The following is a 214,185-nucleotide window of genomic DNA, read 5'->3' as shown; positions in this document are numbered from 1 at the left end:
CACTAGCAGCTCAGACTGCATCTGGCAGCCTGGAAGGTCTCTGCAGTTCCTTTTCTAAGGTGCAACAAAAAGGATTGCGGCAGTAGATGTTATCTTTTATTTCCCCAGTTGTGGTAGCAGCTGGACAGGGCCTAGCAATGTCACTGCTTTTGTCCTAAGGAGCATCAGAGAGGGGAGAAGACAACCCCAGCAAGGGTGAAATGGTTGACTATTTAACAGTGATTTTTTTTTTTTTTTCCTTTTAAACAATGTGATACTTGAACTTTCTTCTGTGGTGTTGCTAAGAGACACAGATGATTGGCACGCACTTATCACCACTTCAGAGCTGTTACTAGTTAGCTGCTTTCTGGGAGGAAGCAAGTCCTGACCGGGAGCTCAGAAATGCCCTTCCCGTATGACAGAGCTTCGTTACTGCGCTCGTGCGGTCAGGCCTAAGGCTCTGTTCCCAGGAGAGGTTACATGAGCTGGAGCGTAGCCCAAGGGTGGTTGCCAAAATCACCTTTTCTGTGAACTGGGTTGTGAATTGCATTTGTAAAAGCATAATGCTGGCAAATCTACACCTCCCATTGGCACTGGTCAGATTTTACCAGCAAGGGGCAGGAGCAGCGCTCCTGGCAGCACAGAGGGTCAGGAGGAGAGGGATTTCTCACTACAGCAGTCCCCCACAGAAGAGATGCTGGGACGCTTGCAGCTGGATACTCTGCCTGAGGTTTAAACCTGGCTCCCTCCTCTTCTTAAGGAAAACCACCTTGCTGGGTTTTCCCTTTGGGCACCTGTACAGCATTTTGTAAAGGTCATGATGGAGCACACTTACCTCCGAGAGAGAAATGTGAACGATGCAGCCAGCTCCTGTAGCAGAGTTGCAGATGCCAACACACCGGACTCACGGGAAGTTTTCAGCACAGACCTCAAGGCGGAGACCACAGCTCTAGGCCAGCTCTGGCACCAGTAAAAATCAGCAACTAGGAGCAGAGACTCAAAAATGTTTCTGTGTTCCTTGCTTAGAAAGTACATCAGTCTTGTTACCAGCATGCAGTATAAAGCCCAAAATACTTAAGCCTCTAGATGTGTTAGTTAAGGCTGAGTGAAAAGCTTTTTTTTTTATCAACAGATTTCAGGCTCTCATACTAATTGCAGGGTTAGAGTTGTCTCTGAAAACTGCATCTCCTCTTCCTTTATGAAAGGCTGAGCAAACTGACATTGGCGCTACACAAGGAGACTTGCAGAATGTGAGGGTCAGAAGCAGCTTGCTGCTCATTCGTGAAGCAATCCAGCACCCCTGTCTTTTGAGAGGCAAATCCATGGAGAGATGAGAGCTGCAGTCAGAAGCAACCAAAAGCAATTCTCAAAGCAGCTCACAATAAAAGCCCTACGGTTTAATAAACCAAGCGGAGCACATTGCTGGAAAGATGAACGTTAGCAAGAGCTGCTACAGGGGGATGAAGGAAAGGGTTTGAATCATTCTATGCCTCACCTAACCCCACTGCAGTTTATGAACTCTACTTGACACGGGGCCAGCAAATCTTTGTGGTATTTCCTGTGTAACGAGTAAGAATGAAAACAATTCAAGGATGGTTATGCAGATTACATCAACCGAGTTTGAGGCTGGGACAGAAGCAGGGTTCGTGTCCTCGGACAGCAGAAAGGCTTTTAAGTTTTCCACGAGAGCAAGCACACTGCTACTGCTGCTGATTATATTGTGTCATTCAAACGCAGCACTGCATTAATGGGTACAAATAACAAAATGAAACACAGTTAACTCTGCAGCGGTGCCCCCCAAAAATGTAAAAATGACACCGGGCAGCGCAAATCCCTTCCGTGCAAACTGCGTGAGTCACGGTCCCCTGCGGTGTCCTGAAAGGGCAGGGCTAGGAACTGCCACATGGGAGCGGCATGACGGATAATGCAGTCTGAAAAAATCTCTCGGTAACGTTACGTTAAAGGCGAGAGGTACGTCACGTGGCTGCTTGGCTGGGGCTCCCCTGGGATTTGTTTCATGACTCAGATACTTCCTAGCTCCCAGCTACGAGCTAGTCTGAGCTGCCTTTGGAATTTAACACAAATATTTGATTTGGCTGTGATTAATACATGTGGCCAGGAGTTTGCAAAACTGTCAAACTGGTCCCCCAAAAGGCAAAATTCTGTTTGATTGCATCTATGCATCCCCTTTGGTAGCAATAGACTTTATAGCAGCTGGTGAATTATTATTATTACTCTAAAACAGGAGCTTCAGGGGAGGGAAATTATATCTTGTGAAAAATACATTTGATAAGCAAAATCTGGTGTTTTTTTTTTTTTAATTCACTTGCAGTCACAGTAGTTGGGATTTCACTAGCATTTTTCCATTTTCAATTGCTCAGAAAGACGACAGTGTTTTACTGAAAGTTATTCCTCCCTTCAGAGAAATCGGTGAGCTCCCCTGTGCTGCCTGCGCAGGCAACCAGGGTAGGAGCTGATGGGACGCTGTGAGCTTCTCCTGTGAGGAGTTAAACTCCTCCTTGGCTTGGGTTCAAGATGCACAGCTGTGCGGCAAGGGGTACACGCCTGGCCTTTATTCTGTGGGCTTCAATAATAATCCTTATACATATGCAAGGGATTTGGAATTAGGAATAGCAGAGATCTCAACCACTTGCCCTTTCTTTAGGTTTCTTGCTCTCGAAGTTGCTGTATTTCTCACCTCCCATCCCCGGTGTCATTTTCACCTGGCTTTTTGAAGCAGCACACCTACAAATGATCACCAATTAAAAAGGTAACAAATAACATCCAGGGCTAAGAATATCAAGTAGAGCTAGGAGGTGTTTGTACTCAGGTCAGAAATTAAAGAAGTTGTTTCAGAACCAAGAAATTAACTGACATATCTCTGCAGATTATTTGGATAATTGCATTTGTATATTACTCACTGGTATATATGTAAATACTCATGTATTTGTATATGTGGTCCCTACAGAGGAAGCATGCGCAGCGGGCAGAGCGCAGGATTAGAGAACAGCGCTGCCGAGGGCTGTTCCCAGCTCTGCCACTGACTCACCTGTGACCTTGGGCAAGTCACTTAGCCTCTCTAACGCCTCAGTTTCCCCATCTGTAAAATAGGGATAATAATACTTACCTACCTCGCAGGGGGGGTTAGTTCATTATTTATAAGCACTTTCAGATCTTCAAATTAAAGGCGCTATATACAGTAAGTAGTTACTATTCGTAGCAGTAGTACGTACTTTTATTTTCTTACAACTAATTCAGGTTAGGATTTAACTGTATGTCCGTTCTGATAGTTTTCCATGTAGAAAACTAGCGTGGTTTCCCACGAAGGGAATTTAGGGGACTTCTGCAGCAGACAGAGAGCAGGAGCAGCACACCCTGGGAGCCTAAACTCGAACGCCCTTGCTTTTGTGATTTATGTCTCACCCTTAACGTCACCTTACTGTATTTGTGTTTCATCCTTTTTCTGATGGTACACGTAGCAAATTCTTAGCAGAAAGAGCCACTGTAAATATTAAGAGTATTTAAATAAATGTATTCATGTAGAAAGATAAAACCTTACCTTTTAAAGAGGTTACAATCGGTTGATGCAACAGACTTCTAAGCATGGGGGGGTTCCACAGGCAGCCCAGCACCGATGCACGCGCACACGGCAGGATACTGGAGTAGGGCTATAGGAAAATTTCACCGCCTCGTCACCTCCTTAGTACTCGCTTTTCACCCCATCGCTGGCAGGGGCAGCAAGTCACACAGGTGACAGGGTGTCACGGGAGGGACAGCAAGTCACGCAGGTGACAGGGTGTCACGGGAGGGCACGCAATGCGCCGGGGCAAAGGGGGGCCGCAGCTGGAGCCAAATCGCCCTGCTGCCCGTGTCGCCCCGAGGAGCAGGATGAGGCAGCTCGCAGGCAGGCGCCTCGGGCAGCGGCATGTGGCCAGCACGCTGGCTGCTGGAGGAACCTTTCCCGGACAGCGGGAGACTGTCCCCTGTGTCCCTACGAGGGGGCTCTTCGCCCCGATCTCTCTCTAGGTACAATCTGGTTTTCTTTAGCGCTCGCTCAGGATAAAGGTCTTTGGTTTGAGTGACAGGAGCACCAAGATTTGACTTGCACGGTAAGGGCGCTATGAGCGTTCTGAGCTCCCTTCCAGGAACACGAGCGGTTGCAGGGTATCTGCACCAGGTCTTTGGACAGTTACTAATAGTGTAAGCAAGGATCTGATTTGCAGCTGGGTTTTCTAGCAGTTAGAAAACTACACGAGCACCTGCTGCTCTCACACCATTAAGTGCATGTCCCACTTCCTTGGGACTTCTCAGCTTCGCTTTGCTATTTCTGCTTTCCTTTTCGAAAGGGCAAAATCCCAGAGAAAAGCATATTTCAGTTAACCAGGAAGAGGTGCAATTTTGGTTTAATTTCTGGCTGAGTTCTCCTTCAACCAGTTAACTTGTCCTGCAGCGTCCTAACACTTTTCCACAGACATGTCCATGAGAAAGCTCCGTGCAGCCTCAGAGGCCGATTTCCAAAGAAACGGGATCACCCTCCCACCTCCGTTGCAATTCCACAGTCAAACGACAGCAAAAAATAAGCAAAAACATCCAAAGGGCCGCCTAGAATTAAAGCTGTTGCTTAACTAAAAACTCTCTGGAGGCGTTTTTGGGGTGGCTGCACTTGAGGACCTCTTGCTTGGAAGAGGGACTTGGCCAGCCAAGGCAGGCGGCAGGGCTGGTTGGAGCCTGCCCAGGTGTGCTGGAAGCACCAGTGACTCTCATTCCTGTACTGGTCAAATTAATTGGAATCGGTGAGACTACAATGAATAATAAGTCGGCTCACTGGAGGAGCATCTAAAATAAACTGTTACCAAAATAATCTGTAGTTTTCAGTGAATGTGTAACTTGAAACCTAACAACTATAAAGTCAGTCCCTTACTGGATTTTTTTTTTTGGAGGAGGAGGCGGGGAGCACTCTGGGCTAGCCACTTCAGTGTATTTTCCAAATATTTGTAACTTGATTCGATTTCGTTTTCACACTACTTCTTTCCCCATTTCAGGCCATTACACATTTACAAACAAGTCACTTATATATTATTCACATAATTGCCTCCACCCAGAACAACTACTGCTCTGGAGTAAATTCATAACCAAGAAGGATTGTTTTAAAAAGAGAACATGCTTCATCTAAAAAAGTGTATTTAAAAGGCAGAAGTGTTTGATCCTTCTCTGCCGAATGTTTGATAGTATTTTATGCTTCAGGGAAACACTTTTACCTGCTCTGGTTTTTTCAGGGGTACAAAACAAAACCAACCCCCCCAGCCACAACAGCAATAGAACCCCCCAACCTAGCTCAACACCCATGATTTTAAACGCCAAATGGATCTTGCAGTTCGTTCTTTACACACAGACCCTTCTCAATCAATGGCTCGCCGACTGCGGACAGCAGCGCAGCCCATTCCTCCTGGCTGGCACGTCAGCTCCTGCAGCGTGGCTTGTTTTGTTTATGTTGGGGATTGGGTTTTTTCCCCCTCTCCCATGTAAAGCATTCCCATATCCACAGTGACGCCTAAGCCAGAAGAAACGACGTGCTTGGGACAAGACGCGCTCAGTGAAGGAGCTGGCCTTTTAGCACATGAGCTAACAGAACACTGTGATACCTTTAGCCAGAGTGAAATGCCTTTTGACTATAAATAGTTGTTTTTGAGCAAGGGGGCACTTTTTGGTCTATTTTTGGGTATTGTACAGTCTTATTTAAAAACTACTGAATGTGTTTATAAGGTGGGTCTGGGAACTAGAGGGCTAGGGGGCTTTGAGAAGCAAAGGATAGTAGCAGATGCTTAAGTCTTTTCTATATGGCAAGCCCTAGAGACCCGGGCTTACTCTGCAAACAGTTTTTTTAGCAATCAAGTTTTAATATCAAATTAAATCTTCATTAAAAAAAGCTATCACAGGAACAGCTTCACACCTGAGCATATTTTAAAATGCCATTTTACTTCATGGGATAAAAAAAGGTGAGGCACTTTTTTTTCCCCCTCCTTCATTTTAGTTATATTAGATCTTTAGTTATCAAAAACTTGATGGCCTTTTCCAGGCAAAAGAGCTTTTAGATGTTGTAAGAATTTTGCGTATGTAAAGACGGAGCGGGGACCTCAGCATTTGCCAGTTGAGCAGGAACAGCCACCCCGAGAGCAAGGAGGGGAGAAAAGGGGAAGAGCAAAAAGCAAAAACAAACGCTTAGTTTTACGTACTTTTCTACTTGCATCTCTTCTGTCCATAGTGCAGATCCATGTCATACCCTGGTATAACATGTAAAAATGAAACGATGTACATAATAAATAAAATTATTTATTTTATGTGTATTTTTAGCTTAACTGTAAACTGAAAAAAACAAAAAGCATTTAATTTTTTTCCCAGAAATGTAAGCCTATTGAAATTCAAGGTGTTTCTACCTTTTCAGATGTAATATTTCCAGCTGCCTATTGATAATAAACATTTATGAACAGCAACAGACCTGACGTTTTCTAGTTTTTTTTTAAATCACGTTCAGCACAGACTTCTCAAGGGCTGTCAGAGGAGCACTCAAGGGCTCCAGCTCTACAGAGACTTATATTGGTATTTACATAAAAGAGACACGGCACACTCCTGCTTACCTACAGTGAAGCTGGCCACCCAAATTTGAGCAAGCGTTGATGGGCAAGAGCTGACCACCACCTGGCTGTGGGGAAAAAAAAACCCCAAAACCAGCCCAAACCCATTCGTTATATCCTGTCTACAACAGAAAACAGCAAACTGCTGGAAGTGTTGGTAAATAAAATGCACCACATGACTGCAATTACTCCTGTACAAAGAAGTCTAAGTGTAATTCCATTTTAATTTGGTCCCCAAAGATAATCCTTCGACCAGCACAACCACATCAGCCACACCGGAATATACAGCAATATAGCTAATAGTGTAAGAGAGTCATTAAGCAACAACATATATGTGTATTAACATAATTTGCTCACATAGAGCTGTCCTCCACGCAAATCTCATGAACGTACTGGAGGCGTGCAGATACATTTCAAAAGGTTTCCATCAACTACCAGGGGCCCTTGGTCAAGCCTCCAGTAAAACAAAGTTTCCTCAAGTTAAACGATTGCAATATCCCTTTCCTTGAAACACCAAAGATTCCTGCACAAGGGAGACAACGTGGACACACAGAGAAATAAACACAGTCCGTGCCAAACGCTGTAGCAAAGCCCAGGACAACAGTGATCCACAGCTACAGAATTTTAATTACCCACATAAAGACAAAAGACTTTTTTTTTTTTAAGTAGAAAAGGACATTTCGAAGTTGGATGGGCACATTCCCCCTCACATCAGAAAGCCTAGAAGTTCAAAGTCAAGGCACCCTGAATCCCCAGTTGTGCTTCCTATTCCAGAAACGGGAACTGAACTGCACCTGAAAGTGACTTCCACCCCCTCAGCTGTCCCTGCCGCGGCCGGCAGATGTGCTGCAGCAGAAAATACCAGATTTGAGCAGGAGGGAGGTGGGAGGCAGGGGAAGAAGTTTTGCAGTGTATTTTATCTCCTCTTACTTGCGCTTCCTGAAAAGTAACACAAATCACTGCGGTGGGGTGACCCTGGCTGGATGCCAGGTGCCTGCCAAAGCCGCTCTGTCACTCCCCTCCTCAGCTGGACAGGGGACAGAAAATACGACGACAGGCTCATGGGTCGAGATAAGGACAGGGAGATCACTCAGCAATTACCGTCATGGGCAAAATGGACTCGACTTGGGGAAAAAAATTAATTTGATTTATTACCAGTCAAATCAGAGTAGGATAATGAGAAATAAAACCAAATCTTAAAACACCTTCCCCCCACCCCTCCCTTCTTCCCAGGCTTAACTTCACTCCCGAGCTTAACTCTACCTCCCCTCCCCGAGCAGCACAGGGAGACAGGGAATGGGGGTTGCGGTCAGTTCATCACACATTGTTTCTGCTGCTCCTTCCTCCTCGGGGGGAGGACTCCTCACACTCTTCCTCTGCGCCAGCGTGGGGTCCCTCCCACGGCAGACAGTCCTCCACGAACTTCTCCAACATGAATCCTTCCCACGGGCTGCAGTTCTTCACGAACTGCCCCAGCGTGGGTCCCTCCCACGGGGTGCAGTCCTTCAGGAACAGACTGCTCCAGCGTGGGTCCCCCGCGGGGTCACAAGCCCTGCCAGCAAACCTGCTCCAGCCTGGGCTCCTCTCTCCACGGGGCCACAGCTCCTGCCAGGAGCCTGCTCCAGCGCGGGCTTCCCACGGGGTCCCAGCCTCCTTCGGGCTCATCCCCCTGCTCCGGCGTGGGGTCCTCCACGGGCTGCAGGTGGAGATCTGCTCCACCGTGGACCTCCATGGGCTGTAGGGGGACAGCCTGCCTCACCATGGTCTTCCCCACGGGCTGCAGGGGAATCTCTGCTCCGGTGCCTGGAGCACCTCCTCCCCCTCCTTCTTCACTGACCTTGGTGTCTGCAGAGTTGTTCCTCTCACATATTCTCACTCCTCTCTTCTGACTGCTGCTGGTGTTGTGCAGTTTTTTTTCCCCCTTCTTAAATCTGTTATCCCAGAGGCGCTACCACTGTCGCTGATGGGCTCGGCCTTGGCCAGCGGCGGGTCCGTCTCGGAGCCGGCTGGCATTGGCTCTGTCGGACATGGGGGAAGCTTCTGGCAGCTTCTCACAGAAGCCACCCCTGTAGCCCCCCCGCTACCAAAACCTTGCCACGCAAACCCAATACAATCACGCGTTCACATAATCACCACAAACATTAAAACAAACACTTTTTGCTTTCAACTACGAGAAATATTAAAAAAGTACTGCTTTAGAAAGAGTCAGAAACCACAGTTTTAGATTTGATTGGAAAAGGCAAATAGGCAAGGTAGGGAACAGGAAAAATACATAAAGGAGAAGGTACAGGGAGTTAGATGGCACATTAATTTCATCATTAGAGGATGTTTCACTTTCTCTTAAAAGACCATTTTCTCTAACACGACCAAGTCAATCAGTCGTCACAGCTATGAGAACAGAGTGACACTTATCTTGGGGTAAACCCCAGCACCCCGGAGCTAGTGGCAAAACGTTTACCTGCTCCAGGGAAGGCAAGATTTGGCATCTGGAATAAAAGTATTGCCATAAACTGAGCCTAAGACATAAAAGCACCCTGTCGGACTCAGGCACGCGTTCCTGTTGCTGCAGATCGCCACACTTGCCGAGATGACTAAATTGCAGTAACTGCCTGCGTACGGGCTCTTAGCCTATGGCTCACGCTGGCTGAACTACTTCACACTTGCCGCAACTCAGCTGACTGAAATCTGGTAAGCAGCAGTGATTTGATCAAGCGTAGGAGTTTCTAGATACAGGCCTGCCCTGCAAAATTTAAACTCTGATCTTATTTCAAAGCTATAAAGTCCTGGTCCAAGGATTTTATCTTCCTCCCTTATGAAAAAAGCAGTTACTTGGAAGTCTGGGTCTCGATTTGTATGCTGTATCTTCCATATATACTGCAGTCTTTGATGGTGTAATTTTATAGAAGAGAAAGGTATCCAGCAGCACTGCAGAGAGAACTGGAAGCTGAGTAAAACAAAACAACTGAGCTAGAAAAACAACTTGCCGTAGGAATCGGTTTGGTGTTCTTATGTGACCAAGGGGAAACAGAGCACAGGAGTGATAGCCGGCGACAGCCCAGCAGGCTAATGCTGCTGGCAGGCAGAATCAGCGTGGTTTTTCTCTACAGTATTTATAATAATCATCTTCAATAACAGATGGATTTTACAATTCAAAAGACTTCAGAAGGAGACGCGTGCCTGTGGCGAACAGCAGTAGCGCAACGGATGTTAACGCGCACAGACTAAAGCAGGACTGGCGTTACTCCGGCTGCAGAGGAGGGCTGTAGGGCGCGGGAGAGAGGAGGGGGAGCGGGGCACACACCCGGAGGGCAGCACTCGCAGCCTGACCGCAACAGGGCACAGGCTTGGCACGTCCTTTGGTGCAAGACCCAAACACCTCTGCCAAAATACCATGCTTTTATACTGGACTGCGTAGCGAGCGGTGCTCAGAGAACACAAGTGCACTCTAGCGACTGGCGACCTGCGGGCGAACGCAGTCAGACCGAAGCCCGCTCCTTCTAAGGGCAGAAAAATTTGCGGCAGTTTAGAAGAGACTGACAAAACCACAAGAAGCTCACACCCCAGAGCACAAGAACTACGGCTGATCACCGCTTCTTTCATCCTGCGGTTTCAGAAGAGAAGAGGCTTGGCTCTGAGGCTACGACATCAGAAGTGCTCACATGTAAAGAGAGCGCTCTGTGGCGCTGCCAGCTCATGGATCCTTCCTGCAGAGCCTTCAGGTGTTAATTTAATTTGAGCCCCTGCCTTTCTTATATAAAAACATGGTGTGGAAAAGGAGGCGGCAAGCATGACTAGCACAGACTTGGCTGCATGACTCTTCTGTTCTGTTCTCCCTTTTAAAGGCTGAAAACCCATCCACAAAAAATAAAGAAAAATGAAAAACACATTTCAGGATCAAATCCTTGCTTTAAAAATTCATTATTATGCAACATACTTCAAGAAGCCCAATAAAGAAAGGGAAAAAAAAGTCAATCTGAAGGAAAAATAATTGTTCCCAATAGAAATCAATACTCATGGATTTTTCTGTGTTTCTATTTAAAGATAAAACACGCTTATGACTGCAAGCTTATCCCGCTACCCCCATTCACAGCAATTCTGCTGGGCCTGAAAAACCCAGAGGATTGGTCTGGTACCAAATTGTAACAGAGCAATAATCAAATGGTGTGCCAAAGTAAACAAGTCTGGATGATCACCAGGCTGACACTGGGGTCCCCACAAAAAAAGACCCTGAGTCCACACCTACACACACACCCCGCAACAAAAAAATCCCTCTCAAACCAACCCCCAGAATTCTGCGTGATTTTGATGTGAATTATCTTCCAGCCTCTGAAAAGGCAACTGTTTGGTAGCAATTAGCCACTGGAACACTTAACCACAAAACTAGGAATATTACTAGTACAGGATGCTGCAGCCAGACCTCGTAATCTCTAGATGAGGAAATGGCTGAAGTATGAAGCATGTTAGCTGTGTTTTAGGTAGAGCTGTGGCTTTTTTGGCAGCTGTTTTAGTAAGTAATGTAGAGCTATTGTAGTGCAACACAATTCTGGTAAGCAGAATTGAAAATAAAATACTCTAGCATTCCTTTAAATTTCTGTACCATTCTAAGCTCTTTTGCTGTTAATAAAAAGGCAGCATTTCCTGACCCACGGAGAACATTCATCAGCCAGCACCAGGACACGCTGCTAACTGTGCCCCACAGCCCCTACTTGCCAGTTCAAAAAGTTAACTTTGAGCCTAAACAGCCCTGGCAAAAATGCATGTATCAATGCGCAGAGGTACCTCTGTGTAACTTATTTATGGATTTGATAACTGGCCACATACATCAATTAATGTAATTTTCACGTACATCAAAGTGGCCAACATGGCCACGATAGCCATTGCTAATGCTGAATAATCCCGTTACTAAAAGGGTAAGCACAAACATGCAAAAAACTTGACTCCATACCAGAATTATCAGTCGGTGTTTCTAATTTTAAAAAAAAAAAAAGTTGACTTCAGGAGACAAACTAATACGAGATGATAAAACACCAAGACTTAGCTACAATAACCATTTGTGTAGAAAAAAGCAAGGCTGTCTCAGTGACAGCAGAAGAAAGGAGGCATTATTCATAGCTAAAGCCTGAAAGTGGAAGATACTCACTTCGGTGCTTGACAGCAACTGTTTGGGATATGACAGATGGCACTCGTGACTGAGGTGGAAACACACTTGATGACTCCATCATGGAGACTGTACTTCTTAAGTCTGTTCCATTTTAAAGTTCATAAAATAAGTCACATGCTTTTCTGGTTCCTTTAAGAGGTTAGTCTAGTGAATGATTGTTTCAGAGAAAGGATGAAAAAATCCTGTGGTATATACTCCCTTTTCCGAGAAATGTCTGTGCAAGTCAAGTGCTTCTCCAGAGGCAGAACTACAAAGGCCAAGGTCCTAACCGCCACCAATTGCTTTGTAAAATCATTTTGTGTGCGTGTTTTGTTTTTTTAAAAACAGCACAGCAGCTCATAATCAAATTAGCTATTCAGGGGTCATTTTCATCATGCTTTGACTTTTTACCTGGCTCCTCCATCTTGAAAAGCCATTATTAAATTACCAAGTTAAATGTACAGCAATTAGAGATTTGAGGAGACAAACCAAAAGCCAAGCTTGCAACCCTCTCGACAGAGGATTTTATTACCATATTCTCTTAAGGAAGGAAGGAAAATAGAAGTGTCAAGAGTTTTAAGGAAATAGGACCAACACCAAAAGTGCTGCATGAACTTCAAATAAAACTGTAAGGAGTCACTTCTTCCTACTATGTTTTTGCTTCCATGGTTACTTAAAAGGGATACCAAAGGAAATATACTTTTCCCCCCCCCTCCCAATTTGGCAGTCAATCCCCTTTTCACCACCACCACTTAGCTATGTACAAAGAAAAAAAATAAATCAATCACTAAACAGTAGCATGGGCCCATAGAATTAATTTCAACTTTGGCAAATGGCAATTGCGCCGCTGTCTGAAGCTACTGACTTCACCTCCTTATCTAAAGCAGGCTATGTTTGAATTTGGAGGACAAACTCCCTACAAGATCTGGCAGTCATGCCTTTCAGAATTCAGCTCAGAGACCCAAAAGCTGAAGTCACATTAAAGTCAGGCAGATTTGTTAAGTAAGTGTCTTTGCTGGTTTTTCAGAGCCTCCGGCACTGAGCCAGCATAACCCGCACTGGTGCCCTTGTTTGTTACCCCAGCACAGGGCTGGGCCACCATGATGCCCCCAGGGATGCGGGCAGGGCCCTACTCACACCCACTTCTTGTTGATTTTGCACATACAGTGCAAATTTCTATCAAGGACAGAGTCTGTGCAGACAGTCATTAGAAAGAACTGCAGTTCACATGCCCAGACTATTCAATGTTTTCTTCCTAAACTTACCAACGAAAACACAGCTAGAGCTTTCCACTGCGCTTCATTCTCATGCTGAAAGCTTCTGCTACTTTCTCATAGAAGGCTGGAGCAGACTCATCCCACACAAGACAACTACATTTGTTTGGTCCAGGCTGTTGGATCAATCATAGAATATGAGGTTGGAAGGGACCTCAAGGATCATCTCGTCCAACCTTTCTTGGCAATAGCCCAGTCTAGACAAGATGGCCCAGCACCCTGTCCAGCCGAATCTTAAAAGTGCCCGATGTTGGGGAATCCACCACTTCCCTGGGGAGATTATTCCAATGGCTGATTGTGCTCGTGGTGAAAAATTGTCCTCTTGTGTCCAATCGCCATCTCCCCAGGAGTAACTTGTACCCATGACCCCTCCTCTGTTCCCTGTGACTCCTTGTAAAAAGGGAGTCTCCATCTTCTTTGTAGGCACCCTTTAAATACTGGAACAGGGTGATAAGGTCTCCCCTAAGCCTTCTTTTCTCAAGGCTGAGCAAACCCAGTTCTCTCAGCCTTTCCTCCTACGGCAGGCTTCCCAGGCCTTTGATCATCTTTGTGGCCCTTCTCTGGACCCTCTCTAGCCGGTCCACATCTTTTTTGCACAGCAGGGACCAAAACGGAACACAGTATTCCAGGTGTGGCCTGACAAGTGCTGAGTAGAGCGGGATGACAAATTCTTTATCTCTGCTGGTGATGCCCTTGTTGATAGAACCCAGCATCCTGTTGGCTTGCTTTGCTGCAACAGCACAATTGTCAGGAACCAGTCGGGACCTCGAGGGCATAGGCAAAATTAATTGAAAAAAGTAGCACTAAATCTACTCCTTCAGAAACTTATAAAAAGGTCATAATGTGTGCATTATGTTCACCAAGTGTTCTATCAGTAAAGACTAAAGTTTTACTTACCTGGAGGTGCACAGATATATTCTTCACGAAACTTCCCTACAAGAGAGAGATACCTAAATAACAATTGATTTTTTAGTAGCATACCCAGATTTGTGCTAGGCTTAGACTACAAACAGAAGAAAAAGATGTATCTTAAAGTTTAAGAATACACTGTGCCACTTTATCCACAACCCGACAGAAAGACTGTTTTAGACAAGTCCAGATTTGGAATTTTCTCCTGTTTCTGTAGCAGAAGAAACTGTCTCAGGAACAACATGCTAGACCAAAACATCACAACTATAAATTCAGAGGAACAAGCCAGGCTATCACCATACACTTTCTGAAACCAGTTACACAAACGATAAATTACAGCATGGCAAACAAGTGAAAAGCTTTCTCCCACAACATGTAGAGCTCGACAGACAGCCACAGTAGGAAGGGATTTGTTTTGCTTTGTTTTCAAACTGCTCTAGAAAGGAAAAACGCAACCCTACTTTTATGAAGTATACTAAAGAGAAAACAAGCACTGCCAGCGAGGGGAGGGAGAAAGAAGGGGAACATTCAGAAAAATGGAGGTTTTAAGCAGATTTTACAGGACCTAGACTCACTTCAGCCTTCCCTTCTCAAAAACACATTCACTGCTAAAGCTTATTCCAAGAGGGGGGCGGGGGGAGGAAAAAAGGGTGCTGTACATTCAGGTAAAGAAGTGCTGCGCATTTCTACAGCTTCCTCCCCACCGCCCGCCCTTTGAGGGGTATGAACATACCCCTTGTTCATATCTTACTGGTAAAGTAGGAAAAGCAGGGTCATCCTCTCCTTCAATTTCATAGAAAGTTATAGTTTCTTCTGGTCCTTGAGGCTCCTCTCCATTCCCTGGTACAAACCCATACTGACATTCCTTGTTCACACACTGCATCTGACGGCGGCTACGGCTGTACGAGCTTCAAAAACAAGAAAGGAGGTTAAGAATCACCGCTGCCTGGAGTTTCACCTTGGTTTCGTTGCTCAGTTTTAACCCTGGTCGTCTTGGAGAGGCACAGTAAACCCACTGTTCCATCTTGTGCCATTAACAGCCAACTCAGCCCTCCACATACCACCATCCTCCCCAGCTCTCTGAGCAATGGTTTGTAAAGAGGTTTATATTCACTTACCAGGACCTGCAGGAGAAATTGTCATAGCTCTGATAGCATCTCTTTCCTGGACTGGGGTAGAATGCTATTTGAGGGCCAACCATGTTGTGCCTGTTTATAAATCGGGCAGATCCCCTAAGTTTAAAGGGTAAAAGGTGCAATTACCAGGAAGTGCCTCTCAGATGGAACGCAGTTGTAGTTTTACCTATTAAACAGCACAAACTCTCTCCCCACTAGTCTGCAGCAAGAACGAACAGAAAACAAGTGGTGACCTCAGGCAGGTTTGCAAGGCTTCGTACCTTGGCATCCCAAATCCACAGTTATGTCTCTGGGGAGGATTCTGAGGATGATAGGGTTCGTAAGGTGCCATGTTTCCACCACCCTGCGAGCAGTGAACTGGAGGAGAGCGCCCCTCGCTACTGCCAAAAATAACTTCCCCCTGTGCTCCCTGCCAGAGAAGGCAGAAATAGCTGAAGCTCTTGTACATGATGCAGTGGCACCACAGGTAACCATAACTGAACTCCAACTCATATCCAGAGCATTTCTGCTCCAGTCTGAGCGCTACACATTAGGACAAGCTGAATCTTGCTATCAAGAGGACATGCATGCTGAATAACCAAGTTTTCTTTTACAGTCCCAACTAATATCTCAACTCAAGAGGAAAATTAACAGTAGGAAACAGGGGGAGAAGGGAGCTGCCATGAGCTTCTGCCTTCTGAAAAGGACTTTCTACCAAAACACTTGGCACTGATGGCTAAAGGTGCCGAGGGGGGAGCCCAAAGCAGGCACCTCCAATTCCCATGCAAATTCAGGGGCAACTGTCCCCTTCAAAACATGAAAGCAAGAAGTCAGCAGGGAAGTTACAACTACTATTAAGTCATTTTAAGCCACAGCAAGTGATACTTTCTGGTTTTTAAAACCTTTTAACATTTGTCTTGGATAGGTAGGAAAAAAAACCACAATGGGAGGGGAAGATGTAACCGAAAACTTAGACATCCAAGTCCATAGCCATAGTATGTACACTCTACCTGGCCTCCCTATAGAAAGGGGAGATACTACGACTGGCTGAACTGCTGTTTGTGGGGGAGCTGCTGTTGTGACACTGGCTGGAGTGGAGGCAGCAGAATTTGAGGAGAAGCCTGTAGCTGGAGCAGCATAAACACCTGTTGAGGTTGAGATTGCTGCAGAGTTCACCAACACCTGGAAAAGAGTCAGAGTATTCAGCAGACTGCCTTTACAAGGTAGTAAACGATTTGTTAAACATGTGTTTTTGTTGGTTTTTCAGGGCCTGCACTGGTGCCCTTGTTTGTTACCCCAGCACAGGGCTAGGCCACCATGATGCCCCCAGGGATGCGGGCAGGGCCCTACTCGCACCCACTTCTTGTTGATTTTGCACGTACAGTGCAAATTTCTATCAAGGACAGAGCCTGTGCAGACAGTCATTAGAAAGAATTGCAGTTCACATGCCCAGCCTATTCAATGTTTTCTTCCTAAACTTATCAACAGAAACACAGCTAGAGCTTTCCACTGCGCTTCATTCTCATGCTGAAAGCTTCTGCTACTTTCTCATAGAAGGCTGGAGCAGACTCATCCCACACAAGACAACCACATTTGTTTGGTCCAGGCTGTTGGATGACCTAATTGTCAGTAACATAACCTGCCAGTGATAAATGACTACTCATTTTCATGTGTTCAATGCTTTTATTTTGTGCTATCAGTGCAAATTAAACACCAAGACTACCACCATTTGTGCAACAGCTTTCACAAAACAAATCTTACAAACATACAGCAATATACAACAGATCAAAACAGTATTCTTACACTTTCAAGAGTCATGAAACTTACGCAGAATGAAATTCAACAGAAGAAATACAGCTATTACCAATATGTGACCGCTAGCGGCAAAGAAGTTTTGTTTTGCGAAATCTGAGAAAGCCAACCTATTTCAAGCATTTTTGTCCTCTAATGACCCTGTGCCCAATTTTTACCTGTAGTTGCAATAGCAGCCTATTTCAGTGCTTAAACAAGAACCAGGTGTCTAAGTGTTCCAGTGCAACCCCTCACGGAGGTACATGATGCAACCTTCCTTTAGCAATGGCCTATGTTTTTACACATACTTTATGTACTCAAATTCAAGCTTTGTGTTCCCTGCACTATAGTTTGTGTACTCTTTTCCTATGCTTTCTTACATAATTGACTAAAACATCATCTTGTCAAGTCATCTATCACTAGCATAAACCTAAAGAGAAACATGAAATTTGAATGCCATTTAATCAACTGACCCAGCCCACTAAGACAGGGTAACATTTACAAAACAATATTAACATATAGTTGACAAACAAGAAACAAGAGAAACCAAGGGCAAGCAGCAAGCTTATAGCTCCCAGATTTACATTCCTTGAGGTACGTCATGAGGTGCAGGGTTAGGTGAGGCAATATAGCTGACTTGGTGCAGTGGTCCAGAACTTACAGCATTAGCAATCTGTGGAGAATTTCCATAGGGTGGATTTACTGGATGCCAGGTACTAATATAGCGATAGGCAGGTACTAAAGAATCAAACCCAGGAAGAGATTGCTGGCTGAAGGGGTCTGACACAACTGGGTAATATACTGGCCCGTAGGACAGGGGTGGAGGCTCTGCATTTTGAAAGTTACCTTAAAAAACAGAAGAAAAACACACACACTTACCATATTTTATCAAATCTATGGCCTTTTTATGCAGACTTTCATTACCATGAACACAGCGTTATTTTGGTGGCCAAAAGGGAAAATCCATTTAGATGACAATTTTATGCCCATGTATGTCCCTCCTAAAAGAGGGGTCAAAATCATTTTGGGTCCTAAGTTAAACGAGTGGACAACTTGCTCATCTTCTCACTAAACCCTGTTCAAGAATCGCTTAGCAGCATTCTGTTTTGGAGTGACAGCTTTTTCAAGAGGGACTCAGGTAAAGAGCTAATATATTCTTCCCTTTTTGATCTCTGACCATATGACACTAATCTATGCACAAGAACCACCCTAGCTGAACCGGCTTCGGCATTAGCAGAGCAATAAGCCTGTATGCCTCTGAGCAACAGTTTTGTTAGGATGCGCTCCTTTCCAACACGGACCGTTTGCCATGTTCCATAGATTTTAATGAGCTAGGCATCTGACCTTTTTGACATCTTTCTCCTCATTTAATACAATCCTCCTGTTTACTGCCAAGTGTATCTGCAAGCTTGTTACCAAGCTGCTAGGTAAAACTAAGTTTTGCTGTGAATTTTACACACAGTAAGAGACACAGCTAGCAACAAGGGCTACTCAAGAGATAACAGCTCAGCATGCTGAGCCTAAAACCAAGGTTTGCAACATCTGCCTTTTAAAAATTCCCGTGGAGTTGAAGCACCGATGCTTAGTGCTTGTCAAAACTCAGCTGCCTCCTTTACTTCAGATACAAGCATTCTGTTTTGATACCATGACTATTTGCTTGTCAGTAAGCAAAGAGATTCCTTCACAGTTTTAGGAAAAGTTCTCCCAAGTTAAAGTTAGCGTACCTAGTACAGGCCTAGAAAGGCTTACTGCTTCCCTTTTGTGGCTTTAGAAAGCCCTTGACACATTGGTGGCTACGCCAGTGACTCTGACATCCTTTAAGTAGTACCGCAGATGGCAGAGGAACTTGTGATAACCCCTTACAAGGTTTACTCTATGTCCTCCCAACCTCACACTTCCTACAGGATAGCAAAGCTGCAGGCAATCAGCTCCTATGGAGCAGTCATGCTCCGAAAACCTATTCCCTTATTTCTCATTAGTTGTGTATGTGGTCTTACACTCAAATACTAACCATTTGCAGGTGCTTCCAGGGGAACCTGGTGGACTTCAGTTCGCCCAGCATCAGTGTAGAGCTGAGGTACTGACTGATCTAGGACAGGAGCTGGCTCAGCATATGCTGGATAAACTTCCACAGGTGATGGTGGCAGCACTGGCTGTACATACACCATGGAAGGCCAATAGCTCTGATGATAATACTTTGAGAAAAGGAAAAAAATACAAGGTCATGCATACAACCACATACTCTCCATCCTTCCTCCAAATCACTACTAGTTTCAGATCTAAAGTTAGGAAGAAATGCATTTCTTCCTTCCTAGCTCCTTAAGATACTACACACACCAAAAAAATCAATACAGCCTACCAGAAAAGATACTGCAATACCTGCAGCAATAGCCACCTCAGTTCCACATTGCTCTTGTGTCAGAAATCTTTACAGAGAAAGACGATTCCCACCTATCGACTTTATCATATTCAAAGAGATTTCTCCTATTTCTTCAGTTAAGAAGCTGACTTTAACTTCTTTTACTTCCCTGAGCACTGCATATGACTGCTGGTGCAGAGACAACTCTTCAGCAGCGCAACAGCTCCCAGAACACAGAGAAATAGTGCGAACTGGTCTGAACGCAGCTGTACAAGTCCTAGAAGGCTCAAACTACACATCTCTAAATGGTCTTCGATGTCTTGTCCAAGTACACAAATTTTCTTGAGAATGCCTCAGGTTCCTCCCCTTATCTTCACGGAAAGAACAATATTTATCCACCATCCTCCCCAAAAACAAACCACCACCACAACCCAAAGTAAAACAACTAAACATACATACTAGTGTGCTTCACATTTTGAGTTAGAACTTCACTTCCTGAGCTATACTTTAATCCCCACCAAGCAAGCCTATACGTATTAATAGTCAAGTGCACAGGATGCACATTTAGCACACTTGGAAGTCTTAAACACATCAGGGCATTTGTCAAGAAAAACAGCAGTTTTTACAGGCAATTTACTATACTCATTTTAAAAGCACTTACTTGCAATCCCAGATTAAAATAATACCGCAAGACCTTTGTATCTGAAATTAAAAGGATATAACATTAAAGAGCAGAAGAGCATAAACCGAGAAGCAAAAGAAATTTACACGCATTAGGAGTATTTTATTTGAAGTTACTCTTACTTAATGAGAGTATTTTAGCCCTACTTTTTCTTTGAAGTTTCAAGGGTAAAGAATATATCTTGAATAAAAAGATAAACTAGTTTAACAACTATTTATAAGTTAATCCAGTTAGATATTTGTGCAATAGTAGAGCATTTGTCTGACCAACTTCTTATTGAACTGCAACGATTATATTAGCTTTAATTTTGGTTTATTCATCTTGATTACTCAAGTGAGAATTGTCAGGGTTGTTACAAGTCTCCACTGTCTAAGCAACTACGACTTAAGCAATTCTGGCTTCCTATTAAGGTTGGGGTTTTAGAGGAAAAAGTATTTTATCAAATAAGAATTTGATTATGAGCCCCTAAATTAAGTTCACCACTAAAAGCACCCCCTCCCTTACCTCACTACAGAAATGAGAAAGGGTTTGGAAGCACGCAGACAGGCAGGAGCAGCCTTCTCACACACCAGTGACGATTCACCCCCAACAGACACACATTAGATACACACTCTGCATACATATTGCAAATACCCATACCAGGCTGGATATGAGACAACGGGCCAATTCCATAGAGACTCCAGCTTCACACTGCTTCTGCCCAGTCTTACGTCTGGCTCTGCCACTATCTCCACCTTCAGAGCTTTGTTGAGCAATGACCACAGAGACATGTCAATGGGGACAACATACGCGGCAATCCTAAGACCTTCTGACCTAGTTTTGAGGGTCCCCCCAATTGTTATAGCAAGACAGAAAATGGGGTGGTGGGGGAGTATAAGGAATATGTTCCTTCCTTCCCCTTCCTCACAAGGGTACTCCATTCCCTGCTTTCTTGCAAGTAGTCTTTTACTTCTGTCTTCCACGTACTGAATAATTTGCCCCCAGGCAAATACACGATATGATGAGAAGCAATCCCAGATGTGTGGAGGAACTTTGAAACCACTCTCCAAGAACAACAGGGTTTTGAACTTGGAAACAGATTTCCAACTGTCCAAAAACAGTGAAGCAGTTTTAAACCTTTAAAGTTGACCATTGAAAGGAAAAAAAGAAAGTGCATGTTTTAATCCTATGATGCAGTTCTGGAACAGTGCATGATAAAAATTGTTGATTTCTCAGATTCAAATACAGATTTGTTTTGAAGGCTCAGGCAGAACAAGTCACCTATTCCACAGCAGTAGGTTTGCGTGTGTGCACACAGGCAGACTTTGCTTTCGTACTGCTGGGAGCTGAAAGGGAAAGCAGGGAGACAACTCAAAAGCAGCGAGCCACTAAGGGCTTCAACTTCGCAACACCTCCAGAGTAACCACATATACCATCTTCTTACCACCTCCCCACTTCCCCCTAGACCAGGGCCTCGGCTCCACATTGTTTCCCTGTCCACCCATCTACCACACATGCACACTTTCCCAGCCCTGCTCTTCCATGGTACTGCGTGTCGTATTTTGCTGCAGACAGGTACAGCGTCAGAAATGCAAACCCCAGTCTTGAAATGCAGGAGGATTTGTTCCTCTGTTGCTGTTGCCAATTCTCAACTCTTTTACTGTTCAGCATATTTAATCAGGGCAACGATCCACACAGCTATTTTAGGAAGTGCACACAGATCCTTCCTTACATCTAGCAGCTGTAAGCTTACTCCTGAAAGTGCTGGTGATTTGGCTGTGCCATTGACCACCGTCAGTAAAATATTAAAAATAACCTAAAGGCTCACATAAATGCCAACTTTTTAGTATCTAGCTGAAACCGCATCTACATTTGGAACAAGTTGGTTTTTTTTTTTTAAATCTGATTTTGTTCTTCAATTGTTTATGCAAATCTATGCAAAACAAGCCTAAGAGCTGAATGAAACAGCTGCTTCATAGCAGCGATAACAGTACAAAGGAAGAGCTGGGAGACTGAAGTGACAAACTGATACTGGAAATACTGACGTCTGTGGAATGCTGGAACAGAAGCCAGTACAGTAGGAGACCAGTTTTTGTTTATATTCCTCTTTTGAGATGTCTAGAAATCAAGTCAATCTTCAGTAAAACATGACTACCTTATGAAGCAATAGCTAAGCCAGAAAAAGTTAACCACACTGACATGAAAATATAAAGACCATGCTGACTACTGATAAAAATCTCATCTTGCAATGCATCAGGACAAAAATCATGACAAAATTTTTTACTGTGCTGATGGGAAGCTCTGGTCAATCCTGACCCCTACTGCAGTCTCTGGAACACAGTAATATCAAGTGATCTTTTATCAACAGCTCCTTCAAATACAAGGGAGCAGGCAAGGGTAGGACACTTAAGGTCACCATGTTAATAAACATGTTTCACAAGCCCTAAGCTCCATTAAAAAAAAGATCCAAGAGACTCTGAAGATTGGAACAAATGCAGATGTACCAAGTAATATGAAGGTACATAGGAGGTTTTCCTCCCAAGTCCAGGACTTCAGTCTGTTGACAAGTCACACTCCCAATCCAAATACCAGGCCTGCAAGTATCTTTAGCAAAGTGCACAGAACTCTAGGTCAAGTACACCCACATACTTTATCCTGCGCTACTCCACAGCTTCTGGATTTCTTAACTTAAACGCCATAGAGATTATACTACAGCAGTGTGACAACATAAATGCTACATGCAATTCCTTATTAACTACCAACCTTAAAATCCTTAAAAAAATTTCTAGAGTCTATGCCAAGGACAACATGGCCAATACTATGTGGAGTGACTCAGCTGAAGAGCTACAGGCAGGGTCTGAAGAGGTTATTAATCCACATCCACTCCAGATTCTTGTCAGTACACTTAACACCCAGTTCTCCCAAGTGCTGAAAGCCTTGGTTAAGGGCATTCAACTAAAGCTGAAAACCACTAACTCCGATGTGTGCATAGTATCACCTACAGTGATACTACTGCAGCAGGGAAGTGGAAAACAGAATATTCAAGATTAACAAAACCAGGAATTGAGAGCACCTGCAAGAGAGCAGAGTTACTGCAGAGCACATTAGCAGTACCTGTGAAAGCAGCAGGCCTTTGAGCAGCCGTGCCACAGCGTTTTGGAACCTGCTTTTCTCCAGATCAACTTCTGACGAGACAAGCATGTTACATGGTAAATGCAACTGAAAGACCCCACAGCATTTCAGCCCAAAGTTGTTCTGCAACCTACCAGATGTAGCTACCTGCACTGTAGATATCAAGCGTAGCTCTTCATCTTATCTGAAATTAGCCCTCTAGGATTAGTACATTGAGGAAAGTCCCAAACAGGGACAACAGAGCTACTTTAGATAACAATATGCTGAATCAAGCATGAAAAAATCTGCATTACTAAAATATTTTATACTCCATCTTCAAGTAATAGATTTTGGAACAAAAGCCAAGAGCTTTACATTCTGATGCAATAAAAGCTACAACTGCCATATACCTGAAATACAGTCAGTTACAAGGATAGGGTTTTTTGAGGGGGAGGTGGGGAGGAAATCAAGTCAGACAGTTACAGTGAAATTACACTTTTCAAAACAGTGCAAAAAGGAACACCTGGATTTCACAGACCCTGCATATATGCAGCCAGTTCTTTCCCTCACTCACCCCTGAATGAAAAGCTACTCTCTATACCAACAGAGAACACGAGAGATTCAGGAACTTGAACTAAAGGTAGTCAGTCTGATAAAATCACGTCATCTGCTGTAACTATAGACGGCTATTAGAATAAGCCAGCTGTGATGCACAGACTTTCAACATACCCAGTGTATGGGGGGATATTTAAAAAGCCTATGTACTTCAAGCAACATGCAGAGAGATACCCACTACTTGGACAACAAAAACGTAGTAAACAGCCAGCCAGTTTCACACTGCTGCTCTCCAGAGTAGGCTACAGCTTACCTCTAGCTCGGCCTCACTACTGCCAAAAATAGCTTCCCCCCATGCTCGCTGCCAGAGAAGGCAGAAATAGCTGAAGCTCTTGTACATGATGCAGTGGCACCACAGGTAACCATAACTGAACTCCAACTCATATCCAGAGCATTTCTGCCCCAGTCTGAGCACTACACATTAGGACAAGCTGAATCTTGCTATCAAGAGGACAAGCAAGTTTTCTTTTACAGCTCTTTTAAGTTTCTAACCCTTAGCGCAACTTGAGCCAATGCACTGTCAAAAGGCTGCGCAAGGGGACATGCACAGGGTAGAGCATTTTCTACAGCTGTCCAAAACTACACACAAACAACAATCCTTATCAGCTAAGACAAGACACTGCACCACAGAAGAGTTTTATCTGCCTCTTGAGATGTGTGCAGTGATGCAACGGTGGCATGCTTGGGCCTCGCAGCATTCCCCACCTAGAGAAAAACAAGTTACATAGCGTAACAGCAAGCAGTGCTGCTATTCCTGTAGCCGAGAGGCACTTAGCTTGCGATAAGGACAGCAGACAGCTTCATCTTTGGGTTATTAAACAAAGCTCTGTGAATTACAGGCTCTATTTATGCCTTGTCAGCCATAAACACGACAGAATGAGGGGACAAATTAATAACAAAGAAAATCAAATACATATATGCCTGTTGCACTGCTTACCAAGCTTGGCTGTCTGATGCAACCTTGCATGGTATGCCGATATTCTTAAATTGTAAGAGCAAGTTGACTAAAGATTACCACTTTCGAAATGAAGTCCACGTTCAGCTGATAAAGCCGAAAGCTGTTTCTGAGCTGCTCTGCTGGTAGGTACTACGTTGGTCTTTGCACGCTTGTTGCTTAACAGCTGAAATGTACCTTAAACACTGTCATAATTGATGACAGTTTACGAAAAGGCTAGGCACCCAAGGAACAAGACATTTTATTCCTGGTTTATGATACCACAGAATGACATCTTCAAGCCCTACAGGAAAACAACACAATATCCCACTGAACTGTGCAACAGCACAACTTTATAAATACACAGATTTTTTTTTTAATCAGTTATCAGAAAAATGATTACTCCACCAAGAACCAGTGTAATACAGGCCAAGCACCCTCATTTCTTTAGGATGCTGTCTAAAGCTGCAGTCATCACATATTTGAGCCAGATATGAATCTGCTATTCAGAACTGGGCATTAAAACATTTTTAGCATAAGCATCCGTAATATTATTTCTCACTCCCTGCAAGCTGCAAAAAGCCATTTCTTCTCACTACAGGTATTCTGTTAAGTTTCCATGGAGAACACAAGTCAGAAGCGTGCTGCAGAGCAGCAGTAGTAAAAGCACAAAATACCATTGTTACCTCGAGGCAGATCACTGCCACTGGGATCACAAGAGTAAGGTGGAAGAACGGCACCAGCTTCTCCCACCTCACTGACTGGAGGAAGAGGAGCTGAATAAACTGGGAATGGCACTGAAGAAACTGCTACAATGAGAAGGAAACGAAAGTCAACTCAAATTTGCAATGGCACATCAAATGAGCAAGATGCTAAGTTACACAATTAAGCATGCACTTCTTTGTCATCTCAGTGCCCCTAAATACAAGCTTTAACACAGTTCTCTTTAGTCATCACTTTAGAAGAATCCAGAAGCAATTTAAAACCAGATGGGAAGATTCCAGTCTCACAAGCCTTAACCGTACGTCTATCTGCAAGCTTCATATTCCAGTTAAGAATGAATGTCTTTTTCAACCATTTCTCCATACTAGAAGGCAGGCCAGACTTTCCTTACATAACTCTGTCTGAGAACAACAGGGAACAGACTAATCATTTTAAGTCATCACAAGTGTGACAATAAGCCCACAAAAATAGGGGAAGGTTCAAGACATGTCAGGCCAAATGCCAGGTCTGTCATTTTGGACAGACTACTGTTAAATATTCATTAGGTGGCCCCCACCTCTAACACACCAGCAGGTTATTTGTAATGGCATCAGCAAGTAGACAGCTTAGAGAACTGTGCTGACTAAACTCTCATGCAGAGTGGAAAAAAACAAACCAAGGAGAAAAAAGGAGAAGAGGGAGACAGAATTGAGCAGAATTGAAGGTGGAGGGTTTTTTGGATGCTACATGAAGAGTTACAGAAGACATGAGAAGTCCTCTAAGAAGGGTAAAATCATTTTTTCTTAACAGACATTTCACAAGAACAAAGTAGAAACAGCATTTCAGGTGGTAAGTGCACCACGTGACAAATCACAAATTTGATCTCCTTGCACAGAAATAACTAAGCACAGGAGCTAACTAAGGGCCACAAAAATGAATCGGACATTTGTGCGGATCCTGAACCATCACAGCCAGTGACTCTTTTGGAAGGGATAGTAAAGCCTCAGGACCAATCTCTCAACTCAAGAGGAAAATTAACAGTAGGAAACAGGGGGAGAAGGGAGCTGCCATGAGCTTCTGCCTTCTGAAAAGGACTTTCTACCAAAACACTTGGCACTGATGGCTAAAGGTGCCGAGGGGGGAACCCAAAGCAGGCACCTCCAATTCCCATAAAAAATTCAGGGGCAACTGTCCCCTTCAAAACATGAAAGCAAGAAGTCAGCAGGGAAGTTACAACTACTATTAAGTCATTTTAAGCCACAGCAAGTGATACTTTCTGGTTTTTAAAGCCTTTTAACATTTGTCTTGGATAGGTAGGAAAAAAAAAACCACAATGGGAGGGGAAGATGTAACCGAAAACTTAGACATCCAAGTCCATAGCCATAGTATGTACACTCTACCTGGCCTCCCTATAGAAAGGGGAGATACTACGACTGGCTGAACTGCTGTTTGTGGGGGAGCTGCTGTTGTGACACTGGCTGGAGTGGAGGCAGCAGAATTTGAGGAGAAGCCTGTAGCTGGAGCAGCATAAACACCTGTTGAGGTTGAGATTGCTGCAGAGTTCACCAACACCTGGAAAAGAGTCAGAGTATTCAGCAGACTGTATCTACAACTGGCTTCGACAAAGTCTATGGAAATATCCAACAGTTCAAAAATTCTCACTTCACATAAATGCATTTTGGAAATCCTAGCTGAAAAAGGCAGCTAACTATCCCAGTTCTCTAAAAATTGGCTTGAAAATACCAGTTTAGAGTTGCAGACACCTGCAAGACATCTACTTACCCTTCTGTTTTGCTTATATTTATAGGCAACTGTATTCTTTGCTACAAGATGCTGTAAGGGGCAGGTAGAGAGACCCCACAAACTGACACCAACCAAGCAGAGTGGTCACCGCTCCGCAGGGCTACCACAATAACGTACTAGATACTACCTTCTGGGGATAGCTGTAGGAAGCCACTCCGTCTTGAGGTGACACAGAGACTGGCCCTTCTTCCTGAAGGGATTCCAAAGCAAAGCATGGTCCATTTAAGAGGCAAAGAAGTCACAAGGCACACACACCAGACCCCTAAATTTTTTTCATTTATTTACGGACTATACACACACAGAGGATCTTTTCTAACTCAAGTAAAAGCAGTTTTATTCTGACATGCAGAGGACTGGCTTTCACACCCACTGTAGACCAGTAGGTGACTAAAGATTCAGTTTCAGATTAAAAAAAATAAGATACTCCAAAGTCACTTCTATCACAGGTGAGATCTCTCCAGTCCCTCAGTGGAGGAATAAGACTAACTGGAACAAGACTTGAAGGGTAGCATGATAAAAGCAAGTGCTGTCTGGAGCAGAAAAAGAAGAAACCTAAACAGCACTCAAATACGTGCTTTCTCTTTGCAGAGCGGAAGGTGGAAAATCATTATCTAGTACAATTCAGACTCTACTTGCAGAGTCAGACAAAAACCTCACCATTTAGGGAGGAAAGGCAGGGTGAAAATAAAAATGAAACCATCATTCCTTTCTTCCAAATGAAGTCTCTGACCTACTATGTTAAGCCTGCATCCAAGGACAGTTTCTATGAAGAATGCCACACACTTCAAGGATTCCTAATGTGAACAGACAGTGACTAAAGCTTACCAAGTTTGCTGTAGGTTCTGCTGAACTAAAGACTGTTGCAGTTTCACAGTCAGCATCTGGAGGGGAGGGCATAGGCAAAATTAATTGAAAAAAGTAGCACTAAATCTACTCCTTCAGAAACTTATAAAAAGGTCATAATGCATGCATTATGTTCACCAAGTGTTCTATCAGTAAATACTAAGTTTTACTTACCTGGAGGTGCATAGATATATTCTTCACGAAACTTCCCTACAAGAGAGAGAACAGGAAGCTTTGATTCAGGGGAAGAAAAACCCAAACAAAACCCAACAACTTAAAGCAAGTTACCACAATTATATTTCAGTGCATCCATTAATGAGCTGCTTTCAGTATCATCTTGTTTTGTGCAGAAGAGGTAAAGAAACACTCAAGATATGCTCATTTGGTTATTCCACCAAGTGTCAAGGTTGCCATTACCAAATTTACACCATGTATTTTTAAGCAGCAATTTGGCTTGCTACAGACCTACGCAATCACAAGGGTGATGACGTAGCAACCTTAAACAGAAGCGACACATTTCTATCAGACAATGAAGAAAAATAACGCGTTCACACACACGTTCAAAGCTCACAAACAGGTATTTAGGAGATGTGAGGAATCTCCTTTGAGAATCAAAAGCACACTGAAGATCTTCTAAACCTGTATTTTCTCTTCGCCCACTAATCCTTTAAGAACTCACCGTTTTCACTTGTTTCTTCTTCCTCCTCTGAGGAATTCAGGGTCTGCTTGTTAGGTGGAACAGAGCTTGGGCCTCTCCTTGCTACCCAAAATCCTGCTGGACCGTGGACAATGGGAGCAGGGCTACCCTGGCTCTAAAAAGCAAAGGCAGAAGCATGCATTTAGAAATAGTTTAAAGCCTCTCCATGCACCACACACACACACAGTAGAAACAGGCTGGTGGACCAAGCCTGCTGCAACCAAAACTTACTGGAATTGCCATTTGCGTGTCCGTTCCTACGCACCGTGACTGCAGCAAAACAGTTGCGGACACATTCCTTCCCTTTACCTTTTGTCCTGCCCAGCATACCGAAGGCAATTGACTGTTGAAGACCTACCACTGTCCTGTGCCATACAGGCAAGCTGCTCCCTCCCAGAACTCAGCCAGCTCAAACACAGCTGACAAGGAGGGAGCACACCCCAGACAACAGCCAAGACTGCCACCCCCAACACATACTCCTGCGGCCCTCATCCTGGCGCATTCCCACCACACCAACAGCAGATCAGTTCATCCGAATACTCTAGTTATCATGGAAAAAGGTTATCTTTAGTCACAATTAGCGAAAGCCGTGGGTGGCTGCCGGCACAGACACCGCTGTCTGCACTAACTTGACCCACACATGCAAGCCTGACTCTTTCAGAGAGCAGCACCCATCCAGGTTTCCCACAGGACTCCTTTAACACTTCACACGCCCTTTGTCTTTGCACTGAAGTCACTCCTTAGCCGCACCACAATTTAAAATACAGAGTTCTCTGAAGCAGGAATATAGGATTGAGACGCTCGAGTAAAAGAAGTTGATTCACTCTTTTGGGATGGCTAAGGTGACACCCAAAATTCTCCTCAGAAGACATGGTGACTACGAGATCGATAGAGTGCTCAGAGAGGCTTGTAAGATTTCCAAGGCTGAAGCAGAGGTGCTAAGTCAGAAGATTCTCCCACCAGGCCTCTAGTAGGATGGCAGAGTTTTCTGCGAGATGCATCTTTCCCCAGGAAATGTTATATTCCTTTACTAAACAAGACAAGGAAGAGACAGAGAAAAGGCTTTGGCATTGACAAGAACAAAGTCACTGAACGAACATGAAAAACTACTCATTAGGAGCTGCAGGTATACAGTCTAGCAATGGGGAGGAAAAGCTAGCAAGCTATATGGATTTCATGTCGAAAAAAAAAAGTGCAAGATAATCAGTCCTTATTCCTGGACACTCTTGGAGGAAAATCAGAGCAAAGATTACAGATCTAGCACACAAGGACAAATTAAACAATGGCTGCTGCTGGAACAGCCCTGAGCAGATTCCCCCTCTCTCATTGAAATACAAGCCTAACATTTGTTAAGTTCACTGCTTCAACACAGTAAAAAAATTCAAACTCACCAGGGTTGTTGGTTTGTTTTTGTTTGGTTTTGGTTTTTTTGGGTTTTTTTGTTTTTTGTTGTTTTTTTTTTTAAATTCTGCTTTCCTATTCTGATCCCTAAATAACAATTGATTTTTTGGTAGCATATCCAGGTTTGTGCTAGGCTTAGACTACAAACAGAAGAAAAAGATGTATCTTAAAGTTTAAGAATACACTGTGCCACTTTATCCACAACCCGACAGAAAGACTGTTTTAGACAAGTCCAGATTTGGAATTTTCTCCTGTTTCTGTAGCAGAAGAAACTGTCTCAGGAACAACATGCTACACCAAAACATCACAACTATAAATTCATAGGAACAAGTCAGGCTATCACCATACACTTTCTGAAGCTAGTTACACAAACGATAAATTACAGTGTGGCAAACAAGTGAAAAGCTTTCTCCCACAACGTATAGAGCTCGACAGACAGCCACAGTAGGAAGGGATTTGTTTTGCTTTGTTTTCAAACTGCTCTAGAAAGGAGAAACGCAACCCTACTTTTATGAGAGTATACTAAAGAGAAAACAAGCACTGCCAGCGAGGGGAGGGAGAAAGAAGGGGAACATTCAGAAAGATGGAGGTTTTAAGCAGGTTTTACAGGACCTAGACTCACTTCAGCCTTCCCTCCTCAAAAACACATTCACTGCTAAAGCTTATTCCAAGAGGGGGGCGGGGAAGGTGCTGTACGTTCAGGTAAAGAAGTGCTGCGCATTTCTACAGCTTCCTCCCCACCGCCCGCCCTTTGAGGGGTATGAACATACCCCTTGTTCATATCTTACTGGTAAAGTAGGAAAAGCAGGGTCATCCTCTCCTTCAATTTCATAGAAAGTTATAGTTTCTTCTGGTCCTTGAGGCTCCTCTCCATTCCCTGGTACAAACCCATACTGACATTCCTTGTTCACACACTGCATCTGACGGCGGCTACGGCTGTACGAGCTTCAAAAACAAGAAAGGAGGTTAAGAATCACCGCTGCCTGGAGTTTCACCTTGGTTTCGTTGCTCAGTTTTAACCCTGGTCGTCTTGGAGAGGCACAGTAAACCCACTCTTCCATCTTGTGCCATTAACAGCCAACTCAGCCCTCCACATACCACCATCCTCCCCAGCTCTCTCAGAGCAATGGTTTGTAAAGAGGTTTATATTCACTTACCAGGACCTGCAGGAGAAATTGTCATAGCTCTGATAGCATCTCTTTCCTGGACTGGGGTAGAATGCTATTTGAGGGCCAACCATGTTGTGCCTGTTTATAAATCGGGCAGATCCCCTAAGTTTAAAGGGTAAAAGGTGCAATTACCAGGAAGTGCCTCTCAGATGGAACGCAGTTGTAGTTTTACCTATTAAACAGCACAAACTCTCTCCCCACTAGTCTGCAGCAAGAACAAACAGAAAACGAGTGGTGACCTCAGGCAGGTTTGCAAGGCTTCGTACCTTGGCATCCCAAATCCACGGTTATGTCTCTGGGGAGGATTCTGAGGATGATAGGGTTCGTAAGGTGCCATGTTTCCACCACCCTGCGAGCAGTGAACTGGAGGAGAGCGCCCTGAAGGAACACTGTGCTGTAGCCGTGGTGGAAGAACTGGCTGACCCCTGCTATAAGCCACAGTCATAAAGACTTCCTTTCCACGAACTTTCTTAAGCATTCTCTTCCATGTTTTCATATCCATTTCTGCAGTTTCAGTTGGGGACAGAAAATATAAGATTTACACCTTAAACAGCTGATCCAGAGCTATGTTCTCTTTATCCTTTGAGAAGAGTCAGTATTTGGACACACGGAAAAGAGCGAGCCAATGGCCTATCCCAGAAAATGTGTATTTTAAGTATCCAAACTTTATACCTTTATTTTGAAGGCTCAAGCAGGCATTCTAAATTATGAGCAGAATACAAGCATCTCACATGTGAATACCTTCCCAACTTCAACTGATCAAACCAGTACTCTCAGTGTTAAAATCTATTTATGAAGGCTGCATTTATTTATTAAAAAAAATTCTCCAAATTAAACAAATACAATCCATATTTAATTGGCTGGGGAAGTCCTAGTCCATCCACGCATCTCTGCTAAGGCCAAATCAGACAAGTTTTTTGGTTTACAGACCCAGTCTTTATACATCGTTCTCAAGTGCCAAATTTCTTCTTGGTAATTTCGAGCACTACCAACTTTGCTATGTATTTTCAATGGATTTGCTCGTTTGCAAAGGCAAATTCATCCCTCTGTCTGAAGGATCACTTTACATCAAACCCCTGCAGTGACCAAATTTTATATCACAAGCTGAATTAAGTCACTTCCAATATCCAAAGGCTGCTACTGTTAAAACTGTCATGAGTGTCTCCCCAACTCCCCGCCCCCCCCAGCCCCAAGGGAAGGAACGCCTGTGGAAACCTTGTACAAACCTACTCCTGAGAAGTATCCACCTGTTATTTTCTGATAGGTTCCTCCTTTTCGGCTCGGAACCATATTCCAAGCAAGGACAGGCGCCACTTGCGTCACTGGTTTTAAGTTTGCCAAAGGAACTGTATGCCTACACGAAGAACGCTGATGTTAGCAGTGCCACAAGGATACACTGTGCATAGCTGCACAACATAAGCTGAAGCAACACTAACAGAAGAAAATAGAAAAACCCACAAACTTCAGAGTGTAGGGAGCTTGTGGAAATAAAAAAATTAATGTTTCTCTGACACCAAGCACACATTACTGTTACTTGTTTATTAAAAAAGGCAAGCTAGGATTTAGTCTCAACACTATTGACTTCCTGGGTCAAGTCTTTCTTCCCTGCATTTGTATGCCTTCAGAGGTACACCTGAAAGCATCTGACAACACAGAATTTTTGCAATATGTCATCAAGCTGAATTCTAGATTTGGAGAAGGGTAAATGCTTTGAACAGCAAGGTGGAGAAAGTGGTTAGACTCACCAGAAGTGCCAATTATTTAGTTGTTTGGGTACAACATAAAAACTCCAGAGAAACCAACAGCAGAGGGTAATTTGCTATCCGTGAATCAAGCCCAAACCGCAAAGATCACTTTCACATTCCAGAGAAGAAAGAGCAGAAAGATTTCAGAGAAAGCATTACAATAATGATTTTGGTCATTAGAAATCCAAGAGAAAAAATTTCCTGCAACATTCTATTTGAAGAGTGATAGCCAACAAGGAAGCAAAGCCTCACTTTTATATTTAAAAGCCTAGGTTCTCTTTTCTTCTGAAAGTATCTTAACAATCCTATTTTAAGCATCTGCGAATACACAAACTCAACCAGAAAGATTTCAAACATGAAGTTGTCACCAGACTGCTTACTTTTCTGCCAGCTCCTCAACAAATACAGTCAACGTGTTGCCATCCTGTCCGACTTCCTGGATATGAGCATTGTAATACTTACCTCCAGGCTCCAGACGTACCTGCAGAGAGAAGAAGGGAAGCTCTAAAAAAGCCAAACTGTATCAGGGGATTCAGAATACTGTCTACAAACCACTACTAGCAAAGGCTGCTCGTAGCTGATCCTGTATTACTGAGTTGGCCCAGGAGCCTCAAATACTTCTTCAAAATAGCAGGCAAAATAAAGAGCACTGTACTAATGTCAGGGAGGAAGGGGGGGGTGGGAGGGGGAGCGGAATCAGTCTTGTGAGTGACTGAGAAGTAAGAAGATACCTGCTTTTTAACTTATTTTTATACACTGTGCCAAGCAGATAAGTACCAAGGAAGACCGCCATTTAAGAACTTGAGGAGAAGATAAAACAGGAAATTGGAAAGGAAAGCTCTGCTCAGCTAGAAACAAGTCACTGAGTGAATCATCAGCACTACCTCAAACAGTGATAAAAAATAAGCCCTCACTACATACAACATTGGAATACAAAGAAAGCTGACCTTCCTTTCAGCATCTCCTGGCCAGATCCTGCTACACCTCCCTTTTTAGCTCTTCCCTTTCTGTTTTATAAAAATATTTGCTACATTACGGTTGAGAAGTAGAAGGCTGCCCAGACTTGTTGCTGACCCCCAGTGAAAATCTAATAGACAACTACCTCAAATGTACACCCTGTGTATTTCGAGCTCTCAGTCTGGAACTTCCACACTCACACAATGTATATCACTGGTTTGCAATGAATTTCCAAGCAGCTTTTCCTTCACACTACTCAGTGTTTAAAGGTAGATTTTAGAAAGAAATAAAAAGTCAGATTAATAGCTACAAGGAAGAGAATGAGAAAAGCCTTGGGAAATTCTATGAAGTTAAATGATTTTATAGCTTACTATACTCCATTTAAAGCAGTTTTAATAGTTTATCATAACTGAGTCTCCTTTGAGTACTAACCTGACACTTGTCTCCTAAATAGTACTGTCTCCCAGCAAACACCATGTAGTCAGTTTTTTGAAGCTCTAAAAATAAATGAATAAATAAATAAAAAGGAAAAAGCCTTTAAACTACTTTTCTTTCTTCACGTATCCTACAAGTACTTCATGACAGCATCCAACTACAAATTACAGGCCAATTGAGTTAAGTATTTCCTATGCATATCTGAACATTCCCCATAGTAACGATGAAGTAACTGTAGATGTTCTTGTAACAGATCACAACCAGGCTAAGTCACAGGAGATCAATAACATCCAGATAATGCAGTAAGTAGCACTACTACTTCAATACTACAATGTCTTTTGTGATGGTACCGAGTTAATCCTCCATTTAATACCAATCCTGGTATTAAGAATGTTGGACGTGTCTTGTCTTAGCAGAGTACTGGTGGCACTTGGCAAAAATGAGATGTTATCCAGGAAAAACTAACATTGCCTAAAGTCTCCTTACTACTAGATTTCAGTAGGTTTTTCTCCATTCCTCGCCTAGATTCTCTGCACATCAGTACTCTACATAGATAATTAGTTACTATACTCTGTTCCAAGAATTTTAATGACCCTCATTACTGCTTATGCAGTTGTAAAATGCTGGAGTTCCTCAGCATGCAAAGCACTTCGGGTCAGACATTAAACACCACTTCAAAACTTATCTTTCTTGGTAACTTCTTGCTTTACAGATCAGCCATAGTGTATGCCAAAAAGCAGCAACCTATCCCAAGCCACGAAGACCATGAAATCTCTCCAGAATGTTCAAGCCCAGGAGAGCTGGAAGTAAAAGAAAACTCATCTCATTTGACAGATCTCAATGCTAAATTTGAGATCTTCATTACTATACAACTCTGAAGTCAAAATCATACTTTAAAAAGCAGAAGTCCTTGCACACACGCTGCAACAAAAAACTCTCAAATTTGAATGATTTCCAATACAACAGAATGGTAACAGAGTTCTGTACTCTGCTTTGAGTCCTCGTATTTTCTATACTATAGTCAGTAAGTAGCAGAGGTCAGATTTTTAGCAACCTTATCACCATTATACAGTGTCAGAAGCCGTGTATTTTGTACTTTGAAAGAAGCCAAGAAACCAGCTACTAGCAAGAATATGTACTACCTACAAGTATCTGCTGGGTTAACCAGTATCCTTCACATTTCAGCTGTGAAGAAACAGGTGACATAGGCCTCAGATTCACAAATTCAACACTGAGCCTAGTGCAGAAAGAGTTGTTTTTCCCTTTTTAAAGATACCTTTTCTGCTGTCCAGCCAAACATCAAACTCCACATTTCGATAGATCTCAGGGTCCAGTGCCTTTAGCACTTTATAAGGAACAGGCATCTTTGATGGATTTTCTGGAGGCTGAAAACAGAGTTGAAACGGAGCATTAACAAGTGCACTTAATGTCTTCAGCAAAGTCTCTATCCTGCCAGCATCTGTGGACCATTTTAAGATGTACACACACTATTTTTCAAAATTTTCACTTCCACTAAAAACTAAAGCTCAAGAATATGAAAACACATTTAGGCATTCAGAAGGTGAGCAAACAGACTTTGGAAAGGTTAGAAACAGGCTCAAGAGTAACATTTGGCGTGTTCTTTACTCAAAAAGAATCAAAGGAAGCTAACTAGACCAATGAAGCCATGGCTTCAAAAGTTGGTGGGAATTTCAGCTATTATATCTGAAAACAGGTTTCTATAGAGTTTCTAAAACTGTTCCTAAGTGGTTTATACTGTGTTCAAAACAAAAGTGAACTGATTTAAACCATTTCTGGGAAGAACAAACAGCAGACCAGGAAACATCTGCTAAGCTCCATCTTGGTGAGGAAAGAATATTAGCTAGAGAAGAACAAGAGAATCTCAGAAAGGAAAAAGCCTTATCCAATTTAATAGAAACTCAAGGGCAAAACCAAAAGACAAGCAGATGGAAGAAATAAGCCACCCGCTTTCCAAAAAGTCACTTGCAAAAGTGGAAAAGAGGGTTTAGCCCTAACAAGGGTAACATCATAAAATAACAACCACCACCACCACAAGGAATTCTTCCCTAACCGACAAACCTTTTCTTCTTCAATGCCTTTTTTGAACTTATCTTCCTGTGGATTGCCAGTATCATTGCCTTCCCAGTCGTCCACTCTAAGTAATTGAAAATAAGATTACAAAAGATACAATGCATAATTCCTAGCCAGGATTAAAATCAACCAACTGTTCATACAGTCTGAAGAAGCACCATGGTGCCATCAAGCGGTAGATTTTGCGTTAAACACTAGCCATAGCTGCGATGCAGTACAGGACAACCCTTTTCCTAGTTTCAAGAACATGACCTGTACTTGTTCTAACACCCACCCCTAACAAGGGCTACCGCTTGCATTAGGAAAGGATGAAGAAGATGATCACACTGACTGATTAAATTCTTGCACTGTCAAACAAGACGACACCCTGTTCTAAGTCCTGTGAAACCAATGCCATCTGCAAGCACTCAGTAACGGTGAGAGGCATCCCTCAAGCCTTTCTAGTGACTTGAACAACACGGGATATGAGAGTTTCTACAGGTACATTCTGTCTGTTCCCCTCATCCCCAGTGATCCAACAGACTTGAATAATGTCACCATTTAATTGTCTATTTGGTGTACGATTCCATTAAAAAAGGCCAAACAAGAAAATAAAGCAGAGCTCATTTTCTCAGTACACTATTGCCTCTGCAGAGCTATAGAGGCTTAGAGGAGTAGTAACAGTTTCTCACAAAAAAAAAAATATTCTGATGACATAAGGAACAATTTTATTTACAAATAAGCTGTCATTTTAGAGAGTAACATGCAACTGTAACATAGCCAGCAGCACAGGATGTTCAATTACGTGACACTTCCCAGCTCCAAGGAAATATATTTCAGCTTTGTGTTTGCATCATGAGATAGGAAAAAGAGTTAATACCCCATGAACATTCAAAGAAACTTGGAAAAGTTGCCCTTCGCAAGGTTTTTAATTTTTTTTGCTTCCCTTTTACCACATCCCCTTCCCAAAATACTACCTCTTTTCTGATGGATTTCTGGATGCTTTTTCATGAAGACAATCAAAGTTTGCATCCTCACTTCCTACAGAGCCACTGTTTCTGTTCTTCTTGGATCCACTTCGAAACACCTCAACTGCAGACCTTAATTCTTCCTCATCCATGCCAAACACATCTTTGTACAGGATCTCATATAATACAGCTGAACAAATCAACACAAAGCTCAAACCAAATTAAGAGAATACCAGATCCATAAGAACTGGTGCAATTTGCAAGGTAAGCATGTCTTCAGATATTATCTACTGTTACAAGGCACTAGTTAAATTAAATTAAGGAGAGGGTCATAAAATAATTCAAGTGGCAAGGACGGACCTCTGAAAGTCATCTGGTCCAATATCCCACTTAACAGATAGAATAATGAGTGTATGTGTATATTAATATACAATAAGTGAGCTTCCATCTCTCTCCCCCCCACCCCTGAAAACCAAAACAAACACTGCCTATAAACGTATAAAAACGCCTAATTCTCTTCCATAGAAAAATGATTTCAAGTTTACCCTGGCAAATAGCAGCATTTTCCTGGAATTGTTTTGTATACACAGAGTCATAATGGCCGTTGCCGGAACAACACAGTAAGATCTAGGAAAATTAAAAAAAAAAAAAAAGGCTTTAAGGCTGGGATGATGTAAAATCTAACTCCTTTTATTTGATATCCTAGCTCAAGACTACGTTATTCTTTCATTCTACAGTCAACATCAACTCATCAAGAAAACAATAAATATTCCCCATATAAATATGAAAAAGCTGTAGAATCAGCTTAAAACTGAATCCTAGGTAAAAGTCTCTAAATAAGTTTGTCTATTATACAAAGAAAAACTATCAATTTGTACATCATGCTGTATTAAACATGAAATAAGAGTTTGTTTCCAGCTTACCTCCGAAACCACCAATCACTCAAGAGGTAAAAGAAATACAAGCCATTAAATGCAGTACCCCCGAGATACACGGTTCAAGTATCAAAGGCACATTTCACCCTTCCCTACCTGAGCATCTAGAACTAGAAAAGCATCTACTTTTCTAGACCTCAACAAAGCCTTGCTTTTAATAAGCAATATTATGCTGCCTTTTGAAAAGATGCATGCTTTCTGCAACATATGCATTGATACACCAAGCAAATGTATACCATCAAACCCCATCTTGGCATGGGACCACAGCCAACTGCAACTGGCAGAAGCCCTTAGGCAGCTGTCAGCACATTGCCAGCAAGGATGCTTCCCAGTGAATCAGCAGGAGCTGGGATGCCAGGACTCTTAATTCAGTGTGTACTATGTCTTCTGCCAACACAAGCTCTCATCTCGTGGTGAGAATGAGCAACACCAGAAAGAGCTGCTGCCTGTACATGCAGTCTAATGACAGACAGCTGCCAACACTTAATGAGAGCTCTGGTGGTAAAGCCTTCGAGGACAAACACACATTTAGACCATACTGCTTGATTTTTAAAAGTTAGTTTATTTTGGAATTAGATTAAGCTACACAGGAAACTACATAGAAAAAGAAAGAAGCGCATGTCAACAGAGACAGTAATACTAACCAACAGAGAAGAACAGCTGCAGCAGCACAGATTTCAGAGCAGACTAGCCACTTTGGCAAATATAATAGCCCATACTGAAATCCATACCGCAGCAATTTCACTGGCATCATGCCTGAGCTAGCCACATAATTGTGTGGGCACATCTACATGACTGCAGAAAAAACAAGAGGGGTCAGATGGGAGGTTAATACAGCGTATTTCTCCTTTATGTTCCTTCTTTTTGCCCCCAGCAGTAATTCTTGTGTAGCTAAGCTGTTCCATTAGCTCCCACTCTTAACTGGGCTCAATTTGTATGTCACAGAAATGAATCAGTTTGTTAGATTAATCCATTCCCATTAACTTCCCCTTTTCAGGAAGAAAAGCTGCACACCTCATCCGACTTCAGGAAGAGAGGCATTGGGGGGTGGGAGAGAACACCTTCTCTTCACCAATATGGTAAGTATATCTTGGTCTGCTCTTCAACTCAACCCAGATACTTCATTCTGCCCTGTCAGATCAGGCTAATTCCCACTGGGAAGTGTTTTTACCCAGAGAGATTTCAGAAACATGAAAGAATATTCTGGAATTGTGGTGCTACCTCTTCCTGCCAAAACTAAACTTCTTTCCAATGATGAGCTGGAGTAGCAGAAAAGATTGGCAGGGGAACAGCACACAATCCATCCCTCAGATGGGAAGCAAAGCTACTATAACTGAGTTAACTGTTGCACAAACACTGTGCTTTTTCCACGAGCTGAAGTCAGCTTTGGGGTTTTGCTCAGGTATGCAAGAGCACTGGAGTTACAAGAGCTCAATTCCAGTGGCAAGTTTTTACAACTAAGCAGGACTGGAGGTAACTAGGATTCAGGGGTAGAGGTAGGAAATTGCCTCACTTCTCCTCACCTTGTCTTCAAAGCCATTGTCTGTAGCATAAGTGGGTGGCTTTCCAGGGTACCGGTACAGAATAAAGTCTTGCCTAAGTAAGCAGAAGAAAAACAAGACTTGAAAGAGCACACTTTAGTAGAACCACGTTATGAAGAAGTTTGCAGGGAGCTGTTTAGAGAATCCGCTGTTTGTTTATAGAAAAATCAAGTAGAATACTTTTCCTGATAAATCAATGCTACCGTACAGCAATAGCTAGATGAGCAAAAACCACCCATCTTAGGGAAAAAAAAAATTATCTAGGAAAGACCATTATATTTAGTCACAGATTAGGTCAAGTACTTATGCTTACGGCAGAGTACTCAGACACCAAGACAATTAAGTCTAAGTGATTTAGTCACCCTGCAAAAGGATTAGAGCCTCAGTACAGGGAACTAGTAACTCTTGCAAAACTTCAGTTTGTTCCTTTAGTACTGGAACAGAACAAGCCTGCAAAAGGAAGGTTCTTCCTTCTACCACTGGAGAGCCAGACTGCTTGTTACAGGATAGCAGCATTTTTAGCAAGACAGCAGCACCTGTGCAGGCCTATGTTACCTTTGAAATAAATATCAGGGTTTACGCACCAAGTAAGGCAAGTACTCCTCACTACTGGAGCTTTCAAGAACACCTACATGAGTTTTAGTCATGCTTATAACTACCACACAGTGTTTCCACTACACAGCTCCTTGTTTTTTCCCCATTTTCCATCCTTCAGCCACCAGAAGGAAACACTTGACTTCAGAGTTTAACATTAAGCTAAAAGATAACAAATAAACATAGCTGGAAAACGACCCTCCCCTTAATCCACACTATGAGAACAGGGGCTGTGATGGCACCCATTTACATGTTAGCTGAAGTAACTTTCTTAGGGTAGCATTTCTCACCATGTTTCACACATTAGTATCTCAGCAACAAACAAATAAAAGGTTCTGGGGCCAGAATCCAAACACTATCAAGTCCAAAACAAAGTGAAACTTAAGAAAGAGATGCTTACTTGTACATCACTGATAAAGCACTCATTTCCAGCTGGCCAGCACTTTCCTATGCAAGATTATGAGATTACATGAGATAGCAGAGCCGTCTTCAACGCTGAGAACTCTATTCTAGCTCTTTGTAGTATTAAAATACCTAACCAAACTCATCAGTTTGTTAAAACAAACAATCAATGCATTGAGAGTTGAGATACTAGGATTTCCGGGGAGGGGAGGGGGATAGGTCTGCAACATGGGATGGCCACAATTACCAAGCTGAGTAAGATGGAGCTAGTTCTGGAGTTCTGGCAGCAACTCCTAAACACATCACTCAAGATACATGTTTTTAATTTAAAACACTACATTTGTTTCAGAGACTGCTGCATTCACCAATACTTATTGGTTAAAGTCTAAGGAAATGAAAGTTTGAGCTCTAGTATTCGACTCTAGGGGTAAAGGACGAAGCAAAGGATTGCAAAGCCTGATAAACATTTGATGTGAGGTACACTCCACATATTTTGCTTTTTCCTTCTTAGAGAAGAATTGCAGTTATGAATAAGGCCCACGAGAAGTCTCAGCTTTACTATACAGTCTGCTCCTTTGCACCAACACAAATTCCCCACTAAAACTGATATTGTTTATACATGTGACTATACAGTACAAACCCACAGTATTACCTACGCAAATGAGGCCCCAGGATTGGGGTCTATCTAAAAAAAACCCCAAACCACCACATTTTAAACCATTGCCTAATTACTTTCCTGTTCTAGTCTCCACAAATTTTAATCTCTTGTCAAGTATTAGATCAGTCTTACCTTTGGATCTCCTAGTCGTTCAAGGTATTTCTCAAATGATCCTTCCACATACTTTCAACAAAACAAAGAAGAAAACAAATGTAAAAATGTAGCCAGCTGGAAAGCAAAGTTAAACCTAAACACTACACCATACGTTACTAGCTGTTGAACGGGAAGAGGCAGGGCAGGGGGCATAGACATCAAATTTGGGACGAGTCTGCCAATTCCTATCATTTTTGGGTTCTGAAGGGCTGTGGTGTGACTGGGGATATGACTTCAGCTGTTCCCTGCCTTAGAGCATAGGAATGATTGGGGGTACCAATGTGGAAATACCAAGAGATCCTAAAAAAATTAAGAGCATAAGTCTGAGTAATACTCAGTGACTCATCTCCCTCCTAGATTAGATTAAGCACTTAACTGTGATTACAGTGGGGGAAAAAAAACCCAAAACACACACCAAAAAAAAAAACCAAACAGAAAAACCCCCAAAACCACCCCAACGCCACACAAACCACCACATAAAACCATGCTGTGCACGCACCCATACAAACCACCACACACAAAACCAATCAAACAAACAAAAAAAACCCTACCCCAAACCCCATGACTTTATGCAACAATTAAACACACTCTGGAGTTTTCCACCGTCTTTTGATGCTCTTACTCCAAAATCCTACATATTTCCTACCTACTAAATTCTGCAATGGTTGCTCCACAGAGAATATACTACACAAATAACTGTCACCCTACTGGTTACTTGGGTATTAGTAACTTGCTTGATTTCAGGAACTTCAGAAAGATAAAGCCAAATAAAACTCGTGCAATTGCAACTCAAATAAGGTAAGCAAGCAACCACCCTGCCATTTCTCTTCTCTTACATGCATAGAGCCTGGCAAAGCATGACATGTTTTCAGTGCATATGTTTATGTGGGTATGTTTATGGCTAAACCACTCACCCCCTCCCACGTTACTTCCTAAGTATGCATGCAAAACTGCCTAACACACACATTACTTACAGATTCAAACTTATGCTGGTGTTGCCTCATGAACAAGACACAAGCTTTCCTAACTTCCATGTGATGAATTTGAGAAGAAAACAGCTGAAAAAAATAGAGGTTATGAAAGAATGAAGGAGAAAATTGCAGAGTTTAATTTATGCTTCACATTAGGCTTATTTTACTCATAGTTTATAAAGACTAACAACATCACAAAACAGGGAGAGGAGACACCGCAGAGGGTCACAGGCACTTGGGGGAGGAAGCTGAGGAAAGCCCAAGAGACCCAGGAGCCTGTCCGCCGGAGAGCCCAGGCAGGGGGCCGATCGCACCCATCCCCACACACACCCCCGCCCGCGACACCTCACTTTGGGCACCCAGGAGGGGTCTCCAGGAGCACCCCCTACCCACCCCCAGCCGCGGGCCTGGAGCGGACACGGCCCGCCGCGCCAGCCCCGCCGAGGGCCTGAGGCGCCCCGGCTCCCCCCGAGACCGTTACCGGTGCCGCCCCGCCGCCCACCTGCTCCGAGACGGCTCGGAAGAGGCAGGAGGCGTCCTTGGCCGTCATCTTGCGGTACAGCCCCAGGCTGCCCAGGTACTCGTCCATGGCCACCTCGCTGAAGGACTTCTGCCCGAAGTACTTCTTCCAGCCCTTCTGCATCTTCCCCGGGCGGCAACGGCTGAAGCAGCAACAGCAGCAAGCGGGAAACGGGGGCTCCGCGCGGAGCGCTGCGCTGCGCGGCGCGTGGCGGCTGGGCGCGCGGCTGCTGCTAATGAGGGGCCGCGCCCAGCGCGCCCACCTGCGCCGAGGGGGCGCCGCCGCGCGCGGCTCGGCCCGGCCCCCAGCATCCCCCTTCCCGCCGGCGGCGGGCGCTGCCGCTGAGGGAGCGCGGCCCCGAGCCCGGCTCGGCCCCGTCCCGGCGCAGCTGGGCCCGGTTCCCTTTGCCTGCGAGCGGTGCCCTCCCGGTGAGCCCGCGGGAGGTGCCTCCTGCAGCAGCCATTTTAGGATGCCCGCGAAGAGCCCCAAGTACCTGTCCCGCTCTCCCGCTTAACGACGGCAGGGGCTGTCCGAGCGCGGCGGGGTCGTTTTCCTCCAGCCCCCGCTAGCTCTCGGCGTCGGTGCGTACGCCAAACCGCGGTAAGCCCCGGCAGACGTCGTCTCCTCCCGGACCTGCCTCGGGAAGAGAAGGGAGTCCTTGCTAAGCTATCTCAACTTCATTGCTCGATGTGCCTGTGACTGCAAATAACGAGTGGAAAAATCAGTCGAACGGTTATTCAGAATTTCCTGTGACATTCCTGCATGCTCTCCGACTGGAGATGAGCTGCTAGCGGTAAACTTGAAGTAACAGCAGCTCTACAAAAATCGTTAGTTGCTCCTAATAAAGTATTTGGGGAAAACTTTGGGGATCGGCAAAAATCACTCTTGCACAACTGCGCGGCACGATGTATTCCACGTATAGCCCTTGTGCTTGATTTGATTAGGAGAATGCCTCTATGTACGTTTAACTTGCTTGTAAAAATTGCACTCAGACATCAGATGCACCGATTCAGGAGTTTCTTTTTCTTGTTTTAAGCAACAGCAACAAAAATACCCCAAACAAATAATGTACTTGCAGGAAGGGCAATTAGCACCAACTATGCACTTAGACAATTCTAGAGTATCACAGACCAAATAGCCTGCGTGAACGTTTTAAAGTTTAAACCCCCTTCGTTTTTCAAAATATTTACTTAAACAAATTGATGGTAGCATCAACGCAGTTGACAATTTCAATACTTTAAATGGGGAGCTCCAATCAGCATCAAATAGGAAACATCACACTTTACCGAAGTCCAAACTAAGTGACGATGGGCTAACACCGTGTAAATGGATTGACTGTATTGTCAACCCCATTCCTCTCCTATAGGCCATGTTTGACTTTGGGAGTAAATCACCCAAAACCAGGCAAGTGAGTTGGTAGACAGTTTGGCAGCAGGTTTGCAACTCTTGATTTTCCCACCCAGATTCACCACATGCCCCTTTCCCTTTAAAGAGGCTCAAATCTCTCACTTTTAAAATTCTCTTTTCAGTGCTTCTGTAAACACACAAAATGAGAGCCGAAGGCATCTGCTTATTTGCAGAACAGCACAGGAACATCAACAAGGACAACTTATTTCCACCAGTACTACGCAAATATGGTCAAGAAACCACTATGTATATGCCATGCCTGTTAAGAAGTAATTTAGCTTGTCCTCCCCACTGGAATTACCAACTCAGTGCAGATTTTGTGATGTAAATATCCATCTGTCCAAGAAACTAGACAGTTCATAGTCATGTCCCCCCCTTGTTGGCACTGTGCTCTTTTAAGGATAAAGCTAGATGACTTTAAACTGGCACTAAATAGGAAACCATTTAATGTCAGTTAATATTAACAGACATTTTCTTGGAGGGTTTGTCCCAGTTGGTGGACTCTTAAGTATGGAAGGCCTCACTAGGAGAGGAGAAAGGTTTTATTCCGACATTTTTATTCCTCTGTATTGTTTATTGAAACCCAACAACTTTATCCAAGAACAAAGCAAACTTTTCTGGCTGTCCGGGAGTATAAGGTTTCAAAGTTGACAAGTCCATCGACTGCAGTGTCTCCACAAGAGTGCTGTAAAAACAGACCAAAACAAAAAATTAAAAAAAAATCCATCCCAAAGGGAAATTTTTTCTTCACACAATTTTCCTTCTATTCATACATACATAATCCTTTAGCACAGAAAGAAAAATAAGGACATGTATTGAAAGGAAGAAGAGATGCCACAAACCAGCAGGCCCCAACCATAGGCAGCACTGCTGAGAACACACTTCAACCTATACCTATTCTTAATTTTTTCATCTTCTGTGGTTGCAATGTTGGGCACTGAACAAGATCTGAGGATCTTCACCATAAACCGTACCAGGAAATTCATCCTATTTGAACACAGGGCATAGTTCTCCACTTAACACATAGCCAGAAAGAACAGCTAAATCAATGTTACCTTGCTATTATCAGACTGCAAATAAGGCTCAAATGCTAGGCACTGTTCAACAAAATAAAATAAAAATTCTTTCCTGTCTCCGAAGCTGTCAGAAACACTGAGGTAAGTTTAAGAAACTTGCCCAATATAAATGAATGACAGGCCTAGTCTCTTCAGAAGGCTCTTCTGAAACATACAAAATCCTATTTGCAGGGCAAAGGAACAAGATGCAGACTAAATAATGGGAGTTGCATTTCCTCTGCCTTCAATTTAGAGGTCATCTGTTATTTATAGAGTGCAGTCAATCACAAATAATCATAGAGAAAACAGGAGGATACAGTCAAAACAACAGAGCAAATGAAACTAACAGGAGCCAGGATAAACACAAACAAACAAAAGGAGCTGGGGTTTTTGTTGGTGTTTTTTTTGTTGGTGGTGTTGTTTTGGGGGGAGGACGGTTTGTTTGGTGGTTTGTTTTGTTCTGGGGTTTTTTTTTTCCTGAAGTGAGAGGCAGTCGATCTGTGAAACTCGTCAGAGGATGTGGTGGATTCAGGAAGTTTGGTTAAAAGGGCAGCCTGAATAAGTACGTGGAAGACAGAGGTATTGAAAGTTACTAGCCAGACAGCACCTGATTTAGGAATCCCCCTGAATCAAAGTACTTAAGAGCACTGGAGGGAAAGTAATACAAGGAAGTACCATATGTTCTTGCCCTGCTTCTACTTTCGGCTGGGCATCTGCATATGGCCACTGCAAATAGGATACTGAGCTACGTGGGCTTCTGATCTGTATCAGTAAGGCCGTTGTTATGTTTTGTTCTAAATACTTCCGATCCTTTCAATTTTATTATGGCAGTGCATCCATACAGTCAACTTTAGTGCCCTTTACAAGGAAAATCCACGTAGCGAAATGATGAAATGGAGTCCTAAGTCTGCAGGGAGCAATTTATTCCTTATGGCTCATGGTTACAAACTGATGGTCTGCGTTATTATTTCTAGACTTCAAAAAAGAATCCAACAACTAGTGAGAAAGAGCAGAGAAAGAAAGAAGCTGTTAGGTGCCTCTGGGATGCTACCTGACTGTTCCAAATTCAACCACTTCTATTTGGTTTACATTGCTCTTCTTTCAATCTGAATACATGTGCCCTCAAAAAGAAAAAAAAAAATTAAAAGGAGTCACAGTCAAAAGGCTTGGTAAGTTTGGTAAATTAGCACCTAATGTTAATCTATCCACTATGGAAAATCTACCTTGCAAACAAATGGTTGTTACAGAGAAGGATGTAAATTTCCTTGTTACATTCTCAACACTGTAGCAGCAGAGTGATGGTGCTGAACACTGCTTGTTCAGTCAGGACAGCCACAGCAGCTCCATACCTGCAATTACAGTAGAGGACGTGCCCATCTCTGTGGAGCTGTTTCGCCAGTTCAAGCTGATGGTTGTTCATCAGCTTTTCATTTGTTACTACTATTAGTGGTTTTTGTTTTTCTAGAGCCTCCAGACAGCTACCTGCACCTACAGGAGAAACAGAAAACATGATGAGTTTTTGCCCTGACAGATGAGATACCATCTGTATTGAGTTTGCGTGGCAAGGTTTTGGTAGCGGGGGGGCTACACGGGTGGCTTCTGTGAGAAGCTGCCAGAAGCTTCCCCCATGTCCGACAGAGCCAATGCCAGCCGGCTCCAAGACGGACCCGCCGCTGGCCAAGGCCGAGCCCATCGGTGACGGTGGTAGCGCCTCTGGGATAACAGATTTAAGAAGGGGAAAAAAAAGTTATGGCACAGTAGCAATTGCAGCCGAGGGAGAGGAGTGAGAATATGTGAGAGGAACAACTCTGCAGACACCAAGGTCAGGGAAGAAGGAGGGGAACAAGGTGCTCCAGGCGCCGGAGCAGAGATTCCCCTGCAGCCCGTGGGGAAGACCATGGTGAGGCAGGCTGTCCCCCGGCAGCCCATGGAGGTCCACAGTGGAGCAGATCTCCACCTGCAGCCCATGGAGGACCCCACGCCGGAGCAGGGGGATGCCCGAAGGAGGCTGTGACCCCGTGGGAAGCCCGCGCTGGAGCAGGCTCCTGGCAGGAGCTGTGACCCCGTGGAGAGAGGAGCCCAGGCTGGAGCAGGTTTGCTGGCAGGGCTTGTGACCCCGCGGGGGACCCACGCTGGAGCAGTCTGTTCCTGAAGGACTGCACCCCATGGGAGGGACCCACGCTGGGGCAGTTCGTGAAGAACTGCAGCCCATGGGAAGGACTCACATTGGAGAAGTTCGTGGAGGACTGTCTCCCGTGGGAGGGACCCCACGCTGGAGCAGGGGAAGAGTGTGAGGAGTCCTCCCCCTGAGGAGGAAGGAGCAGCAGAAATGTGTGATGAACTGACCGCAACCCCCATCCCCCTGTGCCGCTGGGGGGAGGAGGTAGAGAACTCGGGAGTAAAGTTAAGCCTGGGAAGAAAGGAGGGGTGGGGGGAAGGTGTTTTAAGACTTGGTTTTATTTCTCATTATCCTACTCTGATTTGACTAGTAATAAATTAATTTAATTTTTTCCCCAAGTCGAGTCTGTTTTGCCCATGACGGTAATTGCTGAGTGATCTCCCTGTCCTTATCTCGACCCACGAGCCTGTCGTCGTATTTTCTGTCCCCTGTCCAGCTGAGGAGGGGAGTGATAGAGCGGCTTTGGTGGGCACTTGGCGTCCAGCCTGGGTCACCCCACCACACCATCCTACTTGCTCTTGTAACACGGGAGATTCCTGAAGGTGAACGTTTAACCACTCAGCTCTAGCTGTGGACCTGAACATTCACTGCCAGCCCACCCCCGAGCCATAGAGAAACAGACTGCATCCAACCGACTTCCACTCCTGCCCCCAGGAGAACAAACAAACGGGGCTCTACCTGCGTGGCTGATGACCAGGTCCGCCCTCCGCAGGTCCTCTCCCAGCGAGTCCTTGAAGCGGAAAGCTTCCACCGCCATGGCCGGGCTGCTGTGCAGCGCCGGCTTCAGCACTCCCCGACCGACCTGCAGCACCAGCTTCTGGTAGCCGCGGCTCTGCAGCACCTGCGGCGGAAGGACGGTGGGATGGGGAGGGTGTGGGGTGTGCGCGTACCCGAGTCGGACACCGGAGCGCCTGGCCCTGCTCCTTTACCCCGGCCCGGCCCGGGAGCCGCTGCCACCCCCCGCTTCGCGCCACAGACCGCCCCTCCTCCGCCGCCACTCGCCTCGCGCCCCCCCAACCGCCCCCGGTATCCCTCCGCCTCCCGTCCCCTCACACACCCCCGGCAGTCACTGGCGGCCGGCGGGGGGGAAAGGCAGGGCGGGACGGCTCCCAGCGCGCAGGCGCCCGGTTGAGGCGCTGCGGGCAGGCCGCGAAGGGGAGGTCGGGGACGGCTGCCCGCGGAGCCGGGCTCTCCGCCGCCTCACCTGCAGGGCCGCCGGGGAGCAGACGGTGGCGATGAGGTCGTCGAAGCTGGTGGTGCCCACGGTGACGAAAACGGACTTCATGACCGGCGACCGCCCGCTCACCGCTGACCTGCGGGCGGGCAGCCGCCAGAGGGCGCCGCGCGCCACCCCTTCGCCGCAGCGCTCCGCAACATGGCTGCCGGCCTGAGGGGGTGGTTTGGCGCGCGGCCGGAGGGACACGCCCCCTTCTCCGCACGTCCCCTCGCGTGCTCGTTTAGGCCCGCTGCCTCCGCCCAGGCGAGCGAGGGGGCGGGGTGGGGGCGGTTCCCGGCGCCGGGGGGGGCGGTTCCCGGCGCCGGGGGGGGCGGTTCCCGGCGCCGGGGGGGGCGGTTCCCGGCGCCGGGGGGGGCGGTTCCCGGCGCCGGGGGGGGCGGTTCCCGGCGCCGGGAGGGGGCGGTTCCCGCCGCGGTGGCCCCTCCGCGGTGGCGGGCCGATGAGGATGGTGGCCACTCTAACGAGCCACTCGCCGGCAGCGTTCAGCGACCTGAGCATGGTAGCCACGACTGCCTCAGTTTTTCAGACTTTCAGGCAGGAGAGGGAAGTAACCCAAATTTGGAAAAGGGGTTCAGAACGTTTTGCCCTCCACATGTTATTTCAGCACTTGGGGCACAGATCACTGTAACCGGCAGCCTGACTGGGGCCAGCTGCTGGGTACGTTCACAGCCTGCCATTCCCATAGCATGGCCACAGCTACCTTTCTTTGTAGACTTAACTAACCTGGGCTAGGCATGGGATTACCCAGCCTGGCCCAAGCCTCCCATGGCATTTACGGTGGGAGTAACGTCACAAAAGGATAGTAGTGAATGAGCAGTCGGTCATGCTTCAGAGGAGGGATTGATGTTTCAGACAACTGTTGCCCGAAGCAGTGCTGCAGTGGGTCCTGTAATGGCAGCCCAAGAGTGATGGGCCGACACATCCCCTTGAGCACTGGGCTTCACTGGGGGACACGCTTCGCTTCTGGTCAGAGCATCACCTGGGGACATGTCATAGCATTGCAGAGCAAATGCATGGGGTACAAGCCTACCTTCAAATGACTGAAGGCAGGAGAAGATTGCATACATTCCTATCAGTGGGTCAGTGTCCTGGTTTCGGCTGGGATAGAGTCAATTTTCTTCCTAGTAGCTGGTATAGTGTTTTGGTTTGGATTTAGTATGAGAATAGCGTTGATAACACACTGATGTTTTTAGTTGTTGCTAAGTAGTGTTTATACTAAGTCAAGGATTTTTTAGCTTCCCATACCTAGCCAGCAAGAAGGCTGGAGGAGCACAAGAAGCTGGGAGGGAACACAGCCAGGACAGGTGACCCAAACTGCCCAAAGGGATATTCCATACCATATGACGTCATGTCCAGTATATAAACTGGGGGGAGTTGGCTGGGAGGGGTGGATTGCTGCTTGGGAACTAACTGGGCATCGGTCAGTGAGTAGTGAGCAACTGCATTGTCCATCCCTTGTTTTGTATATTCTAATTCTTTTAGTATTATTATTGTCATTTTTATTATTATTTTCTTCCTTTCTGTCCTATTGAACTGTCTTTATTGCAACCCACGAGTTTGGGTTGGGGTTTTTTTTTTCCCAATTCTCTTCCCCATCCCACTGGGGGGGGGGAGCAAGCAAGTGGCTGCGTGGTGCTTAGCTGCCGGCTGGTGTTAAACCACAAGAGTGAGCTTGGGTGGTTTTGCCATGTGGATATCCTTCCACTGATACCACAAGGACTGGTGAAGATGGGAGACAGAAAGAAAAGAGACAAATACAGTTTGAACTCTGCATTTTATGTTTTGTTTTGAGAACTTTAATAATTCTGGCTATGTATGTGCACTGTGTCCACTCCCCAAAAAATCCCCGAAATGCTGCAAACTCCAATAGAAACTGCTGTCTGCTGGCTCTTAGTTGATTCCAGAAAGTCAGACATAAAAATTATTTGGCCTAAATAGATGAACCTGTTACAGGAGCTGAGATTGCAACTCAAGGAAAACCCTGAAAGTGAGACTGAAATCAAAGCTAGGAGCTGTATCCTCCTGGTTTCTTTTCCTCACCTTGCCACTGACCAGTGTTAGCACCTTGGCGAGTTGCTCATCTTTTCTGTTTCTCCACCTGCACAGCAGTGTTTAGCAATTTATCACCTCTAAAGCTTTCTGTGGAGGTGATTATATTAATGTGCAGAGAATTGAGTCTTTTAAAAATCTTCACTCCAGCAAATTTTTACAGACATTGAATAGTTTTTTTGCCTACCCTCCTTCCCGTGGCCTTTTGAAAGATACGTTCTCAGTATCATTGAATGCAGGTACGTTTTCCCTCCTCCCTATTGCCCCTTCTCTAAGCACACATCTTTCTGATGCTGTTTCAGGCTGGTCTTACTACCTTCTTATGAGGACTGAGGAAAAGTACTCCCTTGAGCAAAGGCATGTCAGCTCCCTGTGGAATGTGATCTGAAGAGCCAAGGGACAGGAAATCAGGCAGGAGCTGAGGCTGGAGGTGAAGGCCCTTCCTGAAAAATAAAAACACTGTTCAGTGCTAAACCACACTAAATCAATTGCGAAGATGAAGTCACCAGTAAATTTATTATTTCAGGTACATTTCCCCTTTGTGATGAAAACCCCGGTGGGGCTGGGGGGATGGGGATAACAGTTTCCAAAAAAATCCAAACATTAAATCTGTTAACACAGTCTTGTCCATTGAAGGCTAAGACTAACCGCTTAGCAGTTGCACAAACCGAACTAGCAGTTTTCTTTCTTAATTGCAAGTGTAACACAATGTACAATTCTACAAAAAGAAACTACTCAAGTTAGACATCTAAATCTATTTATTCACTGAATTAAATTTAATAGATGAGGTCACATCTGTATACACTACGGAGTGTTCCAAGAAAGATGCAGAAAAGATGTAGCTATCTTGAGGATACCTCTGATTGCCATGTTAATGGCTCATTCACAATGCTCATTAGCCCCCTGTTGCTTTCATTTAGCATAATGAGCCACACTGAAATGTATTTATTTTTTGATTAAAGCAAACAGTGCTGACAGCAGACATGGCTAGGGGGAGAGTAGCACTTTATCTTGGGAAGCATGCTGTAGAGCAAAATGGTATCAGAGTCTTGAGTGCACAGGGCCTTAGCGGCCCTGACCAGCCTCACCCAGCTCTTACTGCTCTCCCTCAGGGCGAGGAAGCCGGGAGCTGAGGGTGACCACAACGCAAGCCGGGCAAAGACCTCACCAACAGGGCACAGCGTGACCACACCGGAGAAGAGCAAGCAGAGCAGCGGCAGCGACAGGTCCAGCGACCGTCAGGCAAAGACAAGGTAACAAGCCATTTCCAAGGTCAATCCAGGAAACCCAAACAGCAATTCAGGAGCAGAGCTAGCAGCAAGGACACCTACAACTCACCTCTGTCATCCCAGCATAAGAAAGACATGGACTTACTCGAGCGGGTCCAGAGGAGGGCCGTGAAAACGATCAGGGGTTTGGAGCACCTCTCCTATGAGGACAGGGTGAGAGAGTTGGGGTTGTTCAGCCTGGAGAAGGCTCCAGGGAGACCTTATAGCAGCCTTCCAGTACTTAAAGGGGGCCTACAGGAAAGATGAGGAGGAACTCTTTAGCAGGGAGTGTAGTGATAGGACAAGGGGTAATGGTTTTAAACTGAAAGAGGGTAGATTTGGATTAGATATTAGGAAGAAATCTTTACTGTGAGGGTGGTGAGACACTGCAACAGGTTGCCCAGAGGAGTTGTGGATGCCCCCTCCCTGGAAGCGTCCAAGGCCAGGCTGGATGGGGCTTTGAGCAACCTGGTCTAGTGGAAGGTGTCCCTGCCCATGGTGTGGTGCAGGGCTGGAACCAGATGATCTTTAAGGTTCCTTCCAACCCAAAGCATTCTATGATTCTACTTAAAGCCAGAGCTTAAATGAAGTCCCCATCAGAGGGTGTGGGTGGAAGCCCTGGCTGAGCCTGGTCAGGGCGATTAAGACCTATTAGTGCAGTCAAGACCCTGACAACTGGTGGATAGGAAGTCAGACTTTGGGATGAAAGGAAGGATGCTAAATTTTTCAGGTGTGTCAGAGATGAGGGTGAGCACATGTGTAAATCTTTGTGAGAAAAGGTAAGGACAGGATAATCACACAGGATTGTGATTTTTTTTTTTTTAATGAGGAGGATAGATTTTAAATGTATTGGAGTGTTTTTCTGTTTATTATCATTATTTTATATTAGGTTAATTACAGTAGTTTACAAAATTACTGCTCATTTGTAACTAAAGCACTATAACTCACCGCATGCATGCTCTTACTCTGCCAAAACTGAAAAATAAACTCACCATCATGATAAGTCCACACATTCATTCTGCAGTTAGAACAGGTTTACAGTGGTTGCCATTGTACGTCAGCTGTGACCTTGCTTTCAGCCATCCAGTCATAACTTAAAGTTCCTATAAAGTAAGGCACTTTCAAGAAAATATTCCATGCGTGAGCAGCAACTTGTTCACACTCTCACTGTTTGCTTCCCTCAAATTTCAGCAGAGTAAAATGTGTATTTAGAAAAATGAAGGCACTTTGAATAATACTAGTCTTCCTAAACCTCAAGTGAGAGAGAAACTGGAGTACAGTCTGCATAGTACTGTGAGTTAAATTCCTGTATCTAGGTTTTCTCTGACTATTAATGTTTGCATACAGAAAAACTTCTTATTTTTCCAGTCAATGGGTGCCCATTTGGTGGTATTTTCTAAACTCTGCTCAGTTATTCTTGTCTGTGCTTTAGGGTATTCACAAGTTAAATTAAACGTTGGGCATTTTAGGAGAATGACATGCTAGGTAACAATAAACCCATGCAGCTCAAGAAAAAAAAACAGATTCACTGCCCTCTTCTTACTCTTAAGAAGAGGTTTGGACTAATTTCTGTGTGATCAAAGGACTGCTCAATGGGAGGAAAGCATACTGCTCTTCTTCCAAAGTGTAGAAGGCCTGATTGCACAAGAGCATGGTACTTCAAGTTTCAAGGACAGCTGACTACACTCAGCAGTTTGCAAAAACAGACCTAATGTTACTAGTGTGTCAAATGGAATCTATCTTTCAGTTTTCTTAATCAAAAATGTCCAGGAGTGAGTGAGCACCTGTCAACAGGGAGTCCTTCTTACACTGAATCTCTTCTAATACTCCTTGTGGAAGATGTTATATACAGTTTTATTTGAAATAAGGGTTAAAACAGCTGTTCTTAAAATACAATATGTTCAGGATCATGGCACATCAGGTTTTGCATTTGATTCTTTTGCTTTTTATTGTATGAGTGCTGAATTTCACTTCTACAGGAACCTGTTCTGCTCACTTGCTTTCTAGAATGAAGAGAATTCAGAAATCACTGGGATGATTTCTGTGGTATGGAGCAGGTCTGTGTGATTCCAGCTTGGTATTTTCCATGTGTCACTGAAAGTCAGTGTCCTCTGCAGCTTATACTCCCAGCATCATGCTGTATAGGCACTAGAAGAAAAAAATATTCACAAGTAACATTGCAGTGACTTAAATTTGCATTGGAGTTTTCACTGGAGGATACATTCCACTTGCACATTGAATTAGGCTTGCTAGGGTGATTTTAAACTAAAGAGAAAAGGGAAAGCCATCTATTACAGGACTCAATCTCATGCTAATTTGTACCTGCTATTTTAATTAGAAGTTGTGTAGGGCATAAGTAGAATTTTGTCCATGAGCGCTTACGCTCTGGTCCATGAGAACTACAGATCATTTGCAGAATGAGATACTTGGAGCTGATCCCTTGCAGTTTTAAGGCAGTTAAAGATCATGTAATCCAGACTTGGTGCTATGCCTTGTTTCTGGCCATTCATTGCTACCCCTGCTCTGCGTTTCTACAGATACTCATACAACCACATAGTGATCCAATGCAGAGAACTGATCTGACAGGAAAGTGATTTGCTTGCAGTTAGATCAGTTCCCTGAGTTGCACAAGCCCCACTACTAGCACAAGGAAGGAGGCAGAATTGTGGCACCTTGGATTTAGATTGCCTTAAACGCTGGGGAATTGCACCTATGTCTGCCCCTTCATTGCCATGAGTAGCTGCGATCGCATTCTCTGAGCCACGTGGCTCAGGCGGTTGAGTGCCCATTGCCTTTGGGGCAAACCTTGTGTGAACCTGTCCCTGCTTGGGCTGGAGAGTCTCTCTTTGCAGTGCCAATTGTTTCTCTCCAAGGTATGCGTGTGGGATATTTTCAGGGACATTCAAGAAATGTGGGCTCAAGCTGACATAATGTAGTCCAAGACCCCAAAGAGAGGCTAGAAAAGGGCTAAAATGGAAGATACGTTCTTGTGAGAGCTTGCTCCCATCTGTGCTTTATATGGCATAATTTGTATTCTGACATTTTCTTCCCGTGACAACATCTGGGCAAGAAACTGAAGATGGCATGAGTGCAAGCTGATTTTTGTTAAGTGAGAAATGATGTATGCCTCCTCCCTTCTCCTTAGCCTCTATTTGAAATGTTTCTGGATGGCTCAGTTTTGAGAACTGTCGCTTTGTATTCAGCTCAGCTTGCCACAGTTTGCCCTGAAAGCTCCATAACGATATTATTCAGGAGTAAGAAAATGCATGAAAATAAACTAGTCGGTTCACATCTTGGTTTCTGAAAGCCACATACTGCCCTCAGTTTGCTCTTGAAGTCTAAAGAGTAACTCACAACTGTCGCAGTGAAACTCTGATGACCCCTGAAATGCATGGGCTGCAAACAATGTATCAAATAATGAATCATAATGAATGATTTAAAAATAAACACCAACAGAAAGGCAGGTAAACCTGTAAGCCTACAAAGTCTGATTTTCTTTGAAGGGAAAAAAAAAAGCCAATGACTAGCTAGTTAAAAATGCAACCCTGTCTTTCCTTTACCCTGCATTTTGTGGACAGATTGAGTGTCCATTTGGCTTGTGATATAATGGTGCAATGGATGACACAAGGCACAAGAGAGCAATTAGACTTCTCCACACAAAATTTACATTATGTTTCCATACTTTTTATATGTTTATGAATGTGCAAAATGAGTAAAGATAGTCTTACTTCTATTTCTAGTTGGCTTTATATAAATTTGAACTGAAAAAATGTTCACTTCCTTTTCCTCTCTCATTTAGATGTAGTGCTGTACCTATGAGGGAAATATTTCTGTTACTGTGGGGAACTGTGAAAATTAGATGGAGAATATTTTGGGGAATGATTCCTTCATAGTACCGTGATTCAGAGATGCTTGGTCTCGGAAAATAAGAGGAACATTTGTCAGGCAAGTTTAAATAGTATACTTTGAAATATTTCATCACAACATTTCTACATCCTTTGAATTGTCTCTTTGTGGGCTTGTTACTTGGCGGTGGGGATTGTCAGAGAGCCTACAGATACACAAAGGCTCAGACTGACTGGAGACAGCGAAGGGGATGTTAGATCACCTCTTCCTCCTGGCTGACTAGCAGAAGACAGGAGCTGAAGCAGCACGGAGGAACTGTGTCCGCTGACTAAATGTTTCACGTTTGAAGTGGAAGGGGAGACTGTGACTTAGCTAGAATGAGTGACCATGATCTGACAGCTCTCATGGATTTTTCTGAATTTTGCAATATTTGATGGCATGCCTTGAAGCCCCAGGTTCTGGAATTACGTAATAGTGATTTTTAAGGCCTTATGCTTCCGAAGAGGAGACTGAGAAAACGACTCACTGAATCTTAAGGCCCTGAAGACTAACACATAAATAACATCTATTATATATCTATAACTATGTATCTTTTTATTACTCCTGTTTTGCTTTGTATTTAAACAATGTCATGATTCTTTGAGACCTGAATTCCGGAAGCTCAGAGCTTACTAATTGATGAAAGTAAAGTGCTGCTGGTCTTTGCCCTGCCCACAAAGCAGGAGGTCACCTCTACACTGGGATACAGCACATGCTGTGTTACAAGGAGTGTGGCTCAACTGGTTTGTACCAGCTGTTGAACTGGATCTTTGCTGATGCTTGATGCCTCTGCTAAGTTTCTGTCAAGAGTAAAATGCTTGCGTTAAAGAACCAGAAAATGGGCTTCGTACCAAATAAAATTTCTCAAAGCTGGTAATTTCCAGTAAGTGTTGGGGATATTTGTGAGATTGTAAAGGAAATAATTTGAAGAATGATTGCAAAACAGGCCGGTATGCAGACGTAGGAGGGAGTCTGAGGTCTGTCGCAAGGAACGTTATCCGGGCTGCAAAGGCTCAATATGGTGATGTCTCCTGGCAACTGGTCCCTTCAGCTCCCCAGGGAGCCTCCGCCTGTGACAGCCTGGCACTACTCCTTGCTGTGTGTGGAAAACACATGCCACTATTCCTGCCTACTAGCCACCAGCAAACACCTCCACAGCAATCCACTGTATGAATGCCCTGCCATTTCATATTCCTGCATAATCCCTCTGACAACCAAATCTATTAAAAATTCATTTTCATCCAGGCAAATCAGACTCCCTGAAATCAATTGAGCTTTGTTCTCTGAAGGCAGCTTGTGCTGGTGCACATGTAATCAAATCCTGAGGTGCCTTGCATGCATCTTTACAAGCACTGAGATAGACTTCATGTTTTGATTATTCTTTTTGATGTGCATTTTTGAAGGAAATTAGAATATTATGCTCAAGTAAACCAACAGTTTTAGATCTTTTGGAAGGCGCTCCAAGTGAGGAGAGTTCCTCCCTTTTCCCAGCCAGTCCCAACTATATAAGTATATACAAATATCTCTCTTTGCCATGCAGCATAAAAATAGGTAAGGAGGTGACCTATGAACCCAGTCTAAATTTCAGCTCTGTCCATTTGCCTGTTGTTTCCCAATAGCTGGCTCTCAGCAGCAGTAGTTTATGTAGGCATTTTGAACTGCTCTTCGGAAGTCTTCAGGGACACCTAAGTCAGTCCACTGATTAAGTAAATGGATTTTGGCAGTATGTAGGCTAGTTGAATATACCCTACGATTAATGAAAAGCTACTGTAATTCTGCCTGAAGAGAAAACAGAAGAGCACGGATGTTGGCAAACACGATCCCTGGTGTTCATACCAGTAGAGGGCTGCCCGCATCCACTGCATCGAGGGGATCAAAAGGCATCAAGCATGCAGGCTCCTTTTTGCTCGGTCTTTTCAGCGTGCTATTAACATCTTTACATTTGCAACGCCTATTTTTTCTCCTCAAGCTGGCTCTCAAAACCAAAGTGAAATGGTGAAAGCATATGAGATTCACTTCCCAGCCGATCAACAGAGATAGCCAACGCAGATCTGCACAAGGCCTGAAAGATCGAATCATTTTTCATGCACCAAGTCTGCCTGTTTCCAGCAAGTCTTGTTCAGAGGAACTGTACCCTCTGGATCATTCCCAAGCCTTTGCAACAGCTGTGGGGGTGCTAATAGCAGTGACAGAGTCGTGATTCATTTATCTCTCCTTTTTGTTTGTACTAATAAGATGATAGCTTATTATTTATGGGCAGTCTAGTTTCCATTAGATGTTAGGGATCAAAGTAGCCGCTAGATACTTGCCAAAACCACTGACCTCGACTTGGAGATTCTTTAACAGCTCTGCCTGGGCCACCATTTTTTTTGTTTGCATGTTTATATAGCAGTGAATCATACTGAGAAGAATCAATACCAAAACATCTTTGTTTGCATGCATTTCCTGTTTATGGCCTTTTTCCCACCAGAAATGCTAGAAATATTTTATGCAGAGGCAAACCAGAAGGTTAATATTATGCAGTGAATTTCACAAAGATGTAAAGGTAAAAAAATGTGGCTTTTGTTTTTTAACGTCCTAAGGATGTATGCAGAGAGACACATAAGAGAGATATATAGTCATGTTTACAACTGGAAAACTGTTCTGAGTGTGTGTGCCTGTGCACTTTACAAATATATACTCTTATTTAGGTATCAACATATAATGGTGGATCTTCTCTCAGGATTTCTTGCATCATAATTCCAGGATAACATTCAGCTGTTTAAAATAAATAATATTGCTAGAACTCGCTCAGAAATATTGGACCAGATTCATCCCAGGTGTAATTTAACTGACTTAGATCTAAAACAGAGCTCAGTGTTACATTTGGGAGAGTCATTACTGCTGCATGCACTAATGTCAAAACAAGACTGTTTTACATTATCTTGTCCCTAGAGAAAACTTTGCTGAACTCGCCATAGTCCTGTTTGCCTCACCCTGTAGCATACTTATGCATGGGCACCTGTACTTCCATCTACAGTGACACTGCCTTTCCCTTTCCTTGATGAAACTAAGAGACGTTCAGATACTAAATGTGACTGTTCATTTACATAAAGCTTTGTCTACCAATGTTTTCTGTTAGCGGCACACTACAAAGCACTGTTCTTGTCACTGTGCCATATTAAAATGGTGATTCATAGTTAAATCAGTCCAAATGAAGGGCCTTGGTTTTGGTTTGTCTGATTTTTAAGTATATCACAGATTGGGCTGAGGGTAGACTGAGGTCTTTAATCGATCCAAAAGTGAGGTGAAACATCCTTGGCAGACGTACAGACAGGTCAGCTTTCCTTTGCCTTGCTTGGGAGGTGGAACTAGAAGGCTGAGAACATTCTTCATGCTTCACAGCATGGTCCATTTCTAATCCGTTTGGTAATTGCTCTGAGCTTTCAGTGGAGATATGGGCAGTTGGCCATCAGAAATTGGACTGAGGACCCTTGCAGGCTGCTGGGCAACCGTTGTATAGAACAGCATCAGGTTGCTATCAGACGGTGTTGAACTTGACCCAATGCCTTTGCCATGAAGCAAATAATGTTCCTTTTCTGTCTCTTATCAAAGGGATATAATTGCCTGGCAGCACCCACAGTTGCTATGATGACACTTCTGGCATAACTAGTAAAATAAGTTAATTTTTCTGAATGTAATGAGCTTTGATATTGAAAAAATGATTCATGTCTAAGATCAAAAGGAAATGTCTTCTGAAGCAGACAGTGTCCCGTTTCCCTCCAGGGCCTTCGATTTCTGTCATGATAGGCAAAATCATTCCCTTTGGTTTCTCTGAACCTGGAATTTTATTTTTTATTTTGGGAGGCAGTGACTTGGTGAGGATTCAAGTGAAATCTTCGTTGATTCTGAGACTGGTATTACACAAGGTACTGCTGGGATATATTGCAGGTCCCTTACTGTTTTCTGTTTATGAACAACCTACCCCAAGGTGCTAATTAGCTAGAAGAATTGCATATACACAGAGTACTGTTTTGTTCCTCCATAAAAATACGTTTGTGGTTGAGGTGAATTTAACTGCTTGGCTTAATTGTGAGCATCCTGTATTTCTGAAATCAGCAAGGTAATAGCAAAAATTTGTGAGACTGGTATTTTTCGTCTAAAACCTAATTACAAATATTTGGTTAATTCTTAATAACACCCATCTTCATTAATGATTTCCTAGATGTAATAAATCCATTTAAAGATTTTTGTTTTCCACAAAGTCTGGCCACATATTGCTTGTACTCAATAAGATCTGTCTTTGGCGGTTGGTACCTCTGTTCTATGATTGTAACCAGCTATTTTCTTGGCCTATGTACTGTGTAGGCTGGAAGAAATTCTTTTGTGCGTCTTTGACATACAGATATGATTTGTGCCATGCCAGTGTTTCTTTTCTGACTTGAGTTCAAGGATACCTGAACAAGGAACGTGAGTCAAAGCGTGGCTGCTGTAATCTGTTGCTTCTGAGACTAGGCAATGCAAATGCCACTGATCTTAAATTTTCTTTGGGGCATTCTATTTTTCTCAGAGGAAGAAGGTTCACGTCAGACTCCTTAGATGGATAAAGTCTTGAGGATACTTGTGGGTACTAAATAGTAATGATACATCAGTTTTAAATTGAACACTGTGCTTCAGAAGTGGCTGCAATAGGAGGAATCAGCATGATCTCCATGGGTTTATGTAACAAAAATGAACACCAATTACAGTGCATTTTTTCCACTGGGACTTAGCCCATCATTTTGTCTAATTATGGTAAGAATCCCACAATGGAGAAAACGCTTCTTCTGTAAAGAACTAATTCCCTCTAGAAATGCTAAAAATCTTAAAGAACTCTAATTATAATACATTTCTCAATAGATAAAGAGAGCCAGAGAGAGCCTGTGCCAGCCACTTAGCACAGAAAAAAAAAACAGAAAAAGATGAAGGACTACCCTGGGAGACAAAGAGGGAATGTGGGTAGTTTGTATAAATTCCTCTCATCCTTCATCTAGGCTCATACTAAATATAATGACTGCTCTATGCCTAAAAGCGTTACTGTCAATCGAGAGTTGATAGATTTATTGACATATACTCAAGGAATAATGTTGGACTAGAGAGCTTTGGGAAGAAAATGGCTGAAAACAAGTTCTACTATACTCCTAAGAAGTTCTGAGACACTCCAAACTAGCGTGGGTACCCAGACTACTCAGGCGTGCAGGTAGCTTTGTGTATTGTAGTTTCTGTCACGAGGCACGTTCTATCATGAAATGGGTTGCCTGTGATCAAAAAGGGGAAAACCTCTGATTTCCTCACTCCCAGTCCTATTCTTCACACCAAGTTCCAACATCAATTTGATTGGATTTCTGCAAACCTGAGATAGTTCATTAAGCTGCAAAGCTCTCCTGAGGGTTGTTCAAAAGACTGCTGAATGGCAAAAAAGTCAGCAGAGAGAAGAGCTGCAAGGCTTCTTCAGCGCAACGGAGGATGGTTGTAGATGAGAACGACAAAGAATAGGCTACGTTCACTCAGGGATGAGATAACCACACGTACATGTATCACTAGGCGTTAGTTTATTTTGCCTGATGTTCTATTATGAGTTTTAGACCTGCAATATTAAATAAAGAGGCAGTGTTTAACATTGAAAATGCCTAAAACATGCCTTCCCCAGCTGTGTGGTGAAATTGAGTCCAAACTCTTCTTTTCATTCAATGAAATGGTCTCATGTACTTTGTAACACTGAATGAAAGATCTTTCAGACTCACTTGCAAGAAAGAATAAACAGCCTTCCCAAGAGGAGGACTGCGTGTTGCATTTATTTACAGATTGGTCTACTAAAAAAACCAAAACCAAATGATGATTACTGCGGAAAGATGATACCTTGGGAAGTGAAAACCTGGTATAACTGGATCTAATCACCTGAGAGACAGACAACAGCTCTTACTGCTTCCTGGCCATGGAGGCGTTTGTTTGCAGTGTTCGTCTTTCCTTGAAGGAAACAATTGAGAGAATGTATATACTCACAAAGACAAAATCTCCAGAAAACAGACAAAACCTGGCAACTCACAGGTCTTCCTGCCTCAATAACGCTGAAGTCAAGCCATGTGGTAACAGTCCAGGGAAAGCTGGTTGGCTTCTCATTTTACCTTTAAATTACATTCAAAGAGAATGTAAATTTAAGAATGTAAAGATTTTATTTAGCAAATTTCTTGCTATCAGTTTCCTGTGTTCTTTCTTGAGTGGTTGACACAGTGATATGCAAAGGTAAATGGAACAAGAAGCACATGGAACATGCACAGAGACAAACTGGGTACAGCTCAGCTGCATTTGCTGTACCTGACCTCGTTGCAAGGAACTGCTTGTTGAAAGAGACTTTTTCAAAGCAAGCTTTACTTATAAAAAATAGTCTCATAGTCTGTCTGCATTCCAAAGTCTTTGGCTGGCAGTGCAGCATTGACTCTTTCATTTGGTTTGGCTATTGCTGGTTTCTCCGAGTCTATTGCGTGCTGTGAGAGAGGTCACATTGCTCTACAGTAGGAAATAAGAAATTACTAGCCTCTGCAATCACACCATCCATTCCTATCTGTTTTATCCCTGTAGAGGAGACATATGAAGGTTTGTGCAGTTAATTGTGGTGAATGACATGTCAAGTGTTGTTAAAATCCCAAGCACTGGACCAAAAAGATCAGCTCTGCCAGTAAGAGAGCAATTGATTCTGCCAATGTCTTTGCCTCTGAGACTGACACTTACAGCACCATGATTTCTTTGAGAAGGTAATGGTTCTGTGAGTGATGCCAGTATAGCATAAGCTTCTCATAATTAAATGGGTTACTGACATTGTCATTGCACATGACAGTTCTAGCACATAGACAACACCTTTCTTTCAATCTACGTTCCTTAGAAACAACAACATCGTATTTTAATGCCATTTTGCCATCGTGAGCTGTTGTGATTTTACCTTGGCATGAAGCTCAAGTGCTGTATGGTACCTCCTGCTGATGGAGTTGCTAATCCCTTCTGACTGTTACTGTATTCCATACAAGATTAGTCCCCTACTTCATTGACCTCTTTGACCAGTCTGTTAGAAAGGAAGCACATTATTACAGCTTGTCATCCAGTAGCCTGAATTCCAACTTAGTGAGCCTTATTTGTTATTATAGAAAACAAAACTTTAATAATCAGTTCTTGTTAAGGTGTTGAGTTTTGAGCTTTATTAATTGAATTGGTTCCTGCTTCATTTCCTCTCTCTCATAGAATATTTACTGTTGTGGGCAAGTGTCTGCCTGTTTTGAAGTTCGAAACTAAGCACGCACTGACAAAGCTCTGATGTGGTCCTCCTATAGGTCCTGCTTTTCTTTACTTTTTTGTCTGCTGTGCAACTGGTCTCCAGATTTGTCTTTTTACTTTATGTGAACATCCCTAGCACTCTGCTGTGATTCATTCCTGTGATTTACTGTGTGGCTCTTCTGCCTGTTCTTGGATACAGAGCTGGATCATGAGTAAAACGTATAGTAGGAGAAAGCTACAGTCACACATCTACCTACAACAGACCTTCCTTTGCCTTGCATGCCTGTTGTATAGATTACTATTCTCTGTGTGCCTGCATAAACTGGACACGCTGACGTAAAGTTTTAATTGTAAGTATCTTACTCTGTCCCCTGCTCTTGAGGTGTGAGTAATTCCTGTGATCTCAAGTTTCCTCAACAGGAGAAAAAAAGAGGCAATGATGCTGAACTAATCAGTATTCAAAATGTAAAGGCTTATTTGAGCCTTTAAGTGGCAGGAGTGATACCAAATTTAAAGTTGTGGTCTACAAGTAGTATGTCTGAACTGTAACTTGCTCATGGATATGGAAGGAAGCTTTTCAGAGAAAGGCCTTCAAGACAGCATCTGGTCCATCCCACCACCTCAAAGCATGATAAACTCTTCCTAATCTCTTTGTTATTGCTGTTGTCCAGCGTGGGCACTGAAGACACTGAATTTCCACTAAAGCAGTATCCATTTGGAGATGTTTTAAGAATTCTGAGCCAGGCAAAATTCACTGGAAAAGTAGAAATAGAACAAAATCTCACCCAGGCTAGGTATGCACTCAGTCTGTCAGTATATCTTTCCCAAATTGCTTTGCAGCAAATTATTATTCAGCCTCATGCCAGCTAAGCTGGTGCCGAGCAGTCTGAGTGTGGAGGTAAGCAGGACAGCGGGGCAATGGTGTGTCTGGTAGTGAATTGATGGATAGTTACAAGCAAAAGTCAAACAAAGGAATAGCAGCCTCAGCATTCTGATCCCAGTGGTTTCTTTCTTCCCAAGTAGCTTGCAGATGTGCATATGGAGAATGTTGCCGTGCTGTAGTTATCTGTCAGCTGCCCCTTTCAGTGTTGGTTTTGCTCTATAACAACAAACAGCTTTGAAATTCAGCACATTAGCCAAAACCAGGTGCATTCAGAATGCTCCTCTCTTTCCTCTGTCTGTTTTGTTGGATGTATTCAACAACAGCAAGTCATGTTTCTTCCCCACTAGGTGCCAACATGCAGTAAATGCAAACCGGTGCGGTGTTATCACCTGGACTCCACATCACTGACAGAGTCAGTGCCAAAAGGGCTGTTCAGAGCTTTTCCAAGCTGTGGAAGCATGAAAAATTTGTGAACAACAGCAAACCCACATCAGTTTGATTCTGTTGTGACAAGCTGTAAGATTTGCCAGTGAGTGTATTGCAGCAACCTCACGCTGGCCCAGATGTGAGCTTCCTGGGGCATTACGTGCTAGTCATGCCACAGCTATTTGGACAGGTTCCTAGTAACCTAAAGATTATGGAGGAACATTATAAAAAGTGCTGCACATTAACTGCTGTGAACATGAATTAGTTTGAATTAGGATTGCTAAGGCATAAGGAGTAAAGGGGAGATCTTCCTTGTAAATTTTGCTTCAGCAGGTGGCATCCAGGTTTGTGTCTTTCAAGCTAATAACACAGGCTTACATAGCCTTAAAAAAATCCACCCTCAGCCACTCTGTGCACTGGAACCACCCACTTGTGAGTTCTGGGCCAAAGACAGGATTCTGATATGGGAAGATGTTTAAGGGACATGGGAAGAATAGTGGGAAGGTGCTGGAGGATGCCAAAGCCTGTGATACGCTGAAATCCAGCTCATGGGTTTGTGTTGTCCTGTAAAGAGTGCCCCAATTCAGCACCTGCTTGCCCACACTGTTCAACAGGTAGCCCAAGCCCAGTTTGCTTCTGAATCTCCCCTGCATTTTAAGGAAGAGCTTGTCTGCCTAATGTTTGCTCACATGTATGGGGTACATAGAAGTATCCCAGATACGTGCTACTTGATCCTCCAGTATTGCTGATAGGTATGTGTTTTTTCATAAAACTACATGATAAAACATCAGCCAGTAGCTATTGTGGTGCAAGTGTTTCAGGACTTGAAGAGGAACTAGGTTCAGGACAACAGCCCAGATTAAATAAGATAAATTTCTTGCTTGCAGAGAAGAACAGTTTTCCGGTATCAAAGAATGTTGCTGAGCTCTCATTTGGCTTGCAGGTGCCTGTTGTATCTTAATCGATTGCTATTAAATGGGACTGTAAGAGTAGGACTATGACCATGAAGACAGAATTAATGCAGAGACAGTCAGTTTAGGAAGTCTGTGGCTATTAGCTTGATCAAATTATACTTTGAAAATGGGTTAATAAATCTAGACGAGAAGGAAGGGAGGGGAAGGTCTTCTGAATTATTCATCATTTGTTTCCCAGCTGACAAGTTTACATAGACATGAAATTCAGGTGGGAGTAGAGGGAGTGGGTTATTTATTAATTACATATGAATTGGACAGACCTTTCTCTCTTGTATCCAGATCTGCTTTCACAACTTAGCATTGCCTACAGCTGGACAACTTCTTTTTGCCTTCAGCTGAAGAAATCCTACAGTACCTCTGAAAAATCCAATCCATCAAAATTCAAATTCAGTTTACGATTATTTTTCACACATAACATCAACTGTCGTAGATGATACTTTAACTGTTCTCTCTTATGAAAGGACTGAAGAGGAAATTTTCATATACCACATTCTAGAGAGCAAGTGTGCAAGGAACCAACTTATCCTTGTGATTTTTCAGGCTTTGTTTTGATTTCTGTGCCCACAGAATGAACATCAGGAATTGAAGACTGCTCTTATTTGTGCTGGAACATCACAACCTTCTGTAAAAGCCTGAGGATGGTGAAGATCTCAGAGGGCTTTATGGGGTTAGGCTTTTGGTAGATGGAATGTATAACATGCAGTTCCTTTTTGTGAACAAATGTGAAATCTGTGTCAGGAACAGTAACTGAAAATAATATCTTCCCCAGTCCGCAAGGATGTAGTCTTCAATCTTCTCTCGTAGCTTCAGCATTTGTTTATAAAATTATGTATTTGGATGCTTTTTACTTAACATTCTGTGTAGTCTTTTTTAAGCCCACCGCATCTATCAAGCAGACTCCATCATCTCTAGGTTTATTTTTCTATCAAAATGGCAACAACTAATTTGACAGATTATGTACCAATCAAATACCATTTGGGATTTTTCCCCTTTTCAGATATATCTGCATCTGAATTTTTAGTCATGCATGTCATTGTAAGACTGCACATTTTTTGCAGGACACATGAATAAACAGGACTGTGAACAAACTTTCTGTCCATACAAGAATTAAGCTGAAGTATAGACACACCACAAAGACATATCTTCTTTGAAAAAAAAATACAATCATTCCACAATCTCGCCTAACTTGCTGCCTAATCTGTAGCAAATAAGTTGACTTGTAGCATTTACTGTCAGCAGAGGGTGAGTAGCAGGAGGAGTTGCCTGCATCTTTCCTGATCTGCTAACCTGCTTTAAAGCTATAGCTGTCTAGCTGCACTAGGATGTTACCTCATAAGTAATTACCACATTAGTGACTGCAGGGTAAGGACATATTTCTTTTCCTAGTGAAGACAAGGCATGCAAGTAAGTTTTCATTAATGCTGAAAGTTAAATGGATGTGTGACTTCACCTAATTTTTGGGTTTCAAACATTTTTTATTTCTTTCTCAAGTAAAATCAAAAAAGGTCCTTCGGGGAGCTCAAGGCTGATCCTCTGCTGAGTTACGCTGTTTGCAAAATTATGTTCTTCTCTGCAGCCCTGTGAGGATATGAAAATATACGTTTATGTTTATATATTCTGACACAGAGAAGGAACATATTCTACATATCAACCCTTTCTGCTCAATACTTAAGGGTTCGTTAATGCAGAAGATTCATGGACGTGGATGGAAATCATGTGGATGAGATTACCCAAGCATAAATCCTGTAGAATACTTACGGTTTGGGGAGTTACACCATACTCAGGTCCTGACACCTCCTAGACTAAATACCCTGGGATATTTGGGAGCGATGGTGGTTTTCCGATGACTGTAGGCTTACTCTGACCTCACAGGCCCACCCACAAGGAACGGCAACGCATAGGGGTTTCGCTGCTCCTTCAGCACAACAGGTTGCTGTCTTCCCCCGCAGGTAAGGAATGGAGGAGGTGATGAATTTACTAAATAATAGTCAACTTTGTTTCCAGTGTGCATTTCCATTCCATTTCAAAATTAATTTGAAATGAGGGCACCACTTGAGCCTATTTCTGCATATGAGCTGGTCTCTCAGGTCCACACGTGGGAATAGTACAGAGCAGTCAATGACTCACCATTGATAGTAGTATGTCTCTTTATTTTTGTAAAAACCCCCAATTTTCTGTAGCAGATGGACAAGTGGGAAGGAAACAGACTGCTGGAGGGGAAGGGTATGGATGTGACACCTGCAGTTCTCCAAGATCCATCAAATCCATGCAAAAGTTCCAATAACCACTCCTTATAGCCAAAGAATGCCAAAGTCCGCTAAAGCCCGCTCAGCAAACACAGGTCAACGCACCCCAACAGTCTCTTTTCTCAGAGACATCAGGTCTTGGACATTGCAAATGAGAATGAAAAGGGGGAAAAGGCATTCTTCTATTTCTCAATGGGAAAGGCTTTAGAATTTGCTGGCATTGTACAGACAAACGAGGCACTCTAAGTGCCTCTGGGACTGTAGATGTATCAAGTGGGACAGATACTTTGTGTAAAATGAAGCTTTAGAAAGGAAAACTTGTCATTTTTGTGTTAGAAGATAGGGCTACCTTCCTTAGCAGTATTGTATAGAAATACACAGTCTACCCAAAGATATGATGTGATATAATGTAACGATATATAAAGTGATTGCTCTTTTATTTACAGTATATTTACTGAATAAGTTTTAAAGGGTTGTAAGACTCTTCTGAATTAACATTCTTTAGTATGAAGAAACGCAGTCTTGACACCTGCCTCTGGGAGGCTTTTCAGCAGAGATCAGAGCACTCAGAATTTGGGTCCCAACTCAGATTCTGATACGGTCATTTTCCATTAGTAGGTCTCATATTTTATGTCAATATTTGAATCTGTCCTGCAGCTTCTTGGAAATAAGGCTTTTCTACAGAGAGTTGTGCTGGAAGGCTAATGTGGTTTAGTTGCTGATTTAGTATGTTAGAACATTTATGGTCTAAGTAAGTTGTAGCTTTCGAATGGCACATCAAGAAAATTGAGAGGCTGTACAGGGCAAGCCAGATGTTGAGCCTGGGCTGGTCTGCCTCATGATGGCTGAATGAATGACACATACCAAGCCAACTTGATCTGCATAGATTTTTGTTAAATTTAAATGTCATTGACTAACTCAGTAGCCATCTGTCTTAGTTGGATTAATGTCCAAATCATCACACAGAATTTGGGCTCTCGTGTAGTACTGAGAGTAGCACTCCTTGAGGAGCCAATCTTTAGATGGGGTGGGAAGCCACCATCCTGCCTGGTGATATCTGTGTGTTGTCTCCATGGCAGAAAGCTTGAGGGCAACCTGCCTCCTGCCTTCTTTTCCAGGTAAACACAGCCAAGCATGGCATGGGGAGATACTGCTGAGACTGTATTGTTTGCTGTGTTCCCTTACACAGTCACCGTGCTATTTCACAGATTAAACCTGCTTATGTGGGGGTTAATGGAGTATAAAAGGGGCTATTCAATATAAGGAAGCAATTTTTAAATAGTTCTGTACTAAATACATCAGTGAGAAAACCACTAGTCCTGCCCATGGACCAACTGTTTCCAGTATGGATGTCACTTGTAATTCTGCTCCCCCCCGTCCCCCCCAATCAGCTGTAAAAGCTGTATTCCTAGTCCAAACAGCTCACCCAGACCTTTAAAGGTAAATAAAGAACCTGTTGTACACAAAGCATTTGAGAAACGGTTTCTTGTCACTATCACAGGTCCATGGAGTCAGTGTCATCTCTAATTTTAGCACTGTTTTCGTATGGGGACTTTACACTTTCCAAGCCCTTGGAGAGAGGAGAATTGGCAAGTAAGTGTATATAAGTGTGGAAAGCATCAGGGGATTTTATCACTAAGCTAGAATTAGACTGTAATAAAGAAGATAAGCTGGGTAAAATTCGTGCCCTTTAGAGATGTAGCTGAAACAATCTCACTCAAAGTTTTTCTGTAAGAGGCAGTGGCTCTCCCAGAAGTGATATGCCATATTTGATTCCATCTTTCCCATCCACCGAAGCAAAGTTTATCTCTGTACATCATTCATAGGTAAGAGGATTGGGTCGGATTGTTGTTTCATAAATTTAAGTAAACCTTTTTTTCCTCGCTGTTCCAAATGATCCGCCAGGATATTTGAATCCAGTCCTATCTTTTAGTACTCAGTGAGTTTACTTTCCGTCTGTGTGTTCCCTACTAGTCTATGTCCAAAGCTGTTCACACTATTCATTATTGCAGTGCCAGACCCTGGCATTTCTTCAGCTTTCTTTGGAGGAAAGCAAATGAAAAAGCTTTGGAAGAACTGGTCTGTCTTTTGAGAAAGAAAACCAAACATGGATATGAGAGAAAATGTTATTATGAATTTGAGTCTGTTAGGAGTACAATGTCCATTTGACTCACAAACTTTACACTGCATTTTAATTACTGAATGATACTGGGAAGGCTGAAAGGCATGAATATGTTTCCATTCAGCTCAGTTAATGTAATGGAGAACAAAGGAAGAGAGGTAGAGTGTCTTTTAACATTTTTTTCTCTCCTGCTGCTCATTTCCTGCTGATGCTTTCTTTTGATTTTAAACCTTTGTTAAATATTATCTTTATTTTCTTTCCTCTTTTAGAAGTTTTGTCTCTTTCTGATATCTGGAATGCAACTATTCACTGTATGGTTTTTAATGTCAGAAACCAATAGTTCCAGCAGGTGATGAAACATTTGTATACTTCTGAAACTCCATTGTGTAAATCTGCCATTCAAGTGGGAAAAAGCAGTTTAAGGTTTTCCTTCTCAGATGGGAGAAATGCCTGAATTTCCAAACCACTGATAATTTCTGCATGTGCCCTGTGGGCTCTTCCCACTTACGCCACTTAACTTTGTTGATTCAACTCTTGTCACAAGCAAGGAACTGAAGGGCAGAGAGATACGTCAGCAAATACAGGCTCCAGGACACATTCTGGTATGTGTCTCTTTGGGTTTTGGGCTGTCATTATTGCGGCTTTTACCATTTTCTACAAGGGCTTTCAGAGGGATACGAGTCTTTCCTGACAGCAGTAGGTTTCTGTAATGTAAATTTTATTGAGGCAACACGTGTTGCCTGTAGTGTCAACAGCCAAGTGGGTCCCAGCCAGTCGGTCTGAGTTGCGTGACACTCTCCAGATGCTCTGCGCTGCTGGTGATGGTTATGCAGTACGTTGTAGGGCTCAATGGGCGGGCAGAGACTTCTTTCCACCACCATTTTGCCGAACAAAACACGTTTCACAAGCACAGAGTCCTCTTTGCTTTGGGGTCTCTAAGTGGTAGGAATCCTGCTGTGCATTTCCACATCTGTGAACTGCTGGACGTTCTCAGTGCTCTCTGGAGATGTGGTGATTGGGGAAATAACATGCTTCAGGCGCAAGAGCATGGAGAAAAGCAATATGAGAAGGATAGCCAGAAGTGTTAGGAACAATCCCACGTACACATAGAGGCTGGAATATTTATCTGCTGTTGTGTCTACTTCTGTAGCCAGAGTTGGAAAGTGGACGCGGCCAGTCAGGTTTCCACGGAATTTGAAATAAATCTCAGTCATTGCTCTCTGTCAGCTTTGGTCCATTTTCCCTGTTTACTTTCAGATTTCCTGTCTTCCCTCACCAGACTCACAAAGAAGGTCAAGAGAGGAAACTTAGGACAGACGGCACGATGGCTTCAGCAAGAAATGCTCCATCCTCTTGGTCTCAAGACTGCTGATTCACACAGTTAAGCAGACTGCATGAGACAGGCCTTTGCAAAGCATTTTGCAAGTTGCTATTACAATGACAACAAGCATTAGACTTGTGTTTTACACTGCCATCTGGCTTTTATTTTGTCCTGAAAATGCTTTGGTCCTTCTTTTGGTAGGTCACCTCCTTTGGTAGGTGAAAAGCTTTGGTCCTTCTCTTAAACTGAGCTGCAAAGGTTTGCACAGCTTTGGTCTTTGCAAGTGGTGTTTTCCAAACAAACTGAGTCTGCTTTCTGCCAGCTTCTGCCACAGCAGGTGGTTTATCCTTGTATGAGCTGGGGAAGGTTGTTTTCTGCTTTGCCAGACTGCTGGGAGGTCTCTTCTCTCCTAATCCAGGCTATTGATACTTGCTTAAAGAGTATGGAGTTTTGAGTTGCTCATTAGGAAGTCAAAAAGTTGGCTTTGTAAAAGGAAAAAAGAGAGAGAGAGAGAGAGATGAAATCAGGTACCAAAATAGCCTAGCCTGTATGCGGTATCTTTAGAACAAATAGATAAGAAAACCCTTGTCATGCTCTGTGAGACACCTTGAGATCAGGAGAAGCACTGAGTATTTAACTTTAGAGAAAGACCACGCAAATCTAATTGTTAAGGTCTCCTCTGGTAACACTCACTACTTACTTATGGGTAAGAGAAGGCCCCACGGTCTATGGAATTAGATGTCACAGAGGAAGGGAAGATATGAATCCAGCCAGTGTCTTCCACCATGTGTCTCTCATTTATTGTTTATCAGGACCCTCTGTTTCTGAGGCAGGGTCTGACACTTCACACACCTCCTGGGAGCAGAACTTGCTAGAAATGGGGGGAATCTTAACGTTTTTGCATTTTCAATTCTTCCAGCTGGAAACAGAAAACGTAAATGCCAAAATTTCACTGTAAATTGTGCATCCAAAAGCATCATGTTCTGCTTTGATAAGACCAGAATTTTGGGTTTAGCTGAGGCAAAAATGATAGCACTGAAACAAAGTGATGCAGTCATTTATAATGTTCAACTACATATACACCTACATGAGATGTAAATAGAGTAATATTAATATGGTAATACACTACGGTAGTCAGATTAAAATGAAACATTAGGTCAAAATGATAAAAGCTCTGATGCTTTTAGGTAAAGATTTCACCTAAAAGACATACTGCTGCAAAACATTTTTACTTTCATGGGCCTTCAGTTTGTAAATTGTAGCTGGTTTATTGACAATGTTTGGTTATGTTCTCCCCGTGCACCAATGGGAACAACACCTTGCTGTTCTTCAGAGAGAGGTGGTTGAAATCTGGAGGCCTGAGTCATCAAGGAGCTGATATTCAGGCTTTCATTACAAGGAAGACAGACCTACTTTGGCTCATGTGATGGGGAAACATCTGATGTGCTGAGTTTTTGGAGAAGGGACACTGGGGATTGTCTACACTTTACCTCCCAGCTCCTGCAATACCTTCTTCAGTATCAAAGCATTTGAGACAACAGTAATCCAGTTTAGGGAATATTGGGCCAGATCCTGCTTTGTAATAGGCTGGCTAAGCTCGGCCAAATTGCTGATTGAAAAAATTGTCTGGGGATTTGACTTCTGCAGTCCCTGCATGGGTAGTGGATTCTGTGCTGTGCTTCGTGTAGGAGGGTGTGGGCAAACATGGCAGAAAAGGGCTGCTCAGTATTTTTCCAGGGGCTGACCCAACCCCTTCGGAGCCAGTTATTCTGGCAGCAGGTTTGGTGCTGATGCAGAAGCATGGGACATGAAAGTGAAGGCTGTGTTACAGCCAGGCACTTCTGCTCTCAGTTCTAGGGCAATAACTGTGATTTTCACACTTCGAACCTATAAATGGAAATTCTTCCCCCAAGAAGAATATTCTTATGTTACACAGCAGGTGGGAAATAGAGGGTGTGATGGTTACTGGCCATATTAAACCTCTGTTCTTACAATATGATTTCTCTGTTGATAATAGAATGCAATCAGTCTGGAATCTAACACTTGTGTGAGTTGAAGTACAGAGCAATGTCTTTGCCCATCTCATCTGCTGTCTTACCGAGAGCAAAGAGCTAGTTTCTCTCCTTAAGGAGCAGAGAGCCTAACGGCTTTACATACTTCATAAAATTAGACTGCAGAATGCTAAGGACATTAGTCTGAAGTTCAATAATTAACTACAAACCAAGATGTTGAATTAACAAAGCTCAGCTGGGCATTTATTGATAACAGGAGGGGATTAATAGTAAAAAGTATTAGCAATGGGGATTTGGCCCAGCTTTTTTTTTTTTTTTTTGTCTCAACTATAGAATTGTCAGGAGCAATCAACTATTCAGACTATTGAAAGCTGTGAAATTAACTACATCTTTTCCAGAAATGAGCCAGAAATAATTCAGTAGCTCCAGGCAACCCCAAAGATTTTTGCTTTTCAACCTACCAATTATCTCATTGAGCGCATCTTTTTGGATATTAGTAGATTTAGCTTTGTACACTCCCCTTTAAGGAATAGAAGCTTGAAGACTGTAGAGACCAAGGTCCTGCGAAAATAAGTGGTTCGTAAAGATTCTGAAAAAACTGTTTATAAAGCCGGTCAGCACTATAACTTTGTATGACTCAGATTACAGGAGGCAAAACCTCACTGGTTATCCTGAGAAGCCCTCAAGTCCATGGACAGAGATAGTAAGTATAAGTTTGTTATAGAACAGAGCAGCATAACTAGAGCCCACATTCCCTGTGATCCGAGTTGTTCATCAAGGCTTAGTCATTCTTCTCTGGCTGGTCAATACTCCCATTTCTGAGAGGTGCCAAGCACCATTAGTGTTCACTGATGCTCGGCGGGTACAGACTGATTCCAAGCAGACACTTCTTTCTTTATCAGTCTGTGGTTGTTTTTAAGCAAGGATTAAAAAAACCCAAACCCAACATATTTCATTTAATAAAAATCAGTAATGAAAATAGAAGCCTCATACAAAACAACAGAAAGGTTTCTTCTCAGAGTGTGTCACTGAGACAGGAAATCCATGAGGCAAAACTTCATGGGTGCTGAAATTACCATCCTCCCACTGCAGCTATCAGGGTTTGGGGAGCTTCAGGTTTGGGGAGTTTTTATGAAGCCAGCATGGCCCTACTCTGCATCTTTGTAGGTCACAGAGGAGCAGAGAGAAAGAAAGATTTTCCCCAAAACAGCAGAGACAGACCGTACAAATTGACCTTGCAGCTGCAGTAAATGTCTTGTCTTGCCTACTCGCTTCCTTTTACTCCCATATTCGGTTTAAGTGCCACTTGCCAGCAAGGCATCTCTGAAAGTGCAAGCAACTCTTCTGAGTTCCCTTTTGCTTTTCCACCCGATACTCTAACTACTACAAAGAGGCAAGTAGGACAAAATAGAACAATTACTTGTGTCGCTTCTCCAAGGCTGTTAATTGAAACTGCACTGAACTGGCTGGCAAGCGCAGAAAGGTTTGGTTTTGAACACAGACAGTACCAGGTTTATTCTGTCTAGGTGACCTTTAGGGAAAAAAATCAGCATTGAAGAAATGCAAACAAAGCAATTAAAGTATCAATTTTGTCCATGCCTTGCATTTTCTCCAAGGAGGATCTGAGGGAGAGGAAGGGGGGGGTGTCTCTTCTTTCAGTGGCAGACAGTATTTTTTGTTCTCGTGCTAAAGTGCAAAATAGTATGTCGAGTGTCTTAGCTGGGGTAGTGCATAGGAAGAGAACAGAATAAAGCATAGTTACCTTTCAGAGCAGGCAGGGGTGTTGGGACTAGGCACTAGAGCAGCTGGTTCAGACCATGAGCTTGCTGGTGATTTATCTAGGAACATCTCCTCCCAAGTAGTGGGATTTGTGCAGAAAAGATTTGCTGCCTTATTGCTGGAGTTCAGGATATTGTCTTTTCAGCAACAGACATGCCAAGTGCACTTTCTTCTCCTCTGCTCTTGAATTCACATGGTTCGCTGGCAGGGATGGCTCTTACTCCCGGTCTTGAGATGTCAACTGACAGTCTAACTGAACAGCATCACTGCTGATGCCCTTCCTTCGCAGGCGATAGGAGAAGAGGGCAAGGAGCCTTCTCTTCGTGAGCTTCACCGCTTGGATGGAAACAGCCAGTCCCCTCCCTCAGCAGCGGTAGGCAACAGTTCGAGCAGAGAGGATCGGTAATGCTCCGGAGCTGCTGCGTCTGGGCAGCAGGCAAGGAGGGAAGGGAGGGAGGCTGTGAGCTCAGCTCCCAGCAAAGTTTGTGCAAGGTTTGTCTTAACCCTTTCGTGCTTGCAAGTGATAAACAAGACTGAGCTGCCTGCTAATTGTGGAGTAAGACATGAGCCAGGAGGACAGGTTATCAGTTTCTCTCTCTAATTTTCTGGAAGGTGCAAAGGTTTTTTTGTTTATGCCTCTTGGGAGGGGTTACCTGGTGAGGGCTCCCAGCTGGGTTCCTGTCTGGAGCCATGGACAAGTGTCACTTCTCAGCTGAGACCCTCAGGATAGCTCTTTGGCATTGGAGCTTTTGATGTGTTTTTGTCCCTGTGCTTACTGTTTGGTGGTTTGGGAAGGGCTGTGTGGCTGGTTTAGTTTACAGGTCCTCTCTCCCCTGAGTAGTTTGAAACTGCGTGAATAAGGATAACCCCAACTCTGCAGTGTTGTGGGCAAAAACTATTTTCACCAATTTATGAATGTGTGAAGCCAGATCTACCTACAAGGCACCACAGAAATGAGGCAGAAGGAGCTAAGGTTGAGAACGCAAACCATCCTGATCCCTCTGATTACCACACCTTTTGACCTGCATTTCTTAGCTCCCCCCTGGCTGACAAAGTAAGGATGTTTTGTGATCCTGTTCCAGTTGCAACACAAATTAGGGTAAACTGTCTCAATGAATCGCTATAATTTTAGTTGTGTGCGTGTTTCAGAAGGGTGATGGGGAACAAGATTTCCTTTGCTTTACGCAGGGTGGCTCAGTCTTTTGGGGACAGACGTCAGTTTGGGATGCATTGCAGCAAGCCCCAAGGTTTCACCAGCAGTGGAGCACAGCCGGAGATGACCAGCACATAGACGGAGTAGCCGCAGTTTGCAGCTCTAAGCACGGAGCTGTGTACAGCTGCGTGCAGCTGTATTTCACGTGTCCATGTCCCTTGTGCCCCAGGAGCTGGGTTGGCTGGAGGCACCTCATGGGGTGAACCTGACCCACAGGCCCACGCTGGCCACTTGGCTTGTGGTAGTTCCCAGTGCCTACAGGTTGTCTTTCATGGCCTGTGTTTGGGGCACTGGCAGCAAGGTTCCCCTCTGGAAAGTGGGTCCTGCACAGGGGTTTGGGAAAGACGAGTTCATTCTCTCTCTGCAGCTTTCTGTGTGACAAAATAGAGACATTTAATCTCAAAACTGTCTCCTCAGAATAGCTTTCCCTCTCTGGTCCCCCATGGCCACAGCCTGAGCAGAGGGGCCAAAGGGTAATGAAACCCAGAGCTGCACAACTCTTTCATCCTCCTGGGTGGAGGGCTGTATTATAAATCCATCTCTCTAAGGGCTCTTCAATCTCTGGAGCTCACAAGCACAGTGTATTATTGCAATGCAGCACTATTTAGATAAATAAAACATAGTCCCTGGAAAAAATAAAATTCCTCCACGCTTCTGTGGTGGGATGAACTCTCTGAAAACCAAGACTTATAAGGCAGTTTTGCTTGCTGATTTTATTTCACATTTCCTTTTGTATTCCTATTGTAATATCATGTGCAGTGCCCAGTATTGCAGTCTATGCCATGATTCCCTGCTAGGCACATAGGAATGAAAGTACAATGATAAACCAGAAGGAAGACTATATGTCTTTTTCCCTGGAATCTGTACAATTACTGCTTTACCAACAAACTACCTGACAGCACCTCCAAACCCTGGGTACATGTCCTCTTATTTAAGAAGAAACAAGTGAGAGCTCTATTTAACCGGGAATTATGTTGCTGGTTATGAGACCCAGAAGAGACAGACGTGTTGAAATCCTGCAACCCTGCTTTCTATATAATGCTAATGAGCAGTGCTGAAATGAAAGGCTCTCTCTCCCTGTTCATGTAATCCAGCTTCTCTGCTCAGCTTTTTTTCCCTTTGTTGATTTTGCAGTAAATTATCTCTCCCTTTTGTAGGACCAAGCTGCTGTTTGCTGGATGGGTACACTTAGATTTCTTGTTTCCTTTGTAGCAGGGTATAATAAAGACAGATGAATTTTAGATAATGCCACAATTTATACCAGCTGAGGCTGATGAATGCTTGACTGAATGATTGCTGAATTCCTGAATTGTTGAGAAGTATGTAAGGCTTTCTCTCTATGTAAATTTTTGGGCCAATCAATGACAAATTTGTGGTGCATAAAATGAAGGTGTACAAATTTCCTTGGAAATACAGAGATATGAACCCAGTGAAAGTAATTTTGCAAGCAGCCATTAACAATTTGGGGGCAAAAGACCAGGGAGCTTGCTAGGTTCTTTCCTTTGCACTATTTGACCTGTGTCTCAAGCTTTGTATCAGGTCATTTTACACATCTTTCTCATAATGGTCCCACACCAGTCTTAGAGTGAAATTTGGGTTTAACAAAAAGCAAATAAGATCTCTGAATTATTGTTAGTGAGTATAATCTGTATGTTCCTCTAGGGATTCTTCTGTTATCCAAATTCATTAATCCTATGAACGTAGTAAATGCATACTTCAGGTCTTTAAAAATTGCTTTCAGTGCAGCTGCAGTGAATGGAGAAAGAGCTGTGCACTCCTCTCTCCCACGTCCCTTTCAGAGGAGACACATCCCAGAATGGTTTATTCAAGCCCTCGGCTGTAAAGACCTTCCATCATTTGGGGCTGTTTGCGTGTGGGAGGGCCAGGGCCAAGCAGAGGTCTCTTTTGCTGATGTAGATGCTGTATGTTGAACTCAGGAAAGAGCCACAACTTGGTAGCACATGTCAAAGATGACAGAGAAAACAGAAGCAGTGGCTGAATTTTCAGTATTAAGGGCAGAAAGTGTGTTAAAGTAGAGCAGATTTTTAACTCAGAGCTGTTACGTCTGAAGCGTATTCTGTGTTCGGACATATTTTCCACCTGTTGTTTAAAGGTTACAGTTAATACCAACTCACCGTTTCTCCATTACCGTCCTTCCCTTTCCTCCTGTTAAAACAATTTCTCTCCTTCGCCTACGTGGTTAATCCCTGCCTGGATGAGAGTTTGGCTGACTGAGCTGTTGTGCTGAGCTGAGGCAGCTCGGCTTGCCTGGAGTTTCACTAGCTTTCAAAGGGCTTAGGGGGAGTTCACCCACTTCTCCCCTGAGAGCACTGCTAGACACCTGCACCAGATGGCTTAGAAATCATCTCGGCACTGTGAACTTCTAGCAGTATTCATTACCTATGGCAATAATAATCATACTTAGCACTTCTTTACTTTCAAGACACTTCACGCACAGTCCCTTAGTGAGGTACAGTCAGACAGCGTTGAAGAGGCCTGCCAAGCATCTGATTTTTAACAGCTTTTGTGGCTGTTACAGGCTTCGTAGCTGTGCGGTGTAGCTACCCATGGGACACCTCCTTGAAGAGGTGCCCAGCCCCTCTCTAGCCTTAGAGGCCACAAAGTCCAACTCCCGAGGTGCCCAGCTGATATTAGACATGTTACATGGAAAAAGACCTGTCCTTTACCTTTCCTGCCTTCCCCACCCCTGCCCTGGCCATCCACAGAGGTGCTAGGAGGCCCCTTGCTGCCAGGAGGAGAGTTCGGTAACTGGAACTGCCTGAGGTGGTCGCCTGGGGAGTTGTTCTTCCGAAGATCAGGATGGTTCCTAGTCTCCACCTAGTACTGTACAAGTGCTATGAACAAGAGGGTAAGTCACTATGGAAGAGATGCTGAAGCCAGTGACAGCACTTAGCGCTGTTTGTCTTGGCAGAGTGGAATCTGTTGTAAACATGTTTTTGTTTTTATATGTTTTGTCTTTATAGCCACGGCACTGAGTGGCAGATGATCTATACCACAAACAGGCTTGTGGAACCCATAAAAAATCATGTTTCAGTAGGTTTTTAATCAGGAGTCTCTAAAGAATGGTTGGACTGTCAAAAATTTATTGCTTATTCAGATTTGTGTGAAATAGGTCTAGCTGCCACCAGCTTTAAGGGAGAAATACCACAGTCCATGGGATGGAAACCTTGAAAGCAAAGAAAGTTGCCTGGAGCTTGTTTCTTGCTTAGGCCACTAAAGGCCCAGGAAAATGTACTGACTCCTCTCTGTCTCATTTCTTTTCATGAAAAGGGAAAAATTATTAGTACCTCGCCCCCCATAAACCATCTGTCAATACTAAGTGCTACGCAAATGCATGTGGTGTCGTGGTTTAACCCCAGCCGGCAGCTAAGCACCACGCAGCCGCTCGCTCACTGCCCCCCACCCCTGGGATGGGGGAGAGAATCAGGAAAAAAACCTCGTGAGCTGAGATAAAGACAGTTTAATAGGACAGAAAGGAATGAAAAACAATGATAATGCTAATAATAATATGACAATAGTAATACTAAAAGAATTAAACTATACAAAGCAAGTGGTGCACAATGCAATTGCTCACCACTCGTTGACTGATGCCCAGTTAGTTCCCGAGCTGCGATCCCCCCTCCCAGCCAGCTCCCCCAGTTTATATACTGGGCATGATGTCATATGGTATGGAATACCACTTACTCCAAAAGAGCTATTGCTCTTTGGCCAGTTTGGGTCAGCTGTCCTGGCTGTGTCCCCTCCCAGCTTCTTGTGCCCCTCCAGCCTTCTTGCTGGCTGGGCAGGAGAAGCTGAAAAATCCTTGACTTAGTATAAACACTACTTAGCAACAACTAAAACCATCAGTGTGTTATCAACATTATTTTCCTACTAAATCCAAAACACAGCACTATACCAGCTACTAGGAAGAAAATTAACTCTGTCCTAGCCGAAACCAGGACATGTGGTCATGTGCCCACTGCTCCCGCAGAGCCGAGTGCCTTTCCCTCTGCGCATTCCCAAACAATCTTGTTTTGTCCAGTACAGTGTGTCTGAAAATGCTCATGTGTTTGGACTAAAGGAGTTTTGTTGCTTTGAAAGGCCTAGGGCTGTTTTGACAATTTGACTTTATTCTGAACTTCCTTCATCAAAAATATTGCAGTGCTTCAGTTTATTTACAGAAACTTATTCTCCCACAGATAACTGAAGAAATTCAGCCTAGTCTGATGTTACTGCTAATTTTTAGGAACACTTCTAATTTGATTTACTGTTGTCCATGAAGGGCTACATTGTCCTGCACAGAATTCCGTCTGAAACAGTCCTAAGCTTCATTTTCGTGAGTGAGCTTGTGAAGAAGGCATTGCAGCTTCCCAAAATGGTGTTAACACCACTCACAAAAGAGAATTCCAGTGCTCTAGGTTAGTCGATGACAGCTAGCTCAGGTAGGGCCAGCTGGCAGCGAGCAGGGTCGTATGGACAACCCTTGGAGCAGGGAGTATCTAAAAAGCAGGTTCCACCTGGAACCAAACTGCAAGTACATATCATCCACCCTCCGTCAAGGTCCCACACAGGTCCTTGTGGGCCTTGGCAAAAATTAGTTGAACAATGAGTCAGGGGTAGAACTTAAAACAGATCCTGTGTTGTCCAGCCCATGGTCTGGAATATTATTATTTCTTCTAAGTAGGACAGTTCTTGCAGCAGTGCCTATTTTTAGGGAGTTCAGCACAATTTCTAGACCCAAGAGTTTCAGGTAAGTCTGGAGAAGCTTTCAGATATGCTGATCATCTGTTTTTGGCTGGCCAGTTGCTAAGATACAACCTGAGAGGTGCTCCCATGACAGTGAGCCACTCTGTTTTAGTCACTTAAAATGGGCACTTGTTTTTAACACTCACAATCAAGCTTGTCTTACAGCCCATCTGCACTGCTTAATAGATGATCTTGACATGGCTGATGACAATGCACAATAAATACTAACAACTGGGCCTTATTTTAGCAACAAGATAGCAGACTGGCTTCCAGGAGACTAGGTTGTTTCTCTGCATGATGGACAAATAATCATTTGGGAATTAGGTCACTCATGGAATTTTCTTCTTCCTGTCTGCATGGCAGGGCTAGTGCCCCAGGGGAGACTTGGCGTGGACCTCAGTATCAAAACCAATACCTGAAGTGTGTATATGCGTGAAATGTGCGTGTTTTATGCTTTGGTGCTCTGTTTTTTTCTGAAGCTCTGGACATTCTTGATGGAGCCTGAAAATCTACTTGTTCATTTTTTATTCCCACCTCGTTTCACCACTGCCTGGCTCCATGCTCTGGCTGTGGACAGCGTTGCCTTCAGTGTTACTTAATATTGGTCCGTGGGCAAGTGGGTGAGTCACTCTGGAGCCACTGGACACGCTGTCACCACAAAGCCCATCTCAGCCCACCCAGAGCTGGGCCTGTCTGTGTGCAAAGAGCCCTTTGGCTCCTGTGGGCTTCACACAGATTTCTGCCTGCAGGAACAGCTTGTAGGGTTAAGGCTTAGATGTGATTCCCTGAAAGGTGCTTTTCACAGCACTGATGATGTGAGGAAGGTCTCGGATACAATCCCACATGTTAAAACATGTGCTTCTCCTCCTATTACAGTCAAAGGTACCACCTGAACTTGCCAGGCAGCACTGTGATTACAATGCTGATCAGTAAAAGGCTTTTTCTTCAGAGTTCAAATCCTGAGCAGAACCATCGTAAAGCTCGACTTCACTGTTACGCAGGATGGTATTTTGGTCTAAGCCCAGAGCTCATAGACTCAAGTGTTCACTAACTCACTACTAGCAGGGACCCATGAGGCATAACTTCCAGAATCTTTAAAATATGAACGGATATTCCCTGAATTCTAACCAAATCCTCCCAGCCCGACCATAAAGCGGAATGCACAGTGGGTAGAGTATGGGGAATGCTAGCTGCAAAACAGTTAAGCCCTTCTCTGAAGTCTCCGATGCCACGTTATTTGCATGATTCACAGTTAACAGATGGGCTCATGCCTATATTGAGGCGGGGACCAGTTCTTCAATTGCTATCATTAAATAATAATTATGACAGTTTATGCTGAAAGGAAAACAATTTTGTGATGACCCCATTACATCACTTTTTGTTTCTTTGGTTTGTTTGTTTTAATTCCAGTCTTAAAGAAGAAAATCCCTTTTCTCAGTTCTCATTTACAAAATATACAGCTGAGAGAACTCTGCCCACCCACACACTTCGACATTTCAGATATCAGCACTTCCATCCAGGGTTGGATGAACTCTTTCTAAACCCGTTTGGAGGAAACATGGTTGAAATCTTTACAGCAGGAGAGTGAAAAACAGTCATAGATGCAAACACTGCCATCTCTGCTCTGCCACCAGTTTTCACTGCAATTGTGAAGAAACCCTCCCTTTGGATGTATCTGTTCTATACAGGAGAGCACAGCACAGGAACCCTGAGCTGCTGCCAATTGTAATAAAAGAGTTATCATAGTTTAAGCTAAAAAAATTCTTCAAGTGATACAAAAGCCCATGCTGCTGTACCTGACTAGCATGGCACTGGATTAAATCTTCCAAGGGTTCAGATTATCCCGCATCCGTCTGCTTCAGAGCTTCTAACACCTTCCTCAATATGGCCTTGCTCAAGCAAGGTACTTGATGTACCATGGGTCTGAAAGAGTGTGTTGAATCAGTGCTGCTCAGCCCCATTGTCTTTGGATGGCTGTCTGTGGTTACCTATACAACACAGGAAAATTCATCTTCCAGCTAAGATGTTCCTGATGGCCTCTGTCTGCATGGGGATTCTGGTGCAGAGGGACATAACGCCTCCTGGGACAAATATCAACATCACAGATGTGTCTGGGAATAAGCCCTCATTTGTATTTAACCTGTGGGTGGACATGAGAACTCATTGGTGCTTATCACTGAAATAGTCAGGGACATGAGAGTGGGAAAAATAGCTGCACTTTCTTCCTTTGCATCATAAAACAGCCATTCAGGTACTCCTCTTTAATCCACTTCCCAGGAGTGACCCTTCCCAATAGCAGGGATCCCTCTCTTGCCCTGACTCCCTAAGCACTGCTCTTGCTTCTACCCCAAAGCATTTGTGCCTTAACATCTGCCATTTACTGCCAAAGAGCCCCGTAGTTCTGTGCTGTGACATAGACCCCGTACGTTGCCCTGAGCCTGTGCAACGGTATCCCACTTTATTATACTGCAGTGAGGGAGCGGGAAAAGAGTTATGTCACATAAAACGATTTTGAAATCCTTTGTGATTCATTGGATGAAAAGATGCTATGCTATTGTCACTCATCTCAGGTACAATAATAGGAATCAACATTACCAGTGAATTCCGAGCAGATAGGTCTTGAGCCCTAGTTCCAAACTTTAATCCCCAATTGGCGCTTCTAGAGTGCTGAAGAGGAGAAGAGCAGACAGGATGAAGACAAATGAAGAACAACTGCATAGTGTCTGTGATTGAGTTCCTACTTGTCGTGGTTTAATCCCAGTCAGCAACTAAGCACCATGCAGCCGCTCCCCTCTCCCAGTGGGGTGAGGAGGAAAGGAAAAAAAAAGTAAAACTCATGGGTTGAGATAGGAACAGTTTAATAACTAAAGTAAAATATAATACTAACAATAGTAATAATGAAATATAATAATAATAATAGTAATGAAAAGGAATATAACAAGAAAAGGAAGGGGGGGGGGGGGGGGGAGAAAAAAAACCAGCGATGCACAATGCAATTGCTCACCACCCACTGACCGATGCCCAGTTAGTTCCCAAGCTGCGATCCGTGCCTCCCAGCCAACTCCCCCCAGTTTATATACTGGAAATTTGGGGATCGAAGCCACGACCTTTTTGCGTTATTAGCACCACACTCTAACCAACTGAGCTAACCACTGGGCATGATGTTCCATGGTATGGAATATCCCTTGGGCTAGTTCAGGTCAGCTGCCCCGGCCATGCTCCCTCCCAGCTTCTTGCACACCTGCTTGCTGGCAGAGCATGGGAAACTGAAAAGTCCTTAAGATAAGCGCTACTTAGCAACAACTAAAACATCAGCGTGTTATCAACATCATTCTCACACTAAATCCAAAACACAGCACTGTACCAGCTACTAAGAAGAGAGTTAACTCTGTCCCAGCCGAAACCAGGACACCACTCTATTTCACTGGAGGCTTCTTTATACAGCAACTGTTAGCATCTACTGCTTTCCACTAACAGTGGAGACAGGATGTCAGCCTAGACAGACTCTCAGTCTGAGTCATGACAGCGGTTGCTATACATTTATGGTAAAGCCAAGGGTGCTTCCATTTGATGCCCTTGTTTGTCTAATAGCAGTCACGAGTTCCCTCTTCCCCAGCCTCTGGGTGAGTAACAGAACAAGCTCACTGGCCAGTTCCACTTAATTATTGTTCATTTTTGATGAAGCAAAGAATAAATGTCACTGCGTGACTGTGCTTAACTAATGTGCCTGATTATTAATAGCCAGTTTTGCTCCCCCTCCCAGCCTATGTGCCATAAAATACATTTCCCTTCTGTCTCCAGGATCAAGTTGTCTGGGAAGCCACTGTTCTGTGAAAAGACTGGACAAAAAGCTTATTGAACATCCCTTCCTTTTTATCAGAAGACTGATCTCTCTTTATTTTTAGGATGTTGTCAACAAAAGTTGCTTTATTGCTTCACTTTTGATAGATGAAGACATGTTTTCAACACAGACAAAGAGCTCTATCCAAAGAAATTCACCACACGGTTCTCCTGCATGACACACATGAAGTCCACTGCTTGGTTGCCTGGTCCTTTTTTTCTCAGACCTCAAATGCACACCACACCCTGCCTTGCTCTACACAACCTCACTTAGTTCTCACTTAGTTCTCACTTAGTTCTCGCTTAAAGCAGGAGGTTTTATCCATGCCCCAGATTGACTTTGCCAGCTTCTCCCAGCTTCTTAAACCCCAGACTTCTCTAGTGCCTGGGCATCAGCTCCAAACACGGACCATTTTGCCACATAGATCTTGTACTGACATCAGGTGATGCTCTTCTGAAGAGAGAGAGACTTCTTGTCCTGTGAAGCAGTAGGAAACCTCCTTGCTGGGCAGTAGCGGCCAAATGAGATGTGCATTGCTACAGGGAGGATACTGAAAAGAGACACCTTATAGATGCCATGCTATTGCTGAAGACTAGCCTTTTCTCTGGCAGGTCCCTGTTGTTATTTAAACAGCAGTTCCACGTACCCAGGTTAAAGGACTTTTAAACATTCTGGGCCAGGTCTACTCTCCATACACCTGTGTGACTCCCACTGGAGATGCAAAGGCATTCAACCCTTCCCTGGCAATGGCTTTAGGAAATGTTAAGTCTGTGTCAGTGACTGTTCAGTGCTAGTGCTGCTCTCTGTAAAGCTTTCAAATGCTCTGTTTCCACTTCTGGAAGAGATAGTAATTGCTAATGCCAACAAAATCCCTGTTTCCGTTTCCTAGGATTTTAGTCCTGTGCAATAGGGAGGAGAAGGCACATTATCTGCTTCTGCATGAATTTATTATCAACATTTCTTCCTGCTTCAGCTCTACTTCTAATGACAGGCTCAAAATAATCAAGAAAAAGAGTAGCAAATGTAGGAATAATGCAATGAGCTGCTGGTCTCTTTCTTAAGCTGTAACAGGAGCATGTACAGTGTGTGTGTGTGATGTTCCGGGACTCTCAGCAGGGGTCAGAACTGCAAAGATTATCCTGGGAATAAATGTATGCATTTAAATGGGATGACAGGGTAAAAGATTAGACCTCTAAGGGCTCTAAAATGAAGAAATCTCAATTTCCATGAGCTTGGAGCAGACCCAAAATCATCAGCTATAAGATTTTTACACCACTCTGTAGAACGAATTTCTGTCTGTGGACCCCACCAGACTGCAGGGAGTGCTCTGCCTAGTTTAATACAAACAGTTGACTTAATCATACAGATAACTGAAGAGATCATTCACATATTGTCCAGATGCAAAGCCTCAGTATTGATGATCGAAGCTTGTGATGGCAATGCTCTGCTGGGCTGTGCTACAGTCACTCCTTGGTGGAGCCACGCTTTCCCCAGGCATTTTTCCACCATTCGTGTGCTCACTTCCCAGAGCTGGGCTCCTCGGAGGAGCTGTTTGTGAGTGTGGTGTTGGCGACTTCATCACTGACGTTGCAGCTGGCTCCATACCCAATCTGCGTACTGAGAGCACAGTCCTGAGTGAGTCCTGAAGCAAACTTTGCTGCGCAGTAACATCATCAATAGGGGCTATAGCTACCCTTCTTTAGTGTCCCCTGCACATTTGGGCTGATGTTAGTATAGGGACTGGTTCTTTGAGTACTAACCTAGCCAACAATGTTTCATAGACTCATAGAATCACAGAATATGAGGTTGGAAGGGACCTCAAGGATCATCTCGTCCAACCTTTCTTGGCAATAGCACAGTCTAGACAAGATGGCCCAGCACCCTGTCCAGCCGAATCTTAAAGTGTGTCCAATATTGGGGAATCCACCCTTCCCTGGGGAGATTATTCCAATGGCTGATTGTGCTCGTGGTGAAAAATTGTCCTCTTGTGTCCAATCGCCATCTCCCCAGGAGTAACTTGTACCCATGACCCCTCCTCTGTTCCCTGTGACTCCTTGTAAAAAGGGAGTCTCCATCTTCTTTGTAGGCACCCTTTAAATACTGGAACATGGTGATAAGGTCTCCCCTAAGCCTTCTTTTCTCAAGGCTGAGCAAACCCAGTTCTCTCAGCCTTTCCTCCTACGGCAGGCTTCCCAGGCCTTTGATCATCTTTGTGGCCCTTCTCTGGACCCTCTCCAGCCGGTCCACATCTTTTTTGCATAGCGGGGACCAAAACAGAAGACAGTGTTGCAGGTGTGGCCTGACAAGTGCTGAGTAGAGTGGGATTTGATGTACTCCTGGTCCCTTGGTTGTCTGCAAAAGCTGAATTGCTCCACTGCTGGAGGCTAACAGATGGCTTGCAGCACCAGAGGTGCTGTGTTCCCTTGGGAGCCGAGTTAGCCTACCTAATGTCATGTAGGTGGCAGACCCTCTGGAATTCACCATATCAGTGTTGGATGTTACCACTGCCAAAGCTCTGAGCCTGCAGCCAGGAGTGGACTGGTGTAACCTGCTGACAAGTTCTTGTTGCTCAGCACAGAGCAGAGATTGGCCCATTACGTTTCACAGGACCTGGCTTTGTAGCTTAAAATATAGCAGCTTATGCTTGTGACACTGGAGAAGCCTTGTTCAAAACCTGCTGGCAGTCAAGGTAAATACTCTTACAAGAATGGAGAGACCTTTTACAAGGTCTAGAATTTGGTTAGTTCCTCAAGACTGAGCTACCCCTCGCTGCTTTAGCAGTATTCGTTTCTGCAAATACAGTCCCCCGCCCACCCACTTCAATTTCTTTCCTATTCCTTCTCTTTCCACCCTTGTCCTTCCCGAGCCATCCTTCCCCACCCCCAGCCCACCTCAGGCTCACACAAAGCTTGCGGGAGCCAAGCCAATTCATTGCAATGTTCATATTTCAGTGAGTGGGTCATATTGGACAGGGCTGCAGTGGAAAATCAGCGGTGGGCAGCTGTTTCCCATTTATTCACATGTAACCTCCACAGCGCTGTCAGCAGAATATTAAACAAGGCTGTAGCATCTGCTTTTTTTTGGTTGGTTGGGTATCAGCCAACTGCTCCTGAATTCTGAGATTGACTAAGTGTCTGCGTATCTCATTAGCAGGGTTAGCTAATCTTTATCACTCACTACCACGGCAAAACCTCAGCAGCTCTTAGCTCCTTTGTAGAACATAATTGTTGTCTGCAAGTGTTTGATTCTTGTGACTTCTATTGCCAAGGCACATGGGCTCTCCTCTGTTTCATAGGGAGTGTAGGAAAGCTCCAGGCTGTACGAGACTGAAAAGAGCTGGTCACTCTTATGAAAATGAATGTGCCTTTTCTCTGGTGGGGAAAGGAAAAAAAAAAAAAAAGATTTAGCTTGCCTCTCTACTAGGTCTTAAATCACAGCACAGAATTGAGGACAGTACAGAAATTTACTGGCTGATTCAGTCTTGCTGGCCCAGGGTGACATCCAGCTATTCATGTTCATATTCCAGGCAAAACCCCAAGGACGTCCCAAGAGGTCACCATTTGTGGTGGACTGCAGCTCCTTCCTCACACCCGTCAGTTCATTCTCAGCTCTCTCACCCGCTCTATGCTCTGGTGGGCAGAGGCTATTCCAAGAGTTCAGCTAGCAGTAAGGAAAAGCAGGTGGAAAAAAAACAGAAGGGAAAGATGCCATCTTACAAGTCCCACAATTAAACTGGCACCTTCTCTCTGCACCTGGTTGTGTGTCCACCCAGCAGTGACTTGGGTGAACACATTCCCTCTCACCAAAAGCAGAGTTGTTAGGAAAGGAAATATCTCTTCTCCCTGTCACAGTGAAAGCTCTTCCCTGCAGTACATTTACAAGTACTTCACCCAGTCTACTTTTAAATAGTGCGCTTGCCACCAGTTAAGAGGAAATAGCAAAGGTGAAGTGTATTTTCTATGCTGGCAGTGATTTTGCCTTGGAAGGTTCCTCTATCAGTCTTGCTGTCCATTTCAGTGATGTAGGTTAAATTCCAGTGGGGGTGAGTAAAGTCCAGCCACCGAGGAAGAGCATCTGAACACCCTCCAGTGTAATCAACTCTGCTCATTTAAATATAAGTTCTCTGAAGGGAATTTAAATCTCCCAATCTTCCTGAACCAGCTGATCTCCTTTAAAGTAGCAGGAAGATTTGTAGCACTACTTTTTCTAGCCATAAAATTTCTCTTGCCCTTTCATATTTTGAGATATTTCATTTTCAGTGGCTATAATTCCGCAAGCTACCTTCATGTTGTGTAAAATGTACACACAGTTTGCAATGCATGACCTGTGATATAGGAGCTGTCTTCGCCCATCAAATATTTCCTGTAGGCAGGAAAACATTTTTTAAAAGAAATGAAGACAATAGAGATTTCTTTCCTGCTCTTTGACACAGAAAAGCACAATCTTAGACCTAATGGTAAGACAAGGTCCACAAATGAATAACTCTTTTCAAAGGAAACCTGTGTTAATAAAACTTGGCACATCAGTCTCTACATTCACACATTCCTGTATGCAGAAATCAGGACTGTCACTTTTGGAGACACATCCTGTTCTTTCTGGTAGTGGGACATTGAGGTCTTTCTCAGATCTACTGACATTTAATGATTCTCTTTGTTGCCCTGCTTGTGACTGTCACAGCACATCAGATTCATTGCCAGCTGAGGTAAGACTTGTTTTATGAGTCTGACAAGAAATGTTAAAGTGTCTGAGGTACTTTGGATAATTCATCCGAGAAAGAGGGTAAGTTCCTTGGCACAGGAAACATGCTAGCCTGCCGGAAAGAACTACAGAGAAGCAACTGAAGAGAGTGCACATGTACAGAAGAATTCCAGTGCCACTCATCCAAGCAGCAAGAGCAGCATCTCAGTTGCCTGAGCCTGATCTTGCTCAGGTCTCAACACATTGAAATATCTCCCAATATTCCTAATGACCTGAGCACTATTTTCATTTCCTGATGTACTGTTGAAGCTTCCTTGCCTTCTGCTGCAATCCTGAAGTGAACCAGTGTGCCAGAGAGGATGAGGCAGTTAAAATAGTATCCCTACTGGCAATGCTTGGCAGTAAGAACAGAAGCCCATTTAAATGCCTTTCTGCTTGTCTGTGTCCAAAGTCACAGGGTTTAACTTAGCGGTTATATGGTTTACTCTGTTCTTGACTTGCACCCACAATGCTTTCGCAGCACAAAGTGGTGCAAGGCCAAGCCAAAGCATTTTCAGAAGAAAAGGGTGTTTAAAATGATGCAACAACCCTCAACTCATTGGGGTAAAATGGAGATAGATAAACTGGGATTAAATTTAAGTGGTATGCTGATTATTGCCCCCTAAAGCTAATGACGGGGGAGATGAGTGCTGCCTGGTTTGACTGGTACATAAACGTGAACTGAGATCAGTTCCTGATTTAAGATATGGATACCAGGCCTGGAGCTAGTTCCATGTGCAAGTAGTAGCAATGGTAACAAATTCAGACAGTAAGAGCTGAGCTGCTGATGCCTGGGAATTGTAACTGTGTTACTAGATTTCTATGCAGCATAAAAAATACAAGGCTGAAAATCTCTAGGCATGGGTGAAAGAGGATGCGACTGTCCCAAAAAGCACCATAGAGCTGGTCATTGGGTATGAAAGGTCTGGTTGATGGTTTATGATCCATTTCGCTATAACGGGATGAAGGAGGCTGGAGCATAGGTCTAATATGCTAAGAGAGAACAGGTAATGTGGAGGTATCCATCATTTTCATCTTTTATCTGCTTAGCAGTGCTGATTCTCCCAGAAATCCATGGGATGCTGCCAATTTTCACTCTACGGTTAAAAGGCTTAAATATATTTTTTGATCCCACTGCTTTTGGGCTCTGTATTGCTACTAGGCTGGTGCAGACCAGCTTGCCTACAATAGTCTTCAGCATCCTTCATCTTCCCATGATGCTTTAAGCTGGAAGTTTGGATGCCTTCTAGCTGATCTTGCAACTAATAACATTCTTTTCTAGAAATGGTTCCTATACTTGGTGGTGCGTTGAGGATCAGGCCCATTTCTGGATGCAGCTCTGAGCATTGTCCTAGATTTCTCTCCTAGCACTTAGTTTTTTGTGACTCAGTTAACCACTTGTGAAACTGGCTTAATTCTTTGCTCGCCCATCTTTCTGTCTGATGTGGCTTTAATACGCATGATGGTGGATGATGGTGGATGACTGTCTTTGTTCTGGGGACAAAAGTGGCCTTCAGTGCTCAAAGTAGTCACTTGAATACTTTGATTTACACATTTATTCCTACACGGCAATATATATGCCACGTCATGGAAAAGCTGGTGCTTGGCAACACAAACCATCACAAATGATCACACCATGTCACCTTCCCTTAATGACCTTGGCCTGATATCTCCAGGTAAAGGATGCAACTGGCAAGCTGACATTTCCCTCAGGAAATGCTCTGTCCCTCTTCTGGTTCTCTCTCTCCCTTCATTTGGAAAATCTTTGATAATTAAATCACTGCAAAGGCAAGTGATCTGTTGTTATAATTCATTTGATAATTCAGCCTAAGCCTCACGTTTCTCTTTGCACAAATGAAATTTGCTCTGTTCACAAAAGATTGGCTCCCGAGCTACCTCCTTACTCACACAACCCCTTTCCTAATTAAATGGCTGAAACCAGCAAAGGATGGCCTTCTTCCCAGCACAGATGACCTTGGGGAAACAAAAAAGGTGCTTTTCATTAGAGAGGTCCTGGAGACCCTGCCATAAAGAAGAGAGATATATTCATTTCTGGAAGAAGATAGAAAGGTACAAGAACTCCTTGGTCACTTATTGTAAGCAGCATCTCCTATTCTCAGGTAGGGGTAGTACTGAGAGAGGAAAGGGGCTCAGCTGTTACATTGGGGACCCCTTATCCTGGTTTCTTACATTTTTTTTCCATCACTCAGCTATGCTTCCTTTTGCTTTAGTTGGTTTTGCCTGAAAGAACTGGATGAGTTTTAATAAATGTCTTCTTGAACAAGAAGAACATCCAGGTTTGGCCTGGAAAGCACAGCCTTTTTTTTCCCTGGTAGCTGGAGGAGTTGCTCCGTAAGTGCCAGTAGACACTTTTTCCCATTGCATAGCCCAACTACTCCAGAGGGATGCAGCAACTGCAGGCAGGGTGCCTCTTGAAACAAAACCCATGGACAAGACGCTTTCTGTTGCTGGTGTCTTCAGATTAAGCTTGAATGTTTTTCCATTACAGTGGTGTAATGGCTATTGGCTCTACATCCTTACTGAAATGTTACACTAAGGATCCAATTAAAGACTTGAGGATCTAACAGTTCCTTTTGGCTTTCACAAACTACCAAGGTATTTGAAGAGAAATTCTCCATATCCAGGATATCAGGTCTGTGTTACTAGAGGACCGTGTGCCTTCTTTGCACCTGGATTGGGATAGGCTTTGTATGGCCTAGTAGGGAGGTGGTGCAGCCTCAAACCACCCCCAACCACTGCAACAGTGCCCAGTGCTCAGCACTGCCATGAAAGCTGTGCCAGTTGGAGAGTTAAAAGCAGGAGCAGAAAAGGAAGGAGATGATATACAAAAGGCTCAAAGAGAAAAGCTGCTATACCCTTTGCTTACTGCAACAGACATTTCTTTGCCAGGCTCCCCTTGGGGACAACTGGAGAAATCTCTGCTGAGTTGCCCTAATGACCTATACAATGGACTAAAACAACTTTAAGAGATTTGACTTTCCATCTGTAAGGGCTGGAGATCATACTGATGCCCTTCAGTAACGTGCCCTGCAAACCAGCTAGCTCTCAGCCATCACTCTCCCTTCCTCAGAGGCAGGTGATATCCAACCATGAATCTCCAAATCTCTCCAGGACGGCAGCAGATAAAAGCAATCATCTCTGTAATTAATGTGTTTGATGAGTAATGGACAACAAGTTAAAACCCACGAGATGCAAGCAACAGCAGAACTAACCGAGAGAGTGAGTGAGAGAGTGGCGGCGAACAAGAGCCAAGCAGGGAACTAGGCTGGGATAGCAACTGCTTGTAGCTGACACAGTGCCGATTCACTGAGACTCTTCAGCAGAAAGTGCAACTAAAAACCAAGGCCCCAAAAGCTGGTAGCTGACATAAAAGGGACCTGATGCAGCATCAGCAACTACCAAGAAGTTATTAGGTCAGCAGGAGGAGAGAAATGGCTAGAAACGTGCTTTGTCTTGGCCAGTCCTGAAATTCTATCTCCAGTTGGGATCATCGTTCCTCTGAGGGCTTTGCTTGTTTCCATTATCTACTTCTTTCTTTGAGATTGGACTGATCCTCAGATTTACCACCTATAGTCATGCTTGGCCCAGGGGATGATGAGCCAAAGTAGGAGGGAAGTGCAAAGGTGGGATAAAAAGTACAAAGCAAAGTCATCAGCCTGCCCTTGTTCCTTTGAAACACTCCTAATCCTCAGTTTTACTTGCCTCTGAACTCAGAGTACATTTGGATTCATAATAGGAACAGCTGTGAGTTTTCACCAAAGGTTTCCCTTTGCTGTATCCAGAAGCTCCCCAGCTTCCTCAACTACATGATCAGGTTCATGAGTGAGACATTTGAATGCCAGGGCTCTTTTTTCCTTGCCACCCATCTTTTTGTCCAGGGCAGTTTCTGGGGTGCAGAGGGTGGAACAACATTCTGTTTCCATTTACATCTGTGAAATCCCTGCAGTGATAAAAGGTTTGTTCAGCTCTCACTGAGTACACAATCTGGCTGATATTTAACCCACAGCAATAATAATTTCATTACCTTTGAGATTTCTGTCACTGAAAAAGAATGGATTGGCATGCTAGAAGCCCAAAATATCAACCACATCTTCACTGCATATCCGATTATGTTGTTTTATTTGGTGTCAATATTCATTTGTAAAGAGCAATAGGCATCAATAGGCAGTAATAAACAGGAGTATGCAGTGACAACCACTTTGTATAGCAGACGCTAGTTGAAAGTTTCTAAATAACCTCTACAAGTCATTGTTTCTGGATACTGTCAAGGATCTCAGGGCTCCAGAACATTTAGCAAGTTATTTAGACAATAAATACTACACAAGAAGTATTTATAAATTTATAAAAGAGTAAAAAAAAATTTTTTTGTAGCTGACAGTGCAGATTCACTGAGACTCTTCAGCAGAAAGTACAACTAAAAACCAAGACCCCAAAAGCTGGTAGCTGACATAAAAGGGTCCTGCTGCAGCATCAGCAACTACCAAAACTTTACAGCATGGAGCAATCACCAACCAGCTGGGGCTGACAAACAACCTGGGGGTAGGTTATTGCCCAAGTGTTACTACTCAGGTTTTACAGCAGCTTCAGAAGCAGCTGTCTTGTTGTGTCTGTGAGAAAAAAAAAAATAGATGAACCATGATCTGATCTAGTTTCCTAGTTTGTGGCTGGCTAAATCAGTGTTAGCTGCTGGCCTCCTGATCACCTGGTGATACAACATTTTCTCCCTAGAATCAGCCCAAACTAGCATATTTTAATTTGGGGAAAAAGGCAAAACTGTCACGTTTCACCTAAAAACCAGCTTGCCTATCCTTTACAGGGAAAGCTTTGTTCTCCCCTGCTTCCAGAGAAAGGGATCCCAGCTCTGCAGCACAGCAATATCGCATTAGCTCTCTGCAGGCATGACTCTCACATGCAGTTTCCTAAACAGTAGAACAATTTTCTTTAAGGAGCCTGAGGGAACAAGGAAGGAAAAATGGGGGAGGCAAAGTAGTGGGAGACAGTCACTAGAGACCTTGATTTCAAGAGGAGAGTGCCACAGGCTGATTGATGTCCTCCCATCAACAGAAGGCAAACACAGCTGCCCTGACTTCTATATCTAGATTTTGACTGTAACCCCTTGCAGCACAAAGAGCTCAGACTTTAAGAGTCCATAATGGCAGAAGAGAGAAATAGGCTTCTTATATAGTAGGCTACTACAAAACTTGTATACTGTTGAAGTGTTACAATTTCTTTACCATAGCCTTATCTTACTAGTATTAGTAAGCACTAGGGAAAGACCAAGGAAATCATCCTACCCCATTGCCTTTAAGTACTCTGAATGGCCACACCTGGCCTTTGCTTTGAACCAATCCTTGCCAGCAAGCCTCTATTTAAAGTGTAGGTAAACCCTTACTAGAAGGCAGGCTGTTTGGTAAGTTCTGGTGTTGTTTTCTGCTCTGTTAAAGTCACCGGGATTTGGTACTTTGAGGCCTCTTTCTGTATGTGATAAAGGTGTTTCTTTTGGGTTGGGGTGTTTTTTTTTGAGGGAAGTGGTGGTGGTTTGGGTTTTGTGGTTTGGGTTGGTTTTTTTTTTTTTACCTGTGTTCCTAGAAAGTGTCTGTGTGTGGTTGGACAGCAACTGGTTTTATGCTGACAAACCAGTCATAGTACTGGGTTTTAATCTGAAAAGGAAAGAATGTTTTGGGCTGTGCAAAAGACTTGGCTTCACCTGAGTGCTTTTTGTGCTGTAGTATTAGAATAAGGCAAGGAAAGCCTGTGTGATGGCTTGTGCCAAAGACACCAAGCAGAGTCTATAAGGAGTTTGTGTGCTGTTACAGACCCTGGGCTCCCTTAGCAAGGGAGACAAGCTTTGTGTCTGCAAGTATGGCAGAGAACTGTGTTGTGATGTTCCTCCTGTGGCTTTGGTATTCAGGTCATGGTATTTTCACTGTTTGGGGATTTCCTGACTCAGTGCAGTGGGTTAAGTGCTTTCCTGAATGGCTCTCTATCTTTTTTTCTAATCTTGTTCTCTGGTTAGCTCACCTTTTCCCCTACCTTCATAGAATCATAGTCATTTAGGTTGGAAAAGACCTTAAGGTCATTGAGTCCAACTGTTAACCTAGCACTGCCAAGTCAACTGCTAAACCATGTCCCTAAGCACTGCATCTATGTGTCTTTTAAATACCTCCAGGGCTGGTGACTCAACCACTTCCCTGGGCAGCCTGTTCCAGTGCTTCACAACCCTTTCAGTGAAGAGATTTTTCCTAATGTCCAATCTAAACCTCGCTGGTGCAACTTGAGGCCAGCAAACAGACTGGAAATAATCTTGTTTCAATCTGCTTGCTCTTAGTTAGACATCAATTACAGGCTCTTTAAGAGTAGTTCTCTCTTCCTTAGTTTTTTTCTTACATGTTCCTTCCCTTGCTCTCCCTTCTGTCTATGCTGTAAATGTGCTCATTGCTCTAACTCACCCCTGCTCGCCACCTCTTCCACAGCATCAGAGCTATGCTGGCAAGGGGCCATCTAGCACTCCAGATGGCTGGCACTTGCTGCTTCTGCCACAGGCTGAGGTAATGAGCTAGTTATTCCAGAAGCAAATCCAATGCTATTTACTTCAGGGAATAGTTATACTAGAATGAGTTATGGCCTGCTTCATTTCTGAAGGGTGTGCTCCCTGCTAGTTAAGACATCTTTCTTTAATGTCACTCTGAATCTACTCTAGGACTTGCTGACTGAGGCATGGAGCAGACTGTTTTCTAACAAAGGTAGTAGCACCTCTCCTCCTTGGTGGTGTTAGTCTGATGATGACTGTCACTGCAGGACTGCTCACCCTTAGTTTTATCCACCCCATGGCTGTTTTTTCTAGCTGGTGCACAGAACATAAAGGAACCAAAAGCTCTTTTGCCAGCCTGTGTGATGCAGCCTCTCCCAACTTGTAACTTACTGGTGGTTGTTTGGAATGGTATTACTTATATTGTGTTCTTTGTTTCAGTGCTCTAGAAATCTTATTTCCTTCAATCCAGGGCTTTAGGTGTTGTATGTCATGATTTTGCTCATGGATCCCATTGTGTACCCTCTGGACACTTTGCAAACACCAGAGACTTTACAGTAGGGCAGCCAAACCAGTGAACGCTCTGCTTCTGCTGTGGCTGAAACTGGTTCGTGCCAGTCACAGGGAAAAAGTTTTCTTGTCCTGGAACTAGTTCTTATCGACAGGAAAGTGAGTGGAAGCATGTGGAAAGGTCAGTGTATGGGGATGTGTATGGGGAGGGTCTAGAAAGTTATGCCACTTCTGGGGTGTCTATATTCAGCTGGATTGTGGCTAAACTGGAGAGCAGAGTTTTGGTAGGGAGTAGCAAAGTGGAAACTGTGATGAGTAATTGCTTTGTGCTAACAAGTATAGTCTGGGTTAGAGCTATCCACATCCATTTGTGGCAAAGGGATGTACAAAGGTGTTTGGGAAACACAAGACTGAGAGAAGAGTTACTATGCAAATGAGAGGCTCAGAAACCATTTTGCTGTGAGAGCCCCTGAAGAAGCATAAGAAAAAGCTGAGATCTGCTTTCTTTGTTAAGGAGCAGTAACCTGAAGTTAGTACGAGAAGCCAGAAATATGGGAAGTCCGAGAGACTGAGAAAAGGACTGCTGCTTGTTGCAGCTGCTTGTAAGACATCATGTGTGCTTGTCCTGAGACTTGTCCAGTTCCTGTCACTGCAGCAGGAACCCAGATATGCCACCCTCCCCATCATACAGCTAGTGAGCTAGCATCCATCCTTGTCACAGCATCGGCTCACTCCTGCTCTGAGACCCACATGACCTAACACAACCCCTGCTCTGTAACAAATCCAATGTGCACAGTGACATGTCTGACATCCACAACCTACTAAATCCTGCAGTGGATTAGAAATATATTTATAGGAGCTGAGATGAATATTAATAAGTCCCTCTCTGAAATCTAAATGTGTCTCCTAAAATTGCTAGCTCTTCAGCCAACATAAATTAACGTAAAACTACTGCTAATCTCTATCCTGGGTGAGCAGCCCTCCAACACAGCAACTCCAGATCCTAATTAAAAGCCCCAGCTTCATCAGTAGTTCAATGACTGGGACCTCTTATCTCCTACCCTACTAATTAGCTAGATGTTGCTGTAATCTCCTCCCTCACTAGACAGCTCAGTCCCCTTTAATGACTCCAAAATGGTCACTTCAAGTAGTCCTTCCATATGTGTTTGCCCCACTAGTTATCCTGTGTAGGGATATTTTTCAATTCTTTCATCCCTTCTCAAGAAAACTCATGTTGGTGAAGGATGTGCCTGGGTTTAGGGTTTGTTCAAGTGCTGGGAAGACTGAGCTGTCTTCACTGTTTCAGATCTAAAGTGTCCCCTTTGTAAATGCAGAAGCACAGGCTCAAGAATAGACTGGACTCTATTCTTGACCAGGTATTCCTCATGTGCTCTCTGTAGGTCAGGCCGGTAAGGTATAGTCAACAAGCAGGCATCTTGAGCTGGGTTCTTTCTCAGTACAGAGCTGAGCTATTGACAGAAACATGGATGAAAAGCATGGGGATCGTGGGTTGTGGCTTGTCTGAATTTGTGCTCTAGCTTCAGTCCTCGGGATTCTGGCGTGCCCCTGGGCACCCTCGTCCTGTGGCTGTGGGCAAGCATTGCTCCTTCAAAGGAGGCAGTACATTAACTCTGCAGGGAACATCAGACCTGCTACCTAACAGCCTTTGAAAATCCAGGAAGACTCTGAATGCTTAAAGCAATATTGAAAATGTTTTCTGCATGTAAACCCTAACCACCTAATACCACGAGCTGTTGAAGAGGGAAATATGCCTGAACAGCAATTCACAGCATAAAGTAGGAGTTTCTAGAGCTAGCCAAAAGGAAATTCTAGGCATGGGGACTTGCAGAAAATGGGCTGTGTGCATGTGGCTTTATGCTGCCTGAAATGCCAATGTGTGTGAATCCAAAGCTGTGCTTTGGACAGTGCTGCTCAAAGGAAATCACTTGCATCTTATCTTCAGCAAGGGTTTGGAAGTAAAAAGGGAGACTCTGACACTGCTAAGTCACAGCAGTCAGTGACCGCATGCATGTGGTGTGAAATGCCCACGTGCTGGTACTGAGAAGCTAGTAAGAATTTTATGGAATGAGTTAAAGGCTACTGACATGGGCTGTTAAGGGAATACCACGGAGGTGTCTCTACTGCAGAGTGGTTGGCTAGAGTCTAAACCACCCAGATATTCTCTTTAGTCTCTGAGCTCCTTCAAAGATTTAATTGCAATGGCACAGAACTTCTTCTCTGATCCTCTCGCTGCTGTGCCGAGGCAGGAGAGCAGACGCTTTGGGCTGCCCACGCTGCTGGCCTGCGTGGCTCAAACAGCTGTTAGAAACAGAAACTCTTACTGGGTTGCCATCTGCTGGCACTGCATCTAACTGCTTCCTACTGGGGGTAGCAAAGAGGAGGACACCTACAAAAGGGGGTCAAGCAAGCCTGAAGTGAAAGTGCCCGATAACTTATTTTCTTCAAGTGTTTTATAAGTCCTTCAACCAATTGTCTGCATTGGCTTAGCAGACCTTGCATTAAAGGGAAGAAAGCTGTGTTGTCATGTAGGGAGCCTGTTCTAATTTGTGTCTGTTCTAATTTGAAATGGTTTCTTATTATCATCACCCAATGGGCCACATGAAACAAAACAGTAATTAGCTTCTGCAAAGCCTTCATTTGGTCTGACTTGAATCAAATAAGTCACATTACAGCTGATGTTTCAATGCAACATTGACTAAGCTAAAATTCCATCTCTGAAGCTTGTTTTCCATAGAAATAGCTCAAATAAGCTAGTATAGTTTCAGCAAGGGCCGTTCTGCTTTTCATGATCCTGTAAGGCAAAAACCAGAGTATGTCTGTGTTCCTTTTCCACTTTAGGGATGATAAATCCCAATGTACATACTAAACAGTGTGTATAAATCTACCTGTATCATTGCCAAGAAGCAGTGGTCCAGGCCTGACTAAGCATTCAAAATGATTTGAGAGAAGCTCAAAGCTCATGGGCTCAGGTGAGCTTGCTGAGACTGAGTTTGCCTTGTTGTTAGGCTCTTGGAAGTGTGTGCTTAGACTATTGTGGTGGGTCGACCCTGGCTGGATGCCAGGTGCCCACCAAGCTGCTCTATCACTCTCCTCCTCAGCTGGACAGGGGAAGAAAAATATAATGAAAGGCTTGTGGGTCGAAATAAGAACAGGGAGATCAGCAACTACCATCATGGGCAAAACAGACTCAACTTGGGGAAAATTAATTTAGTTTCTTGCCAATCAAATCAGAGTAGGATAAGAGAAATAAAACCAAATCTTAAAACACCTTCCTCCCACCCCTCCCTTCTTCCCAGGCTCAACTTCACTCCTGATTTCTCTACCCCACCCCCCGGAGCAGTGCAGGGGGATGGGGAATGGGGATTGCGGTCAGTTCATCACATGTTGTCTCTGCTGTTCCTTCCTCCTCACACTCTTCCCCTGCTCCAGCATGGGGTCCCTCCCATGGGAGACAGTCCCCCACGAACTGCTCCAGCGTGAGTCCCCCGCGGGGTCACAAGTCCTGCCAGCAAACCTGCTCCAGCCTGGGCTCCTCTCTCCATGGGGTCCCAGCCTCCTTCAGGTGCATCCCCCTGCTCTGGCGTGGGGTCCTCCACGGGCTGCAGGTGGAGATCTGCTCCACCATGGACCTCCATGGGCTGCAGGGGGACAGCCTGCCTCACCATGGTCTTCCCCACAGGCTGCAGGGGAATCTCTGCTCCGGCGCCTGGAGCACCTCCTCCCCCTCCTTCTTCACTGACCTTGGTGTCTGCAGAGTTGTTCCTCTCGCATCTTCTCACTCCTCTTTCCCAGCTGCTGTTCTGCAGCAGTTTTTTTCCCCCTTCTTAAATCTGTTATCCCAGAGGCGCTACCACTGCTGCTGATGGGTTCAGCCTTGGCCAGCAGCAGGTCTCTCTTGGAGCCGGCTGGCATTAGCTCTATCAGACATGGGAAGCTTCTACCAGCTTTTCACAGAAGCCACCCCAGTACTGAAATCTTGCCATGCAAACCCAATACATCTATGCTGAAACTTGTAGGAAGAATAACCAAGTTATGGGAGCTGGATTGCTAAGAGGAAGTTGAAACACAAGACTATCAGTTATCAGTTCCTTTGAATTAAATCAGTTATCATTAAATACTAAATGTCTTGTTCAGGTTTACCTGAATTTCTGATCAGAAGCAATCACTTCTAGCAGGATGTAATGTGATGCTGAACAGACACTGCATGTTATGATGATGACTAGCCATTACAGAGTTGTCAGTTCTGTAGCTGGGTAAGGGTGAGACCTATGCTACCGCTCACTGGGTTGGGGGGCACTGGGTACGCTTCAGGGCTTGCAGTGTCCTTGCATATCACCAAGCCAAAAAGCCAAGATCTCTCCTTTCCTAGCTTCTTGCTGCCATGCCAAGGGGGTGGAAGGAGACGTGACTAATATCTTTCTTGCCATAGCAGTTCGTACAAAAGATGGCCTAGCTGTTGTTCCTGCAAGTCCTTCCTGGGATTTCATGGCCCGCAGCTACAGCAGTGCTGCTACTACAGCACGATGACTGCTTGTCCCCATGTGTCCCTCCTCTCCTAGGGACCCAACAGCACGGTCGTGAGCAGCAGTCACTCCAAACTGACCAGCCCATGAACCGGGATCCCTGTTTCCACTCCTGATGCTCAGTTTTACCACAGGGTGGCATCGTTGTTGTCTTACAGACACCTATGGCACAAGGAAGGGGCGCACAGCATGAAGGAGGGCTGCAGGGAGGTCCTCACAGGGTCATCGCTGGCCAACCTGCAGGTCTGGCCTGCTTTGCAAGGCACAGTGGAAGGAATCCTTTGTGCACTGACCTTATGCATCATCTGTGCCTCACAAATATTTCCTGCCACATCTGCCAGCCTCACGAGGAGCCGATGTGCGCTGGTGTTACCACATCCGTGAGCGTGGCGTGTGTGCGATGTGGGTTGTGATTAGCGCTGCAGGAAGCACAGCTAGACCGCTCTCCGCAGGTCTCCCTTTTGCACATCTATGGAAGAGGCAAGGAAGGAGGTCTAAAATGGATATCCCAAAGTGAAGTGAGGGAAGAATGCCATGAAGAAGAGAATGAGAGGATCTCTGGCATGACCAGCCTGGAGCTGACTGGGCTTGTGTGGGCTAAAAGTGAGACAAGCACTGCCTTTCATAATTGTCTTTCAGGGTTATGTCTACAGGCTTAGCCCACAAACTGGAGATTTGGGCCAGTCGGCAGTGCTGAGGGCTGGATCGTTGCAGGGTGACCACAATGAAACAAGTCATGACCGTGCCCAGGAGACATGCAAAGGCTATTCACGTTGTGGTGTGGGCCTTGAATTAATCTTGAATAAGAGGTATTTCAGTAGAGTGCTCCATGTGCTTTCAGGGTTAATAACTGTAAGGATCAAACTGAAAATATTTGTTGGGTTGCTTAGTGAGTGGAAGTCACCTAATCCAACAAGCAGTTTGGATTTCTAATTGGAAACAGAATAAAAAATTAACTCGGAGCAGCAAAGCACTTCATGGGTACAAAGAACAAAACAATGGCCTGTTAGTACTTATGGCTGTACCCTGTTTCTGTAGTGGGGCTGCAGTCAGCTGATCTGCCTTTCTCTGGTGGTTAGAATAAAGCAGGAGATAGACAAAAGTAGTGGCTGTAGCAATTATATAATAATATACCATCATCCCATGGTATAAAGGTGGGATGGTGGCATTCTGCTGGGACTTAATGATGTGCACACAGCACTGGGGGCTGAAGGCTGTTGCTGCAGGAGGATGCTTGCCTTCGTAGTTTAGCTGATGCTAATGGAGGAGAGGACTGTGGTTATAGCCCACAGGGCCATCAGTAAAGCCAGTCTGCTACTGATATGCTTTTCTTGCAGCTAGCTAGGATTGAACCTGATTTTTTTTTTTGCACTACCACAGCATTTCATCAGTTGATTTTCTGACTTGAGCCACTTGTCCTCATGCATCCCATGTAAAGACCATCCTCAAATTCACAGTGAAAGGAGAGCAGGTCCCATTTGCACACTTAACAGTAAGTGGCTCTAGGGCTTGTTTCTCTGGAGTTTGAGGTCACAGGAAACATCCATATTTCCTCGTGGCTTGCAAGTAGCTGCCTTTTGGCTCTAGCTCTGTTGACCAATAACTGCTTAGAATTGAGTCTAAAATGGAAGTCTGCTTTATCTGGTGCCTGAGCTCCTACTATCCTTGCTCAATTTGAGTGTTTACATAGCTGGTATTGGGTAGCCCTTATGAGAGCTCATTGAATCAGAAGTGTAGTTCACAGCACCTTCAGACAAGACCAGGAGTTTCTTCTGATGTGGTTCTTGATCCAAACTTCGAGATACTAGTCCTGATGTTCTGGTGTGGTTCTTATTCTCCTGTTTGATTATACTGTGGTTCACAAAGTTTTCCAGGCTGGGAATTTCATCTAATGAGGAAGAACAAATATTCTGTGAGCAGTGTGTAATAATCTTACATTGGGAGGATTTCCTAATCAACAGAACCTGCATAATCTGAAGATAAAATAGCATCAGAATTAGCACTGGGGAGTTTCTGGTGTCAGCTTCTAGCCCAATAGCTCCCAAATCATCATCTAGTACTCCCCTGCAATGTTAAACCTATTTTTCAGCAAGCTGCAGATGTTCAAAAGAAAAAAAGGGTACTACTTTTTTATTTTCCAAAAAGGTCTGTGCCAAAGCACTGATAGTCATTGTCTCCCTGCTGGATGAGATGCTTCTCTCCAGTGAGTCTGTTCAGGGACATTAATGGAGCAGGAGGATGCCCCGTGCTTGTCTCTTGATGGTCACCCTGTAGACAAGGAGGAGAACTTCTGCCTGAAGCCATCTCTCACTTGTCAGCACAACTCTGCTGTGCATGGGGGGAACAGGGGAAGAGCTGCAGAAGTTCAGATCAGAGTTTCAGTACTTGAAATAGAGCTATTTAGAAGGCAGAGTGTCTTACAGTGTTTCCATACTGTAGCCTTTGCTTTGAAGATAAAACATACACATAGCTCTACATACGTTCTCAGGAGGTACCTAAAATCCCTGGACACATAATAGCTGCTAGGGACAGGGCTTTGCATGTCAGCACGTGTTTGAAACCTGCTTCCTTCCCATGCTCGCAGTGCTCAAGAGTGCCTTGTACTAGAAACAAACAGGGTATTGCTGGCTGCTGCATGCGAGACCCAGCTTTTCAAAGCCTGGTAGTAATTCTGGGAGAAGAAGAATCAGTTTTGGTTTAGTTTAGGATAGAGTTTGCAGTGTGGGCTCTCCTTGCTGGAGAAAGGGAACTGAAGATGACCTTGTATGTTATAGCGCGTTTTATTGTTTTTCCATTCTGCCTGACTGTGATGAGTCTGCGTCTTTCTAGAGTGAGAGACTGCAGCTATGCAAACAAGAAATCTCAGTCCGTTGATGTTTAAACAATGGTCTTTCAGTGTGCTCGTGTATTCTAATTTGCATGAGACCTTAAGCACATAAGTTTTTCTTTTAATGTAGCTAAATGAGTTTTTTCATTGCTGTATCTACCTTTAAATTTCAATGCAGATGCAAAGCAATGATTATCAATAGTTTATTATAGATAAATTATATGTGTGCCTGAAGAACAGTAGCAAAATAGCTAAGCAGTATCTGCAGCCATGAAAAATCACCATTTATTACCGTTCTTTGTGACTTTTTAGGCTAAAACAGATTGGAACCACCTCCTGCAAACAATAAAACACCAGCACAAAAGCACTCTTTCCCCACTCTGTTCTCTTCTTTCCTGGAGAGCGTAAAAACCTTTGAGCTGCCTCTATCTCTCAGCTGTTACTGCTGGTAGAAGGAGGTGAGCAAGCTGAATGCCAATTATTCCTACTATGCAGTTGACAGCTCAAAGCTTCTACACAACAGCTGAGCTCAGCCAGAATCCACACTCTAAATACTGATTACTCATCTCCTGCCAAGAGACAGGTTTCCTTAGAGCCTTATAGCTACCCTGGGAGTGTTCCAGCACCCGTGCTCTGCTGCCAGGGGCCAGATGTGTTGGCATAAACACAGGCTGTGCCAGACTGCGAGCCTTCTACCAGTAAGGGGTGTGTGGGCCAAAAACGGCGTGGGCCCCAATTGAGACTACCTATGGGCAGTGTGTTGGGGTGCATGGACCTGACAAATGCTTGTAATATTAAAGTTCAAAATGAGACTGAGAGAGGCTATGAGAACTCCAGGTTGGTGTAATTTGCCATTGTGTGACCTGTAGTCTTTGTCATGTGTCATGCTGAATATCAGAGCTCAAAAGCTCTTCGTGTCTCCTAAGGCCGCTGAAGGCATCTTTTTGTCTTCTATTTAAAATGCTAGTTTTGTAGATCACATCATTCACTACTTGATAATGAGAAGGTATTTGCTTAGGACACTTACTTGACTAATCCTGCAGCCTCTATTGGGCTTGTTCTGGGGTGACGTTGACTGAGTGTACTGAGTGGAAGTCTCTTGTGGAAAACAACTTCTGAAATTGTTGTGATTGCTCAGTTTATAAGATGGGCTGTTTGGGTATCTTTTACAAATGCTCCCCCAGTGTCACCTGACTTCACTGTCACTGCCTTCAGAGTGACAGTGAGGATCTATGTTTGAAAGGAAACATCTTGCATTTCCAACTTGAATGTGACATGATCCCCCATGATGGCTTTGATGGGATTTTCCTCTCCATCATTTAATATTCCATTACAAAAGTCCTTCAGACCAATGTTACATTCAGCAGGCATTTTGAGAGAGGCCGGTAATCATGTATTCAGTTAGAATTACTGTATAAAATGAAATTATCAAGAAGTTATTAAGCTCTTGGTCATGAGTCTCCTAACTACTATGATGCAGCCCATGGACAACCTCAGAGAAAGCAGACATCTGGATTTCTTGTGGTTCCATTTGTCATGACGTTGGCTGGGACTTGCAGACCGTATATCAAACATAATTTGGTCAGCAAAAATATACTGACGTCTGTGAGGTTCTGCGTGTCCCCCAGGGCACAGGCAATGCACGTGGCAGATGTTTCCATGGCTTTCTGCAAGCTTTGCAAATAGCTGTTAAGGAAAAATGCTGCCACTGAACTGCCACCAGAATTTGGCTTGTGGAACTCGCTGGGTCTGGCAGGATTTACCCAAGATATCATGGGGTGTGTACTGGGGTGGGGGTGTGCTTCATTTTCTGCTATCAGGGAATTTGTTTGCAGCTGGGAAGGATTTACTGATTGTGGTGATTTGCTTCTAGTAGTGAGGGGATGGAGCCAGAAGAAATCTAGTGCAAAAGGTATTTTTCTTTTGGATGACTGTTGCGCGTTTTAATGCTTTCTTGTATCTGGATGTGTTGCGAATGTCTTGAATGAGTTCATCGAATAACTCATTATGAGCTGCATTGTTTCCAGATACTTACAAAGGGCTTATTAGCAGAGGAAATGGCATTTTCACTTGCAGCCTGTTTCATGTTTATCCCTCAGAGGATGTAAAGGCCTCTTTCTCCCGAATTTCAGCAGGAGCTTATCTGAAGCCAAAGTCATCTGCTGAGATTGAGGGCATCTGCCAAGGGTGTGGGGCTGCAGCACAAATGCACTGACTCAGCACAGCCTGTGGGGTCTGGAGGAGTGACAGGTCTCACCCAAGAGCTACTGGTGCTGTGGAGCACAGGTGAGGAGCCCCATGTCGGCCAGCCGCTGGAGGTGGCCTTGGAGCCCAGCTTCTGCTTCCACCCTCTCCTCCTTCCCCAGATGGAAAACTTTGCCCCTGCTGCTCCCTGGGGTTTCCAGTGATTCAGGCTGTAGAAGGGTCCAGCCCTCTGACTTCAAGGTCTGAACAGCCTCTGCAGATGGTTACAAGGCTTGGAGTGGTGAAACTATGCTATGGAGGTATTCCTCCACCCTTCTCTCCCCAGCAGCTGAGCTGACTTTGGCTCACTAGCATTGGTATTTAAAAGACTTTCAGATGTGTGTGGTCCCTGTAAAAATAAATCTCCAAAGGAAACAAATGTTATGTGGTGAAAGTCTGCCAAGTCCCCGTGGCTTATTAGCTCATAGTATTATGTAGGAGAGACTTAACTCTATAGTCTGATATAGGATAATTCTTTGATGAACTGTCAGCTCTTTTGAAGATTCGGGTTTAAAGCCTGTTGCTCTATAGGGTCAAGACTGAGCCATTGGCGTTATGGGCTTTCAGTTTTGAGTGCCTTGACACATTTGGCAGAGCCCTGAAATAGTAATTTGTCATTTCAGAGGGTTTTGGTGTGTAAGTTTGCACAAGCAAAGCTTTGAAAGCAGTGATCAGGGATGACATTTTCAAAGCAGTCCAGAAGAACAGAGGTTAAAATAAGAAATGTAATTAAACATGTGCATCTAAATAGGCTGACTTGAAAAATGTTGATCCAAGACTTCCTTCAAAAGCAATGATCACTTCATTTAAGTTTTTCCAGAATTCTCATCTGTGGTGCAGCCAGACCTCGGCTACTTATCACCCTAACTTACATCCTGATCAGAGAACATGCTGTGCTCTCAGAAGCAATTTTTTTTATAGAAGTCAGGATGATGTATAGCAAAGCAACTAGGCATTGACACAGAGAGTACTTAAGACTGCAACTCCTAATGATGCTAGAAACTGGATTTTCTAGGTGTATGTGAAGTTAGCACAAAGGAGTCACAAAGTCCCTTTTACCTGCAGTCTGTCCCTTTCCAAAGTGTCACAGTTGCTCAGCAATGTCAACAAACATGTCTCTATACAGATTTGGTTACACAGGCAAAAGTCTAAATGTTAGCTTCCTGGAGGAAAGATGATTCACTTGATTTAAAGCAGATAATTTAATCTGAAGAGCTAAATTTATCTTTCCTTTTTAGCTGGATGAAATTATTGATGGGAAGAAGAATTTTCTTTCCAATTCTCGATAGCTCATGCTGCCTAAAATGGTTTAGATTATGGTGTCTCAGGGGGTGAGTATCTTCTGATGGAGATAGGTTTTGGCTAGCATTAACTCCTTAAGGCCAGTGAAGAAGCTCTTGTGCCTGACCAACAGAAATGAAGTCAGGAGCAGGCCGTTGCATTCATCAAGAAAGAGATGTTTATTTCTATGCCTTATTGCATAGCCCAGCCAATGTACGTAGTATGAGGTGATCCTGTTCTCATTTGAAGAGAAGCAAATAGGTGCGATTCCACTGAGAACATGTGAAATCAGTCTGGCTCCAGGGCGCTTCACCTCCGATGATGCTCTGCCTGCTGAGATCCTTCTTGTCTCGTGGCAGGATTAAAGGAGGACAACTGTACTGAAGGTGATTTGGGCACCTTTTAGGAATAACTTGAGGCTTTACCCACGATGAACATTACCATCATTGGCTATAGAAACCTTATCCTTCAGTCAGGAACAAATACCAGGTCTCTTGCTGGAGTAATTCTGCTTTTAAAAGGAAGTGCCCATGCTCCAAAAAGCTTCTGGCAGTGTCCTGAGTAGACATATCCATATAGACATGCTTCATTTTCTCACCAGCGGGTATGGTCTCAGATGTGGGAAGAAGTCAAGAGCCATCTGTTAATGCTGTTTGAGACCCTTTGCTGTCCTCAGAACTCTCCATACAAGTCAAACTTGGGAGATGAATAAGTTGTTGTACAATTCCACTGACTGCATGGGTTTACATCATCCTGCCAGGTTACCCTGGGGTAGTATCCAGATCCTTAGACATCATCCCAAACAGTCTGCCTCTTCTCTATCAAAGCTCTGTGCACCACTGAAGCCTGAATTTGGTTTCCTTTTCTCTATTCTTGCTGTTACTGTACTTACACATGCGTAATGATTTGTATCTTTGGCACATTTTTAAAGTATGAATAAATTTATATTTACAGCAGTATGGTGGTATAGGGAGGAATTGTTGATCCTGGACAGAGTAAGCACATGGTGATGAACGGCCAGGTATTATCGCACTTGGAATGGCATCTCATGGGAAGGAGAAGGCTTAAAGTCCCACCTATGTCTTGCATCTGCATCCAGAGACCTACTGAAATAAGCCCCAGAGAGCACAGACCCTGCTCTTCCCTGTGGTCCTCTCAAGTGCTAATTCCTGAGGAAGGAGAGCAGATCTGTGGTCTCCTCTGTAGTGATCCCACCAAGCACATAAGGGAGCAGCCAGCAGCTTTAGTGGAGGATGCACAGGAGCCTTTGAATAAAAGGATGGTTTCAGGGAATAAGAAACTTTTTACCAATGTCATGTGTAAAAGTTGCTGGCAAACAAAGATGAGCTCTCGGTGGGTTTGTGTCAGTGGTGCCTGGACTATGATGTACAGGGCAGACAAAGCTGGAATAAATACTAACTTTTTCTGTGTAAATGTGATACTGCTGTGATGTGCCAAAATGACAAAATCTGATGTTTTCATTCAAAACAGACACAGCTTTGTTAGGAAAGATTTCCTTCTACAGATGGGAAGACTGTCCCATTTCCAAATCCCATTCTTTTCTAAAATAAAGATGGGACCAGCACCAGTGGGGTTAGGAGCGGGGTTAGTGGTGCTGCTCTTCTAACTGCAGGATAGAAATCTCCATCCAGAAAGCAGGTGAAAGATTTTGCTGTCAAAGTGAAAGAGCCCAGTACAATTTTGTAACAGCTGAGTCCTCCTGCAGTGGAATCAGAAAATAAACTTCTCTTAGTTTGGGACATGAGCCAGGTTGAATCTGTTGGGTTAAGCTTGTGTCAAATGACTCCATCCTGAACCTCTTGGGGATTTGAATGAACTGGGATTCAGAGCTCTGGCTTTGGCTTGTGCCCAATGTTAACGGAGAAAAATTATTCAGGGGCACCGCATGCAGAACCACCAAGTGAATTCTCCCTTTCTGCTTGCCAGTGTAAACCATGAATGCTGTGTAAAAGCGGTACAGGAGCAGGACTGTGCCCAGTTCCACTGGTCAACTTTTTTCTTAGTTGCTTGCCTAACGCACAGGAGTCTTGTGCCGGCGTTGTAGCACACTGTAGGATTGTAGCCGTGACCTCCCTGTACTGGTAATCCTGTAATATTGGTGCATCAGTCCGATTACGCTCTTTTTTTCCAGTGGGGCCAGATGCATTCTTGGTGAAGCTAGAGCCAAGGGGAAATTTGCATCCCTCAGGACGTCACCCCAAAACTTGCCCCTTTAAACTTTTTGTTTACCCATCTATTAACATATCCAGAGCTGGAATGAACACACCCTTTTTTTTCTCAAATACAGAGAAGACTACAAGCAGACCACTGATGATGGGAGTAAAAACCACTGAGGCAAAGTTACTGTGAAGGGATGGAACAAGGCACTAGGACCTAGGAGGCGTCTCATCCACCCTGGCAGGAATTTCTTGCTTGGAGCTCAGACAACAAAGGCAGAGTGAGCCCGGTTTTCTTTCTCTCAGCATCTCCACCCTGCGCGCTGAAAACCGGTGAGTAGAGCTTTTCTGAGTGACTTGCATGCAGAAAAGTAACAGATGTCAGATAGAAAGGAGGAATCTTTCTCTCAGTACCTTACAACATCTGCAGTTCATTTTAAAATCAAAACCCCCTGCATCCTCCGATTCATTCCCGAAGTTGCTTGGATGTTTCATTGTTCACTGCATGACACCAGACTGAATCTACCCCAACTGGCATCGTGGGGAAAACGTTCCCAACTTGGGGTTTCTGTGCGGATCGCCTGCATTGTCATCTTCTGCTTTATTGCAGACTGGGGACAATGATTTTTCTTGCACAGGTCACGTTGACATTGTAAAATACAGGGAAGGAGCTTCGTTCTGGCAAATGTAAGGGGTGAGGAAGAGATAGCAACAGCTTTTCCTAGATTTATACCTGGCTGCCAAGCGCTGGTGTAAATCCCCTTTCTGCCCTGTGTTAACATGCAAGCAACGTACGTGAGTGGCATGTTCCTGGTTGCGCTGCGGGAGTGGAAGGGTCTTTCTGTTGCAGGGTTGGGGGTTCCTCCTCCTTTTGTGTTGGGGTTTGGTGCCGGGGGAAGGTTGTTCTTGAGCATAAACTAGAGACCACGCAGAAATTCCTGCTTGCTGGGGTGTCAGCTCGGCTTTTCTGTGCCAGTCGCTTGCGCTGGGAAGCCCCCCCCCTGCTCAGAACAATGAAAGGTGAGCTAGCAGGGGCGGCGTGTCCCCTGGGCAGGGGCACTTCCAGCAATTAAATCACTTAAGGCTGGAAGGGGGGTGGTGGGGGGTGGAAATAGCCCCTTTATTTTCTCCTTCTCATTAAACGGGAGCAGAAATGCAATTCAGAGGAGACTCAGGCTGAAAAGAGCTTATCGAAGCCTCGTTTCAATGACAGATTTTTTTTTTTTCTTTCCAGTCATTTCTTCTTAGAGATGTAGGCTGGTCCTGGGAATTGATTGATGGGCTAGGAGGGGGCTGCGGATAGGGGGAAGGGTGGGCTGGATCTCATTGCTAACCCTTATTGAACAGGCTGTCACAAAGAAACTGCTTATTCCCCTGTGACCATTCTTTCATAAATGCCAGTTTATTCTAATGTTAAACATTCAGATGCTCTGGTTCCTTCCGTGATTCAACAGATTGAAGGGCTGACTTACTGGGATCTCCTTGTTTTCTGTTGCCAAAGGAAACCTCACAGGGCTCAGAGGTTTAATTCATTGCCAACTGGCGCTTGGACGAGCTTTTTGGGGCCGAGTTGTGATCGCCATGTATCCCTTTGGCCCCAAGTCCCGATTTACTGCACTTTGAAAACTCCCAGGTGCAGGAGCAGGCAGCTCTCTAGAAACATGTTCCCTGCCCCCAGTAGTTGGATCCCTTTCAAAATGCGAGGACCCCTCCTACCCTCAGTCCCCAGAATCGATACAAATCTGGGTCAGGGGAGGGGGCGCTTCCCAAATGCATCTGTCCTGCTCCAGACACAGCTCTTGCATTAGTGTCGTTTTTCTCTCTGGATTGTGGCTCTGCTTGGCTCTAACCTGTCCCTTTGCCCTCCTTCTCTCCCCATCTCCTTCCCGCTCAGCTTCAGATCTTTAGGGTTCACCAAACTATGGAACTTGATTTTGGACACTTTGACGAAAGAGACAAGGCGTCCAGAAACATGCGAGGCTCACGTATGAACGGGTTGCCCAGCCCCACTCACAGTGCTCACTGTAGCTTCTACAGAACCAGGACCTTACAGGCACTGAGTAACGAGAAGAAAGCCAAGAAGGTGCGTTTCTATCGCAACGGGGACCGCTACTTCAAGGGGATTGTATATGCCGTGTCCTCTGACCGCTTCCGAAGTTTTGACGCTCTCCTGGCTGACCTGACCCGATCCCTGTCCGACAACATTAATCTGCCTCAGGGAGTCCGTTACATTTACACCATCGATGGGTCGCGGAAGATCGGGAGCATGGATGAGCTGGAGGAAGGTAATTAGCATCGCTGTCTGGTGCAGTGAGGAGGCGGGGTGGGAAGGGGGCTGCACCACTCGGGTCTGCTGTTAAGGTCACATTTCCTCGGGCGCGTGGGGATGCTTCTGCCCCTCTGTGCTCATCCTGCCCGTTCGCCTTCCCCTCCAGAGAGGTGCGGGAGAGGGTGGCAGCGCCGGGGCTGGCACCCCCCGGGGTGTCCCCCAGCACGCGTGCTCGGGTGCAGATGTCGAGCCGTGGAGGGGTGTGCCTTACTCTTGGCTAGACAGGGCTGCGTCCATCGCTCGCGGGGGCTGTCTGAGGGCGTCCCCACGTCTGTCTGAGCTGGGGAGGGGGGTGTCCCAGATGGGTGCGAGGGGTGGCTGAGGAGTGATGTGGGTTTCTCACTGGGGTGGATGGGTATGAACGGCAAAGCGAGGGGTGCTGGGGGATTCATGTAGTGCGTGTGTAACGGGGGTGGGAGGGATTTATGCACTGTGTGTAGGGGGGTGTTTTGAGGGGTTCGTGCACAATGTGTGTGTGTAGGGGTGTGGTCGGGGCTGCGCAGGGACTTGAGTGTGTGTGGAGCGTTGGGGGTGCATGCAGTGTGTGTCTGGTGGATGTGCGGAAGGCGGGGTGTTAGGGGTTTTTACAGGGTTTGAGGAGTGTGTGGAGGGGTGTGTTGGGAGTTCATGCAGTGTGTTTAGAGGGGGGAGTTAATGAACAAGCTGTGGGTATGGAGAAGGGTGTTTTGGGTGGGTTGCACTTGGTAAAATTTGGGGTTTTATACCTGTGTGTGGAGGAAGGTGTAAGGAGGGTTAATTGCAGAGGAGGTGTTGGGATTCCTTGAGGGGGTTCATGCACAGGGTGTGTGGATTTTGTGCTCAGGGAGTGTGTGGAGGTGTGTTGGGCTGTGTGTGTGTAAGGGGGGTGCTGGGGGGAGTTCTTGCATAGCGATGTGTGTGGAGAGGGCGTTGGGAGTTCATGTGCTGCATCCGAATATGGTTCATGCAGGGTCTGTATGGAAGGGAGGTGTATTGAGATGTTCAGATGGGGAGGGGTGTGTAAGGGGGGTGTATTCGGGGAGTGTTTCTGCAGGGACTGTGTGTGGCGGGGTGGGTTGCTGTGGTAGGTCTGTGGGGGAGTGTGGGAAGGCATCCCCTGTGTGGCTGGTCTGAGCGTGCAAGGGATGCTCAGGGCAGGTCTGAGTGTATCCCTGTATCTGGAGAGGGTGTCGGTGTGCCTGTTCCTCTGAGTATCACTTGAACTGTGGGATGAAGGACGAGTCAAAAATCAGTCCTTCTGTCCGGAGGGGGTGGCCTGGGGGCAGGCTGGCTCCTGTGGAGCTCAGCTGCCAGCCTTGTCTGTGCCTGGGGAGCTCCCTCTGCAGCAGTGGGCTGCCGCCATGGGTCCTGCCTTTCTCGGGGAGTGTCAGGAGGACCCCCAGAATGGAATTGCTACATGGCCAGTCCTGCCTCCTTGCCCAAGGCATGGCCGTGGGCAAGCTCTGCTGGCAGCGCAGCCGAAGTGGGGTGCATAGAGGACACCCACAGCCACCCTGCTTTTCTCTTCCCTGAGCAATTCAGATATTCCATTCTTTGTTTGGACCTGGAATATCCTGATTACTCTGTTGCAAGAGGGGAGTTGCTCTTCCCTGTTCCTTGATGTTTTCCTCCAAGCAGACGACCTGGCCGATTTGGTGACTACAGAAAATCCACAAGGCTTTTTGCCTTTAATAAAAGACAATGGATGTGAGTGTGTGAGCCACTGAACTGCAGGGGCAGCCTCAGCAGTGAGTCATTGTGTGACCTTGACTAAAGCATCTCTCCCTAGAATTCCTTATCTGTCAAGTGGGATACTCATTTCCCCAAAATACTTTGTGGAGCCAAGCACACAGAATAAATATTGGTTTCCATAGAGGAGTTTTACTGGGAAGAAACTGCTGCCTTTCAGAGAGATGATGCAGTCCTAGTGGAGTTATTCTCAGCCCAGTTACAGCTGTCAAACGGAGGTGTGGCCTCCCTTAATTTTAGAGATTCTGCCGTGTTTCATTCTGATCTCTTAATATGGCCACAGCCTTTCTCTAATGGCAGCTCTCAGCCCTGCTTGTCCTAGGTTTTATGTAAATCTTCAGGAGTAACTCCAGAGGAGAAAATTCACTTCTTTATTCTCCTTTTATACTCTTCCTGCTTTTTATCAGTGAAGTTAAGAAACCTTTAGTTGTTATATCTGCTTTACACTGGGTTTTGCTGCAGGTGAGAAGGTACGTAGTTCTTGAAAATATTTTTTACTGGTTAAGGTACAGGCAGGAGATGCTGGCATTTGGGTTCTGGCTTTGTTCTGCCAAAATGGTATCTGGAAACAGCACTGAAGAAGTGGCACTAAAACAAAAATAGGATTGTCTGTGTGGCTGTGTCCTCGGCAGAGCATCACCTAGGAAAATACAATCTGAGCAGAGTGAAAACAAAGGAATCCAGTGTCTAAAAATGCAAAAGTAGATCTGCATGCTGCTATTGACAGTCTAATGATAACAATATTCCCATATTTCTAGGGATGACCTATGCATCTGTTGTAGAAAAGCAGTCGGGGAAAGACATTACTTTTGATTTATAATACCATGGTTGTAACCAACCTTGTGGTAAACTATGCTATTAACTTGGGTGTTTGTATAACCGTGTACTAGGTACATGCATGGAAAAACAGAACTGCAGAGTAATTGCGCTGTGACATACAAGAACAGTACATACACAAACAGTATATGTTTGCCATATAAATTAGCTTTCTGGTTGGAGACTGAGGGTAACTAAACCAGTTCTAGTTGCTATAATGTGACTAATTTATTATTGTCACTTCCAATAAACAAGTAGAACCTAGGAAAAGAAGCCATCAGAGAGGCTCATCTCAGTAGTTTGATTGCAAAAGCTGGTGAATTACTGATAATATTTCACATCATGTTCTAAGTACTTGATTACTTCTGCATGATTTAAAAATGTGCTTATACGGTGTAGTCTGAATGTACTTCTAGAGGATAGCGAATGATATTGCACAATACCAGTATCCTTGAGGCAGACATTTCAGGTGAACAAAAGCCACTTGGTGTGCTGCTAAATTAAATGGGACTTGGAAATAACCCTTTTGGTCTCCAGACCCAGACTTGGTAGTCTTTTCTTCCCTGGCATTCAGGGTTGTTCTCATAAGGTTCTTATGGATGGATGTTTTACTTCCCAGTCTGTCCAAGATGGAACAAGTGAAGTCTCTCTTACTCTTTGATCACATCCCTTGTAGCTGCCAGTTGGGATGTGCCTCTTGGTCCTTTCCTGTACTGAACCCTAATGCCTCACGTTTTGGAAGCCCACCAGGACTGTGTCACATAGGTGCTTTTTGCTGCCTGCGGAGTTCTTCCTCACCTGTCACGGGCTGCTTTTTCCATACTGCCTTCTGTACCAGAGAGCTGTCTATGTCCGTGTCTCCCAATGACCTCCTCTCAAAATCCACCTGTCTGATAATTTTTTTTCTCCCTCCTTTCACTCATAATGGCAATCTTCCATCACTATAGTCATTGTCTTAATCTTGATTCCCTATTTTCAGCATTCAGTTTTAATATATTTGTAAATAATGCATGTGCTGCCATTGATTAGGACTGTATTCCTCCTTAATATATATGTTGGTTTAATGCAGTACAGCATCCCATTAATTCTATGCCTTGTGCTGTGAGAAAACTTGAATATGAAAGATACTAAAAAAAAAAATCACGTGCCATCTTTTCCAGCCTTGCTTAAGCTCATAGTAGAGCAGCTCACATTGTCATCCAAGTTTCTACTAAAATCTAGTTGCCTTTGACATCTGGACAGGGTGGCTTGTTCCTTGGTGCATTTTGAGCCTCTGTGTTCTTGTAGACCCATTATGATGAGATGGCAAATTCTCCCTGCCTCAGCTCTGATTGCTCTTTTTCTTTGAATGGAGGGCTGGACAAAGGTGGAAGCTGATGTTAGGCATTGACTTCAGCAGCAAAGATGGCTTAAGAAATGCTGTTCTTGGCCACGTGTTCCACACTCCGGTTGCAACTTGCTGTCCCTGTTGTCCCACAAATGAGCTCTTTGTGGGACAAAAGATTTTTTTAGTCCACTCCATAATTTTGCTGCTTTCCCATGTGGCCCTGCTAGCAGTTTCTTGACGTAATGAAAGGGATAGTGAGGTGCAACTTGAGAGTGAGGGAAAGGCGCAAGGCAGAATCCTGGCTGCTGAAGCCATTTCAGCTCCAAGTTAACCTCAGTACTGGTGGAGACTGGTTTGTTTCCTCTGGAGGGAGGGACTGACACTTCCCCAGAAGCCAAATGCCCCGCTTGTAAAGATTAGACATTTGTCATGATGTATTTAGAGGCACTGACCAAATGGGGCATCCTGCTGTGCAAGGCACTATCTAAATGTGTAAGAAGAGAGAGTTCCTGCCCAGGGACACTATGGTCTGAACATGTCAAGGTGGAAGAAGGTGTTATTACTGATGAGGAACTGAAATGCAGAAAAGCAGTCTGACTTGTTCGTCCAAAGTCCGTGGATGACACCAAGATGGAAATCGGAGCTCTGAGCTTTCTTGTTCAAGTGCTTTCATTCCCTTCCTGAGCCTTTTTCAGGGTCTAGTCAGTGGTTTGGAGGTACTTGCATCTTTCAGGTTTTTTATAATAAGTGGACTTTGGACCTTCTTCTAGTCAGTGGCTGCCTTCATGTGAATTAAGTGTGCTTTGCTGTGTATGGCCAGGGTCAGAAATACATGTGGAAATACACCCATCAAATGCAAATATAGCATGGATTAGACATGGTCAGTAAAGGCAGAAATGCAAACATAGATTAAAACTAGAACTTGAGAGACTCAACGTTTAGTTGAAACTGTAGAGCTCCTCCCTTCTGAGCTCCTGGTATGCTCAGGCTGTTAGGCAGGGCACAGCCCCCCTTGCGTTGTGGTCAGAGGACCCATCTGAGGGTGGATTTATGCCCTTGTCCTGTCCTGGGCTACTTGTCTGAAATTTGTTCTTGCCTCAGATTAAACACTAGAAAAAGCTGAATAAGATTTTGTTTTGCTCGGTGGGATTTCATTGCAAATGTTCTTGGGCTGTGTGAGATAGTCCAGAAAGTGTTTCCAAGCTTTTTGTATCCTGTCATGCCCTGGGGAATATCTTCCAAAATCTTGTCCAGGAGTGTTTAAAGGAATCATAGGAGGGGCTCCACCCTAGAGCTGTACAGAGCCTGGTGTGTGCTGGGACTGAGGGGTTTATAGGATGGATATTGAAATCTCCACCCAATCTGTGCGTGTTCCAGTTTGCCTGGAAAACTGAAATTCATGTAGTCCAATACTGAAGTCTTGGTAACCCATGGCATTGTTTTCTATGGGTGTCGTCCTGACAGCTTGGCTAATTACATCCTATATATCAAAACTTGTCCTTGTGGTTCTGTTTTATTTGGTTGCTCATCCTGGCTGTCACACTAGGACTGCTGTGGTCCCATCAATTCTTTATGGGCATCGTGTGGTTTTGAAGGCGATTTGGTAATCACTCATTTTTTTCACTTTTTCAACGGAACAAGAGGTGCTTCTCCCTCATGGGAGAGCTCCCTGTGGAAGAGCCAAAGGAAGGATGCTCTTCCAGAGTTCATTTTGCCATGGTGGAGTAGGTCTTGAGGCAGAGGAAGATCCTTTTTAATGCATAAAGTGGTAGGAAGTTCATGCATTTGAAACTGAAGGCCTACTTTAACACCATATGTAATGAACTTTGCAAGGTGTTAAGTCCACTTAATTCCTATTGAAGTCATAGTAAATCCCATGAAACATGAAAGCTGGGCACAGTAGCACAATCTCAACTTTGCGACAGCAGAACTAACAACCAAAATAATTGACTGCAGCCCACAGAGACTGTTTTTGGAATAACTGTTAGCAGTTACACTTTCAAAATGGCCTCAATCCAGCTTTCCCGGTTTTTCTCGCAAGACTTCTGCCCGCAGTTCATTATACTTGAAAACTTGCTGGTGCATGCTGAGAAAGGATAACTTCTTCTGAAAGCGCAGCCTGTCATTTTTAGTATTGTCACAAGGAGCTGCTGTAAGAGGGTTGAAGGATTAATGCTCATCTTGAGCTTAGAGTTTCTCTAAGAAACCTTCTCTAAGGCAAACCTTATCTTTGCGGAGATCATCCCTTCTTTAGGAGCTGAATAATCACCTTGTGCTTCTATCAAATTGGTAGCACAGTAATGTGTAATGCACTTGTAGCCAGAGTAATTCAGTGTGATACAAGCCATGGCTTCAAACGGCAAATATGCTGATCATGACTTAAGGTCAAAGGTCTACAGTCAGTCCATCTATTGCTAAGGGCAGGATGGAAGGAATAAATAAATGCCTCGGCTGGTTTGGTGGCACGATAGAAATTGTGACACCTCTGGAGCACACCGGCAAGCTTCCCACCCCCAATGCATAAGTGTCTCTCTTTGGGGCTCCCATTTGGGCTTTTGTTTGGAAGTAATGACACGGCTGTTCATCATACCTTCTCATGGCTTATAGCTGGATTTCTGCACATATACACAGCTGCTTGCTGTCTAAAGACGTGTTCCTGAAAATATTTGTGCACAGATTTTTATGCTTAGGGCTGGGGAGCAATATACTTCTTGGAGTTGTTTCTTTTGCTTTTGACAAAATCTTATATTCACTTCCTCTTCTTTCCTTCTGTTATGCTGTGCACGTCTTCTGTGGCCATGCTGTGTCTATCAGTTATATTTCTTTGACTGGCACAGTTGTACATCTTGACTTCTCGTTATAGGCTTAGCATAGACAGGTGTAGCAGAGAAACCAAGAAACCACTCCTCTTTCTATGGTAGCACTATTCCCCATAAGATTTCTCTCTTTTGTGATCTTCTGGCCACAGTACGCATGTTCAAAGCTGGAAAGTTTGTAGGTCTTCAGCCCATGCTTGCCCAATCCTGCTAGCACCTCCTGGTAAGGTTTGGGTAAAACTCAGCTGTGGGAAGTGAAATAGCACGTGTTCCTGGCTGTCAAATGGTAAAAGGGCTGTGCCTCACTGAGAAACCTGAATGATAATTTTGCTATTATTTGAGGGCCATAAACTGAGTTTGGGAAGACATCAGTTGAAGTGATTTTTAAATTAAGTTAAAGCTTCAGGTTACATCTTTAGGTCAGGGAAGAAGGAAAGAAAAGCTCCTCTTTCCTAGAGCTATACTGCTATAACTGCAGAAATGATGCTGAGAAGAGCCGCTATTCTGAACTGCTATTCTGAAGTGTCACTCCAAGCAATTTCTGTCCAGTTTTAGAATTCAATAAAATATTTGCTAGGGTTTGGGTTAAACGAAACAAAGTGAGAAAGGGCAGATTACATTTTCCACTTGTGACTGTGAGCATAATTTGAAAGGCCAGTGTATATGTATGCACAACTCCCTAATACCACATTTGTGGAAACAAAGCCTAGTAGAAGAGTATTGCCTTCATGCCACTATTGCCTTCAGCGTATGCTCTTGTAAATACACTAGGCAGCTATGGTGTGCAGTGAAGAATTTCTAACGATTCAGCTGGAACTAAGAGTAATAGTACTCCACCAAACAGACCAATAATCTTTTCCGCTTACTTTAAAACATGGAACTTCTTAATGGAAAATATGCTCCAATACCTCACGTGTTTATAGAACACAGCACAAATATATACTTTCTTTCATTGTGGCATCTTCTATCCCAAAGCATTATGTAAACACAGATGAAAGTCAAGCCTTGCAACACGTCGGTGGCAGATATTGCTACTTCTCTTTCTCAGGTAGGGAAGCAGAGGTGCAGGTGAGGTCAGGAGCTTCCCCAGGGAGGCCTGGGGCAGGGGTGAGAATAGTATTCAAATCACTTATTCCTAGTATTGCATTTAAACATAGAAATCCCTTTTCTCAAAGGATGATGCTACAGTTCTGCTGAGCACGCTTCTAAAGTCTCTGCCGCCCAGGGATTATGGGCTTGGGAGGGCTCAGGTTCTTAGGAGGGCTAATTCCCTGTGAGCATTTCAAGCTCCCCTTGCTGCACTTCGCGCTCAGTTGTGAAACTGGAGAGAAGCGTGGGCCCCCTCCGCACCAAGTGTTGCTTGGCTGAAGCGGATGAGTAAACCACAACTTATCACTTATTAATCAGAAAGATTTAAAGCAGTCAATGCTTCTGGGTAACAATCAATATCTCCAATGGGAATTCTTTATAATGTATGGTACTCTGTGGGGTATCTTTATGCCTCCATTGAGTCAGATTCAAGAAATGTAAGGAATTAAGGAGCTTCAGCTGTGGGTACTACATGGTCAGTTTATTGAGGGGTTTTGCTGACAGCATACATGCCTCAAATATAGATTTTTATTGTTTGTTCAAACCAACAGAACCTCCTGGTGGGATTACTGCGTTAGTTTGGGGTGCACTAGTTGATAAAATGCCCAACTGACAGTGTTCATCATGAACCTTGCTAGCTCTCTTCTCCCTTCTGTATTTCTGTTCCATCTTCAGAAGGGAAAAATAGAATATCTGCTTCCTGTTGATAAATGATTTTGGTCATTTTATGCAGCTGGGGAGACAGAGAAAAGCTGCAGTTGATGATGTAAGCACCACAAGTACACACCACTTTTTGGCAAACTGGGTATGAAGTCAGGGTTAAAAAAAAAAGTTAGCATCCTGCATCTTTTCTATGGCTGCTTGTGACATCAAATGCATAGCAGTAATAAGGACATAAATACTACACAGACCGTTGTTTTAAGCCTGTTAAAGCCTTCTGTTTATTGTGTACCTGTTAGTGGTCTCACCGTATGTTCTATGAAGGGATCGTCTCAGTGCCTCCATCAAAAATGCAATTTAGTCAGCAGAAGGATGACTATATGAATGCTATACTGGATACGCTACATGCCTGGACTATAAAATTCTGTGCAAATCAGTGGGCTGTTTGGAAATCCACATTTACACCTTTGCCAACTGGATGTCAAATCCTGTCCTAGAGATCCTGTAATGCAAAGCCAGACTCAGATGTCAGGTAGGCTCTTCAAAGATGTCCGGGCCCTGGAGTTTGCAGTAGGGAACAGATAAGGAAATGCAGTCAGTCTGTTTATATGAAGAAGGATTTTTTTCTTATTCAAAATAGTTCAATCTATACTTTGAGTTCAAACGTATCGTAGTATTTGAAGAACTTCATTCTGTAAGATCAGCCCAATAAAGCACCAAAAGAAACTCCGTAAGATCCTACAGGTACCCATGTTATGCCTTCAGTTCCTATTAAAATTTTATCTAATGGCGAGAGAAAAGCTTCTTCCTCTAGCAATGACTGACTTCTTTTTCAGTGCATCCTCAAGTGCTCAGCAGCCTGAGTCATTTCAGACTAGACAGCTACATTCCCTTAGGGATACTGTTTTACAGTCTCATTCTAGTAGTAACTCTTCTAGCATCCATCAGATTTGCAGGCCCCAAAGAAGATCCTACAAATCCTTTAAGGTGCTCTTAAAACCTTAGATAGATAAGATCCTGTAAATTACAGACAAAGCTTGAAACTAATTTTGGATGGGATAGGGAAGGGCTTTTTTGTGAATTACTAACAAGACTGTGTGACCCTTCTCTACCATGTCTAAATTTGGATTTAATATATTTTTGGTTGGTACCAGCCATATAAAAGCAAGCAGTGGTATTTGGTGTAGTGTTTTATCTCAGCTGCCACTAGGTCTGTCCTCTAATAAACCACTGACACTATTACAAAGCATATTTGTTATGCCTGCTAGATTTATCAAAGCTGCTTTTGGTAGAGACTGTTAAGTACCAGATTTTCATTATTTTTCAGGCATGACACAAAAGGTACTTTGTGGATGAATGTTGATATCCTCTTGGCGAGGGATGACAGACCGAAGTAGTAGCTAGGTCTGTAAAGATGGAGAGGAAGCTGGCAAATTTACAAAATAATTTAGGTGATTAAATGAATTTGGTGTTTAGGAGCTTTTAGACAGCTTAGTTGCATCTTCAGGTACCTAAATACCTTTATAACTCTCAACCTTTTTTTAACCCCTGGTTCATGTGACTGAGTGGTAGTATGTGTTTGCTGATGCAAGCTATGGCTGACGTGCTTACTTTGGGGAAATACTAGTCATATTTTAAATAAGCATAAATATAAAATTAAAATAAGACAATATGTTTTAATAACAAGCTGTCATGGAAGTGCTAATGAAAACAATTATTAATGATTTACATGATTAATGGGGGAAATGTATAGTGTCTGTTTTTCAGCGGTCTTACGGTAATAACTGTAGAATTAGACTGGTGTTCATTTCTTTCAAAAGGGGAGAGTTATGTCTGCTCATCTGACAACTTCTTCAAGAAGGTGGAATACACCAAGAATGTCAATCCCAACTGGTCTGTCAACGTGAAGACATCTGCCAACCAGAAAGCACCTCAGTCTCTGGCCAGCAGCAACAGCGCTCAGGCAAAGGAGAACAAAGATTTTGTGCGTCCCAAGCTGGTAACCATCATCCGCAGTGGGGTGAAGCCCCGGAAGGCAGTCCGTGTGCTCTTGAACAAGAAGACTGCCCATTCATTTGAGCAAGTTCTCACCGATATCACTGAAGCTATAAAACTGGAGACGGGAGTGGTCAAAAAGCTGTATACCTTGGATGGGAAACAGGTAGGAGATTTTACAGATGTTATGTCTTTTTCTTTCGCTTATCTTGAGGCTTTGCTGACTCAGAACAATTTTTGAAGCCTAAAATTAACCTGAGATGATCACTGCCATCTGTTCTCTTAGAAGTCAGACTTCTCATGCCAGTGGTTAAGTTACTAAATTTTCACTGATATTAATATCAAGTAAAGAATGTAGCCAACCGTCTGAGTGAAACAGATGCTTCGTCCTGCACGCCAGCGTGCAGTGCGTGTCTTCCGGACTAGCTAAATAAATAACATGGGGAGTTCGGCTCACAGCCACCAGTTGATTTGGCTCTGAAGTAATTGCAAGAACTCTCGAGTTTTGGATTCACTAAGTGAAAATGTGTTGCTTGACTTTCCTTGCCCTGAGACAAAGGCTTGCTAAGATAAAGTAATTGATCCAAGCATGCTCTTTGGCTAGCTCAGTAATTAGCAGGAAAAGCATGGAACTGTGTTGCATTTTCTTGTCTAAATGCATGAAGAGATAACATGCAGAAAGGGATTTGGGTCAAAAATATTTAGTGGGTCATCATAATGTGCTTCATGTCTACATTTTCCTGGAACTGAAGGAAACATCTGTCTCTTGTTAGCAGCTACACATAGCAGCTGTATCTATGAAAACCCTTAAAGGAATGTGGAGGATAACTTTGGGGACTGGGAAGAGCTAGATTCTTCAAGGACAATTCTGAGCTTGATTTAATAGTTCTGTGTCTTCTGTAACTGAGGGATGATCTTATTTTTGTCACTATTTTTCTTGCTCCAGATTCTGGAGTGAGGCAGCACAGCTCTTGTGTGGGGGTTGGATGCTGGCTGTTCTAGGGATTGATGCTATTGCTTTAAATTAACTCTCTTTCCTATCTCTGGAGAACGTTACTCAAATGCTGGCTCTTGAAATACCATGCCAACCCTAGGCAATGTGTCTAACTAACATGCAGACTTTACATATGAAAATGTTCATCCTTCCAACCCCAAATACAGGCTCATAAAGTGTCCTGCACAGTCCAGGTGCAGCATCTGGGAGCTGAAAGTAGCATGTCACTCTAACCTGTCTGATATTCTTGCTTTGTCCCAACCTCTGTATCCTGCACATTAGTGGCTGCTTCTAGCTTCAGATATATACAAATCTCATCTGCCTGTCAAAGCTTTTCTTTCCACTTGTCTCAACCCAGCACTTTTTCCTCATAAGATGTGTACTTTATGTATGAGTGGGTGACTTGCCAGCTAGACTGTCCATAGATATAGTAGCATGCTGTAAATAAGCAGTGATAACAGGGAGTGATGTACTGGAAACCTTGGAAGTGGCTGGGGGAAGAGGAAGGAGAGAGTCAAATGATCTGGCCTCACTGAGGAAATCATACATGGGCACAGCACCATGCGTTTTGAATCACAGCAGCTTTACAAAGGGTTTAATAGATGGATCTGGCCTGAAAGCAGTTGCCTACTCATGCTGACACACAGAGTCCTGTTGCTCTCACAGTTGTGAACGAGGATCTTAATCTGAACCTGTAAATCGCCTCAGTTCTTTGAGAACAGCCAGCATTTTGGAGGTGAGCTGTTGCTTTGGATGGTGTGCAGAAATAGGGATGCCCCAGGAGCTTCCATCAAACTGTTCCCTTCCGCACCTTTTAGCTAGTTACAGGAGTAAGTGGTGTTTCCCCCTCCACCTCTGACTGGAAAGCAAGACCAAATCAGCCCATAAACTGAACTGAGCTTGTGGCCTGGTGACTGGACCAGCCTGTGAAATTGTGTTAATTCCTAAGTTGGGATTTGTTAATTCCTAAGTGGGCAATACAGATTGCCTAGAGTAGTGCTGCTGTAGGGTAGGCTGCAATCTGTTCTTGGAGTGGCTGCCTTGCATGGGGCTACAGCTGAGCAAAGGGCACAAAGATCTATGTAATTTAGCAATTCCTACTGCAAACTGTTGTCCCTAGCAGACACCACACCATACATGACTCTCCTTGAATCAAAAAATAAAAGGCAACCTTGTTTTCCTCATGTCAGGCACTCGGAGCTGTACAGTGACTGGTGCCTTAATTCAGCACTGTTTTGACTGGGGCAACCTGACAACTTCACCATCAGTTTTTGTTGCAGAAATGTGATTTCAGTAAAGTCTGAGTAAAGATACCACATTTAACTTGTTTTGCTGGCTTTATAATTCACCGTTTTATGAAATGTGGTATTTCATTGTGTGTTAGAGACACCACGGGGAGTTTCACTGTATGCAAATGTACATGTAGTATTGCAGTTATTGAAAAGGTTTTGTGATTTGACAATAATGGAATGCTTGATACTTGTTTGTGGCATCAATTACCATTGAAGCTTCCTGAAAAGCAAACCTGGTTCACCAAGACTTTGTTTTTATTGGAAGGTTTCCTTCAATGTTGGGTTTTTTAAATCTAAGTTTATTTGAAATTTTCCACCTACGTGTGTTCTTAGTGTTGAAGCTAGAGGTAGAAGCTTCTGCTGTGGGTGCAGTGTTTGCTGTTAGGTTTTCCATGAAATACTGCTCCATAAAATCTGACCTTCTGACGTGATATTAGAGGTTTTTGCATGTCTGATTCTGACATTAGAAAGAGATTCTTGAATGCCTAATTCTGACAAACTACTTTATTTTCAGGAGAAAATATTCATGCAAAACGCAAGCTGCTCAAAGCTGAAATACTGACAAGAATCCTGACAGTCTGTCTCTTTGAGTGTCATCAGAGGCACGTTACTCCCTCTGTTGTGAAACGATAAAATTTACAAAAGGAACGTACAAAGGAAAATCATCCTTCTTCAGTCCATGAGCTGTAACTTAATGAGGGGAGATGATTATTTTATTTATAGGCATTTCCATGGTGCTCATCAGCAGAGTAAGCAAGATGCTTCAGAAGTACAGACAGTAGTGGCAATGATAGAGTGGTGTGTAAATAATTACATTTCTATGCACTGCAGACCTGCTGCATTTGGAGTGAGCAAGTAGTTAATTGAGGGCTGGGTGGGGTGTGTTTGAATAAATGTAACACTCAAAACAACAGTGAGGTTAGGTTTTTTAAGGAAATTTTGTTTCTTTTTATGTCTTGGGTTGTCTGGAGAAATATGGCCCTTTTGAAACTGCTAAATTAGCATCTTGTGTTTAAGAAGTTTATTTAACTTGGTCTTGCACATATTTCTAATGCCTTGTCTGTCTGTACTCAAGCTCCTTCTCTCCTTGGAGCATATCATTACCTCTTGATAGACACCCCAGAACTCAAAAGGGGTTTCAAATTGTTGACCATAAGTGAGTCGTGACAGAGAATCACAATACAGATTTAACTTTTGAACTTTCATGGCCATATATATAGGAAATTGTATAGGTCAAAGAACTCAGTGCATTAAATACTACAGTGGGTCAAATTCAGCGCTTGGTTTCATGACTACAACTGCTGTTGTGTTGAGATGTATAATATGTGTAATTAATATATATATGCAGGATTGAATTTGGTCTGATCTGTGGATCATGTTGGAAAAAAGTTGTTTTGGTAGATTCTTTCTCTTTTTTAAACTCTTAGTTATATCCAGTGTCCCAAATAAGTCTGGATTCCTGGGAGCACTGACTACTTTATAAACACATGATGACAATTTCTGCCTCATGTCATTAATAAACCAAATTAGAAAACAGAATTTGAGACTGTGGATGAAGTTTCATTCAGATATTTTGAATGCAATAGTCTGAACTAGACTTTGCAAATGTGGTATAGATTTACTGTCCTATTTGTGCTTGAGCTTCTTTCTTACCGTAGGTGTTTTTCTGGAAAAGAGGCTAGTTCATCACTGACAGCCCAGTGCCCATCTTCTGCTTTCTGCACGTTGCTTTGCAAGTGGTGTCTGTCTGCATTCATTCCTGCTTTTAAGAAGTGACCTGTAAAAGCTAACATCTTTTGTAGATATTGAACTTCTCTTTTCCTGTGCTGTGTTGTATTCCAGTCTGTGAGTTGTTCAGCAAGTATATGAAGAGATGTAGTAACAAAAATTAGTCCCTTTTTTTTGTGATTGGCTGAGTGGGTGATACTCTGGAGTGACCAGAAATTCATCAGGCGTGTTCAGTTGTACTTTAGCATTAAGATATTTTCTGTGGTATGGAATTCCTTCTGCTTTTTCTCCAGCTGATGTATTGCCATGTCTTAATTAACTAAATATCCCATTCTGTGACCCATCAATTAGCATCACCAAATAAGCAGAATAAGGTGCTGTTCAGAGGTGGGAGAGCTTGTACACTTCAGTTCCACAGAAATATAGAATATCCTGGTCAACAAGCAGGGAACTGAATGTGTTTTTAGGCATAATAACACGCAATGATCTCTTCTGGACTTTGAAATCTTCAAGCACAGGGAGAAGTCACACATGTGCTATTCATTGGCTTTTACCTAGCCCAGACAAAGTGCTTCTGTTCCATCTGACTGTTAGCTGTCTCATCGGATGAAATTACATACATTTTCATATGTCAGGGCATTTGTGACTGTGCTCCCGAGAGAATTTCTAGTCTTAATAAAATGGTCCCCTCTAGCAGTCTTTGCTTTGATAAGGATTTCATGTGGCAGGTGATGAGTGAAGTTCATCTTTCTGTTTGCAAAGCTGATGCAAATGCCTAGGAGGCCAGCCCACCTCTCCTGTCCAGAGAAGTTGCCATTTCATTTTAGATGACTTACATTGAGGAAGGGTGGCAGCCACAGGGGGAGAAGCAGGATGACTAAGCTCACAACGGATTAAAGGTTGGGACTTTGGGATCAAAGCCAACAAAGTAGTTGATAAAGCAGCTCCTAGTATTGCACTACTAGTAAAAAGCTACCTTAGATGCATCCATATAAGTTGCACTGGAGAAACCAACCAACCTTTGGAGCTGCTGCACTCATTTGAAGCTGGTATTTAAAAACAAACTAGTAAAAATTTCATTGCTCAAGTGTCAATGCTAGCAGTGGACCAAATTCTGCCAGGATAGTGTAGCTCTATTAATTATATTAACGAAATTGTACCAATGTGACATAGAACAAGGTTTGTACCAAAATATACAAATGCCTCCACCGGCTGTAATCTGCAATTGATGCTCAAGAAGAAGGTGAATACCTCCATGACGTACCTAGTAACATCTGCATTGCTGAAAGATCAGAGGGAAAATATTCCCTCTATAGCCCTGCAGATCGTTAACTTACACCCTGAGGCATGAGTTTCAAGGTTACAAAGCCAGCAAATTGGTTTGCATTATTACACGTGTTGAGGGGTAGGATGTCAGAAACTCCTTGTCCTTCTGAGACTAGGTAATTGGCTGCCCTTTTGGATACTGAAAAACTGCCTTGAAGTAACCCCAGAACAAAGCAGTTTTGTGCACTCGTGTAAAGCTGGGATCTAGCCCCAAAGCAAATGGGAGGGAAGAGCAGGAGATGGGTGCAAGTGTGTTTTGTATTCTGTCTCCTGCAAAAGGCTCTGCAGCAGCCGGTGCTAATAGGGGAGAGGCGAGTCCCATCTTCCCTCCCTGCTGCGTAAAGCTGTAACGATAAAACTGTATCTGTTTTGCATCTTTTTCTCAGTCCTTTCTGCTCAGTGCTTCTTGTTAACTGCTGAGATTTGGCAGGCCTTGCATAAATCTCCCATTTTGATATCAAGAGGACAGGTCTGGATGGCAAGCGCTAGCAGAGGAATTGTGCAGGCAGGATCTTTGCCCGTAGCCGCCTCCCCCGATAGATTGCTCAGGGTGAGCGTTAACTCCCAGCTTCACTCCTTCTCATTGCTTTTGCAGACTGCTCTGACTTAAGGTGTTTGCATGAGATTATTCCTCTCTAGCAACCATGTGTCATGCAAGGAAGGTTAGTAATAATGTATGGGCTGAAGAACTTTTGAACCCAAGTCACTTATACCGCCAGACAACACAGCCTAGTTCTCTATCTTTAGGGAGCTCTCAGTCTAAGCTGGAAATTCAGCATTGCCTGATTCATGCGATGACTAGACACTAACACAGACAAAACCAATTAGTCCGCAGGTATCCCTTAAGGATTTTATCATTCGCTAGAATGAATAAGCCAAGCTTCCGTGAATGTGTATCTAAGTACTTACAATAAAATATTCAGAAGACTTTCTGAGATGTTATTCAGAAACCTTATGCTTATTAATTTCTGTTTACTTAGGTCTGTGGGCCACAGAATCTGGGTGAAAAGGGGCCTGTCTGGAACACTGTGAATCCTAATTCCCGTACTTATTAAAGCAGAAGCAGTCTGATCTCAGCAGCTAAAGTCTTGATCAAATCTGTTCTCCTGTGAGCATTGAGGCTGACCTGGTTGCCATCATTGAGGTCTCCACCTCCCCAAGGCATGTGCGGAGCAAGGGGAGACAGTGGAGGAGACCATCATCTTGCAAACGTTGGTGGAGATGTTTTGCTGTTGCTTTGCCTCAGCCTCGGGTTCTGGAGGAGGTGTGGTGCTCCCACCTGCCATCCAGCAGGGCTTCGGTGCTGTGTATTTGTTGGCATTTTGTTGTTACGCAAATACTGGCTAAAGCTGTGGTGAATCTATTGTCCTCTTAAGGCAATGAGGCTCCAAGTCCAGAAGCAGGCTCCGGAGTTGCACTGCTGCTTGCTGAAAATCGTTGATTTTCTAGAAACGCAAGCCTTGCTAGTAGACATGTACTGACCAAGATCCACATGAACACCTGCTACTTGTGTCACAGATGGCAGGCTGTCAAAATTATTGAAAGATGCAGTCACATCTGACCTGGTGACCTAGAAGTACGTGGCCCCCATTACTGAATCCTGCTGCTATTCACACCCCGAAAGAGACGTATGCTAAAAATTCAGTCCTCACTAGCATTTTATTTTGGCAGTTTTTTCTGTCATACAGAGTGACGTGTTCCCTTTTCACTCTGAATCCCAGGAGAGAAGATGATTATTCACTGTAGTGCCAGAGGGTTTATCTAGGAATAAATGGGCTGAAAATGAGCAAGAGAAATGAGGCTGAATATCAGGAGCTGAGACAGGCGAAGAAAGCCTTGTAGTTTTTTCCATTGCTAGTTTGTATTGTCACATGAAACTAAGTTTCTGGTTCCTTCTTGGTGCTCAAGTAGAAATCCCACCAGTGTGAATGGGAGTCCCTCCTGCTCTGAGACGGAGCAGGTTACGCTGAATGTATTCTGAGCAAGCGTCTACCTCAATGTGTGGACTCTAGTAAACATCTTATTTCTTTTGATCACATAGAATAATCAAATACATGGATCTTCCCTGTTTGTAATGGGGAAATGTCTTGCTTATTCTGGTGCACCAGGGTCCTTTAGTCTTAGGCTGTAAGTGGCATCGTGTAGTATGTTTGCTCACATCTCCCTACCTGCAGTAGCTCACAGAGTGTGTGAATACTCCCCTGAGTTCACCCGGTGTGAGACACCTTGAGAATCTGATGGCGGTTGGTGCTGTATTCCACATCTTGTTGCAAGGTCCACCTCTTCTTCTTGTCTGCTGCAAACACTTCTTCCCTTCCCTTCTCAGCTCCTACTGGCCTTTGATCAAAAGGCTGTTTTCACTCAGTAGCAGGTAAGTTATGACACAGCTCATACTTTTCTTTAGGAAGAGCCTGCACTAGATGTGGGCAAAGGCATACAGCCTAATAACAAAGGCTGGTAAGAAATGGTGTGATAGAGCTATCATCCAGCACAACAGTATTTCCTTCTTTCTCATCCCTGAAACCGCACATGGAACTGAACTAGTGATTATTCTTTTTTGTATGTAGTATGTGCGTCTTGATGGAGCTTAAGTGTTAAGGAAATGAATCCATGTCGCAAAGGGCCCAGACTGAGCGTGAGAGGTTGTCAAAAGCCTCCTCATCTTGTCTTTTGAACGTGATGCCAGTGTCATTCAGAGGTCTCTGTACGGGACAGTAAGGGAACGAGTGATAGCTTTGCTCATGTGCAGAGGATAACAGCTTCCATCCACCCTCAGGTCTGCCAGGGATGACAAAAGATATTGGCACAGAACTGTGTGTAATAAAAGTATGTCTAAAGGAGTTGAGAAGAAAAAAAGTTGGATCCAATCCATCCAGATTTTCAGAATTGGCTAAGGTAGGCCTGCATGTGTGGGGAAGTGCAAAGGCAGGCCATGAAAGCTGAGGGCTATTCCAGCTTGTGTTCAGGGCTTTTCAGGCTGTGGCAAATTGATTAGCATACAGAGCTGGAAGTGCAGGCCTGCTCCTGGAGATTTGTTTAGCTCTGAATTCAAACTGAATAGGGAAAAATAAGCAAAGCTAATAACCAGAGCATTCACTGCTCCGAGCCATAAGACACACCCTCTCCCCTGCGAACGTACAGCCAGTCCGTTCTGAATTAATAGACGTAGTTCTAGTTTCCCGGTTAACAGCAAGCAGGGTGTGTATGAGTATATGCATGTGTATCTGTCTGTATAAATACACTTTACTAAGTGTTGCAGAACGCAACTCTGCAGCTCAACTTGCTGTCTAAGCAATCTAAACTCTCCTTTTAGTTAAAGGATCCCAGGGACTATTGTGCTCTGACAGTGATATCCTCGACTCTTGTTATTGTTTTTTCTTCCCTTACTCTAATAAACCCAAGGCATTTTGCTGGATTCCTTAACTGCATTTGAAAATGTTGGCTTGCTTTTAAATTATTCTTTGAGATAAATGCAAATCTCATTGCCATTAACAGTTTTTAAATTATCCACATAATCTAAAGTAAATAGCAAATTTGTATGTATTGGCTCAAGATGCTTTCCTCTTACTTGAAAAATACTTTTCAGCTAGAGTGGGTGTAAGATACAGCCTGCTTTTTACTAATTCTTTTTTCTTTTTTTCCCCAAATGGGGGACTTAGTTATGAACAAAATGGATGAAAACCAGACATGGGGAAGATGAGATAATATGCACCATTCATTAGAAGGATTTTTCCGGGGGATTTTGCTTCAGTCAGAATTGGTGTGAGAGGTCAGTCCTTCCAGTCCTCCAGGTCTGAGCTCTGTTATCTGGAGGACAATGAACACAACGAGCTTTTTTGGCTCCACAGGAATAATTATGCAGCCAGTGAGCCTGCAGGGCAGCAGGGGAGAGCCGGACTCCGGGCTCCTTCCTCGCGCTCCCCTGCCCTCACCATCTGCTCTGTGCTGCTGATCTGGTACTCGGTCCCCTGTGGCTGCCAGGGCCCACAGCTCTGGTTCTGCTACTGCCTCACTGTGGACATCGTTCCCTGGTTGTGATGGACCAGTTCAAGCCACCACGTGAAACACCTAGCCATGCTAACTGTGCTACTGGGAGAACAGCTTATGGCTACAGAGGTCTGTCTTTTGTTCGGGTTCTCTGAACACGAAAGAATAATTGGTTTAGGAAAGCATCTTGTGGTGTGTGCATGCTTCTGGGAAAGAAGCATTTCTTCAAGCTATTGCTGTACCCCTGCGCTCTTGACATAATCTCTTGTGCCCTTCCTCGCTCCCTCATGCCCATAATATTGCTGAAAGAGGAACAGAGAGGCCGGGAATGGCGACTAATGGGTGTACCTGTTCTCCTCTGTGTGTCTGGTGGTGAAAATACATTAGGAAACTCAGCTTCTGAACTAGATAAATCAACTGAAATGAAAGTTGAAGTTGTGAAATACACAACATGGCATAACAAGGTATGAATGAACGTAACTTCTGCAAGAAAAACTTTCACCTTGATCATCTATTAGTATAGAATAATAGAACAAATAAAATCATGGATGGGGGAGAGCCAGTGGACATTTGAACTTCAAAAAATCATGAGGAAAGGCTCCTTCAAGAACCTGTTAAGGAACCTGAAGTGGTGTTAAGAAGGGAAAATACTATCACAGATGGGAAACAGGTTTAGAAGAAGAAACCAGGGTAGAAATAACTTTTTATCAGAGTAAAAATTAAGTATCAAGATCAAGTGGTGTTTATTGTCTTCTTGAGTGATCTGGAGGTGGAAGTACTTGGTGAAGATGATGAAAGAATTACTGTAATAAAGAAAGTTGGGAGACAAGTGAGAGACTTACCAAGATGAACAGGCAGCGTAATGGACAATCATAAGTGCAAAGCAGCACACACGGGTAGAAATTACTCTTATACTTACCTTTTAAATTAAAAATAACTATTCTGCAGAGAGGATTGGTCTTGATGAGGCAGGCTAGCAAAGAATATCTTAGCACAGAATCAAAACAACATGCTGAAGTATATGGTATGCATTCAAAATTCAGACAGAAAGGAACAGCTTTTTAAAATATTGCTGTATTCCATTTACACTTCTGCTTCACCTCTCCACATTCACAAATGTATCTCAGAATGTGGAATTAAATAAGAAGTTTCTCCAGTGACTGCTGCACTGCAGCCCTCTGCAACTCTCCCATCTTCTCTTGAAGCAGCTAGAAGGGGTGGGGTAGCTCATGCAGGTGCTTGGTAACTCTTTTGTAATGCAGTGTGTTATCACTGGGACTTTGGTGAAACACAAAGTAGATTACAAATGGTCAGAGTGTGTATGCTATGGAGCGTTTAGTGCTAAATCACCCAGGCTTACATGGCTCTCCATGGCTGCCAAGTCTTGGTATGGTTTTGTGCCTGCAAGTATGAAACTGGGAGTTTGCCTGTGGCTGGGGTATCGAGATGACCTGGCACCCAGTAAGTTAACTTCCTTTGGAGGTCCAAGGTGTTTGGTTACGTAAAGAAGTTGAGAGAAGCTATAGCTCTACAGATGGGGAATACCCTAACTTTGTATAGACAGGTGACACATGTTGTCCCACTGCATGGTGGAACATTTGAAATGAGTTTGTCAAAACTGCATGGAGTGAGCCTACTCTTTACGTTACGGGAACAAAATATAGTGCTTGTAAAAGTCTCGCTCTTAATGTATATGTACATGTCCATTCTTCAGTCAAGTGTGTTGTATAGCCATTAACTCAGGATTTGTAACTTCTGTCAACCACTTCTTTGATATGTTGAACTCTTGCACTGTCTTTATATCTACAAAATAGTATCACTGGAGTGGAGAGAAAATTATGCCCTTCACCCTTCTTCCATACCACCTAGTATTTACAGGAGCCTCTGAAGTATTTTAATAATGGAAACAAGCAAAAATGCAGTGCAGCCATTTCAACTTTCTCAAGAATTTTAAACCTAGCATATAAATTATTTGGGGATAAAAGCTGAGAAGCATTTGCCGAGCAGCAAAAATCTGTTTGAAACCTTCAACCTGAGCAGCCTTCCATCATGGACCTCAGCTCTCCAGAAAGGCAGTCAGAGGACTAAACTTCCCTTTCTCAAATGTGCACATATCAGGAACCTTATCGACTGCTGGCAGGCTGCAGGATTACATGTAAATTAAGTGTATCAAAGAGTCGAGTTAGCCAACATTAGGAGCTAAGAATGTTATTCTTGCCTACTTGAAAGCCCTTCATAATGGATTAGAAACAAGAACTTACATCTCTTAATACCAGCTGAAAATTGAGGCGGTTTTTTGCTTTTAGTGAATTTTAATACTTTGAGAGTAAATGGTACTGGGGATTTCCTTCATTTTAGACAACCCTAGTCACAGAGGGCTGCAAACTGATGTGTACGTTTCACAATCAAAATGAAAGCCATAAGGCTGGCTGAATTTTGTATAAAAGTCTCGACAGAGTTGTTGGCGAATGTTATTTTTAGCACTGTAAAGCAACAGAGATCTTTACAGTCTTGGCATTTCTTGCAGTTTTAAAATGGAGAACAGCTTTTGAAATGTCTGCTTGTCCTTGAATTTTTATCCGTATCATGAGCTTCTTCATAAAGTTTTTGCACTGCTCTTGGCAGCAGGTAGTGATTTAGTGCCAAACACTGCAGAACTGCTCCATGTTACACTGTTTCTGCAGAATGCTTTTTCTTCCAGAAAATAGCTGCTGGAAAAAATGCCATCTGATCTTGACATTCATTGTTTGGGTTGTTTCCAGTTGCATGTGTGAAGCGTTCCATTTAGTGTAAAATGGACAGTAAACAAGGAAAAATAAGGTTGGGCCGAAAGTGGATACACTGAGCACTGATTTGCAGATCTCATAATATTTAATACCGGTGAAAACCAACTTGTTTTTTTCTTCTAAGCATAGCTCACCAAAGCCGGACTTTCTCTCAAAGACAGAAGAAGGTAGTTGCTACAGGAGATATCTTAGGTCGCAGATGAGAGACGGTGTGCTTCAGGTATTGGAGCAGCAAGAGTAGGTCTCAGGGGTCCTGGCACGAATCCTAAATTCAGCTGCAGTGTGTGACCCAGGTTAAGGCAATTAATTTGGTGTTTTCCGACAGGTGTGCCTTGACACATTTAAACTCATAGGGAGGCTGAAATGAGTTTGTCAAGTTGTCTTGAATGCTCAAGTTTGAAAAGTTTTCGTACATCTTTGTTTTAGCTGGTTTTTGGTAAAACAGATGACTCGCTTGTAAGACTTACTTGTACTGCCGAGAGCTGGAGGGATAATATAGGTTGGGGGTGATATTGGTCAGGGTTTCTCAAGCCTTTTTTTTCAAAGGACTGCCTAGATTCTGTAGGAAGAATGTCTGTTACCCATTTCTAACAGTTTTCTAACAGCTAACGTTGCTATACCAATCAGTAAAGCATAGGGCACAGTCTGAATGTTCATTTCTCTCTCCATTTTTTTCCCTCTCATTTTATTCATTCCCTGCTTGTGTGCATGGGGATTTGCCTGTTTGCTTTGCTTTCCTTACCATATTGTTTCATTTATCAGACAGGTTTTTTTCACCTCCATTTGACTTATATGTGGGTTTGACTTACAACTGGGACAATATAGTCATTCTGGCAGCTGTATTGTGGGCTACCTTCTGCTGCTTTTTGGACCACCAGCTAAGATTGATGAAGAATACTAAGTCTCAATAGCATCATAACAGACTCAATCCCTCTTCTTTTCATTGCATTGAGATGTCGCGTACAGGATACCTGGGTTTAGTACTCCAAGGGTCTGGCTTCTAAATCAAAATAAGTGTCCGGGTTCTGCCCCCTCAGTGGGTGAGATCCATTGAGGGTGATCTCTTCTTGTATCTGGTGCCATATTTAAGCGGGAGACAAAGCGGAGATTGATTCAGTCCCAACCTTCACATGGGCTTCCTTTCCATAAGTCATGCTTTCACTTCTTTTTTGTAGCCTGGCAGCTGCAAGGGCTGGTTGCTTGGTGACGCTCTCAGCAACACAAAGAGCTCTCAGCTGGGAGGCCAGGTCTGTCGGCCACAAACAGCTGGGATAATTTTATTTGTCTTTCTCTTGTTCCTGTTAATTGCAGGGAGCTGAATCAAAGTCAACATAATGGAAAAGGGAGCACCAGCAGATACTATTTATGGCTTCTTTAACATCCACCTTGTTCTCCCTGAGTCAGGGAAGTGACAGCGTGCGCCAGAAGCGGCCTGTTATTTCAGAAATGCAGGAATAAAATTAAAAGACGTGATTTCCACTTCTGGTTCAGGCAGGCTCTTACCAGGTCCTATATAAAAGCAACATGTGAGGCTGGGGTTTGGATTTATGAATCATTGTTCCTTAATCCAATGTGTGACTGCCTGCCTGTTCGTTCTTTGTAATAATCGTATGCTGCGCAGGTCATCTCTATGAAATAGCTATTAATGACTTTTCCTCTACCTCAGAAGGATACACCACTCCCCAGATTTTGTGCAAGATAAAAACAATGAGAAGGTTCCAGAGATGAAAGCGTTGTGATTTAATGATCTGGGCAAAGGCCTTGGTTTTATGAATTCCTGGTTTCTCATTTCTGCTCCTATGTAGGCTATGTCATCCTAAGATATTTGGTGTTTCAGCTGATTCCTACTTCGGGTCAGACTGGCTGGACCTAGGCACACGAAGGTACAGAGGAAAAGGTGACAGGGGACATCAGTGCTGCTTGGCTTGCGCTTCTGGAGTAGCAGGACTTCTCAAGCCAGTGCCAGCATCAGTCACGTGCTGGGTCTCTGCTACCAAGTGCCGAGCATGCCGACTCAGATGCATGAAAGCATTTAAGCACGTGAATAGCTCCCCGCAAGTTAGCTTGTGTGGAGGAGCTTTGCAGAGCTTGAGGAGCAGTGTTAAGCACTAACAGAGGAAAGGCAAGGAAACTGGCCATGCCTGGAGCTGGTGTCTTCTTATTAATACTATTATATTTAATAGTGACCAGTGACTACATTCCTAAATTACTGAAGGTGTCAGCTCTGCTTTTGCAGGACTTTTTTTCTTATTTCAGGTGTAAATCATAATATATCTATTCTAGTCAGTTGTTAATTTTATGCTTTTGGGTAATTTAATTATGCAGGTGCTATGCAGTAACCAAACAAGTAAACCCTAACACTGAATATTTACAGTTCACTGATGAAACGCACACTAACATGGATAAAATGATATATGAATATACTAAAGGATCTGCTGTTAAACTCAAGACCAGAAAGTGTTATTGGTTTGTGCATTTTCTTCCCTGATCAAAAGTCCTGAGGTACCAAGAAATAAAACTACCTTCCAAGAGTTTGGGCCACCCTGTTCCTAGGGCTAAAGTCAAGGAAGATTGAGGAATGTGAACTGAAGTGGAAATGTACCTGCCTAACACAGTGCTAAATCTAGCGTGCAGAATTGCTGAGGGAATGGACTAAGTTGGTGTGATGATCTGATCTGATTGTGAAAATAAGGACTCTGAATTTTAGCGCCTCACATTCCTGACTTGTAATAGCAGGTGTTATAGGAGACGTTCTGGGTTTTTGGACCTTTTTTTAATGCCCACATGCCTGCACAGGGCCTTATTACATGAACCTTTTCAGTGAAGAGACAGCAGCCCAGGTGGTATATGTTAAAAAACATGTGCTTGAGCTATAGTCTCTTTTCTGATCGGAAAACATTTTGTCACTCTAATCCAGGTACTTATGGCATAGTTTTCATCCCTGAGCTGGTGCTTCCCAGATATTTTTGGTGCATGGTATTTACATAGATTTTGTTGATTCCAAATCTAACAGTTTTTCTTATCAATTGCTTTCCAATTTACTACTTCAGATGTAAATGTATCGAGACAATAATCAGGGCAATCCTGTAGCTCATGCTTTAGGGTTTAGTGATCACTGAAGGGATCAGGAAGGAATTGGCCTCTCCAAGCAGCATCATGCAAAAAGATGTAAGTGCATTTGTGAAGGAGGAGCGTCCCTCTCTTCTGAAACATCAGCTGTTAGTCCCTCACAGAGGCTGTGCATCAGCCTGCGTACACCAACCGATGAACTGCGTACACCGATCCTCTGTGTCAAATCTGTATGTAAATGCAACAGCCTAATCCCCTTGCCCTAATAGGAATTTCACACCTTAATCCTCGCTATGTTCAGGGGCAAAGACATTCCTACTAGGCAGTTTGACGAATGCATCCTATTTTGAGAAAAATCACTGTATGTAAGTTTGTGGTAACAGGGAAATTGTAGTCTCTGATTTGTATGGAAGACTGAAGCATGTTGCTAATAAAAGTGAGGAGATTGTGTTCCTAAATTGTCAGTGGATTTCAGAAGATTTGCCACACCAAATGAGACCATTAGCTTACCAAGTCCTTCAGTTTGCCCCTGGCCAGCTCTTTTGGCTTTAGCTGGAAATGCTCCCTAGGCGATACAGTTGAGTCTATAGGAGCGGGAGGGAAAGGATTCCCTCCTGACCCCTACAGCGATCCAGGTTATGCCTTGCAGCTTGGCACCGCTCGTTGTGTGCTGGGCTTCCGCTGCTCGAGTTGGAAGAAGTGTCAATCAGTGCGTGTGGTGTCATTCTGAGTAAACCTGCAATTTACATTATTATGTAACCTCAAAGAAGTATTAAAAAAGCTGAAGTATAGCACACGGGGGGCCTGGGCAGTGCCTTGAACTCATCCTTTCCTATATAGGTATGTATTAATCTCTCAGTCATGGATACTTACTTCTTACCCAGCTGCAGAGCCTCATCCAAAGCTCATTGAAGTCTATAAAAGACTTCCAGAGGCCACGACCTCAGCCTGATGGTCCAATGTATTCGGGGCCTTCCATGACAAAGGGGAAGACCAGCGCTGTTCCTGAATTGCCACCTCTGAAAAGAAGGATGCACCGGTGTGTTTCACATCACAGCTGAGAAGTAATTGCATTACACACAGAGGCTCCTTTTCTCGGACTCAGAAGGACCACGTTTGTATCTCTTGTGCTCCTGGTTGTGAAGATAATTGTGAGTGCAAATCACACGACTGGATGTGCTGTTATTAAGCATCATTCCCCCAGTCTGCTAGATGCCTCTTCATGCACGCACAGGCAGGGTGGCTCTTAACCAGCTGCGGATTAACCACTAACAGAGGACACAATGTGTGCACAGCTTTACAAGCAACAGTGGTTAGCTGGCCATTTGGAAGAAATCTGTGTACATGCGTCCTGTTATTTCCACTGCCAAAGCTTTTCCAAACCAGCCTTTTGTTTTAGTTTATTTCTCACTGCAGAAGCTTGTTATTCCATGCCCTGCTCTCTTGTTGCAGCTCCAGTCCCTCTTGGCTGCTCTTTGTTTGCTCCGTTGTTACTAGACGCTTCAGTTTGGACTTGTTTCTCACCGGTGCACCAATGAGGCTCTTCAACAGTCAGGCCTTTATATCTATTCTCTGCAGAGTCCATTCTACTAGCGCAACCCTTTGAGCATTTGCATCCAAAATGCCAGCGCACTGAGTCAAATCTGCTACTACACAAGAGAGTCTGCACAAACTAAGCCTTGATTCCACACACCCCCCCCAGGCCAGCTGGCTGTGGAAAGTTTCACTCTTTGTAACTCTAAATACTTGCGTTGTTTTTAATCAAATTTGACTGTAGCTCGCTTAAGCGTTTGTGGCTTTTCCTTAGGAATGGTATCACTGTCCCAGCTAGCTCCTGTGGAGCAAGGACTGGAAAAATCTGCTTTATGACAAACTATAATTTAAGAGTCAGCAATGTCTGATGTAGCAAGAAATGCACTTTTGGAGGGGAAACTGTTACCCAGTTATTTAAATGCTTCTGTCATTTACAGTAACCCCATCTGTAACAGCAAAGGTCACAGCATCCCCAAGAGCTACTTTTTTTTTTTTTACTCATCTCTGGCATGGAGTTAGTGACCTGTGTGCATTCGGCCCCACAGAAGGGCTGTCCCCTCATGCAGATGTCCCTGTCCTGGCTGGGTTCAGTTTGTGACATTGAGGAACCCATAAGAAATCTAGAGGAAGCTGTGGCAACAGTCAAGTCTCTGTGTGGATCCCCTGCAAATGCAGCCTTTTCTGGGTTTTTCTAATGGTTTTGATAATTGCATGTCATTTTTGCAGCCTGACTAAAGCAATTCTGGTATTTCCTGGTTTTGATGCCCTGTGTCAGCATTTTCTTGTACTAAAGGTGCCTAAGCAGGCTGTGTTTATCTCCACACTCACCATTTTCTATCTTTACCACATACCTATGCCAAGAATTTGAAACTATTATAAAAATTATAAGGAAGGAAAAAGTATCTCATTGCAGTTCAGGCAGAAATGACAAAACCCAGAGGTTTCTTCCAGCCTCACTGGGTCATGTCTTGAACAGAGCTTCGGTTCCTGTGTCCAACCTGCCTCGTCAGCCAGCACATGGAGAGAGCGGGAGCAGAGCAACGTTCACTCTCTCCCTGCCTTTCCAGCTCTGATGCCCCACTGAGCACTTCACCAATGTTGTTCTGTGTTGCTCTGTGCTGTCTCAGCACATTCTACTTGTTCTCACACAAAAATAGCGTATCTTGTTGGCTGCGGAAAAGTACAGGGCTGTTGTCTCTTCCCTGTGTCATTGTACCAGATTTTAAATGGTATCTGCCAGACAGAAAATATCCTATAGGGCCTGCAAGCTTAGGGAGAGACTGAGCTCCATGACGCTCTGCAAACTGGGACCTTGGCCCCAGAGTGGGAACATCCCTATTGCCGCAGCTGTAACAGCTACTCTGTTCACAAGTGTCACGTCTTAATTCAGCCACCGGCCAGGCTTTCTTAACAAACTCACGTAACGAATAGCTGGAGTCTGCTGCAGCCAGGCTAAAGCTTCCTACCTTGCCTGTCAAATGGAAAGTTATACCAGTAGCAAGTGCTGATTAATATAAAGGAGATTGCAGGTAATGCATGACTGAACGTGCGTGTTTGTGGGTGTACTAGCATAGATCAAATCGCAGCAGCTGCTTAGTATTGCCTTGCATTGCTTCTCTGGACAGAAATGTGGAAAATGAACACAATAAACATAAATAGCCTCAAGGTTTTTATTGTTTCCATCAGGCTACGCTGCAGTAGTAAGAGTAACGGTGGGTGGGGGTGATGAGCCAGATTCTCAGCATATGCCCACTGGCCTTGCTCTCAGTATAAAGCAGTTTGAGGTACCGTCCTCACTGGGGGATCGATAGTGGTGCGTGCACTGACAGCAGCTCCCAAGGGTGTTACGCCCGAGGCAGGTGCCGTGCCTCTGGGATCACTGGGGCAGCAGATATTCAAATAGCCACTGCTGCACCGTTTTGTGGGACCCCGAGTACATCTCTTCTCGTGCCTGCCAGATGGTGCAGAGTGGGTCTTCACCTTGCCCTCACCGTACTCTCATCTGCTTCAGCTGTCTCCTGCCAACCTGAGGGTGCTGGATTCCCCTGGTCCTTGCACATCAGTAATGCTGATGTCAGCTCACATGGGCTTTGACTGGTGTCATTTGGGCACCATGCCTCAATATTCGAACTCCTTCCCGAGAAGGCTAGCTATTTCTGTGCTGCTAACAGGGCTAGACCTAATGTGAGACATAGGAGGCTGCATCCACAGCTACCGTCAATTACCAGTTAAGTAGATTTGCAACAACTAGGCATGATACTCTAGGTTTTTATCCTCTTTCCTCCTTTTAGCTGGATAGTTGGGAGGAAGATGCTGAACTCTCAGTGGACAGCTGTAAAAGAATTACTTGTGGGTAGCACCCATGTCATTCTCCCTGAGCTGGCACAGTGGTAGAGATGCTATTTCTGACAGCACTCGAAACAAACATATTCCCAAAACGCAATGCATGCAGGTCTTGAACTTGCAGAAATCCATTAACAGGGCTGGTATGGGAGTTGCCTGGCCGTCAGATTTTGGGTTATGTTTGCAAGAAACCTGTTAGAAAAACAGATTCTTCTTGACAATAGAGTATCCCCAAAGCAAGATTTTGAGATGCTGTAAATGGGAAGGTCTGAGGTGCTATTTGCAGAGTAAGAACTGATATAAGCCTCGAAAGCTCTATTAAAAACAGTGCAGATTTATTGATTTACACTAGCTGATAATCAAAGTAATGTAGTTCTTATTGCTTGCCCTTGTCCTTCCTAACACTGTTACTTCTGTGCCTTGCTTAAGTGCTGATAGTTTAAAAATGTATTTGGAAAGGGTGTTCAGAGGATTTTGAACACGATACTGTTAATAGGAGCATTGTTGTACCAGTCTCGGCAATTACCCAATTTCCTCTTAGGGCAAATCTGCCATTTTATCCACTTAGGCACCAGACTACCACCTTGTGAAACAATCTACTATTTTCTCCCTGCCAAATAACACCCAGCATCTGAGGCAGCTCCACGCAGGCGGTTTGGTGTTTGTCCTCTTCATTGCTGCAGAGGGAGGGGAAAAAAAAAATGCAGAAGAAAAATCTCCCCTAATTTATCTGACCTGAGCAGGTCAGAATAATTTCTAAGTAACTGCATCCTTGTAGCACACCTCCCTCAGCAGAACGGGAGCTCGGTGCAGTCAGCCTGCCTTGTACTGACCATTCAGCATCTCTGTTGATATGTAAATCGCACATCCTCCTCCTCAGCAGCCTGCCAGAGCCAGCAGCAATGATGTAACCGAGCTCCCAGCAAATCCTTTGTTTAAGCAATTGCTTCAGCTCAGTGGAAAAGCTGAGCCGCCTAGGCTGTGGCAGATGAGCTGCATTTAACAAGAAAGGAGCTCCAAGAAATAAATTCTCCTGCTCGCCTTCGAAGGGAAATTTTCCTCAGAGGTGCTTTCCTAATTATCTTGTTTTTATTCCGTTTGTGCTGTTTGCACATGTCAGAGATGGACTGTTAGCCATCCAAGCTCCTGCTGTTCAAAGCTTTCCCTAGCCCAGGATACAGCCCCTTTTCCTCTGCTACATCAGCGGTGGGTAAGAGAAGTAGCTTTAAAGATTCTACTTTGGCTCAGTAATTTACAGGGTGTTTACAGAAATGTAGTAAACAGACTGGACCAGTGAGGCAATACCGAGGTGTCCAAATCTCATCAGAGAATCTGGTAAGCAGAACTGGACTTGATCAGTCCAAACATTTGTCTGTTTACATTGGAGAAGACAAAATAGACTTCTGATTCAAGGTTTTCTCCATTCCTATGGCAGTAATTTATAGACTTACTTACTGAGAAGACATCTGCTTCAGGTTGCACTTGGCTTGTCCGCTGTGCAGAGGCCATTAGCAAAGCACGTGTCATCAGCGTGGTAGCGAGTGATGAGCGAACTGAACCTGGTCAGAGGGGGCTGAGGTAGAAATCCACTTAATGTGCTGAAAGGAAAATAGGAAAACGGTTGACTAGAGAGGATAAGGGTGCTATCTTGAACTTCCAAATGTGAATATGCATGTACCAAAAGGCTCAGTGTGCTTACCCCAGAGCTAGCTGTCACCTGTAGCATCAAGCGCTGCAAATTGAGGGCTTGGCCCCAATCTGATTATTTGTAAACTTGACACGCTTGTAATCTAGCAAGAGATTTAATCCTGTTAGCAGAGGTGCTTGTTTATTGCTCAGCTGGCCATAAAGACCCTGGCTTTCTGTCTTCCTTTGCAGTCTGCACTCACTTTGTGTTGGTGTAAGTGACAAAGCCTGGGGCTGCAGGCAATGTGGTCTAAGAAGAGCTCTGGTGGTGTGGGTTCCCCAGAGCTACAGCAAATCAGAAGTGAAGTGAAAATAGGGCTCTCCTGCCTTGCTTCGGTAGCATCACTGGAGACAGCCTTGGTTTGCACAGGCCATTGCCAAGATGCTTCACCAGTTCATATTAGTATGGTTGGCTGATAGGTGATGAACAACAGTTTCCACATGCAGCGATGGAGGGAGACTGGTAAGGAAGGATACATTTTTTGCGTACCCCAATGGGCAGAGAAGTCAGTCTCTTAAAAGTAAAACGTATATCAGCACAGGTGAGTGAAATGGCGCCTGGAGGATATGTTGCTTGCTTCTTGCAAATTTAAATGGTTACGAGATGTCTTGTTTAATAGGTAGCTATGCTTAGAAGCACATCCAGTGAGGGCAAAGGGGCTTTAGAAAATTGTGGTAGAAGGCCAAATCCTCAGGTGGCCTAAATCCAGGGTGGCCAGTGCATGTGTGCTAAACTAGAGAAGTTTATCATATTGTTTTGCACACGTAGGGCATCAGTAAGGTTCAAAAGTTTGTTTGCTTGGTTATAAAAGGTATCCAGTTTGATTATTATTTCGGCCTTATCAAATAGGTCACCTGCGTTTGATTGCTACAGTTGATCTCAGGTCTGAAGGGACTTACCTAAAGTACCCTGCACTTGCTCTGCCAGAGGTTTGCTCACTGAGGAGTAAGGAAAGTAAGCAGTGCTTTTTTGCTTGGCGTGTGTGTGTATGGATCTGGGCTGCTCTAAGAATTATCACAGGAAGAATCATAAGAAAGATACTGGATCTTGAAAGCTACAAAAAAAATCTGTAGGAGGCAAAAATCCAGTGCCTTATTCACCTAGTTCAGTGTATTTGGCCAGATTCTCCTCCCTCTTACTCTGGCATTTATATAAAATTGGTGGACTGAAAAGTAAGCTCAAACAGGATTTGGCCTTTGAACACCAATAATGTAATTCAGTTATATAAGACAACCAACATTTGCCTCATGGGGAGACGTTATAATAACTCCTCTTGCTTTCTATCCCTCTCTTTCTCCCCTAAAATAAGAAAGGATATAGATATTTAAATATGCAAGTTACCAGTGCATGAGGTTTGGATACTTCTTCTTTTTTTTTTTTTTTTTGGTATCTGCCCAGAAGAAAGAAAGGGTGTGGGGGGTTTGTAAGTGATATACTAACTTAATGCAAATTAGTCTTGTTTATTTGCCTGATGTAATGGAATAAAAAGAAAGCAGTGGAAAAGCAGCCAAGCCATTTTCTTGTAGTCTGCAGGAGGGAAGTTTAGTGCATCTGGAAGGCAGCAGTGCAGAGAAAGAGTATTTGTAATTGAACTGGCATATGGCAAAAGAAGTGTTATGGCAAATCTGCGTCAAAATAAGGGTGGCGTCAAATTGGGCTCAAATTCAGTAATCACGGGTGCCAAATGGATGAATTTAAGCTCAAAGTTTAGAATTGTTGTGATTACTACGGTTATTCTGGGTTCCTTTTTCAGATTGACCCAGCAGGCGGCATAAAAGATGAAAAATTTTAATGTAAGGACACTGACAGAGAAAGACACTCTGCTGCAGGAATTTAGAGTGCGAAGTTCAGGAAATGTTGATGAAATGGAGAAGTACTTGCAATTCAGTCCAATATAGGACAAAGCTGGGTGGTAATTTGCATAACTGGATTTGCACCTCAACAAAGTAAGATTACCTTGGCTAAGTATACCTTTTAATTTGGGGAAAAAAAGAGCACCTTCCAAAACAAGCAATTAGTCAAGCGTAAGAATACTTTAGGCACCTCGTTCTTGGTTAAGTTATTCAAGGGCGAGCGAGACCAAAATCCAGGGAAAGCAAGTACATTTGGAGAATAGCATCAAAGAGATCTTGGTGTTGGATGCGGGAGATAACCCTGCATCCTCAGGAAGCGTGTTACCAGTGCAGCTCAGATACATTACAAAAGAAGCAAGTGTTACTGTCCTCATTTTACAGATAGGAAATGCTCACACTGATCCTCGAAGTGGCCAAGTGCCCTTCCCTCATTGATCTGTCTTTGCCTTACACCCTCCGTCTGCTTGGCTTGTCGAGGTCGCCCAGCAGGTATGACAGCTACGAGATGACTTCGGCATTCCCCTTCCCTTCCTCCCCAGCTGAGTGATCCTTTCCCACACCTTTCTCACTTCCCCCACCGATGTAGCCTTGTTCCCCACAGTACTTGGAAGGTTTGTTTCTATTTTTCCTTGTCAATTAAACTCCCAACTGCATTGTGCTTAACCGCTACGCTGTGTACACTCCATACCTGTTCAAAATTGCCTTTCCTGGACAAAGCATGTAGGCAAACTTCATTTATCAAAGTAAGGACTTTGGGGAGAGCGCAATTAATCTTCACTTATCCCTGGAGAACTGCGAGGTGGAAACGGGTCTGTAGGTGTGAACAGCTGAAATAACTTGGTATTTTTCACAGCCCCAAAATGAACAAAGAATTCCTTGTGGGAGAGGTGTGCACGGAGAGTAAGACAAGATGAAAGACGAGGGCAGCAAACAGGCTGGTGACCTAAGGCTTGGGGTCATTACTTGCCCCAAGCATAGCTAGGTAGGAGAGCCTCTTTCCTACATCATTAGTCTGTCACAGGGAACATAACAATTTGAAAGAGAAGGAGAAGGGAATTAGCTAAAATGGAGTCAGTAGTGCTTTTTCAGCATCCTTTGCAAACATTGACGCTTACTGTTTATTATAGAAGAGTACTAGAAGATGCTTTTCAAGCTTTTTTGCTGATTAGATAAATGGCTTTACCTGTTCCTGGGAGCACCTGGGTGCACAGGGAATATCCTGACCCTCCTGGTCAAGTCTGCTGGCAGCGGGAATGGTTGGATGTCTGCGGTCCGCCTGCCCCAGGCTGGTACTCACTGAGGCACTGCCTGCCCACCCACAAGGGCTGGTTAGAGGATACTGCTGCTCGGTGTCTTCATCCTTGCATTTTCATGACAGATCTCTGGAACTTTGTTTGTGTCGGTCCTCCTTAGTGCTGTGTAGATTAGGATGTAGCAGTGGATGGTGGGGAACAAGCTGGGTTATGTTACCTTCAGTGAAAGAGTGCAATGCTTTACTTCAGCTAAATTCAGCCAGTTTAGTATCTGTGCTTTGCCGGCCAAAGAGCAAACTGGTCAAAGCCTGTCCAGACAAGATTCCGGCCTGTGCAGGGTCATGGAAGGGATCTCGACCTGTTCTTGGTGTGCGCTTGTCACAGCAGGACAGGCTTTGTTCCTTGCTTTGCCCAAGAGGGTCAGTGTCTGTGATATGCAGTCCCAAGGGACTTCTGTGGCCATCTGCTTCTGGTGAACTGGGTCGCAGTGTGCTAATCCATCCCTTTGTAACCTGTGAATTTGGTCTTTGTTGTCTTGTATTCTGCTTAGGGAATATCAAGAGGGAAAAAAAAAAAGTGCAAGGCCATCACTTGTTAGTAGTACACCTTTTTTTTTTTTTTAATGTCTTCTTTTTTTCTTTTTCTCCTCCCACCAGATTTGGAGTGCAAATTCGGGGTATTGACTTGGATTTGCAAAACTGCAGATAGTTTGGGGCATGCGTTCCTAAGAGGGCTCCTTTCACCTCGAGTGCTGAGGCACCAGCTAGGATCAGCCAGGTGCCCTGAATGCTTCCGAGATCTAATACCTCGGTGATCACTTTACATTGAGGGCCCTCGCATTCGGAACCTGCCTTCCCCAGTGGCCCAGTCCTGCCTGAATCACTCCACATTGAAGAAATGTCAATAGTGCTGTTCTCTCTTGCGTTTCCCTGGGCATGGCTGGGTGACCACAAAGATGGTAATTTTTCCCCTTACGTAGAAGCAGATATATATATAAATATATATATGTGCGTACGTGTGTGGGTTTTTAATTAGTTTGTGTAAATCTGCCCTGAAGTGTGTTGGGAAGAGGATGCATTTTGTACTGCTAAAAATAAATACATACGAAATTTGTATATTAGATTTCTCTTAGGGAAACAGGCTAAAATTCGTGTGTTAAATTTGAGTGCAAAAAGATAAATGGAATTTGATTAAAAAACCATAACTCTGCAAGTATACTGTTTTTAATTATTCTGATACATTCATGGAGCTTTTTTCAAGTGCTTTAAACCCTAACATGAGTCATTAAAGCCACCAGTGATTTCTGTAGACAGTGAAGCAATTCCTTATAGGAACCAATTTGACAGCGTAGCAACTTAAATAGCTGCTTTAACCTTTCGTCCTTGAAGATCTGATGGTGAAACCATTCCATCATTTCCTCTGTGATATTGTAAAATATTATATTGTATGTTCTTTCAAGATGTGAAATTATCTTTATACACTTATGTACATGTACACACATACAAATGTACAGCTCTGCAGACATGCACTTTTATGTATTTTCAGATAGCTCTTTATAGGATTAGCTTGGACTGTGGAATGAGACAGCTGAATCATCACACTATGCTATACATTCTTCTTGCAGAGCTCTCAAAAGTTAGGAGACTTCTTTGGCGGGTCAAATAACAAGTTGGAAATAATGTACTTCACAAATGTTCATGGTTTCCATTGCCTAATTTTTCGGAGTATGGTGCACTGCTAGCAATGGCCAGCCCATGAGCCAGTCTCTTATGTCAGAAATAGCAGCTCAGAAAAAGGTTGATGGTGAGCTTTGGTTTATCTTTTGTGCAAATACGCGTTTTTCTTAATATTTTACCAAATCATAATCTGCATTTCTATGAATAAAACTTATTCCAACCAGGAGGACTGTGGGTGCAAGTAAAAGTTGCAAGACCTGGTTTATATGGGTAGAGTGGCCATAGATGTTATGTCTAGAAAAGCTGAATGGTTTAAGTTTGTAGGAATGGCTTGAGTGGAGCTGGGAAGGTGTGGTATGGAGTCACTCTTGTTATAATGGAGAACATGTGGGCTGAGAAACCCATGAAGAGAGAACTAAACTGGGAGCAGTACACAGCGAGAACAGGAGTCTGGAAAGATCAGTCCCTCCTAGGGACAGGAGGGAATTGCACAAGTCACAAACATGCATACAGGGCTAGGTGCAATCATGGGTCATTAGTCACCATTGCAAAAGCAAAATGCTAGAGGAATTAGTACAAAAAGTGCAATAAAATATGCATTAACATGATGAAATTTGTATTGGAATGAATACTAAGTGGGATAAGCATCACTCTCAACTGAAACAAATCTGGCAGGCTATAACTTTGGCTTATGGAGAAGCCCCATTGCATGTTAGCCCAGTGCAGATGTTGGAGACCTTCCATGCTGTGTCTTATTGCACAAAACACTCCTTCTCTATGTTGAGACTATGCTTTAAAGGGGAATTTAGCACCTTTTGATTTCCCCTTCAAAATGAGGGCACGCAGGGAGCTGTCACGGCCTCCCGGGGAAGGACAAAGTGCTGACGGCAGGCTTCAAGCCACCGGGATGTCCAGCCTGGAAGTGAAGTATGTTGCATGCATGTACACAGTGATCTTTTTTCCATGACAGTCTATTACAGAAAAAAGGGAGGAGGGATGAAATATTTTCTGTAGCTCATTCCCATTCCAACACATTGAAAGAACACTGTAGAAAGAATGTGGCAGACCCCAAAAGGAGAAGCCCTGAGCCCAGTTCTACCCTGACTTATGTCATCTTTGGTTTTACCAAAGGCATTAGAGTTGCACAGGGCATAACAGAGGCAATAACTTAGGATCCTGCAAGACACTGCAATTCTGGGAGTGCAATGCAACTCCAATGCTAAGGTCTCTTATTACTAGCTCTTCAGCATGATGTTAAGGCTTGCAAAGGTCTCTAGCACAGTGGCAATAGTAATTCAGAGAACACAGAGCTCTGAATACATCTCCACCAAACAAGATCTCTTTGGGAATGAAACTCCAAGGCTCCTGTGGTCATGCTTCTTAGTAGCTGTTTATGGTTTTGGCCGTAATCCTATTGTAACTATTACTATTAATCATATTACTATCATTTTCCTGCAAAGCATCAGGGAAGATTTTCCAGATAGATTTTCATCACTAATGAATTTGTAATCTGGCTTTGATCACTCATTCCTTTTGAATGCTGGTAGGTGGAGTTTACATGCCAAGATTTTCTGAATAATGAAGATGCTGCCTCTAAGGATCCTTTAGAATTAATTTTTCAAATTTGGATCTAATATGTAAGCTGGGCTCCTGATTTAACATCGAGAAGAAGGGACTTTGGCAAATTGTACAGATATGCAGGCCTCCACATGCTTCTACTGAAATAAAAAGCAACATTCTCTCTGCTTTTGGAGAAAGTTGGAGCAGACAGGTAGAAGTGCTTGCAATCATGAAGGCAGATGGAGTGTTATCAGAGGAGCTTGAGCAAATGGCTCTTGAAAGTGACTGACAAAGCTTCAGTCTCTAATCCTTCCATACTGTGGTTTACTGCATTGAAACCTTTTGCAATGTCAGCAGCATCTGATATCAAATATCCAGCAAATAATTACGGTCAGCTTTGACACAGCAAAGTATAAATCTCGTTTCTGGTGAGGCATAAATGTCAGAATACTGTCTGCACAATAGCCAAAGGCTGTGTAAATTGTAATTAAAAGCATTTAATTTAAGTTAATCTTCATTAGGAACATAATTATGTCTGCACACAAATTGCTTCAATGTAATTGTCACAGTTGTAAATAACTAGTTATATCAACTAGCTTTTCTTCAGGATAAACTGGCTAAGAGATTATCAACTGTTTTAGAGCAAAAGCACCTTGCCATGCAGGTGCTGCAAAGTAGTACCAGCTCACACATCCCTCATGGCTCCAAATAAGCAGTTGTGCAGAGATGAGAGGATACTGTCTTGGAAGCTCAGTAATTTATTAGAATTGTTGTAGAGAAGCAGAGTGAAAGGTTCTACCCCCAAAAAATGGATCAAACTTGATTTTCCAAGGGGTGTTTTAGTCTACAGTGGCACTGGCTTCAGCCTTGTCCCTGTCTTGTAGGCATGAGAGTATATGGGAAAAGTTTACCTTCCATAAAGTTGTCATTTTCTAATCAGATTATCAGTGAAATTTATATATGGACTTTGCTGTCCTGATGCCCACAGGGAACTACACGTTGCAGAAGCCTGGAGCTAGATGCTATCAGCAATGTTCCTCTGGTGGAGACAGGCCGAAGTCTTCCACTGGTCAAGTGGCATCTACCAATAGATTACTGTAATTCTTTCCTTCAGGTCTCTTGATTGCTGTGGGGATTTAGGGCCTGACCCAACGCATGTTGAAGTCAATAGGGAATTTTCCCACTGGGCTCTGTGTGATCAGGATCACCTCGGCTATAGAGGAGTGAAGAATGTAGTACATGTTGGATTCTGCTGAGAGCAACCTGACCTGAATCCAAAGAAGTTGAGAGCAGCTACTGCAAGACTTAGCTTAGAAAAGGAATGATTTAGTCTTCTTCACTGCCTCAGGAAACAATGCCATGAATGCACGTAAGAAATTAAATAGCACTTGAGAGATGAGTAAAAATAGTCTTATAAGTGGACGTGAATGCTTGAAATGGATGTCCTAACAACATAGTTTAAAAGTAGAAGGAGCTTTTAACTGTTGTCAGTGCTCTTCCCAAATAATCTGCACTGTTACTGCTAATTGGCATAAATCTTGCTCATAATACCCATAGCAGAGATTTGCTCCGAATCCATTGCTAATCCTATAAACTGGTGAGTTTGATAAAGTGGGTTGCTCTGGGCATTGCTAATTTTATTTTCATGCTTCCACTTGCTATCATTCATTAACCCCCAAATGGCAAGCTGGTCTGTATACACAAACAACAGAGCAATAGTCATCTTATTAGTGGCTATAACCGTGAGTGGGAAATGACAATAAAATGAATACATATACGATTTAAATAGGATGCCTTTTCTTGTGTGTTGGTATGATGCTACCTGCTAAAAAAAGGGCCAGGTTCTCATCAGCACATGCAAAATTAAATCTAGTACAAGGAAATTCTACATTGAATGGCATTATTTTTCATACGGCTTACTGCTATACCCCAGGCACCACAATAGGTAATGCTACTGCTCTTTGTGTCTCACTGTCTTATTCACTTAAAAGTACATATGTCACATTGTTTAAATTCTGCACCACATACAGTTATCAGAGCAGCTATCAAGCATTGATAGCATATCTAGGGCTCAAACCTGCCCACGTGTCTCACTGGGTGTAGTACTAACCAGGGTAAGTTCAAAGAGCAAATTCTGGCATTACAGTGGATGAGACATCCCTCATCAGTATTAGAGGAGATGCAAAGGACTGAATAAGCACCCCTAGGGTCTCTTCAGACACGTCTGTTTGTCGTGGTTTAATCCCAGCCAGCAACTAAGCACCGCACAACCGCTGGCTCACTCCCTCTACGTTGGGATGAGGGAGAGAATTGGAAGAGTGAAAGTGAGAAAACTCGTGGGTTGAGATAAAGACAGTTTAATAGGTAAAGCAAAAGCTGCGTGCACAAGCAAAGCAAAGCAAGGAATTCATTCATCACTCCCCATCGGCAGGCAGGTGTTCAGCCATCTCCAGGAAAGCAGGACTCCATCACATGTAACAGTGACTTGGGAAGACAAAACACCATAGCTCTGAACGTCCCCCCCATTCCTTCATCTTCCCCCAGCTTTATGTGCTGAGCGTGATGTCATATGGTATGGAATATCCCTTGGGTCAGCTGGGGTCAGCTGTCCTGGCTGTGTCCCCTCCCAACTTCTCGTGCACCCCCAGCCTCCTCGCTGGTGGGGTGGGGTGAGAAGCAGAAAAAGCCTTGACTCTGTGTAAGCACTGCTCAGCAGTAATGAAAACATCCCTGTATTATCAACGCTGTTTTCAGCACAAATCCAAAACATAGCCCCATACCAGCTACTGTGAAGAAAATTAACTCTATCCCAGCCAAAACCAGCACACCGTTTAAGGCAGAATTGGAGTGTACCACTGGAGCACAGTGGGAAGGCTTACAATATTGATGCTTTATTTTTAATTCAATATAGGTGAGCTGGGCACCTTAAAGAGGATTACAAAAACCAAGGCTCAGGCTGTAAGATAAGACTTCCCAGATTTCCATTTACATCCCGAAGAGAAGAAAAATCTGTTCAGGAAAAGACTGGAAACTTTATCTGCCAGCCACTGGCCTAAATTTTACATCTAGTAGCCAGAATAACATAAAAATCTACTTTTTCTTATGAGTCAATGTCTTATTGTGATATAATGCTTAATTATATGACCACCTGGTAGTCCTTAAATAACTGTATACTGATACAGTCTGGGTTTGCTTCCAGCGAAGGAAGTTTGGATGCAAAATAGCATGTCACTAAACTAGTAGTAACCAGAAGAGTTTGGTTTGTGTACTACTACCAGGAAGCTCCGCATTGGAGAGCTGCCCACTGCTCTCCCGGTAACGCGTGGCTCCTGAGCAGCACGGTCCTGCGCTCGGCAAGAGCCCCGTGCAAAACACGCCGTGTGTGCCAAAGTGATTTCCGCGGTCAGAACTCAACCGAATAAAAACTGTGACTTAATGCAACACACTAGAGGGACAGTGGCTGGATCTACAGAACCAGATCAGATAATTAGGGAAAAGAGACAGCATACTTCTCAGTAAAACTTTTTACACATAAGTCAGCTTGGATAAGAGAATTTAATATTTGCCTAGGTATTACAAAAAAGTGAAAAGCAGTTGCAGAGAAAAATATACCATTCGTTGTCTAAGGCTAATTTTCTTCTAGGCAGCCAGAGCTAGTTTTTTCTTTTATCCAAGAAAGCTGCCTTGGAACAAAAACAATACAATGATGTGGATTATGTATTCTCTTGGGGAAAGAAACAAAATATTTATCCTGGACTACAAAGGAAAAACAGTGTCAAGTTTTTAAAATTACTTCGGCATGTTTGTGTTCAAGACAACACAGCAAAATGCTTGTGAAATCATTCTAGTCTGCAAGTATCATGGTAGATTTGATGTTCCAAGAATTGACTGCACCAGCATGCTAATTGTCAGGATATGATTTTTAAATTTTTTTTAAAGGATGTTCATGTGTTGCCTTATTTGGTCACAGATGCTTTACTGCCTCTTGGTACAGAGGAAAAAATAAGGGGAAGAAAAAGGGCAGTTGGTTTAGTACAGTGACATTTTAGTGAACTCTAGCACCACATTCCCTATGGAAATATATATTCTGGACTGAACAGTATTTCTTCAGAGACGCCAATGAAAGTATAGCACTGGTCTTGTTACAATTACCTCTCTCCACTTAATCCTGCTATCCCGTGCTTCAGAGATGCTGTGTTTCTGTAGTTCTTATTGAACCCGACTGGAATTGCAGACATTCAACGTTTCTTAAAAAAGCTCAGCCTGAACTGTCTGCGCTAGATGTTTATGAGAGTGCTGGAGCAAATTGAAAGCATACCACTGTGGGTATAGAGAAGCTCTCCACAGAAGAGGCTGATATTGCTGGATTACCTGTCAAAAATGATCTGACATGAAAGGGGAAGGGAGCAAAGGGAAACTATAAAACATTTGAGGGGAAAAAAATAAAAATACAAAGTTTTAGACGTGATGTCAGTATAATCAGGGAGTAAAATCAGATGGATGCTTTGTATAATTCTTTTGACTTCAGTAGATTTGTACCAAGAGGCTTGTATGGCAATACAGATTTGGCCCTTTTGTCTACATTTCTTTTCATAACTGTATGTTCAGTCTTTATGCAGTGTCTACATATGAGTTTAGGTATGAGCTGCATTTCCACCATGAACAGACAGCAAGCCTTGTTTCTTTCTTGGCATCCACAACAAAATTAAAAAAAAAACCCAAGACAACAACAAACCAAACAAAACACCTGCATCTTTTTACTGACATTAAGGTATCAGCTTTGCTGAACCTAACAAAGGGTTATTTAACATCCCTTTGTTTTAACTGTAGTTGCAAAGTTACTGATCTCCACAGTCACAACGAGGAGTCAGAATCGGTGCTTTGAGGCAGGGTTGTTGGGTGCGTAAGTGAGATCAGAAGCTGACTCAAAATCTGCAAGGAACAAGAAATACTTTCTTTTCTGCAGAGGTGAGGATCAGCAGGAAGGGTTGGGGGCGGAAAGAATCTATGATATCTACCCCTGGAAAGGTGAAGACTAGTGCAAGGTGCTATCTGTGCTCATTATTGTCTCACACCAGCGTGCCGTTGAGAATGAATAGCTCAGTCCAGTTCCTGTCAGTGTCAGCGGCAGCAGAAAAGCCCCACGTGGGCAGATGCCAGGCTCGTGTTCTTCACACCAGCAGAAAGGATCCACTTATCATGGAAATGACATAGTCAATCTAAAGGGGTGAGGGCTGGGGAAGAGATGGAGAGTGAAGGATAGGTGAAGAACTGATGAATTCATGCAGCAATGGAGAAAGGAGGAAAAAATCCAGATGTGTTATTTCTGTGGTTCAAATAAGAAAAGCAGTACCCAGTTATCCTGGAGACAGAGCACAAAGGGGATGTAGACGTGTACAACCATCTGCAGCTGGCTGATCTGTGAGCTCATATAGTCACCTCTGCACCCGTAGAAGTGGAATTTGCTATTTCTTAGAGATTGGAAAAGAAACAGATACAGTTCTGCTTGTAAGTCTCTGGACGTCTCCTGTTTCTCTTATCATATATCTCTTGGGGGAATCTCATGGCAATTAGTTTCTAATTGCTTCAGTAGTCTACAACTCATTTTATGAGAAATGCCATCCAAATATAATGGTTCTTGCATGTTTCACAGAAGCAGAAATTAATTGCATCATAATTTTTAAAACTCCTCTTCTTTCTGTTCCCCCTTCTTCCATCACATAATACTTTATATTTCAAAAAGAAAGGTAAAATATTAAAAAGGATTTTTTTTTTTTAATCGGGTACTCTTCTGCCACTGCTCAATGGCAAAGATTCACCCTGATGTGCTGTACATTTATTATAATGGTGTAATTTGAATGATGCTCCCAAAATTAGTGTGGACCCTTTAATACCTCTCCCAGGTGCTATTTAGTTGGGGCAAGAAGGCTTTAACCTTCTGCCTTTCGGAATCCCCCTAGTAAATCAACCGCATCCTGGGATCATCTCCAAATGAAATTTGCTTGCCACACAGCAGCAAGGAGACGTGATAGGATTATAAAGCAGGACTATTTTTCACTGCAGAAATGCTTGAACTCACTCCAGACAATTATGCAGCCTGCCATTTTACACATCATCTATTTCAGTATTCCTGCATCAATTATTCCATTAACATTACTACATACTAAGCTAGAACTTGTCACTGGTCCTGTAGACATGGAAGGGACGGGATATATTTCAAATTAAAAAAAGAAAAAAAGGCATTTTCATGTGAGAAGCTTTGCGACATTCATTTCAGCAGCCTCGCTGCGTGTTCTGTACGAAGTATTATCTCACACCCTGCTTAACATTGTTAATTTCTACCCTAATATGGTTTAGCTCAGGACATAATGCTGAATTTTCCATTACTCTGTTAGCTGTCAGCTGAATTGAAAAGGCCTGTTAATTAGGAAAAAATTAATAGCTTTATTCAAAGATTAACAGAAATTAGGGTGAAAACAAAATTGTTCTGATAGGGAGGGCATACGTATTTGCTATAAATTCAGGAAATCTCCCAAAACACAAAGAACGTGTTCAGAATTATAATTAAGGAAGAAATTTTAACTCCCTGAAAGAACAGCTTGATGGCAATTGTTACTTTCCTTTAGATTTAATGTAGCATCTGTTACAATTTAATTTTTAAAGGACACCATTTTTAATTCCCATTAATCTCCAGAATTAACAGTGTAATAAAGATCCTTGCAAGCATTGAAATTTAACTAGTCAAAATGCCTTTAGGAGCCTTTACAGAACATTTTAGGAATTGAGCAACAGGTTTATTGCTAGGAGTGGAGTGAAATGCAAAGCCAGTGTTAATTAGATACAGAACCGGTTGCATCGTCTCATCTTCTTCACGAATTAGGCTGACTTGGACCCATAGGCTGCAAATGAAGTTACACTGTTGGAGGACAGGACGTTCATTGTCAGGATTGGAGATGCGTATTAGGAAGGATGACTTGAAGGCTGAATACTTCATACTGGTGTCTTTTTTCCATTAAAGTTGATAGCATGAAGTAAAAATGTTAGCTTTTCGACATCTCCTTTGATGAGAAAGTGTTCTGGATTTTGCAGATGTTGAACAAAGCAGAGGGGGACCCGTACGAAATATGAGCTCAGTGACACATCCAAGAATTAATTAATAGAAGAAGTATCTTTCGATATGATAAAAAGAGCAGAGATGTTTGAAAGGCTGTGTAGTTGGAGACCTAGACCCTGAATAAAGGCAGTGCAGGCTGAGATACAAATATGTGCATAAGCTGAATTGACAGAACAGTCTTGTCTGGTCAGAAAAGGTTTTTAATTACAGCTGAGTTAGAATGCATCTTCCCCAGGAAAAATTCTGATAATACATTGCTATAATCCTAATTAACATATGCTGTCTACCCCAAACGCCAAGGAAGACAAGGTTATCCATAGTGAAATGTGTTAGTGTGCTGCTGTGCTAGGGGTGACACAGCCAGTTCAAAACGTGCTGCCTTCAAAGCCAGCGCTGATGCCTGACTTAAACTGAAGTGTCCTCAAGCTCTCCTGATGCACTCATAATAACGGCAAGTCTGACACGGATTTTTCCCTAGCACTTATTTTGGAAGGAAGTTACTGATGTCAACAGAACTCACGACAATGTCAAATAACTACATTTCTTAAAGAGAGGCTGCCTCAGTGAGTAAAACACATCCACTTGTTACACGGAAACCAAATCTGTTCATATTTAATATAATGTCCTTTGTCACTCTGGGTGATTATCGAAGACAGGATTTCCTTTCTTGTGTCGCTCTACACCACATCACAAAGAGGCTGTAGGAACAAATCCCGCTATTTCGTACAACTGTGTAATCCTCTTCATTTTGCCAGAACTTTATTCTGCCTGAAAGCACTGTGCAGGCATGCTGCCCTCTGCTTCCGTGGCTGCATGCTGGGCAGTAGTTAGGCAGAATGGGTGGGTTGCAAGACAGTGGACTTATCCTTGGAAAATGGAAATGCAGGAATAAATCAGTTTTGTCCCCCAGTGAGGGTTCATCTTTGGCCACTGCTGTACTGGGCTGAAGTCCATAACCGTACCCAGGTGGGTGAAAGTACAAAGGGAGCTCTTTGGTAGCTGGCCAGTGTACTGTCCTTTGAAATGTTTGGGCTGAGAATTAAGTTCTTGATGCATCTGACCATGAAGTAATTAACCGGAGGAAGTATTTTTACATAATGCTGAGAGAAAAGAAGGAGGAGGAGCCAGGAACACTTACAGGACGTTGAGGAGGGAAAGACTCTCCCAGGGCACCCTTCTAGTGGGTAAGGAAAGCAGAGATGTCATCTTAGTCTTTTCAGCAGACAACACACACTGCGCGTGGGGACAAGAGCAGTTCTCACAGCTACAGTTTTACTTCCTCCCTTCACCACCATCTTCCCCAGCCCAAAGTCAGCAGGCAGAGGGGTGGCTGTGGGGACGCTGGTTCTGACCTCCTCATGCACTAGGTAGGTGCTGTGGCATGGGGTACGGAGATAAGGGCTCCTTGAGGGAAGCGGGGACCAGCTGTGAGACAAAGTCAGGGTGTGCCTGTTGGTCTCCTTCAGCCCCTAGAGCTTGCTTACAAGCAGTAAATGCTTGGTGTAGCTTTCCACCCTTCTGGGCCTGTTGGTCAGCTAACGGCAGTATTCTTCCTGTGCTCCCTGAAGATGGAGAGGGTTGCTTGCAGGCACGCACCAAACCATTCAGTCCTGGTACAGGGTGTTTTGTTTGTTTGTGCTTTAACCAGGGTGAGGATCTATTTACCAAGGCCTCTCCATCACCATCGGTACCATTGTTACAGTTAAAGAAAAACTTGCACAAAGCCAAACAAGAGCCTTTCTCTTTTTTTGAAGATATGCATAATAGGATCAGCAACAGCTATAGGTTTTAGGAGCTTGTTGCTGGAAATCCCATTAACTGGAAATTCCAGCCCGTTGGTTCTTCAGCCTGACCTTGAGTAGGTTGATAGGCTCCCTGTGCCCCTACTTTCAAGACTCCCATTTCAAGTAGTGTTGCTTGACCTTGGCCGTATAGTCATGCTACTTCCAAAGTCTCTGATGCTCTTTTCTAGTCCAGAACTACTTTTTCCTCTCAAGAGTGACGAGGGGGAAGAATGGTTTGATGGTTCTCTGAATTCTTAAGTGCTACCTGTTTTGGGGCAATTTGTGCTGGAAATCTTTCCTTTCATAGTCTTCATCTGTCACCTAGAATTTCTGGTTTTATGGTTTTCTGACTGGAGAAAGGGTAATCTTTTATATATTTGTGTTGATTGCTGTGCTCCTTATGCCCCCAAACTGCACAGCACATTCATCCTCAGCCTAATACCCTCATGAATGCAAGAGCAAGCCTTTCTTCTACATAAAAAGAATCAACAGCCTGAATATCTGTTTCATAGTCCCCTCCATATGTATAGGGAATGGGGATAACAAACTAACCTTTCTTCCAGAGGCTAATTGGATTTCACACAGTTTGGAAGCACTACTAATTCACCAGATATATTAAATTCAGCTTTAACATTCCTACTGGGTAGCTTGGCTATTGACCTTCCTCCCCCTTGCTTTTTATTCTATTCTTTTTCAAACTTATCCATTTCCAATACTTAAATAAACAGGCACCTTGTGCTGCAGCCCTCTTGAGAGCAGCATTTCTGCATGCATGAAGTCTTACAAGTTGCTGTGCACATACATGCATGAATATTTCTTATTCCACTTAAATAAGCATCACAAATGCTTATTATAGAAATAATGCATATTGGTGGGAAGCTGGTGTCCCTACTCTGGGTTAGTTGCATTTTAACAAAATAGTCCAAGTGGACATAAAGCACTCATAATCAACCTACTGTAGTTATACAGCCTAATTAAGAGGATCTGCTTTTTTCATCAATAAAAAGGTGTAAAAATTCCCTCTTGCATCAAAGAAAACACTTGATTATGCTGACTTGCCCAGAATGTTCTCTTCTGAAGGTGAGAAAGGATGAAAAAATCTCTACAGAAGAGTGGAATTTGATTGTTTCAATCAAACTATCTAGGCTTAAATGTAAGCCACGGTGCTCCATAAATACAAGAAAAAGTTGAGATCTCTGAATAATGTTTTAAAGAATGGAAATTTTACTGCATGTTTCTATTGAGAGGTCAAATTATGGGCCCTGAAACCTAGGTGGTAGAGATGATTTTTCCTACCCTTCATGATGGCTCGCTGCAAACACAGTAGTGAGGGGACAGCATGACCCTGGTCTTGCCAGGTTTCCATGTGTATGTTTGGTGGCATAGGAGAGCAGAGATGGAAGAGCAGACGGGTAGTTCAGAGAGGGGCTCCCCAAAGTCTAATTGCACATACTTCCATGGCATGGGCTGGGCATGCAGGAGTGCTCCTGATCCATTTTTGAATGTCAACATCCGTGCTTTTTCTGCTCATTTTTCTATTGCTTATCCATTTTAAGCAGTATTTTTTCATAAAAGCGGATAAGTAATTCTCTTTCTGTGACTGCAAATGTGGAATCTATTGAGTGAGTGTGTGCATACTTTAAAGAAATAATTGAATCCAAACATCTCTTCTTTTTAAATGCAGGAAACCAGAATCTAATAAAATGTAAATCAATTCAGTGTCTGCTTTGGGCTCGCAGTCTTCAGACTGTTAAAAAAAAAAAGACATTAAGTGCTGTGCATTCCAATATCAACATCTTTATTTTCCATCATATCCTCTGAACCCCTTAAGTCTTCTGAAATCTTTTTCTTTCTGGACATGTGGTGAAGAGCTTGTCAGAGAAGAGAAAGCAGTTCATTTAAAGTCTACTCCACATGTTGATTACTTTCTGATATTCACTCTGGCGCGTGAACTTACCGAGTCTTCCTGTGGACAAGTCCGTACGTGTTTGGTTTCCGTACCATGCTTTATTGATTGCAAACACCCGGCTGATTAATTGTAAAGCACAGTTGCCTTTGTGATTTAGGACTCTGGCTTCTCAGACCTGAAATAAACATACCACTGCCAATTTGACTTGGGGTACAGGTGTTGGAGTATAAATAAGTCCATCAGATTTCTGGTTTGAGTTAAAACAGAGTTTAAACAGATTTTAGTTACATTCTCAGCTCAGTTAACTCTCAGTGCCTATCTAGCTGCTAGTCTGACTTCCTTAGCTCTATCTAGCATCTAGTGCTGAAAGAGAAAGGACATGAGCAGGCATCTAAAATACGTTAATTGTCTTTAGCTAACAGATGGTTGGATGCGTTCAATTTTATAGCATTTATCAAAGCAACTTAGAAAATAAGAGTATGTCTTAATTCAGTTCTGCTCTTGATAGACTTTATGTGTGTATGGCATGCAAATTGTCTTCTATGGTCTTTTCAGCCTTAAAGGAAGCTGTTTCTGAAGACAATTTTTCCTCTGTCCTGAACTCTGGAAGCCTACAAGCTGAACAAGTATGATGATTTGAAGAAAGCAAAGGGGCATCTCTTTTCTTTGAGCATAACCGTTAGATCTGCAGAAACTTAGGGAACAGTTTGAAGCTACCTATGTTCTGGTATCTCTTTCTGTTCCGCTGTCGAAATTCTTAAAGAGGAGGGATATTACAGCGAGAACAGTTAACAAAGTCATTATGACTAAGGGGGAGAGGAGCAGAGGAAGAAGCCTTGCACAGAGTCAAGCAGTTGGTTAAAGGTGACAGTCCCCAAGATGGAAGATGTTCAGCCCCTGGGTCGAACCTGTGGTGGCGTTATTCCAAATCTCCTTTGCCAGACCTCTGCTGGCCATTTACGCAGAGGTCTTTCCTCCTTCCATGACATAAGGAAGAGATGGAAAGTCTGGAAGCAGGACTGTGTACATAAATCACTGTTCTGATTAATCACTAGCTACAGTGCCTGATCATTTATCATTCAGCTTCACCTGGCTCCATCAGCTAAAAATAGGAACCTCTGATAAAGACATTTCTCAGAAAGGTGAAAAAAACAGTTCAGTTAACCCTCCTGGTGACGTATTCCTCTTCAGAGACGCGCTCTGTCATCTTCTTGGCGCACAGTGATGGCCAATCCAGGCTACCAGAGGCCTCCTGCTAAAGTGGCAGCCACAGGAGCTGCAGAGCTTGATCCAGCAGTGAAAGCAACCAAAATGCGGCTGGAGCCTATGTTACTGCTGTGACGATGTTCATACTTGTAGTTGTAGAGAGTGACAGTGAGGGCAACCCATCAGCCATGCAGACCCAGCAAACTCTGTCATTCTGCAGATTATGAAAGGGAACAAAAGGAGCTGGTTCATCATAACACCCTTTTAAAGCACAGGAGGTTCTGCACTGGTAGGTGATTCAGACTAAGGCTTACGTCTTCAGGCTTTTGATTTCTAATTCTTTTTAATTATTTTATTTATTAGTGAATTACAATTTTTAAATACTGCTGCTGCCTCCTGGAGGATGGTAGAAATAGCCAGTTATTCACAGCTGGGCAGGTAGATACGCTGCGTATTTACTGCTCCTTTTCCAGGTGAACTCAGAGTATCTGTAGCATCACAGATATTTCAGCAAACTGTGAGCTCACATCCAGAGAGATGCTTGAGGGAAGCTCCATTTTGTCAAAATCCTGAAAAATGCTTAGTTCTACAACTACTGTATTAAAATGAACAAGAAGGCTCAGCATCTCTCAGAAGGCCGTATCTTTCCTTTCTGCAATTAAAATTGCTGCAGCAGACACTAATGAACTGTCACTGCAGAAATCCCCACTTGGAAATCCTAGCTATATTGTCCTCTCAGGGAAGGTTTTTCCAATATAAGCAGAGAAGGATTTCATTTAACAAGAAAAGAAACCACGCTTAATGAAAACCTACGGAACTGCAAACAGTTTTGTACTCCCTAAAATCTCTGTTAATCTCTACCACCTTCTATTTCTTCCATAATATATATTACAAAGTTTTTAAAAAATCAAACCTTGATACAAAGAAAAATGTTACCATCAAATCTATTAGAAATAATTACTTTGTAAGAAATAAATTTGTGCCTCATCGACTGGAGTGTGAAGATTTAACTTCCTTCTTTGGAATTGCTTAAGCTACAGGAATTGGAGAGAAAACATTTCATGCAGTATGATCCTTTTTAAGTCAATATTGTCTTTTTAATCCTGAATTTCAAATTAAATATTATCCTCCTTTAAACAAAGAGCAAAATGCAGCATTTAAAAACAACGATTTTCAGGTTATCAGCTGGGGTAAATTTGTATTGATGTGAACTTTCTTTCAGGGTTTTCATGGTGTTCCAGACTAATTATTGGCTATAATTAGAATAGTAGATTAGAGTAAGCTAAAGCAGAACATATACTTTCAAAACAGTCCAGACTGCTGGGAGGGAGCCGTGTACTTTTTTTTTTCTAACTGAGAAAACATGAGAAAAAAGACTTTTGAAGAATGGAGATAAGAAGCTTATAAGGTTATTCAGGAGTCACTAAAAACCCCTAAAACAATTAATGCAGGGTAGAGGTTTGGCCTTGCTTGTCAAGAACAACCCTGAAATGTTCCATGCTGGCTAATAAGGTCTCGAACCAGCTATCCCAGCAGAGCAGCCCATGATCCCGCTTCCCAGCTTGCATCCTCTTCAGCTTCTTGTCCTTCAGGGACGAGCACATCTAGGGCTTTCTCCTGGTGTTTCTCTTTTTCTATGCACCACTTAGGCAAGCTGGCTCTGGTGCTGTAAGATCCAGCACTTAAGTCGCATGTTTTCATAAAGAAAGTTTACTCCAGTGACTTTATGTAGACAGCAAAACATATGGGGCACGTGTCAGGGCCACACAGTAATGATGAAGGATTTAAGTTTAATAAACAAAAGGTAAATAGAAAATACCACACAGGCGGTGAACATAAGCAACATAGCTAAAACTGCACGATATGTGACACCTGTAATTTTCTGAATTCTGCAACATTTTGCACTATTGAATGAGAGTGAGGTTGTTTTTTGGCTGTCTTTTCTACCGTGTTGTGGTGAGTTCTTAATAGTGGAAGTTACAGCAGGAAACAAAAGGGAACAAATAAAGCAAATACAGAAGTTATTGTTTCCTGAATATTACGAGCTCAACAAGTAGATTATTTAATTTCTTTCCCAGTCTCTAATAGTCATCCAGCCAGCTGTTCATAATTATAAAATACACATAATAACCTACTATCTGAAGGAACAAGAATGCAGCAAAGTGAATTGCAAGTATATCTGCTTGACGTGTAATCAGGTTTCTATCCTTGTGCATGCTGGTAGTTTTCCATCGCGTTTGGACCCTTGATCTGAAGGATTTCTTGGTTGCCTGGACTTTCTTTTTGCTTGTGGTGGTTGTGGGGAGTTCAAAGACAAAATATACACTTTGACTTAATGACCTGGAGACAATAAAGGCATCTGTGGGTTCCTTCTGATTCCATCTAAAAGGCTGGGAAATTTTTGAACCCTTATGTTGTGATCTAGCTTTGCACTACGTTTAACTGCGCAGTGGTTTCTGTACTGAAGGGTGAGCTAAATAACCCGTGAGTCTTTTCCATGGCATAGGTATAGTATTAGCATTCAGATGGGAACTTGTGTATTGAGCCAAACCCAATTATTTGCAAATGAATCAGTGCCACGCATCCTCAGGGGGAGGACTGTAATACCAAGTGCTGGTTTGAAATGTCATCTTTTCTGTGGGAGAATTCTCTATAGGTAACATGCTAACTGTTTTCAACCTAATTTTAGGCAAACAGAAATTGGAATTCACTGAAGTTTGCAAAGAAAATTCTGCCTTTGATCAAAGCCATAGCAGATTTCAGCTTGCTCCATTTTGAAAGTCATGCCAATGTGAAAAGCAAGCTTTTCGCTAATGTTTGGCATCGTAACCAGAGCTGGCACTCTTAGGCAGTGCTTTAATTATACATTATATTAACCAGTGTGAAATACTGAGCCTTATTAAGATAGCCAAAAGCCTTCTTTATAGTTGATTTATTAGAGCTTGAAATTAACTTTTCACAGTCCAGCTCAAAGAGATCAGTAGATACGGAAATTCAGCTCTGTCTACAGTAAGTTTCCCCATGGTTATCTCCAGTGCTCTCTCCACTCCCTTGCAATGCATCTACCCTCTGTAAAGACCCCAGTGCCCAGACATGCCAAAACACTGGGCATCAGCTGTCAGCCTGATACCTCCATGATAAATGTCAGTGCCAATCTTGCGGTCGCTTGGAATGGTCTCCTGAAAAAATGGAACTTCCAAAAAAACCACGTTGACCCTGGGCTCACCTGGGTGCTCAGATGTGTGGCTGGTGGGCTGCACCAGGCTGGCTGATGCTGGAGATGTTCCACTCTGGTGTGCTTGCAGATGAGCATTTTTGCTCCTCCTGACACAGTACTTAGTATGTGGCTGGGATGTCAGGAGCTCAGGCTGAAGTTCTAGACAAAGTCAATTGGATAGAGGTACTTTGTTGTCCCTCTAGCCCTCGGAGGCAGGTGCTGTGCTGAACACTTGCCTCTTGAATAGCTACCCGAAGGCTTTGAAGTTGGGCCTTCCAACATTTTCTGAGTAGTGTTTTTCACCTCTTCAAAATAACAGTGTTACTTTCCACTTCATATGAGTTTTCAAAGCATTTTCTGAAGATGGAAGAGCATCATCTTTCTTTGCCTCAGAAGAGCACCTATCAGCTTGCCAGGAGCCTGAATAAAAGGCAATTTTCTACAAGATACTGATGACAAGTCTGGGTGTTTATTGATCTCTCCAAAGAGCAATGATGTGCATGTTTTCCTCTAGTTGTTGCACTGAGATGATTCAGATTAACTTTAGGTACGTGGAGATAACACAGTAGCATTACCATGAGTTACTGTGTGATTATCACTGGTTCCAGTGGAGTGACCATTGGCATAGTTATCTTGCTGTTGCTGTGTAATCACATCAATTATATCACTGGTAACTGTGTAAATTACCACAACTGTAACTGTGTAAAGATCTGAATGGCTAATTACTCACACCGCAGCACCCAGAAAAGTGGATGCTGAACGGCCACCAGCAATACTGTCCTGGCTGATACAAAAGATGCACAGCAGTGCTTTCAGCTTTGCTGGCCAACCCCCTGCACAAGTGGTAGAGGGGAAGGCAAGTGGTACTAAGGTCTCCTGCCCCTAAGTACCTGCAGGTGCAAAGGTATTACCTGCTTGAAGTGCTAATGGTGTTAAGTGGAGACACCTTCTGTAGGACTGTGTTGCTTTTCAGCCCTCCTTGATATTCCCACTAAAATAAGCAAAGCCATAAATGTCCTCAGCGGACATCCGGAGTCTGCTGGACTTGGTATCTTACTGTCTCCCACACCTATGTGGGTTGGGATCTGAACAGGCAAAGTCTAATGAGACTGCAGCCACAGTCTTTTTTCAGTCAGAGCAAAACCTGTATATCCTTTCATTTGTCAATATTTAATGCCAGATGGCAGAAGACAGGCATGAGAGGCTGTACCTCCTGCAGCGTGCTCCAGCTGAAAGTGAGCTGCAGCAGAGCCAGGCCCATTACTTTAGAAAGGCAGCACAGAACAAGAGGTCTTAACATGTCCCAAAATATCTTCATGGGGCTTCAGTTCTCGTTATGATGGCAACATCGGACAGGATGCGGTAGCCCATTTCCTTGCAATAGCATGCAAGTATGAAGTAGGTGTCTGTAGCCAAGAGGCCTAGAGAATATCCATTCTGTGTACTTGCATGCTCCACAAGAACATTTCCTAACATGACATAAGAAATCTGAGTCCTATTTCAAACAAACCAAAATATAATAACCCAGGAACAATGCCTTCAAGTATATTACATTGCAGAAAAAGAGTAGGAGCCAACCATGGGCATCGCTATTGTCCCAGGTCACTCAGATATCCCTGGGGAGTTTGTAATGCCCCACACTATGGGAAAAAATTAAATAGGACCCTCTAGCTGTATAGAGAGCTGAGTTGTCCACCAGTCAGCGAGACGATATTCCTCAGCCAGCTGGGAGGACAGTGGCAGATGGTAATTTCATCCTATACATCATCTCCCAGCTAATTACAGAGAAGTAGGAGGACAGAAGACAAAGATGCAAGCCTGATGTGCCCTTGTGTCCCAATAGTCAGCCCACCCTTTGAATAAGATTTATCGCTAGGACGTCCTTTTCAAAGTCTTTAGAACTTCCTCCATTTTCCTTGTTCCTGTACCTAATCAGGTATTTTGCTTGTTTTTTGTGATGAATGTTGGTTGTTCACATCATGATTTTGTTAAAAATATTGTTAAAACAACAAGTCCATCATCTGTAGAGTAGTAGGGAGAGTTACAGATCTCTGCCAGTTGAATATGGGGACTAGCTCCCAGTGTGATGGCATTTTAAACTTTTCTCCTGATAGCATGCTTCCAGCGACCTGCCATGCATTTTCAGATTTCCAAACTCTCAGATATCAGGTCTCTGATGAAATCCGTGGACCTGGAGCTCCCACATCTTGTGCTTTGCTTCTATTTGATGCTGCAAGGCAAGGCACAGGTCTGGAGCTCCAGGTACTGCAAGATATAATTTCCCTCTATTTAGGATGGCAAAAAAGAGAAGCAAGGTATTCAGAGCCGTTAGCCAGCATGACCATGTCTTCTCTTTATCTCAAACAGCCTTCTACATCCTGCTTTTGTGGTGTCCCCAGACAGGGGTCTTAGTTTTAGGTGACTGAAAGCTATTGCTTTTCCTTTTCCCGCAGAGCTGTCCTAGGGCAGAGCTCCCACACTGGCGGCTGCCGCACACCTCCCCTCCCCTGGCTTGTGCCTTTCCCACTTGGTAGCCGCCTTCCCCACCGCTCGGCCTTCTGTGGGATGGGCAGCTCTGCAGTGAGGAATGGTGCTTTATCATCCCGTGTCTGGGTGGCAAAAGCAGGGAGGAGGACACACAACATCTGGAGTAAATCTGTGGATTTAAATGATGCTTGCGTGCGAAGGGCGTCCAGTGACACTTTGGGCCTCTCCCTCAATGGCGCAGATAAACCTTTTGGCTTTAAAACTTGTCATCAAGCTTGCCTGCTCAGGAGGAGTCACATTTCTGCACCTGTGCTGTGCCCAGCAGTTCTTTGCCTTCTTTAGTGGTTCTTTGAGCTTTTAGGCTCTGTTGGTACTAAGATACTCATCAGCACGGGCAGTTGGTGTCACAGCCTTGCCCACCAACGTGGCATGGGGGGCACCCCTGCTTCTTATTTTAGAAGTAGCTCAGGAATGCCTGTGTGGATTGGAAATGCCATACCTCATAGAATTTGCAAGGTAGTTGGGATTTTTTTTTTTTTCTCTTTTTTTTAATTATACTTCTACGCTTGACTTGCCCAGAGAAGTTGTGTGTTGTGCACCAGGCTTACGGGAAGTAGGACCGAATTAGCATGGGACAGGGGGAACAGCGGAGAGGCAGCTCCCTCCTGTTTAAAATAAAACTAAGCCACATCAGAATGTTGCCAATTAAAAATAAAATGAATGACTTTGCTCTCTCTGTAGGTGACCTGTCTCCACGATTTCTTTGGGGATGATGATGTGTTTATCGCCTGTGGTCCAGAAAAATTCCGCTATGCACAGGATGACTTTTCTCTGGATGAAAGCGGTAACATCAAACACACACTGCTCTCCAGTCTGTGTTTTTATTTGATTTCCATTCAGTTGCTTGTATCAGATAATAATGCTGCATGCTTTTGTTCTGTTTTTAAGACCCTAGTACATGGAATTTAACATCCTTTTGTGATACTTGTACAGTCAGCGGGTATTATAATCGGGCAAATACTGACTGAGGTAGCCCAAGTCAGAACAGATGGACTCCTACACCATTCGATATTTACTGCAAAATCTGATAGTGTATATCCTTTCAATCTTATCCAGTTGCAGTCAGATAGATACATTTTTCTTGAGAACTAAACAGCAGAAGGACTCTTGTCCTTACGTACACATGGGAACAAGCACAGTTAAAAGAAAAATCACTCCCTCCACTGCTTTCTTCTGCTGATACAAAAAGCAGGGCAGTAATTCCCTTTTTTTGGGGGGGGGGGACGGGGACAGCACCATTATTTGTCCCTGTTACAACTGCAAGCACAGATCTGTAATAATGTGAGTCTCTATGATCAATTAAGCCATGAAATCTTTGATTTCACAGAATATACGGAGCTTGCTTGTAGGAGTTACCACCTACCCCACCTGGCAACTGTATACACCAACAGCGCAGGCTGTCTGCTGGTGCCAGTGAGTGCAGCAAGAGTAAATTAATGTAACTTTGACCATTTAAACAAGAAGAAAATGCGGTCTCCAAACATTCAGACTCATTTCCCAAAGCTCTAGGTATCCTGTATAAGGAACAGGACCCCCATGCTGTCTTACATGCTACAAACTGGCTCGGCATTGGAGACCAAAGAGGACTTCTGCTGTATGCCAGGAAGTCAAGCAGCCTCTAATCTTCAAACACTGTATTTTTATGACTCCTTTGCAAGTCTGATTTTATTTGATGCTGGTACTTCTGACCTGTGTACTCCAGATGAACCCATTTGATGGTCTTTGGTAATGCAAAGAAAGTTTCCAAGGTTCAGCTGAAACTTTGCAGGCAGAGAATAAAGCCTGTGTCAGGCTGGGGAAGCGATCTGTAACCTGAGCTTCATATTTTTTTTTAACACTCAGCAGTTGAGTCAGCTCCACAGGGAGTTCCACACTGTAAAACAGTTTGGATGCAACCCTAGCAGAACAACTTGATGGGAAGCCCAGCTCTCTGCCTACACTCCTGGTTACTACTGGTTTTTCCAGCTTGGATTTGTCTAGGAAAAATAAGCCAGCCCTGCTGTTGGGAAGGCACTGAGTAACTGCAGCTCTCAGTGGTATTTTCAGGGGAGTAGGGGTGCCCTGCACCTCTCAAGAAGCAGATGAGAAGCTATTAGCCAGCAGCGTTTTCCCATGATACACCCATAATCCCTCCTCGTTATGAGTCAGAAGCTGCAAGGAGAACTGTAAGTCCTGAGGTCTTGCAGATGAATGTCACTTATTAAAATCTCCTCTGTCATGGGGTACTTTTTCTTGCCTGTTTGGATGACATGCACTTGGATTGCTGGTTATTATGTTCACTCTGGCAGGACATCAGGAAACGAAATGAGAACTAGCATAAGAGAGGATTATGTCATCTTTTTCCTCCTGACTGCCCACCACAGCTTCCGCCCTATAATCCCTGTTGCTGAGCACCTTCCAGATGACGTTGCTCCGTCTCCTTCGTACCCACTGGTTTCAGCATCAGCCCACAGAAATGTCATGCCCCCTGTGATGTTTAGAGGCCTGTTTACACTAACTTCAGCACAGTCAGGTTTCCACCTTTAGAACCTTGTTTCAAGATGTGCAAATGCTCAGTGATTGCCTTTGGTGTCCTGACGCTTGCCAACGGCTGAGCTGGAGGAATTCCTCGGTGTCAGCCTTTCTGTGCTGGAAAATGCAAAGCTGAGTTTCTTCTCAAGGAGTTACTCCCCTGGGAAGAAAATAAATTTGAAAGCTCCTGAAAAGACGCAACATAAAGTATTTTCACTTTTTAGGTTTATTTTTTTAGGGAGTAATTCAGGTGACTAAACATAGATGTCTGACACCCTTTGAGACCCCCTTGGTTTCTGAGATACCCACGTGATATATGATTGACAGATATCACATAGGGGCACCAGGAGACCCACTCTGTTCTGGGGAGGCTGTACTCTAGTGTATCTCACGTAGCATTTGGGGCCTATGGCTGGGCAAATGAATCGTACTCTAAGACTGAAATGTTGCACTATTGTTAAACAGCTATATGTAAGAGCTTTGAAAAATATTACTTCTGCAGTGACTGAAGATGATTTTTCGCCATGTTTTGGCTTGGCTGGTTAACACCAGGAGCAGTTATTTGCACACTCTCCCTAGTGGCTATTTCACAGTGTCTCATCAAACACTATATTCTTTAGTATCGAGAAGGGATAGTCTACCTTCCACACCTCCCCCCTCCAGTCATTACTGCTCTTCATGTATAAAAAATTGGGGCTATATAGGTGCTGGAGCCCTACAAGCCTTTATATGGCATCATCTGTGAGAAGTCAAGTACCTTTGAAAAAAAAAAAAACATACAACTTTTTCTGTCCCAGATTTACAGTTTCTAAAATCCATTTAGCAGGAGAGAGAATAAACTCATTGTAGATTTAATTATCACCACGCAGCATCCCTGGAGCACAGGGCATCCTCTCTTCATCTTCTTGTACTGCATGACCCAACAGCAAACTCTCTCGCAAACCATCTGGAAGAAGAAGAGACTGACTCTTGACTGTCTGAGAATGAGGAAAGCGTGGGCAAAACTTTAAGGCAATTACATTTTCATAGATATACTGATACATAAATAAATAACACATACATTTAGGTCAGACAACTTGTTTTCAGCTGACCAATTATTTATCTGCTATGCGCTGCCTTAGCTGATTCCCATTAGGGAATCCAGTCAAGGGAGTCCTCAGTCCAGCCCATGCATGCTGAGCTGAACTTTTCCATAAAAAACTGTCTGTATGTGGAACATCTATTCACGTCTATAAAAAAGACCTGTTTTTCACATCTTGGTGAGGACAATCTGTTGTAGGAGATGAGGTGAGACCAGTTAGCATTTGACAAAAAGGAAATCCCCTTTTTATTGCCGCCTTCTTAACTGGGTTAAGTTAATAACTTGAGGGGTGAAAAGTGCTTTTTCTGTTAGCTCTCAACGTAAATAAACCCTGGTTTTGAAGATCTGGCATGGCTGAAATCCTGGGACACACAGAGGTTTGTTAGCATTTCAGTTCCCTTCTGCAGGACACTGTAGATCATGTTTACATTTTCCACTCTTCCTAGCCTATTTATTTTTTAAGAAAACACAGTTGGGGTTCTCATCTGCTCATGTCTTTAAGTACATAAATCTAGTAGACTTGTTTATACAAACCTTTCTGAAAGGGATGAGTGGCCAGGACAGAGGACGTGTTTTGTAAAACCATTTCGTCGTCTTTGCTTTCTGCATCTGAAAAGTTGCAGCTTGTTGAAACCACAGAAGAGGTTGATTCAGGCTGGGTGAAAGCCTCCTGGGGCAGATGTCCCATCTGCCACTTAGAGACCTTTACGTCATGCCATGAGCTGTTTGCTGGCTTTCTGCACCTGCATAAATTGCACTCATCATTCCTACTACTAGGTCTTCATGGAAGGGTTACAGCAAATTAACTGTTTTTTTGCCCGGATTCTTCCCTCAGTCAGTGTTGAGCATTTTCATTGTGCTCGCTAGTTGGTGAGAACCAAGGCAAGGGGAAGAGCAGAAAATCTTTGGTAGGACACAGGTATGGAGATGGGCCCTGCTAGGGAGCCAGCCTGATCTTGACGTACGCTGTCTCAGCACCTCCTCTAGAGGAGCAAAGCTGTTCTTCTTTTTGACCTCCCCCTAAAAAGTCTCCTTTCTGCTCTGGAGAAAATGTGGAGATATCAGCTTTTCCCTTGCCGTTGATGTTTTCTACAGCTCTTTGGAGACAAAGCACTAAGCTGCCCATGGGTGTTTCATACCTTGTGTCCATAGGCAGCGAGAGTAGGTAGGGACGTAACCACGGTTGCTGTCTGTTTCCTTAGAGTGCCGGGTGATGAAAGGGAGCCCTGCGGCTGCCACGGGCAGTAAGTCATCTCCCACCCCTCAGAAGAGCTCAGCAAAGAGTCCAGCCCCCATGCGCCGGAGCAAGTCTCCAGCCGATTCAGGTAACCATCAAGATGGTGAGTGATTGTTTTCTGGTGTCTGAATATTAACTGCGCTCAAAAGAAAAACACATATTGTGTGTCTTTGGATGCACTGACCTTGGGTGTTTGCATATGAAACTTCGGCATTTTTAAAAAAAAAGAAGCTGGTGCTAGTGTACAGGGGCACTTAACAAATATTGGAGAGGAATTCTCTGGTGGGTGAAGTGCAGTTGTGGCTTTAGGTCATACCACCCAGTCTCGCAGCCTCCTGCCCTAACAAAATTTTAAAAGAAGATTCCATTTCACAGGCAGGAGATCAAGGCCCAGAGTGCTCCCATATATTCCCTGGAGATACAGACTGATTTAGAATAACCTCCTGTGCAATGCAAATGTTAATTATTGTACAGGTCAGAAGTGTCCCCTTCTAGTCATTATTTAAAGAAGACCAGGGACCTTGGAATTGGAGAACTGGTGGTGGGTTTATAGATGTGATACTGAGACGTTCATTCAGTAATAGAAGAGAAGGAAAATGGGAATCCTGACTTGCTGCTGCAGCTTGCACCATTTGAAATGCCTGCCTCCCTCTTCAATAGCAATTGGTTTGGTGGTGTAGCACACCTGGAGAGCTGCAGAGCCTATAAATTAAAGGCTGGGTTGAATATCACACTTCTGGTAATTGATAGTTTTTAGAGTCATGATGGAGAGGGTGGATCTCTAGGTGTGTCATTTGTCTGCCTGGTTTTTTCCAAAAGAGAACCAGACGTGGCCTTTCACTAAAATGGCCACATCACCAAATAAGCACTTCAGGATTCCAGGAGAGCTTCATAGCTTAAATTCAAGTGACCCACCGTACTAACAGAGGTGATATAAAACAGAAATTGCTTTTCACCTTCACGGTAACATATTGCATATTGCATGTGAACACCACACAACAGCTGACCATCAGTAGATATTGGATTACTGGATATAAAATTCTCCTGACAGTATTCAGAAAGGTTTTCCCCAGGAAGTAGTTAATTTGTTTAGGGTTTCTCGATGTTCTTTAGCTGCTTAAAGAGACAATATGAAATTGGTGGGCACATGGCAAGACTCTGTGATTTTAAAAAAGTTACTTCTCTGTAAGGTGATTCTGCATTCATAGAGTTTTCCTTCAAGATTCCAGTGTCGGCTGTTCTTAAACTCAGGCTTGCTATAATCTAAAAAGCTTTTACAATCCCAAATGCATGGTAAAGTTGCGTAGGTACATTGAAGGCATGATGGAAAATACGTTGTTGATTTAAAAAAACCCAAACCACTCCCATTCAATGATCTGGCACTCAGCTCACGCATGAGTTGTGAAACAGCATTTAAACCTTCTCCATAAGCATCAGGTGCTAATTACCACCTGAACTAGACTTTATTGCATGAACATATAGTCTAATGTGAAATGGCAACTATTGTGTTCCTGATTTTAACTGACTGAAAGACTCACAGGAACAAAATGGTGAGTCATCTGATGAAGTTTAATGAACACAGTTAGTAGAGCCTTTCAGAAGGAGATTAAAATAACCAGAAATGCTGAACAATAGCCAGCTCCTGGAGTTAAGGCCAGTAATGAAGGACAAATCAGATTTCTTTAATCCATCTAGACAAGGGTCTTTCGTACTTCTCTGTGATTTCAATACAGAAAAAAATGGCAGCCTGTCCTGCTTAATGAGAATAAAAAAAGACTGAACTCTTTCAGCACTGGAAAGGTAATCAAAGACTGTTGTTTTCTCAGGATAGAGAGAAAAAAGAATACCCACTTGTGTTCTTGTCCCTTGAATTTGTAATAAAGTAAGTGGGTTTACACATTGCTTAAGAGTCAATATTTAAATTTAGCTGGATTTTGAAGTTATCACATTAAAAAGGCAAGGAATGCTGAACGAAGCCTGATTAATAAAAGATTATCTGACCCATTTTTTTTCCCCGAATTCTCACCTATTTCATCTGTGAAATGATTTAAAAGCAGTTTTATTTCAAGTATATTAAATATTTTTGCTATGTGTTTGATCTCCTACCCATTTGTACCTTTTGTCTTTGCTGTCTTTCAATCTGCTATGGTTGTCGTATCAGAACTTGGAGTTTCCTTGATTCTGTGTTGTTAGTTTCTGTTCTTTTCAGTTCTTTTCCATGTAGGTTTCTGTATTGTTTTTTCCACCATAGTCTCTGAGGTCATTGTGGCATATCTGGGCACTGATGTAAATGCAGATTCTGAAGTAAATCTCCATGCTGCTTGCGTGAAAGAAGTCTGAACCCTCCTCATTACAAGCACATCGCAGTTACAGAAAAGGATGTTATTTTCTTCCATTTCTCATCCTAATTATTCCATTTCCCTGTTAAAGCATATGGGAAAATGGTACATTATTTATCAGCAGCAAAAATGAGAATGCAGTGGATTTACATGTGGACAGTGGTCCGCATGCATTGCCCACAGAGGCAGCTAAGGCTTAAAGCAGATTGTGCATGCACAGCTGTGCCTCACTCCTTGGCCAGAGCTTCGATGCTGCCAGCAGATAGTGGACAAAAGTAGCAAGTCACTGTTACGGCACAGAGAGAACAGAAAAAACTGCTTCAGCAGAGCTTGCTAGTGCTAATTCTGAGGATGTAACGTTGACAGCATGCAAACACTGCATCCGCTTTCCCTTCCACTCACTGTAGGAATGCTTCTGATCTTTATGTGTCAACATAAATAAAACACTTCTTACTCAAAGCTGTGGAAATGCTTTGTGTCCAAGCAGCAGCTATCCTCCACACAGGCTGGGATATTTGAGGACTTGTGTTTTATTCCAGTCTCCTCCACTGACTCACTCCGTGGCTTCGAGGACATTATTTAAGCTGTTCATGCCTTCTTTCCCAATGGATCGTCAAAGACAGTGATAACCGATCTGTATACAGAGCTCTCTGATCTACCCATGGAATCATGCACAGGAAAGAGCTTCGAGGCTCTTTATTTGGGGCTTTTTGTATATTCTGAAAGCATTTGGAGAATAATATTGCTAAAACCAAAGCTATTATCTCACAGATTGCCAGAGACAAAAGACATCTCCAGCAGCGGAGTGACTGCAGCATGTGCTCCAGACCTTCCAAAAGAGGCAAGCCACACTCTAGCAAGGCCACTATCTACACTCCGGTGGACCAGAGACTGCTCCAGCAACCTGCACGCTCTCTAACGCATTCAATCCTGCCACAGTAAACTGTCAGGTTATGCAGGTGAATGAACACAACTCTGTGGCCTGATGCCGTGTTAGCCGTCATCATCGGCTGTGTAGATTCCCATCTGAGCTGATTCGTCAGCCTGGCAGCTTTCTATGTAGGGATCTGCCTTCTGTGCCAGGTGATCTCCATTCATCTTTGATACCGTTTGCTCCTTCTGGTTTTGGCTATGGATTTAGTGATCTACTTCTCAATGACAAATATAGATCCAGGTATAACTAGCTTTCTGGGAGAGCTACAGAGAGAACGTAGTGCTGGTCGGAGTCCAGTTTCCCGTGATGGCACCCAAAGCTTTGTTTCTGACTGTGGTCTCTGGGGCCACCTCTGAGTCAGAACGGCAGCAGAATACAGAAGGAAATATATGTAGCAAGGCTGTAAATCTAGCACTGAAAAGGAAGCAGCTTCTAAGCCATTTAATTGCTCCTATCACCAGCTAGATGTGAACTGCAGTGTATTCTTTGACGGTCTTGTTACAGCAGTCCTGGTAGTGAGCCACCTAAGTAAATGGTCAGCTCCCATTCCAAAACAACAAGGATTAACATGGAGCAACAAAGAACACATAAACCAAATATTTTGTTAAAAAACGTCAGGACAAAAGGCTGTGCACAGGAGTGCAACCGCACAGAGAGCGCCAGCTCCCAGCTGCAGTGATTTGAGTTCACTGGTTGAATTGCTACCTTCTGCCGGAGGTAATTTGCCTCCTGCCTAGACGTGTCATGGCCTCACTGTGAAAAGCTCAATTCCCTCTAGGCAGCCAGAGCCCTTCAGCTCCAAGGATATTCAAAAAATGAGGCAGCTAATCCACAGAAACATGTTAAACACTGTTTTCTTGGCATGGTACTTTTATCTCTTTATTTACCATACAGTCATTTAAATGAATGAATGAATGAAAATGAAATGAATGAATGAAGAATGAAGAAGTGTCTTGCTATAAGCAGATGGTAACAGACCACAGTCCTTATATTCCCAAGGGGAATCCTTTCTTCCTTCTCTCATTAACCCCCAACCCATATATATACCTTCTCAGCAATGCCAGTGTATTTCTGTTTTGATCCAGATATTCCTCCAGACGCTGTGCTGATCATTCCATCATGGGGCTGTTTCCACCTCTTGGTTCAGTTTGACTGGAAGGCCCTGGCTGCTTTGCCAGCAGTTCCCACTGGGCTACCAATATATCCTTTAGTTTCCCATCTCTTGGTGCTGGAGCTGCGATGCTGTCTTTCATCTATATCCTCCACCTAATTCCCCCAACATGTTGCTTCCAGCAAGGTGCGGTTAGCAAAATACAGCAGGATTTTACTTCTCCCTCGACAAGAATGTATCCAAGTGCCTTTCTCTTCTCTGTCTCCCAAATGTTCGCTAGTAGAGCTGAACTAGTTTCTCATATATCAGGTGTGAATTGAGACTGGAAGGGATTGGTGTCTATCTGGCCTTACTTGAGCTTGGGTTGTTGTGTTTTAGTATGGACTGAACGTGCTAAGAAAGACATAGGCAAACTAGAGAAAATCCGGAAGAAATTTCCTAGGGTTCAGAAACTGCTTTGGGAGGAAAGGTTGAAGGAAATGGACTGATTCAGCACAGAAAAAAGGAAGATTGAGAACAGACAATTTAACACTCTTCAAATGCATCTGATATTTTAAAAAGAGGACAAGGATCAATTTTCCTGGGTGCCTATCAGGGATAGGACAGGACATTGGTTTAATCTTTAATACGGGATATATAGATCAGATATTAGGAACACTTTTCAATTATAAGCATCTTAATCACTGAAGCAGGTCTCCTAGGGAGCCTGTGAGTCCCTGTCAGACTTTGTGCTTTTAAAAAATAAGATCTCTATTGGGAATGACTCCCAATTCAGAGCACAAAATTGGAGTTACAAAGCTTCTATGGTTATTTCTAGCCTCTATTTTTCTTTCTATGAAGTCAGCTTTGCTAAATTACATAGCTTAGAGCAATAAAATCCAGACTAAACTACACCTGCAGTATACCATCCAGTTCCTTCTCCTAACATGACAGAGGAAAACTGAGCATAAGGAGCTAAGTCTCTGTGCTACTGCTATGGTCCATGAGATTAAATGGGGTAGGGTCAGCATGAAGTTTGGCAAAATTTCTTTAACAGACCACTCCAGTAAGAAGTCAGACCAAACAAAAGACAGAGCTAAATCTCAGGGGAGAAATACAGGGGAGAAAATAATGATGTCATTTGCCTTTACTGCTTTGTTGTAAAAATATGAACTTATCTTACAGTAACTCACATAACAAACGAGGGTTCAGTTGTATAAATACATGTGCTGTGATAGGAGAGAGCATGATTTCTAAAACCAGCATGATCTTAGTGCTTTGCAGTACAGAGCCACAGGTACCTGAGCTGAAATTTGAAAATGTCTTTCCCCAGCTTTGCCTTGATTTGGCTGAGGAAGCCTATGAACAGGGCTCTGAGGCACTGCTGCAGGACTTGAATTTCTCAGTCCTCTAATGGAAGGGTTTGGATAGAGGGACGAAAGCATATTCACAAAGCAGCAGCAATTAGCAAAACAGATACAGAACGTCAGTCTGTCCTGACTGCAGATCTCGCTCCCCAGGGTCATTATATATGAATGTGTTAAAAAGGCAGCAGATGTCTTTTGGATTGCACACAAGATAGAGCAGCTTGTTATCCCACTTGTGCTTACTTATGTTCTGCTAGCTGACAATCCACAGTACGCATGCAGTGGAGAGATCGCCCTCACAAAACGTGATGAGAAGAGGGTGCCAACACTGCAGAGCCGAGTGCTTGGAAGTTAGGAGGTGCCTGAGTGAAGGATGCCTGCGCAATCTGAATTCTTCCACTCCTGAATAAATGCTACAATGAAGTCTTTATTTTTCCCACAGGCTCCTCTGTCCTGGAGGGCAGGATGGCTGTGCTCACTAAATGAGCTGCTATTTCTACATTTGCTTTATGCTGTCCTTGTTCTGGTTGCTGCCTCTCTCTATTTTCTTGGTGACACTTCAAAGCCTGACCTGGAGACTAACTATCCACGTATTTCATGGTTCTTTCTCTCACTCTTGTGATGTACGAGCATGTGCTTCTCAAACTAGCAACTCATCTGCAGAACCCTGGGAATGCCAGTGGAGCAAGGAGTATTAGCCTTATTTTACAAATTGATAGAAAAAGAGATATCTCTACACATTTTGAGCACTCACTGTGATCCCTGGGCCCTGCTTCTTCCAGTTCTGTTCATTGATAGAAATGTGAGTTCAAAAGATGGACCTCACTAACTGCATTTACAGGTCTCGGTGCTTATCGTTGCTGGAAATTCAGATCCAGAGTCCCAGTCATTCAAGCAAACCTGAGCAACACTCAAGGCACAATTGCATATGAGAAATTTGGCTAAAATATCTGTGGGAGAAGCAGGCAGAGAATTCAGTTTACCTGGATCTCTCATAGCCATCTCAAACATGACATGATGCTATATTCTCCATCCTCCCTCTCATTTGCTGGACAAGCCTGATTTATCTCCCGAGTACAAATTGTCTTGTGCACCGAAGGAGGTAAGGATCCTATGAAAAAAGGTAGTGCGCATGTTCATGCTATTAAAGGATGTGTCATATGCACAAAGGGGCTTTAAGGTAAATTGAGGTTGCAAAGCAAATACAATGACATAAATAAGACATAATACACAAACAATAACATGGTGGAAAAAACCCAAATGAATTCAAATGAAAGCTGGTTATAAAGAATGGTTTCCAATAGCCGACCTTATGCGAGATCCTTAGCTACCATAAGTCATCAGCAGATTTTAGTGGCACAGCAGCGTTATACACCACCTGGGATCTGCTCTTTGCCTCTCGTTATTTTCTTGCATTTGAGTTCAAAAGAAATGCATGCAAGTTTGATTATGAACACTATTCTTCATTAGCAGACAGAGAGAGAATTAAACTGGGCTGCTTAATTGTTGCTCCTGCTGCAAAATTCTTTGTGAGTTTTTGTAATGATATACATCCGTCTTATTGGATTTCTGATTTGGATGTCACATCTGTTTTTTCGTTGGTGCTCATAAAATATTAACAGCCCTGCTGTAGCACTTAAAAGTCTCATTGTATCAGGGAATTTCTGTTCTTCCCTGCAGCAATTACATCTATTTGCTGCACACTGACTGTTAGCTGTTCTTCCAGTCTTCCTGTTTGTGGAAGGGAAATTTGGGTTCTTTGTAGAGAACCTTGAGGGCAGCTCACTTTGTAGAACTGGAGCAAAGTGAAGAGTGACATGCCACAGTGCAGGGACCGGTGTGTAACAGTTTCTGGGTTTCCATAACTAGTTTTTTCCCCCCACCAATAAAGGATGGTCTGAGTGGAATGGGGAGGTGAAGGGTCACTCTGTTCCCCAATTATCTATAAATCATTATTTCTACCACCTTTTAAGAAATATCTGTTTCCTCAGTGAGGTGCAGTTGTAATGGGAAAAAAGCTATCTGTGATGAATAGCCTCCTCTTCCCAATAGTGCCTTCTGCATAGAAATGATGGATATGAAGACAGAGGGCCCACATCACCATGAATCTGTTGAGCCTGAGCTGCTTTAACATGCCGGCAGCTCCTCCTTTGTCCTGTGGCTTAGAGCACATGTTTCTTTATACTTACTTGAATTCACATGTATGACCTCTACATTTGAGCCAGTGATACTACAAACCTTAACTGCCCCCCTCTTTCTCACAAGAAGATAACAGAGAAGAGGAATGAGGCTGTCTTAGGCATTAAAGCAAAGAGTTATGCTGTTTTGCTCTTAAAAATACAACACTCGCACACCTTCTTCTTACTGTATGATACTTTATACGTTTCTTAGATCTCCTCCAGACACTCAACTACTTGCTTAATTTTAAGTAACTGATTTGCATATTCAGCTATTACAATTGAAAGCATAAGTCCCATATGCTGAAATCATCCATCCTCCTGTGTGCATGCCTTTACAGTTAGAGTAATGGTACAGAGAGATATTGGGCACTCAGAGAGCAGGACAACAAGCCTGGATGATTATATGCTTGTCTTTCTTTCTCTGTGTGAAACATCAACAGAATTGAAAACACTTTCTTTAAAAGGGGTAGAGGTTTGTATAGTTATCTGGAGGGCTGGCAACACTATTGCCATTTAAGGAAATGACAACCAAAATATTTGGGGTTTAGTTTTGTGGCTTGTGCCGAATATGTTCGTACCTGGAGTAGGTTTTGGAAATATCACTTTCTGTAAACTTGATTGGGATATGTAGTTTAATGCTCATAAGGCCTCCAGCTTGCTGCTGCTTGGATTGCAAAAAGAAAAGGCCAGAAAGGACAATATACTTGGACACAGCCAACATGAGTTTGAATTTCCTTCCCTCAAGTAATGCTGCTTGTGCTGATGGAGCTATGCGTTTACAACTCTGGTAACAAGAGGGTCTGTATTGCTGGAGTTGATACACAACCTGTGAATGACCAAGTTCACTGTGCGTAAGTGTGTCCTTATGAAATACGTATTGTGACACCTGGCAATTATCAAAGACATTACCTTACCTCAAAGAACATCAGTGGTAGGAAAAAATTAATTTATCCTTATTCCATTTTGTTTCCTTTCATTTTTCTGCATAATATGCTATTTACTTTGACTCCTTTGTGGTCCAATAAATGCATAATAGCTTGCCCTGACATAGACCTGACACCCTTCACTTTAAGTAAAAGCCAGGTCTGTGAAGGCCTCAATGAACAACCCTTCCAAAAGCCATTTGGTTTAAATGAATCATATTTTTTTTAAAAATGGAGAATAACTATATTTTCTTCAAAGCAACATGAACAAAAAAAGCAACCCAAAAGGCCAGATTTTGATCTCTGCAAGAGGATCGTCGCTTGATGTGATTCTCCTGTTCCTCCCCCTGGTGGACCATGCTCACTTCTCTGGTGCAGGCAGTGGAGGAACAGCAGAGCCAGCTCTGGCCTCGCCCCAGAGAGGTGAACAAGGACATGCCACCCTGTGCTTATACCAGGGCTTCAGAAGGGCTCTTTTGGTCATTTAATCCCAGCCACAGCTAACTACAGCCAGGGCATTCCAGGCAGCTGTTTGTCTAATTTGTAATGGGTATATTTGACAGGTAACATTTCTTGTGTAGGATCCAGGACATCTGCAGCCTCTGGTTTCCACTCTTAATGGTTTCCACCCTTAAATGCCATGTGGTTTCAATTGCGTTAAACTGTTTGAGAACATAGAAATTGTCTTTCTATTTCTCTGGTGATGTATATCTTGGATCAATTTGGTGAATATTTGTAGTGTAAAATATTGCTCCTTCAATATATTTTGCATTTCACTGTATTTTACAGTCTGTTATCCTGAACAGCTGAAAGCCTGAAGTTGGGTGAATAGCCATGGTGTTCTCTTGGTTTTTTTCTCCTGCCTAACGTGAATAAACTATAGTGTTTCTGTGTTAAATGTCTGGATACCTTCCCTCTCCCCAAAGGAGAAAGAAGATCTTCCTCTTGCTTGTCTGATTGCTAGCTTCTGTCTTGTTTTCTGACAGCAAATGGGACCTCAAGCAGTCAGCTGTCTACACCCAAATCAAAGCAGTCCCCAATCTCCACACCTACCAGCCCAGGGAGCCTCCGTAAGCACAAGGTATTACGTTTCTTATACCTTACTACATCTCTTTCTTCCTTAGTCTACTCAGATTTGTATGACATTTAAGTCATGGCCATATTCTCTGGAAGCACAACTCCTTATGTTGAAACAGTGGAGAATTTGGCCCATTACCTAATAGGGTTGTCACTTTGGGCTCTAGCAAGATGGTGAACAACAGATCATTGGCCTGTTTCTTTCACTGGAGTTATTAATGTGTGCTGGAGATCATCCATATGGATCAGAAGAGATAACCCTGAGCTTGTATCACTATTTGAATAAGTTCACAAGTTATTGATGGATATGATCTTCATATAAATCCTCCTCTCTTGAAAAGCCTTAAGTGTTGGCAAATCTGGTCCATTAAACAGCAGAAGAAATGCAAACGTTACTGAAGCTCTAAGACATCACTTTAATGATGCTTCTCAAGTATTTTTTTTTAATTATTTAAGGCCATGCTCTGCTTTACAGGAAACAAGTGTTTTTTTACAGCTGGTGTAGTAATTGTGTTCTGGTACAGTAGCTGTTTTTCCTGGTAACAAACAGGGTGTCTAACAGGTAGCATGGCATCCTAGTAGAGATCAGTAAACATGCGCTGGCTCATAGATAATTCATGTATTGATTTATTTAAAAGGTATAGTAGCAGTCATAGCTTTTTATGTTCCTGTTATTCAGTGCTATTCTGCGCTGAGTCCAGATTGTCATTTCCAGGGGCTTTCTCATTTCTGCAATAGCCACAGTGTTGCTTCCAACAGTCTTTACATGATCCAGAAATTGGAACTTGGACATAAATGTAAGTGTGAGAGGAGGTCAGTGGGATTTCTCTTTAGTAATCAGAATGTACCTCTCAGCCCGAGTATGACTGTGAAAGCATTGACTTGAAATTCTGGAAGAAGAATTTAAAAATTCTGATAGTGGTGAAGTTTTGCAGTCAGCCAGCCACACGTAATCCACTGTGGTCTAGACTGCATGGGTTGAACTCATTTTGTTTGAGGATTATGGTTTTTCTCAAAGTGAGGAGTGGTAGCAGCAGCTGGACTACAGTTGTTATGATGGTGGAAGAAAGCACAGAGAAGTCAAGGGGAAGAATCCCCAAAAGTCCAACGGGCTTTGGATTACACCTTTACTATGTAAGATTTTGGATCGCAGACCTTTGGACACGGGGTTGAATGGTACTAGGGGAGCCTGAGGTGGACTTTTGGCTTCTCAAAAATCAGATCTTTAAATTATTCCCAACATATGGAGAGGCTGTAGTTACTCAGCTTTATTTGACTTTCTTTAACAAAGGCATAGCTGAATCCAAATGAAATCTGTTTTCCTCAGGACTTCACTCTGATCTCAGCTGCTCAGTCTAAGTCTGAGGAAACGCACCAATTTTAACACATTGGGTCCAGATTTATTATTAATTTATAATTGAGAACAGGATCTGGCCCATAGTCTGAATTCAACAATTGCTTATGTGTATTTCAGCAAAAGTAATGCTGTAAACTCCATCCTTTGCTTCAGCCATCAAGGACCTAAAATACTTTCCAAACACTATCTCATTTAAGACTTTGGAGATGAGGATTTGATTCCTAGTAAAGACAAGTAAAACTCACCTTCTTTAATGTTTTAAGTATGTTTTCAGCCGGCTGATTTATGACTTTTCCAGTGAAGCCCCTAGAACATTTGTAATAGATGGTGACTGCTGAGGGCAAAGCCAATCCATCTGTGAGTTTCTCCACTAACTTAAGCCAATCAGCAAACACGAATGCAGCATTTGAGGTTACCAGAATATTCATGCATCATTGTCTTTCTCCCAGAAGCAACTTCCTGCTTATGATGAAATCACTTTTCTTTTTTTCCCCTAAAGCTCAAATGATAAATGCTTAGGTTGAGTTCACCACAAAGTCCTATTTTACCTCTTCTTATATCAAGATTGTTGTGAATTTCCTTTCTGTGTATTTGGGCTTTTCTTCATTTTGCTCAGAGTTATTACCTGTGTGGGGGTCAGAGTTCAGAAAGGTCCAAGAAGAGCTTTAGCCCTTGAGCCGGTTTGTGTACCTAGTTCTATGCAGAACTTTAAGGAAGTGGAATAAGATGGTTACCCCATCTTGGGTAATGGAAAAGCTTTACATTCAGCATTTGATCCAAATAATAAACTTGGGATTATTTTCTTAACCCTTCTAATGGATCAGAAATGACTTAAAATAAAGAATAAATCATGGAACATGTGATTTTCCTAGAGATTTGTCCTAAGGGTAGCTGTCAAATCAAGGTAAGACTCTTTATTGTGGACTTAGGTTCAGAGAGACCTGTTTAAGGAAAGGTCCTGCTCTTTCATGCATGTGCTATAAGGGACACATTGATTCAGAAGCAATAAAAAAAATACTTCTCAGACTTACCACTGAACAGTCATCTTTCTTCTGGTACCAAGATTCTCTTGCTCCACTGTGCAAGTAACCTGCCTTGATTTTAGCCTTGAACTACCTGGACAACTGGTCAGCCCGTCCAGTAACCAGTGCATGAGTCTTCCACCCTGTCCCTACGAACTGCATGGAACTGGACCATTCGACTGCTTCCTTACACATGGCCAAAGGTGGAAACCGATTGTGTGAGTTAACATTTTCTTCTTTCTTCCTACAGGACTTGTATCTGCCTCTGTCTTTGGATGACTCTGATTCCCTTGGAGATTCCATGTAAAGCGACACGAAGCTAAATGTCCATATTGCAAGCTATGTTTAAGATACAGTAGAGTACTTCTGCCAAAATAAGCAGATAGGTGACTGGTGCTTTCAAATCAGACAAAGGACACACAGTTATATGTCATTTTTTTTCTGTGATTTATCCTCCGTGCCACAAATCAACACCTACCAGTCTATAGAGATAGAGGGATACCATTCTTCTAAGTTATAGGGATGCAAAATGGACATTGCGAGAAATTTGGGGCCAATACGCCAACGATCCTGTGCATTTCCCATTTTCTTCTATTATTTCTTCTTCTGCTGCAACGATGTAATTTTCCTAGTGATAGTAAAGTAGCTCCCCCTGGAAGTGTGCAAATGGATCGCTTGCTGACCAATTTGCAAACTCAAGTAGAGCAAATGATATTCTCCACCTGTCCAAACTGCCAAGGTTTGCCAGTTCACCTGCTCCGCATTTGCAGCCCTGATTTTAGCACCTGCATACTAACTAGTATTGTTTTTCTTGTTGGAGGGCAGGAAGGGAAATGAGTTACCAGTTTGATGCTTAATATGCCAGCAGAAGCTTGGATGAGATTAGGAATGATTGCATAAGACGCTAAGTAAGGTTAGTACAATAGTGATTCAAATATTGGGATTTTTTTTTTTTTTTTAATGATTAAGCAAAAAAAAAAATGTAAGTCAGCTGAGTTATCTGGAGTGGAACACCTTTCACATATGATCCAAAGATACTGCTAGCTGGTAACAAATTTTTATACCTACCCTATGGTATCTCTCTATCTCTGTTTGTAACAGTAATGCCTTGTGAACAGCCAACACTGAAAACACTGTGAAAATTTGTTTTCAGGTTTGACACCCTCTAGGTCACTTTTTATAGCAAAAAATCAATACACTTTTTATAAAGGAAAACCTTGTATCTGTGTTTTGGGAGTAAGGATTCAAGCTCCTTCTTTTTTATAAAAGCTGGTAATTTTCTTTTGTTTAAAAAACACATTCAGAAAAATGTACAAAAAAAACCAACCAACAACTGCAGAACAGTAATAACAACTCAGTTTAGAAGTCTTGTCATCACTGCCAAAACAGACACATGTAGGGGAAAAACAAGGTCAATTCAAAATATTGAATGTTTTGATAGTTTTTGTAATGTTTCAGACTACGTATTTGGTTTTTTTACACTTCAGTATTCCTAACTATGGCCAGATTCTCTACTTATATAACAAATGGAATTTTGTGGCGTTCAAAACCCCATATTTTAAGAAACTCTTCTATCTGACAAAAACAAACTTACTGTATTTAGAGAAACCGTTTGCTTTTATTAATCACTAATGACTCCTACAGAATGCAAAGTTCATCTATTCACGCAGGGCTGGTGGTTTTTACTACACCGAAGCTTTGTCATAGGCTAGCTGGCATTGCCTCCCTTTCTCATGGAATAAGCTTTCCATGAAACTGATTATTACAGAACTTTACCTAAATGAAACCAGTGCAATCAAATCTTTCTTTGTTGCTCTATTTGCCTTTGTTTCAACATACACACCTACTCCCTATTGCCTTGCAACCCCTTGTGATTAGGATGAATTATAACGTTGTGATGTTTGATGCTACATGAATGCTGGGTTGTTCCCAAAGCCACTCCACATTTTGTTTGCTTGTGTTGCCGGTATGAAACAATCTGTGCAGGCTGCATCTTTAGAGGTTCATGTGATGATACATATAATGCAACTTAAAAAAGAGATTTATCTGAGAGAGGCCAGGATTGGGAATTATCAAGGGGTCAGAGTTATCATGCACCAAATTTGCACTCAGTAGTCTTAGTGCATGATCATTTACACCCAGAGTTTTGCACAAGAAATCATTTGTTCCCACAAATAACTTCATTTAATTGAATAACTCTCTGACTACGTGACTGCTAAATGATCGTTTCACCTATTGTATATAGAATCCTGGTTTTAGTTCAAAGGCTAAGGGCTCTTGTTGAAAGTTTGTGGGGGAAAGGATGGTAGTGTGGACAAAGCATAGGTGCAGTAGTCAGGACACCTTCATTCAGCCCCTGGCATTGCTAAATTTAGTGTCTGAACGGGAGCAGGTCTCTTAGTAACCCTGTGCCTCAATCTGTCTATCTGTCCCTACAGGGACAATACTGTTCTACCTCACTGGGGGTTGTGAGGCCAAATGTTGCTTAACATTTATGAAGTGCTTTCAGATCCTCTAACAGAAGGTGCTGAAGTATTCTGGGTGCAGATATGGTTATGGGTGCTAATTGTGGGCTGTTTAATCCTGTGAGTGCTACTGTAGACACTGGTCATGAGAAAATATGACTTTTTAAGCATAAGGATGTCAAAGGCCATGGTTATGCTAACAATACTATTCATCAGAGCTTCTGTCTTAGTAAAAGCTTTAGTGGGACAGATAATTTGACATGCTTTTACCCTCCCCAAGTCTCTGCCTTTCCAGGGATCCTGACTAGTAGTCATGACCCTGCCTGTTAGAGATGATGGACCTGGACTCCAGTCAAAGGTGTTGTCACTTCAGTGACACAGGCCATTCCTGTCATAGGGTTAGCATGTCCTGCCACCTTTCCTCTGAGTCTCTGCTAAACCAAGAGACTAGCCATGAAATCACATCTAGGTTCTCTTGCTGTTCAGTACGGGACACTCACCACAGATCCACCAGGAAAACCTAAATCTTTGATATCCATAAGCAGACTGAACTACTAGAGCTCATGGTGGTAGGAAAGGAGTCCAAGATGTGCTTTCACCTAGTATCCGTGAGTTCAGTTTGTATAAGATAAAGCAGGATCCCAAGGGGTGAACGAACCTTTGGATGGATGGTTGTTGAGGCAGCTGTTGAGAAGTGGTTGCTTTCCTTCCTGCCACAAGTAGTGTTTGGTTATTTGAAGATGCTCTTCCTGGTGGAGCGTGCTAAGGAATCACTGAGCTGTACCTAGTGACACATCTAAAACCTGATCCTGCAAGTGCTCCCTTGGGAGTGGAGTTTTGTTTGCATGAGGATCATCCTGGGGTGGGGCTGAGCCCAACAATTCCTTCAGGGAATTGGAGGACGTTGAAAAAGCCTAAAAGAAGAAAAAAAAAAACAACTGTCCAGTGGGAAAAATAGCCATTCAAACCAGTAGAAGCCACAAAGAAAACAGGGTATGAGGTCAAACTCCCAAGTTTTAAAAAGCAATTTTCTAGGTAGAAATGTCTGGGCAGTAGGAGAAGTCAGTGAGCATTTCAGCTGTAACATATAGTTAAGTCTGTAGTAATGCCAATATTGCATGAGTTCTTGTACAGAAATGCATGTGGAATGTTGCCTACATTCAAAACTACTTATCTTTGGCTTTGTAGGATCCCTAACATAGATTTGAATACACAGAGAAACAACGCATAGGCATCGTACCTTAGTCATTTAAATATAAGGACAGCCCTGATTCAGGAAAGAACTTAAAGACATGCTTAAATTTTAGCACGTGCTTTACTCCTGTTTATTTTTCATGAGATATAAACTTGGGTTTGGTCAGAGAGCTTTCCTGAACTGGAATGAATTAGTAATTACTTTCAATATACTATAATAATTCCAGACCCTATGAGATCCTGGAGCAGATGATAGTAATTCCACTATATACTCCAGAGTTTACCTTTTATATTTTTTTCTACTTTTACAAGCACATAAAACTCCACAGGATATGAGGATTTGCCATATTAATTCTGCTATAAAAACCCTGTCTAATTTGCCTCATGAGGCTGCCTTTAGTGTTTTCAGAGACTAATTGAATCACTAAGACTATACTGTTTTAAAACAATACAGTATTTAAAAACAAATTGGAGAGACTCTTAAAGTAGTAGGGCTTTGTTTCTTTGAAATCTGCCTTTATCTAGTATCCAGTATATTTTAGCAAATTTGCATATACAGTAGAAATACCTGTTTCAGACACACAATCATTAGGAAGGAATTAGAGCAATTCTCCAAGCATAGACTGATGTATTTAGTATTCATACATTCCAGTGATGGTCTTGACTGTGGAAGATCAGGGCAATGCAGCAAAATCTTCAGCCTTAGGATTTCTGTCACTTGTAAAGCATTTATAATCCTGAAGTTTCTGGGTTAAAGCCTCACCTGTTATAAGATTTGGAGCTAGTTCAGTTCCGCCAGCTAAACAGCCAACCAAGACCCTACACCTTGAAGTAATTTTGAAAGAGTTTGGTAATGGGATTTTACCTTGGTCCACTCTGCAGTGGGAGAAGGAAACAGCTTTTGCCTACCATTGTCTGTGTTTCCTATATCTGCACATTATTTACAATGTTCTCAGGAGCTAGAAACACTAATTGTGTTATTTTCATAGACAACAGAAAAATAATTCTGCTTAGAAAACAGCTTCCACATCTTTCATATTTAGCTAACACACACTAATGCATGCAAAAAATAGCACACACAGTCTAGCTGTTATTTCTTTCTCATTTGCTTGAACAGTACTTTTGAAGGGAAAAAAGGGAGGTAGGACCAAAAATTGTGGCAAACAGCAAAACAATGTTACACCCAGGCATTTTTAATTGGAAATAATGGCATGAAAGTGTTAGTTTCTCCTTATCCATATGGATACTGATGACATTTTCTAGGATGTCTTGTGTTTGCTTTTTCATGCCTTTGAGGTCAGTGCTGGTCTTCTTGCTACTTCACAGAACACTGTGAAATTGCTCTGTAACGCCATGCTGAATCCCTACACAGATGCTATTCCAGCGACAGCCATCCCTGGAAGTTGCACCCTCTCTGCAGGGGCATGGTATGGACTTTACAGTATGAGACTTCTTTATTGCAGTGAGAGCACATGAGTGTATTTTGTCATTGACTTCAGTGGTACCCCACATCCATTCAAGGCAATTGGAGAGTTGTCTTTTACTATAGTAGAGGCAGAATAATTTTTAGAGAAAGGAAGATAAAATAGCCAAGTAAAGTAGGTATAAAATTAGTCCAGAAAGTGTCTCCTCAAGCTAAGACAATCCACAACCAGAGAAAAGCTATATAGAGGTGCATTTACCACACACAAGGTGCTGATCGTGACCAAGACAGAACAAAACAGCTTCTTTTTTCTAGTGGTGATTTAGGCTCAAAGTTATTTTTCTGGTTGCTCATGGAAGCAGGCTGGAACAGTATTCGGGACTGGTGAGGTTCTTTGTAGAAGCAAATGGATGGCACAAGATGAAGATCTTTTTCTGTCTATTTAGATAAAGAGTGAGGTCAGTTCATGCAGCAGGGTTAGTGCTTTACACAAGATACCTAGAAGAGATCCAGCTGAAACACCGCCTTGGTGTAATGAGACCAAGAAGGCTAAGACTTTAAGTGCCTTCCAACATGCTTTGGGCTTCAGAAGTGGGACTATACATGTGCCCAACAAGGCCTAGGTAAAAATGGCCTTGACAAAAGGGGACAGGACAGACTTTGATTCTTGAGATAATTAGCCCGTCTCGCATTTATTCAACCAGCTCTTGAAAATTACTGTCCAGAATGACAGATTTCTTCTGGCTGGTGCCTCTGTCCCATCGGTATGCATCTGAGCAGGCCTCTCCTTGGTATTTCAGGCAATGTTAAAGCTGAGTCTTGTGTCTCACAGTGCAGCCACTCCTCACTGATTGCGGAGTGAACTGGGCTGGGTTCTGCTGCATTGGTTATCGATTCTGTCGTTCAGATATTCTTCACCCTCCTTCTTTGCTCCTGGCTTGAGTTCTGGTGTCTCTCATTCTGAGTGCCTCCAGGTGAAAGGCTGGGGCCAGCAATGTGTATAGACCCCTCTTTTTGTTTTGTTTCCTCTGGAATGGATCTAGTCATTTGATGTTTGTCTGAAGGTCTGGGGCCAAGCTGACAAAAAACCATGTTTTAATAGGGAGAGGGGAGATGCTCAGAGATTTTAAGTGGGTGGATGGAAAGGCTTTTTTTCACCAATGCCATTGCATAGCTGCTCTGACAGAATCCCAGTTGCAGGGTAGGGTATGAGTACTATGTCTGCAGGTGCAAATGCAGAGCGTTGGGGTCACAGACCACTATCCATCCCTCAGGACACTCTGTTTAGAGAAGATTAAAAACACTGACCCCAATTTTCGGCCAGTAGATGAGCTTCTGAGCAAATGAGAATCAAACCTAGTGGATTCAGCAGTGGGATTTCTGAGCCATTGGGATTTCAGAGCTATTGGTCTTTGGCATAACTGTGGACAGATCAGTTCTCTTTGTGCCATGGTGTCCCAATGCATAAAGAGCCAATCACAATACTCACCTCCATCTGTAAGGTGCTTTGAGATAAGCTGATACAAAGAGCTGTGGAAGAGCTTGCTTTTAAGATTTATTCATTACTTAGCAAAGTCTGAAAACCTTATAGAAGCAAACTATGGTCCATTGTCCTTTCAGGAACGCTGGCTCTCAAAACTATGATGTAAAAATGCTTCATTATTTTACTAATGGTGAAAGACAGACACATCATTTTTAGTTCCCCCAAAACCCATGGAGAAGCCAGCAACACCCCTGAGAGCAAGGCCATGTCCACATCCAGCAAACCAATTCTCTCATCTGGAGTTGCCACCTCTGGCCCGAATACAGACCCCTGCTGCCCCTCTTTTTGTTACATGTACGTGTACATATCGGGGGCAATCCATGTTACCATTCAAAATGTGGGCCTTGTATTTGTAAACGATGAGTAAGTCTAATGATTTCAGTGGCCTTCTACCAAGAAAACAGTGGGCCTGTTGTTGAAAGCTTTCTTGTTTAGAAAGTGTTCATGGCCAGATGGCTTCATGGGAAAGAGTTGCTTTTCAGTTTCATTGCTTAATGCACTTAGTTGAACTAACCTATTCTGGCTCTTGCTCTGTATCTCAATGAACTGTAACTCAGGACTCTGGAGCCAGTTTAGAGCTTCCCTAGGTCTGACAGTTTATCACTCAAACAACTGAAGAAGGAGGATGCCCAAAGGGAATTAACAAATCTTTGCAGCAATTAGTCTGTCAGCTGAAAAAAGGAAGTTGGCATCATTAGAGAAAGATGCCGTGATGGCCAGTGTCATGGGAAACAAAGAAAAAATACTTGTTTCTAAGAGGAATGGTAGGGGGCATTTGTTAGGAGATATTTACTGAGTGATGAAATGAGCTTGAACTTCACAGAAAATCAAATGGAAGGGAGAGCATGAGGCAGAGCACTGGAAACGTCAGTGCCATTGATGTGTGGGAATAATAAAAGACAAAAGCCAAGAAATTCCAGGGACAAACAAAAGGGGAGGCTGGGGCTAGCTGAGGATCTACAGCTTGGTTCCGGACAGAAAAGCAGCAGGGGTTCCTGGCTGCATGTTGAGAGAGTTATTGCCCCTGCAGGTATCTAAGCCAGGATGCAGGCTATCTCCCACAACAGTGTGTGTCCCACTCCCGATGGCAGATATAAGGTCACACTTGGCCGCAGGCAGGAGAACTTGGTCTGAAGTTCCTCCCCTGCTCCTGTTTCACTCTCCTGCCAGCATCTGTCATCCCTAAAAGGGGGAAGGGCAGATCCAGCCCTTTGAATGACAGCACTAACCTGTGGTTTGGTTTTATTTTTATTCCTCCCTATCAGATCAGAAATAGAAATTCATCAGCATGCCCTGGCTTGGAGAAAGACAGGCCTGGCACACTGGGGAATTGCAAGATGTGCAAGAGAATAATGAGGGCACCTCTGAACCTCCCATCCCTTTCCATGGAGCTCAGCAAACTCTGGAAAAAGTAGCAACCCACTTGCACCAGGGTGAAAAGCCAAGACAGGCTCCTGGGGGAGGTTACCTTGATTTGCTGTGCAGGCAGAGGGGCTGATGATGATCTTGTCCATGAAATGCCTAGCCACATATGTGAGAGCTGCCGCATTCAATAAATCAATGGGAAGTCCGTACTGAACAAGGGGATCTGTGTTTAACACCAGCTTTCTCATGAGATCTTTTTTTCTAAATTCAGTTGAGTTACAGTGCTTGTGAATTTAATCCTAAAAGGGAAAACAACTGACTTATCTGAACACATTTTTTTTCTGTTTAGTGTCAGATCTTTTTTTTTTTTGCATAACGATTGCACCTCTTTGTTTCTGTAGATTCTCAGACGCTCAATAGAACACAAGTGAAACGAAATACACCTAATTCTCTGCTGCTTTAAACAGGCAGAAGCTCCTCTGTAATTAAGGGAGCTGAATCCATTTGGTCCAAGGTTGGTCTCCTATTTCAAAGATTGATTACTGTCAGTAATTCTTGTGTGATTGATTACTTAAGTGCAGATTCAGTTTCCTGGGTGACAGCTGCAGACTTTGCAGAGAAAACCTTGTTGACCCCAGCTATAAGGTGATCTCTTGTATGAACCTCTAATAGCAAGTTATATATGGGAGATATTTTGTATAGTTTTATTATAGCTTATGATAAAGCTGAAATAGTTTTCTTTGTTGAAATATCTTAAAACTTTTAGAATTGAAAATTAAGCAAGGAACCTTAGCAAATCAGGGTCTCCTCTCTATTTTCTGGTTCTAAAGAGTGTTGGCTTTATCTCACTTTACTCTCACTTCAGTCTACCAATAGACATACCCTGAGCCCAGCAGGTTTATGGAACTAGAAATAGCATTTCTATTTCTTCCAGTATTTTTCTACTTTAGTCCCAGCTAGTACCAAGCAGAATAGAGATTTATGGTTGGCTTGGTTTTTAGAGAAAAACATTACCAAATGTCTCTGAACATAAAAAGGAAGGTTCGGTTCATTTTAGGTGACTCATCTAAACTCAAGGCTGCTTTTGATTTTTATCCAAGCTGGTTCTCCCATCTCTATTTGCAATAGTTATTTATAGGAAATCGAGATTAATTTGAGTCACATTTGAACAGTGGGGTTGTTGCAGAGCAAAGTGATTCACCTGGCACGTGCAGTCAGAATGAAACATGTTGGTGGCACTTGGTCAGGGTGGACCTGAACCAAACCCTGGTTCTGAACCCCCAAGTTTCTGAGAAACCCATGTGCAGAGTCAAACTTAGGAAATGTCTGTAATGGACTAAATGGGCCCTGAGCTGGGGTCCAGGCCCAGTTCTTGAAATGAAGAATTTTACCTTCAGAGAATCCCTGTGAAACATTTAGTGGGTTTTTTTGTTGTTGTTGTTTGGTTTTTGGGTTTGTGTTTGGAGGTTTTTTTATTGTTTTGTTTTGTTTTTTTTTTAAATTCCAGCATAGCTGCTTTTCTCCATCTGCTTCCAACCATTGCACAGCAGATATGGATGGGTTTTTAATTCACTTCCCTTTGCAGGTGGCAGTTGAAATGCAGTGATGTTCTGTCTCCCTCTCATCCTGACCACACAGTCACTGAGGGGTTGCAGAACACACAGCTTTTTTTCCTCCCCCCCACCCCTTACAACAGAAGAGCTTTTTCCAGATTTAGTGTGATGTCTAATGATGCGTCTCCTTAAAAAGAAGAATGTCTAGGGAATTAATTGCACTGCTAATTGGTGTTTATAGATAAGGTGAAGCAGAAGTATTGAATGTAAGAACAAGAAAGCCTGTGAGTTATAATTACATGCTGAATTCTGACATGTGAAATTGTTGTTAGTTTGCTTCTTATTTAAATGATGTGTGATCCAAGCAGCTTTATCACCGTGGCAGTACTAGTACAGCTGCGCTATCAATTTAGAAGACACCCAGGGTCTTTTAGAAAGAGGAAACCTGTCTAGCCAAATCTCCTTCTATTCTCTGAAATGACGACACATTCCCCTCCATGATACTCTGTATTTTATCACACTGTCTAGTCTAGAAGCACGGGAAAGGAGTATCAGCTTGCTGACTTTGCTGTTTACTAGCCTTTGCCTGTTTTCTTAATCACAAATATAATCACAAGCTAGGGTTAGCGGCTCTCATCGCCTAAGCCTGAGTTCTTCACGCCACTCTTCTCTGAAGAGCATGACCTGCCTTCGCTCACGGCCCTGCGCTCTGCGGCGCTCTCTGAGCTGCAAATCTGCCGACAAGTTGTGTTGAGGGAGGGAGATACGCAGCTGAACTGGAACCTGATCATGGATTACTGTCTTAGGTCATTCATTGAGTTTGTATGATTTCATCATTAATAACAAAGCTGCAATATAATATAACTGAGAGGCCACGATGTATTTTCTATTGTCATTCAGTGGATAGGGGTTGGAGGGGCAGCCAGGTTTAAAGTTTAGCTGGTATACTTTAAACTCTGTGTATATAACCTTGGAGGACACGTGGGTGGTAAGGGTTCAGTTGTTATTTTGTTGGGATTGGTAAATTTCAGTTTGTTTTTGTTTAAATAATAAGGTATTTAATTAATGACATTGTACAAAGAGCTATTAATTTAAATGGTGCTTTTGTTCTCCTAAAACAGATCTATCTAACGTTTCTTTTTGGCAAGCCTGCAGCAATGTTAATCATGTTGACTTTTGTACCTTGGGGGAGTGCATGGAAGGGGAGGAGAAATGCTTTTCTCTTCAGACAAATAATGTTGCCCATAGTTAACTTTCTGCTTGGATATATACCTTGAATTCCCTTTACGCTGAATTTTTATGTGAAGTTCTCTTAAAGGGACAGACCAAGCAGAGGTTATTCCAAAAGATCTCAACTGTATCATCTTGTAATATATTGCAGCTTTATGCCAATGATTCCTTGCTTACCTGTACACAGTCCATGCATGTTTTGAACTAATTTTGCATTCTCCATTTGTGGTGAGTTATTTAGCATTTTAACCACCTTTTGTGCCATTCAACTTGTACAGAAAACATTTTTATTGACGTTTTAAAGGGAGGGGGAAGAAAAGAAAAAAACCCCCTTCTGCTCCCTAGTTGTAGGTAGAACTCAGTTACTTAGCAAACAGATGTAGATGAGTGGTTGTAGTGTTAGAAATGTTAGCTTGCTCGTGAACAAGCTTTTGAGAGTAAATGCATGGTCCTGTACCTCTCTTTTCTTGATTAGCTCTTCCTTTCCTCCTGGAAAGATTCTCTCTCTCTCCCTCTCTCTTATTCTGTCTTTGTCTCTCTCGTGGTTGTAAAGTACAGATTTGGGCATAAATAAAATGATATACAACGAGGTTTGAAAAGCAGTTCTCAACAGGTTCTCTCGGGGAACTTATTTCTCACAGCGCCTTGCCTTGGCACTTTGATTAGACTCTAACTTTCAAGGTAAAACAGATGGAGATCAGTCACCTGTTGCCTCTGCTTGACCTGGGGAACAAGTTAAATCTTTGGAAGTTTGCGTCACTGGTAAACGATGAGATCGTGCTGATCCATTGCAGCTGAGGCATGTGGCACGTGGTGTATTGGCCGTGGCTTCCACACCTGGTTGTTCTACATGGGACTAGTCCCGCGGCCCCTGATTTGCGGAGTTTGCACACACTTTTTGATTTTCCTGGATACACAGTGGAAGGGGGTGGGGGATGGTATATAGGAATTATGTTGTTAGGGATTCTGTAGACAACTCCTTCTCCACACTCCCAAGCTCTGAGTTGAGTACGCAGGGCTTATTGTTTAATAGCTGTGGTTCTGTTGGCAATGGAGGACAGAAAACAGTCAAAGTCTTGGAAAAGAGGGGGTCACTCACAAAGACGGATTTTGTAAGAAATGGACTTAAAAAACCCCCACAAAGCCCTGCCACAAAACCACAAAATGTACCTAGATCCACACATCTATCCCCCCATGCTTCTTCTCCCTTAACAGAATTTCCTTTTGTTAGAAGATTTGACTTTCTAGAAAAAAATTCCATTTTTGTGAGGTGTTGTGAACTGTTTTTACTACTTGTAGTAACCATCCCAGGTCTGAGTATTCTTGTAATGCAATGCCATGCAGCAGAGAACCTGTCCACTTTATAGCTTTGCTCTCAATATTTGTTACTCATTGTTTTCTCATCTAAATGTACATTTGCAAGATGTGTGTAATGTCATTTTCAAAAAATAAAATTTGGTTTCAATATTTAGGCCGATAAAAACCTTTCCGATGCTTTTATTTGGCAAGCGTGTGTTGACTATGACTTGTGAATTATAGCAGTACTTGTTCATTTTGATTCAACTTTCCCAAATCAGTCCCACTTGTACAAATGCAGAAAAAAGACTGGGGAGGAAATCTGACGGCCCTGAATTAATTAAGACCCACCTCTGCCTGACTGAAAGAGCCCAACCTGTATGAGACCCATCCTTTTGACTAAAGGGATGAGCTCAGTGTGGGTCCCACCGTAGGAGATATGGTACAGGTAAAAGCAGCTCTTTCCCTACGTGCAGCACTCAGTCAAAACCGTGGATTCAAAACAGAAAGATCTGGCCCCCATCTGAACTCTGTCTTGGCATCCAGAGCCTGGGCAAGGCCTGTACGGTCTCACATTAGCTTTGGGAAGTTTGGTGAGATTTGAGAGATACGCTGTGTTTGTCCTCCCTTCCCACACAGGCCTGAAAAAGGTCCAAGTTCTTCTTTCACAGCTACCCTGTCAGAACCACAGTGAAGACAATGACATTCTTCCTTGTAAGCCCTGAAAAATGTTAATAACGCTTAGACCTCCTCATTTAATTATACAGCACAAGCCACTTTGCTGTTTGTTTCTGCTTCACATCTGCAGAATTAAAAGTGAGTGTGGTGAGCCAGCTCTGGCCATCCCCGCTGTAGACTGGGCTGCTGTGAAAGAGCTCAGATTCTTCCCAATGTTTCATGCTGGGATGGAGCCCTTTTTCCCTGTGGTCACCGCACGTCAGCCCAGAGAGGGCTGTGCTCTTTGCCCTCTAGATCCAGAGGAGATGCTACGCCAACTGGCAAACGGCATCGGGGCTACCAACGCATCGCCCCACTTGGTCAATTCCTGGCACCCACTTGTGATTATCATACCATGCTTGGACAGGCCAGAAGCAGCACATACAGTACAGTTCTGGTTGCAGTGAAAGACCACACTAAAAAAATTGCAGTTCCCAGAATAAAAACAGTAGAAGAAAAACACCCTAAGAACAGCCTTTATCTGAATGTGCGTGAACTGAAACTGAAGCAAATGTTATCAGAAAAGCAGAACAAGTACTTTAGAAAATATTCAGTTTGTGTCCTTATGCACCCCAAGAGCAAACAAAGCACACTGGTGTCTTTTCTAGGGGCTATGTATTAGACGAGGTTAATAAAAAACATAAGAGGTAGTGCTCCTGCCCATGCAAAATGTTCTGAAAATGGCAGATTTAAAACCCTCAACCTGCTGTGTGCATCTATCACAGCTATTCCAGGGACTCTAGAGGGTGTTAAGAGGAAACCTAGATGGTGATAGCGTGGCACCAACAACCAGCACTGCAAACCAGTGGAAATGATACTGCTGTCTTAGTATGAATCCCACTGACACATAAGAAATTACTCCACATTTACAGTCATGTAAATGAGAGCAAAATTAAGTTTCCGAAGTCCAGCCTTCCTGCTACATCAGCCCGGATCTATACAGAAACGTATATCAGGTATCCCTGAATATGTTGTTTCATCAGAGCAGCAAAAACGTGTTTGTTTCCAGAAGGTCTAGGTTCAAGTGCATTGGCCCTATGCGGTGTCAGCTGTTTGGACTGAAGTAAATATTTTGGCCTGGTTGGAAAACCTTTGGCTGATCTCTTGACCTAATCGCCATTCCTTAATGCTCAGCCATTGCTCGCTGTACAGTCTGGTTCCAATCAAAGAAAACATACTTTTTGCCTGTCAGGCTTGTCAGCTGCAAGTGATCCAAGTTTTCTGTGGCCGCTGGCTTTGAATTGCAGCCCAAAATATGGCAGCCAGATCCATGTCTAATAGGACATTCACTGGGCTCCGTCAGCTTTGTGAAACACTGAACACGGTTGTAGCATCAACTGTGTGGCTCAGGGTTTATGTAGTGATGTTTAATCTTATCTTTTCTGTAAATAAAACACCTTTAAAAGTCAACAAATCTGGATCATTTACATGGTTTCTCCTACAGCCTGAGCTCTGCCCCTTGTCCTCCACTGCAGCCATCTGCTCCCCCACCCCAGCCTCTCTCAAATACACCTAAACTTCAAAGGTACAGTTTTCCGTGCAAGTATCACCTTTACCATAACGCAGGCCCTGCGTACCTGCAAACAGATGTGACCGTCCAGATGTCCACTGGAAAAAGAGTCATAGTACAGTTGTTTGGTTTTTTTTAAATAAAGCACCAAATGAAAAAGGTTTAATTTTACAGCCCCCAAAGTAAATGAGAACTCCAATGACTTGAAATTGTAGGCACTCAGCCCTGTATTTGCAATCTTGTTAATATGAGTAGTACTTGCCTGTGCTCTGTATGGTGCATCAAACAACTGGACTCCTTGTGTTAAGTCTCTATAAAATTATCAACTGTTTGTGTGCGTGTAAGGGAGCAGGAGTAACGTTTTATGGAGTATGACTTCAATTACCATATACACACCTTTGCCACTGAAAATAACAATAATCATTCATTGCTAATCTGTATTTTTCATTCACAAGTAGGTCTACCGAATTTAAAAATTCCCATCAATGTTTTACAGAAATCTGTTTGCCCCAAGATCCCAGAAACATTCCACTTCACAATGACTGTGACTGCTTCTCCCTAATCTGCATGTATTAAATGATGCAAATATTTTGGTGCAGTTTATATTGCTTTTCTGGGGTTACACTGTAGGGTGGTAAGGCACTGAGTGCCCCAAACTCCACTGATGTGTCTGGGGGCGAAAAGCAGGAAAGATCTTGCAAAGTATGTTTATCTTTGGGTGGTATAAGCAGCGATCAGAAACACAGTTACAGTGACATGCTCACAGCGTGAAACCAGCGGGATAACCGGAGCCTGCAAAGCCTTCAGGGAAGCACATCTCACTGAAGGAGCCACGGTGCTGGCCTAGCAGTGACATCCCCTCCCCACTCCTGTCCAAACTCCCATGTCTAGGCCACCAGCTACAGCTGGGTTTTACTGGAGTGATTTGTCATTGCGAAGAAGCACCTTCTCCCAAGGACACAGAAGCACCTTCTCTCTCCTGCTTCGCTCAGGACAAAGTCCACCAGCCAGGCCACCAGCGTGGTGCAAGGTGGCGGTAAATGTGAGAGCCAGTAAAGGATGCTAAATAAGTCAAATCCACTTCTTGCTTGTGCTGGAAACCCATTTATTTTAAGCATAGGTCTTCTCACAGTTGGTGCACCCAAATGAGTGTTGGCAGTCAAACAGCTGTTTGGAAAAGATTTGAGTTGTTTCTTCTGACAACGGCGCTCCAGCCACAATGCGTGTGTCATCTTCTAATTTAAGTGTTCAGAGTATGCTTTTAGCACCCACATACAGTCATGGGAAGTGCCATTAAGCTGGTTAAACCTCTATTCTTCTAGTCACTGTGAGGGAGTGACAGCCAGGAAGGCAACTGGAGCTGAGGAGAAAAAGGTTATTTCTGAAGGACCCTGGCAACACGTCAGTTCGGTGACACAGGCTGCCACTCACAGCACTGAGGTTTCACAGCAGGTTTACTGCGTTTAATGGTATGTGGAGACTGAGGAGGATTTTGGATCACTGGAAATGACGTGCAGCATCTGTGTTCAGATCTTGGTCTTCTTGAGCCCAGGGCAACAAATCATGAGTTTGACCACTTTCTCAGGTGCACCCTTTCACCATATGTCATAAAATCTTGCGATTTAAAAGGTTTCTCTCAGAGGTTGTCACCACAGGCTGGCTGCTTGCTGCTCTCTAGACAACACATCAGTCAGTGTTTGTCCACCTTCCAAACCAGAGATGTCCAAATGGATACGAGCATTCATAATCATGGGGAGATCCTCCGGAGAGCTGCAAAAACACATTAGTGCTCTAAACACCCCAGCGGCATCACTTTAATTATATCAGTGCTTTAGCAGTCCCATTAGGCTGACCTGCATCTTTAGTTGCCTTAAAAGCTTATGAAAATCTGGTCAAAGGAGACGTGACTAAGAGCCTGCGTACGTCATACAGTGTGATGCAGTGCAGAGATCTGAGCCATGCAGCACTAGCTTGGGTCCTGAAGGCAGCACGGCTCCCTTGCAGAGCTGGTTGCCGCAGCACTGCACTGATGTGACCTCGGTGCCTTTGGGGCACAGGGTAGGATCACTGTAAGACTGCCGAGGCTCTTTGAAGAGAGCACTAGAGCAACCAGAAAGACCTTCTTCCCACAAGCAATATGATCTCCTCGGGTTTTCAATTGCTGGTGGAACAGGGGAACTCAATTGCTCTTTTTGGGGACAGGAGGGGGACAAAGATGCCATTCTCTGACATGTATGGCCCCAGCTTTGCTGAAAAATAAGGCAGCAAAGCCAACCTAAGCTTATATTAGCACAGTACAGCAGCCTGAATGTCATAACCAGAAAAATTCCTACTGAAGATGCATACACAGCCAAATCTGTAATCAGCCTGTAAATTATGATTCTTGCTATACTGCCTAGAAAGGTGACCAGCATCTACAGCAGGATGCAGCAATAAAACCTTGATTTTAAATTAACAGGTTACCAGTCTGGCCTTTGGAGAACAATGCATTTGCGCACCCAGGAAAGAAAATCTTTGGTAGATGCTGTTCTGTCACAAATTGTTCATGCTTTAATGAAGAAGTCCTCATCAGGGAAGAAGATAACAATGAGATACGTGAGGGGAGGAACACACTTGATCTATAATGAAATCAACTCTCAAATGAGGTCGCCCACCCATGTACTACTGTGCACATGCAGCAGGAAGATGAGCCAAGTGCAGTGAGATGAGGCCAAGCTTTTGTAGCTCTGCAAATGAATAGGTTGTCCTTTGGGTGGGGAGGGGAACCGAAAGGGGAGGCAGTGCAGTTACGTGCTGGAGAACTTGAGAATAAGGGCAAATGTGTCCTCCCGTGCCCTCCTCATAGCTCCTTTTAAAGGACAATTTCCTTATGCTAGTGTCTCATGACAAAGTACTGCGGAACAGACTCCCAGGCACACATGGGCAAGTACAGCATCCCCCTCATGGCTTATTCCATTAAAGCAGAAACTGAAAAACACCTTTCTGTCCCCTTGACACAGATTTAGATGCAGAAAAACAAGCCTGCCTTTAATATCCTTAAATCTTTAAATCTAAATGACTCAAGATACTCTGCTGCTGGTTAGAAAAGTAGATCGGCTGTGACTTTTTAAAATGTCAGGCAATAGCATTAGGAAAGGATTAATTAGACCAGTACGCTAAAGCTCAGGAGAGCTAGTTTCAACTCCTGATGTGGCCACAGGTTTCTGCGTGACCTGGGGAGTCGCCTAGGGCCACAGCCAAAACACAGGGCAGACGCCCAAAGTGGGCTTAGAATTTCTTTGGATTTCAGGTGCCAGCAGGAAGGATAATCACTACTCCAGACTCTGTGTAAAGTTTCACATGTGACACTAGAATAGCTGCTAAGAGTTACCAGCACCTGAAATCACCAGCACTATCAGTAGCAGAGCTGGGATCTGAAACTGCAAGACGACAGGCCTTCGTTAAATAAAAAAAAGTCATTATGTGGTCAAGTGTTCAAGGTAAAAAGTCACGGGCTCCAAAGCAGACGTGAATTGCAGTGAGCATTGCTAGGGCAAGTGTCGTAACTGGCAAAACTGAAGTGTGCTGCCCTGAGCCTTTTGCCCGAGTGCGCAGCGCTGCATCGCACACTCAGGGGAGGCTCAGACGATGTTCCTGCAGCAGCAGCAGCATCCCACAGATCATAAGTGACAGAGCAAACGTGACCGAATCCCCTTCCAACTCCTCCTAATGTTAAACGAGGCTTTGATTTAAGCCTGTTTCAGAGGGGCACCGCTCCTAGAGGTCTCAGCTGCTCAGATGGAGAAGGGAAAACAGTTCAGTCTTGAGAGCTTTTCTCATGACCCTGCCACAGGAATGGCTTTATCCAAATCCCACCGAGAAACAAGAGTGCTACGGGCAATGTTTTAAATATTTAATGTTTACACAACACTCAGAATACAAATGGCAATTCAAAGAGAAAGAAACTTCTGTTTTCTGTAAGCTCCTCAGGGAGTTTTCTTTTCATATGTGTTTTTCAGCGTGATTGGCATCTGCCTACACAAATGGTAAATGGCAGCGTATCACGTTTCCCGTGTGCCTCTAAAAACATCTGTCTCACTGCCTTTCTGCAGGGCCCTCGCTGCCAGTGTGAGCTCCACACCCCCACGGAGAACATCTGCCACGTTGTTTCCCCCCCACTCGTGGGGAAAAATCTGCCCCATGTTTCCCCCTCCACTCATGGGGAAAAACCTGCCTCATCCATGGGACCACACGAAGGCAAAATGACTTGCCCAAGGTCACAGTCGGCTGTGGAAGGGGACCCAGCCTCTTCCTCCAGCCCCTGTGCCGTTTTCCTCTCTGAACACTGCTGGGCACGGCCCGCTCGCACAGAACGTGCCCACGCCCCAGCCTGAGGTGAACTCAAGGGCCACACGATGGCGGCTCTCCTGGCCCTTCACAAGACAGGCAACTGCCACTGCCCGCAGCGCCCAAGGGACCACCATGCCCAAGAGGCGACTCCCTGAAACTCGGTGCCAGCAGCGCTGCGGTTCCCGCCGAAGGCGCCCGCCGCTCTCCCGCCAGAAGAAGATGGCGGCGGGCGGCTCCCGGGGCGGGGCCGAGCGGCGCCGCCTCGCCTGGCGCCAGCGGCCGCTCGCGCACCGTTGGGCGAGGCCGCCACCTAGCGGCCCGCGGCGGCGCCGCCCGGCCAAGGGCCCCGATCCGGGAGGCGGCGGGCGGCCGTGCTGCCGCGCTCCGAGATTAGCCTCCACGCCGGGGAACTCGATCGCCCTCTCCAGGCCGCGGAGCTCTTCCCGCGCCCCGGCTGCCGGGCCGCCCCAGGCAGAACGCCCTCCATGACAGGGGCCGGGGTCGGGCCAAAGGAGCGGCTGTCGAAGGGACTCCTCTTGGAACCCCGGTACTGAGCGCTCTCGGGCAGCAGGAAGGTGATGAAGCTGCAAGCAATGTCCTTGATTTACTCACAGCTGCTCAGGATTTCCAGCTGGGAAGGTGTGGGATGCCCTACTCACCCAGCCACCGACCCGCACAGAGCTGAAGGGAAGCCTCCTCAGCTCACCCCTCCATGATCCTGCTTCCAGTCAGGGCGCTCAGCACGTGCCACGTGCCCTCGCCTCTGTGGAGGAGACGGTTCCTGCAAGACCTTTCCCGCTCAGAGAGGTGGTGTCGGTGCGTACAATAGGCTGTGCCTCTCTTTAGGGTCTTACAGGGGTTTGCAGGATGCAGCCGTGGCACTCCATCAGTGAGCAGAAAGCTGGTTTTCTCACAGTGCTGAGCAACTGTTTTATTGCTGGGGCCTAGGGGAGAGCTGGGCCCTGAAGGGCTCATAGGCAAGCCAGGTTTATGTCTGTTCAGGGAAGTCCTGGGGCCATTCCCTCATGCTGTGTCTGCTCTGGAGCCATGTTCCTCTGCTCCTCTTCAGTCTCCTTTCCACCCACGACCAGCCTGCCTGAAAAATAATTTTAAACACCCGCTTCAAATCTTGCTGCTTCAGGGAACTTGGGAGATGGCAATGCTGCCTTGTTTTTCCCTACTTCCGTTAAAATCATTGTTGTCTCTGAGTTGCAGAATTGGGCCTCTTATTTCTCAAGGTTTAGAAATTTTTCTTATGATTGCGGTTAAGGTAGTTGGGGCATAAATCCTGCCCTGTACACTCAGTGGGCAAAAAGCTTCTCTGACAGCTGTAGTCAGGGGCAAAGCACAGCCCCTTCTGTGCCCTCTGTTTTAGGGGTTGTCTTCCTTTTACTCTGTGCTGTGCAGAAGGTTCACTGCCAGTGAACCATCAGTCTGGGGCTGATCCCTTACTCCAATCCCTCCTGTCATGCTATGGACAAAAGTATGAAGGAACCTATTAGCAAAATCCCAAGATGCAAGGGACGAGTGATCCAGATTCAAAATGCTGTTGTTGAGCAGAATCAGACCTTGGCTGGATACACAATTCTGAAAGTTTTTTATGAATCTTGGTTAGTTTTCAGATTCTGCCTCTTGGGCTCTTCTCTGTACAAAACTGCTTAAATTAGAAAGAGTAGAGTAAATGTGTAGGATTAAGTAGAATCTCTGCTGGAAACCACCTCATGTTTTATTAACAAATTGCCCCATGAAATTAAGTGAATAATAGATGAATGTAGCTCTGGTGGGACACAAGAACCTGACAGTGGAGTATGTTTGCAAGATGATGGGCAGGTTGCAGGCTTCTGTGATAAACAGTCATGAGTGGGGCAAAGCCACCTAGACATCTTGCAGTGATAGCTCTTCTGACAGGCATGAGAACAGCTATTGGAGTAAAGCAATCTGAAACTGGACTGAACTGTGAAACCAGAAAGTCCTTTGGCGTGAAGAAGACCCTGCTATTGCATCCTTCTTTGTGAAGGGAGTGTTTCCATAAGAGTAGCTCTCCTGGATCAGGGTCGGGTGGGAAGAGAGGAACAATGCTTGGTTCTAGATAGCAAGGTGCTGCACATACTGAATGAACAAAACAGGGTGGCTTTTGACCATAGCCTGTTCAAATTCTGCTGCTACCACCAGCTTTGGGCGTTGTTCAGGCTTGTTATGATCTTGCTAGTGTTTGCCTTGTTCAGACCTCAGAGATATGGCAGCCCTAGCAGAGCTGAACCAGATGCAAATGGGAAATGTGCCACATTTACTGCTTGGGATGAAGGGTCAAGTTGCTCCCAAAGGAACAGCTTCTTGTCTGATTGCTCCAGTTCATTTATTCTAGTAGCCACAATTAATGTTGATACTCACTAGCATCCTTATTTGGGACACCTCATAACCACTTTAATAACTGTTCAGAAGTGCTGCCCATTGCCTTGGTAAGCCCATAGCTGTTCTGTGTATCCTGCTATCAAACCTTCTGCTGACGACCCCACAGGAAGGCAGAGCCAGAGGACGCTGCCTGGGTCAAAACAGCCCCTCGTAGTCTCTGGCAGCCATGTAGTAAACTGCCCAGTTGTAGCAGAGAGCTGTGTCCTCTCTGCAGCTGTGAGTGATTCTGCGTTAGGCACAGCTGGCAAAGCAGTGATTAGGCCGTGTGCTGCAGCCGGGGCTGTGCTGCTCTGGGAAGGCCGGTGTGCTGCAAGGGGGTGAGGGGTGGTTCCTGTGGCTGGACTCGAGGACTGAGGGGTGTTGGAGTTGCTTGTGGATGCAGGGTTGTGCAGGTGGCAAGGTGTCCCCTTCTAGGGGAGGGCATGCATTTATGGAGGTATGGATGGGTTCTGAGCACAGGGGCAGAGCTAGGTGCTGAATATACAGGTGCGTGGGAACCACTGCCTTGTGAAGGAGCAAGTTCTGTTGTTCACTTGCGCTGTGATGTGTCTTTACACAAAGGGCCAGCTCTGGGCTCTTGGTTGCCTGCTGAGGGTGCAGGCAATGAGTCAGGTTTGGAAAGCAGCAAGTCTACAGCAGGGGAGCGTGTGGTGGGGCACTGCTCTGGGGGGTGTTAGCCGGCTGTGCAAGATGGCAATGGGGAAATCGGGGACACCTGGAGATGCAACACAGTCATTGATGTAAACTAGCCTAGAGGAGTGTGTGATGATGATGCTCAGGACACCTCCAACAGGGAGGCTAAAGGCTGCTGGGAACATCCAAGGATTTCAGGTACTATGTTAGAAGGTTAAACTGTCCATAGTAAGTGAGACCTCTTTCCAGACCACAGCAGTATATGTGAGTATTGAATGCTTTGACATAGCCCCACTGAATTATAAGCTTTTTCTGCCATGGTTTTGCAGTGAGACCAGAGCTATCTGATTGCCCTTGGTTGCTGCCTGTGTGGCTCATCTTGCTGCCCACCTAAAGGAATTCCTGTTTCTGGCAAGACTTCCAGCAAGAGCCCCTTCTCAGCCCAGACAGATCACATCATAAAATTCTTGGATTACACTACCAGATTTAATACTCATATGAAAAAGTTCTCATGGTTTTGTTCCACATTGGATCAAAGGCAGCTGCTGTGAGAACGCGTCTATATAAGCTGTGAATATTTATTATCAGCTTGCAAAAAGTAGAATTTTGTTGTACTCACGTGGGATTTTTCATGTTCTTCCCTCAACTGTGCAAATGAATCACAGTGCGTGTGGTATGTATAGGCAGATGTCAGCTTTTCATTATGATTTAAACTCTGGTCTGCTTACTCAATCATGAATTGAAAACACATGGCTTTAGTATGTAGGGCTTTTTTACTCATTAAATGTTAAAACTGTAGTGGCAGTTTCCAGGGACTTTCTGTCCAAATTTCAGCATGCCTTCAAAAGGAAGTAAGGTAAGTGCTTTATAAGAGAGCAAACAGTCCTGCAGCGAACCTTGCAGTACAGAAATTTATGATACTACTTAGCATTTTGTCTTCAGAGTATTTTCTGGATGTAACTCATCCCCCAAGATCCAAACTCCTTTATACAAATAGGAGATTTGCTGAATGGCAAGGTTTGGGAGAAGGAATGGACCTATTTGTAAACTTAGACCAGTTATGCTAAAATCAGGAGGACTAAATGGAGGAAGCAAATTGGGGACAATATTTGAAACTACTGGTACGAATGAGATTTTGGAATGTATTCCAAAATGGTGCTTGTTCAAAAATTGGACTACATCTACTAAAATATAAATAAAAGCCACATAATGGTAAAATAAAGGTGTTATAATCATCAAATAAGAAAAATTTCATGTCAAATTAATCCAAATGTTTAGGATTTACCCAAAATGAAATTGGGGCTGAGCTGAGTATGGAGAGAAGTTTGTTTCACCAAAACCATTTCTTAATGAGAATTTATTTTTGTCCTGTTTTTTATTTTGCCACAGCACGGAGAAATGTATTATTTTCTGAGTTCTAAACTATGTCGTTACCCCCATGAAGCGATATATCTCCTTTACTAGCACAGGGAGAGGAGCAAGACAGGATGAGTGCTTGAATGAGGATGGGCAGGTTCATGAAGGATCAGAGATCAAGAGAGCTGGTTCGCAGTGGTGCAGAGCCCGGGAGCAGAACAGCCTCCTTGGGGCTGAGGCTGGGGACCTCTGGAGTCTCTTCTGTGGCTCTCCCAGATGGGGCTTTTTCCTCATTCAGGTTGTTTTCCCCTCCACAAGTGAAACGGGAACAGCAAAATTAGGCAGTTCTAGACTGTGAACAGTCAAGCCAGGAGAAAGTACCTGGCAGTGTGCGAGAGCCGTCCCTGAGGCTGCTACAGGCTTGCCATGGTGCTCAGAGTCAAGGGCACAAAGCCACCCGTTGGGTTTTGCTGCATCTCCTGGTCTGCACAACCCCATCCACCTGCGAGTCGCACAGAAGCTGTGTGTGGCTCCTCTCTGCGGCCTGGACAGGCCGTTATCGGAAGGGACACACTGAGGCACAGGCATTGACACTGGCTTTATGCAAGTGAGGAACAGTGTGCAGCCTAATAAGGAATTTAATTTTTTTCATGGTGCACATTAATCTGCCCTGTTTTCCATACAAAAAAATGCCTGCAACTCTTGCCAAAGAGCCTTGCCTCATCTCCTTCTTTAAAAGTGCATTCACAGTTACAGCCACAATCGCAGCTAACAAACATTTTACCGGGAGTAAACAAGGCTCTGTGTTTTGGGTCAGCTTGGAAGGTTTCCTGGTGTCCCTGTGACTCACCACTGGAAGGGTCATCCCGAAATCCCGAAACACACCCCCCTGGTGATGTGATCTTGGTACGGTCCAAAGAGTTTCAGGTTAAGAAGCCGAGGGGATCTTTGTTTGGAGGAGTCATTTCGGAGTTTGATGTGCCTCAGAGCAGGGACAGACCTCAGCCAGGTAAGTGCCAGAGGTAGCCTGTAAACTGGTATTTACTTGATTTACACTTTTATCACCAGGATGAAAACTCTATTACTAGTAATGAGCACTTCAGCCAGCACAGTGAGAAAATGCTTTTGTCTACTGCACTAATGTACATTTCTTTCAGAAAGTCACATCTCGACTGTATGCTAACTCTTGAGCCAAGTGCTCATTGTGATTTATTGCAAAAGCATGGTTGCTCTCATTTCTTCTGGAATAACCAGTCTAACACTAGTCTTCTCTCTACAGGCATCATTAACAGTTATACTGAATAAAGGGGCCAGACTGATAAAGTATGATTTGATCTCAGTGCTCATATAATTCCATTCTCCATACTGTTTCTGATCTTCCAAAATACTGTCAGTTCTCGCTGTGGATTCTTTCATTGTGAAATTCAAGTGGGTGTTTTACTTTTTTTTTGTTCTTGTGAAGGAAAGATTTTTATACTGTGTCTAAAATAATAGATAAGCGGGTACATAAAATAATGGAGTGGCCTGATAGGGAGTTACCCATTAATTTGCAATCATGGTCTTTTTTTAAACTAACTTTTATGAAAAGGCAGAATGAAGAGATACTGGGATTCTGAAGAAAGTTGTTTCCTGTGGTTTCAGCATAAAAGCTTCGCTTGAACGAATCAACTGACATTGCTGTTAGCGTTTTCTTTAGAGCCTGTTATAGATCTCTTGACTTGGGTTAACGGTAATTGTAACAATTGGCATCTACCATACTAAATTACTTTTTTTTAAATTCAAAACTGCAGTTGTACCTCTCTGTAGTTAGCTGCAAATCTGGCTGGTCTTGAGGCTATCGTGGAAGCCTCTGAAGGTCAAGTTTTTTGAAGTATGCAGGCACCTGTGCACTTTGGAAAATCCTGTCTGCCTGCATATCCTTAAAAATGTGTCCCATAGCCACTTCGTGTCCTCACTAAAAAGAGATGTTATATTAGTTTAGCTAAAGGATCAAGCTGTACTAAGATTGGATCCCGTGCAATATACACAGCCTGAAACAGGACTCCTTTCACTAGAGAAGCAAGGTGGCAGCATAAAATGAGGAACTGGCGATCGCTGTCCTGAAACAGAAATGACCACCCTGAGTACTTGCTTCCGAGACCTGTTGAAAAGGTAGCACATGCTCACAGTGCTGGTGCACGGTTGTTTAGAAAAGCATTTTAATTTTGCGTGTCAACTGCAGGCAAATGTGTGCATGTTGATCTGTAGTGCTATATATTCATCCTTGTACTGTCACCCTGGCTGCTCTAGGAGTCAGAGACCCTCAGAGTCCGGATGTGCGGAGAGTTTTGAATTTCTGAATGCTGGCTGAGATCTAGCAAGGGACTTGAGCATTTGCAGTGGGGACAGAGGCAAAACTGGGGCCTTAAGGCTAAGATGTAGTCTAAAAAACTTGACTCAAGCTGCTGCTTAATGCCTAAACTATTAAGTGCCACGTAGTCCTATAGCTCATGTACTTTGTGTGCCCTTAATACATGCTCAGTACAACAGAGCTGCTCGGTGCACCGTGGATTTCCTGTTGTGGCTGCCAAACAAGTTGTGCCTCTGGCTGAGCCCCTTGGGTTCTTGGTGCAAGAGGCCTTCCAGCAGTTTGCTTGTTATGTGTGGACAGGACCAAGAGCCACACAAAACACAGTTACAAAACCCTGCACTTTTCTAGTTTGGTTGAAGGCAGCGGGGCAGCACGTGCTGCTTTTTGACAGCAGTAGCCTCTGCCTGAGAGCACTCGCCGACAAGTAATTCTCTGTTTGGTGTGAGCAGAGTCAGGCTGCTGGGCTCCCCTTGGGGGACCAACCTTGGCACCCAGCCGCAGCCCTTCCTGCTGCAGGTGTGCACGGCAGGGAGAAGGTGAGCTGGGAGTGTGGCTGAGCTCAGTCCCTGGTAGCCTGGTCCTTACAGCATTTAGCTGAATTGAAGGAAAGGAGCCCTGGATTTTTGTCTCTGCTTGCAATGATGTTTAAACATTTTAGCCATTAAAGGTTTCACCTGGAAACCGATCAGTTGGAGGCAAAAGTCTGCTCACTGCTGACTCCATTCCTTTTTAAATCTTTGCCTTTGCCCAAGGGGAGAGAGAAAATGGTTTAAAGCTATTTCACAGGCAACTACACTGGGATAAACTCTCACAGAAAAGGCAAGGAGGGGAGAGAGGCAGTAAAGCCGGAGTTTACCCTCTCTGAGTGTGTTCTACCAGGACTTCAAGTGGTTTTGACCATGAAATCAGCATTGTACCGCTGAGTAATCGCAGGCACAAATGCGTGTTGATTTTGCTCAGTTTTCAAGCTGAAAAGATCACACACACCCCTGACCATCAGCCCTACAAATTCGGTCTCCTTCTGCTTGTGCCAGATGGAGTCCTTCCCCCTTGGGCATAATCACCTGTAACTGCAGCTTTTCTCAGCTGCTGTTTTCTCTACCTGTCCAGCCCCAGCACTGTCAGTTCATGCCCCTGAATGCTGGCGCGGCTGTGCTTCTTACTGTGGGATGGGGGGGCTGCAGCACACAGTTAGCCAGCACCTCACACCCCAAAGGGCTGCGGAGTGTTTACAGGGCGTAAGCCCTGAGTCCAGCACTCCCTTCCTGAAGGGTAAGAATGGGCTTGCATTTTATCTCATGAGGAACTGACTAGAAGAGAGGTGGGAGAGAGAACAAACTGTGAAAATCAATGACAGGGTTCCTGCCGGAGCTCCTGCTCAGCTCCTGGGCTTACGGGAACAGCAGGCTTGGTCCTGAACCGACACTCACCCTCCTGAGCCATCTTGCTTGGACACAGGCTTTGCCATACAAACTGCATTCTGGCTCCCAGGTAAAGTGCTATAGAAAGTCTCTCTGTCCCAGTGAGACCTGAAAGAGAAGCCTGGTTAAGCACCATGATGTTGCAGTGCAAGTGTTGTGATTAATTTTATTGTAGTAAAGCTTTGGTTTGTAGCCAGATGGATTCTGACAGTCCTTGATGCTGTCCATGAAAGCAAACAAGTTGTGGCCAGTCCTGTTCCTGGTGTCCAGTTAGTCTCCCCTGCATTTCTGCTCAGAAATGATAGGATATGGGCAGATATTCTCACATGAAAATATGTGAGTTTTCCTCTCTCAGTTTTAATGCTAAGTATGGCAAAACTGCACAGCAGAACAATGTTTGCACCTTCCTGTTTCTATGAGAAGACAAATGCTTGTGTCTCCTTCCTTTCGCCAATTCTTAAGCTGAGCTAGACAGAGAAACCTTTATATGCCTGAGTTACAGAGTACTGAGTACTGAGTTACAGAGGCCATAAAATAGTCAAATTAACCTTATTTTGTTGAAAAATCCAAAAGCTGGATGAAAGAAGGGCTAATGCTGCTCAATCATGGTATCCCCAGAGCACGCAATAAAACTTGGTATTTCATCCAAGCAGGGAGAGCATTGCCATCCAAAACAACTGAGAAGCCCTGGGACCACGGTCATTAATATTGGACTGGGTGCTATAAATTATCCTGTGCAGCAAATTTGATCCAAATTGAACATGCTTTTACTAATGCAATTGCATATCCACACCATACAGATTTAACACTGACTTTATACTTTTATGTTGGCTTATGCAGAAGAAGAGAAGATGCCCAATCCAGCATAAAGATTCCCAGTGCAGTTAGTGTGTTGAACTGTTTAAAGAATTTGAATGAGTAAATTTCTCCAGTAGCGATGCTCTGTGTTATGGGCAGTGATGCTTCTGATGGATCAGTAGCGGTGGAACCGCCAAGATCATGAAACCGCAGCGTATGTGAAGTGGAAGCTTTTCAACTGCTTTAAATTCCCCTGCACTCTTAATACAAATTTGCGAAGTCAATGCTTTGTAAGGACCTGTGATTATTCTGCACAGGAAGAGAAGGCAATAACCTTTTCCAGCTGGAGCCCTGGAAGTGCCTTTAATTAGTTTTACAGAAAACCAGTTCAGAGTAATTTAAAGCTTTTGGCTGCAGGGCTGCTTTTTTGGAAGCACTCACTGATTTGATTGCTCTGAAGCAAGCTATGAGTTTGGAGAAAGATGTTTGGGAAAATACTAAACTGTGTTTGCAAACAGTTAAATACTTGAGTCCCTGTTTTGCTGTCACAGTCCAAACAGTGGCTTTGAGGTTTGGTGATAAGTCAATATTGAAAGAACAGGGTTTAGAGTTGGGAGGGTTTTGTGCGTTGTCAAGACAGGCATGCAACTGCAGTTGCAAAAGAGAAACCTAAGAACCAGCTGTTGGTTGTTATTGGTAAGGCTACTGTTTGCATGAAACAAAAGCAAGCTTGGTACCTGCAAATGGATAATAATCTTAAAACCAGGATGCTACCCCAGAGCATGGCATACACTGTGTGTATCCTTTCTGGCATCCGTCCCTGGTCTTCCCAGATGGGGGCTCCTGGAACAGCAGGAATGTGGTCCTGAGGCTGGGGTGTGCCTGAGCTTGGGCAGTTTCATCTCGGGATCTGCTTGCTGGAAGAAGCAGCTTCATGTTCAAAGCTGTGTTCAACTGTAGCCTTAAATACTGGCTAGAAATGCACTTTGCCCTTTTAGTCCTGGTGCTGTGCAGTGAAATTCCTTTGAGTCCTGCAATTGGAACAGAAAAGTGGAGTGCATGATAAAATTTGTATGTTACAATGCGCCAAGCCTCTTCCTTGAAGAGGAGTTTCATCTAGAACAGAGGGTTCACTGCAGCTGCTTGGCAGTGTTCACCTTTGGGACTGAAAGCGCTGTTTTTTGTTAATGCAAACCCAGCTCTGTGCCATTCCTGCACCCCTCCTGCAGGGATGGGGATGGGAGGGATCCTTTCACATGCAATCTAGCTCACTGCTGAGGGGTGCAGTTGGCTTAACAGCTGCAATAACTTCTCTCTCTGACTTTTTACCCTGTGTGTCACTTAGTTACACAGAGTAACAAAAACGGGCTGAGAAGAGATGACTACTTCTGTTAGTTTTTGTGTGCTTATTGCATTAATTTAATGGTAGCGAGGGTGTAATTTTCCCTCATGCCTGTCTGGACAGTTAGTCAGTCTTGTTTGTTGTGGATCTTCTATGTAGCAGCTGGGGAAGAGAAAGTTTGAGACAGGAAAATGTGAGCATAAAGAAATGCTGTTGGGTAGTGGAAATAATACTTGAAACTCATCTTAATGCTCTTGTGAAGAACTGGATTTCAAGTAAACGTCCCTTTAATTTAAGGCTGCTACTAATGGCAGGAGCTTGTATTTGCCACTGTGTTGAATGTGATTTAGCCGTACTCTTGCTGGCTCTGACAGGGGGAAGCATCTCTGAGTATTTACTGTAAGTAAAAATTAAATGCTTCTGTTGTCAGGCTGAGGAGGGGACTCTGCGAGTAGAGCCTGATTGAAAAGGGGACCTGCACTGGCTTGTCTTCACCATTCTGCTGAAGTCCTTTTTCCAATCAAAATAGGAATCTCACTGGAAAAAGAGAGGGTCAGAGAAAGACTTTAAAGCTCAGTGGTTGAAAGCTGAGATGTGGGACCTCTGGTACTCCTGCTGATATCCT

At 43.6% G+C, this 214,185-nt stretch overlaps 4 protein-coding genes across 7 annotated transcripts; 1 reads left to right on the top strand and 3 right to left on the bottom strand.

Moving 5' to 3' along the window:
* Positions 1 to 14,082: 14,082 nt before the first annotated feature.
* On the bottom strand, positions 14,083 to 15,401 carry LOC127019806 (putative bifunctional UDP-N-acetylglucosamine transferase and deubiquitinase ALG13). Its single transcript, XM_050902036.1, has 4 exons — positions 15,331 to 15,401; positions 15,053 to 15,166; positions 14,668 to 14,842; positions 14,083 to 14,145 (listed from the first exon to the last, which is right to left on the bottom strand). Exons 1-4 carry the CDS (start codon positions 15,399 to 15,401, stop codon positions 14,083 to 14,085), a joined length of 423 nt encoding a protein of 140 aa, XP_050757993.1.
* A 1,322-nt stretch (positions 15,402 to 16,723) lies between these two features.
* Positions 16,724 to 49,064, bottom strand: ALG13 (ALG13 UDP-N-acetylglucosaminyltransferase subunit). The gene is made up of 28 exons (XM_050902035.1): positions 48,930 to 49,064; positions 48,404 to 48,566; positions 46,896 to 47,034; positions 45,075 to 45,176; positions 43,067 to 43,316; positions 42,568 to 42,651; positions 41,573 to 41,623; positions 40,781 to 40,827; positions 39,769 to 39,841; positions 37,856 to 37,937; positions 37,320 to 37,500; positions 36,352 to 36,427; positions 35,549 to 35,657; positions 34,270 to 34,334; positions 33,261 to 33,361; positions 32,362 to 32,489; positions 31,402 to 31,639; positions 31,124 to 31,237; positions 30,755 to 30,911; positions 28,548 to 28,680; positions 28,043 to 28,078; positions 27,851 to 27,906; positions 27,153 to 27,215; positions 26,623 to 26,794; positions 25,207 to 25,329; positions 19,861 to 19,901; positions 18,852 to 19,035; positions 16,724 to 17,686 (listed from the first exon to the last, which is right to left on the bottom strand). The coding sequence occupies exons 1-28, from the start codon at positions 49,008 to 49,010 to the stop codon at positions 17,421 to 17,423; spliced, it is 3,315 nt and encodes a 1,104-aa protein (XP_050757992.1). The 5' UTR covers positions 49,011 to 49,064; the 3' UTR covers positions 16,724 to 17,420.
* A 21,970-nt stretch (positions 49,065 to 71,034) lies between these two features.
* On the bottom strand, positions 71,035 to 71,376 carry SERTM2 (serine rich and transmembrane domain containing 2). Its single transcript, XM_050901843.1, has one exon. It carries the CDS (start codon positions 71,311 to 71,313, stop codon positions 71,035 to 71,037), a length of 279 nt encoding a protein of 92 aa, XP_050757800.1. The 5' UTR covers positions 71,314 to 71,376.
* Positions 71,377 to 96,664: 25,288 nt separating this feature from the next.
* DCX (doublecortin) lies at positions 96,665 to 185,560 on the top strand. 4 transcript variants are annotated; one of them, XM_050901604.1, is made up of 8 exons: positions 96,665 to 96,682; positions 110,013 to 110,214; positions 111,776 to 112,166; positions 122,467 to 122,807; positions 168,187 to 168,289; positions 172,300 to 172,437; positions 182,154 to 182,248; positions 184,874 to 185,560. In XM_050901604.1, exons 3-8 carry the CDS (start codon positions 111,803 to 111,805, stop codon positions 184,928 to 184,930), a joined length of 1,098 nt encoding a protein of 365 aa, XP_050757561.1. In that variant the 5' UTR covers positions 96,665 to 96,682; positions 110,013 to 110,214; positions 111,776 to 111,802; the 3' UTR covers positions 184,931 to 185,560. The 4 variants fall into 4 exon arrangements, with proteins under 4 accessions (XP_050757561.1, XP_050757563.1, XP_050757560.1 ...); XM_050901606.1 differs by lacking the exon at positions 96,665 to 96,682 and adding an exon at positions 106,386 to 106,465 and having other exon boundaries at positions 172,300 to 172,422; XM_050901603.1 differs by lacking the exon at positions 96,665 to 96,682 and adding an exon at positions 106,386 to 106,465.
* The last annotated feature ends 28,625 nt before the right edge of the window (positions 185,561 to 214,185 follow it).

This window comes from Gymnogyps californianus, chromosome 9 (genome assembly GCF_018139145.2).
Source record: "Gymnogyps californianus isolate 813 chromosome 9, ASM1813914v2, whole genome shotgun sequence".
Lineage (NCBI taxonomy): Eukaryota > Metazoa > Chordata > Aves > Accipitriformes > Cathartidae > Gymnogyps > Gymnogyps californianus.
Note: the sequence above shows the minus strand (reverse complement) of the source record. Positions and strands in the feature narration are given on the sequence as shown.

Bases quoted from the DNA above. Each gene is read 5' to 3' on its own strand.
- DCX (XM_050901604.1), top strand. From the start codon at position 111,803: ATGGAACTTGATTTTGGACACTTTGACGAAAGAGACAAGGCGTCCAGA. The intron at 112,167-122,466 runs GTAATTAGCATC...TTCTTTCAAAAG, and splicing joins CATGGATGAGCTGGAGGAAG to GGGAGAGTTATGTCTGCTCA. The intron at 168,290-172,299 runs GTAACATCAAAC...CTGTTTCCTTAG, and splicing joins CTTTTCTCTGGATGAAAGCG to AGTGCCGGGTGATGAAAGGG.
- ALG13 (XM_050902035.1), bottom strand. From the start codon at position 49,010: ATGAAGTCCGTTTTCGTCACCGTGGGCACCACCAGCTTCGACGACCTC. The intron at 42,652-43,066 runs GTGGGCGGCGGG...TATTTTTTTCAG, and splicing joins TCCGAGCCGTCTCGGAGCAG to CTGTTTTCTTCTCAAATTCA. The intron at 39,842-40,780 runs GTAAGCATCTCT...CTGCTTACTTAG, and splicing joins GCTTTATCAGTGATGTACAA to GCAAGACTTTATTCTGTACC.
- SERTM2 (XM_050901843.1), bottom strand. From the start codon at position 71,313: ATGACTGAGATTTATTTCAAATTCCGTGGAAACCTGACTGGCCGCGTC.
- LOC127019806 (XM_050902036.1), bottom strand. From the start codon at position 15,401: ATGGCACCTTACGAACCCTATCATCCTCAGAATCCTCCCCAGAGACAT. The intron at 14,843-15,052 runs GTAAGTGAATAT...TTGTTTTTGAAG, and splicing joins AATTTCTCCTGCAGGTCCTG to CTCGTACAGCCGTAGCCGCC. The intron at 14,146-14,667 runs GTATGTTCATAC...CTTCTGCTACAG, and splicing joins CAGTAAGATATGAACAAGGG to AAACAGGAGAAAATTCCAAA.